The following is a 278,407-nucleotide window of genomic DNA, read 5'->3' as shown; positions in this document are numbered from 1 at the left end:
CCTAGTATATGTAGATCATCTGGGTTGGGTTGGGTTGGGTTGGGTCCATTAAGGGTTGATGCCAGTGCAGTGGAACAGTGTTAACTAAGAGACCATCGTTGTAATTCCATAGGTAGCTAGTAGGTGTACCTTACCCCATAAGCATGGAGAACATTTGGTGATTGGTGAATGAGAAGTGACTCCTCCACTGAAAGAGACTGGAGTAGCCAGTGTGTGGGTGTCCTTTTCATTAGAAAAAATAATAATAATTGGAGAAGTTTCTATCTAAAATCCATCCATGTAAATTTGTAGTGAAAAAAGGATGGAATGGAGAGAGCGGGGACGAATGATGAATCGCAACCAGAAACACAGGGCTCCCATTATATGGTGGAACTTGAATCTACCGATCGAGACTGTGTCGTTGAGATGAGTGCCCTTGCGTCTATTTTAATGGACTTAATGGCTATTTATATTTGTGTTTAATTCGGCAGCAAGGTTAAGGTTGTATTTGTCATTCCTTATTTTAAGCACTTATCTTTTTTTTTTTTTTTGTTAAAAAGAGATAAATCCTTAATAAGAGTTTGGATATGTTCAATTACAGGATTCACAGTATGTATTAATTACACATCGATCAGGAATATCTCCTACACCTGTATATTAATTTTATCGGAAGTATTTTTAATATGTGATGGAATGTAGCTGTGAGATCGGTGGGAGGAGCATATCCCAATTTAGCTAATAAGTGCTCATGCCATCCATAAGTGAGTTGACTGTCTACATGAAATGAGTGAATCTAGGTAAGATATGGATACACCTGGTATTGGTGTGTAATTGTGTATTGATATGGTCAATGTGCTATTTTTTTTTCGCTTTATAAGTATTTTAGAGTGTCTCAGTCATCATTTAAAATTTTAAATATTTATAGAAATCTTTATATTAATATATCTAAGAGTATCAAGGTACATGAAGGATATGCCTATTAACTAGTGTATTGATTGTCTACTCAAACTCCAAGCTGGAAGTAATTTCATTAAGAGGGAAGCCGCCTGGTCACAGGATTAGGAGAGTTGGTAGACTCCAATTAATTAATGATTTTATCAAGTGAAGTCTTATGACTTAAGGGGTGTATTTTATAAACATGATTTATTTATTGTTTTTTGTTGTGATTTTTTAAAAGTTAGACCAACAATTTATTTTAAAAAAAAAACATTACTTTTTTTTAATCAAAAACACATAAAACATGTCCTTTGGTTGTTTAGTAATTTTCTTTAGGCTCAGTTTGGAAAGAGTATAAATATAAATATGTAAAATGTAAAACCTTATATTTTATATTATTTTTTCATGTATTTATATGTACATATTTGTATTTATACTCTTTTCAAATTGAGCCTTATTTTCTAAAATTGAAACTTTAAATGCTTTAAAAGCATCCTTAGCCATAATGTTCAATAGACACTCTAATCGAATCAGTATTAGTTCAATTCTCTTATATTTTTTATTCTATGGGGCTAGACAACTCCTTTGAAGGTGGCTTCCACCAGAGACCTTATCAAGTCAGTCAGTTGGACTTTTGAGCCATTTGTATGAACTTTTTAAAGCAATGCTGAACAAAGGATCTCTAAGACCTTCTAATGGTAGACCACATCAGTATTCTCGAAATGAAAACACCTTCAAAACAAAATTTGATAATTAATAAGCAGTAGTCAATTGTAGGGTCATTGAATGGAACAAGGAAACAACACAACAAATAGATCGGCAAAAATAGATACCCTAGTTCTGGCTATATGGATACAGAGAAACAACATAGTCTTTTTTTTTTTTGTTTTTTGGTATTTGGTGCTATATACCATTAATAACTTCCTCCTGACTCATTTTTCTCCAAAATATTGGTTGCGGGATTTGATTTTGCACCAATATTGGAATAAACCAGCTAACACTATTAATAATTTTTTTTTTTTTTTTGTATTAGGTGCTATGCACCATTAATGACTTCCCCCTGATTCATTTTTCCTCAAAGTATTGGTTGCAGGATTAGATTCCATGTCAATACTGGAACAAACCAGCTAATACACCAATGAACCAGCCCTTAGTTCTTTTAACATACAAAGCCAACTACCCAAACCTAATAAAATCAATAGATACAGTTTAAGTGATGGGATTTCCTCCAAGCTAAAACTATATACACATTCTGAAAGTTTGAGAATCCAATTGCATATTGAAAATTTTTTCCTTAAATTTAACATATATGTATAGGTGATATTTTTAATGTACAATTGAGTATTATATCATATAGGATTTTTGCTTGTGGGAGATCCGGGCTTACGACTTAATAGATGGTAAAAGCGTATGACAACACTATAGGACTAATGGAGGAACAAAAAAGGAATTGGACACCACCAAAAGAAGCACAAATAAAGATAAATTTCGACATTCATTAGGGAAGTATGTCATTCGGCAATAGGCATAGTAGCAATTAACAGATTCAACTAATCACATAGTGGAGACAACTTCAAGAGCCCTACGAATCACAAGTCACAACAATTGATATGGCAAAGGAAACAACATCAAGAGAAAGCACTACTCAAAAGCAAAAAGAGCGATTAGTCAAAATTGGCTAGGAGATTTCAAGCGAGTGATCAATTTATTATAAGGACATATAAGGATTAATTCTATGGAAAATAAGAAGCCCGATTCTAGACACGTGGAAAATGGGAAGAAATAATGGTGATTGATGAACAATTTAAACATTTACATGGAATGAAACCAAACAGCAGACAAAATGTTGCTACACATAGAGCGTGCAATTAGATGGTGGCATGTTGAAAGAAGAACACCCTTTAGGCTCGGTTTGGAAAGAGCACAAATACAAATATGTAGAGTGCAAAATCTTATATTTTATATTATTTTCTATATATTTTTTCTAAATTGAGCCTTGAAAGGAGTATAAATGCAAATATATAGAGTGCAAAACCTTGTATTTTGCGTTATTATTTATGTATTTGTACTATTTCTAAAGTTTCAGTTATGAAAGAATATAAATACAAATATGTACAGTACAAAACCTTGCGTTATACATTTTTGTATTTACACCCTTTCCAAACTGAGACTTGGGCTGCATTTGGTTGCAGTGCAATTATACTTGCACGAGGATAAATGCATGGGAGTGCAAATGCAAAAAATGCAAATTCTGGTTTAACTTTGTTTTGGGTTTTACTTAATTCTATTCATGTCTTTATTTACTCCATTTGTATTGCAATCAAACAAAATAAGCTAAAATTTGAAATAAGAATAGGTCAGAATTACACTCAAATCATTTGCACTGTTATAATTTTGCATCAGTACAAATTTGTTTGCATTGCAACCAAACATAGCCTTAGGCTTAGTTTGGAAGGAGTACAAATACAAATATATACAAAATACAAGGTTTTGCACTCTACATATATGTATTTGTAATCCTTCCAAACTAAGTCTTAAGGACTGTTGAGGATAAATTATTCCAAACAAAAAAAAATAGATTTTTTCTTTTTGTAGAAATATTTTTTGTTTATTTTGAAAACAGATTTTTTTCCAATTAAACTGAAAATATTTTCACTTTATTTCAAAAAAATACATGTTTAAGAACATGAGTTTTCTAAAAGCATTCATTCATGTAGAGGACAGCCCCCCCCCCCAAATCTGATGTAAATTGAGGGGGTATTAGTCATGTGAATGGTTTTGTTTTATAAAACAAAAATAACTGTCATGTTAGCAAAAGTAATACATTTCTGCTTATGTGGCAAATGTTTTTTTTTTGTTTTAGAAAACAAAACCATTCACATGACAAACACCCCCTTAGTGGATTTACTTTGTTTAAACCTCATAGATACAAATAGCCTGAGGCTACTACAATGACAATGACAATGAAGCCAGAGTGATCCACAGGTTAAAGTTAAAAGAAAGGAACCACCATGTTAGTAGTCAATCTTAGCATTGAGTGTGTAGCCCAGTTAGTCCACTTTATAGGCATTAAGCTCTATAACACAGTCTGACCTACAACTCTATATCCGAGTGAGTGAGGTTGTAATTCTGGTCCAAGCCAGCCAAAGAAAAAAGATTAAAAGAGAAAGAAAGAAAACTTAGATTCCAAAATACATATAAGAATTAATTAACAATTTAGCTCTTTTGTTCTTGATTTCATTATTCTTTTTCTCCATTAAACAGAATATTATCTCATCTCATGGTTCTAAATTTTAATATTAGATACGGACAAGTAAGAAAGAGTGAGCACGTGAGGTTGAGGATGGGCTTTCAGCAGACTTAAAGCCAGTACTAAAGAGAGAGGGCAAAAAGCTCTATATAAAGTGAAGTCCGATCAGGACAACCATGTCCGAAAACAAGTAGAGTACTGATCGAGGTCCACCATCCATCCACAGGCTCATTGTGAGCTTGTTGGACATGACCAGATTTGATCCAGAGCCACTGAAGGAAGGGAGTGGTCCTGAGGAGGAGCTGGGCCCCGAGTCCCGACTCTCTTTACGTTCACTAACCAACGACAAATTCCATTATGGATTCACCCAGTCTTGTTTTTGTACTTTTGTGGTTAGATAATATGCCACCTTCATTTTGCCTGTAGGGCAAAAGGTTATATATTCATTGTTTACTTGTAGCATTGCTACAGCCTACAGTACATATGGAAATTCCTAATTCTACCCTTCAAAATCTAGTAATTGGACTATCAACTAGATAACTACCTCAACTAGTAAAAGTAATTTAGATAGAAAAAAAGGGTAAAATATAAAAACCTCCTCTATAGTTTCATTTTAACAAATACCTACCTTTTTTATAAATTATTTTACATACAAAATTATTGAAATAATCCCATTTTAATTCAACAAAATCCTCCTTTAAAGATTATCTCAGTAATTTTACATACAAAATTACTGAAATATGTATTTTTGTTGAGTTAAAATGGGATTATTTCAATAATATTGTATGAAAAATAATTAATAAAAGATTAGAATGGATATTTGAAAAATACGAGTGCATCAATCTAACGTTTTCCATCTAGGATGGTGGCGGAAGGGAGGCTTTTGTCAAGTTTCTGAAAAGTTCAGGGGACGTATTTGTTAAAATAAAACTATAAGGGAGGTTTTTATGATTATCAGAAACTTAAGGAGAGGTTTTTATATTTTACCCCAAAAAAAAGAAGATTAGGTTTTTCATTTGTAATTTTGTATAGAACTGTAAATAAAATAAAAGGCCATTACCCAATGTCAGTCCTAGGAGTGCAACTCAGGTTAGCCCGAATTACCATTTTACACTGCTTCAGGTTTGGGCCTTCAGGTTGGACCCATTTAAGTTTTGACAAAAGGCTAAGCCCAAACCCACCCAAATCCAACCCCAGTGGACCCCAATTATATAGGGTTTTGGCATGGATAGATTGGATATGGTCTTTAACTTTTGACATTTTTTCACATAAAGTGGTTGCTCTCAAACTCAAACCTGAGTTCTCGCCCTTGTCAGTCCGAGAATTTAATATTATACCAAATAATGGCCCCTATTATATAATTTGTAAGTATATATTATTATCTTATTTTGATTTTGTTATGTTATATATCAAACTATTAATAATTATTTTTGAATATTAATTTCTTATTTTCATTCATGTGCCATACTTTCTCCTAGTTTTAATATTTTCTGTTCATCATTTTTCTTTGTTCCCACGTTCACGAGGATGCACATGTATGATGCGTGTCTCCATCTAATGATAAGAAAGAAAAATGAAGTTTAAACATTTATTCTTCCATATATCTGATTTGATCTTCTTTTAATCTTGTTACGCTCTGCTCCTTGACTGTTCAATATTAGTACTTTTTTTCAAAGCAATAAGAAATTGTTATCTTTTTTAAGCACTTGATTCTTCATAAAATCTTTTCCTTTTGTTGACTCTAATCATGAAAGCATTCCATTAATCTATACATGAGGATCATTCTTCTTTATATATATATATATATTCTTAATTAGAAACTTATTCAACTTGAATCAGTGAAATCATACACCAAAAAAAAAGCTTTCTTATAGACAAGAGGGAGATCACAAAATTGTTTCCAGGTTAGATGCCTTTTCTTTTCCTTACTTTTGGTGGGAAACATCAGTCGAAAATCGAAACTTATTCCAATTCTCAATGTATTATTTGTTCAGAAAACCACACGTCCAACTTAGATTAAAAATTTATTCTGCTCAATCCAGTCAGAAGCCTCTTTGCCATACAATTAATTTAAACAGGTGGTCGGGTAGGGTATCAAGACTCGAGCCAACAACAAAACTGATCAGACCCATCAGAAAAAAAAGAGAAGTTGGCCAGTGTTTGGTTGCAATGTCAATTTATTTGTCATGGTGGTGCAAATGATTTCGGTGTAAATTATGATTTATTTTTATTTCAAATTTTATATTATTGTGTTTGATAGATTAAAAATTTATTCTGCTCAATCCAGTCAGAAACCTCTTTGCCATCCATCATCCAACCATGCACACAATTAATTTAAACAGGTGGTCGGGTAGGGTATCAAGACTCGAGCCAACAACAAAACTGATCAGACCCATCAGAAGAAAAAAAAGAGAGGTTGGCCAGTGTTTGGTTGCAATGTTAATTTATTTGTCATGGTGGTGCAAATGATTTCTGTGTAAATTATGATTTATTTTTATTTCAAATTTTATACTATTTGTTTGGTTGCAATATAAATGATGTAAAATAATATCTAAACCAAAATAAAGTAAAACCCAAAATAAAATTAAACCAGAATTTGCATTATTTTCATTTGCAATGCAAACAAAATTGCACTTCAACCAAGGTTCAAAGTATCAATACAGTTCAATATGCTGGGTGTATCGGCTTGTATCAGTGCTTTTTTTTTGTATTTTTTTATTTTTTTAATCTGATTCAGAAGGGTCAGTTTAAGGCCCAACTACTTTCTGAATCATGGTCTAACCCGAAACACTCCCTATAAGACATATGAGGATCACCATGGTATGATAAGTATCATCAACTGATGCATAATGATATTTTGAACCTTTGAAACTAAAGTGTCATTTTCTTGTGGGCTGAGAATTGATCAATTGCAATGCATGGTGCTTTTGAAAAATAATCTAGCATTATAAGTGCCAATCCCAATAGAAAAATAAAATGGATTAATCTTTAATCAGCCACCACTAGCCCAATTGACCCATCAACTTTTTTGGCCATGATTTTTCTTTTTGGGTCATGGACTCATGGGCGCGCATTAAGAGCTGTGGATACAGTTGACGTATGTGGTTTTAAAATGGAGTTATTAGGCTTAAGTTTTGAACACCAAACCAAATGTGATTCTTTGCTTAATGGTGTCTATCACTCTCTTTCATCTCTTTATTTGATGGTTGTTTATTTATCTCCTTGCTTTTCCCATTTTTATTTTCCGCTTTCTCTTTGTGGGTTTTGCTCTTTTGCTTTCTATTGGGATACAAAACAAGAGAAGAGTCTCTGGACCAAACTAAATATTATTTTTTTTTAGCCAAAGCATCGTCTCGTTGCTTGGGCTGTTTTTCCTTGTTCCAGGGTTAATGGCCTAATTTGCTTTTCTCTTTCGGCATTAAAGGAGAGTGTAATAGCTAGTACGTGTTATGTAATGGAGGACGTCTGCAATGTGATTTCTTTCTTTTGTTTATTTTGAATTGATTGAAGCACATTCAATTCTACAGTTTCTCAATCACTTTGTGTGTCTGTGTTTTTTTTCCTCTCCACTTTCCTTGACAATTTTGTTGCCTTCTTCGCTTTTCAATCTCTAATCTTTTGATCTTTTCCCTCCCTGATTGATTGAATATTTGCTTTGATAATCATGCTGCCTTTCACATTTTCTATTCATTGGTTGTATCTGTAACGAGAGGCATCTTTTGGCGTTCTGGACGTAAGCAAAAAACCTGAAACTGTCAAAACATTACTTCTTTGTTGGCCATTTCTCCGCCTAAGTTACTATTTGAGTAGAGATGAGGCCTTTTGCAGACAGAGTTCACAAACTCACAATATGTGAAAGATGCTTAATCTGTACTTTTTTCCATCCATAAGCTTCCATAATCACTTGGTTCAACAATGCCCAGACAAACATACTACTAGCAAACACATATTCCCTTCATGAATGACCCAAAGCACTATGGCCCATTTGATTAGTTGAGTTACTATGTATAAAGCATAAAAGAAGTGATAGATACCATTAAGCAAAGCCAAAATTTGGGCTTCCCAGAGTCTCTTTAGGCCCATTTTGGGCTTCCCAGAATTTTCGCCAAACATTGTTTATATGCTGTTCGGGTGGAGCCTACCCAACAAAGCCAAAAGCTGTCACGGGAAAGCCCTCCTCAAGGGTCCCCTACATGACAGCTGCCAACTCATTTGAAAGTGATACCCTCCGGCCTAATTCCTATCGAGCCTGCTATGAGGCTATGAGGTGAGCCACTGATCAGCCTGTCTCATGAACCGGTCTTGTCAGTCTGTCCCATCCCACCCCATTACAGTTGGCTCTAGGGTTACAAATGGATCGGATGAAATCAGATATAGTCACAATCCGATTTTGATTTGCTTCAATTCCAATTTGAATCCATCAGATATTTAGCTGATTCGAATCACATTTGAATTATAATTTTACAATATTAAATAGTATAATAAATTAGACAAAAATAAATTAATAAGATGATCTAAAAGCGAGTTTAATATTATATTTCATGAACAAAATGAATTAATTACTTGTATAAAACTTGAACCTATGACGAAAAAAAAAAGAAAAAAAAAAACTTGAAGCTATGACAATTTAGTGAAAATGCAGCATTGAAACTAATTTAATCATAAATGTAATATAATTTTTAAGTATATATGGACGTGTATATTTAAATCAAATCGAATTGGATTATATCAGATTAAATAGGGATAGATCCATATTTGATTCAATCATGAATCAAATTCAAATCACCCTTAATAGGATTGAATTTGAATTAAAATTCAAACAATTGAATACCATTTGCAATCCTAATTGGCTTCTTGCCCAGGAGAAAAAAAAACGAAGAAGATTAACAAATTGTGATGGGAATGATTATATAATGTTAATATTGGAATGGATGGCACAAGGAGGCAGAAGGGACAAATAATCTTTCCCATGATGTACACCCATCAACTGGAATGTTTTAGTGATTAGTATGGTAATTAAAACTTTGGCTTAAACAAACCAACAAACACATGAAAGGTACATGACTCGTTCATGAAACTTTCATTCATGGCAGCCATGAATACAGACTTAGCCAATGAAAATCATTGAATTGATATTTCAATGCAAGCCTCGCCAAAATTGAAACTGTTATGCTTTTGAAAATTTTGTCAAGGGATGGCAATGGGCGAAGTTCTTTGTCTTGTGATCATTTAAGCTGTAATCAATTCCCAAATATGACCCAACTACTGGAATCCTATCTTACCGAATTTATATGGGATTCATGTAGCCACCCCATGATGATGATGATGTCAATAAATTGGATTAAGTGAAAAAAATATCATATTGGGCCAACCCTAATTGGGTATTTGTCAGGTTAACCCATGACAAACCCAATCATTAGTATTATGGCATTGAGATACTTGTACATATGGCCTTGATTGAGCATGAGTGTACTGCTTGTGGGGCGGTTGGTTGGGTTCAGAATCACATCTATATCTATACTACCTATAAAAGAGTGAATGTCCTTTTTTTCTAGAATTTTTATTGGACATTTTTTATCCCTTATCTAAGCAGTATACAATGGTCATAAAAGAGGGTATATATATCTTTTACTCTCACTTCAAAAATTATCCACTTATAACATTTAAGAAACTATCCACTCATAACTGTCCAAAAACTACACATAAATTGTAAATAGTTAATTGTCTTGGAGATACTGTCACGTGTTACTAGTTATATTTAAAAGGAACTATCCCCATAACACTGTTGATGGTGCGCAATCCGGCCGGTCCTAACTGTCAACGACCTTGCCTCTAACTGGAGCAACAGGGGGGCCTGAAACGGAGAAGAAAGTGGGGAATCTCCGGGGGGAACCTGGTGAGATTGCTCCGAAGCTCAAGTTAGTATTCTCTCAAAGGCAAGATAAAACCAGATGGCACGAAGTTCACATACCATGTTCTTAGGGGGTAGGGAGCCTTTTATAACCACCTCGCGCACTCACTCCTAAGCTTCTGTCAGGTCGGGTATGATTATCTCTGCGCTCTTGCCAGTTCGGGTGTCATCACCTCTGCTGGGACAACCACCACTGCTCTCTTTGCCGGAGCCGTCTCTGCAACTGGAGATGGTGGTGGCAAGTGGCGGTGGCAGGTGACCGTTGAAGTGCGGCTGTCAAGCGTCAGATCCCAAGTCAGTCAGGTGTGCCGCACTTGGATACGGACCTCCTCGGTGTCAGGCCTGGTAAGGTTTTTCAGTTCAGCGTCTTGGAGGTGAAGTGCTGGAGTGGTGAGCGAGGTGAAGTCTTGAGTTTGGATAGAGGAGTGTCTCGAACTGCCATGGGACAGGCCAATTCAGGTTGTTGCCCTTTGTGTTTGTAAGGCTCGGGGCCTAAGGCAGAGTTCGGGCTCCTTGCGGGGACTTCGAACTCCTTGAAAGGAGTTCGGGCTCCTAGTAGGGAGTTCGGACCGCTGGTTCTTCCTTTCGGAGCTCGCGCCTTGGGCGCGCTGTTGTACCGAGCTGTTGCCTTTGCCACGTGTTGAGTGATTACGAGGTCGGGCCAAATCTTCCTTCATCAATTGCCCCCCACTCCTCGCGCTAAGGGGCTTGCCCTAGCGCGGGGAGTTCGCGAGGTGGCGGGTGGATTTGTCCCATACTTCGAACAGGTTTTGACTGATAACGCGAAGTGTGCGCTCGTCAGGATTTTTCCAGGTTTCTCGAGCGCCAAAGAGACGGGAAACGCGCCAATTTGTCTATGAATGCTGACACGCGTGACGACGCGCGTTTATTTCAAAATTCAAAACTCAAAAAGCGCGTTGTTGGAAGACGTGACAGCGGGCGTCTTTTCAAATTTGAAAAAATGCGCCGCTGTCACCTTTAAGGCGAGGAGACGTGCGCTGGCGCTTTCAGTTTCAGAAAGACGTGTGGCCAATCACGTCTCGGTCTCAGGAGACGTGCGGCCAGTCACGTCTCGTTCTCTGGAGACGTGCGGTCAGCGCGACTGCGGGCCGTCGGATTGTCTTTTGATCTGAGCAGTTGATTCTCGGTTACTGTGGGTATAAATAGTGGGGGACCCCAGTCGCTGTCACTATCCTGCGTTTTGCTTCTTGAGCTTGCGCCTCAGTTTCAGTTCGCGTCCCAGCCTCTAGCTCGCGCTCACGTTCCCGTAGTTCGTTTGCTTGTTTTTAGGTGAGTACTTTCCTATAATCCTTATTCTCCTTCCAATGTCTAGCTCGGATAGCTCAGACAATTCTTCAAGGGAGTCAGATGCAAGTTCTACGAACCGAGTTGCATCCCTCGACAATCCTAGTGAACCTGAGGTAGAACTCGAGGAAGAATTCAAACCCGTAGGCCGAGTCGCCTCGGGTATTTGGCATCCTCCTCTCGTCGATGTCGGACATTGGACAAGTTTGGGCGTTCGACCATGACACTTGAGGGGCTTCATTCCCTTATCACACAATTCAACTTGCCTAGGGAGTACACCTACTTCATACCTTCGGGCAGTTTCCCTTGGGAACACGGTCCTGATGAGATCGTGATATTCCGGGAGCAACTCACTGTTGGGTTACGCCTTCCTTTCCACCCCCCATTGTCGAGGTAATGAACCACTTTGGTGTTACAGTCGGCCAGCTTCACCCGAACTCTATTCGTAACTTGGTGGGGACAATCTCCCTATTTTGCGAACAGGTATTGCCTTTAGACTTGGAGATCTTCTCCTCCATTTTAATGCTTAAGAAGCAAGCGGGTCCCCTTCCCGGGCGTAGGCGGGCGTATTACTTGTCTCCTCGCCCGGGTTTTAAGCTTCTACACGAACTTCCCAACAAGGTCCCGGCGTGGAAACGAGACTACTTCGGGGTGCGAAGTGAATTGGGGTGGCCGTTCCAAACCGGGTGAGGGATAGCTGCCCCTGACGCCGGTGTTACGCTTGATAAGGAAACGGCAAAGGGCCTCTGGCAATGGGCACGGCTTGGGCTAAAATGCCATCATTATCTGACGGAGGCCAAGCTCATTGCAGCCGGTCTGAGTTCAGGTAGGTTCCTTACTCAGAGGTTTTTTGTTATGCTCCGTTCTTTCGTTTTTTCTAATGTCGAGCTCTTTTCGCATGTGATGGACTCAGAAAGGACTCGTGGTGGGCACCTGTTTCACAGCATGAAGAGGAGGAAGTGAGTCACCAAACGAATTCGTGTTGAGCTGCCCCGAGATGCGGAGCCCGAGGTACCAGACTACCCGTCAGAGGATCCGCCCAGGGAGCCCGAGATGGCTCCTCCAATGCAAGAAGCGGCAAGGACCCCTTATGCCGAGGCTACTTACACGGGGGCTCCCGCTTACTCTGGGTCTGCTTATACGCGAGATGGGCCTTCAGGCTCGGGAGCCCAAGGGGAATTCAGGAGCGTGTTATCGCCGAAACACGCTCTTCAGAAGAGTAGGGAGGCCATTTACCCCGAGGAGGTCGTGGCATGGACCGATCTTCCTTTGAACCAGGTGGCTTGTCGTGTTGCCACTCATGCCATGGTGGTAAGTCAGATTTCTTGTCGGGCTCTTTGCTTTTATCCCTATTGCTGTCGTTCTTTTGATCACTTGTTCTTTCCTTTTGGAAGGTGAATTCTTCTATCCATGCCTTGGCGGCCCAGGTGGAAAGGAGCTCGACGCAGGCGTGAGCTGCCGAGGAGACTTTCCGCGCTGCCGAAGCGACTTCCCGAGCTACTTAGGCGGCTGCTTGTGCTGCACAAACCAAGTAGGCGAGGTCTCAGAGAGATGCCGAGGCCATGGGAGTCATAGTGAAGAACATGGCGGATCTGAGGCTGGATTTGTAGCATCAGGTCGAATACCTTCAGGAGGATATTAGGGAGAGGACGCAGATCTTTTCTCAAGGCATTGAAGATGCCAAGAAGAAGGTCGTCGATGACTACATCGCCTCGCCGCGCTATGATGACCTGATGGTGGACTCGTATAGAAGGGGTTTTAAACTAAGCCGGTGGATGATCCGAAATACGTACCCTGAGCTCGATATTAGTGCCATATCCACTTCGCGCATTACTCAGGAGATGGCCAACACCGCTGATGGGTGAGCCGGATTCCAAGGGCGAGGCAGGACCTTCGGGTATCGTTGAAGTGCCTTCTGATGGTGAAGAAGTAGCTCCGGGCCTGTAAAATTTATTTATTATATATATATATATATATATATATATATATATATATATATATATATATTGAGATGTACAGAGTATTTCGCAATGGAATGATTTTCTTTTGATCAAGTGTTGGTCTTTCTTTCCTCCGAACTGGCCGTATTGCCGAACTGACCATATGCCGATGCCCCTATTAGTTCGTTTGTTGGTACTTTGCCTGAGCTTTTAGTTTGCATCTTTTGCCTTTGCTTACCCATGTCGAGGTCCCTGTTAGTTTGGCATCCTAACCCTTTGGCTCTGGTAGTGACTTATTCCACTTCGCTTGGTGATCTATAGGTAGTACCGTCTCAAGTTAACGACGTTCCAAGCTCAGGGCACTTGTTTGCCCTCTAAAGTTTCGAGCTCGTATGCCCCCCTGAGCGCTCTCTTAACTCGGTAGGGCCCTTCCCAATTCGGTCCAAGTTTGCCCACGCCGGGCTCGGGTGCCATGATCTTACGGAGAACCAGGTCACCGACGCAGAAGTTCCACTTTTTTACTCTGGCGTTGTAGTACCGAGCTACCTTTTGCTGGTAAGCTGCGGTCCGGATGTATGCAAGGTCTCTTACCTCGTTCAGTAGGTCGAGGTTGGTACGCAACTAATCTTCGTTTGTTTGATCGTTGTATGATTCTAGTCGTAATGTAGGTATTTCGATCTCCGTCGGGATTACCGCTTCAGTGCCGTAGGTGAGGTTAAAGGGGGTTTCTCCTGTGGCGGTTTTTTTCGTGGTTCGGTGAGCCCATAGAACACTTGGTATCTCGTCCGCCCACAACCCCTTAGCTCGATCTACTCGTTCTTTCAGTCCGCGGAGGATACCTCTGTTCATTACTTCTGTCTGACCGTTTGCCTGCGGGTGTGCGACCGATGTGAAGTTCTGCCGAATTCCCATATCTTGGCACCATTCCTGAAACTTGATATCCTCGAACTGCTTGCCATTGTCGTAGATTAGTACCCGAGGTAACCCGAAGCGACATACTATGTTCTTCCAAAAGAAGTTCTGTACGTTTCGGGCTATAACTGTTGCCAGCGGTTCAGCTTCAATCCACTTTGTGAAATAATCTACCGCCACCACTATGAATTTCCTCCCACCAGTTGCTGGTGGGAATGGCCCCAGGAGGTCGATGCCCCATTGCGCAAAGGGCCATGGACTGGTGAGGTACTTGAGGTCGAAGGCAAGCTGATGGTGGATATTGGCATGCTTTTGACACTTGTCGCATTTTCTGACGAGCTCGACGGCCTCTGCCTTCATCGTTGGCCAGTAGTATCCTTGTCGAAGTGCCTTTTGGGCGAGGGCTCTGCCCCCCAGGTGTCTGCCGCACAGACCCTCATGAGTGTCGCGGAGTACGAGCTCAACTTCGGCAGGTCGCAAGCAACGCTGGTAGGGGAGCGTGTAGGACCGTCGGTACAGCCGTTCGTCTATTATGACATATTTGGTTGCCTGGCGCTGCACCCTCCTGGCTGCATTGCGGTCCGCAGGGAGGGTTCCATCTAGCAAGAAGCTCGCGAGTGGGTCGATCTAGCTCGGCTCTGCTTCAAGGACGGGAGCGACCTCCTCGGCCCCACTGAGAATGCTAGGCCGAGGTAAGTCCTCTATGTACACGGTTCTCATGGTGTTGTGACTCGTGCTGGCTAACCGGGACAGGGCGTCGGCCTCAGTGTTCTCTGACCTCGGGATTTGCCTGATGAAGTGTGACAAGAAGTTGAGCAGGGCCTCCTTTACTTTTGCCAAGTATGCGATCATAGTGAGCTCGCGTGCTTCGTATTTGCCCGTAACCTGGTTGACCACGAGCTGGGAATCGCTACAAATAACTATGTGCTTTGCTTTTACCTTTTGCGCTAGGTTCAACCCGGCTATCAATGCCTCGTACTCCGCCTCGTTGTTGGATGCCGCGAACTCAAAGCATAGTGCGTATTCCAATTTCGTGCCACCCGGGCCGCGCAGCACTATTCCAGCCCCGCTGCCCTGCTGGTTCAAGGAGCCATCTACGTGAAGGATCCAGGTTTCCTCATCAAAGTTCGCATCTGGTCTAATCAGGAGAGATGCCACACTGGCTGCTACTTCACGGGGTTCAGACTCTATTGGCTTGGGAGCTTCGGTCTCACCCGAACTGGGGATCTCGGGCTTAACCGGCACAGGGACCTCGAGGCTGAACATGCATTCGGCGATAAAATCCGCTAAGGCTTGGGCCTTAATAGCAGTTCGCGGCTTATACTGAAGGTCATACTCGCTGAGCTCAATGGCCCACTTCGTCAGCCGACCGGAAACCTCGGGCTTAAGTAAGACTTGCCTTAGATGTTTATCAGTCAAGACGATGACAGTGTGGGCCTGGAAATATGGGCGGAGTTTCCGAGCTGCAATTACCAGTGTGTATGCTAGCTTTTCTATCTGCGGGTATCTCGTCTCTGCTCCCTGCAGAATTTTACTAACATAATAGGCGGGCCGCTGGACCCGATCTACTTCTTTTATTAGTACCAAACTGACCACCTCGTCGCTTTCCGAGAGGTATAGTTCTAAGACCTCGTTCTCCACGGGTCTGGCTAAGATTAGCACACTAGCGAGGTAGCTTTTTAGCTCGTCGAACGAGAGCTGGCAGTCTCGGGTCCATTCGAACCCTTTGCCTTTGATTGCCTTAAAGAAAGGCAGACAGCGGTCTACCAATTTGGACATGAAGCGGCTTAGAGCGGCTATGCGGCCGTTTAGCCTCTGAACCTCTTTTACTTTTCGGGGTGGTCTCATATCTAGGATGGCCTTTATCTTGTCTAGGTTGGCCTCAATGCCGCTCCAGTTGACAATGTACCCTAGGAACTTACCCGAGGTGACACCGAAGACACATTTGTTTGGGTTCAGTTTTATGCTAAATTGACGTAGAATTTGGAAGACAGAATCTAAGTCTTGTATTAATTCCTGTGAAAACTGCGTCTTGACGACCATGTCGTTTACATAACATTCTACTTTCGTGCCAATTAAGGGTCGAAACAGCTTATTCATAAGTCTTTGGAAGGTCGCCCCAGCATTCTTTAGTCCGAAGGGCATGACCTTGTAGCAATACAGGCCGAACTCGGTAATGGAGCTGGTTTTTTCCTCATCGGACTGGTCCATCCTGATTTGGTTGTAACCTGAGTAGGCATCCAAGAAGCTTAGCAGCTCATGTCTCGAGGTCGCGTCCACTAGGTGGTCAATTATGGGGAGGGGGAAGCAGTCTTTTGGGCAAGCTCGGTTCAGGTCGGTGTAGTCGACGCACATGCGCCACTTGCCGTTTGCCTTTTTCACCAGCACTGGGTTGGCTACCCAGCTCGAGTAATGAACTTCCCTTATGAAGTTCGCTGCGAGGAGCTTTTCGACCTCTTCGTCGACTGCCCTCCAGCGCTCTGGGGCTAAGTTGCGTTTCTTCTGTCTAATGGATCTGACTACATGGTCAGTATTGAGTTTGTGAGTTATAAGGTTGGGGTCAATACTAGGCATATCGGCTGTGTACCATGCAAAAATATCTAAATTTTGAAGTAAGAAACTCACCAGTTCGGTTCGTAGAGGCTCCTTGACGGAAGCACCGATCTGTAGCGTTCGAGCTAGGTCCGTAGCCGAAGTCGGGATTGCGACTGTTTCCCCCGTGGGCGAAGCTCGTTCCTCGCCCTGCTTCGTAGGCCGCTCCAGCTCGAGGTCGTCAGCCGCCTTGGTTTTTCCCTTTAGGGCGGCAACATAACACTTGCGGGACTCAAGCTGGTCGCCCCGCGCTACCCCCACACCGAAGTCTGTAGGGAACTTCATTGCCAAATAGTAGGTGGAGACCACTGCCCGTAGGACATGCGTAATTGGCCGCCCTATTATGGCATTGTATGGGGAGGGGGTCGCGACCGCCAAGAAATCGTGGTTGAGTCTCACCGCACAAGGCCATGTGCCGACTTCCCAAGCGGTCTGACTTCCTCTCTGCTGAAGCCCACTAGAGGAGTGTTCGCGGGCTTCAACTCGCTTCTCTGCAACTGAAGCTGGTCAAATGCTGACTTGAAGAGGATGTCCGCCGAGCTACCTGAATTCACAAGTACGTGCCTGACTTCGAAGTCGTTGATCCTTAGTTTTATGACAAGCGCATCATCGTGAGTGTAGTGGACACCTCGCGCATCGTCTTCCATGAAGAAGATTGGTTCTTCCGTCTTCGGCCTCTTTGGAGGGTTCTGTTCTTCTCGGGCTGCTTCGCGAGCTGACGTCCGGGCCGCCGCCGAAGTACAACCTGCTACCACCGAACCTCCCACTATTACGTGGATGGTTCCTCGAACTGGCCTCTCTTCCGGAGGCTGTCTTTGTGATGGTTCGACTGGCCTGCTGCTGGATTCTGGAGCATCCTTATTGTGCTCTCCTTGCCGGTCTTATTATTATTATTATTATTATTATTATTATTATTATTATTATTATTATTATTATTATTATTATTATTATTATTATTATTATTATTATTATTATTATTATTATTATTATTATTATTATGCTGTACAAAATTTCACAAGTACCCGCGACGGATGAGTCCCTCTATCTTGTCCCGGAGATTATTACATTGTTCGGTACTATGACCGTGATCTCTATGGAAAGTACAATACAAATTTTTATTTCTCTCGTTTGGGTTCCCCTTTAGGCGAGGTGGCCATTTTACGTATGGGGTGTCTTTGATCGTCATCAAGATCTCAGTCCGCCTTGTGTTTAAGGGTGTGTAGTTCGTCCGAACTGCTAAGGGAGCTCGGGACGGTTGGCTTGGCTTCGCCTCCCGGGCCGGGTTTTTTCTGTCACCTGGGTTGGAGGGCTCGCCTTCTCTTTTCCTTTTCTCGACCCCGCCTTCGGTCCTTTGGTTGATCTCTTCCTCTGTTTTCATGAACTTGTCCGCGAGCTTGAGGAATTCGGCCACGGTCGCGGGCTGGCTGACTACCATGTGCCATTTGAACTCCTTGTGTTACTCCTCTCTTGGCCACCGCAAGCTGTACCGCGGGGTCCAGTTGCGGTATCTGCAAACACACGTCATTGAACCACTTGATGTAGCCCCGGATGAACTCTCCTTCCCTCTGAACCACTTCGAAGATGCTTTCCTCGGTTCTGGGGCACCGCTTGCTGGTAATGAAGTGTGCGGTGAAGACCTGCACGAACTGGGTCCAGCTTCTTATTGACCCGGGGGCTAGGTTCCTGTACCAGGTGCGGGCCACCCCCCTGAAAGTGGTGGTGAAGGCCACGCACATGCACGACTCACTGGCCCTTGCCAAGTGCATTTGGGATTGGAAGGCATCGACGTGGTCGCTGGGTCGAAGGACCCATCATACTTGTCTAAAGGGGGGAGTTTGAAGTCTCTGGGCATGGGGACTGCAAGGAGTTTTGATGAGAGGGGGGAAGGAACTGAGAGAATAGGGGCAGCTTTTACCTCGTTCGAGCTTGTCTCTTCTTTACCTCTGAGCTCGGGCAGGACACGGGTGGCAGTTCGGCGACTTCGCCGGCGCCTTCGTTGTTGAGTGGGCCTGGTACTGGCGCTGCTGGCCTCTGTGTTGCCGAGCTCGATGGGCCTGGAATGTTGGTAGTCTGCTGCTAGGGCACTGAATCGGTTCTCTGTGAGCGGGAACTCAGGCTTGGAGCGCCGAGGTGCTGACTTTGCGGGCGAGGTTTCCGACCCGCCTGTGAGTTGCGAGGCGGGGGTGATTTTTCTTTCCCTTCGGCCCGGGGATGAGGCCTGGCTGTTAGGGTGGTTCTGAAGTTGGGAGGCTTCTCCTCAGTGAGGGCGTCCACCCTGAGGGGAAGCCTTAACCGGCTTCGGTGCAGGGTGCCGAGGTGGAAGCAGTGATTGGTTCAGGGGCAGTTGGGGGAACTGCTACCGATAGTGATGTTGAGAGAGGTGGAGCAGTACTTGGTGCTGCTGGAATTGTTGCGTTTGGGCTTGCATTGCCCGCATGCATTGCATCAGGTCGTCAAACTGGTTCTGGCTGGTCACCAGGGGGACAGCAGTTGGTTCAGTCAAGGTTGTTTCGATAGGGAGTGGAAAGGGGACATTCATGGCGGGAAGGTTTACGTGCGCCACTATTCGCGGCGCGTTCAGGCTGGGGGTCCCATCCACCGAAAGGGGGATGGTGAACTGTCCGATGCACACTACGGGGACTTGAAGTTGTTCCCCGGCGGTGTTCATCTCCGTGCCACGTCCGGCGTTGCTGGAAGAAGCCATGAGTGTTGGGGTTTTCTGGAAAAAGGTGGTTATGAGAGTTTTAGAGGGAGGATTCTAGAAGCTTTCCCACAGACGACGCCAATTGATGGTGCGCAATCCGGCCGGTCCTAGCTGTCAACGACCTTGCCTCTGACTGGAGCAACAAGGGGGCCTGAAACGGAGAAGAAAGTGGGGAATCTCCAGGGGGAACATGGTGAGATTTCTCCGAAGCTCAAGTTAGTATTCTCTCAAAGGCAAGATAAAACCAGATGGCGCAAAGTTCACATACCTTGTTCTTGGGGGGTAGGGAGCCTTTTATAACCACCTCACACACTCACTCCTAAGCTTCTGTCAGGTCGGGTATGATTATCTCTGCGCTCCTGCCAGTTCGGGTGTCATCACCTCTGCTGGGACAACCGCCACTACTCTCTTTGTCGGAGCCATCTCTGCAACTGGAGATGGCGGTGGCAAGTGGCGGTGGCAGGTGGTCGTTGAAGTGCGGCTGTCAAGTGTCAGATCCCAAGTCAGTCAGGTGCGCCGCCCTTGGATACGGACCTCCTCAGTGGCAGGCCTTGTAAGGTTTATTCAGTTCAGCATCCTGGAGGCGAAGTGCTGGAGTGGTGAGCGATGTGAAGTCTTGAGTTCGGATAGAGGAGTGTCCCGAACTGACATGGGGCAGGCCAGTTCGAGTTGTTGCCCTTTGTGTTTGTAAGGCTCGGGGCCTAAGGGAGAGTTCGGGCTCCTTGCGAGGACTTCGAACTCCTTGAAGGGAGTTCGGGCTCTTAGTAGGGAGTTCGGACCGCTGGTTCTTCTTTTCGGAGCTCGCGCCTTGGGCGCGCTGTTGTACCGAGCTGTTGCCTTTGCCACGTGTTGAGTGGTTATGAGGTCGGGCCAAATCTTCCTTCATCAACTGTATTGGTGAGAGTCTTGTGCAATGGACTGCCCTTTTGAATCTGATTTGGTTAGGGAAGCCTATGCCAAACCTAATTGGTTGAAATTCCTAACTTTTTCAAAAGGGTTCTTTTTTTAAACTGCACATTTATAAGTAACTCTTTAGGTTGTGTTTGCATAAATTTCAGGATTTGTGCTTTCAAGGCCCAAAAGCACAAGAAAAAAAAACAATTTGGGGGCATAAAAGTGTTTTGCCTTAGAATATGTTTTTAAAAACAACTCTTACCAAACTCTCAAACCACTTTTTGGTTCATGTCGGTGTAGTACCATCCAAAGCTCAAAAGCTAAAACTTATCCAAACAGAGCCTAGTTAGAAATAAAAATAGCTTTTTTGTTTTCCACATGACAAAATGCCAAAAGAGAATACATCTCATGTTGATAAACTGAATCAAATATGGCCTAATTGGTAGTGATCCTGGTTGGCATAGTGATAAGGCTATAGAGAAGTTAAACCAGAGAGACTAATCAGATTAGAATGTTTCATATGGCCGACAATACAAACCATAAGTATGCTGTATTTTCACCAATCTACAATGGTGGCTTCTCTTTTCTTTCCTAACATGTTTACGTATTAATCATTGCCTCGGATCTCCTCCAAGTAAAAACTCTACACACACTCTAATAGCACGGGCACCCAGTTGCATGAATTTAACAATATAAGGGATATTCCCAAGTTGTGGTTGAATGCAGTGTGAGCAGAGTTTTTGTTTGCAGGGATCCAGATTTCATTGCTTCCTTGAAACTGACATGTGGTGAAAGGCCCTTTTAAGAGAAGTTCAGATCTGATCCCAACAGCTATTGCAGCTGTACATTAAGAGCATCCATCTCCCTTGTCCTTCATGGTGATATGCTCCCAATGTACAGCTGCAATGGCTGTTGGGACTAGGTGCAGCCCTAAATGATCAGTTAAGGCTGCTGCCTACTCTCTCCCCTGTCCAATATATGGAATCTACCCAATGTCCACTGTACCAACCTTGGCTTGGAGGCATAGTGAGGTGAAGCTTAGCGTCTTCTTGCTTTCTGAGTCGGGCCTTACATGGACAGCTTATAAGTTGAGACCCTGAATCTGTTGTTTGCCACGTTGTGTGCAAAATGCTACATAACTAATCACAAGTAAACATGTTATTATTCCATATAATTTACTAAGAGTTTACCCTTGTACAACATGGTGAGCAGCAGATCCTGAGTGATAAGCTAAGCCCAGATTACAGTGAATCAGTTATTTGAAGGGAGACCCAAGCAATTGAACCAGCTTTAGCTGAATGTTCAGCATCCTCTCATTCATTGCCCATTTGTGCCCGTTAGCCCAATCACAGCAGCTATAATCATGGTTTTTAAAATCAGGCCAGACCAGACAGTTTGACTAGAAAAACCGGGAACCAATCAGGTGACCGGTTTTGATTTCCCCAAAACCGTTGATTTTGGTCAGCAAACTGCTGACCCGGGTGGTTAATCGTTCAAATGTTTTGACCATTTGTTTTTTTTTTTTGTCAGAATGGACTGACCATTCAGTAAAATAGTCAGACCATTCGACCTGGTAACCAGACCCCTGACCGGTTTGGTCTCTGTGTCGTTTTTAAAACCCATGGATATAATTGTAACTGCTACAGACCAATTTCATGCTTGATTTGGACTTGGGCTTTTCTATGTCAGATTGAATGAAATTGCCATTTGTTTAACAAGATGTCGCACCACACCTTATACAAAGGGCCCGTCTAGGAGGGCTTCAAGTTAGATTAAACTACTTTCACTAAGAGGTTGTTTGGAACCGTGGGTGTTTATTAAATAAACATTGCCATATAGGCGTCATTTTAGCATTTTCCCCAATATGTGAATCCATACACATAGGGACATGCAAAAGTAGGCTTCGGTTTATGTGCATACTTATCATTGGGGGAAACTTCATTTTAGTGCTTCCCCCAACGGATAGGAGTTTATTCACTATTTTGCTGATGTAGTGCCTAATGGTGCCTAAGTGCCAATAAACAGGTTTATTATTACTTTTCTCGATTTTTCAAACAAATTAAATACAAAATTTTTAATAAATAAATGTCCATGGTTCCAAACACATACTAAGGCATTATTTGGTATATGAGGCATTGCATGCCCACTTCAAATCCACGTAAGCACCACATAAGATAGTCTACTTCAACGGTCATAAAACTTATTTGGTTAGACTGTTTTTAGTGATAAACAAGCAAAATCGAAATGCCTAGGAATCCGCATAACTCACAACCGTTAGCAACACCAAAAAGGTGCTTTAAAGAAGAGTGTAGCGTTTCTCGCAATGATTATGTGACATGGCAGCAATATTATCTATGTGACCATTTTAACCTAGATGAAAACATTGCATGCTATCCTATATGGCAGCAACATTGCCAAACCATTTTGTGGCCGTTTCTAGTGAAGTGTTGCATTGTTGTTTATAGTATAAAACACCTCACTGAAAGCAGCCACTGTATCAAATACCTATTAAATCGATTTCTTGGCTGAATGAAAACATGTTTCGACTTTCTTTTCTTTCATTTTCTTTTTTTCAATTTCACCAAATGTAACATCAAAATTTTTCATATGAAACTCACCTTGCAAAGCCAAAACCGCTGTATATGAAATTCCTCCCATAAAAGGCAAGTAACTTGTCATAATTGCATCTCATGCAATCAGGCTTGTCGATGTATCAAGAATTAGTTATATGTACCATCTGATGGCTACATTTTATTTAGAAGAGCAGATGGTTGAACAATAATTAACCAGAAACCGGGCAAATTCCCCACCAACTTTCAATTCTCAAGGTCACAGATTTAAACCAGCTTAGACTGTTTCGGGCTCCAGGCTCCGTCTGGTATAGGAGTTATTATTTAGGTATTCCAATTCTAATTATTTGGTTAGATAGAATCAGAATTCTATTCTCATTTCTGTTGGAATGGTATTCTTATATTTAAGTGAATGGTCATTTCCTGTTTCTCTTTTGGGAATTGATGGAGGGTGATTTGGCCCGACCTCGTAGTACGGGTACACGTATGCGTGACCTTGCTCAAGCAGTGACTTAGCGCGACAGCACAGCAGGCGCAGCCGCAGCTCGGAGAGAAGGTCCCACCGAGTTCAGCTCGGCAACTCGGCGGAATAGACTACTCGCCGGGAGCCGCCCGACCTGCACCACCATTCCGGGGGCTAAGGCACCCCGAGCTACCTCCGAGCTTGGGGCCCCCTGACCTTTCCTAATACCCGAGCTCCTCCCAGTGGATCTCGGGCCACCCCCAGACAGGAACACACCGATCCGCCTATAGGCATCCCGAGGTGAAGACACCTCGGGCCAGACAGCTCGGCTTAGATTGCCCCAGGCAGCTCGCCGCTTACGAGATAGCCCGGCACAGGGTATCTCGCAGAAGGGTAGTTCGGAATATCGTAGGAAGACCTGCCCGACCATCGTACCTGACAAATCTGAAGGCAGCAGCCATATCCCTCGTCAGATAGCATCGTGCTTGCCATCTTCAGAAGGTGCTTTACGCCTGACAGACACGTACCCTGCAACGACGGCTGCGGCAAGCTGACAGTGGCGGTTATACTTGCCCTGTCAGATACTAGTGGGCCGAATGTAACGAATTTTTGCTAAAAGGAGTTTAATATCAAGGAGGACAAATATGACTATGATCTTCTTCTACACTCGCGCTATCTGCACTCTTAGCCTTCGTCTTCTCCTTGCTTCTCCTACAGAGTACTAACTTAAGCATCGGAGTGTTCCCGCCGGGTAAACCCCCCGGGGATTCTTCTTCTTCTCCACCTCAGGTATCTTCTAGGAGCCACGTGAGTGCTAGTTAGGAGTGACCGGATCGCGCTACATCATTTGGTGCTGTCTATGGGAAACGCTTCGAAAAGCCTTTCTCTAAACTTTCACATCTCTTTACTCTTCAAAAACTCAACACTCATGGCTTCCTCAAGCAACATTGGACGAAACATGGAGATGGATAACTCCAGGGAACAGCCCCAGCTTCCTACTATCTGCATCGGACAGTTCACCGTCTCCTTCTCAGCAGATGGGATCCCCAGTTTGAACGTGCCTCTTACAGGGGCACCCGTCGTTGCTCCACTCCCTACCACAGTCGGAGCAACCTTCACTGAACCCTCGGTTGTGCCCCTGGCGGCCAACCCGAACCAACTGGAATACTTGATGCAGGGCATGCGGGCCATGCAGGCTCAAATGCAGCAATTCCAACAGTTTCAGCTCTATCAGCAACATATGCTACACCAGGTCTCCCAGTACCAGTATCAGCAACAATTTTCCCAGCTGCCTCAACCTCAGCTTCAGCAATCGTAGCTCCCTCCTCGGCACCCAACCTCGCAGCGAGCTAGGTCTCGCCATCAGGAGGAGCGCCTTTCTCGCCAAGGAGAGGCCCCCCAGAACCCTCCAAGGAGCCAGGCCTCCTCTTGCGGCAGACAAGAAAGACTGGCCACTCCGGCCTCGCCATGGGCAGTCAGGTCGGAAGGACCTAAGCTCGCCAAGTCCACGTCGCCTCAGCCCTCCAAGCCCGATACTCCGTTCTTAGAGAACCGGTTCGAGATTCTGGCCACAGGCTCTAAGTAGGATCCTTCTGTCCGCAGTCATCACCAGCGGCCCGAGCTACTTCCTGTGCACACCATCCCGGACAGCATAGAGGTGAGCAGTACAAATGCCGAGCCCGCCAAGAAGCAGAGACGCCGCCGCCGAGCTCACCAGTCTGCCACCCACAACCTGTCCGAGCTCGGTGGCAAAGAAGAAGTAAGCTCGTGCGAAGTCAAAGCTCCCATCCTTTCAGTTAAATCCCCCTATCTCTCGAACTCCTAGCAGTCCCAATGCCTAAAGACTTCAAACTCCCCCCTCTTGACAAGTACGACGGGTCATTCGACCCAAATGATCACGTAGATGCCTTACAATCGCAGATGCATCTGGCAAGAGCCATCGAGTCGTGCATGTGTGTGGCCTTCTTCACCACTTTTAGAGGAGCAGCCCATACATGGTATCAGAACCTGACACCTGGATCGATAAGAAGATGGGCGCAGTTCGCGCAAGCCTTCACGTCCCACTTCGTCACCAGCAAGCAGTGTTCGTGATCTGAAGAAAGTCTCCTCAGCATAGTGCAGAGAGAGGGAGAGTCCATCCAAAGTTATATCAAGCGATTCAACGATGTGTGCATGCAGATATCGCGCCTGGACCCGGCCGTGCGCCTCGCAGTGGCCAAGAAAGGCGTGACGCATAAAGAGTTCAAGTGGCACATGGTCGTCAACCAACCGGCGATCATAACTGAATTTCTTAAGCTCGCGGACAGGTTTATAGCTACGGAGGAAGAGATCAACCAAAAGGGCGAGGGTGCACCCGAGAAGAAGAAAAGGGAAGGAGAGCCTCCCAGCCAAGGGGACAGCCGAAAGAAAAAAGATGCAGCTCGGGGAGCAAAGCCGGGTCAGTCGTTTTGAGCTCCAGTAGCGGACCGAACTGACTACACCCCACTAAACGTGAAGCGGACCGAAATCCTGATGGCGATTAAGGATGCCCCGTATGTGAAGTGGGCACCCCGCTTGAGGGGGAATTCCAACGAAAAAAATAAGAATTTGTACTGCAGTTTTCACAGAGATCATGACCATAGCACCAAAAATTGTAAAAACCTCTGCGACAAGATTGAGGAGCTCATCCGTCGCGGATATTTAAGGAACTTTGTACAAAATAATAATAGTAATAATAAAGCAGGTCAGCAAGGGGAGCACAGTAAGGATGCTCCCAAGTCCAGCAGCAGGCCAACCGAACAGCCACAGAGGCAGCCACCGGAAGAGAGGCCAGTTCGGGGGACCATCCATATGATAGTGGAAGGTTCGATCGTCGCGGGTTGTACTTCAGCAGCAGCTCGGACGTCAGTTCGTGAGGCGCTCGGGAAGAGCAGAATCCTCCAAAGCGGTCGAGGACAGAATAGCCAATTTTCTTCACAGAAGATGATGTGCGAGGGGTCCACTACCCCTACGATGACGCACTCGTAATAAAGCTGAGAATCAACGATTTCGAGGTCAAGCGCGTACTCGTTGACTCGGGCAACTCGGACGACATCCTCTTCAAAGTTGCGCTCGACCAACTTCAGTTGCAGAGAAGCGACCTGAAGCCTGCGGACACTCCTTTGGTGGGCTTCAACGGAGAAGAAGTTCGGCCCCTTGGGAAAATAACAGTACCTATGGAAGTCGACACATGGCCTTGCGTAGTTAGATTCAAACGTGACTTCCTGGTGGTCACGACCCCCTCCCCATACAATGTCATAATAGGCCGACCGATCACCAATGTCCTACGGGCGGTGGTTTCCACCTACCATTTGGCTATGAAGTTCCCAACAGACTTCGGTGTGGGGGTAGCGCGGGGCGACCAGCTCGAATCCCGTAAGTGCTCTGTCGCCGCCCTGAAGGGAAAGACCAAGGTGGCCGACGACCGCGAACTGGAGCGGCCTATGGAGCAAGGCGAAGGATGAACCGCGCCCACAGAAGAAACAATCGCAGTCCCGACCTCAGCAGCCGACCCAGCTCGGACGCTTCAGATCGGTGCTTCCGTCCAGGAACCTCTACGGTCCGAACTGGTAAGCTTCTTACTTCAAAATTTAGATATTTTTGCATGGTCCGCGGCAGAGATGCCCGGTATAGACCCCGACCTTATAACTCACAAGCTGAATATTGATCCTGTAGTTAGGCCCGTTAGACAGAAGAGACGCAACCTAGCCCCTTAGTGGTGGAAAGCAGTCAACAAGGAGGTCGAGAAGCTCCTCGCAACTGACTTCATAAGAGAAGTCCACTACCCTAGCTGGGTAGCCAACCCCGTCCTGGAAAAGAAGGCCAACAGCAAGTGGCGCATGTGGTCGACTACACTGACCTAAACCGGGCTTGCCCAAAAGACTACTTCCCGCTCCCCATAATTGATCGCTTGGTGGACACAACCTCAGGGAACGAGTTGCTAAGTTTCTTGGACGCCTATTCGGGCTATAACCAAATCAAGATAGACCCGGCGGACGAAGAAAAGACTGCCTTCATCATGGAGTTCGGTCTATATTATTACAAGGTTATGCCCTTCGGGTTAAAAAACGCAGGGGCAACCTTTCAAAGACTTGTAAATAAGTTGTTTGCACCACTAATTGGTAGAAAGGTAGAATGTTATGTAGACGACATGGTCGTCAAAACTCAATTTTCACATGAATTAATACAAGACTTGCATTCTGTCTTTGAAATTTTGTGTAAGTTTAATATGAGACTGAACCCAAACAAGTGTGTATTCGGTGTGACTTTGGGCAAGTTCCTAGGGTACATCGTTAACCAGCGCGGCATTGAGGCCAACTCGGACAAAATAAAGGCCATCTTAGATATGAGACCACCCCAAAAGTTGAAGGAGGTTTCAAAGGTTGAATGACCGCATAGCCGCCCTGAGCCGCTTCTTGTCCAAATCGGCGGACCGCTGTCTTCCGTTCTTTAAGGCAATCATGAGCAAAGGGTTCAAATGGACCCAAGACTGCCAGCTCACGTTTGACGAGCTCAAGAAATACCTCGCTAGTGTGCCGATCTTAACCCGGCCTGAGGAGGGCGATGTTCTAGAACTGTACCTCTCGGCAAGCGACGAAGTGGTCAGTTTGGTACTAATAAAGGAAGTAGACCGGGTTCAACGACCCATCTATTGTATTAGTAAAGTATTGCAGGGAGTAGAAACGAGATACCCAAAGATAGAAAAGCTAGCATACGCATTGGTAATTGCAGCTCGGAAGCTCCGCTCGTACTTTCAGGCTCACACTGTTATCGTTCTCACCGACAAGCCTCTGAGGCAAGTCTTACTTAAGCCCAAGGTCTCTGGTCGGTTAACGAAGTGTGCCGTTGAGCTCAGTGAGTATGACCTCCAGTACAAGCCGTGAACTGCCATTAAGGCCCAAGCCTTAATAGATTTCATAGTCGAGTGCACATTCAGCTTTGAAGTCCCCAGGCCGGTTGAGCACGAGGCTCCCACCTCGGGTGAGCCCGAAGCTCCCAGGCCGGTCAAGTTTGAGTCCCGTGAGGTAGCAGCCAGTGTGGCATCTCTCCTAGTTCGACCAAGCGCGAACTGGGATGAGGAGCCCTAGATCCTTCACGTAGATGGCTCCTCGAACCAATAGGGCAGCGGGGCCAGAATAGTTTTGCACGGCCCAAAAGCACGAAACTAGAGTACGAGCTACGCTTCGAGTTTGCAGCATCTAACAATGAAGCGAAGTGCAAGGCGTTGATAGCTGGACTAGCTCTAGCCAGAGAAGTAAAAGCAAAGCACATCGTTATCTACAGCGACTCCCAGCTCGTGGTCAACCAGGTCACCGGCGAGTACGAAGCTCGCGAGCCAACCATGATCGCCTACTTAGCCAAAGTCAGAGAGGCACTGCTCAATTTCCAGTCACACTTTATCAGGCAAATCCCAAGGTCGGAGAACGCTGAGGTCGATGCCCTATCCAGATTAGCTAGCACCAGCGACATCACCATGAGAATCGTGTACATAAAGGACTTGCCTCGGCCTAGCATTCTCGGGGGGGCAGAGGAGGTCGCTCCCGTCGTTCAAGCAGATCCGAGCTGGATTGACCCGCTCACGAGCTTCTTGCTACACGGGACCCTCCCTACAAATCACAATGCTGCCAGAAGGGTGCAGCGCCAGGCAACCAAATACATCATGATAGACAAACGGCTATACCGGATATCTTACACGCTCCCCTACCTGCGTTGTTTGCGACTTACTGAAGCCGAGCTCGTACTCCGCGACACTCATGAGGGATTGTGTGACAGACACTTGGGGGGCAGGGCCCTTGCCCATAAGGCACTTTGACAGGGGTATTATTGGCCAACAATGAAAGCAGACGCCATCGAGCTTGTTAGGAAATGTGACAAATGCCAGAGACATGCCAATATTCACCACCAACCCGCTGCCAACCTCAAGTATCTCACCAGCCCGTGGCCCTTTGCACAATGGGGCATCGATCTACTCGGGCCATTCCCGCCAGCAACGGGTGGGAGAAAGTTCTAAGTAGTAGTAGTGGACTATTTCACCAAGTGGGTAGAAGTTGAACCCCTTGTAACGATCACAACCCGGAACGTCCAAAACTTCTTTTAGAAGAACATTGTGTGCCGCTTCGGGTTACATCGGGTATTGATTTCTGACAACGGCATGCAGTTCGAGGAAATAAAATTCCAAGACTGGTACCAAGACATGGGAATTCGACAGAATTTTACTTCAGTCGCACACCCTCAAGCAAACGGTCAGGCAGAAGTCACGAACAGAGCCATCCTCCGCGGACTGAAGGCACGGCTGGACCGAGCTAAAGGGTTGTGGGCAGATGAGCTACCCAGCGTTCTATGGGCCTACCGGACCACGGAGAAGACCGCCATAGGAGAAACACCCTTCAACCTCACCTACGGCACCGAAGCAGTGATTCCCACAGAGATCGAAGTACCTACGCTGTGACTAGAAGCATACAATGATTAGACAAACGAAGATGAGCTACGTACCAACCTCGATCTACTCAACGAGGTAAGGGACTTCGCGTACATCAGGACCGCAGCCTACCAGCAGAGAGTAGCTTGGTACTATAACGCCAGGGTCAAGAAGCGGAACTTCCGCGTTGGCGACCTGGTTCTTCGTAAGGTTATGGTACTTGAGCCCAGCGCTGGCAAGCTTGGGTCTAACTAGGAAGGACCTTACCAAGTGAAACGAATACTCGGGGAAGGGACGTACGAGCTCGAGACCCTCGAAGGGAAACAAGTACCTCGGGCATGGAATATTGTCAACTTAAGACAATACTATCTGTAACAACTGAGTAGGCCACGAGCCACTCCCAGAGCCTAAGGGCCAAAATGTCGAGCTAACATGATCTTGGCACAACAGAACCCAGTCGCCTCTATGTCATGGGCAGACTCCGAGAGTGGGCCACAAGCCACTCCTCCAGTCTAAGGGCTAAAACGTCGAGCTAATGAAAAGACCTTGGTAGCATATAAGACCTAGTTGCCTCATCGGCATAGGCTAAGTGCTTGCAATGCCTAAGGCACAGGCATTTCGACCGGAAACCCTGTGACGGATAGCCCACCCTAGCATGCAACAAGTTAAACCCGTAAGTGACAACCGGCGCCAGCTTGACCCGGGTGCAAACAGGTTGGGCATGTACCCTACTATGCCACTCACCTCGGTGTACACAAGGCTACCTCTACTAACAGTTCGGGATCACGATAGTTGAGGAACCCACACTTCTGGTAATTAGCCTAGTAGCCTAACAGTTCAGAGTAAGACAACCACTTCAGCAAGTAAAAGAAAATTGCACAAGTGTTTGGCAAAGCAAATTTTTTACTATGAAGATTTCAATACAAAGCTTATGTTACAAGAGAAAGAGAAAGAGAAGACTAAGCCTATAAATACAAGGACCGAGCTATTTCGGAGGCTCGTCGTCTTTGCCAGGGACTCCCTCGGGGGCAGTAACGGGACCAGCAACCTCTGCTTCATTATCGACGCCTTCATCTTCAGAGTCCGGATCACCTGTCGACTGACGCACTACGTCATCAGTGATCCGGGCTGGTATCCAGATCGGGGTAGAGGTGCCTGATCAGCCACCGACTGAGCTTCAAGCCCTTGCGGTAAGCCTCAGTCACCACATCGTCGAACTTCGACGACTGGACATAATCAATGACGGCCTGCACTTTGGTCTCCTCGAGAGCGTCCTCAAAAATTACCGTCTTCTCCTTGATGTCAGCTCGGAGGTACTCAACCTCTTGCTCTAACTTTCCTTTGGCCTTTTTAAGGCCCTGCAGCTCAAGCTTCAGAGCGTCCCAGTCTGCCCTAAGTTTATCCCAATCCGCCCTGAGGCTGTCTCGGTCTGCCTTGAGACTGTCTATCTCCAGCCTCAGTGCTTCCTGACCGACCTTGAAACCGTTCACTTCGGCCCTCAGTCTATCCTTGTCTCGGGCCAACCCGTTCTTCTCCGTCAACAGCACCTCAATAAAGCTCTTCTGAGCTGAGGCATCATTTTGAAGGCGGTGGATCTGACCCCGACCTGCCCTCAGTTCAGTATGGGCTTCACAGGATGACGTCTCAGCTTCCAGAGCTCGTCTCAGGTGCCGGTCGGACTGGAAGGTCAAGGCAGACACGACAAAGTTCAGCTACAAGAAGGCAAGACCAGTCAATAAAAAAGAAAAGAAAAAAAAAAAGAAGAAAGGAGAAGGGGAGAATCTTTCGCAGGGAACTCACCACCATGGTATGAGAAGCAGCCCGGGCACCGAGCTGACCAGGACTGAGATTAGCCCATTCTGCGACCTCCTCCGGGTACGCGGCCTCCTTGCTCTTCTGGAGACTACACCGGGGGTTCAGAATGCCTTCACCCCCTGGCTCTCCGAGCTAGACGCCGTCATCTCCGCTGCATGGGCGGACTCCTTGGAAGCTTCGGCAGTAGCATCAGCAGGACAGGCCCTAGCAATTGTCTCCGCAGGGCGTACCCCAGAGGTAGCTCCCATATCACCCCCGACGATGGTCTCGGTAGGCTCCGTCGTGGGCTTTGTCACCACCTCGGGGCCCTGAGGCACCATGTCTTCCTCCAAGTTGATGACGGGGTGACGACGAGGGAGCTCGGGCTCTAGAGCCGGGGTTTGTAAAGGTTGAGCCTCGGCGAAGGCCTGTGGAGATTCAACGCGAGCCTTCTTGGCCACGCGCTTCTTCCTCTTCATTTGACAGAAGAGTCTTTGACCATCAATCTTCTCTGCCTCCATGGGACTTGTAGTGAAGCTCGGCGTTAGTAACCCCGAAGTAAATACATGAACAAAAAAGCCGAAGTGAAGAAAAACCTACCCGGGCTCAAGCCGGCCTGGATGAGCTTCTCCTCGGATGTGAAGTCTTTGTAATTCAACCTCAGCTGAGCCAACGACTGGAGTGCCTTCTTGGTCTTCCCGTCTAGGATGACACCGGGGTCTTGAACGGCCACCCTCCAGTCAGTAGGGAAGGGCCACCCCGTGATGCTCCGAACTACGAAGTAGTCTTGCTTCCAGGTCGAGACTTCGGGAGCTTGTGCATAAGTTTGAAACCTGAGCGGGGAGACAGGTAATAAGACCGTCTGTGCCCGGGGAGAGTGCCCGAAGCACTCTTCTTTATGGCCAAGATTGTACCCAACTACATTCCGTATGGAGTTTGGGTGAAGTTGGTCCAAAGTGATGTTAAAGTGCACCAGCACCTCAACAATCAGGGGGTGTAGAGGAAATTGGAGTCCGGCTATCAATTGCTCCCTGAAGACCACGATCTTGTCAGGACCGTGCTCCCATGGGAAGTTGCTGGTAGGAAGGTTGTATGAATATTGCCCAGGGAGGTTGAACCTTTGTATGAGGTTCTTGAGCCTCTCTGGGGTCATGATGGAAGGGCCGAACTGATATGGCACCCGACCTCGGTGGGAGGTGGATGCCAGATGACCCGAAGCCACACGCACATCGGACGGCTAGGCGGCAGAGGAGCCACCCTGAGCCGAGGTACCCACCTTGGGCTCGTCGATGAGACTTTCTACATGTATGGTAGATGACATTATGAGACAGAAGGGAAAGAATGCTCGGAAAAAAAAGAGGAGCTCGGGGACTCACCACTGGAAACGCAAACTGACTAGAGGAACGAACCAAGCTAGAAGACCCGAGCCAGGAACCTCAGGCGCGAGCTCAACTTTGACGCTGGAGACTTTGTGGCGAAGAAATGGCCAAGGGTCCCCCACTATTTATAGCCGCTGTGCCCGAGCATCAACGGTCGCGATCAAGACGATCTAACGACTCTCAAAAAAATCGGCTACGGGTTCCTCGAGGCGAAATCAGTTTAGTGCATTTTTTCGCGTTCGCGAAGTCCAAACCGCGTGACGTTCCTGCGTAAGCTGAACGCGACCCGAGTTCCTTTTAACCGAGCTGGGAACTAGACGGTCCAGCTGGACGGAACGCGTGACGAAGCGGCATAAGTGCCGAAGCCAAATCCACCCGGCGTGACAAGAACTCCCTGCACTGGGTCAACACCGCCAGCATAGGGAGTGGGGGACAATTGATGGAGGGTGATTTGGCCCGACCTCATAGCACGGGTACACGTGTGCGTGACCTTGCTCAAGCAGTGACTTAGCGCGACAGCACAGCAGGCGCAGCCGCAGCTCGGAGGGAAGGTCCCACCGAGTTCAGCTCGACAACTCGGCGAAATAGACTACTCGCCGGGAGCCGCCTGGCCTGCACCACCATTTCGGGGGCTAAGGCACCCCGAGCTACCTCCGAGCTCGGGGCCCTCTGACCTTTCCTAATACCCGAGCTCCTCCCAATGGATCTCGGGCCACCCCCAGACAGGAACACACCGATCCGCCTATAGGCATCCCGAGGTGAAGACACCTCTGGCCAAACAACTCGGCTTAGCTTGCCCCAGGCAGTTCGCCGCTTACGAGATAGCCCGGCACAAGGTATCTCGCGGAAGGGTAGTTTGGAATATCGTAGGAAGACCTCCTGCCCAACCACTGTACCCGACAAATTTGGAGGCAGCAGCCATATCCCTCGTCAGACAGCGTCGTGCCTGCCATCTTCAGAAGGTGCTTTACGCTTGACAGACACATACCCTGCAACGATGGCCCCGCGCGTGCCACCTCAGTCCTGCTAGTAACGGTTGCGCAGGCTGACAGTGGCGGTTATACCTGCCCTGTCAAAGACCAGTGGGCCAAATGTAACGGATTTCTGCTACAAGGAGTTTAATATCAAGGAGGACAGGTATGATTATGATCTTCTTCTACACTCGCGCTATCTACGCTCTTAGCCTTCGTCTTCTCCTTGCTTCTCCTACAGAGTACTAACTTAAGCATCGGAGTGTTCCCGCCGGATAAACCCCCTGGGGATTCTTCTTCTTCTCCACCTCAGGTATCTTCCAGGAGCCACGTGAATGCCAGTTAGGAGTGACCGGATCGCGCTACATCAGGAATGAATTCATTCCTGCTAATTTCAATTCTCATTCTCATTTCTATCTGAATCAAACAAACTATAAGAATAGACCATTTTAATTCCAATTTTAAAGGTTTTTAAATCTAATTCTAACTGAAAACCAAACGAACCCTTAATGTAAAATATATTGGCCATTTGATTATTTTAACAACTAAATGACACCTTTTAAGCTATTATCAAAAGACTCCTAGAATCTCATACTTGCAAGTGTCAGATCTAATTTACCCTCTCAAAATCACAAACAACTGAGACTCAGTTTGAAAAGAGTACAAATGCAAAAAATACATATAAAATATAAGGTTTTGCACTCTATATATTTGCATTTATACTCTTTTCAAATTCAGCCTTAGGCTCAATTTAAAATAAATATAAATGTAAATATATACAATACAAATACATATAAAATAATACAAAATATAAGATTTTACACTCTACATATTTATATTTATACTCCTCCCAAAATCGTTGTGACTTTTAAAATTGAAAACTAGGAAGGGCTCTGACATTTAATGGACGTTGGTTCAGTCTTCGAGTATTTGCTCTATTGTGAGCTGTGGTTCAAGGGGGCGGAACACGATGCACCCAATTGAATCACGTAAAACAAAGAATTAAACGCGGACAAGATTCAAAGTGGTTTCGGCAATGTCTGACTGCCCACATATTAATATCTCAACTTGATTTCTTAGCTTGATCTCCTGCTAATAGTATGCTTTCAATTACATGTTGAAAAAAACCGATTGGCTCGGTTTGACCTACAAATAAACTCATGTACCCATTCAAATTTCAAACTATTTTCTTTTTAAAGGGGTTTAAACTTTAATGGCAAATAGGTTTAAGGTTATAATCCCAACCATAGGTTTTATCACCATCTTATTTCGAGGTAGAACCATAGAGCAATGTTGCACTGGTGGTGCATGAAACATTCTATTGGGCCAGTATTAAGCACAGGTCTAGAAATTGGAGTTGGGTGTTTTTGCCACGAAGAAATCACTTTTCATAGCAAAGATGAATGAAATTGAGTGCCCATTTAGAAGGGCTTTTAGCTTTTTGATCTAATTTCAGCTTCATCTATTGGAAAAGCAACCTGCTTAATGATTATTTTTTAAGGTTCAGTTTGGAAAGAATATGTATGGTATAAAATATAAGGTTTTACATTTTATATATTTGTATTTATACTCTTTTTAAATTGAGTCTAAGGCCATGTTTGATTGCAATACAAATAAATTTGCATTCTAACCTATTTTTGTCTCAAATTTTAACTTATTGATTTTAATACAAATACAGTAAATTAAAACATAAAAAAATAAAGTAAAATCCAAAATATAATTAAACAAGAATTTGCATTTCTATATATTTGTACGAATGCAAATAAAATTACATTGCAACCAAATGCAGCATAAGGCTCAAATCGAAAAGAATGCAAATTACAAATATGTATAGAACAATCTTAAATCTTGTATTTCTAAACCTTGTATTTGCACCTTATATATTTGTATTTATATTCTTTCAAAAATGAGCCTACGGCTATATTTGATTAAAAGGAACATACAAGTTTTGTGCTTGTTTTCCTTCCTTTCCTTTCCCTACGAAACCAAACACAGCCTAAAAGATAATTTAATATGCCCGCCAAGGCGCCAGCACGCCCAAAAAAATGATGGAAACCGAGCAAAGGACCCACCATCGTCACTTCTTCGTCAGAATTTGGACGCCCTCTCCTGCAAATGGCGGGCTAAATAAACTCTGAAACATTTCAAAATAAAACAACCGCACGCTACCTTTCTCTTGAGGGCAAATGGAGAGAAGAGTTGAGGATTCGATACTGAGGAAAATGGAGGAAGTACGATTAGTCTGCGACTGGGAGATTTCTATTCAGCAGAAGAGAATGGACTCCGCCATGATTTCTTTTCGAAATACTTCGCAGTCGATCAAGCTCAGGGCAAAAGAAACAGCCGAAAATCAAGGTAAGATTGTTCTAGGGATTTCAGTTCCGTGATAGGTTTCTCTTTTAGACGCCGAATGTCGGAATTGGGTTTTTTGAGTTGCAATTTTGATCACGTTTAGTAATTGCAGGGTATCCTGAAGGTCCGAGGGTTTATTTCGCGATCCCGTTATTACTAGAATTATCTTTTGTTTCATTCGAATGAACTTTCTTTTATCTTAGGGTTTAAATTAGATTACGTTGATCCGTGATAATTCTCGTGAAGTTCAGGTACATTTAACTGATGAAATTACCACCACTAAACTACTTACAAACTCGAATAACATTTGAAAGGGGAAAAAAAAAGTCGCCTTGCTTTTATGAGAGCGAAAATTCATTGCAAGTGTTTACTTTAAGGTTGCAGTCTAGTTTTCCCTACCAGGGGTTCCTATTGTTGCATACTAGGAATTTCGGTGGTTTGCATTCTTTAGCATTTTAGGGGAAAACAATTCTGTAAGTGTTCTTTTTCTTGGAAGTTCTGTAGTAATTGCTTAAATCTACTTGGTAAATGAAATGGAGATTTTATACCGTCAAGTACCGGTGTGCATTTCGTTTATCAAGTATAGTAATTATGCTTGTTTATCTATCATTTTTTTGCAGTAAAACTTGGCAAGCTTAAAACTGAGCTGAGAGAACTGGAGGATGATTTGGTTAAAGCTCTGGCAGGTATGTCTGACAGCTGGTAGTTTGCTGTTACCAGAACTTTTTTATTGTACATAGAGCCCATCCATGAAAGCTTTACGAGCAAGGGAAGGTAGGTAGGCCCGGCCCCAGTGACACCTCTCTGGGAAAACTACGTGAATTAGTTTGGACTAGCGCATTCCTGTCAATACAATCTTTAGCTCCACTCTTCCTTCTTTATCCTCCTTACATAAGCATATTGTTTTACCTGCCTCACTGGAGGTGTTCTTACAACACTTAGGGTCATGAGTTATCACTGAAACATCATTGTAGATAATTTAATTGAATTAATAGAATCATTCTGTTTTATCTATTGCTGGGGTATGGCACATTAATGAGGTGACAAATTAAAATTTCTTTTATCTGTAGTCCTTTCTTTTCTATGTGTATATGTTTTGTATGAATTACCAGCAAATTAATTAGCATATCGGTTACTTATGTTGAAGATTATGTAAGCCATTTCATGTATTGGAGTCCTTAAAGAAGCAACAGTCAAATGCATTCTTTTTTTGGTTGGTACCAAGAATTAAGTTTACTAATCAGAAACAAGAAATACAACTCCACTCTCCAGCAGACTTTAGAGAGATAGAGGCATTAAGTATAGAACATCCATTGGCTGTCATTACCGGTACATGAATTGAAAAACTGGAGCTGCTAGAGACTTATCCCTGTGAATGGCATTCCCCATTCTAAGGCTTTTTTGTTCACATCTATTCTTGCTAAATTGTTAACCAAACTGTTTGCTGACCTTAAGATCCTCCTGAATAGGAAGTTCAGGGTGGATACTAAAGCTCTAACTTCCCTAATCATAAATATTAGCAACCTAGGCCTATCTACCCTTGAAGGAAACCGACCAACTTCCATATGACAGTCTCCTTGTACAAATATCTGTTCCATCTAGCATTGACAGTTAATTTCAACACTTGAAAAAGTGCAACAAGCTCAGCTTGTAAACAATTTCCCGATGATTTAAAAGGCACGCCTATGCACCTCGCACCCCAGGCGCAAACTGGCCCTTGCACTTTTAAAACACTGCAATTTCCACTTTCCAATGGCCCTGAGCTCATTTGAAATTTCCCTCCATGGTCTCTAACCCTGCTTTCTTCCTAGATTATCCTGGATTGCCAAGAGAATTACAATAAAATTTCAGTTTTATTTCTCCTCTTTCAGGCATGTCCAAGGATTTAGGTGCTGCCTATCTTTGATTAGAGTGGCTTGCCAATTGTCATCATAGATCATTCCTGGAAGATTGAACCAACTGTGATCCCTTTGCATTCTTCCATAGTTGCTACACAATGGATCACTTGCAATATGTATAGGTCAACAATAATATTTGCTTCTTGTTCTCAAATATCCTGGAATTATGATCAGACCAAACACCCCAAAGAACCACTGCTGGTTGCTTGCTGCTCTAGTGCAATGCCAAAGACGCTCCCTGCTTGTGGTGTTAATAGGAGTGCACTAAGTAGAAAACAGTCCAACAATATCTGAGGGAGAAGGTCAAGTAGTCCAAAAAAAAAAGTGGTTCCATACCTTTGTAGTGAAGGAGCAGACAAATGCACTTTAATAATGCAGTTCAGAATATTGCATATGTTAAGTATTGGTTAAGGATGTTGTGGCTTGTTATTTGTCTTGCTTCTTTGGAAGTGGCTATTTTTCTGCCCTTCTTTTTTTACTCTAAAAGTTTAGTATTGCCTGGTTGAGTCCATAATCTGTTTATTTATTTAATTTATAAAACTATGATAACTTATCCTTTGTAAAATTCTGCCAATATATTTCCTTGTTTGGCATTTATTGTTTTGAACATCAAGACTTTCCATGTAAACCTTTATTTTTTTTTCTGCTTTCAGAGTAAATATAATAGTTTTAGTGATATATATGGTGCTACAAGTGATCTTTTAAGTGGAAATGTTTTCTTCACTAACAGATTGTTTCTTATCCATTGCATTTATAGTGAAAACCCGTAAGGAGGCCAAGCGTATGGCCATACTTGATTCCATTTCTGCTACAAAAGCTAGACTAGAAGAGCTTAGAAAGACAGTGCATAATCAGAAGGCCAGGAAGGATGAATATGCATCAATAATTTCTCAACAATCGGTTGGTAGGCTCTCATTTTTCCCACCCTTTTTAAATGCTAGCTGGCCTTTTGCTTTGATCAATACTAAAATTTTGCATGCTCATTCCAGTGTTGTTGCAAGCTCTTATCTGAGGTTATCCATTTGAAAGAGTTACTTTTTTTCTAATTAGCATCATCTTATTCTCCTTTCTTCAAAATGAAAATCAAATCCCGAACTATTGGCCATTAGCCTTATAGTAAACACCTCAAGATTACTTTGATGTAGAAGGAATGAAACATAAACCTATATGCACATCTATCAGTAACGAGCTTATATTTTGCTTTCTTTTCCACTAGAACTTTGAAGACTTGCCTGCTTAGACCTTAAGTGATTTTAAAGGAAAATCAGATCCTGTATTATTGTCCATTAGCATTATTATAAGTAACTCATCATTAGCCTTGATGTACAACACATGTTGATATTGACTATCTTATGACACTCCTATGAGTAGTTGATATTTCTCTTGTGCAACATTGATACATGGCAATTGTTTCTTTGGAGAATCCTTCTATTAGAGTATTCGAGTTAATCTCTGAAGGGTAAGGATTTCTTATGAAGTAAATGATAAATCTTACTCTAAGAATTTTACCATGTGAAGTTTCTTGAATATTCCAAATATCTGTATTTTACCATATGAAGTTTCATATGAGTATTTTGTACAATCGTTTGTCTTTTTTATTAGTTACCATGCCTTTTACTGAATACAAATATCTGTATTTTGTACAATGTGCAAGTCCAAGAAAATATGTCATAGTGTAAGGGTAATTTATTCATTGTGCTGTTTGGCCCTTACACCATTTTCCATCTTGAATCCATACTCTGGTTTGTTTCCCCCCTTCTTTTCCCCCCTTATTTAATGGGTAATGAATTTCATTGTTGAGAATCTCCACTGCTCATATGAAATATATTTTTGTCTTTGTACCTTAGTTCTCAAATCCATTTTCTTTCTTTCTCTTATTATTTTCTTTTGTCTTTTTTTTTTAATTCATATTTGAAAACTTTAGCAACACTCAAAGAAAAGGATGACCAGGAGACCAAAAACAGAGGAGACATAGAAGAAGCCATTTCATGGTACAATAGGGTCCTTGGCTTCCGGATTGAAGGAGGACGTGGTAACTTCACATATCACAGCTATCTTCCTTTTGATACAACTCAATTTGTATGTTCATTTTGTAAACAAGTACATTGCTTTGCTTGTTTAGGAGTAAAATTTATATTCAGTAAGATTAACTTGAATGATCCAACCGAAGAGTATTCTTTCACCATTCGGCATGCAGATGATACTTACACTTGTAAGTAATAAATGCTATTATATCTATGATTATGAGCAATATGTAAAATTACTGTTTACCTGACCCATCTATAGTTGAACAGATAAATTGACATGTGCCTAACATTCTAGTTAATTTTCCTGATAATCCTTAGTGCTAGATTGTGATCCTTATTTGGATGGTACGAAGGAATTGATCCAAGAATTGAACCAAACAAATGGTTTGCTCAAGTTTGTGAGGATCATGAGAGAGAAGTTTCAAGCAGCAGCAGTACAAGGTACTATTCTTTGCCTCTTGTCCCTTGTTGCTTCCATCCTTTCTGCCTATGGCCCATTTTGTAGTTGTGTCCTGACCCTCACCCATGTGGTGTCTGCTCTTAGAATCTCCTCATAAATGTGAAGTGCATCTATTATGTTAAAATTGATGCAACCTTTTGGGTCATGTTTATTGATACCATTGCTGATATTAGTTGAATGAGTTAATGAGAAGTCTACTGTGCTATCCTATTTCATATTTAATTGATGTGTATATTCCTGTTATTTTCTAAAATATGCTCTTCATTTCATTTGTGATTCACCAGGAGTGTTGCCTCTGTCCACTTCTGTCCATCCAGAGTCATCCACAATCTCTGTATCTGCTCCAGCTTTGTCAATCTCATCTGACAGTAAAAGTGACTCCCTTGGAAATGCTTCACAAAGTGAGCTGAAAGTCTTACATGGAGAGTCCAACAGACCTTCCAAAAAAATTAACCACAGGCGAGTTGACAAATCAACAATTCTTTCTCCTGCATCTGCATCATCTCTCCGTCGATCCCCTCGTTTTAAGGTAACCTATCAAGACATAGTTGGCAACTATTTTACTTTTCCCCTCTAGTGTCAAAAATCTAACCAGAAAAACTAAGCCAATATAAGTGGATGGACAAAAGTTCTGGTTAGAAATTGGAGGTCCAATGCCTCAAACTCATACAACACCTCTGCTTTGATTCTTCAAAGTTATCTTTGTGTGAGTTTTCAACTTAGTATAGAATATGGGTTATGCAAGAACTTTGGTAGGATACAAAAAGGTTAAGAGATCATGAAGGTCCTCAACAAAAAGAACTTGATGACTGTTATGTTGATGGTGGACCGAGGCTTCAAGAATGCTATGCATAGGTGTTTATCTTGTATGTACCTATCGTTGTACCTACCAGATATACTCCGAGACCCCCCCTCCCCACCTCAAAGTAGAGAGAGAGAGAGAAATAATGCCGAAAGATTGATTCCTTTATTTCCCCTGTGTCTGACTATTTATACTGTTTTACAGAGCTCCTCCTTTCTTGCATTCTTTAATTCCTTTCTATTAAAACCGCTGCAAGTGGACAGTTAGTTAGCTGAGCTGTTGTGCTGATGTGGCCTCCTCTTGTAAAGCTGACTAACTGTCTTCTGTTGTTCTGTTTCAGCGGTCTTAACAATTCTATTCAATATTTTCTTTGATCTGTTAAATGACCACTTCCTGACATTGTAATATCTCTTTTGCTAGAGGCTACAAATTCTCTTTTTTCCCTTTTTGAGGCTATATTATAATTGCTAAAGAATTTATTCATTTTAATGTAAGAGAACAAAGGATATATATATATATATATTGTTAGTGCTTTAAGACAACTCTTTTATATGGCAGGTCAAGAAATGAGTAATGGAGTAGGGTCCATCTTTTTACCGGAAATTAGACTTTGCTCCTGAGATCAGTCATGTGCCCCACGCTCTAATTTGCTTGTCTAGCTGAAACTCCTGACTGATGATAGCATGGCTCTCGAATTGGAAGCACAAGACCCTATTTATTATTTTTAGCGATATATGCTGAAGTTAAGAGTGGAAGGAACTTCTGTGATCTGACTGGAAGAGCTAGAACCAGAGATTGCTACCCATTTAACATTAGGACTTAACCATGTCGGTAAGGCTATCTGACCTTGCTGTGTACTTTCGTATATCAGGGTGTCCATGTATGAAATGTAAGGATACTAGTTTCAATACCATAATTTAATGAATACCACCGTTTGCCTTGGTTTGAAGTTAGCTCCAGATTTCGTTTTTTACTTGAATAGTTGAAGTTGCACATGCTACATCAACTGTCAGTGGATTTAGGTACTATGGAGAACATGGACACATTGAAGAGGAGGGACATCTCAGAGAGAAAAGTGTAACATTAATTATCCAACCTATTACTAACAAAAATAAAAAGGAAAAGATTCAATTCATCAACACTTTCCCTTCTGCTGCTTAGAGAATGTCATCATCTTTGATCCTCTAGATGAATGTGAGTATCGGTTGATTACATAATGAGAGGGCAGCTTATGGTGGCTAGTTTTTATCCCATAATACATGTAACCTTTGTTTCTTGAATCTCTGGCTTTGGTGGAACTAAACTTTGATGGTAGTTCCCTATGGAACCCAGGTCAGTAGGGTGTTGGACAGGTGTTTAGAGATCATAATGGTAATATTTGATTAGCTTACTATGGTCCAGAAAGGGTTGGCTGCTGAGATGTCTCTTAGATACTTGAGAGTTAAAAGGAGTTAAAAGAAACTCAAAAACTCATCATCCAATCTGAACTGCTCATTCAGATGGATCCCCAAGACTGCTCATAGTTAAGCTGATAGCTTAAATACAATGAAGGCCAATAAGTCTGAATGTCTGATTTAGATTGGGGTTTACCAGGGCCAGGTGCCTTGGGATGTTATCTTTCTGCCCGTTGCTCCCAGGGCTGTTGGGAGATGGGATGCCTTTACAATCCGTTAATTCTTTTATTGATCAAAAAAGTTATGAAAGTTATCTTCATTTACCTGAATTTGGAAACCATTCAGTTTTGACCACCAAATTGCTTTGATTTACCATGATTTGCATTGTAAACTATAGCTGTTGAATAGTGTATCTTGCCCTTGTACAACTTGCTACATATCTTCCTGCACAATGGTGAGTATTGCCTTGGGTCTTCTTGCAGGTTTCCATAATACTTGTGAGTTGTGTCAAAACTTACTATTTATTGATGTTATTTTTATTACTCGTTCACTTTTACATTATTGTGTTGGCCGATACCTAGTCTGATGTCAATGATACAGTTCTTATATTGCTTAAGCCAATATACATGTCCGACTACATGAATATGCATTATGCAAATACGTTACAGCTGTGAATTGTGTTTGAAGAGAGCCATCTTAGATTGTCAATTGGCATAATATGCTGTGGATAAATTCATGGGTTTGCTCCCAAAGTCTTTTTGCTTCAGACTCATCATTTGCAAGACTTGAACAGTGACTCTCATTACAGTCAATAAAATATTTCCCATTCACCCCATTTATTTGTCGGCTCAGAGCAACATAGCACGTTGTTGATGCGCCCTGTATAGAAATTAAAGGAGAAAAAAAATTGAAATTAGTTTAGAACATGGATCTTTGAAGGAGAATAGGCAATTTTATGCAAATTACATGGCCTGGAACAAACCTGAGATGTTGTCTTTAGCAACTTTGATGCAAGAAAGAAGATTAAATCTGTGAAAGAAAATGTTGAGAAATTCAGATATTTGGTTGCTTAATTGTATCTCTGGTTTAAGTAGAAAACTAGAGGAGAATCTGTAAACACTAATGTCTAATCATATAACAGAATAGTACACCCCCCCTCCCTGTGCTTTAAATTATTGAAGAAATCAACTTCTTGTTGAGGGTGGTATTAATTCTATCTTTATGTAATTTCTATGATGGGGTAGCAACAGTCGATTGATGCAATTGATTCAGATGCTAAAATATGGTCACTTTTCAATGGTCTCACCAATTGAAGTGAATAAATTAGTTCAATTTTCCTTTCCTTTATTTATGCCTTTTTGTGGGTTTTCTTGATTTAATGCATGGTCTCTAAATTTAAACCCCCACAACTTAGATGGTGCTTTTCAAATCAATGGTGCCAGTTCAGGCCATGTAGGCGTTAAACAGAAACCGAATTTATTGTTTGGTTGAGCCATTTAGCAGATAAATGTTGTTCTCGAGTTACGTGAGAACTGTTTATCAAAAAACACCAAAAATGATGTTTTTTTAACGATGCTTGGCGCATGTGGTGCCTTATGGCGCTGATACCAAATATCCCCTTAGTTATGAGCTTTAGCCCCAAACTATACTTCCCTTTTGTCAAACGACTCATACCTGTGATAAAGCCCTTATGATCGCTCATAATCCCAGTCTTCACTATTCCCGGGTGGACTGCGTTAATAGTTACTCTCGAATTCCTTGCCTGTAAAAGAGAGGAGAGGCATTTGATTTCTGTGTCATCAAAACACGGAAAGAATAACGAGGGCTATATGTATAGTTTACCTTGAGCTTGTTAGCAATTTCCTTTGCATGCAATATATTAGCCAATTTTGATTGAGCGTATGCCCGGGTTCCATTGAAACTGCATGAACATACAAGCACCAGGTTTGAGCAATACCAAATGATCATGGCAACTACTAGGTCGTTGGCTATAGGCCTTGTTTTGAGTTGCTAGCAAGTTTGGCAGCCCCTTCTTCGACAGGCCGTCTCCTCGTGACATAAATCCATACACTAGCACTGTTGTTGCATGGAGTTCGTATGTACTAACGTATCATCTACGGAGTGCCTTGCTAAATTCCTAGGCTGTCAAATGTAGACAGCCAAAATTTTCCACCTTGGGGTGTAGTCCTGCAGTAACGGAGAAACTGCCTTGGATCTTATACTTTATGTTGTAAATTGGTGTTTGGATCTCCTACCCACTTAATACATCTGCACATCAAGAACATTTCCTGTCTTTATATGTTACCATTCATGGAGATGTTCTCCATGTACAGCTGTAATGTCCTATGTGTGTGGATAGGGTTTTTGTGGGTAGGAGTTTTCGATTGTGTAAATTGCACCTTGATGAGGGGAAATTTGGTCTTCTGAATAATATCATGACACATGGCATCTAAGAAGACACTTTGGTGCTGAGTAAGTGAATCACCTCGGCAAGTCAGCTTGTAGCACCTCGCATAGATTGACCTAGAATACCTCGGATTGGTCTAGTTAATAGGGCTTTGAACTCAGGGCGACCTCTCAAACTTTACATATTTGTATTTATATTTTTTTCCAATTTGGGAACAGTGAAAACACAAATATGTACACTACAAATACAATATTCTTCCCAAACTGAGCCTTGTTTCTTCAGTTGTAACCTAAAAGAGTGTGTGTGCAACTTGAAATGACGTAGACCTTTTGCTCCTTTTCTCGCTACCATACCATGAAAACTATGGTCTGATTATCCAAAGGAATTCGTGATAGAGTAACTAGTTGGATCACTAATCAGTTGTGGCTTAGTTGACAACTTCTTTGGCTGCTTGTAATGGAGACTTGGGACACGATATATTGGCTGTAAATATGGTGGGGGGAATGAAATGACCCTTCACTTTTTCTAACTTTTAGGCCCCGTTTGCTTTTTGGTAAGTTACTTATTCGCGTAAATGCAATTACTTGGATAAGTTTTTTCTAAGAAACATTTACCCAGGCAAGTGCATTTATCCATGTTCTTTTATTTCCTAAATAAATAAGGCAATGACCATTTTAGTCATAGTAATCCATTATTAAAAGGGACATTTTTTGTCTCATTCAAGTGTTGACAACTTCCCCCCTATGTGAGAAAGTTATTTACCCACTTAGGAGATGGGCATCACTTTCCTGGGTAAGTGATACTCATGAAAGTAAATTTTCTCTGGTTCCCACATAAAACTGAAAAAAGAACATGGAATTCTTGGCCAATGGAAACAAAAATCCTATTGACCAACTTTCCCCCCCTCTCAAAATCCAAAAAAAGAACGCTCCCTTATTTGTTTCTTTGGTTTTTTGGAAGGAAAGATTAAAATAAGAAAATTACTTATTGGGATTCAGCATATCATTGAAGCAGAATTCATCTCGCCTCACCCAGCTGTGAATTACGGAAGAAACGTTGATTATTCTTCCTTCAATGTCTGTCTGAGTCGCTGTTTCTTCCATTTTGTCTAATAGCATTTCAATCAATAAAAAATGACCTGCCAAAGTATGATAAAATAATATATTCAATAAAGGCTAAAACGAAAAAGTAAAAGAAGAATACACCAAACGTTAGCAATGGAACTGGTCGGGAGTGGGTGTTGTCTGGACCGATTTATTATGTAAACATCCATGGCCTAGATTCTGACTTAGCCCACAACATGGCCCGGAAGTATTAATTTGGACTATGGCCTATGCCCAAATATTGGGACGGGTCCATATCTTTTGCCACAAGCACTTAAGCCCATCTTGAGTTAAAGGTTGTGGGATTCAGGGTTATCGTGGACTTTACTGCCTGGAGTTCTAACTTCGTATCTTACGCCTAGGGCTAGGGGTCCATTGGGGTAACTAAAACATGGCCTAATTTCATGGATGGACCATCTCGTGGCACATCTTCAGTCACCGCTAAGACAAATAGGTCCTGTCCAATGTCTTAGCAGGACCTTGGCTCTAAACGGTAAAGATATCTAAGCTCTTCTTCTTCTTCTTTTAACATTAATCTTTTCCCTCTCAACTTGTTCTAGTTCCAAGAGAGAAGGGATAGGAAAGTAAGGGGCTTACCCAAGTAATTTGTGGCAAAAGTCATCTCGATTTTGTCTTCAGAGAATTCCAAATTTTTTGAGTATTTCCCTGCATTGTTTCTGCGAAGCAATTTTAATCGAATAACTTCAGTATCAACTGGAAATACTAATAAGTGTGGTGTCACTGGTGTGAGTGTGACCACAAAAAAAGAAAAAATGCTAATAAATTAATGTGAAACAAAACTCTATTTCCCTCCACAATTCAATTCAGTTGGAGTCCTTTAGAGATGAGAATGGTTGGAAGAAGGATATTTATGACTCACATGAGGATATTAAGTGGTAATCCTAGAGAAAGGAACTGAGAGCAGAATCTCTTGATTGAAGCAAATGAGCTAAGATTAATCTCTAACAACACAATTTCAGCTCGGGGGCTCTCCTTTTGGATCCTCTCCTTCACTTCACCCCCTTTCTTTAGGTCCCTTGCTGCAATTACAACCCTTATCCCTCTCTTTGCTAATACTCTTGCCGTTTCAGCTCCAATACCAGATGTTGCCCCTTTTACCACAAAGCACAAAGCAGAATTAGTACGATGTTCATCAAGAAAGTTCATAACAATTGCAAATTGAACAGCACATTGACACCCTGTCAGGTTAGGGTATTCTTGTAATTTGCTTTGACTTCTAACACCATAGCCTCAAGGTCTAATGATTTATTGTCATGTTTACTTTGATTTTTTTTTTCACCCTTGAAGGAAGTGCCACATCAGAACGTATAAATGAATAAGTGGCTTTTAAGTTTTCAAAATGTGTTATTAGAAATGCAGCTTCATCGGGTCGGGTCGGGTCGGGTGGGAATATTGGGGGCCCGAATAGGATCGAGGCAAACCTGTACGCTGTACCTAAGCCAACTCGTTGGCATCCGTAGAATTAACCCATCCTTTAGGTTTGAAATTTTGAACCAAGCAGAAGAAACCATGATAGCAATGTTATTAACTTACATTCAAAATTCTGGAAGAAAAACTAAATATCAACTGATCAACTCCAAAATTCTTCTGTACTAAGAAAAGAAAAAAAGAAAGAAAAATCAGCTCAGAACTAACTGAACTGATGCAATCCGCATCCAAGCACATATCAAGCATATTTAAAAACAAACAAGAACAATATTGAAAAAAATTACTGTTGAAATTCCTCTAAATGAATCCTCTGTACTAACCAGTGATTATTGCTGTAAGCTGAGAAGGAACTAAGCAAGAACAATCTTCAGTAACTTGTTCAGCAGTTGAATTCGATCCAAAACCACTTGGACCTGCGACACCTGCTAAATACCTTAATATTTCCTTCATGGAAGTCATAATGCAAGACAAACTCTGAGGCCAAGTAGCACAAGATACCAGCTAGGTGGATTATAACACCATATATACCATCTTCTCCATGTTATTTTCACTTATTTGTTGTTGCGAAATTTTCGCTTTTGTTTTACTTTTTTTTTTTTCATTCGGATTTTGATTTGTGGGGGACAACCGGGCAACAGCAAGTTGACTTTGGCTGCTTTTGTGAAAGAGGAAACGGTCCCATTCACGGTCGATATTAGAGCCACGTCATGGAAAAGTATAATAAGGAGGCGTGGCCTTCGATGAAACCTCACGATCAACGCTAGTGATCCTGTTTATGCCTCTCTCTACACACACTAAGTGCACATTACCCGTTGATTCATATATGCTATTGTCATTGTCTCATTGAGGTAGATATGATCATGAGCTAATTAGACATTCAACAAGTATGGTGGGTTGATGGGTTGTAATCATGGTTGATGATGGGTTGTATCCATGAAGGCTCATTCATCAATCAAGCCATTCGCATGAATCAGATTATTCTGTGTCTCATTCATGAACATGCCATAACCAGAGGAAGTCAAATGGGTTGTGGTTGGTAGTTTGGATTCGCATTGCTTCTTCGTTGGAAATTATTAAATTTTAATTAATTATTCATTAAAATTTAGATTGTTTGGTTGCAGTTTGTTTGACCAACTGAACCGACGTAATGGGATTAAGGAATCGGCCAATCCGAAATTGACTGACTACTATTAATGAAAGCCAATCAACTCAATTCATATTTGTTTAGTTGATTGATTCAAAAGACAATTAAAAACTAATTTGTTAAACTAGAAAACATATGGTTTGATTGGATAAAAAAATTAAAACAATATATCTAATTAATAATTATAATAGTATTATTTAAAATATTTTTTTTATTTTTAAATTTAATTATATATAATATCAAATTAAGTTGAATCTGATCGATTTATACACAGCCAAATTGAAACTGACCCGATCTCTTAATTAGGTTAGTATAATGAATAAACCAACCAACTTGAGTCAAATTAAATTAGATGGGTCGGTTTATAGTGATATTTTATTCTTATTTTTGTATTATTACGCATCTAATAATTATCTCATTAATGCTTGGACAACGATTGTTACCTGACTTTTATCGTTCTTTTTTATTATTATTTAATTAAAAATTTTAAAATAACCTCATGATCCTATGATCTCATGAAAACTGAAATCATCAACCGGAGGTGGAACCTTAGGTCATAGAGGAAACAAGCATGCCAATACAAAGGAGGGGATTACGTGGTTACAACTTGCATTTCATTTTCATATGCTATAAGATTATTCTTTTTAACATATTTATGCATGCTTGACAGTAACGATTCTCTAAATTTGTATTTTCCTTTTTCTTCTTCTTTTGGCGCCTGATTTAATTTAACCGTACCATCTCCTTTTGAGTCTTTGACGAATTGGTCAATGAATCATTGACTCAAGTGGTCAAACCATTGATCCATTCAATAGTTTTTGACCATTTTTTAAATTTTACTTATTTTTTATTTTTTTAATTTATTTTGTCATAACGGACCATCCATTCAGACCGGATGGTTAAACCACCAACCTGGAAACCAGTGGTCAGAACGGTTTCAATTCCAGTTCCGAGTCGTTTTTTAAAACATTGGTTGGAGGACGATTGACCATAATCCAACATTTGGTGAGTACTGGAATTATTCACTGAGCCACGTGGATGAGTGGTGGGTCCAGTTGTTCAAAAGAAGACCCCACAATTATATTTATACTACTTATAAAAGAGCCCGTTCTTTCTGGAATTTTCATAGGATGTTTTATATCCCCCTTGTCTAAATATACAATGGGCATAAAGAGGGCATATATGTCATTTACTATCATTTTAGAAACTGCCCACTCATAGCTATCCAAAAACTATCCACTTAAAATTGTTCAAAAAGTGTTCATAAGTTATAAATAGATTTATCTTAGAGATACTGTCACATGAAAATACATATACATATTTACTAGTTTGATGAAATGTATTGGTCCCAAATCCTTTTGATTCAGACCAGCAATGTGAGGATCGTCTGACCTCTATTGGCCTAATGATATCAAAGCCTATCGGCTTTGTGTGGACGTCTGAACTTAGAAAGAAGCGATGTCGGAGATGGTCCCAACTCCGAATTCTGTTTTTAATACACACAAGGAGCCAATAACATAGATCATTCACCAACTTGCTATGAGCCATGGTATCTTAAAGGGGGTGTTCTTTTAGTGGATTTTGAGAGGGGGAAGTTGGTCAATGGGATTTTGATTCCCATTAACCAAAAACCCTATGTTCTTTTTTTTCAAATTTATGTGGGGGGTCTAGGGAAAGTTTATTTTCTTGTGTATCACTTACCCCCCATCTCCTAGGTGGGTAAATAACTTCCCCATTTGGGGGAAAATTGCCAACACTTGAATGGGGGAAGTTGGTCATTGCTTTATTTACATGAGAAATAAAAGAACATGGATAAATGCACTTATTACCCGGGTAAGTGCATTTACTCAGACAAATAACTTACTGAAAAGCAAATGGGGCCAAAAAGAAAAATGGTTTATATTAAGGAAGAAAATAACAAGTTAATTACTAATCGTTAGTTGCCAATTGCCGTTTTAGTTGTTAAGCAAACTGATTTTATATTCAGATGCCATTTATTTATTTATTTTTGGAAGGATTATACAACAAGCACAGGAGTAGCCCTCCCCAAACCCATTAAGGGTTGTAATTCGAACCATGGGTAATCGCAGGGGTTGACATGCTTTTCACTAGAGGATTTGGGTAACATTGACTGTTACATATATAACCCCAACACAAGTGAAAGCCTTATTGCCTTATTGCCTTATTTAACCCTAAGCCTCAGCTATATATATATGTGTATAAATATATATTTTATCAATAAATAATATAATATATAATTATGTTTTAGATATGTTATATGTATTTTTTATATTTAATTTATGTTTTTAATTTTTAATTTATAAAAATATTAAAATTATAATTTAAGGACAAATTTTTTCGCAAAAATAGTGGGGCAAGGTGCCTATGGCTCCTTGGAACACATAGATCTTGAAAATTTACCCAAAATCAAAAAACAAAAAAAAATCATCCCAATTGGACATCAACAAAAAGATTATGGCCTCCAAAAGTTTGCATGCATTGAGAGTGCAACCTACAACCCAGTGGGCGGGTTGGACGGTTCTTGACCAAGTCAACGGTTAGTTTTTTATTGTCTGATAGGTTTTGACTGAACCAGACACGAAACCTTGGTTGGGTGACAAGTCAAACAGTTCAACTAGTTGGATCAATGACAGGTTGAAAGCACAATCTCCCAAACAATAATAAATACAAGGGAAATGTTCCCAATGCATGACTGGATCTACTCCTCACACAGGGCGCCTCACATGCACATCTTACCATGCATTGGGAACATCTCTTGTACTTATAAGTTATTATTCACGGGAAATGTTCCCAATGCACGGTGGATGTGCCTATGAGGTGCCCATGTGTGAGGAGCAGATCCTGTTCCAATTAGGATATGCTGTGAGGTCGGTGTGAGGAGTGCCCTATGAGGAGCAAATCTAGGCTCGCTAAGGTTGCTCATGGTTTGGTTAACCGAACTGGTGAAATCGGTAACCGAAACCGAACTGGAGCCGATTGGTTAACCGATTCAATTAGCCATTGGTTCAGTTTGTCAGTTTTTCAATTTTTTATATTTATAATATATATTATAAAAAACATATAAATATATAATAAGAATATAAATATATATAATACTATATTTTAAATAATAAATAATAAATTATATATTATAAATATATATGTTTATATATAATGCATATTTATTAATTTATAATATATAGAAAATACAAAAAATATATATATATATATATAATATATATAAAAATATATGTATACTGATCAGTTCGGTTAACCACCTGTTTTTTATATTGTTTAACCGAAATCAAACTGCTACCTTCGATTCTTTAAAAATACCAAATCGACCAATTCAATTAACCAGATTTTTTGTTTGGTTTTGATCGACTTTTTTTGCTTGGTTCCGTTTTTCAGTTTTTGTTGCTCACAAATATCACCCTGTACTTAATCCGCCCCCCGAAACTTTCCTTTCTAACAAAGACCTACCGTGAACTTTTATTTTATATTGTTTGTTATATTTTATCAGCTTTTTACAAAATGGGTAAGATAAGAATCTTTGTTGTAAATGAAGGAAAGTTTGGGGGGGTAAGTGTTAGTGTGTTACTACTACCTCATTTACCCGATAAAAAGGAAAGATCAATTCTTCAGCAATTTTCCTTCTGAATGAATGCGAGAATGCTGATCATTCTTAATCGTCTAGATGAATGTGAGTACTGGTTTAATTATTCCATCATGAGAGGGCAGATTAAGGAGGTTAGTTTTTCTCCTCTTGAATAGCGCTATCTCTGGCTTTTATTAAACTAAATTTTGAGGTAGTTCCCTATGGAACCCAGGCCAGTAGGTTGTAGTGCAGGTGTATAGAGATATAATGGTAAGATTTGATGAATTACTCTGATGCAGCAGGGCCTGCAGGGGTTGGCAACTTAGTAAGAGCTAAAGTTGTATTTGATTGCAGTGCAATTTTCTTTTCTACTAGTACAAATGTATGGGAGTGTAAATGAAAAAACAATGCAAATTTTGATTTAATTTAATTTTGTTTTGGATTTTATTTTATTCTGTTTTAGGTCTTATTTTACTTCATTTGTACGGCAATCAAACAAAGTAAGGTAAATTTTAAAAAGAAAAAGAAATTAAAATTTACACCCATTGCATCAGTGCAAATAAATTTGCATTGCAACCAAACACAACCAAAATTCAGAAATTTTACAAGGGTTGAAAGTTGAAATTGTAAGATAATAAAAACCTATTAGAGGACCTCATCTAACAGCTTAAGCTTTTAAGTTGAATGGTTTATTGAAATGGCAATGGTATCAGAGCCTATTGGCCAAGTGGTTGAATTTTTATCCTTATCGCACTCATTATAATTAATTAAATTTCAGCACAAGGTATGGGTGGGCCTTTGTTTGTCCACACTTTCATGTGAGAGACATGTTAGAGAATAAAAACCTATTCAATGATCACACCTAAGAGCTTAAGCTTTAAGGTTGAACAGTGCATTGAAAGCAAGGATTCAAATATTGATACGATATGTCCGATATGAGATGTATCATATTGGTATCGGCCAAAGAGGATACGGGATGCACAACGACTAAACTCATATCCCTTGAATCACATGAATCAGAGCAATACGCATTCGTATTGGCCTATATCGTGTTGTATCAGCCGATACACACTGGGCAATATTGATTAATGTGTTTCTCGCGTATTTATTTGTAAAAAATGTGACTGAAATTATTCAAACGCAAATCATCAAACATTAAAGCCTTAACCACGCCATTGATCCACTAGGCCACCTTTCACCTTATAAAAATAAATGAAATAAAATAACATTTTCTCATGCTAGTGTCCACATGTAATACGGACAAATAACATACATTTGTGTTTAACAATTCCAGCGAAATAGAAAAATAATATTCAAAACTAATATTTAATAAACTAATAGAATAAATAATTTCTTAAATCCACATTTATATCAAAAAATTGTTTAATCTCAAGAAATTTATATGAATAAAGATATTAATAATAGAATAATTATTTTAGTACTTAATATTTATAAATTTGAACAAGATATGTATCTTAATTTTTTAATTATTAATTAATATTTTAATTTGAACTAAATAAAAGTATATATATTATTTATAAAAGTAAAAATATTATTTACAAAAACCTTGAGAATATAATATAAATTGAATTTGTCAAATCCATTAATCTACATTTATATCAAAAAATGGTTTTTTTATCTCAAAATTTATGGAAATAAAAATATTAATAATGAAATAATTATTTTAGTAGTTAAAAATTATGAATTTTCATATGATGTGTATCTTAGAAAATTTAATATATTTGATATATTTTAGGTTAATATTATATATTTTTATAAATTCTTAATTGAAATTTTAATTACATTTTATAATAGCGTGTTTATTGTTTACAAAAATAAAAATATTGTTAACTAAGCATTTGAGAATTAATTTTTAGTTGACTTTCAGTTAATATTAAAAATTAAAAATAGTAAAATAGAAAATAAATCGATATAATAATTCAAATATAATAGTTGCATATGTTTAGTGCCTTGAAATTCAATAGAAAATAACATAAAAATAGCTTTATGCATGTATTAATTTGTAAAAAATATATATATAATATGTTCCAAGATTCTTGATTGATACATTATCAATAAAATTTTATGATTTCTATACATCCCGCTATAAAATAATTGATATAATAATTCACATATAATAGTTGTATATGTTTTGTGCCTGGAAATTTAATAGAAAATAACATAATAATAGCTTTGTGCATGTATTAATTTGTAAAAATTATATATAATATGCTCCAAGATTCTTGATTGATACATTATCAATAAGAACTTATGATTTCTATGCATCCTAATGTATTAGTTGTAGTATATTTCTTCACATATGCCTTTAGAATATACATTTTCTATGTATGTATACATTAATTATATTATGGCTATTTTGATCTTAAAAATAATGTTATTAATATATTTATGGAATTTATATGCATTTTTTGGGTATTCATATTTTTCATCCATATCCATGTGTTTTCAAAGTGTATTTGTATCTGAGTGATCCGATATAATACCTGATACTGATACTTTAGTCCTTGGTTAAAAGAAACTAGCTTAAGGATAGGGGCGGAAAACCCCCCACCGCACCTCCACTTTGAAAATTGCCATAGTACCCAATTAAACCTCACCTATATTCTGGTCCCCCTATCCATGTTTACCAACTTTTGGCCCCCCATCCATATTTACTAGTTTTTGGTCCCCGTGAAGAGAAAATCCAAGCTCCACCCCTGCCTACGGAAGATGATGGGGAGGGATTGTGGTTGAAAGTGACTATAAAGTAGTTTAAGTTGGCCACAATCATACTTCTGGTGTCTCTTGTATACCTCTTAAGAGCCAAAAAATAAAAAGAATAAAAAAATAAAAAACTCAAAACTCAGCATCCAATCTGAACTGATCATTCAGACAGATCCCCAGGACTGCCCACAGATAAGCAGAGAATTTAACCAGAATGGGGGCCGGTAAGTCTGATTTAGGTTGGGGTTTGCGAGGGCCAGATGCCAATATTTAACACTTGATTCATGGTCTTTCTGAGTAGGTAAATCAGCCTTGGGCCGTTTGTTATCTTTCCGCCCATTGCTCCCAGAGCTGTTGGGAGATGATATGCTCTTACAATTCTTTATTACTCGATAAAATATTCTCTGTTATTGATAAAAAAACTTATGAAGGTTATCTTCATTTACCAGGTTTTGAAAAACATTCAGTTATGACCACAAAATTGCTTTGATTTACTGTATCACTGACATTGTAGATTAGCTGTTGAATGGTGAGTAAGCCTTCTTGGAGGTTTCCATTATACTTGTGCCAAAATTTAGTATTTGTTGATGTTATTTATTTATTTTTTTTCTGTTTCTTTCACTTTTGCATTATTGTGTTGGCTGATACCTAGTTTGATGCCAATGATACAGTTCTGGTATTGATTAAGCTGATATACATGTCTGTATGTACATTACAACTATGAACTTTGTTTGAAGAGTGCCACCTTAGATTGTGGATTGGCATAATATTCTGTGGATAAATGCATGGGTTTGCTTCCAAAGTCTTCTTGCTTCAGACTGATCATTTGCTAGACTTGAACAGTAACTCTCATTGCAATCTGTGAAATACTTCCCATTCACCCCATTTATTTGTTGGCTCAGAGCAACATAGCATGTTGTTGATGCACCCTGGGTAAAAATTAAAGGAGAAAGAAAAGGGAAAAAATTGAAGTTCTTTAGAACATGGATTTTGGAGGAGAAAAGGCAATTCGATGCAAATTACATGGCTGGGAACAAACCTGAGATGTTGTCTTTAGCAACTTTGATGCAAGAAAGAAGATTGAATCTGTGAAAGAAAATGTGCAAACCTTTAAACCTTCATGTTTAAGCAGATACCAAAACAGTACAACTATGCTTTAAATTCTTGAATAAATCAACTTCATGTTGATGGTTTTTTGGTTCTATCTTTGTATGCTTCCTGCTATGAGGTAGGAATGGTGTCACCAATTGAAGTAAATAAATTAGTTTATTGAGTTTTCTTTGTTAAAGAATAAAAATCTATTTTAGGGGCCTCACCTAACAGTTATGCTTTTAGGTTAAACAGTTACTTGCATGAGATGCATGGTATCAAAACTTGTTTGATCAAGTGGTCTAGTGTTTGATCCTTATTTCCTCTATTACAATTAATTAATTTCAGCACAAGGTATGGGTGAACCTGTTCTTGTCTACACTTGGCTTTTGTGTGAGAGGATATGTTAGAGAGTAAAAACTTATTCAGAGATCTCACTAGCTAACATCTTAATTCCAGACAATTAAGTTATGAGCTTGGGCCCGAAAGTAGTAGCAGTTGGGATCGGAAATTTAAATCCTTACTTTCAAGACTAAAAAACAATTGAGCGTCATTTCCCTTTTTGTCATACCTGTGATGAAGCCCTTATGATCCCTGATAATCCCAGTCTTGACTATTCCGGGGTGGACTGCGTTAATAGTTACTCTCGCATTCTTTGCCTGTAAAAGAAAGGAAACACTTTTTCTTTTGACTCCTGTGTCACCAAAACGGTGGCAAGAAGAACGAATAAAAAATATGTAAGAGAGCTTACGTTGAGCTTCTTGGCCATTTCCTTTGCATGCAATATGTTAGCCAATTTTGATTGAGCGTATGCCCGCGTTCCATTGTAACTGCATAAAGCCATAAACATACAAGTGTAAACATTTTCGGACTTTGGCGCCCCACAATACCTCCCACCCGTGTATTGGGAACATCTATGTTTCTAATGCACATTGAGATGATGATGTGAATGTGGGGCGCTAATATGATCTTCATCTAATGCACATTAATGTAGGATCAAGGGGATTATATTAAGAAAAAAATGTAGGCCTAGGTAGGAGTGGTCATGAGCCAAGTTCTTTACAAGCTATTTGAAATTGACTCATAAAAAGCTCAGCTTGTTTCGGTTTTAATTGAGTTTCGAACCAAGTTTAAACCCAATTTATAGGATCGATTGATAAATGAGCTGAACTCGAACCTAATAGAATTCTGCCGGTGAGTCTCACTGAAGCGAATTACTTTTTGAAAAGAAAGATGGAAAGATAAGAAAATTACTTTTTGGGATTAAGCATATCACTGAAGCGAAATTCATCTCGCCTCACCCAACTGTGAATTACGGAAGAAACGTTGATTATTCTTCCTTCAGTGCCTGTCTGGGCTGCTGTTTCTACCAATTTCTCTAATAGCATTTCAGTCAATAAATAATGTCCTGCCAAATATAGTGAAACAATATAGTCAATAAAGGCTAAAGCAAAAGTAAAAGAAGAAAGATAGAACGTTCTTTAGTCTTTTATACAGAAGAGAAGAAATGAAACTCTTTTCGAAGAGGGGTACTAAGTACTAACTATTAACTAATGCGAGTGTAGTGTTTCTCAAGCCTGCAATTTTTGTCAACCACGCTCATCTACAGAGTACACACCCAACGTTAGCTATGGTCTATGAACCAGGCTTGTAGCGGGTGTTGGCTGGACCGATTTATTATGATCTACGGCCCAGATTTTCACTGAGCCCACACCATGGTCCGAAGTCCGAACTCCCAAGTGTTCATACAATCATACCTAAAGCTGGTGTAAAGGGAGTATGGGACCAGCCATTATTTTTTGCCACAAGTACTTAAGTCCATCTTGAGGTAAAAGGTTGTGGGGTTCAGGGTTGATGGTTGATCTCACCTTGCTCTATCTTGACTTTTACTGCCTGGAGTTTTCTAACTTCAAATCTTACCTGGAGCCCCCAGGCTGGGGGTCCATTGGCTTAACGAAAGCATGGCCTATTTTCTGGATGGGCCATCCCGTGGCACATCTTCAGAATGCTTTTTGGACTTGACACGTTACCATAGTTGTAGGGTAAAAGACTAATTGCACTTAATATTCCTTTGACCACAAGGACAAACAGGCCCAAAAACGTTTCAAACAGCCTAGGCTGTTGGGCCCCCAACAGAAAAGGTATCTACCACATCTTCATCTCCAGTCACCACTAAGACAAATAGGTCTTATCCCATGTCTTGGCATGACCTTGGCCCTAAAGAGAAAAGATATCCAAGCTATTTTTCTTCTTTTTCTTTTTCTTTTTCTTTTTCTTTTTCCTTTCCAAGTTGTTCTAGTTCTAAGAGAGAAGGGATAGGAAAGTAAGGGGCTTACCCAAGTAATTTGTAGCAAAAGTCATCTCGATTTTGTCTTCAGAGAATTCCAAATTTTTTGAGTATTTCCCTGCATTGTTTCTGCGAAGCAATTTTAGTCGAATAACTTCAGTATCAACTGGAAATACTAATAAGTGTGGTGTCACTGGTGTGAGTGTGACCACAAAAAAAGAAAAAATGCTAATAAATTAATGTGAAACAAAACTCTATTTCCCTCCACAATTCAATTCAGTTGGAGTCTTTTAGAGATGAGAATGGTTGGAAGAAGGATATGTATGACTCACATGAGGATATTAAGTGGTAATCCTAGAGAAAGGAACTGAGAGCAGAATCTCTTGATTGAAGCAAATGAGCTAAGATTAATCTCTAACAACACAATTTCAGCTCGGGGGCTCTCCTTTTGGATCCTCTCCTTCACTTCACCCCCTTTCTTTAGGTCCCTTGCTGCAATTACAACCCTTATCCCTCTCTTTGCTAATACTCTTGCCGTTTCAGCTCCAATACCAGATGTTGCCCCTTTTACCACAAAGCACAAAGCAGAATTAGAGGATTAATTTCACCAAGATCATCAATAAAGCTCTTAGCCTCTTACAATTGCAATTGAAAATTCAGAAATCACTGATAATTGCCTTTCTTTTTTTTTAAGTTCTGTTTCTATGTTTATGGAGCAACCGCAGAATCAATTCAGAAAAATAACCAGTCATCAACTTGTTAGTGAATCATGGTCTTATCAAAACAGAAAATATATTAAGAAAACAAAATCTCAACTAATTACAGAGCATCCAGGAAAAAAATCAAGTGGGTCGTCCACCCACCCAATTCTATCAAAACAAAAGTACATGAGGTTAAGAAATACTCAATCTATCTCTTATTTTATTTGTTTTTTTTCCAGAAAAATAAAGCATGAAAATTTCTTGAGATATCCACGAGGTTGTTGTCAGGCATAAGCCAAATGGGTTGTTGAAAGAAGAAGAAAGAACGAAAGCATGACTATTATTGTACAGAAAAATTCTGAAGAAGTAACCCAAGAAAAGACAAGAATGTTTTATTAAAAATTAAAAAAGAAAGGAACTTTAGCTTAAACAAATATTATAGACCCATGGAAGAATAAATTAGTGGAACAAAGTCTACAAAATCTCAAATATAAATTACATGATTAGTTTATAAGTGTAGAGGACAGTAGTTATCTGGGTTGGACGAATTGGAGGAAACTATTCAAAAAGCTGAAGCATGTCTCGCAACAACTGTGGGAATGTACCTTTAACAAGAAGAAGTATATTCACCCCTTTATTTATATATATTTCTTACAAATGCATATCTTTTCCCGAAAACCGTGCAATACATTAAATGGGTTCAATCCATACATCAGATTTGAAACCAATCCAAGAAGAAGAAGGAGAAGGAGAAGGAGAAGAAGAAGAAGAAGAAGATATCTGCCTTAATTCTTTGAAGAAAAGCAAGATAGAACTGTCAACTTATACTCGAAATTCTGGAAGAAAAACTGAATACAAGCTCCACAATTCTGTGCTTGAAACCAAACCAGATAAGAAAAGAAAAGAAAATCAGCTCAGAGCTAACTGAACTAGTACAATCTGCATGGGATGGAAGCACATATCAAGTATATTTAAAAGCAAAGAAGAAGAATAATATTGAAACAATTACTGTGAAATTTCATTGCTTTAGCTCTTCAAAAAGAGTCCTCTGTACTAACCAGTGATTATTGCTGTAAGCTGAGAAGGAACTAAGGAAGAACAATCTTCTGTAACTTTCTCAGCAGTTGAGTTCGATCCAAAACCACTTGGACCTGCGACACCTGCTAAATACCTCAGTGTTTCCTTCATGGAGTGCAGCAACTTCTGAGCGTCACAAAGCAAGAGAAACTCTGAGACGAAGTAGCACAAGGCTCTTGCTCAGTGAATTATAGCACCATCTGTATATATATAGGAACCCACTCACTCAGTAATCAACTTATCTTTACCATGTCTAATCTAAATTTTCTTATTTGTTGTTGTCAAAATTTTCGCTTTCAATTTGTTTACCTTTTTATCGTCTGGATTTCGATTCGCCGTTGGTGCTGAGCTCCTTTTATAAAAAAGAGGAAATGCTTTGTTTATTCATGGTCGATCTTAAAGCCACGTCATTGAAAAGACAAAATTTTTCAAAATAAGGACGCGTGGCCTTGCCATCCACCGTTAATAGTGTTGATTAAAAGGAGCAGAAAGTCTCTTCTTCGCTGCCTTGCTGGCACTGGCAGTGCCACAAATTCTTTTACCTGTAGCCTTTTAAATGATGAGAGAAATGAAAATCTCACATTTTAAGATTCAAGAGGGGAGGATCAACACTAGTGATCCAGTGTATGTTGCTACACACACACGATGCACCACCTACCCATTGATCTATATGCTATTGCCACTGACGTACGTAGATGATCAGGAGCTAATCAAACATTGCACAACTCAGAGCATATTGATCAAGTTCTGCCATGTAAATCATGGTTGATGATGGGATGGACTATATATGCGCTGCAGTGATTGAGTTTGCAGTATGTGGGGCCATGGATTGGCGCATCATGCTATCATTTATGATGTTATAGTGCATTTCTTCCACCATCAACTCAAATGCATTGCTCAAATGGAGCTTTTTATCAAATTAAACCCCATTAATCAAAGTGTTGTTCAACTACATCTGGAACTGAATCCGTCCATCAATCAAACGATTCTCGCATGAATCAGAATCAAATCATTCTCTCTCATTGTGAGAAAAATGTGATACTCCCAAGATTGCTTTTAGGGATAATAAGGTGTTTGGATAAGTTTCAGGGTTAGGGTTTCTGTTTTGTAAAGCCTAAAAGCATAAAGGCTTTTTTTTAGTTCAACCATAAAGCCTGGAGTTTAGGCTTTTGTGAGTTAAGACTTTTAAGTGTTTTTCATTTCATGCTATAATGTTTTTAAAAAGGATTATTACCAAATTTTTCAAAACATTTTTCTAACTCAACTTTGTTTTTGACAGACTGAAGCTCCAAACCGAGTTTAAAATCATGAAGAAAATGGAAATGGTAATTTAATAGAACGAGTTGGTTTCAATGTGATTTTTGGCTCAAAAATACATAGTAAAGTAATTAAGGCTGCACTTGGTAAACATCCATACAGATTCATGTATTAACCAAAGCTAAAACCATCAATAATTGATTGCATCAGTGGACACTTTACAGTTTACACTTTTAATTAAATGACTCTATTATACACTTTGTAATCTATCTTATCTTCTTCCTCCTAGCCCTAGCCTTAAATCCAACTAGGGTTGGAAGAATGCACCAATTTAAATTTATCATAAGACAAAGTCTCAACAAAATCTTTTTTTTTTTTTTTGGTTTAATATCTACCATCGCAAAGAGAGAGAGAGATTTATGTATTGATTTCAAATTCAAACAACAACAACAACAAAGTCTCAACAAAATCTTTTTTTTCTTTTTTTGGTTTAATATCTACCATCCCAGAGAGAGAGAGATTTATGTATTGATTTCAAATTCAAACAACAACTAGAATTTCTTGAAAACACACATCAATAACATCTTCCCATGAATATAAAATATAAATATGGAAGATATTACCGATTTTACGTTTTTTATGCTTTCAAGTAATCTGGGGTGGAACAACTAGGGTTAGTAACTTGAATTCATCCTCAGCAGAGTAAAAGATTAAAAAGAAGAAGAAAAAAAAAAGTTTATTTTGAAATGTCAGATTTAATTTGGTGCTCCAGATTAATAGGCTTTACACACATGGTCATCATTTAGACTGACCCTTGTTCATCAAATTGTTTCATGAACAGGATTAGGACTGCTAGGATCCCTCACACGTGCACATCATTCAGCTTGATTGATACCCGAATCGAGAAATTCAAATGGTGAGGAGAAATATGAGTTAAAAATTTGTGAAAATAATGCTTTAACTCTCAGTGGCCGGATTGGTGTGGTGTGAACGTGGCTCTAGTGTTTTCTTTGTTTGTGAGTGACTTTCTAATGGGGTTGGAGAATGATGGCTCATGTTGGCTCATGTTGGATATTTGACGGGCTAAAGAGGACATTGAAGTTGACTTTTCAACCATTGGGGTCTGAAAGTGGGCCCTCTGGTCTCCTCCTTCCCACACAACACTTATAATCCTGCCAAACTGTTAAGAAGCAATTTTCTATTCTTTTTCACATGTTATCTTGATTTACTGCCATTCGTGCATGCCCACAAACACAAAGGATAAAAGAAAAAAAAAAAAAAAAAAAAAAGAGAAAGATAGATTAGATGGGAAAGCCTTTCTGTGCTATCAGTGCATGTTGGAACTCAATTACTCAAAGCCAAATTGCCATGATTCCACCAAAACAACAAGGAAGTAGAACAAAACAACAATAGAACTGTAAATGTGATATTATATATCTCCATTGATCTAATACCAGACATTGTTTGCTTGGATTCAGAGCAAATTGAATCACATTCACACTCAATATTATGGTTCTTGGGATTTTTTTTTCTATTTTCCTTCTGATCATGAAAATTTAGGTTAGGGTTTATCTAGAGAGTTTGTCTGCCATGAAAAGGGCAATTCCAGGGGATCGATGTCTACTCGTGCATTCATCAAAAAAAGTAGGGGTGATCATGGGTCGGGCAAGTTGGGATTTGTGCATTATATTTAAAATATAATATATGTTACAATTTGTACAAATATAAAATATTTTATATAATATATTATGTATTGTTTTATAATTTTTATATAAAAATATATCCTAAAATAAAAGATAAAATACACATATGTATATATGTATTATGTTCATACTTCATATATAGCATGCCTGATGTTTTTTTCGCTTCTTGAAGCTATACAACATGGGGTAGCCCCTCCCCCTCAACCCTGGTGCAGGTGGGATTCAATCCAATGTCTTTACTAGAACCAACTGGAGCGTAGAGGCCTTACTAATCAACCAATTGGCACCTTGCTATGGCAAGTGCATCAATTCATGATCAGCATTCATCCCCATGTACAGTGGGACTAGAAAATTCTGACTTGGACTGATCAATCATTCTCCCTAAAATATTTATATTTCATAGATAAAAAATAAATATTTTTATTTAATTGTTAAAATTAGCAATAATTGCTCGTAATTTGTCTACATAGAAAAGTTAAATTGTCAATTCATGGAATCATGGATTGGAATGTTTAACTTCATTCTTTGTTAGAAGTTGTATTTATTAATGCCACCTAACTATTTTGTCCTGCATGCCTTTTACCTTTTCTTTGCATAAGCAACAAAATTCTCAATATAAAAAAAAAAAAATTGTGCATTACCAAATAATAATGGTATTACAAATTTACAAATTTGATCGACAATTTGCAGTTCTAGTCTTGAGTTTGGTTAGAAAATCTTAAATTAATAAATGCATTCTATACGTGAAAGCTCAGACATATTTTTTTTTCTAAAACTAAAAAATACCATGTATTTCTAAAGTCCCAAAAATAAGTGAAATATGTGAAAATGTTAACAAAAGAAAAATAATTTAAATTTTAAAATACGGGGCCAAATCATTTTCTATTTTTTTTATAAGGTGAAAGCACATTTAACTCTCCAAGCTGCTTACCAAGTGAAATCCAAGCTTAGTAGTTGTAAAAGCACATTTACAAAATAAACTATTAATATTGGATTTTTTTTTTTGGTAAGCAGCTTGGAGAGTTAAATATTTTACAAATAATTCAATGAAGAGAGACTTTTCACTTTATAAATAGTTTTTTTTTTCAGAATGGAGGTATCACAAAATATTAGGCAAAATTCGATAAATAGTTATTTAATTCCATCAAAGTGAGTTTGTCTTACGCTATTGGTTTCAAGCCTATATAAAGGAGGAGGGTTGCATAAAGTTGGCAGTTAGCACTAAAACTTCTGCCAAATTCACGCATGAATATGGGAGTTCACATCTCCGCCCCACAGCACATCCCTGCCGTGTATTGAAAACATCTCCCGATAATACGGAAATGTGATCTCTGAATATGGATCCTAAAATGCAATTTCTTTATGTGTTTCTTCTTCAATCCAATCATTTCTTCCTTTAAAATTTATTTTTCTTCCCCTTTTAACAATGGTTCTACTTTTCCAAAATCACCCCCAACAACTCCACCAATTTGAGAGGCCAATAATTTAAAAAAAAAAAAGAAGAAGAAGAGGTTGCCTAACCAAGTGTCTCCATTAATTTGCCAAGAAACAATAAAGGAAAAAAAGTAAACAATAATCTATAATAGTCTAAACATAATCCTGATAACCCTAGGGCCCAAGTGCTACAAACATGTCTCCCTCTATCTCTAAAATTTCTACCTGAATTGATGTACTGAATAAAATAAAGAAAAAGTTACCCACCAAACATAATATTCTCTCGATACATTGTGCCAATCTACTTGTAACTGTCCATAAAAAGAAAGTTAGAGGGAAAACTGAAGATAGATGAAACTTTCTTTGTTGGGAAAATTTTGGCCGTCAAAATTTAACAGCCTGTGCTGCTAACAGGGCTTTCATTGCATGACACAATACACATAAATTAAAAAAAAGAAAAATCACTGTCCATGTTTGACAGCCTGGGCTGTTAGCTGTCAACAGGGTTCTCTATGTATAAGTATAACACATTAATTCACCCAACAATGCACAATGCATGCATCCAGCATATATACTGTTACAAGGAGGAGTCTATATGAACTAGCATTCTCATATGGGGAGAGTCGGCCCTAATGACAGCCCAGGCCGTTGAATGTGGACAGCGAAAGTTTTTTTTTTTAATTGTATATTAAAAACAAATCGCTATTTGATTTTGAATGTAAGATACCATACGATGGCATAGTTTCTCCCTGCATTGGCCCCATATGAATATAGTAAGATAAATGGGAAAAGGTTGTTTGTCTTCATCACTACGAAACAAATCTAAGAAAAAGAGTTTGGTCTCAAAACAAAAGTGGATCAAATCCGAAGAAAAAGAATGCCCACAGCCCACTATATATTTCGGTTGTGGGATTCCAATGTAGTTTAGGGTTCTGAAGACAAAAACATACTTCCTCCTTGCCGGCAAGAGCTTTTTGAAACTTAGAATAAGGAGCTCTTATCTTATCAACGTTTGGATGGTGGAAAGGCGACAGGGAATGTAGTGGGGCAAAAAAGCTGCACCCAAATGCATCGGTGCAATACTTTACCAACATGAGTGGCTGAAACATCATGTAAAAGTGGAATGAGAGATGAGAAGTAGATGTCATGGCCAAAGCTAAACCATTAAACTTTGATTCAAGTTTGCAATGATGAATGATGTAGACTTGTATGAAGCTTTGTTCTCGGCACCGGCCTAAGTTAGTATCTCACCTGTTTATAATTGTTGTTTGTTTTGCACTGCACTTGATTGAACTGATCAAATCAGAAACAGTTTTGAATTGGGCTCTAAAAAAAGGGGCTTCCCAATATCATCTGATGCTTCTCGTTCAGCTTCCGGCCTTGATGGCCATATCCGGACTGAACCCTTTTTTCTGCTTTGGTCCATAAACCAGTGAAGTAGAGTGGTTGGTTATTCAGACACCACCGACCACGAAGTGAATGAATAATTTGTCCTTTCGAAGGAGGAGACTCTGTTTCAATCCGGTTGCAACTTATCAGTGATACATTTTCAGTGGAGAAAGGGCTTTCGGAGGTCTTGTCTGGTCTATTGTGGAGGAGTGGGGAAAATCTTTGCTTAAAGTGTTCACATCCGGTTCAAGTGAGTTTCCTACAAGTGACTGATGCTGTCTCTTGTCAGACATGTCTCTGCGATTTACAGCTGGAGACTAGCAGGTGGGTACGAACATTTCAACTCCTCAAGGCTTTGATTGGCTGTCTAGAAAAAGGTGGCCTTACCCAAAGTGAGATGTTATCATCAAATCTGAAATTATTTTTTTCTCTACATTTGATTGAATGGTTTTCAGACTCTCGCTGTAAATTTACTCTCCAATGTGTAGCTTTCATTACTGTCTAAAATCCCCAAAATATGTCATAAAATCTGAAATTATTTTTCTCAACATTTCAATGCTTTTTTTATTATTTTTACTCCCCAATGTGTAGCTTTCAATCTTGTCTAAAATCCCCAAAATGTGTCATAAAATCTGAAATTATTTTCTCAACATTTCAATTCTTTTTTAATTTTTACTCCCCGAAATGTAGCTTTCAATCCTGTCTAAAATCCCCAAAATGTATCATAAAATCTGAAATTATTTTTCTCAACATTTGAATGCTTTTTACTCCCCAAAATGTAGCTTTCAATCTTGTCTAATACCAACTTTGGTCATATGATGTTTCCTTTTATGTTTACTTTTTTCTATTTTTTATGGCCATGAGATTGACATAAAAAACTGAGTGAATGAATGAATGATGGCTCAGCCCAAATCCAAAGACCCAGACTGGGTTTGGGCCTCCTGGACCTTACGTGATGAAGTTGACCTGCGTAGGCTTTGGCACCATGAAGTTGGGCTTGGCATAAACCCAGCCGTTTGCTTTCTTTCTCCCTGGACCCTGGGTGTTACAGTGCTCTCCCTAGTGCATATTTCTCCTTTGGGTTTGTAAAGAAAATAAATCATCCAAGAGAGAAGGATCGCCACTGATCCAACCAACAGCTAGTGTTCCCAAACCTTCAACTACAAGGCTGCAACAGATGAAAATAGGTATGATTAAAATATTTTTACCATCTGCTGTGCATACCATATAGCTAGAAGAGAGATCACTTGTCATGTATGCCAGGTTGGATGTTCATATTTTCTAAGATTAAATTTTAAACATTAGGGAGAAAAGTAGGAGTCTCCAAAAGAGTGTTTTCAGAATTAGAGCAGACCGGATGGTTAAACCGAGACGGGTGATTCAGAATTCGACGATGGTTTTGATAGGGATTGATATGCATATATCAACGGCATTCTTCTAATGCTGATGGCTTTCAAATTGATGGGCGTTCTAATGTTTATACTCTCTAGTCAAGGGAGAGATCCAGCCAACAAACTATGCATCATAACACTATCAAATATCAAACTTGTGAATGCAAATTGCAATGAAGTACATAGAATATGGAACAGATGTCATGTTTCTTCTCCCCTAAATTCTCTAGCTTTGTAATCTCTTCCAAACGGTAGTTATTCAATATTTGTATTTTTGCTTCATTGTTTTCTTTCTGTGCGTTTATTTTTTTTATTCCATTTTCTTATATATAGATGGAAATTGTATCCACAGATAATGTTCCTTTCATACCATATACACTATTTATCTTGATAAATATGACAAGATAGGGCATGGAACAGTCTAATCAATTCAAAGTTCGGGGGATCAAATCAATTTTACTTAACACCATAACAATTTTCAATCTCTCTCTCTCTCTCTGAGGTGGAGACAGAGCAGGATCCACATAATGCCAATTTTCGATATAGTAAGGGTGGAAGGTTTCTCCATCCCCAACCCCAATTTTGAAATTAATCCTATTTCCGTTCTTGATCCCTATTAAAATAAAATTTGTCCTTCATCCCCAATTCCCAGTGGAGATGGGTTTTTCCTGAGGATCCTAATCCCTGAATTTTTTTTAGATAACAATATTTTTTAAAAAATAAATTTATTTAAAATAAATAAAAAATTTAAATTATAAATAATATTTTAAAAATATATATACATACATATATATATATATAATATCAGAATCGGGATAAGACAAGACCTCAATCCCCATCCCGACCCAACAATGGAGAAGTCGGATCCCCGTCCGAGATAAGAAAAATTTTGATCCCTAGAAACAAATCCAGCAATACACTTGGATGGGCAAAGCAGTGTATTGGATGGGATTCGTGTTGTCGCTCTCATGGACTCAACTCAAGTGTGAACCTTGTTCATTTCCTGGAATGGAAGTAGTTGTTCTACTTCTACTTGCATAATAGGGGATTAATCTGTCCGAGTCCGGTTTTATTAGTAAAATCGTTCCATGATAAGCCCTTGAGACAAGGGGTGTCGGTGGGTCGGGTTAAGTACTTAAGTAGCAATAAATCTACCTTGTCAGCTTTATAATGTTCAGGTTTCAGTAATTCAGTTGAGAATAGCAGCAGTATTCATTGCCTCATTGGACGATGTGGATCATGTTCAATAATCCCATCTCAACCATGAAGACTGTGTTGAGCCAAGTAGGCACCATCAATGGACCGAGTTTTGGTCCAATCCAATATAAATCCATCATTTTCATTCCGAATTTGATCCAACCTGACTCTGATAGAAAAATGGTCCAATCCTAATCATTTAAAAAAAATGGTTTGGTTTGGAATGGATCTAATCCAAACTTATTAAAATAACTTGTATGAATGGTGTAAGTACGGTCTTATGATGATTGAATCCCATCTCGTTTGAAATGGTTTTCACACAGCAGTTTCCCGCAATTCAAGATGGGCCCATATAGAAAACACAGAAGCTATGCTTGGTAAAAATCCAAAACATAGACATGCACATTTTAAACACTACTTTTATGATTGTTGAGTAAAGCTACTCCAAGTAACTTATCCGAAACAAGCAAGTTCGACCATCGCTGTTTCTCTGTATTAGTTCAATCAGAACCTAGAAACCCTCCTAAATGGGCTCTAAACCTTTGGGTTGGACCACGGCTGACAACTTAGTAGGGACTGAATCTCACAATCTAGGAACCTTAGTCTTGGAGCTGGGCCTAGTGGATTAAGCCCGGCCAATCCACTTTATCATGTGAAAAGTATGTGTACACTTTCTAATATATATATATATATATATATATTATGTTTTCAAATATATATTAGGAAGTGTTTCTTAATATATATTAGGAAGTGTATACATGCTTTCCAAATGTTTATAAAAACTTATTATTTGTCACATTTTTTTTTGTTTAATATGATGAATCTACGATATTAGAGATATACCAAAATGTTTTTTCTATATTTTATTTGTGTTTTTATGCATTTTATTATGACATCAAGGATTAACATATGACACAAAAATGTTGAATTGTTAACTCACCACCAAAAAAACAACTTCATGTTTGGGTTGGTTTTAAATTTTACATTTTATTTTCAACATTAATAAAACAACTGTTACTTATCATTCTTGTTTTTCTTTAATATGATTAATATAAAACTGGATGAAGTGCATAAGTGTTTGTCTTTTTTACAATATTTTTTATTTTATTACATAGTTTTTTGTGCTTTTTATCCTTTTTCTTCATTTTTCTTGTTTAATCAATATATCAAGGGTTGATGCATTTAACTAGAATGGTTGAATTATCAACCCAATACCACATAATTTTTTTTATTTCTAGGTTGGTTTAAAATTTAGGTTGCGTTTGTTTGCACTGTAAAATGTCACCACCGGTTTGGTTTTGTCGGCATTTGGAGTGAGGTTTGGTTTACATCATAAATCGATGTAAAATGTCACTTATAGCTTTGTAATAAATGAAGTTTTTCAATGCTCACTTTTTTCAAACGATTCGAATCGATGAGATTTACACTCCAAGTAAACACAGCTTATATACTTCATTCTAACATCAATAAGAGTAATTATTTATCACACTTATTTTTCTTTAGCATGATGAATGGCATCTCCCATCTTTTGGTATATACAAATAATGCAACTTAGTAGAGCTAGCAAACACTGATCGAGTATCCTTCTGGTTCGAGCAGTTGCATAGAAGACATCTGCGACGTCTAATAGATTCTTTTGTATCTATGAAGTTTATACATATTTCGAGGCAGCTCAACCAAACAGTTCATCTTTTTGCTTACTTAGCCTATAAAGGCCAGTTTACTTTGCACTTTAACTCCAAACATTCTCAGCATGTAACCTTTAAGGCTTAATATATTTTGCGTCTCTTTTGACAAAAAATAAACACCGAGATGGAACAATAGTTTCATTTTTTTATGAATTAAAAAAAAAAAGCATATGTATTTTATATCATTAAAAGTATTGGATATAGATCTAGTTGATGGAATTTACTGGTAAAAAGGAATATGTTAAAAAAATCCAAGATTAAGTCTAACAGATAAAATGCAAAAAACAAGATTATCCCTAACTATTCATTCAATTTTCAAAATATGTCATTTTCTTTCCTTTTTTCCTTCTCTCTCATCTCTTTCTCACAATTTTGATTATGAACCTCGTCTTGGAGACTCTAGTTCTCATCTCTACAATTGATGGAATCATGCAAACCCAATTTGTCAAATATGTGTGCAAGCTTTGAACACATCGTGTCTAAGATTCTTGTCCCTGGAATCATCCCTAAATGTTCAAAATGTTGGGCCACACCTAAACTCGCCATTGTGGGAGTTTCCAAAACAATGCTTGCTTTATGAGTTCACATATCCGCCCCACAACGCCTCACAGCACATCTTTGTCGTGTATTGGGAGCATCTCCCGGTGATAGTACCATTCTCGATGATGAGATGTTCCCAATACAAGGCAGGGATGTGTTGTGGGGCATTGTGGGGTGGCTCATTGTGATCTCTTGCTTTATATGTGATTTTCGTCATTCGAGTCTTATTCTGATTCCAATAAGCAAAAGGAAACAAAAAGAAGCAATAAGAAATAATGAAAAAATGGTTACAACTTATAACTAACCATTAAATGGGTGATGGATCCCATCATCGAAACATGAGGAAAAACTTGCTTGCCAACTGTAACTCAATGTGTTAACGGAATGATAGTCAAGTTTGTATAGTTTAGTATAGATTACTAGCAGGCCCCATGTAATGCACGAGATGGGGCGCTCCTCCTTGTCCCTTATCCCTTACCCCCATAGTCAAGACACTCCACCCCATCCTTACCATGTTCCCCAGTAGTGGGGCGGATTCGAGGTGAGGCACCCATTCCCTGTCGAGGATGGGGAATCTCAAATTTTCCCCACCCCGAGGCAACCATCTAAAAATAATCTAATTTGTGGATATTTTACAAATAGGATTATGGGAATTTAGAGGTATTTTAGGAATTGGATTATGAAAATTTGGGGGTATTTTATAAATGGAATTGTGAGATCCTAGGATTATAAGAATATGGGGAAAACTTAGAGATATTTTAAAAATCAATATTAAATCTACTGATATTTCACTAATTTGCCATTGGGTTTAGGGAATTATATGCAAACTTCATCCCTGATTTGGAGCAAAAATATTTTCCCCATCCCCACCCTATATCTTCCCCATCCCTATTTAAAATTCAAGAAAACTTGCCCGTTAAGGGTAGGGCAGGGTAGGGCCTTAGTTTTATAGGGAAAATTTCCATCCTTACGATTCTAATATTTTTTTATAACTAATTAACTATAGTAAATTAACTAACAATAAATTACAATATTTTATGATAATTTCCAAAAATTATTGTTGATTAGCAAAAATGTATAATAAATTAGTTATTTATAATAACAATAAATTAATGTGAATTAATGTAAGTTATTTTCTATTCAAGCCTAAATTATTTACTATTAATCAATGTGATGTAATTATAGTAAATTAATGAAATTATGGCAAATTACATTAATTTTAATTAAAAGTAAATCATTTGTTGTTAATTAATGTAAAACCAAGTATGGTTGAAGTCAACCAGGTGGTATAAATTGGTGTGGAAAGATTTAATAATTTTCCTAAATTATTTCATAATTATTTATTAAAATAATAATAATGGGTTGTTATTTAAATAAATATGAAACAATTTCTGATAGATTAATTTCCTAATTTAATTTTCCTAAAATTTTTAATAATTATATAGTTGAATAATAATAATGGACTATTATTTAAATAGTTATGAAGAATTTATTTCATATATTAATTTTCTAATTTTTTAATTATTATTTATTTAAAAAATTATGGATTATTAATTCAACAATATCCCTAAATTATTTGATAATTGTTAATTATAAGTGTTGATTTTATAGAAATTAGTAAATTACCCAATTAGTAATATCTTTTTATGAATAAATAATGATTGTAAAAAATTAATGAAAACTCATGAGTCGACCAATTCCTTTACCCTGCTTCTTCCCCTTTTCTTTCTTTCACTATTCCCACCTAGCAGAAAAACAGATGCGTGCTAGATCGAGTGGCGTCGTTGCTTTCTTTGGTTGCTTGGCCGGGAAAGAACCAACGCTTAGTAAGTGGCGGTGGCGCTCCATTCGTTAGGTTGGAGCTCCGCTCTTCCCCTCGCTAGCCCTTCGTGCATGAGCAAAGCCGCCCTCTTCGAGGCCGCCTGGAAAAAAGAAGATTAGCGCGCTACAACTAGCAACCAGCTGAAAAACGTGAGTGCACTAGTGCGATACGGCTTTTCAGCTGCATCTTGCTGCCAACGCTAACAGCATGATTCAAAACTACAGCGCAACAAGCAGCGGATTGAGCGCTAATGCACAGCCAACGCAACGACAGCGCGCTAGTGCGTGCATCCGTTTTGAATCTTGCTGCTAGCCGCGCTAGCAAATATTTATTTAACAAGATCTGATTACGAGTTATTAAATGGTAATAAGATGAATAAAAATTCGCAATTTTAGGGATTGTCCCTAAAGGCCCAAACGAATTCCTAATTGAAATTAGGGGATCTCTTTTAATTGATTCTTTTGTCACATTGTGATATTTCAAACCGTTGAATGGACCTATACCTATTTGAGAACAATTGGATGATGACAAAATTATCAAATATTGGCATTCCTTATTTCTATGTCCCGTAATAAAACCAGTTGTTGTTGATACCTCCTTCTCGGTTCCTTCTTCCATAACCCGAGCTCGGAGAAGGAAGAGATAAGAGGGCCTTATGGAGAATGTGGTCAGAAATCCATAATAGAGTCCAACCACAACGATCGAATTGATTACCTTCATGCATAAGGAGAATAAATTACCTAGTAGAAAAGATTTCAAAATCATCACAAACCTCCCTTTTTTCTTTTTCTATTGCAATTTCTCGATTATTATATGATGATTTCTTAACTTTCTATATATCTTTCCGGCTAAGGAATGGGAAATCTTTCTCCTGTTACAGGAATCAAATGTTTCATTTCATCCAGGGAGTCGATAAGCTAATTCCTATGGATGTCAATTTGTCGGGTTGCCCGCCTAATTTGGAGGCAGTTATAGATGCTATAACAAAACTTATAATAAAAATTATAGTAAATCGATAGTTAAGAACAAAAGTTTTAAATTTTTGTTATAATTATTATATTATAATATAGTATAATCCCCTTTTGTTTAACTTATACAAATAAAACACTATTAAATTTAGTAACATTGTACAAGGAAAAATGGAGGTAGATTTGACTCCAATTCCGCAGGCGAACATGCAATGTTCCTCTGCCAATTTTGTCAAGGAACCTCCTGTATTATAATATTTATATTAAGCGGATTGTATAAGTTAAAGATAAAAGTACATCGAACCCATATGAAGTCTTACCATGAGCAGATTGTATCCATTGTGCAAATATGGGCTCGATCAAGAAATGGGGAATCTCTAATTTCCGGAGTTTTGGCCCCAAGTAGGGAAGGACCTGAGAAACTTTCTAGTTATGAATCGGGTATAGAACCAATGGGCGATGCTTGGTTACAATTCCGAATCCATTATTATATGTTTGCTCTAGTTTTTGTTATTTTTTATGTTGAAACGATTTTTCTTTATCCATGGGCGTAATCGCAACGACCCAATTGCAAGAGCAGCGCTCTACCAACTGAGCTATACCCCCCCGAACCAAGTGGAGCATGCGCGAAGGAGTCAGATGCTTCTTCTATTCTTTTCTCTGGCGTAGCTGGGCCATCCTGGACTTGAAGCAGAGACCTCGCCCGTGAAAAAGAATTACGATATTAGTGAATTGTAAAAAAAAAAGGAAAGAGATCTAAAAGATCTTTTTCCTAAGATTTCTGTTTGGCCCATTTATGTCATACCTCCTCCAATGAATATTCTAGTTCTATTTGTTCAGTTAATTACAAAATTACGATTCATAAATTGAATAAGAATTCTTATGTTTTTTGTTTCCAACGTACGTTTAAACAAAAAAAATATGTTCTATAGAACGATTCTCATTTCGTTTGATTTCATTCAATTTAATGATTGATTCAAATTCTAATGAATTGCATTGCATGCAATTCGATAAATCAATTTCTGATATTGATATGTAATGATTCGGAAAATTACAATGGTTAATGTAAATTACGCTAAACATTACAAATTTGAGCATTTATTAATTAACCAATTTTTAGTTTTCACTAATGGTTGGTCAGTTTCGACTGACCAACTCCCTAACCCGACCAAATCAGTTTGGCTAGCCAAACAATCTCCAACTGAAATGAATTGCCTAGTGAACGCTTCTAATTTCAATTAAATTAATAGTTTAATCTCTAACAAATAACAATAGTTTAATTTCTAACAATTATTGAAAATTTATAGCAAAAATACACAATTGCTGAAAATATATTTATAACAAAAATACAATAAATAACTAATAAAAAGCTTTAATACCTCTAAGCTAATTAATCTACTCCCATTATTTTAATAATATTTATTTTTTCATTTATTTATCTTTTATATTCTTAATATAGATTTAGTTATGTTAAATATTTCGTTATTTAAATATATTTAAATAATATGTAAAATATTTAAAATTTTTCATTATGGGAATTTCATTACATAATGTTATTATGCAATATTAAATATTTTTTATATAATTATTTAGCTATTTTTAATGTTTTGTTATTTAAGATATTTAGTTATTGAAATATTTAAATAATATTCTATTTTTTATGTTAAATTTTATTTTTATTATTTGAATAACATTTAAATTGAATAATTCATAAGGTTATAATTTATATTGTTACTACATAATTTCATGATGAATTTTGTAAAAATATAATAATATTAATATTATTAAATCTATTATAATTTATTTTTGTGTTTTGAATACAAATTTAAGGTTAGTATTTAATTTCATTATAATATTTAAATAATTATAAAATTTTTTAATTGAAACTTTAGTTTGATATATGTAGATAAAAAAGTGGGGGAGAGGATAAATAGGAATTAGGGATAGTTTATGAGAGATTCTCTCTACTAAATTAGAGATAACTTAATAGATAAATATGAGTTAGAGATAATTTAGGAGATAAATAAGAATTGGAGACAATTTAGGAGAAAGTGATACCACTTGGCTAAACATTAGAAAAGCAAATCCCTCTTTCTTCATGGTTGTTATAAATAGTTAAGCCTATGTTATTTTCTTATTGGTTTAATATATATACTTCTCCAATTGCTACATGTGTTTTTATTTTTAAACAAAGGAACTACTGCGTGCTATAGAAGATTAAGATCACGTCAATGCCCCACAAGTGCCCTATATGCACATTTCAATGTGCATTGGGAGCACCTCCCATGCTTGTTATTGGAATATGTTCCCAATACATGGTTGAGATGTGCTACAGGGCACTTTCTATGAGGTGCCAATGTGTGAACTCGTGAAGACTTGACATTTTTATCAATTTAATCGGCAATCGTCAAACTCAGAGACGATTCTTGGTTCTCCCTTCATTACTCAAGCAGTGTAAAAGAGGGGTTTAGGTACTGAGATGTGTGTGTGTGTGTGTGTGTGTGAAAGAGAGAGAGAGAGAGAGAGAACCAAGCGTTGTTGTCTATGCTGGCAACAGAGCAAATCCATCCTCCCCCTCAATGTTTATATATAGATACTAAGTAGAGGTAAGGTAAAAAAATATATAATAAAGTAGGTCCTTGGCCTCCCCCCCCCGAAACATGAACGAAAAATGTTAAATGATCATTCTTTAATCCTCCTACAACTCCCAAAATTAAAAACTTCGTTTAGTTTTCTTTAAAAAAAAATCCATGATAGACCCAAACCTTCCCACCCCATTTCCCTACACAACCTAACTCTTCTATTCCCACCTCATTTTCTTGTTTTACTCCCCCCCCCCAAGAGAAAATTCTCGGCTCCGCCATTGATTATGTCAATTATTAAGAAAACATGTTACCCTTAACTTAATTACTCAAGGAATTTCACAACAAGATTATGTAAATCACATTACCCTTAGCATATGTTTGGTTTTGTGTGTGTTTTGTGATAGGCGTTTTGATAAACTCCACAATGTCATCGCCAAATCAGCATTTTTTTCTCATCATGTTCATCCATATGCATAGGTTGGTTTTCATTTATGTGCGCACCAATCGTTGGGGGAAACTTCGTTTTAATGCTTCCCCCAACAGTTGGGCATTTTATTCACTGTTCCGCTGATGTGGTGTCTAGTTGTCAATAAACGGTTTATTAAGTACTTTTCTCAATTTTGAAGACAAATCAAGTACAAACATTTATTTAATAAACGGAAGCAAACACATATTTAATCAAAGCTATAATTTTTTCTTGAAGGGGGCCAAAACTAATAAAACATGGGTAAGGAATCAAAATATAAGACTTAAATGAGTATTGTGGGGATTTTCAAGGCATTGGGGGGCAATGGCCTCCCTCTACCGCCCCCTTGGCTCCGTCCTTGAGTTCAATTTTGTGAGTTTAGGTAGGAATTTGGTCTTTCGAGCTCTTTACAAGGCGATGTAAATCTCTTGAAAGCACAAAATGGCAGTTTAAGGAAGAATAGTGATTGGAGTGTGTATCTCCTTGAATAAAACAATGAGGAATTTGGATTACAGATGATGGAAAACGAAACATACTTGAGAAGAAACTTGAGAGGCTTGAGATTAGAGGTCGGGATCACATTTGACATTTATTGCGACCACCGATTCAAGACAAGCCAAGACTTTAACAATATTTTTTTGAACGCGCCAGTGCTTTAATCTGATACCGGCTTGACATGATGTTTTGTTTTTTCCAATGAACACTGGCGTGTTTAAAAATCATTGGGGGGGGGGGGGCTCGGGTTTACCCTGTGATGAGGTTGCATGAAATGTGTTTTCTTAGGGTCCGTTTGATTACTAGGAAAATTGGGCTAAGAAATGATGGGATGAGAAGAGGAAAATTTATTTTCTCAGTTAGTTATAATGCGTTTATTTGCTAATAATTTTTTTGTGAGAAAATCCACTTTCCAGTGCTTGTTTTGCAATAAAAGTTGTATGAGAAAAATCATGTTCAACTATAAATATGCATGTAATTTACTTATATGATGACATGGCATTAATATAAACAACTTGCACCCCCCAAATGTATGACACGTGCGATTAAACTTGCCACATGGCATTGTAGTGTTATTAAACCTGCTCATTCAAAAGTTTTACTAAGAGCAAGAAATGCTTCATTATTTGGACTCATCATAGAACTTGTTCATAGGTCTACTCGTCCACAAAAAAAACCTGTGCATGCATTCATAAAAGAAACCACTAGGAACTAAAATTACTCCATTATTTGGACTTGTTGGTACATCAAAGAAGTTGCATTTAATAACTTGTCTCATCCAAAAAGTCATACATACATCAATAAATCATCGAGTACCTATCCTCCAAGCTCAACAATGCATTCAATATGTTGTTGAAATGATGGCTCACAATCTCACCACCAGACCGACTGAAATGAAAGTCCATTGTTCTATTCCTAACATTGTGTGATAGTATGTGTAGGAAGTGTGCAACTTGTTCTTTTACTGTGCACCTTATTGTATCATGTAGTTTTCCTATCTTACGAATAATCTTGCATATCGTTGCAAATGCTACTTTCCCCATTCTCAATTGGATATAACAATCTATTTCTTTTTGTCCATATAGTCTATCTGATAAATCTCTCCATTCTAAATCCTAATTCATCAATGGTTCTCTATCAATGTAATCCACATATTATTGCAACATTGAAAATGTGATTGCAGTTGTAGCAAATTTTGCTCCATCTATTTATGGAAAATAAATAAATAAATAAATTGGGGAATTCATTGCAGAATGCCTATATATTTTGCATGTTGAAAAAATAGTCAAAGAAAACAAAACAAAAAAAAAGAGCAACCATGAATAAGTGTAAGTGTATTATTCTCTTAATTTTTTATTTCAACTTTCTTTAGTATCAAATTTGGAATAAATGTAGATTTACAAATCTTAAATTTGGGTTATACAACAAGAACTCAAAAATCCTTGAAACACATAGTTTTCATATACTAGCTAATATAGAGAGTTTCATTAAGAATGCTGAGAAGTTTCATTGGTTTCTAGCCACAATTTAGGACTATTTGATCAATCCAAAGAATACTACTTTATCAGAACTCAACGGGGAGCAATTTTGTTTGTGCCATCGATTTAGAGGAATTCTTGAGAATTTAGACAAAACATCAAGAGATTTATTGACTTTTCTATGGTAAGATTATCTTGGTTTTATTACATATGAATTTTGATTTCAGGTTGCAAGTATATATTTATCTCATATAGATTTGTACAAGTGTTTAGAAGAAACTCAACTACAAATTGTTTGGAATGTCATTTGCTGTCTAATACATGTAAGGCGCTGCATGGGTAGCCTCCAGCTAAGAAAATAAGCTCACAAATCACATCTCATGAAATGTCAATAAAAATAGATGTCATATTGATGGCTGATGCATGCTTGGACTGGTTTAATGAGAACTCAAACTTCTAACTTTTTCCAAGGTAAGGTGTCTATACCCCATCCACCACCAAGTTTTTTTTTTTTTTTAACTTTTAATTAAATGGTGATTTCCACTACTTAACTCAATTGGATTTGATCATTTATTGTAATAGATATATGTGGTGTACAAATATAGCAAGGACTTAGACATTGTGAAGGCTATACCTCTGTGTTTAAAACAATAACATTTTAAATATTCGGTTTTGTTTCCCTTGAGATAGGCACCAAAATAGTTCTATATTGTTACCATCCAGAAAGATCACTATGATTAAAAATACCAAGCTTCACTTTGAACAAAAGTGTGTGATTTTTTTTTGTTTTAATTTAATTCATAATAATATCACCTAAACAATACCAATGAATCCCATCCTGCCTCCACTTAATGTAATACCAATGAAGGTCACAGTTTGGTGATCGGCAATCTAATCTCATATACTTGCTATGAGGAGATGATTGAATCGGGATTTTGACTGGAGATGACCGGAGATGACCAGGAACAGTTTTACTTGGAAAAGCTTCCACTCGAGAGTGAGTGAGAGCCATTCTTAGAACTACCAGAGGCCATTTTCTTAGAGATCAAGAGGAGTATGAGTATAGGTGGTTAACGGTAAGTGATACAGTGAAGGGGAGTCTTTCATAGAGAAAGTAAAAGCTCAGGTTGCTTGTCATCTGCTGTCTTATACATACCACATTTGTTTGGAATCAGAATAACCCCATGGTTAAGATGCAACCCATGAACATTTTATTCAAGACAAAACAAATGCAGCCCATGTTATCAAAACATTCAAATGAATTTATGAATTTTGTTTTCGAAAATAAAATGAAAAAGAGAAAAACTTCAATCATCAAAGTTTTCTTACTTCACACAAAAATAGCGTCATCCAGAGCCAGAGCAAAAGTGGAAGCTTCTTCACCTAGGAGGAAAAGTGGCTCTGTTTGTATCCTAAACTGGGTGAGAGGGAGAAACTCTGTTTGTATCAAGGCTGAAACTAAAAAACAAAAAAGTAAATCAGTGAAACCAATTTCATTCTCCAGCACTTCACTTCTTAGAAAAATGAGAGAGAAAAAGAGTGAGTAATGAAAGAAAGAAAACCTATTGGATTCGAAGTTTCAAACATCACACTCTCGGTGATCTACACAAATGTGGTTAAAATGTCAGATCTGGACATGGATGCATGCTCGTGGAGAGTGGGGTTTCATTTCGGCAAAACCTTTGCTGGAGACAATGAAGAAAATGGTTGAGCTTCCAACCACTAAGGGGAAAAACATGGGGTTGGGGAAGAAGGAATCATTGACTGAAAAAACAACAAAAAATGGTAGAACATGATCACTAGAGAGAGAAGAGAGATATTCATGGATCTTGTGTTACCTTTCAGAGAGATGGTCGGAGAAGTTGCCAGAGATACGACCGTTGGATTGCTACTTTGAAGAGAGAGGAGACTATCGATTTCTTGCTCTGACAAAGGCCAACAAATTTTCTTAGCTTGTTCTTTTCCCATCGGGGTCGCACTGCTTTGGTGCGATCCTGCTCACTTCATCTTGGGATCTCGCATACCTCTCGTTTTTCATCCCAAAACACTGTATACGAACAAACAAACATGGGAAAGGGAGAATCATTTAGGAATATTTCATTTTCTCATCCATTTTTCAACAAATAAACAGACCTTAGATACCTCTTGAGAGATGAGCATAAGTGAATGTCTGGCGTTTTAAACATTAAAGGGCAAATTTGGTATTGTTTAAACCTTTGAAATGGGTTGTTAATTATTCTAAACGATTCAAAGCCAATTTTTTAAAAGACGACCCAGACCGGATCTGCTTTGATCACTAGTTTTCATGTCAACGGTTTGGCCATTCATTTAAAATGGATGACCTGTTGCAATTTAAAAACATAAAAACAATAATTAAAATAATAAGTGAACAGAAACCATTGTCCAAGTTGAATAGGAAAATGGTTCAATCATTGGGTTAGTGGATCACTAAAGAAGTCAACAGTTTTTGGCATGGTTTTCGAACCGCCACTGACCTGGATGACTGAACTATTCAACCTGGGAACTGTCAAAGTAATCGGTTTCGTTTTACCCCAAATCTGGTTCCTAGTAAAAAATGTTGAATCGGTCAATAACTCATTGACTCAAATGGTTAAACCATCGACCTACCAATACATTCAACGGTTTTGGCCATTTTTCATTTTTAAAACATTTGTTGACAGATTGGGCCATCCATTTAAACCAGATGGTCAAACTATCAACCCAAAAACAAATGGTTAGAACGATTCCATTTCTGGGTCGTTTTTTAAAACCATTATTTTTAGTATAGAAATGATTTAAGGATTAAACGGAACCGATTGCCTAAATGGTTTTTTGACCGAACAGGTCCGACCGTCCGGATCAACGACGATTAGATAACCATGGTGAAAGCACATCAAGATTCAAGAATATGAATATCCATCACACGACAGTCTCGTGACGGTCAAGAACGTGTTGCTGGCATCTGCTTTGGCAATTCCAATTTCGCGTTTCATGCGGCACGTGTACCGGGTATGCCCTAAAATCATCACTGCTCACTGGCATCGCCGTCAGTAGGGGTTGTAGTCCTAACGCCCAACGGGCGTCCGGTCCGTCTGCTTTGTTTTTCTGGGTTCTCAACTTCTCACAATGGAACCAGGAATAAAATTGTAAACCAGTTTGGCGCTTTTTCTCCCAAGTTATAACATCACGTGTTTCTCCGTCCCCGCCTATCTCTCTGTATTTGTTGGAAACTGCATTGCAAATCCAAGCAAGCGGGGACTAGGGTTTTTTTTTTCGCCGGTGTCATGGCTTCTCATTCCCATATCGACGACGTAAGAACTTCAGTTCCATTTCTCCATCTCTACTCTTTCCGTCAATATATATGTTAATCGACTTAGGGTTTTATTTTTTTTATGATTATTCGTTTAACTTATTGACCTGAAATCCAGGAGGATGATTTCGGTGGTGACTATCCTGGAGCTCACAGCACCAGACGTTCAAGTTTGTTCTTCTCATTTTTTTGTTGGGTTTGGATGTTTCATATGATCTGGATATGAAATCTTTATTGTTTTCACTTCACGCTACATTCGTGGAATTTAGGTAACAAAAGAAGTTTTGGAGATCTCGACGATGACGATGACGACTTTTTCGGCTCTAAGAAGGTACTGCTAGGTTGTTTAGAAGTTGCAATTTTTTGCCTTCTTGTTAGTTTCATTTAATTTTGACATGTCAATGCGCCTCAAATTGCAATTACTTGGTGGTTTTTGTGATGCTTTGGGTTGCAGTTTCCTTTCTAATTAATTATACGGTATTGGAATGCCAATGTCGTAATATATATATAGGCTTTACTTAAAGGGGCGTGTTTTAAAGATCTTCCTGAAAGGGAAGCACTTGGCGGCACGAGATCGGTACTGCAGAACTTATGGCTGCAGTGCTTTCTAGTTAATGGTAAAAGCCAGTGGAGTTTGGTCTGGTGGGAGAAGTGGCTGGTCGTTAGTAAGAGCATTCCTTCCAACTAAGGGTTTGCTTTGCATTCTTTTCTGGTGCCCAAAGCAGAGAGGTCTAGTCTGCAATTTCAGTTCATACTTACCAAAAGAAAGTTAAAAAGGAAGGAATTCTTTACAGTCCGAGTTGGGTGAAATCCGGCTGTTTAGAGTTTACTTCCAACTAAAGTTACCGAGTGGTCACTGACATGTATTTAACTGTTGTTGCCGTTTTATAGTGTATTGTGCAGCCTCGAACTTGTCCCTAACAGGGCTACAATGGGCAATGCAATCCTTGCAAGAAAGAATGATATAACATTTTTAGAACAGGACATTTGGCATAGGTTCTAATAAATTGTAAAAATTGTCTAAGAGCTAACCTCTGTCATCCTTGGAAAAATTTCTGTAGTGTTTTCCATTATTTTTCTCCCATTCATCTGATTTGCTATGCTAATATGTTGCTAGAAAGGGGAATTTTTATGTCCTGTAATCACAGATGCCAGCATTTGGGGGATGAGGTGAGATAGGAGCAAAAACTAATTTTTGGAGAAGTGAGCTTCATTTTAGTCAAGCTCATGATAGATCCCATCTGTTGATGTTTTTGTTGATTAAAACATTTTGAACCATGAGGGTAACATATGATGTTGAAAGCGACAACTGGATCAGAAAATTCAGAACAACCATCCTTTGAGAATCCTGAACTCAATGATGATCGGGGAAATGGGGTTGAGGCATTGCTGGAGCAAGAAGAGGATGAAATTATCACCCTTCTAGTTGAAGTTCCTTTGGATGAATCTATAATAAGAAGGTGGATATAAAATTGGTGGTTGAAAGAGAGGTTCAACTTCACAAGGAATTGGGATTTGGGGCTATTCTTTTTAGGTGGTGCAGAGGTTAGCATTAAATCAATGGTGTTGATGTAAATATTACTTTCCAAGGATTGCTGAAGAGATACAGTTTCTGTTCCTTAGACTTGATGGTGATTTACTACCATTCCTGCAAATTTGAATTTTGAACTCATGGAACTCATCAAATTATGGAGGTGTCAAGGTCTTAATGTTCTCTGGATAATTGCTTGGATGACTAGCAATTTTCTTTTTGCCTTGTATAATGGCTAGGTATCTCACTCTCTCAATAGATATAATTAATAGGTGCTCTGAAAAGATAAGCATCCTATGTCTGTTTGGGTGGAACAGTCTGATTGTCTGGGATGGGGCTGGATTATTCAGTAACTTACCATATTATTGTCAGGGCATTTTTTGATGCTTCACATTCCTTATGGACATCAGGATATGCTCAATTGAAAATTTTATTTTCTTTCAAAACATCATTGTTTTGAAGGTCTAGAGAGTACTAGCACTGACCACATGCCTGGTTGCTGAAGGATTGGAAATCAATTGGATTTGTAGTTGATGACCTTGGTTACCTCGAGATAAAGTCAAATTTAAAGAATATTACAATATCGTGACCAGATCTTAGTTTTCTCCTGTCAAGGTTATAAATCCCATTCCCAAGCAGAGCTTTCTAGTTTCTAGCATTGGTCAAAAGGATGCTATATCTTTAATGAGGTATCTGACATCAAATGTTGGTGAAGCTTTAAATTTCAACTATGACTCTTTATTATGTTTAAAATAAGCACACAAAGTATTAGGTAGTAGCTTTGGATCAGTTTTTGTTTTTTAGTTTAGAGTTGCTGTGTTTTGTATGGTGAGGTGCCATCTTGTCACCTCTTGGATTGTATTTCTTTATTTCAATTAATGAAATTTCACTTTACTCTTCAAAAAAAAAGTAGTAGCTTTGGCGTGTGACATTTAAGAACTGCCTTTGATGTTAGGTGATCTTATTTTACTATTCAGTGGGAGCAACCCATAAACAATCTTGTAAAGGCCTAATGTGGACTTTTGGAACCATCTATAGTGGCAATTGGCACCTTTAGACAAAGAGTTTGGGTGATCTTTTTGATCAATAAAGAGTTCCAAAGATTCTTCATACATGGCAGAGAAAAAGTGCTACTTAGCTTCCAAATAACACATGCTGACATGCATAGAACATAATAATAAACGAAAAGAATAGAGAACTTGGAAGAAAAGAATAAGCTCTTAGAACTAATACTCAATTTCTTATGCAAATACCAACCTCTAGTATGTTCCCTTAGAGGTGACCGACAAACATCTTATTTATAGACCAAGTAATAAACTACTAAATTTCAAGAGGACTCCTATGGAGACTGAATGCTCATATTCCAATTCCTATTTGTTTTTTGCACAGGCATTGAATTAAATAGTTTCTCTGGAAGAGTGAAATACAAACACCTTCATGATAACGTCATCTTATGGCCACTAAGATTGATTGATCACCTGCTTAATTATAACAATTTGAGCATATACTCTGGCTAGAGTTTTTAAATACTGACTGTAGTTTATTTTACTAGATTTGCCCCCCTTCATGGTGTAAGTATATAGTGGTCGCTCAGACCGCCAGAGTACCGAGGATACCGAATTAATACCACACTAACACTTGTGATGAGTTCATATCTCATCAGACGTCTGCGATAAGTTTATAACTCATCGCATGACAGCGACAAACTCGTACTCAAAATGGGTTGCGATGAACTTTAGACACACACAAATTTGTGATGAACCTTAGACACACACAGATTTGCGATGAGTTTTAGACACGCGCAGAGTTGCGATGAGTTCAAAGCCATTGTAGAACCGTGACGAACATATAATCACTGTAGATCGGGAGTAAATATTAGTTACACGAATTACGCGTGTGACAGGACGTCCCATGGGCCTAGTAAAGGCGTGCCTACTAAATGATGATCTTACTCGTGCCATGTCGATTAAATGGGTCACAAAAGGAAATAACACACACGGATTATGAGAATCCTCGGACGAAAGGAAAGTTCATCCTAGAGATATCTTGTAACTTGTAAGACACGTGGTGAAACCCTGGCGTTGTTCCCTACAACTGACAGCGAATCCAATATTTCCATTCCTAGTGGGAATCAAATGCTTTTGGCTCCTTTTCAGGACCTCAGGATCTCTCCCTATAAATAGGAGTCCATCTCGTAATGAAATATCATCTTATCATTCACATTTGCCTTGGCCTCTAGCCTACCTCTTGCATCCGGTCTTCCTTTGTCTTTCAAGGAGACCCCTGTATGTAGCCTCACCATAGTGCTCACACATGGTCCTCAAAGCATCTAGGAATTTCTGGGCAACAATGGGGTGCCTACTGCCTAGTCACTTGTTTTTTTTGATAGGAAACGGTAACTTTCATTAGATAAAACCACCTTCCAAAGTAAAAGGTGACCCCTGAATAACAAAAATCTTACAACATTGCACAAAACAAAAACTCCCGATTCACCCCCTGTTTTGCTAGGTAGTCAGCTAAAGCATTTTCTGACCTCCTAGACCAATACACTTTTGCATGATCCCTTGTGAAGCTCAATAATTCCCTTACCTGTTGTCTAAGGGACCATGTTCCCAAACTGTTTGATTGCAGCCATCCTACTACTAATTTTGAATCCCCCTCCACTTCCAACCGTTGGAAACCCAATTGCTTGGCCCATCTGAGCCCCTAAAGGAGTGCCAAAACTTCAGCTCTAAGCGAGTCCCCCACACCTATTGGGCCAGAATACAGAGCTAGGATTTTTCCTTCCGCATCTCTAAACACACCCCCTATTCTAGAAGGTTCAGGGTTCCCAATAGAGCTGCCATCAAAGTTCAGTTTGACATGACACTGCAAAGGAGGGGACCAAACTTCTTGTATGGTAGGTGATGAAGTAGAAGATCTTGCTAAAATATTCCAGCCTCTAATCAAATCATCTGTAGAGACATCCTTGAACAATTCAAGAGTTTTCAGCCAATGTACTGCCTTGATGGTGATCCCTTCAATAACTTCAGGAGTTGATTTTTCTTTCCCTTGGAAAATCCTATTGTTTCTCTCTTCCCCTACTGCCTAGTCACTTAGGCAATTGGAATTTCATAAAATAAAAGCTAATTTTTGATATATACTTTTTTATTTCTATTCTCTTTTTTTTCTCTTCTCTAAGCCCTTGGATCTTCTAAATTTCAATAGTAAAACTTTAAAGCAAAGTATAAATGTGTATATATATATATTTATATTTGAATGTTTTATAATAAGGCACTTGCTTTGTCTTTTTGTCACTTAGGTGAGCACCTTATCACCTAGGTGGGTGCCTAGTTGCCTAGATGGGTGCCTTGTTGCTATAAGTCAAAGCATTCAGGCGAGGCACCCAGGCAAGGGTGCCTAGTGGTCCTCTTGTTCATTTATAGATAATAGATCACATTGTATATCACTACGAGGAAAATGAGTCTCTTTTGCCATTGTTTTTTCTGATATATTTGTCAAGGTTGGTTTTTTCCTTTTGGGTGATCAAGGGGATCTATATTGGTCAAGGTTCATATAGATAATGGTATGGCAGAAGTTCTCTGTTTGTTGCCAACCCGACACAACCCTCGTTTGTTGGGGCTTGGGACCGATAGTGTAAGACCAGCTCAGCATTAGTGGAGTTAATATTTGGTCAAGATTGTTTGCAGTAAATGAATTCCATGGCTGTTATTAGTTGTATCTAGGTTCTTTTGTTGTTTAGGCATCTTTAGTCTCTGCAATGATAGTTTCTATTAGGTTGTGCCTTATGGAAAGGAATCTGGCAAGCAAAACAGGATTTCTTGAATGGTATTAAATATGAAATTGGTGAAGGAACTGGGGTCAGATTTTGGCTGGACCCTTTGTGTGGGAAAGATGCTTTACAGGAGCTCTACCTTTCTCTGTTTGAAATAGCTCAAAATAGGAGGCAATGGTGGCTGATATTCTGACTCATCATTGGTGATAATGGAGTATGGACTGTGGAATCCTCTAATCAGGGGAGATCTAAATGATTGGACTTGGTGAGGACAATTTTCCTTGGGCTAGGATCTACAGGGGGGCTCCCACCAAGGTTGTCTTTTTTTGTTTTGTACTGCCATTCTTAACAAGTGTATGATGGCTGATAATTTGCTGAAGAGGGGCTGTTATTGTAGATAATACTAATTGTACTTTTTCTGATGAGGGGATGGAAAAAGTACATGGCTTTAGTATTGGACATGTTTGGAGTTCAGTGGTGTTTCCTTGGAACTATGGAGGATGCAGTAATAAGTTGGCATCTTACTAGCTAAGTAATAAAGGAAAAGTGGTGTGGGGAATCATGCCTTTACCTCTGGTTTGTACTGTATGGAGGGAAAGAAATGGTATAATCTTCGAAGGAGAAGAAAAGAGGGAAGAAGACATCTTAAAAGTTCACATAAAAAAAAAGACATCTTAAAAGTTCTTTGGTGCAGCATATACTACTGGGTGGCAGTTCACAGACTTCTCAGGAACAAACCATGTAATTCTTTTTTTAATACCCTTTTTTGTAATTAAAGTAGTATTTTTGAAATGCAGGTTCTGGGATGCACAATTTCTGGCTGTGTTGGTTGTAGTGGATGTGTATGTTTTGTTATTTCAATACAATACTTCACAGTTTTTCTCAAAAAAAGTTTCTATTAGGTTGCCTAAACAAATCTTCAATGAGTCTTTTCATGCTATATCTAAAAGACTTGCCCAAACTTTTTTTTTCTTCTTTTAGGTTTCAGTTGATATGAAAATTTGTTCTGTTTTGTTTCTATCATTATTTGCTTTAGTTGTTTATTAGACCTATCTACTAGATATTCTTATATCCATGGAAATCCTTCTTGTATTTTCCTAAGAATGTGTATTCAATTTTTCTGAAATGAGAGAACTCTGAGTATCAGAATATGCTTCATGATATGATTGCATGGAATTTTTCCTTGCAAACTTAGGAAAAACATTTTTTTTTTAATGAAGGGAAACTCAAAAATAGAGGAAACTGCACCTGGTGTTGCCACAGGAATGATTTTGTCTCTTCGAGAAAGGTAATAGTTATATTTATTTATTTTATTTTATTTTTAAACTGCTTGGTAGCTTCTAGGCTATTAATTTCATTTTTTCTATCTGAATTCTATATGCTTATTGGTGTTTTTTTCTCATGCAGTCTTCAGAATTGTAAGGATACCCTTGCAACCTGCCAGGTATGTATAGTATATTAATATTTCAAATAAATATTATCTCTTTCTTGCTTTATTGCATTTGAGTTTTGGGTAAATCGTTGTAATCTGTCATGTTTTCCCATTTCACTAGGTAGATAGGTGATTTCTAGTTTTGGAAAAAATTGAGAAAAGGTTAGCGGCTTGGAAAAGAAACTATATCTCTATAGGGGGTAGAGTGACTTTATCTAGAGCAACCCTAGCGAACCTACCAGTCTACTTGTCCATTTTTAGGATACCTGATAGGGAGGCTAAGAAGCTGGAGAGGTTAATGAGAAATTTTATTTGGGAGCCAAGGGAGGAAAAGAAAGATCATTTAATTAATTGGAGAATAGTTTGTAGGAGCAAAGAGGAAGGTGGACTGGGGTTAGGTAGGTTAACTCTGAAGAATAAAGCCCTATTAGGAAAATGGTTGTGGAGGTGGCCTAGAGAAAGGGAGAGGTTGTGGCATGAAGTGATAGCTAGTATACATGGAAGACTAGGAAACGGATGGGATGCGGGTGTATCAAGACAAGCAACGTTGGCATCTCCTTGGAAAGCAATCTAAAGTATCCTCCCTCAATTTCTCAACTTTGTTAGGTATGATGTCAATTCTGGTAACCTTGTTTTATTTTGGGAAGATACTTGGGTGGGGACTGCTGCTCTAAAGGACCAATTCCCGTCTCTTTATTCTATTTCCCTTTACAAGGAAAAAGTTCTCTCTCATTTTCTTCCATCTCCTATTTCACCTTCATCCTTAACTTGGGATTTTGGCTTTCGGAGAGGTTTGAGGGATTATGAACTTAACAGTGTCTTAGATCTGTTGTCTCTTCTTGGTAGTGTCTTTTTGGACCCTCTTAGTTTGGATGTGAGATTATGGTCTCCTAATCCAAAAGGGTACTTCTCTTGCGCTTCTTTTTTTAAGTCCCTTTCCTCTTCCCCGAGTCGGTGGGATTTTTTGACCAAGGAGATTTGGTTTAGACCTATTCCACCAAAAATTGTTTTTTTTTTTTTTTTTGCTGGGAGGTGCTTTATAGAAAGATTAATACCTTGGACTGCTTGCAAAAGAAAAGGCCTTTCATGTGTTTATCTCCTAACTGGTGTGTACTTTGCAGGGCTAATGGGGAGGATTGCACCCATCTATTTGTATCTTGTTCCTTTTCTAGAGCCATTTGGAGTTGGATTTTTTCTTTGTTTGGGTGCATGTGGAATTTGTCCACAGATTTAAGTCAGCTATTCAATCCTTCTTTTTTTGTGTGGCCTACAAAAAAAGGAAAATGATGTGGAGATGTATTAGAGCAGCCGCATTGTTGACAATTTGGGAAGAAAGGAATGCAAGAGTATTCAAGGAAAAGGAAAGAAACATTCAGGCTGTTGAGGATTGATCTTAATTAGGGCCTTTCATTGGCTGAGAACTATGGACCTCTTTCATACTTTTTCCTTTGAAGATATTTGGAGAAATTGGTTAGTGGTGGTTAGCAGCCATACAAGGAAGGACAGGGTTTCTGCAGTGTGGACCCCTCCGCCTGAAGGATGGGTAAAGCTGAATTTTGATGACAGCAGCAGCCAAGGAAACCCAGGCTCATCAGGAATAGGAGGGGTGCTAAGAGATACGGAGAGCAATATATTAGCCTTGTTTTCAGGTCCTGTGGGATTAGGAGACTCTAATAGAGCTGAGATTTTGGTGGCGGTACAAGGTATTCAGATTGCAGAACAATTAGGAGTTCAGCATTTGGTAGTTGAAGGAGACTCTCAAATTGTTGTGGGATGGTTGACAGTTACCTTTTGTTGGGAGGGAAGATCAGCAAACACCTTAGCGGATGGATTAGCTAAGCAGGGTGCTACTAGGGAACATTTATTTTGGGCTGCTTTGTAATTGTATTTATGACTTGTTCTGTTTTTTATTTGATGTAATACTGCCCTGAAGAGGTAACAGCTCGTGCCTCTTTTGAGTTCCTTGTACTTTTCTGAATTAATAAATTATATTATTTCATCAAAAAAAAAATTCTTTGATCAATGTAGAACTTGTAATGCAACTCCATAGGAACCCCTATCTGATGAAATATGCAGCATCTGTCTTGATTAAATTCAATAAAAGTAATATGTTATTTATTTTTTTCTTAGAGATGCATGCTCACTCTTATGTTCAGGAAGAAACATCATGCCAAAAATAGAAATCTGGTTCTGTTTGGTTGTGTGCTTCTCAATTACCTTTTTGGTGAAGTTCTCATTGTACATGGGCTGATATATTTGGTTTTCTTTTTGCAAAACAATACTTCACCTTCTTCAAAAAAAAGCTTGCTCATCAGGTTGGAATGTGTTGATTGTGGAAGGGGACTGCCAAGGGGTCATTGGTTGGATGGACACAAGAAATTGTATGTTCTGGCCCCTTATTAACTACATTGAGGCGAGGGTGTTGTCTTCCATGATGAACAACATGCTCAGGTAAACATGTGGGTTAGTAAAGAGCCCAGCTGACACGTTATCAAGGGATCAGATAGGAAGTCAGATCTGTTTATTGGGGCACAAGGCCTGGGGGCAACACTTTAAGAATTCTATTGTAATAATTTTTGTGTGAGGAGTCAGCTTGCTTCTGTTGTATTATATCAATAAAGTTCTTGGATTGTGCAAATTGTTAAAAAGATGTAATTTGGTTCATGTAGTCAAGGGTGAGCTTGGATTAGCTGAACTCCACATGCTGTTTTGCAAGCTGTGGGGATAATCAAGTGAGTCCATGCTAGTTTTACATGAGAAGAGCGATTTTCATGTGCAAATCCTTCTTCAAAAAGGTGGTTGTTCCACAGTTCCTTGGTGCAGTACTGTAATTTCCAGGAGTACATTGTGTGAAGGGAGAAATTGTGTGGACTGAGGAAAAGAAATAAACCTGTTGTGGTGTTGGACTGTATTGCCCTTCTTTTCGTGGTGGTTTGCTTGTTTAGGTGTGACCTGAAGTATCATGAATATCGAAGACTCTGCCACATGGCCCACATCTGGTGATTTCTCAATGCAGAATGGGATGAGTGGGGGTATAGATTTATCCTTCCCTATGGTTGTTATACCACTGGATGGAACTGGAATGGTTGAAGGGGATCGGATTTTACATTACTGCAAGAGAAAAGATGGGGTATATAAATGGGAAAATTAAATTACCTAATTCCAGGAGTGCAGAACATGACAGATGGAACTAAGAAAACAACATGGTAATGTCACGACTTTTAGTGTCTATGCAACTTCAAGTGAGAAGGAATTTTATGTGGGCTGAAACAGCTTATGATATCTGGGAACAAGCAAAATCAACTTATTCTGAACTACGTCACTGTGTAGAGATTTATTAGTTACAGGCAACATCATCCACTTGTATACAGGGGGAGAGAAGTTTATCCGTGTACTACTCTGACCTCACTTCCGTCTGGAAGGAGTTGGACCATTATCAGAGTGTGAATTGGAAGTGCGATGAAAATGCAAAACCTTACAAGTGTCTTGTTTCACAGTAGCTGAGTTTTTGCCTTTCTCCTAAGCTTGAATCTTGTGTATGAATCCATTGAGGTGCAGATACTAGGAAGCAAGGATCTCCCATATTGCTAAGAGGTATATGCCCTAGTACAGTCAACGAAAAGTAGAAGAAATTTGATGAATAGTTCTAGGGGAGATTTGATTGATTTGACAACAAAAGGGAATGTTGTTACAAGTGGGAGAAATTCCCTTAAGAAGGGGGACTTCCAAAAAGGGGTGGATGACAAGGACAAACTATGGTGTAACCATTGCCAGAGGTCTTGGCACGCTTGTGGTACTTGTTAGGATCTTCATGGGAAGCCGAAGTGGGTTCATTAGTTGAGTATGAAACAATGTTCAAATTAGAATAAGAAACCGTGACATCAAGGTTTAAGGAAGTTCAATGTAGCAAACATGACCTCTCAGGAGACTTAGCCCTCCACTACTACCGTGACTCAGACGCACCCCTCTAGTTTTGATCCTAGGGAGGATATCATTAATTCCTTCCGTGACCATTTGGGCACCCCTCTAGTTTTGATCCTAGGGAGGATATCATTAATTCCTTCCGTGACCATTTGGAGCTGTATGGTAAGGCAATTCCCCAAATGGAAGTTACCCCTCCTCCCTCAACTTCATTTGCATCTACATTAAGTAACTTTGCCACAACTTTCCATGTATCTTCTCATTTCCCTGACTCTCCTTGGATAATTGATTTCGGAGCGTCAAACCATATGACTGGTAAGTCAAATTATTTTCAATCCTATAAACTTCTCTCTAGGAGGGATAAGGTGAGACTAGTTGATGGCTCATTTTCCACCATTGCTGGTCAAGGAATCGTTTCCCTTCCCTTTAGGCTCACCCTTTCTAATGTTTTGCATGTTCCAAAATTACCTATCAATTTGTTGTTTGTTGGTAGTATCACCAACTCATTAAATTGTTCAAATAACATTTTTCCCTTCTTTTTGTGTAATTTTGGATTTGGCCTTGGGAATATGGTTGGTAGAGGAAGTATGGTGGATGGGATTTACATACTGGAGAATAAGGCTGGTTTTGCGGTCACAAAGTCCAAGAGTCAATCTAGTAGAGTCAGGCCTATTTATGGCACAATCGTCTTGGTCATTTATCTTTTGAGTCATTAAAAAATTTGTTCTCGGAGTTGTTTAAGTTAGTATTAGTGTCAGAGTTTATATGTCAAACTTGTCAATTGAGTAAACATTGAGCTCATTTTTCTTCAAGAAATAATAAGTCTGAATTTCGTTTCCATATTTCTCATTTTGATGTTTGGGGCCATGTTATTTTACCTTACAAGTATTTTATTACACTTATTGATGATTACTGTAGATACAAATGGGTGTATCCCATGCGAATTAGAGATGAAGTGCCAAAAATTATAAAATATTTCCAGCAGATGATCTTCACGTAATTTTAAATTGAAATTCAAATCTTCTAATTCGATAATGCCAAAGAATATTTTCATAATAACCTCATGGAGTTTTTTGCTTCATGTGAATCACTACACTGTAGTTCATGTTCCCGAACACCCCAACAAAATGGTGTTGCTGAAACAGTGATTTAATTGGCGCACCTAGTCGCACAGGTGAGGTGCATTTTAGGGTAGGCGTCTCATCCAGGTCCCAGGCGCAACACTTTCAAAAGGTGCATGCCTGGTGCACCTAGGCGTGCACCTGATGCACTTCTTGCGCCTTAGCCCAGGCGTGCACCTTTTGAAAATTTTACGCTTTTTTTGCTTTTCTGAACCTAGTGGTTGGGTCGGGGGCGCCCCGACCATGCCCCGTAGTTGCTAATGTTGTTCATTCATTCTTCTTAATAAAATATCTTCTTAAAAGGCAATTAAAATTATAAGATCATTATTTTTGTGTGAGAACTAAGAATTTAAGACCCTAACATGGACTTGTTTGTACAAAGGCGGCCCATAGAATCAAGAATGTAATATGTTTTACATCAAATTAACTACTGAAGTAATGCAATTGGGGAAAAAAGAGAGATTGTGGGTTTTACATGCCTAAAAATGTTTTATATGTTTGATTTTATTTTTAAATTTTCATTTGAATACGCTTTACATGTTATGTTTATGTATTTTAATTTTAGATAATAGGTTTTTTAAAAGATTTATTTTGAAATTTAAGTTTTTTATCAACATTTATCAACATCTATTTTAATATTTGTTTTTTTTTTTATTTTTTTGTATTTTTTGAATTTTTTGACATTTTTTTTATTTTTAGCATTTTTTTTTTGTATTTTTGCGCCTTGCCCCTTGCACTTTTAAAAATCACCATTTTCTTGAAGTGGCTCGGGGATTATTGATTCATATGAATGTCCCAAAACGTTTCTGGCTTGAGATTGTCTTATGTGCTATATATCTCATCAACTGCATGCCATCTCTATGGTTAGAGTGCAAGACCCCACATCAGCTCATGTTCCCCAAGGCTCTGTTATTTCCTATTCCTATATGCGTGTTTGGTTGCCGCTGTTTTGTTCAAAACCTGTCTCCAACTTGTGGTAAATTGGATCCTCGTGCTATTCCTTGTATTTTCTTGGGGTACCCCATGTCTCAAAAGGGGTATTGGTGTCTTGATCCCGTCTCTAAGAAATACTATGTTTCTATGGAAGTATCTTTCTTTGAAGGTGAGCCTTTCGTTCTTGTTTCTCCTCAAGGGGAGTGTAGAAATGAGGAGAAACAGGTTCAGTTCCCTCCTCTTCCCTTCCGTGTTTTCTTTTGTCGCCACAAAGGCCAATGCCATCGGTCGTATCTGAAAGCTGTACCACCAATGCCATCGGATTCCTTGGGGGTGGATCCTACCCAACCAGGTTCCCTTGTTCCCATTGATGTAATGAGGAGAAACAGGTTTAGCTCCCCCCGCCACTTTCTTCTCTCTTCAACCTTCTATTTTCTTGTTAATACTTTACAAGGATGGCAGTGTTTTGGGGGGAGACGGGGGAGAGAGGGAGGTTTCAAATGGCACAAGCCTTGGTAGGTTAGTGCTGTTGCAACATAAGATTTCTGGAAGAAAAACACTTTTGAAAAGAGTTGATGTCCAAAAGAAATAGCTCCTCTGTCCATCAAATTGTAGGGGAGTGACTTGGAAAGTTCACCTCACTACATTAGCAAACAAAAAGAGTTCATAGCTCAGCTGGATGCATCTACCTTAGCACACGTTACTGTGTCTATGTTGAGGTATTGCTGTTGTCGGGCGTGGGCAGTGGCCGGAACTGCAACGGCAGCACAACGATGTGGAACTCTGGTAGGTGGTGGGCACTGTTGTGTGACTGGAGTGGAAGCAAGAGGAGAGGGAGAGAGGGTGAAGAGGAAGAGATAGGATTAGAAGTAGAGCAAATAAATAAAAAATTATAAAAAAGTAAATAAAAATTAATTTCTGTCTCCCATCAATCTCGGTTAAGAAAGGACCAGCACTGTCGCTTGCTATGTTGCACATGGGAAGTGTACTTATCATGTAAAGCTGATGTGGAGGGCCGTAATTGCTGACACAGCCCCCACTACAGCCTTCTCCATTCAGCTAATCTGGACGTGTCAAGAACATAGCGAAAACCTTGGTGGAATCAATAAAAGGAGCAATTTCTATGATATCGGAAAGGCATGATACCTGGCTAACTTTATCCATTCAGGAATCCACATAAATTTTGAATGAATACTACTTGATTGATTAAGTTTTTTTTTTTTTTTGTTACAATTGGTTATCATTTTTTAGGCATCATAACTTGTTGATATCATAGTTTTACAAGACAACTTTTTGTGGAAATCATTCATTAGTCTAAATCCAGAAATTATCATGCTATTTTCTTGATCAATAACAACGAAGTTTTATTGATAAGATAATAGATAAGTCAAATGGATGATCAACACCAACAGTCTTGGTATGGATGGGGAGCAGGGTTGCAAAATCTGAAATAAGACCAAAAAGGCACAAACCTGCTACCTTCTAACCACTGAATGGATGATGAAGCCACTGAACTCATATAATGTCAACATATTGGCTTGGGGAATAATTGATAAAAAAAAAATATTGACTTGGGGAATAGGAGTCAGGTTTGTTAGCATCTAAAAAATGGGTTTCTTTGAGCTAGTTATTTTTTCATCAGTAATACATCTTGTGCCAAGCTAGTTACCAGTTATTTGTAGGTTCAAACAACTATTAAATAATGGATATGGCACTTGATAGAGAGGAATTTTGAAACTTGATTATGTAGTCAACCCTATTTAGTTAGGATAAAGCTTTTTGCACTTGTTCTGGTAGATAGTGGAGTCACAAGTGGTGTTACGGCTTGAGTTATTTACTGCTTCATGCAGGTGTGCAGTGTGCTTAGGGGGTTCCAAGGGTAAGTTGGAACTACAAAGCACACCCATGTTCCTTTTTCCTTTTTTCTTTCTTTCTTTCTTTTATTTGGTGGTGGCTGTCTGGTAAGGGTCATTTCTTTGTAAAATGGTAAAATCTTGGATTGACAAGCATACAATGTGGGTTTGAAACTGGAGCGGCCACTTGGTGCAAAAATTGCTAAAGGTTAGGCTTGTATCCTTTCTATCCCTCTCAATACCCTGGATGGTGAGGGCTCTCATTGGGTAACAGCTGGTAGATGTCTTTTGGTTGTGTTGATAGCTTAATGGTTATTATTGGTGCCTTTGGAATTGGAGTTTGACTAGGTTTTCTTGTGTACCTGAGGAGATTTGTTCTGTTTTGAGAGCTAGGTGGTTTGTGGTTGTTCTCTTATTTTTTAATATCCTTGCTCCTGTGTTTAAATACTGCTTGTATAGTTCTATATATAGTAAATTTTAGTTACCATAAACAAAATGTGTTGTATAATTTACTCAATGGGAAAATATGATTGTGTAGCTGACTCATATAGTTGGAATAAGACTTTGTTGAGTTGAGTAGAGTTTACTCAATATCATCTATGAGATCATCTCCCTCGCCTCTATCTTTATTGTTGTTGTTGTTGTTGTTGCTGTTGTTGCAGAATTTTTGCTAGAAATGAAAATTTACACAACTAACAAGTAGATTTTATTCGTAATCTTGAGTCATGGCAGTTACCGAAACATCCTTTCAATAATATTCTTTGGAGGTTGTTATTTTTGTCTCTGTATTCATGCAATCTGGATCATACATGCTGATTTTATACATTGAAGATGGCTTTTTCATCATTATCTTATACTAAGAATGGAAAGTCAACTTTGGTCGATAATGTGGCACTTTTTTCCAGACTGAGCTTGAAGCAGCAAAATCAGAGATTCAGAAATGGCATTCTGCGTTTCAGAATGAACCTGCTATACCTATAGGCACATCTCCAGGTTAGCACTTCATATCTTCATGTGATTTAAGTAGTATATTTAATTTTTTTCCCCATATTTTGGCTTGCATTTATTTTTATTGAAACTGAGTAGTTGAAACACCTATATGATGCATATTAATGTTATTTAGTAGTTACTACTTATCAATAGAAACAAAAAATTCTAGTTGCATTTGTTTGACTCTTTCTATCATTGCAGAACCTGGGTTAGTGGTTAGTTATCTTCAAACCTTGAAATCCTCAGAGGAATCACTGAAAGAACAGGTGGGTAAAGTTTTGCTTTCTGAACTTCGTAAGTAGGGATCGTAGCCTAAGCCTTACTTGATTTCTGATGTTGTTTATTTCTAATCAGCTTGAGAAGGCAAAGAAAAAAGAAGCTGCCTTTGTTGTAACTTTTGCAAAACGTGAGCAGGAGATAGCAGAACTGAAGGTAATATGGCTGTCCACCATCACACTTGCCATCTGTACATATTTGTAAGATAGGATGTAAAATATATTATTTCAGCATTCCATCTGCTTTAGAGAATCATTTGGAAGAGAAACATATATAACAACTTAATTTCTTTATAGAGACATGATGATTGGTTCCATATCCTATGTATATTATTGCTCATCGGTTTCTCAATCATATGTACACAGAAACCATCATCCTCTGAAAAGATTGGAATTTTCTCCAGCTTTTGATAAGTGCACCAAGTTTGCATCCAGAATGATAGCTGTTAGCACAAATATGCTGGAATAAAAATTACTCATGTGTTTGGCAGTGGGTTCTGTACTTTGTAGAGAATCTCTGATTTGATCATATGCTGAAATTCACTTATTAATTTCCAGTCTGCAGTTCGCGATTTGAAGGCACAATTGAAACCACCATCAATGCAGGTATTGTTACTTAAGTTTCTTTCTTTCTTTGTTTTTATCTCTGGGAAGGAAGGGGGTATAGCTGTATAGGTATCTACTTGTGGCTATTATTTTGATTCTAGTTCTAGCTGTTCACTAATGCCAAACTAAATGCTATATTGTTTCTGCTTGTCTTTGTGATGAAAGATGCTGGTCTTTTTTGTATTTTTTTTGAACAACAATAGGAAATAGTAATTGTACCCTGCTCCATCTTTGGGTGGCAAGTCCTCCAAGTTGTTAGCCAATTTAGGTGCACACATGATTGAATAATAAAAACATTGGGTTTTGTTGATTACTGGAGTGGTGCTAAGACCTCTAAACTGGTTGGGCTTTTGACTGCTGTTTCTCTTATATCTAAGAATTTGGCATGGCACAAGAACTACATTGTATGTTATGTTTTGTCCACAAAAAAGTGGTCGTATATGATCTGATGGACTTAGCTAATCCCGGCAATTACCAAACTACTACCTAGTGTGTTGATACCAACTTATTGGATAAAGTTCTTATGGTAATACTGGCACATTGCGTGTGGCAATGAAAACTATTTCATTTTCTAGGATGCCATTGTGGTGACATTTTGCTTATTCTTTTAGACTAATAGCTTGGTGTTCACATTAACAGGCTGTAGGATGTTAACCACTTCCAGGACCAATTAAGTGTTTGAATGCAAGCCATACCAAATAAGGTTTTTCAAATTAAATCTATATGCTCTTAAGGCAGTTTTGGCACAGTGTTTCCGTTTTGATCCATGTCTTACCACTAAATTTCTCTAAAGGCCTAGGCTGGCCTAAACTAAAGCACTGCAGGTTATATTTGGATAGAACTGGAAGTGGATGAAACAAGACTTGTACACATAAAAAAGAGGTGAATTGGTCATAATGTTGTTGTTAATAACTTTAAAACCATCTGTCCGTCAAGTTTTTGGGTTTTCCTTTTGTTTTTTTTTTGTTTTTTATCAATAACAGTGAATTGTATTAATAAGATGGAAAAGCTGAATTACAAGGAAGGAGCTAAAAAATCTTAACTCCCAAATACCCTATGAACTCAAATTCATGAAGCAATTACAAAACAGCCCAAAACATTGAGTTTCTGTTCACCCCTTGCCTAGCTAGACCATCTGCCAGTGCATTAGCCCTTCTCACTATCCATGTACAACGGATTTCAATATCCTTGGTGAGCCACTTGAATTTCCTCTTTTCATTGCTGTATTTCCAGAGTGTAGAACTGTCCTCTTTTAGCCAATTTACTACAATTTCAGAATCACCTTCTATGATCAATTTTTTAAAGTTCATTTCCTTGGCCCTTTGAATCCCTTCAAGAGCTCCTAGGATCTCAGCCCTCAAGGAATCTCCCACCCCAATTGGACCAGAGTACATAGCTAACAGGTTCCCATTTTCATCCCTTATTACTCCCCCAACTCCAGAGGGCCCTCGATTACCCATGCTGCTGCCATCAAAATTCAGTTTGGTAAGCCCTTGAGGTGGAGGTGTCCAACAGGAATTTAAGGTCTTCTTGATTGAGCCCAACTCCGCAATCTCCTTCCACTTTCTGGCCATCTCATCAACTGAGAACACTGCAAACAACTCCAAGGTTTTTAACCAGTGAATCACCCTAATGTGAATAGTTTCCAGGATTACTTCCAAGCTTCTCTCCTTATTAGAAAATACCCTTAAATTTCTCTCCTCCCAAATAGTCCAACACACTGCAGCCCTACCACATCTCCACATGATCTTGGCCCTTTTGGTTGACCAGTTAGGCATGGAAGTAAACAAGCTTTGCACATCCGAAGGGGGAGTCCACTTGCAACCAAACAGAGAAGTAAACCATTCCCAAATGACTTTAACAAACTGGCATGAAATTAATAAGTGATATCCGGACTCACCATCAAATTTACAAAGAACACACCAGTGAGGAGACAAGCATCTATTGGGTCTTTTTAATCCCCTATATTAACTCTTTCCAGAAAGGCTTCCTATTAGAAGCACCCAACCTTTAGAGGAATAGGTCAACACCACACTTCTTTAACAGAAAAAGACAGTCCAACAGGAGAAGGGGATAAAAGGGCCTTGAAGAAAGAGGCACAGGAATAGGAACTTGAGGGAGTGAGTGTCCATATTCTACTATTTGACTTCAATGGCTCAATGAAGACCCCTTCAAGAATGGATAATAAGGTTGAAATGCAGGCTAATTCTGTGTCCCTGACATCTCTTCTCAAGTTCAAATTCCAACCGAACCCAGAAGGTGAATTAGAAGGAACAAGAAAAGAGGAAATTGGCTCATTTTTAAGGGTAAAGATGGCAAAGAGGCTTGGAAATTGATCTTTCAAAGAGGAGTTCCCAACCCACACATGTTCCAGAATTTAATGAGGTTACCTGAGTGTAAGTCATACCTGACCCATGGATAGAACAAGGGCAAGATGGCTTGAATAGCTTTCCAAGGAGAAGCTCTTGTAGTCCTTGCTAAGATCCCAGAGTCCCATCTATTGCCTGCCAGCCCATGTATACTTCCTACTATCTTAACCCACAGTCTTTCTTTCTCCAATGAGAATCTCCACAGCCATTTCCCCAACAGTGCTAAGTTCCTAACCCTTATATTCCCAATTCCAAAATCTTCATCCTTCTTACATCCACATACCACATCCCATCTGACCCTATGGTCCTTCTTCTCCGCTCCCGGCTCCCAAAGAAAGTCTTTCATTAGTTTCTCCAGCCTACTAGCCACCTTAGCCGGAATCTTAAAAACTGATAGGAAATAGACAGGAAGGTTGGCACGAGTAGACCTTATCAAAGTGATCCTCCCATCGAGAGGTAAATAATTCTTCTTCCAGTTGGCAAGTCTTTTTTCAAACCTCTCCACAACAGGGGCCCAAAGTTCACCTTTCTGAGGATTATCTCCCAATTGTAAACCAAAGGTAGTTTAAGGGCCAATTGGAAACTACACACCCCAGAATGTATGCACATTCACAAACCTCCCCTTCGCCCATATTGACTCCAATTATACAACTCTTCTCAAAATTTACTCTTAAGGTTTGACATTTGCTCAAAGAGTTGTATAGTGAGCTTTAGGTTTCCAATTCTATCGATGTCCCCTCCTTCACAAAACAGAATTGTGTCATCTACAAATTGAAGGTGTATAAGTGGTATATTGTCTCTTCCAACTCTCCATTCTCTTATTAGCTCCATAGAGTCTGCTTTGGAGATCAATCTCCCCAACACTTCTGCAACCAATGTAAACAAAAAAGGGGAGTGAGGGTCCCCTTGCCTAATCCCTCTCGAAGCTGGGAAATAGTCCACCACTGTCCCATTTACCAAAATAGAGTAATGACAATCCCTAATGCAACCCATCACCCATTTTCACCGAGTTTCTCCAAACCCAAAGTTCAGCATCACCTCTAAAAGGAAAGACCAATCAACCATGTCAAAAGCCTTTTCGAAGTCTAATTTGCCGACCACCCCACTTCTCCCGGATCTCTTGAAATCCTCTAGGCTCTCATTTGCTACAAGAATCTGGTCTGTTATCTGCCTTCGCTTGACAAAGGCTCCTTGGTTATTTGCTATAACTGCTGGGAGCACCTTCCTAGTTCTAAAGGACAACACCTTGGTGATGATCTTATAGAGGCTATTGACTAGACTGATCGACCTGTAGTCTTTTGAATGATTTGCATCACTTTTCTTGGGAATCAGAGCAATGAAGGTAGAGTTTAGCCCAGGGTTGATTACTCCTCTGGTTTGATTACTCCTCTAGGCTCTCCTTTGGGTTTTCCTTTTATTGCTAGGTGCTTAGCTACTTCAATATGGGACCCGTCATGAAGAAATTGGAGAAAAGGCTTCAGCTTGGAAAGCCAAAAATTTATCCAAGGAAGGTAGGGTGACATTTGATCGAGAGAGCTTTGGCCAGTCGGTCTGCCTATTACGATATTACTTTACTTTATTCTCCATTCCCTTGAAGGTTTGCCAAGAGAATTGAGAAGACCCAAACCGAATTCTTGTGGTAGCATTGGTTTGAGAAGAGTAAAGTTCATGAGGTGAACTGGGACCAAGTGTGTACTCCATTAGAAGATGGTGTGCCGGGTATAAAGAAATTAAGAAAATAAATCTGTTCAATGCAGCTCTGCTTGGCAAATGGATGTGGAGATTTGACAGGGATAAAGAAGCCTGGTGGAGGAGGCTGATTGCTTCCAAAAATGGCCAGGGTAGAAAGAAAATAAAGTAGTTCAATGTAGCCCTGCTTGGAAAATGGATGTGGAGATTTGGAAGGGATAAAGCCTGGTAGAGGAAACTGATTGCTTCAAAAAAATGGGGTGACTAGTTGTGATTGGGACATCTCGTGACCCTTACCTCATATGGCAACTCAGTCTGGAAGGGAATTAAAAGAATTTACAACCGACTTCTGAAGGCATTACTTACAAAGTGGATAATGGAAAATGATTCTTATGAGGTTTCAGGGGTGAGGTAGTGTGGTCATCCAACTGTCGAAGAAGTCTTCAAGATGAGGAACTTGACAGTTTGTTAAATTTGCTTTAAATCCTGCTATAACTAGGTGATAAGGGTGGGGCCGGTGGGCCAAGAAGGCATTTGTCTTCCACTTGGATTTCAGACACTAAGGCTCATACAAAAGTAAATTTCCTACTTTGGGTGGCTTCGTTGTGGAGATGCCTAACCAGAGTTAACCTTGCAAGATGGGGGATGATAATAGAGGATCAATCTTGCATCACGTGCAAGCAGGACCTGGAGAGTACAGATCATTTGTTCGTCCCTTACAGGTTGGTTAGGAGCTTATGGACCCATTTTTTAAGGCTGAAAGCTTAGCTTGGGTGGCTCTGAAATCTCCAAAAGTGTTTCTGCTGGCCTGACCAGTCCAGGGACTGGGAAAAAAGGGGTAAAGTGTTGTGGGGGCTGGTTTTGGCTGCATTGGTTTGGTCATTGTGGACCGAAAGAAATAGGGAAATATTTGAAACAGTTGTAGTGCTGAGGATGAGCTTCTCAGCTGCAGTTTGGGAAATCCAGGGCCTTCTGGCATTGGGGGAGTTCTAAGGAATAAACAAGGAAATATAATAGCCATGTTTTCAGGTCCAATTGGAGTGGGAGACTCCCTTAGGGCTGAGGTAATGTCAACTATGGAAGGGGTAAAAAGAGCTAGAGACCAGAATATCAATTAGCTGGTCATAAAAGGAGATTTTGAGATGGTAGTGGGCTGGTTAAAGGAAGACAAGATTGGGCTCTGGAACTACAGCAATGAGAAGAGAAAGTTTAAGTGGTTGACAAAGGACATTGATATAAATTGTATTTGGGTAAAGAAGTGCCAATTCCCTCGCTAAAATATTTTGTCTCCCCTCCTTTGTATTTTATCCTCTTATATTAATGAAATGCTTCCTGTTATTGATAAAAAAAATACTGCCCCAAAATTCATGCAAATAAGTCTTTTGTGTCCTTAGGCCTAGTACATTCCATTGCCTTTTCATAGGATCTATTAGGGCCATTACTCAATGATGGTGCCTTTCTAACCAGGTCTTGGCCTGGATTGGTTATGGCCAAACCTTCAGAATTTTATTGAATGAAGTGATTGCTCATATTAGAACTCGTGTTGTTACACCTGTCAGCCTGAGATTTTTCCATTACACCAAGCCATAGCCCCACTTACCTAAAATATGCCATATGCCCCATCCAAGCTAATTCATTTGCTAAGGAGTTGGAAGATCTTCTAACCCGTTTTCCTAATTGCATGTCAGCACCATCATGGGGCTTTCCACCTCCAACTTAATGATATATTAGAGAGTAACCTTCAATCCTTGGAGAACAGAAAGAAGCTCATCTGTGACTGCATTCCTATCACTTACAGGCCCAGTATATTCTAGTGCAATTTTTTCATTATAATATCTAACCACAAGTCTTTCATGACTTCCTGGAGTTACCTACAACAACCATGTGTGTTAAGGCCTTGTTTGGTTGTACTTTTGAAAGTACTTTTCATACTTTCAAAAGTTGAAAGTATGAAAAGTACCGAAACATGTTTGTTTGGGGTGTTTTTTACTTCTAAAAAACATGAAGTAAAAGTACAAAAAACATGAAGAGCACGAAGCCAACTTTTGAAACTTCGTGCTTTTTGGCCCTTTGACATGTTTTATACTTTTTAAAACGTGTGCATCAACCACATGTGTGATACTTATACATCCCACCACATGGTAGCATATATGAATGCCACGTGAAAGTATAAACACATTAATGTATTTAGTGACATGTGGCATGCAATATCGTTGATTTAATTTCAAATACCGTGTGACATTCATCTATGCTACGATGTGGCATCCACATGTCATTGATCCAACATTCAAATGCCACGTGGCATCCATATATGTTGCCACATGGCACATGTGGATGCCAGATGTCATTTGAACATAATTTGTGACAATTATGTGCCACATGGCATTCATCTATGTTATCACATGGCATGTAATATTATCGACTTTTAAATGACACGTGGCATCCATATATTATTTTTTTTATGAATATAATTTATTAATTCAGAAAAGGCAGTACAAGGAACTCAAAAGAGGCACGAGCTGTTACCTCTTCAGGGCAGTCATACATCAAATAAAAAATAGAATTAGTCATAGAAACAATTACAAAGCCGCCCAAAATAAATGTTCCCTAGTAGCCCCCTGCTTAGCATCCATATATTATTGTCTTACATTTAAATGCCACATGGCATCCATATATTTTTGACTTACATTCAAACACCATTTGGAATCATATATGGATGCCATGTGGCATGCATACATATAAAACATTTTGTTGTATTCAAACGTCGTCATTTACTTTTACTTTGAAAAACATGTTTTTGAAAAATTTCCAACCAAACGGTTTGTGAAGTAAAAGTACGAAATCAAAAGTTAACCATGTACTGAGAGATGATGCTGAAACGAAGAAGCTGCTGAGATGAATGTTTGGAAGAGGGAGGTGGAACTGAGTAGTTGAGAAGAGAGAGCTCGAGTGGGAGAAATCTGAGAGAGAGCTCGAGTGAGAGAAGAAAATTAGAGGGGGAGAGAGAGCTTTGAGAGAGAAAGAGAGTTGAGAGTTTCGAGGGAGAAAGGGGTCGGACATCGACAGAAAATTTAGAGAGAAAGAGGGAGAGCTCTGAAAGATGGGGTCCGTGACAGAGAGAAAAGTCAAAGAAGCTGGGAAAGGGGGTTTGTTTACTCTCGCCGTTCTCTTCTAAAAAATTGAAGGCTGTCGAATGGGAGGTCGAGAGAGAAAGCTCTAAGAATTGAAAGTCGTTAAGTTGCCGGAGACGCTATCCTGCCTATCGTGGTTGCCCATTGCATCATCAATTTCTTAGGTCATCGTTAGTACTTATTCAGTGACCGTCCAAGCCAGTCAAAGTTCCCAAATCAGCAAGCGTCAATTGTTTCTAGCCACGAGAGAAGTTTGGATGCATTCACACCAGTGCTGTCTCTGTTGCTATCCTCCCCCAAGTTGATGAGATGTGGATACTCAAACAAAATGGAGTTCAAAGGACAAGAAGGGTTCTCACCTGCCGGTAAGTGGAGGAAGCTCTGAGAATAGAAAATAAAGAAATGCTGCTCGAGGAGATATTCTACCAAAAGGACTTTACGATCAAGATTAGAGAAGGAAAGAGAGGAACGATTTTGTTGGTGGGAGATGCTGTTCCTTGGTTTCTAGGTTTTTTAGATGGAGCTGCCCAAGTGAACTGGAGTGAAGTGTGGAAAGGTACGCTAAGGCAGGTCAGGAGAGAATACGTAGCTGAGAGAAGAAAGAACAACAAAGGATGGTTTGTTACTCTGGAAGAAAAGTTCGACAAAAGGAAAAGGCAAACAATAATTATCCCTGAAGGTGCTCGGCAGCAGGGATGGTTAGCGGTGGCTAATGCTATACACAGGAGATTAGTCAGCAAGGAATCAGAGACCGTGAAGGTACAGGCAGAGAAAGTAGTTGGTGGACAGAGTAAGAAAGAAGAGATGACAGAAAGAAGAAAGAGACTAGAGAGGTTGGGCTTAGAAGACATAGTGGAAAACCAAGGGAAGCCAATAATGGCGTTTACAATACCAGAACCAAAAATCGCTTTGGCCGGGGAGAAGGGAGCTTGGGAGAAGAAACTCATTTTATCTGCGAGGAAGGAGGTAAAGGACTGGAAGGGGCTGTTAGAGGAGGTGTCGTTGAAGCTTGGGTTAAACCAGACGGTCAATCTTATTCCATTCAACGATAGAAACGCAGTCCTTGATGTGGGGGAGATGTCGATAGACTTCACCATGCTGGATACGAGTGAAGGACCTGTTAGAATTGAAAATTGGTGCCCCCTTTCGAATGAGGTTGCTGCTGTAGAAGGCAGTTTCAAGCTGAAGCTGCTAGGGCTACCTTTTCATCTCTGGCAAAAATTCACCCTAGAGAGATTGGTGCGAGCGATGGGTGGTGTTCTCCTGTGGTACAAGACTACAGATTTGAGAGCAGTTCTTTTTGAGTGTTGCTGGAATGAAGCCTGAGGGTACTACAATTATGCACAGAAGGATACTGGTATAAAGTCCGGGTGAGTTCGGAAGTTGAAATGTTGCAATGGATGGGGAGGTCGAAGCTTGAAGGAGATGATGATGTGGCAAGATGGATTACAGTTGGTAGGACTGAGAAAAGGAAGTTTGGACACATGGCAACTGCTGGAGTGAAGCTTTCATCAAATGTGGAAGCTGAAAAGTCGAATGCCGAAAGTAAAGAGGCATTTTTGGAAAAGCTTTCAAATTTTTTTGAAAACAAAAACAACTTTACAGGTGGTTTGTCCTATGCGGAGTTAGTCAAAGGAGTAACCCGGTCAGACCAAGGGGTGGTTCGAGTCAGGTTCAAGTTCGAGTTTCTCACTACATATTCTGACCCGACTGGCTCAGTTTCGGGTCGGTTTGTTCATAATGAGATAAGTGCCCACAACACTTCTTCGGATTCATGTGACCACTTAAGTGGTCACGTGAGTCGTTTTTATAAGCAGCCGTTGATAGACAATTCCAAGTGTCTATCTTCTTCCTCACGAGATTCGACTGTTGGGGATCGAAAATCTCTTTAAACCAGCCAAAGTTCATCGAAGAAGACTCTGAGCTGGTTTCCGGTGACAAAACATAGAGAAGACGACTGGGATGGGACAGAGGGAGATAAGCCAAATCCAAGATATTCCAGGGGGTGTAGGGAAGAAGGTGAAGATGAGGACGACGGTTGGGTCAGTTGTGGTAGCTCAGAGGAGATGTTAGACTCAGACGATGAAGCGGAATTTCAGTGTGACGAACGTCAAGGAGAGTTGGAAGACACCTTAAACACTGATATACTATACTCAAAGCTTGCAGCAGAGGATCCCTTACTGCTTGAAACCTCCACTGGGTGCGAAGAGATGAATGTTGCCGAATGTGCTTTGAAAGACAAGGAGGAAAATCGAATACTAAGGAAGAATCAATCCAGGACAGTAACTTAAGACAAGGGACATGCAAGAGAAATTCGGTTGCTCACCAAAATTCGAGCAGAGATGGCACAGGTGGGGATAAACGACAGAGCCTCGGAAGTACGAACATGGGTGAAGTAGCCTAGGTGGCAATCAGCTAAGCCCTATTCAGAGAGTGGGAGGACTAACCTTGTCGATTGTCTCTTCTCCTATTCCTTCAGACCCAGGTATGGCTTGTGATGTCAGTCTTTTAGATCCAGTCGTGCCCCTATACTGAATACCCAAGGATTAGAGGCTGAAAATGAGGGTGGGGAGTTACAGGAGGGGGGTAAGAAGGTGGTGAGGGTGGGTAAAGTAGATTCAAGTGAATTAGCTAGGGGGGAATCTAAGGAGGGCAGTGGTAAGTTGGAGAAGGAGAAGGAGGGGAACAGGAGGAGTGAGGTAGGGGGGAAGAAAGATAAGGGAGAGGAAGAAGAGGAGTCATTAGCTGAATTTGTAGGAAAGTTAGGTTGCATGGTGAAAGATCTAAATGAGCTTAAAGGGTATTTACAGGCTGAAAAAGATGGCGGGAATAGGAGGAAGAGAATGTTAGGTGAAGCTGAGAAACTGAAGTTGGAAGTGGATGAGGGCAAAGAGGCTAGAGTAAGGAAAGGGAGGGGAGGAAAGGAGGCTATTAGAAGGAAAGGGAGTGGGGGTAAGCAGAGGTGTTGAAGAAATGAAGATTGCAAGCTAGAATGTGAGAGGGTTGGGGGGTGCCAGGAAAAGAGCTTGAATAAAGGAGGTCTTAAAGAAAGAAAACCTAGACAAATTCAGGAATCTAAACTCATGTCATTTGATAAGAGATGGGCTAGGAGCATGTGGAGAGTGAACGAACTAAGCTGGGTTGTGAGCCCTTCTTGGGGCTCATTTGGAGGGTTAATTACTTTGTGGAAGGATGAAGTAGTGGAGGGAGTGGAAGAGTTAATGGGAAGGTTCTCAATTTCTATCAAATTTAAACAGGTGTCAGATGGGTTTGAATGGGTCCTCACCAATGTTTATGGCCCCAATGGTTACAAACAAAGGAAGGAGTTGTGGGAGGAATTGGAAGATATTAGAGGTCTATGGGAGGGCCATGGTGTGTAGGAGGGGATTTCAATGTGACTAGGTTCACTGAAGAAAGTAACAAGGATAAGCAAAGGAGCACTACTAGCATGAGGAAGTTCAAATTAGATAGGTTCTTGTTCACCACAGACTGGGAGGAGCATTGGGGAGATTTGGTCTCAAGGGCCTTACCTAGAGTTACTTCTGATCATTGGCCTATAACGATATGTAAGTCTGATCTTGGTGGCTGAGGGCCTTCTCCCTTCAAGTTTGAAAATATGTGGTTGCTTCACCTGGACTTCAAAGACAGTGAAAATTTGGTGGAATGAAAGTAACCCGGAAGTCATTGGGATGGGATGAAATTCCATTGGAAGCTAAAAGAGATGAAAGTCAAAATTAAGGAATGGAATACTATACATTTTGGGAGGATAGAAGAGAGGAAGCAGCAGTTGATAAGCCAGATAGAAGAGTTAGATGTGAAGGAAGAAAGTGGATGTTTTGGGGATTGAGATAAAGAACTGAGGTGGGAGTTAAGGAAGAGTTTGGAGGACGCAATTTTCAAAGAAGAAGTAAGTTGGAGGTAGTAATCTAGACACAAATGGGTGAAGGAAGGAGATAGGAATACACAATTTTTCCATGCAATAGCCAATGGTAGAAGAAAGAAAAATGCCATATCTAAGTTGGAAGTTGATGGGACAGTCTTAACTCAACAACAAGAGATTGTTGGGGCTTTTGCGGAACACTTTAAATCCATTTTCGGAAAGCCTCTGCAAGAGAGATTAAGGATCGCGAAGGGTTAGATTGGCCTAAGCTCCCTGATGAGTTGAGGTTGTGGCTGGAAAGAGAGTTTGACTTAGAAGAAATCAGGGATGCCATTTTCTCCATGGATAGATCTAAAGCCCCGGGCCCTGATGGTTTCACAATGGCCTTCTATCAAGATTGTTGGGAGATAATGAAGGCTGATATTCAAGCAGTGTTCTCGGAATTCTTTGGAAGAGGTGTGATAAACCCAGGCCTGAATTCTACTTTTATTGCTTTAATTCCGAAGAAGGTTGGGGCTTGTCACCCTAAAGAGTTTAGACCCATCAGTCTGGTTAACAACCTCTACAAGATCATTGCTAAGGTGTTATCTAGAAGAATTAGAGTGGTGCTCCCTTCAATTATCTCCCATAATCAAGGTGCCTTTGTGATGAGTAGGCAAATTGTGGAGCAAATCTTAATTGCAAATGAGAGTGTGGAGGATTATAGAAGTAGAGGGGAGAAAGGGTTGGTGTGTAAGCTGGATTTGGAGAAGGCATATGATCTGGTTGATTGGTCTCTGTTGATGGAAGTTTTTAGAGTCTTTTGGGTTTGGGCAAACGTGGTGCAAGTGGATAAAAGGGTGCATTAGAACTTGCCATTATTCTGTGTTCGTAAACGGCAAAGTGGTGGATCACTTTCCATCTGTCCGGGGTATTAGGCAAGGGGACCCTTTCTCCCCGTTCCTCTTTACCCTAATTGCTGAAGTGTTAAGGGAGGCTTATTGAGAGGGCAGACTCCAGAAATCTGATTAGTGGTTGGAGAGTGGGGAGGGATAGGGTTCCGGTCACTCACCTACAATTTGCAGATGACACAATTCTGTTTTGTGATGGCAAGGATATTAGTGGGTTGAGCAATCTAAAGATGGTGATTAAAGTGTTTGAACTAATGACTAACCTCAAAGTAAAGCTTGATAAGAGTTGTGTGATTGGTATTAATATGAGTGAAGGAGAGGTGGAGGAAAGGGCCCGAGCAATAGGTTGTGAGATAGCTCATTGGCCACTGAAGTATTTAGGGCTTCCTTTAGGGGATAATCCTAGAAAAAAGGAGTTTTTGGAATCCGGTGATTGACAGATTCCCTAAAAGGTTAGCTTCTTGGAAGAAGAATTACTTGTCTTTGGGGGGGTAGGATAACCCTGATTAAATCAACATTGGCAAACCTTCTAGTCTATTACTTGTCGGTGTTCAGAATCTCTGAAGGAGTTTGTAGGGAGTTGGAAAAACTAATGAGGGACTTTTTATGGGAACCCGAGGAGGAGAAAAGGGACCATAGAGTTAGGTGGGAGCTAGTTACAAGAGCTAAAAGCGAAGGGGGACTGGGGCTGGGGAACTTGAAGAAGAAGAATGAAGCTCTGTTAGGGAAATGGTTATGGAGATGGTCCAAAGAAAAGGAGAATCTGTGGGCTAAAATAATCCTAAGTATTCATGGGCAAGAGGCTGGGATCCAGGACTATCATCTAGGGCTTCAAGAGCCTCTCCTTGGAAGTCCATTCATGCCATCCTTCAGTCTTTTCTTCCCTTCATTAGGTATGATCTTGGTTCTGGTTTGTCAGTAAATTTTTGGGAACACACTTGGGTGGGGGATTTTCCTTTGAAAGAGCAGTTTCCCTCTTTGTATGCTCTGTCTAGGTTTAAAAATGAACCAGTAGCAACCTTTGCTACCCTATCTAATTCTTTTTATGGTTGGAACTTGGGTCTTAGAAGGGCTCTCAGAGATTCTGAGTTGGAACCTATTCGAATTTGCTTAAAATCTTGGATGAGTTAGCTCTTGAACCTTCCCGTGTGGACTCTAGGGTTTGGTCTCTTGTCCCTTCGGGTATCTTCTCTTGCTCCTCTTTTTTCAAAGCATTGACACACCTAGTCCGGTACTTGGGTCTTCTTTTCCAGTCTGAGAAGGTTAGGGTAGCCCTATCCCTCCTAGGGTAGGTGCTTTTTGCTGGGAAGCAATCCTAGAAAAGTGTAACACTTGTGACATACTTCAAAAGAAAAGGCCTAATTGGTGTTTATCTCCGCATTGGTGCATCTTATGTAAGAAGAATGGTGAAAGCTGTTATCACTTGCTTGTTTCTTGCCCCCTTTTTTTTAGAGATTTGGTGTTGGTTCTTTTCTTTATTTGGTTGTAGGTGGCCCTCCCCTTCAAGCGTGCAAAGCTTGTTCAGTTCCACTCCAGTGAGGGGTTTAAAGAAGAGAGGTAAAATTTTGTGGAGATGTGCTAGAGCTGCTATTTGTTGGACGGTTTGGGAAGAAAGAAATCAAAGATTATCTCATGACAAAGAAAAAAGCAAGGAAGCCCTCATAGAAATTGTTTATGTTAGGGTGGCACACTGGGTCAAGTCTTTGAAGCTTTTTGAAGCCTATTTAGTAGGAGACATCATTAGAAACTGGGAAGAAGTGGCTTGGTCAGCTCCTATGTCTGGTGCTATTAGACCTGTTTGGACTCCACCAGATTTGAGTTTCATCAAATTGAACTTCGATGGTAGCAGTGAAGGTAATCCAGGCCCTTCTGGCATAGGTGGTATTTTTAGGGATGAAGAGGGTCAAATTATTGCTATGTTCTCAGGATCTATAGGCTGGGGGGATTCTCTGAGAGCGGAAATCCTGGCAGTTCTAGAAGGAGTAAAAAGAGCTAAGCAGTTGAATATTAGTAAGCTGCTGGTGGAAGGAGACTCTCAATTGACTGTTAGTTGGTTGCAGAAGGAAGAGTCTAGCCTGTGGAAGTTCTCAAATGAAAGAAAATCAAGCAGCCAACTCAGAATATGATTGTAAGGGTTCAATGGGCCAAGAGGAGCACTAATTCCATGGCTGACACCTTGGTTAAACAGGGGTGGGAAGATCTAATTTCTTTTGGGCTATATTGTAATAGGTGTCTTCAGTTCTGTAAGTGAGGGTTAAGATGTCTTACCCCCTCCAGTTCTGTAAATGAGGGTTAAGATGTCTTACCCCTCCAATTTGGATAGGACATTGATTGGAGATGACCTTGGGTAATGCTCTAGCAACCAAGTTTTCCAAACTATTCTCCCAGGCAAGGTTAAATAAGAATATTTCCAGCTTCGAACACAAAGGGGTTTCCTGAAGGTTGGACCAACTGTAACTGGCTTGCAGCAGAGGTATTAAATTCAGTTCACATTCTTCAATAAAACCATTAAATTTCCTCATGCTTGTTGAAATTACCTGTTGGGGATTACTGGTTTCATCAGAGAATCTAATGACATTAAAATCCCCACCCAGGCACCACGGACCATCCCATAACCCCTTGATTGCATATAGTTCCTCCCACATCTCATTCCTCTCTCTATAGGAATTAGGGCCATAAACATTGGTTAAGACCCATACACACCCATTCTCTACATTCTTACACTTAATGGAAACTGAGAATCTGCCTATCAATTCTTCCACTACTTCCACCACATCCTCCCTCCATAGTGTTACGATCCCCCCCGAGGCTCCCCAAGAAGGAGACGAGTTCCAACCTAAACCTCTAGATCTCCAAAAACTCCTCACCCATCTCCCATCTAATTCCATCATTTTGGATTCTTGTAACAACACAATATGTCGTTTTTCAACCATATCAAAATAAATCCACCAGAAAAAGGGCACACAACAGCATCTTTTTTTATGGTTTAACACAGTAACATATTCATTTATAAGAAATATCATTCATATATCCTGGTTCCCACGTTCTGTGGATGTGCTGAAATTTAGGCCCTGTTTGGCGGTACTTTGTGCTTTGTACTTTCAATAGCAAAAAAGTACAAAGTACATGGTATACTTTTTTTTTATCAATAACAGTAATTTTATTAAAAAAACAAAACACAGGGGGCTTTCATTCAAGGGTGACAAATAATAGATCAGATCTTAATTGCGAATGAGTGTGGAGGAAATGAAAAGGTCTAGTAAGAGAGGATTCATTTGTAAATTGGATCTTGAAAAGGCCTATGATTTGGTGGACTGGAAGTTTCTATTAGAGGTTATGCAAAACTGTGGGTTTGGGGACATGTGGTGTAATTGGATCTTTGGGTGTATTAGTACTTGTCACTACTCTATTTTGGTAAATGGTATGGTGAGGGACTTTTTTCCAGCTTGTAGGGGTGTCAGGCAAGGGGATCCACTCTCACCCTTCCTTTTTACCTTAGTAGTTGATGTGATTAGTAGGATCATTACTAAGGCTGACAGCGAAGATGCCATTAGGGGTTGGAGAATAGGGAGACACCAAGTCCCCGTCACCCACCTTCAGTTTGCAGATGACCTAATGATCTTTTGTGAAGGAGGTCTTAGCGAAAAGGTAGCAAACCTAAAGGAGTTAATAAAAGGTTTTGAAAGTATCTCTAATTTGAGAATAAATCTGGAAAAGAGCTGCATAGCGGGTATAAATTTGGAGGTAGGGGAGGTCGAGGCTATTGCGGAGTGTCTTGAGTGTTCCACCTCTGCTTGGCCTATGTCATATTTAGGGCTTCCTTTAGGGGCAAATCCTAGGGAGAGTAGATTTTGGACCCCAGTGATAGAAAAGTTTGAGAAGCGATTAGCGTTATGGAAGAGGAATTATATCTCTTTAGGAGGGAGAATTACCCTAATAAGAGCTACCTTGGCTAACTTACCTACCTATTATTTGTCTGTTTTTAGGATACCAGTTAGGGAAGCTAGGAAACTGGAGAAGTTGATGATTGATTTCTTATGGGAGCCAGGACAAGAAAAAAAGGATCACTTGGTTAATTGGGAAATTGTGTGCAGAAGTAAAGAAGAGGGGGGTTTGGGACTTGGGAGGGTAACTAGAAAAAATCAAACTCTGTTAGGGAAATGGTTGTGGCGATGGCCTTTGGAAAGAGAGAGATTGTGGCATGAGGTGGTGGGAAGCATTCATGGGAGGTCAGAGAATGGATGGGATGCTGGTGTATCGAGGCAAGCTAACCTAGCAGCACCTTGGAAGGCTATTCACAAGCTAACCTAGCAGCACCTTGGAAGGCTATTCAAGCTAACCTAGCAGCACCTGGTGTATCCTCTATAGAGCTCACAGTGAGGATTGTTACCATCTATTAATATCTTGTCCCTTTTCTGCAGACCTTTGGGCTTGGCTACTTTCGTTGTGGAGATGTGCTCGTGCTGCCTTGATTTGGACTCTTTGGGAAGAAAGAAATCTTAGAATCTTTCAAGAAAAGGAAAGGAGCAGCCAGGATTTGAAAGACTGTGTGTTAAATAGGGCAATACATTGGTTGAAGACCTTGGAAATCTTTCATCAATTCTCCTTTAATGACCTTTGGAGAAATTGGTCAGCAGTAGCGAGGTGTTCATCTCTAAAGGACAAATCAATTACAAGCTGGTCTCCTCCATCCGAAGGCTCATTAAAGTTGAACTTTGATGGAAGTAGCATGGGTAATCCAGGTTTATCCGGAATGGGGGGTGCTTTGAGAAATGCGAAGGGAGAGATTTTGTTGCTTTACTCAGGTCACTTGGGATTTGGGAACTCCATTAGGGCAGAACTTTTAGTTGTTGTACAAGGGGTGCAATTTGCAAACCAGCTGGGGGTACAACACCTAATAATCGAGGGGGACTCCAAAGTGGTGGTGGGTTGGTTGAAAAATTCTGAAGAGGCTATGTGGCGATATAAGAATGAAATGAAGAAATTTAGTTGGTTGACAAGGAATATGTTGGTCATTGTACAGTGGATGGGGAGATCAGCAAATACTTTGTTAGATATGTTAGCTAAGCAAGGGGTAAATAGGGAAGAATTATTTTGGGTTCAGTTGTGATTCTTGTTTTTCTTTCCTAGTTTACTTGTAAGATTCAAGGAGGGGCTGCAGCTCGCGCCTCTCGCTGGAATGATGTATGAACTCAACTCTAAATTTGCTTCTGAATCAATAAATTTATTATTATTCATAAAAGAAAACTGCATATAATGCTTTATATTATCTATAAAAATGTGATTCTTAATATCTCTGCAACTAGTTTGATGTTTTGGTATGTTTGACTCTGACAGGCAAGGAGGTTATTACTTGATCCAGCAATACATGAGGAGTTTACACGTTTAAAGGTGTATGCCTTATCCTTGCAGCTGTACGTTATGCTTGTGAAAACTAATCTACTTGTTTTGTATTCTCCATTTGACTGTTGGAGGTAGAACACAATGGTTTCTCTTTGACAATGAATAATAAGATAAATTTCATTAACAAGGAAAAATTACAAGTCTATTAAATACTATATGATTAAAGTGTGTCTTTTGGTTGCTTAATCCATCACTTCTCATATGCCTATTCAGGGATCTAAGGACTAAGGATCTGTTTGGTTTCCAGGAATAGGTGCCTTGAATCCCCCCCCCCCCCCCAAGGAATGGGGATCCCCATGCCAGAGTCTGTCAAGAAGTAAAGAACGCATGACAAAAAGCCCCCAAACCCTAATATTAATAAAATAATAAAATATTTATTAAATTAATAATAAGATAATAATAACAATAATAAAAGTGGGAAGAAAAGAACTTCTGAATCTGTGTATGTTTTTTCTGGATCATGTTGATGTAAGTAGTTTGTCTTTGGTTGCTTAATCCAGCATGTTATAGATGCCTGTTGAGGGATCTACGGTGTTGGAACATTGTTATCATCTTTGGTTGTTAATTCATTTTATCCTCTCTTTTCTTGTGTAAGAACCTACACTTGTTTTCTAAGCATTTGTTGTGAGATCTATTTTATTGTATATTGTGTTCTTGTTTTTTGATGTTTCCCCTTTTTTTCTTGGCTGATAAACTTCTTTACATGGGATTTTTTTTCTATTAATCGATATTTTTTAGTAGAAGTTTCCTTGGAGTCGTGGTTGCTAATTGCTTTCAATCTTTGATAATCTATGGATTGATAGTAAATAATTTTATTGAAGCTATGCTATTCTTTGCGAATGGAGCACTATTTACTTGTATTCTTCTCAACAATGTTCTTTTCTTCTTTTTCTATCATAATGCCAGAATTTGGTTGAGGAGAAGGAGAAGAGAGTAAAAGAGTTGGAAGATAATGTTGCAGCTGTCAATTTTACTCCTCAAAGCAAGATGGGGAAAATGCTAATGGCCAAATGTAGGACCCTACAAGAGGAAAATGAAGAGATTGGAACATTGGCTTCAGAAGGAAAGGTATTCAGAGGAAAAACTGCTTCATTTATGAGGTTGCTCTGTTTTACTTGTATTGATCAAATGCATTCATGTTTGTTATGTACTCTATTTTTTATATTATCTGAAAGAAATGATCGAGTGTTCTGTAGCAAAGTTAGAGATCCTGAAGACCTAATACAGCTTGCAGTGAATAGGCTTGCTTCTTGGCTTTCTGTTATACCAGAGTTTAAACACCAGCATGTATTTCAGCTACTTTGCTCTCACTCTATTTGGGATTTGTAAGCTGATTTTCTCCCCGGTGGGGTCCACTGGGAAGCTGTTGTAACACTTTCATCTGTTATTAATAAAATTTTGTACCTTACCTTTCAAAAAAAAAAAAAGCTAGAAAAGCTTGTTCAATTGGGGATATCCAGAGCAGCCAATGCCTGGGTATCTTGCTCTTGAATCTATTTCTGATTGTATACCCTTCTCTTGAATCTATTTCTGATTGTATACCCTGCTCTTGAATCTCTTTCAAGACAGGGACCTTCTCTATCTTTTTATTGCTTTTATAGATAAAATTTCTTTGATCTTTGTTAAAGGGTATTTGTATTTGGCATTTGAAAGTTAATGCAGCTAAGCTTTGAAATGTTCTTGCATCAATTTTACAAGTTTTTTTTTTTTTTTTTCATTTGCTTTTTTTAGATGCCAAATAGTAACACTGTTGAGTTTGCAGATCCATGAATTAGCAATGAAACTTGGTTTACAGAAGTCACAAAATGCAGGGCTCAGAAGTCAATTTGAAGGTCAGAAATATCATCATACTGTTTTTAATTCTTCAATCGGCCTAGTGAATTTTGATTTTATTTGTACTGTTTTTGTTGATGTTTTTATTTTTTGAAACTGAAGGATCAACAAATTTGACTGTAATTAGAATTTCAAATTTTCTCATTTATTTAAGGTTTAATCCTAATTGTTTTGTAATTTTTCTGGTTAGGCATGGGCAATATAACAGTATAAAAATATTCTATGAAACTGTTGGGGTTAATTTTTTATACTTGGCTCTTTTGATGCTTGAGAAGTTGAGTTATTAGGTATTCCTTTTCTTTTTTTTGAGATTTGAGAAGCTGTTTTAATTCTTAGTTTGATTTTTGATTGCATGGATATTCTGGAATATATTTATTTAATGAATAGATTGTTTCATTTAGGTAGAGAAGGTTAATCATTTTTTATTGCATCACTATAATATTTGTGTTTTATCTTTTTAGATGAATGATGCTTATTTCATATGCCTCTGCACATAGAGAAAGTGTATATTAAATTATTCAGAAGATTTATCAGACTTCTGTGTTACTGTGGATTTAGCTTTGCTTTCTTCCGATACATAAGGAATTGAAAACAAAGCTTTTGCTGTAAAAGGGGTAGAAATATTATACTGTTATAAAGTTATATCCCCATTTTTTATGTTGAGACAAAGACCGTAACGAAAAAAGTCCTATTCTCGGCAACCCTCTGTGCTTATTCTTGTTGTGTTCGTATTTATTTGTTTACAATTTGTCCTGGAGAGAGAGAGAGATACAGGGCTTTGTTTTATAGTTTAAGGTAATGCTTTGTGTTTGTATGCATACAGGTTTATGCAAACACATGGAGGGTTTAACAAATGACATGGAGAAATCGAATGAGATGGTAACTGCTCGTAACCACAGATTTCTACTTTTTATGCTTCAGTTTGAAATGGATGAATGATAAATAATTCCTATTGACCAAAAATCATGTGCTGAAATTTAATATAAAAATCATTATACTGTAAAGTGATGTTATATAATATATTATATCTTCCATCATCATTTGGTTAACAAGCATGTTGCAGAAGTTGATTATGACCAATTCAGCAGTAGCATTGCCAGTGAGGTTTTCACTCGTTGGCAGGTGCAGTTTTTTCATACGAATATGGATCTTTCTACTGTCCTGATGGCGTTCCATTTTAGTGGACGACACTTTCCCATTAGGTGACGTCCAGAGTCCCTGATTTTCCGTACCCCAAAGTTACCTTTTGGTTGGTTTATTGCAATCAAAATTTCTAACCGGATTCGTATAGGATATTGTCTGATCCGATTCGAATTCGATCCATTTACACCCCTACAATCAAGTGATTTTTGCATAACCAGAGGAGAGGCTCTTTGATTTGGACTCTGGACCTTAGTGATGGCACATGGTGAGCTTAATCAATTATACTGTTGAATGAGAGGAATAAAATCCAAAGCAAGGTTCAAAGTATTGATATGCCACGATATGGCACAAGGGATGTTTTGGTATTGTCTGGTAGCTTTATCAAGCGATTCCTGTAAACACGTTAAATTCTGCCTCTAGCATTGCTGTTGCAAAAAATTTAAAAGCTATTGTATTTCAGGTACTTATCTTACAACGAAGACTAGAAGAGAAGGATTTGGAGATCAACAGGCTGAGGGATGAACTGTACCAGAAGGAACATATGGTAGAGGACAAGGCTGATATGTCAAGTGTTAAGAAAGAAAGTGATGAATTGAGTTCTGGTGAAGCTGCAAGTTGAGATGCTCCAGTCTTTTAAACAAATTTTGTAGAAACTGGTCTGGTTATTTTGTTCCAGCATCTTGTATGTATTTAGGAAATAGTTCAAGTTTTGCTCTTGAAGTTTGAAATTATTCCATATTTCCATTGAACGCTTGGGGAATAAATTAATGAGCTAAGACTTCATCTTTTGTGTAACTATGTAGTTGGTGAAACAGATTGAATCTGTTGCAACTTCTTATTCATGTGAAGGAAACAGGTCAAATGCATTTGCATCCACAATCCATGAGTAGGTTCCTCATGAGCAAAGATCTACCATTGGTAACCACGGCAACGCCATTAATCTGAGGCTCTGAGCTGCATTGGATTGTCACGTATCTTGTGAACTAATAAGCCATTTTGGTTTTCCCGTTGGTGCCACATACAGATTCAATGAGGGCTTGAATGAACTTAATAGGCATGTCTTTCTGAAAACTTCTTTATATGCCAATACTTCCTTCGGCGAAGTATTGAACCTTGGTGTTAGATCTTCAGATGTCAATTAAGATCCCTCTCTAATTGCAGGCATAGGATTGTATGTACAAATACGGTATATGATATCTGCCATTTTGTAATAAATTAGTATGGCTATGTTGCAAATTAGGGCCTTGTTTGGTTCGTCTTTTTGTGGAGGCTGCTGAGTTTTCCTTCTGGTTAGAAAAAGATCTAGTTGTTGAAAGCAGCAGTTTCAAAAAAGACATGGAAAGCCCATTTTAGGCTATTTTCGAGAGGCTCCAAATGGAATTTTTTGCCATTTTTTTTTCAACTGGTCTTTGTACAGAAAGATGTGCCTTAGCCAAATCATCTTGAAACAATAAAAGATCTTAATGCAAGAACTTGCATCGATTTTTGGCTGTCAAGTCTGTCAGAAGATCTTCTAAAAAAGACTTGTCAAAGTGCACTTAAATTTTTACAACAGGCGAGAACTGAAATTCATTTAGAAGTAAGCACGAATGCATGACAACTGTTTATTACACGATTACTGGATGTATGGACCCACTAACGTGTTCACTTCATAGTAGGGGTGTCAATCGACCGGTTTTGAGTTGGAACCAATCTGATCCAAACCTTGTCAAATTGGATTTGGATGACTCATTATAATTATTGGATTGGGCCAATCCAAAATAATTTGGTCCATATTCTTATTCGTTTGAACCAAATCTAAACCAAATTTCCAAAAATCCTATCATAAAGCAAAATCCTTGTCCAATTTGAAACATATCAAAACTGGTCATGAAATCACTTTTACAAAAGCACTTTTATAAAAGTAATTTGCACTTTTAAAAAAATACTTTTACGAAAGTAATTTTACATAAGTACTTTTATAAAAGCAGTTTACATAAACAATTTTATAAAAGCACTTTTATGAAATCACTTTTACAAAAGTATTTTTATAAAAACTTTTACGAAAGTACTTTTATAAAAGCACTTTTACAGAAGTACTTTTATAAAATCAATTTTAAGAAAGCACTTTTATAAAAGCACTTTTACGAAAGCAATTTTATGAAATAATTTTTACGGAAACACTTACAAAAGTATTTTTATAAAAGCACTTTTACAAAAGTACTTTTGTGAAAGCATTTTTGCAAACACTTATGAAAGCATTTTTACGAAAGTATTTTTATAAAGCACTTATATGGAAGTACTTTTACAAAAATATATTTGTAAAAGTACTTTTATGAAAATACTTTTATCAAAGCATTTTTACAGAAGTGTTTTTTGTAATTTTCAGATCTTCTTCATTTTAATATATTTTTTGTAATTTTTTTATATAATTTTTTATATTTCATTCAGTTTGGATTGGATCCAATCCAGTCCATTTACATTTTAATGGATTGGATTGAATTTGGTTTGTATTAGATTTGGACTGAATTAGGTTCAGTCCATTTGTAAGTGGATTCACATTCGACTAATTGACCCCTCTACTTCTTAGCCTGTTCACGTTTTCTTCGTAGCAGATAGGGGGTGGATTTTATTTCCTTTTTATGCCAATCTAGTTATGCTCTCGATTACCAATTGACACCTCTACTTTTTTTTTTTTGTTAAGTTTTTGAGGAAACGCGTAGATTATTGACTTGGGTCATTTCTGATCCAATGAGTAAATCTGCGTTTGGCTCTTTGGAAAATAAAGCCTTTTTCCCTTCTTGTGTAAAGTGATTAGAACAGACATGAGCCACTGACGCGACGCCCGAGTGAATCAAATAATAACACATATCATACCATGGTGGCGTGGTGTTATTGCTGTTGGATAGAGTGTCATGTTCCTATTTGCACTCGACTCGACATTCTTTACTATGACAAACGACGGTGTTTCATTCCACTCTTCAAATTCATCCCAGAACTCACACCGTGTCTCCAACCCCAGTAAACTATTATTAATTAGTCGTTGTAACAATTCTATTAAACTTATCCAGTTTCAATAAAAGTATAAAACAACCACTTCTGTCTCCTATTAAATTGGTAACTATCCGGATGCTCGGTTCCCTCTAACAGACCCATGTCTTATCATCATTTTTATGTTTATGCTATCTGTTTTTTTTTTTTTAAATATCTTCAAATAGGTAAGAAGAAAGAGAACCTGGCGGTACCACATTGCTTGCTGTTGCTGATCTGATCATCATAATTCATACATTCGAGAGAGAGAGAGAGAACCTGCTTGTCGGACTTCTTGGATCAGCATTCTTCAAAGTTCAAATTTTCAAACTTCCAAAGCGCCCATGACGCCTTCTTCCCACATCGTAATACAAGGTAGACGGACGTTCATTGGTACAAGACTGGGAACTGGCCTTTGATGTCCGATTTAATTTTTTTCTTTTTTTATTTGGGATAACTTTTCAAGACCTATGCATCTCAAGGAGCCATAGGTGCCTTTCTCCGCTATTTTCATGAAAAAGAAAATCTCTTTTTTAATCTTAAATCGTAATTTTTAATACTTTTTATAAATAAAAATTTTAAAAATATAAAACAATACATATAACATATCTAAAACATATTGTACATTATTTATACACATACGTATACATACACACACATATTAAATCACTTGTCTTAATTAAATCTGTAATATCTGCCATATCTTGGATTCTCTTGCCTAAGGTTGTTTGGGTTGAATGGAACTAAAGGGCAGCCTAGCGCATAAGGCTTCCACCAATGCGGGATGTAGGGGGATTAGATGTATACAATCTTACCCCTGTACATACAAAGGCATTTTTTTAGGCAAAAGCAGATCAATTCAATTATCTCAAACCAGTAATATCAGAGGATACAAGAGAGGTGGCCACTTCAGGGCAGAGAGACCAATTACGTGGCCGGTTACAAGATAAAGCCCGATTTACATAGCTGATTTTCCACGGTGGATGAACTGTTTCCACCAACAGAATCTGAACTATAGCCAGAGCATCACCTTCAATAATCACATTATGAAGATTTAATTTCATTGCGAATTCCAGTCCATAGAGGAAAACCAAGGCTTCCGCTTCAAGTGATGTGCATGGCTGCAAGGAGATTGCTCTAGAAAACAGGTGAGAGCCATTGTGGTCGTGGTCACAGAGCACAATACCAACCCCCGCAGACTCGGTACTCGTAGTTTCATCAACATTAAATTTTATGCAGTTCTGGGGAGGTTTAATCCATTGTCTTGGGACATTTTCAGACAACTACAGTTCATTCAGTGGGGGAGGTGGACTTCGACTTGTCTGAAGAATGGAATTGGTGTAGGCTTATTGTTCTGATGAGAACCGACTGAGATTGAATGGTTGATGTTCAAACACCTTCTTGTTTCGATGCCACCATATGAACCACAACACTACAACAGCATTCAAAAGGACATGTTGTCCTTGCTGAGTTTGGTCCATTTTCCACCACTCAGCTAACCTTTGCGCTATACTTTTGCTCGAATTACAGTCCATGTGCATAACTAAAGTGAAACCAAACCAGATCGGCGAGACAACAGGACAAGTAATCAGAACATGTTCCAAACTCTCCTCATTGCCGCCACAAAGCGGGCTCTCCATCTCATTTATAACCCGGTGTTTTTAGCTAGGCTGACTTTAGTGGGTAATGAATCATGCAATACTCTCCAGTCTCCAAATGAAAATCTTTGACACGAGGAGGAATAATTTTCTGTTTCCACTACAGCTCTCCGTCAATGACACCCATATTAGATGTTCCTGGGTTTTCAGCTTCCAGTACCTTTAAGCATGAAGAAGTTGTAAACTCTCCATGGGGTGTGACCGTTCTGACTAGGAAATCATGAGTTGCAGTACCTGGATTTGGGAGCCGAATTCCAACTATACGTCCCACAGTATCGTTATCAAAAACAGAGCTTAATTCATCTCTTTTCCATGACATAGAGGGGTGGTGGACAAAATTTGCCACTCGGCCAAGTCCAGGTTGTACTTTCATACTTTTCGGACCCCCAGAAACTGAAGGTATCCAAGGATCACATCACAACCAGCACCTACATCCCATCCATCGCCTATAATCCATCTGCAAGCTTTCAACAGAATTTTCCGGCAATCAAGCATACTAGACCAGATTGGAGAGTTAGCACTCTTCTTGGTAGAGCTCCAAAAGGATCCATGTTATAACTACTTCGCACGGAGGATCTAAGCCCATAAGGAATTTGGGTTTTTGACAAAAGCGCCAGCACAATTTTGATATAAGAGCTTTATTTCTCTGTAACACATCAACCAAGCCTAAGCCTCCCAATTCTTTAGGCTTAAGGATGATATCCCATGATTTGAGATAGTGTCCCTTCCCCCTCTCCTTTTTTCCCCACCAGAAATCTCAGTAAAGGTATTCGGTAATGTAAGATTTTACACTCGCACATGAATCCCAAAATCAACTTCTCACATGTGAGTCTTCTTCCAAATTAGGTATTTTGTATTCCCTCAGACGGAAATCACTATTATATCATCAAGTTTGATGGGTGCTAATTATCATGGGAGATCAACTACTCTTATTAATTATTTAACTACAGGAAAACTAAAAGACGTAGGAATTATTGCATGCATCTATAATACTCATGCCTACACAAACTTTCGGCTTTGATATCATTGCTTTTTTTTTTTTTCTCTGTTTTCTTTTTTTTCAGCTTTGATATATCATTGTTGTGTTTAGATTCCTTCTGCACAAGCCATTAGCTTGTGGACCGTTCCCTAGTATTATCTACTTCTAATGTGGGACTCTACACTCACATGTGTATCCATCATTAAAGGCAACCTGTTTACAAATGGTATGATGCTTGACTATTTTTTTTTTTTTACATTTTTCACTATTATATTGGCTCTTTTGAGGGACACTAATGAATGTGTACATGTAACTTTAGATGATGATATTGATGAAGATGATAGTAATAATATGTTTCCAGATGTTTTGTATAAATTTTTTGTAATTCTTCTATTTTTCTATTTTTTAATTTATACTATTTAATATTAACTACAAGGGTTAATACATTTGACCCAAAATGTTAAAATGTTGATCCACCAATAATTAGAAAAACAATTTGAATTTTTGGATTGGTTTTGGATTTTATATTTCATTTCCATCATCAATAATACTTGTTACACTTATTATTAATTTTTTCAATATGAATAATTTGCTACACTTATTAAAAATAATTCTTAGTTTTTGTAATTTTTATGTTTTTATATTTTTCTTGTTTAATTATAATATCAAGATTTAACACATTTTCTGTAGAAGGTTCAATTGTTGAGCTGACACCAAGTAGAAAAATCATTTCGTTTTTTTATTGAATTTTTATTTTTTATTGTATTTCGATTATCAATAAAACAATTAATGATGAATTGGGGTATAAAATTGTTACAGAAGATAAGGATTAAGATAGGCTCCATTTTTGTTTCAGTCACGAAATGTGGAAGCCAAAGCCTTGTTAAAAGGAAGATAAAGGGGTTTTTAGGTTGAATTTATCTGAAGGCCCTGAATTGATAAAATCTCTGATCTTCTTTCTGATTAAAGAAAAATGGTACCAGTGACTCAGTGAGAGAGACCATGTTGTGACTTGTGAGTCTCATGGTCACATCTGCCGCTCAACAACGTTGGATTATTGTTTCTGTCACTCATCTACCAAATGTCTTGGTTTACCGAGAGGACAGTGCCGGAGGGAGTCTTCTCTCTTTCTGTCTGTCTTTTGAACGTTTAGTCCCTGTCATTTTTATAACATCGGAAATTTAATTTGGAATCAATTAGAAAGCAAAAGAAAGTTTCCGCTTCTGAATGCTGATGATGGTCGGATTGGAACATCTTGCGGGACCCAGAAAAGCACACATTCCATTACCCACGAAAGAATAAAAGTATCTATCAATCGAAATTCAAAAACGAAAGAATTAAAAGAATTTCTCGTTGTCTTCCTAGCTATAAGTCCTAAGGATGGAGACATGGGGTGGTTCGCAATTAATATCCGGTTTTATTTTTGTAAAACCAGGATTAAGTTTAAGTACGGACCACCGCCTACAAAGACTCCACGTCATTCTTCATTCCTGTCTGAGTGTTTTCTTCGATCACTTCGTTCAGTTCACTAATATACTTTTGCCCTTTTTTTCTCAGGGGGGTCGGTCCATCGGAAGCTCAAGCCTGAAACTACTGGAAGTCACAGGCATCAAAGCCAAGCCCGGACCCACGAGAATTCAATATAGAGAGGCATAGATGTTATTGACCCGTTTGCCGAGAAACTTCGGCCGTAGCCCGTAGCTTAGAAATAAACCTTTCCTGCTTTCAAGTTTCAAGGAAGCTGTCCAGGAAGTCAATTTGCAACTGTCCAGTGTAGGATAGGATAGGCAATCCACAAACAAATCTTGTGAAGATTATTACCTTATTGGGTATTTTTCTATTTCCAGTTCCCCCCTTTTTGTTGTCTATTTAAGGCGGTATTCCTGGGCCTTTCCTTGCATGCGTTGATCTTGATCGAACTCGGCTCTCTGTTTTGTGTTTTCTGTCTATATACACCTATTTCATCTCTTCATTCTTTTGTGCGCGTGTTATACTAACTTGGATCTCCCCATCCCATGGCCCCTAGTTTGCTCAAAGGATCCACAGACCTTATTGGGGTCACCGACGATGGCCGGCCATCGTCGGTTACTCTCGATGGTTCGAATTTCACTGCCAACGGGCACCCCATCCTCACCGATGTCCCTTTGGATATTGTAGCCACTCCATCTACAGACAAGGCAACAAACACGGTCGGTTGTTACGTGGGTTTTGATGCCGAAGAATCGAAGAGTAGGCACGTCGTCTCCCTAGGCAAACTCAGAGGTATTAAGTTCATGAGCATCTTTAGATTCAAAGTCTGGTGGACGACGCATTGGGTGGGAGACAAAGGCAGCGACGTCGAACACGAGACCCAGATCATGGTTCTGGACAAGTCGGACTTCGGCCGTCCTTATGTTCTGCTGCTTCCCCTCATTGAGGGGTCATTCCGTGCTTCTCTCCAACCAGGCGTTGACGACAACTTGGACATTTGCGTAGAGAGCGGGTCGACACAAGTGACAAGCTCAAGCTTTAGGAGCTCACTGTACATGCATGTTGGAGATGATCCATATAGTCTTGTTAAAGACGCAATGAAGGTGGTGAGGGTTCATCTAGGAACCTTCAGACTCCTGGACGAGAAGACTCCTCCAGGAATAGTAGACAAGTTTGGTTGGTGCACCTGGGACGCATTTTATCTTAAAGTACACCCTGGCGGAGTGTGGGAGGGGGTGAAGGGTCTGGTGGAGGGCGGTTGCCCGCCGGGGCTGGTGCTCATCGACGACGGATGGCAATCCATTTGCCACGATGATGACCCCATAACCGACCAAGAGGGCATGAACAGAACATCTGCCGGGGAGCAGATGCCCTGTAGACTCATTAAATTCCAAGAAAACTACAAATTCAGGGACTACCAGAGTACCTGCTGCAGGGCAAGCAAGGGCATGGGTGCCTTTATCAGGGACTTGAAGGAGACGTTCAAGAGCATAGAGTACGTATATGTGTGGCACGCATTGTGTGGCTACTGGGGTGGGATTCGACCCCATGTCCCCGGGATGCCTGAATCCAGGGTCATAGCCCCTAAGCTCTCTCCTGGATTGCAGATGACCATGGAAGATCTGGCCGTCGATAAGATTGTCAACAACGGCGTGGGGTTGGTCCCACCTGAGATGGTTCAGCAGATGTACGAGGGGCTTCACTCGCATCTGCAGTCCGTCGGAATTGACGGGGTCAAGGTGGATGTAATTCATGTAAGTTCTCCCTACTCAACTTTTAAAAACTTAAAACACATCCTACGTCTTTACTTTATTCTCATATCTAATTTATCAGTCCTTTGACTCACTTCGTTAAACATGCATGTTCCCTTCCCGATAGAGCAAAAAAGAGTTTCCAAGTGTCACGCATATAACGTCAGTGTTACTATTAGAGATAAGCCTTTTCTCTAGAAAAGTCTGGACCCCTGTCTGGATACAATGTTTTGTTTTTTTGGTAGAAATCTGAAACTAGGAAGTCAATCTTTTAGACGGTGACAATGAAAATCTGTGTCTACTCTAGAAAGAAAAACATGAGTCGGGGCGGTGACGTGTCACTCGCCCATCCCCGATTCGATAAACACCGCATTTTCAAGCGACATATGGAAGAAGGAAGAGTAGCGACGATAACAGAATGCTTTGTTTTGCTTTGCTTTGGTGGATGCAGCTGCTAGAGATGTTGTGCGAGGACTACGGCGGTAGGGTGGAGCTAGCCAAGGCTTACTACAAGGCCATAACGGAGTCGGTGCGGAAACATTTCAGGGGCAATGGTGTCATTGCAAGCATGGAGCACTGCAACGACTTCATGTTCCTCGGAACTGAGGCCATCTCACTTGGCCGCGTCGGTACGTAACATATATATATTTATTATAGATGATAGAACACTCATCAAGATAGGAGAGAGCTGGGATGGCTTTAATTTGAAGCTACAGGGATGAAAAGAGACCATCAGAATGGAATATTTTTGTATGATACGATGGATGATTAATTAAGGCTAAGGCTAGCTTTTTATCTATCTATCTATCTATCAATCCATCAGTAGATGGATTAATAAAAGATGCCAAGCCAACTGGCCCAACACTAATCATCTTGTGTTGCAACTTGCAACAGGGGACGATTTTTGGTGCATTGATCCGTCTGGTGATCCAAATGGTACATTCTGGCTACAAGGGTGCCACATGGTGCACTGCGCGTACAATAGCTTATGGATGGGGAACTTCATACACCCTGATTGGGACATGTTTCAATCCACCCACCCCTGCGCAGAATTCCACGCTGCTTCCAGGGCAATTTCAGGGGGCCCCATTTACGTGAGTGACTCCGTCGGACAGCATGACTTCCGGTTGCTTAAGAGCATAGTGTTGCCCGACGGCTCGATTCTCCGGTGCGATTTCTACGCACTTCCCACTAGGGATTGCCTCTTTCAAGATCCATTGCATGATGGGAAGACAATGCTCAAGATATGGAACCTCAACAAGGTACCGTATTGACTGTCCTTGATTTCTGTACTCCATCCAAAAAACCCCCCACTCATTTCGTAAAGAATTTAAATGGGCTTCTACAGATAGGGCCTAGGGCTGCTTTGTTTCAGGCCCAAGCCAAAAGTCCCCTGGCTGAACTGGGCTGACTATCTAGGCCCATTCACGCTCCAAAGCTGTCTGAGACTGAGACTAATTTCGACTTTGTAACAGTTCACTGGAGTATTGGGAGCATTTAACTGCCAGGGAGGAGGTTGGTGCCGTGGAGCTCGAAGAAACAAGTGTGCCTCCGAGTTTTCGCATTCCGTCGTGTCGGCTACGACGAGCCCGAACGATATTGAATGGCAAAACGGAAAGAATCCGGTTTCCACTGAAGGGGTACAAGTATTTGCTGTTTATATGTTCCGGGCGAAGAAGATGGTGCTCTTGAAGCCGTGGGAACAGATGGACATTTCATTGGAGCCTTTTAATTTCGAGCTACTTACAGTTTCTCCGGTGAAGTTATTATCGAACAAAATCCAATTTGCTCCGATTGGATTAATCAACATGCTTAACACTGGCGGTGCCATTCGATCACTGGAGTTAGACATCAAGACAAACTCGGTTCGAATTGGAGTGAGGGGAACCGGAGAGATGAGGTCGTTTGCATCAGAAAAGCCAAAAGCTTGTCTAATTGATGGTGAAGAGGTGCCGTTTACGTATGAGGAGGAACACATGGTTGTGGTTCAAGTTTCATGGCCTACTTCTTCTGAGTTATCTGTAATTGACTACCAGTTTTAGAATTGGGGGTGGAGATTGATTGGATCCACAAAAATGGATTGATGTTTGATTTTTTTTTTTTTTGATGGAACTAAATATATGTAATGTGAATACTGGTAAAGCGTGCTCTTTTATTTATCATGTGTCTTATCGCTTTGAGCAATAACTTTCTTGGCAACCAATGTAAACAAAGAACCAGTATGAAAAGTGTGGAAACCTTTGTATACAACAGCCATGACGGTTAAATTTAACTGTATCCATAGAAGGTGGGAGGGAATCAGGCCATATAAATCAATCATAGCTCTTAAAAGGATATATTCTCTGCAATTGCGCAATGAGAATCATTTATGAAGTTGGAGGTAGGAATCAGGCCATATGACTGATCTGATAGATCTAGCTCTTCTTTCTCTATAATACAATGAGAATCATGAAGTTGGAGGTGAGAATTGGGTCATATATATGAGTGATAGTTATCATAGATGAGTCATATGAATTATATTGTTACTGGCTATCCATAAAAAATGAATGTACTGGTGTCCTTATTTCTGGTGACTTTATTTTTATTAGTGCGAGGACACGTGCTATTTATTTATGCAAATAAAGGAATAGTTATAAATTAATAATATGTTGTCAAATTTAATTTTTATGACTGCACCAAAATCTACTGCAAGATTTCAAAATGAAAGATTACATCTGAGTGGGAGGTGTCCCAAAGATGATTACAAACAGTCACAAAAAGAAGTCATCAAAACGAAACCTACTCTCTGTTTGGAACATTGTGATCATCTTGCTTGCTTATTAAGTCATGTTATCCATTTTTTCTTGTATGAGAACCTACACTTTTTGTGTTGTATAATATGGTCATTTTTTGTTCCTTGTTTAACTTTTTGATGTTTCCCGATAGGCATGCAAATTAATTCTTTTTTTTTTTAAACTTATAGTGGCATATAGAATCGTTAATAGCAACGTTATATATATATGCCACTAAAGCCTATACCGACATAGTTTTTAGCGGCACATAATGGCATATAAACAGAGTTATAGCGGTGAAAATAAATTCTGCTATAGTTGTGTTTTGTTGTAGTTAATGGAAACTCTTTAAAGCAAGTTTTTAAAACTGACCCGGAGAATGAATCGGTCAGGATCCGGTTTTGGTGTTGAATAGTCCGATCGTTTGAACCAAACAATTAGCCCGTTTTAATAAAAATTAAAAATTTTAAAAATGGTCAAAACGGTTTGAATAATTAACCACCCAGATCAACAGTTTACTGACCAAAATCAATAATTTTTTAGAAAAAAAAAAAACAGTTTTAAAGAAAAACAGAACCGGTCATCCCGGTTTTTCCGGTCCAGCCGATTTTGAAAACCATGCTTTAAATGCATAATCTCTCTCTAGATCTCTCCGTTGCTATTGCAAGGCATTGACTTTCTTTTCCACAGTGAACTGGTTTGATCATGATGATTGTATGGTAGTAATTGATTGGATTCCACAAATGTTTAGAGAAGCAAAAACTTTGATTCAAGCCACAAAAGCTTGTCCAGTTGGATATCCAGAGAAGCTCAGTGCCTGGATATCCTTTGGAGACTAATCTCTGCCGCTACATGTCAAAATGGTAGATATAATTGGACCAGGATGTAGCAATCTACGCATGGAGTACGTGTCCAAAACCCTTGGTTACTGATTCCATATGGTTGGGCTAATAGATGGCTTGATCAATATTCAAAATATTGATATACATTATGTGAAAAAAAAAATGTGATTTTGTGCGACTCAAAGGGGGGTGATACTCATGGTTAGATTTAGTTTCAGGATTTGAATAAGAAATAGCTAATTAAACTATCAATGAGCTCGATACTCAAAAATCGAGTATTGAGCATGCAAGCAGGATTTTCTAGGGAAAAGTACGGAAACATACGATGAAGAATTCTGAATTCCAGCCCCCCCTACAACTAGTTCTCTCCCCCCTATAAACCACATCCTGCCCGTGAATGTGGCATCAATTCATGGTCAGGATGCATTTCCCCTGTACTTTGGGCCTAGTAAATTTTGATTTGGGTTAATTGGTACTTCTCCCGATTTTCTATTCACTTTTCTTATCCACTCTTCATCCATGAATTATAACCACACATCTCTTAGAGAGATATGTGACTGCAATTCACAGCAGATAGAGAATAGATAGGAAAGGTGAGTAGGAAATCTGGGTTCTTGAACTTGTATTATTATCACCACATTTTTTAGGGTAAAAAACTTAAACATGCCATTAGTTTTCATAAATTGATTTAAATATATCTTAAGTTTTTCAAAAATATTTAAATTTACCTTGTAGGCTGATCCTGTCGGACTTAATCCTACCCTTCATCAATGAAACATTATATACAAATTGACTTAAACTTTTTTAAATCCTATTTTGGCCTTCTATAGAGGAAAAGAAGGAAAAGTGAGATGGAAGAAGAAAAGAGAAAACTAAGAGTACTGAAATAAGAGAAGAGGAAAAAAAATGGAGAATTGAATTCCATTTTCCTATTTTACCACATCAGCACATCTTATTATTTGAAGAAGAGAAGATATATATGTTTCAATTCCAAGGAGAAGATGGTTTTGGTCCAAGTGTAAAACAATGGTGTTGGAGAGTTGCACCTATTCGATCACAGTCACCACGTCAGTAAGCAAATGTACAGCTTTGATACAATGAGATACGTTTAGCTCGGAAATAGACGTGAAGGATGTTAATTTGACATTAGAGAGGAGAAAAGAGATAGATAGGTAGAGAGATGCAAAGTCTGAGGAGGCAAAACCCAATGAAAAAAGGAGAGGGGATCTAGAGAAGCTACAAAGGGCCGTGTAGTGAATGGCAAGAGCTATAATTATGAATTCCGCCTAGATAATTAAATTAACTCAGTCTTAGACCCGTTGCCATTAATAAGATTGCCCTGAAAATGTTGGGGGTTGGAGACATATTGTGTTTTGGCATTTTTTATTAGTATGCTAATTATTCCCATAAGTTTTTTAGGGTATATTTTGAAAATTTGAAAGAAAATAAAGAATAAAATGTCACAAGGTATACTTAAATTAAGTCATTTAAAAAAAAAAATTCAGGATATGTACTTTTAAATCGATATATGGAAAAAGAGAGGAATGATTTGGGTCATTTTTTATCCATATGAAGAAGACTGCATTTGACATTTATGGAAAACTATGAAGCCATGTTTGATAAACTCCTGGAAAACCAAAGATATAGTGTCAATTTGAGAGAGCTTTGAGGATGTGGCTTCTAGCATTCCAAGCTGGGCCACACATGAGAATGTTAGAAATTGTTTTTGGTGAAAATCCAAAAAGTGCATCACTGTATTCCAATCACAAGAAAGAATGTTAGAAATTATGTTTGGTGAAAATCCAAAAAACATGTCACTACATTCAGGAAGATAGGTGCTCCACGGCTCTATCATTGAAACTCACCTCTCGCAAACAAACCATACCAAACGGACTCATATGTATAAGTTGAGGAGGTCCTTGTTATGGATCGCATCAAACATGCCTAGCTGGTGTAGAAGTAATATGCTCTATGTATAGGCGTCTCATAAGGCTGCCAACAGGTCGAGTCTAGATTGAGCCCAAATAGAACCACAACTGATCAAATCAGACCTGATATGTCTATAATTTTAGACCGAGAATCAAATCCATCGGTTCTTAGAACAATTGCATCTGACCCAATAAACCTAATCAGTTCGATCTAAATATCCGCTACAACCATCAGGTTCTGCTTCTAGTATAAGGTAAATGAAAAAGACATGAAGTCACGCTCTATTTAAGTACCAAACAAAATGTCACGCTCCATTATAGTTAAATTTATTTGCATCATTATAAATATATGAAAGTGTAAATAAAAAAAAAATGTAAATTCTTATTTAATTTTGTTTTGAATTTTATTTAATTTTTTTATTTTGTAAATAAAAAATGTTAATTTATTTCATCTATACTGTAATCAAACAAAATAAACTAAAAAGTTGAAAAAAAAAGAAATCACAATTTACACTGCCATAATTTTGCAGCAGTATAAATTTATTTGTATTGCAACCAAACACGGCCTTAATTGCTCACATTGACTAATCGACATAAATTCTGTAGAGAAAGAGACTTGACGCGGGGGGGAGAGAGAGAGAGGACCTGGCTGGTAGAGTGGTAGGGTTCACAGGAGTTTCTCGCTAGTCGCTACTCTTGAATAGAAATTTTATCAGCGTTTTACAAAGTTCGAATTTCCAAAGAAGAACCGCCCATGACGCCTGGGGAGTGGGGAGTGGGGATTCAGGAACCGTCCATTGGCGATCTATGTCCAAAAAGACGTGGCAAGAGATCACTGGATGTTTTGCTTGTGAACCAGTTCGGTAGTTGAATGGAAACCGCGCATTCTCGGTTTTCTGACACCGTATCGTTCCGTATAGTACAATCATTCAACGTGGCAGCACTAAAAAGAGCCGCGTGGCGCCTTATCTCCACCGTCGTATAATAAACTAAGATCGACGATAGACGCCACATTTGTGAGTTGTAAATGCTCACAAGTGTTTGGGGCCGGCATGACACCGTCAGTACGTCACATTTTATTTTTATTTCGGATTGTATTGCAGTTTCGGTACAAACTGTAGAAGCTGAAGCATTCCACGGCATCCACCGTCCATTTGAAGACTCCACGTAAAAGGCAATTATTCGTCCCTCTTCGACAATAATTTTAATATCGTCTTCGTTCCATTGACGTTGGGGAAGTAGATTCAGTCACTCTCACTTTGTCGTTTGCCTCTTTTTTTTATTTCCTTTATTTCTCTTTATTCTTCTACTTTTATCGGAGTTATTAGGCCTGCAAATCGATCCGATCGGATCGGTTCGAATCGAATCGAATATGGGTACATCTATGTTTTCAGGACTTGATCAAACGGATATTGATGAAGGGCGATTTGGCACGACCTAACAGGAAGGGGATACGTAGGTGCGATCTAATTAAAGGATGACAACTCAGTCAAGTAAGCCCAGTTCGCAACATTCGTAGTTCGGGTACTCAGCCATCTCGGCTCCAAACCCGCTTCGGTGTAGAGGCACCTCAGGTATCCAGTCCAGTTTGGGACTGAAGAATCGAATTTCCATCTCGGAGCTAATGGGCCGAAGCGTCGTATAACCAACTTCGGAGGCCTTCCCAACAAATCCCGAATCTCTTGGGATCACGATGAGCCAACAAATCCAGAACCTCCTGAGGTCACGATAAGAACTCATCCTGGTTCCGCCTGAATCGGTGTTGGACGATAAGTCTCATCCACGTACCGCCCTCCTCCAAAAGTGGAACCAACCTTATCTCTACAGCCCGGAGAACCCGAAGCTCTTTCGTGAAACACACGGCTACTCCAGTATATAAAGACTCGAAATCTCAAGGCAAAGGTACGTGTCATTACTCTACTCACTAGCACTCAAGCTCTTAACCATTCAGCTCGCATTTGCAGCACAATTACTGACTTAGGCATCGGAGCGACCACGTCGGGTTAGCTACTCCGGGTTCTCTGATTTATCATTTTGCAGATCGATCCAGCTCGACGTCCACCTGGAGTTCGAATCGCCCTCCAACTAGGAGTAGTCAGATCGCGCATCATCAATTGGCACCGTCTGTGGGAACCGATCGAGCTCGCATGATGGGAGCTTCAACCAGTGCGGCACCGGTCCCGATCAGAGCAAAACCGACCTAGGACGAGGAGCCATGGATCCTCCACGTCGATGGCTCGTCCAACCAGCAAGGGAGCGGTGTAGGACTGATACTGTACGGCCCAAGCGGGGTGAAACTGAATATGCTCTCCGATTCGGGTTCGAGGCATCCAACAACGAGGCGAAATACGAAGCGTTGGTTGCCGGGTTACCCTTAGCGAGGGAAATGAAGGCCAAACACCTCATTGTATGTAGTGACTCACAACTGGTGGTTAACCAAGTCACTGGTGAGTACGAAGCCCGCGACCCTACTATGGCAGCTTATTTCGCCAAAGTTAGAGAGATCCTGTATAGCTTCGTCTCCTACTTCATCAGACAGATTCCAAGGTCCGAGAACGCTGAGGTCGACGCCTTATCTCGACTAGGCAGCACGAGCAACAACTCTATGCGAACTGTGTACATTGAAAATCTACCTCGGCCCTGCATTCTCGGGGGGGCAGGAGAGGTCACTCCCGTATCACAAGCGGAACCGACCTGGATTGACCCGCTCGTGAGTTATCTGCTCCACGGGATCCTACCTGCAGAACGTAACGCAGCCTGAAGGGTAGAGAACCAGTCAACTAAGTACGTCCTCATAGATGGACAGTTGTACAAGAGGTCTTTCACACTCCCTTACCTGTGCAGCTTGCAACCTTCAGAAGCTGAGGATGCACTTCGCGACACCTATGAAGGCCTGTGTGATAGACACTTGGGGGGCAGAGGTCTCGCACAGAAAGCATTAAGGCAAGGCTACTACTGGCCCACGATGAAGACAGATGCACTCGAGCTCGTCAAAAAATGTGAAAGGTGCCAGAGGCATACCAACATTCACCATCAACCTGCCACCGATCTGAAATACCTCACTAGCCTGTGGCCCTTTGCGCAGTGGGGAATCGACATCCTTGGTCCTTTTCCCCGAGCAACAGGGCAGAGGAGGTTCTTGGTTGTAGCATTAGTTTACTTCACGAAGTGGGTGGAAGTCGAACCCTTCGTAACGACCACAGCCCGCAACATACAGAACTTCTTCTTGAAAAACATAGTATGTCGCTTCGGACTACCTCGAGTGCTGATATCCGACAATGGGAAATAGTTCAAAGATATTAAGTTCCAAAATTGGTTCTCCGAAATGGGGATCCAACAGAATTTTAGCTCGGTGGCACACCCCCAGGCGAATGGGCAAGCAGAGGTCACTAACAGAGCGATACTTCATGGACTGAAAGCTCGCTTAGCTCGAGCCAAGGGGTTGTGGGTGGACGAACTACCCAACGTCCTTTGGGCCTACCAAACTACCATTAAGACTGTCATAGGTGAAACCCCTTTCAACCTCACGTATGGTGCAGAAGCGGTGATCCTGGCGGAAATCGAGGTACCCACACTACGGTTGGAGGCTTACAATAAGGAGACGAACGATGACGAGCTTTGTACCAACCTAGACCTAATAGAAGAGGTACGAGACCTGGTTTACATTCGAACCGTAGCTTACCAACAAAGAGTAGCTCGGTACTATAACGCCCGGGTCAGTAAAAAAACACTTTCGTGTCGGCGACCTGGTTCTTTGGAAGGTTATGATACTAGAGCCCGGCGTTGGCAAGCTCGGACCGTACCGAGTCAAATGGGTATTCAAAGGAGGTACGAATGAGCTCAAAACCTTAGAAGGGAAGCAGGTACCACAAGCATGGAATATTGATAACCTAAGAAGGTACTACTTGTGAACTTTCAACCCAAAGATGACGGACTAGAGAGAGGACTGCGAGTTACTCCCAGAAGGCTACGAACTACGGTGCCGAGATGACAGAAGACCTCGGCACTAAGACAAGTCCTAATTGCCTCTTTGGCATAGGTAGAGAAGTCTTAGTCGCCTCCTCGGTATAGGTAGAAAAGTCCTACTTGCCTCCTCGGCATAGGCAGACAAGTCCTAGTCGCCTCCTCGACATAGGCATAAGCATAGGCAAACAAGTCCTTGTCGCCTCCTCGGCATAGGCAGACGAGTCTTAGTCGCCTATAAGGAATAGATAGCTTGGGTGTAAACCCTACGGTGTCTAATTTACCTCAGTGTACAGTAATGTAAGGTTAATCCCGCACGAAGCCGAGCTCTTTAGCTCGACACTTAGGGATAACCAACACTTAGACAAATAAGCGACCTAGGCATAGGCAGTTCAGGTATGTACCCTACAGTGTCTAATCGTCCTGGCATACAACAATAATTATATCGTTCTTAATAGTGTCGAGCTCACCAGCTCGACAGCAACCTATACTTAGGAAAAGTTCACTCCTATTTGGTTTAGCTTGCTACCTTGGGAGTAATCTACACTTAGATTTTTTTTTTTTGCGCAGAAAGATTGCCAAAACACTTATATTTCATTAATGTAGAATTCTGAGTACAAAAAAAAAAAACTACTATAACCGAGCTCGAAGGCCCGGGATGTACATTGCATATAAAGAGGTCCAAGAAAAGAGGCAAGGTTATGCGTCCAAACTGCCAGGTAGGTCGGTTTCCATGCGATCCTCCTCTGCGTCCTCTCGGCCTGCCTCTCCTGACGGGCCCGCCTCAAGGACTTCATCATCACTTTCCTCTTCAGAGGAGCTGGGTTCTTCGTTAGCCACTTTCGCCATCTCAGGAGTGACATCCGACATGGAAAAAGCTCCGAGGTCGAGCTCGGGAAACTTCTATCGCATCAGCCACTTGCATAGTTTGAAACCAGACCGATATGAGCTTGATCCATACTCAACCTGGAGGTTGTGAAACTCCGAAGACTCCTTGAAATCTTTGATGGCACGCCTTCTCTCCTCAGCACACGCCTCCTGGATGGCGGTGTCGAAGATCTCGGTGCGCTCTTTGATCATCACATCGAGGTTCTCATTCTTGCGCTCAAGTTTCCCCTTCTCCTCCGAGAGTACCATGCTTAGCTCCTACTGGCTCTTAGCTCCCTTCTTAGCTCGAAGAACCTCACCCTGAGCTAAGTCCAGCTCGCGGTAAAGTTTTCGAGCATTCTCCTTGGCTTCCCAGGCTCGCTTCAGGCGGATCTTGGACTAGTAGACAAGTGAATGAATGGCGGAGTTCACCTGGAGAATAGAAAGCAGATGTAAGTACCATTAACAGATGAATAAGGAAATAAAATAAAAAGGCGAGGTACTCACTACCATACAGTAACTGGCAGCCTTGCCCCTGAGCTGACTTGTGGGCATGTCAGCCCATTCCGCGACTTCAACAGGAAAAACGACGTCTTTACTTTTAAGGAGCCCGAGCTGCGAGGTCATTATGCTCTCCTTGGAGAGCTGAGGCTTGGGCACTTAAGCACTCTCGGGCTTGCGAGGCAGAGCTCTCTCGTCCTGGTTTTCGTCCAGGACCACGATAGGAGGTTGGGGACGGACCTCCTCCTCCGGAAGCTCGACTGAGATCGGCTCCGGCACAGCGACCTCGGGTGGGGCGGGAATTGAAGGGTCGACCCTCCCGGCGAGACTTCTTTGAGGCCTTCCTCTTCTTCCCCCTTTGGAAGCTCCTCAAAAGGTTTTTTGCATCGACGTTCGGCATAGCTTCTGCAAGAGAAAAAGGAAGGGGTAAGTCACGAACTGAAGTAAGTACAAAATGAGAAAGAGTAATCCAAAAGCGGAGCCAACCTTATCTCTATAGCCCAGAGAACCCGGAGCTCTTTCGTGAAGCACACGGCTACTCCAGTATATAAAGACTTGAAATCTCAAGGCAATGGTACGCGTGATTGCTCTACTCACTAGCACTCAAACTCTTAAGCATTCAAGTTGCATTTGCAGTACAATTATTGACTTAGGCATCAGAGCGACCTCACCGGATTAACTACCTCAAGTTCTCTGATATATCTTTTTGCAGATCGATCCAGCTCGACATCCACCTAAAAGTCGAATCGACCTCCAGCTAAGAGTAGTCAAATCGCACATCATCATATACCATTTTCATTTTAGTGATGAAACCATTCAAAAATAGAGGCTCGGGTCGTCCAACTAACAACTGGTCAATTGTTAGTAAAGATTTAAAAGAAAAAAAAAAAGAAGAGGTGGACTTCATTTTGATTTCCTCACGAAGTGTTGAAGCCAAAATGTTAATAGGAGAAACAAATAAGACTATGGAGATTTTGGGTTGGATTTATGTGAAGGTCCAGAAAAATCTTTTTATCATTTGATCAAAGAAAATTGGTAGCAGTGCGAGTGCGACGGTAGACCACGTTGGGTGTTTTGAACGAGCTCACATCTGTGAGGCAATTAATCGTCGGATTATTGTTTGTCATATGTCCAGAGGGGAATCTTCTCTCTTTCTATCTTTTCAAAATTTTAGTGGCTGTCATTTTATACCACTACTTGAAAATTTGAATGAGATGGCAAAAGAAAAATTCCCAAAAATGCACATATTCCATGCCGTTCAAAAAGACGGGGTGAGGGGTCCACAACATTCTGCATTCCTGGCTTCTTGATCGCAAGTTGCCAAGTTCGCCACTCTTTACTCTTTTAGGTGGTGTCCAGTGTAAACTGAAGCCTGAAGGAAGGAAGCTTGAAAAGCACACACATCAAAGCCAAGGCCCCCACTAGAACGAGCTTAGATTCCACTTGTATGGCCGTAGCTTATATAGAAATAAATAGAAGAAGAAAAGTCTTTATTAATTACAACCTTCAACAAAGCCATCCACTCACGAGGACAAATTGAAACCGTGAGGTCTAGGATGGGCAACAGGGCAAACCACAAGGTCCACAACCCAGTCTTTTAAAAATTATTATTGGGGCATTTTCTGATTCCAGATTCCCCCCTTTTTCCTTATTGCCTTCTCTTTATAAAGCGGTGCTCCTGGGCCTTGCATGTGTTCATCGCTCTCGGCTCTCTGTTTTCTGTCTGTCTAGTGTCTAAAAACAACTACTCTTTCTCCTCTTGATTTCTTATATTAATTGTTCCCGTGTCAATACTTGCGAGATCTCCCCATGGCCCCTAGCTTGATCAAAGGATCCACTGACCTTATTGGGTTCGTAGACGACGGCCATCCGTCATCAGTTACCCTTGAAGGGTCGCATTTTACGGCCAACGGACACCCCATCCTCACCGATGTCCCTTCGAATATTATAGCCACTCCATCTACAGACAAGGCAACAAACACGGTCGGTTGTTACGTGGGTTTTGATGCCGAAGAAACGAAGAGTAGGCACGTCGTCTCCCTTGGCAAACTCAGAGGTATTAAGTTCATGAGCATCTTTAGATTCAAAGTCTGGTGGACGACGCATTGGGTGGGAGACAAAGGCAGCGACGTCGAACACGAGACCCAGATCATGGTTCTGGACAAGTCGGACTTCGGCCGTCCTTATGTTCTGCTGCTTCCCCTCATTGAGGGGTCATTCCGTGCTTCTCTCCAACCAGGCGTCGACGACAACTTGGACATTTGCGTAGAGAGCGGGTCGACACAAGTGTCGAGTTCAAGTTTCAGGAGCGCATTGTACATGCATGTCGGAGATGATCCATATAGTCTTGTTAAAGACGCAATAAAGGTGGTGAGGGTTCACCTGGGAACCTTCAGACTCCTGGACGAGAAGACTCCTCCAGGAATAGTAGACAAGTTTGGTTGGTGCACTTGGGACGCATTTTATCTTAATGTACACCCTGATGGAGTGTGGGAGGGGGTGAAGGGTCTGGTGGAGGGCGGTTGCCCGCCGGGGCTGGTACTCATCGACGACGGATGGCAATCCATTTGTCACGATGATGACCCCATAACAGACCAAGAGGGCATGAACAGAACATCTGCAGGGGAGCAGATGCCCTGTAGACTTATTAAATTCCAAGAGAACTACAAATTCAGGGACTACCAGAGTACCAGAGCAAACAAGGGCATGGGTGCCTTTATCAGGGACTTGAAGGAGACGTTCAAGAGCATAGAGTACGTATATGTGTGGCACGCATTGTGTGGCTACTGGGGTGGGATTCGTCCCCATGTCCCAGGGATGCCTGAATCCAGGGTCATAGCCCCTAAGCTCTCTCCCGGGTTGCAGATGACCATGGAAGATCTGGCCGTCGATAAGATTGTCAACAACGGTGTGGGATTGGTCCCACCTGAGATGGTTCAACAGATGTACGAGGGGCTTCACTCACATCTACAGTCCGTCGGAATTGACGGGGTCAAGATGGATGTAATTCATGTAAGTTCTCCTTACTCTTTTAAACTTTTAAAATTAACACATCCTACATCTTTAGTTTATTCTCATTTCTGAGTCTGATCTCATCAAATAAGCCTTTTTCCTGATTTAGCAAAAATAAAATGGGAAGGTGTTAGAAACAGCGAACCTGAGTATCGAGCTTTCTCCAGAAAAGTCTGGACTCTGGAAACTCGTATTTTGTTTTTTGTTTTTTTTTTTCTTTGTAGAAATCTAGAAACTAGTTGGCTTGCATTCTTGTAGGACATGCATTAATTAGGAGTCGTATCTTATTAGACGGTGACGGTGAAAATCTCTAGTTTGGAAAGAAAAACATGAATCGGGGTGGCGACGTGTCACTCGCCTATCCCCGATTCGAACAAAAACTGCATTTTCAAGCGACGGTAACAGAACGCTTTACTTTGTTTGATGCAGCTGCTAGAGATGTTGTGCGAGGACTACGGCGGTAGAGTGGAGCTAGCCAAGGCTTACTACAACGCCATAACGGAGTCGGTGAGGAAACATTTCAAGGGCAACGGTGTTATTGCAAGCATGGAGCACTGCAACGACTTCATGTTCCTCGGAACTGAGGCCATCTCACTTGGCCGCGTCGGTACGTAATCGTAAATCGTAATGTAGCAACCATTACTATTACTAGACTTCTAGTCCCCATCACCACCTACCCGTCCACTCCAATTCATGAATTTCAAGTTTACCAAGTTCTAGAAAGCTTTGGCATCTTTTGCTTGGGTACTGTTTGGCATATTCGAGATTATTCTAGGGGCCCAATAGATGATGTCTTACCAATATCAAGCTACAGGGATGAAAGAAGACCATATGATACGATGGATCAAGGATAAGGCTAAGGCCAGCTTTTGATCTATTTTATGAATCCATCATTCCATGATCTGATTGGATAAAGATTCCAAACCAAGTCAATAATTTGTGCATGGTGTAGGACCCTACGTAGGATGTATACCACTTCGTCTGTAAGCTCTGGCCTAATGCTGCCAAGGGGCGAGTGAGCATATTGGGGACCCCACCATTCACCAATTACCTTGTGTTGGTTTGTTAATTTGCTTTGTACTGGCACTGCAACAGGAGACGATTTTTGGTGCACTGATCCGTCTGGCGATCCAAACGGTACATTCTGGCTGCAAGGGTGTCACATGGTGCACTGCGCGTACAATAGCTTATGGATGGGGAACTTCATACACCCTGATTGGGATATGTTTCAATCCACCCACCCCTGCGCAGAATTCCACGCTGCTTCCAGGGCGATTTCTGGAGGGCCCATTTACGTGAGTGACTCCGTCGGACAGCATAACTTCCGGTTGCTTAAGAGCCTGGTGCTCCCCGACGGGTCGATTCTCCGGTGCGATTTCTACGCACTTCCAACCAGAGATTGTCTCTTTGTAGATCCACTGCATGATGGGAAGACAATGCTCAAGTTATGGAACCTTAACAAGGTATTATTTTGGGCCTAGAACCTGAGCTATTATTTTGGGCCTGTATGGCCCATGCCTAAAGTACTCTAGCTGGATGGGCTGGGCTGCCATCTATAGGCCCATTCGCTCTCAAAGGTGCCCGATAGATAGACTAATTTTTATTTTTGACCTTGCAACAGTTCACTGGAGTATTGGGAGCATTTAACTGCCAGGGAGGAGGTTGGTGCCGTCAAGCTCGGAGAAACAAGTGTGCCTCCGAATTTTCTCATGTCGTGTCGGGTACGATTAACCCGAACGATATTGAATGGACAAACGGAAAGAAGCAAATTTCCATTGAAGGGGTACAGGTGTTTGCTGTTTATATGTTTCAGGAAAAGAAATTGGTGCTCTTGAAGTCGTGGGAGCAGGTGGAGATTTCATTAGAGCCTTTTAATTTCCAGCTTCTCACAGTTTCTCCGGTGAAGTTATTATCCAACCAAATCCAATTTGCTCCTATTGGATTAGTTAACATGCTTAACACTGGTGGTGCCATTCGTTCACTGGACTTCAATAACGAGACAAACTCGGTTCGAATTGGAGTGAGGGGAACCGGAGAGATGAGGTCGTTTACATCAGAAAAACCAAAAGCTTGTCTAATTGATGGTGAAGAGGTACCATTTACATATGAAGAACACATGGTTGTGGTTCAAGTTCCATGGTCTACTTCTTCTGACTTATCTGTAATTGACTATCAGTTTTAGAATCAGGGGGTGGGGATCGGATCCACCAAAATGGATTGGTGTTTGAATTTTATGGAACCAACTATATATGTAATCTTAAATAATCTCTTAACTCTTAGTTATTATATTATGTTGTGCATTGTGCAATAACTTGTATTCATTTTTCACAAAACTACCGACTATGATGCCCGAAAACTTGTAATGAATCAATAAACTAGTATGATCATCATTTTGTTTTCAACTTCAGAGACTCTTTGATCATTATTGAAGATGATGATCGAATATCATTCGAAGTTCATCGTTCACTTTCTTTGAAGGACGGTGAAGCCCTGGTGGATATCGGAGAATATTATTTCAGTCTTAGAGTGTCTTAACTTGGTTAAATTTGCACTAGTATAAATGCATGGGAGTGCAAATGTAAAAAATGCAAATTCTTGTTTAATTTATTTCATTTGTATTGCAATCAAATAAAATAAGATAAAATTTGTAACAAAAATATGTCGGAATTTACACTCAAATCATTTGCGCTGCCATGGTTTTGCATTAGTGCAAATGTATTTGCATTGCAACCAAACAGAACATTAGTGTTTGCTTGTTGCTTAATTCGGTATGTGTATCAAGAAGCAAATCAAGCGGCATATTGGTCAGCTCATAATGCTCTAATTTCACATCAAAACCTAGACAACAAAATTAATGTTCAGAAACAATTAAAGAAAAACCAATGTTTGAAACAAATCCATCAAAGAGAAAAAAAAAAAAAAAAAGAGGTTTCTCAAAAGCAGTAAAAAGAGAGAGGATAAATGATGCCTGTTTATTGACTTCAACATTGATGGCACGCTCGATAATGTTCCAGATTTTGCCACTCTGTCATGATGATAAAACTTGTGATACTGTGAATTGTGCCATTAAATTGTACATCCACGAGGTATATAATTAAGCAGGAAATAGATGTAATGGATAACCAAAATAGAGTTAGAAAAATGCAACATATTTGCCATCCTTTGACAAAGCATCACACAACAATAAATGGGCGATATCCCACCATTTTCCAAATTTAAAGTGACCCATTTAAGCGGAAAAATGAGTTAATTCATGTCAACTTCTTCTGTCAAGAGAAAAGTCACACTTGAGGCTAATGGTAATACTCTTCAGGTAAAATGTCTTTGAGCCAAGACAAAGATGACCTCCATAATCTAGATTCCAAAACCCTCTTTTAATTTTTAGAGATTCTCTTTACCCATGAGGTTTTACAGTCACAAAATTCACTTCTGGGATCTTTTTGCTAAAAATTTATATCATCTAAGATATCACACGCCTCACAATTCCAAAAGAAGCATGCCAAAAAGCTTGGTTGATTGCCTAAAATTCTACAGTTTCTGAGTTGGACTCTCTCTCACCAAAATCAACCTCAAGGCAAAATGCAGAAACTTGTGGGATTGGATTAAAAGTCAATTTAAAGTGGAATCGATGAACATCTGGACATCAACCAAAGACAACCTCATTAAATGGCGGAGATCTGAGGTTGAATTTCTGGTTTCCTCCTCTTTTTGATATTCTCTATTTCTTCTGCATTTATAGGAGAAGTAGGGTCATTACATTATTTTAGTTTATGAGTTGACTTCATTGAAAAGCGTGAACTATCTTTTGTAATCCAAAATTTTTATGTTTTGTTACAATTCTTTTCTAAAGAAACAATCGATTTCGGAATTCAATCAAAAGATTGAACTGGTACTATATTTTATATCTTCTCTTAATCCTGGCGACCACTTTTACGTACTCATATTCACTGTAATCCTTTTGCAAAGAAGCAAATTTTGACTTCTCACTCTATGCAGCCTAATGAAGATGAAGAAAGAAAAAATTTTTAAAGCACGAAAAGTGTATGTTTCTTCCTTAAGCAAATCTTTTGACAGCAAGATGGATTGGATTCATTGCAAATTGGAATGGATACTTGAGCAGACCCTTAAATGATTGAGATTGAAAAGAGGGAAAGTTCATTTTCGTGAGAATGAACAGAAAAGAAGGAAAATATAGTTCGAATTTGGAAGAATGGAAGCTTGAGAACTGAAGATAGATGGTTGCTAGAGATTGAAAGAGAGAAGATAATGGAGAGAAAATTTTCTTTTGAGTAAAACACAATTACAAATGGACGTGGATTTGTGGGTAGAAACGTGTCTAAACCAAAGAGTATCTACTTTTTGAATGCTGCCCCTGTTAGATGCCGCATGGCTTACTACCCACTCTCACATTCTGAGAAACTAACCACTTTAACTCTTTTTGAGGAGTGGATCGACTTCTCTTTGAAAATAGAGGAACTCACTTCTAATATACTATTTATTGAAAATTTAAAAAACCATACACACACACATATATGATTATATAACATACGACACTTGTATAGAGGTAGTTTTGAATTTGCAAGTTAGTGGTCTATCTAAGTGGAAAACTGAATAAACTCCCTCCTAATTTAATTTTTTATGTATAGGTGTCTGAATGGAGGTTCACATGTTTGGCTGGGGGAAGCTTTGGCTTGAATGGAGGTTCCCAGTAGGGGCAATTGTCGACACCAACTTCTACCTATATTCGCCATTGCATGTGGTTTAAATCACGGATACACCCTTGCTAGTACACAAAGGTATATGATACTTTCAACCATGTAGATAGGGGTGTATATGGATTGAATTTGAATCCGATCAGGCAATATCTGAATTTAAATCCGATTAAAAAAATCGATATTCGAATTTGATTCGATATCTGATAGATATTGAAAAATAATATTCAAATTTGAATTCGACTAAATATTCGATTCAATTCGAATTTGATTAATTAATTATTTTAGGCAATTAATAAATATTTTATTTATATAAAGTATATAAATATATAATTTAATTATTATATAAAACATTTAAAAAATTATATAATATATATAAAAATAAAATAAACGACCGAATTCAAATATTTATTGAATTGAATCAGATTATACTCAAATTCAAACCCGATTAACTATTGGACATGAATAGGATATTCAAATTCGACCTATTAAATATTTGAATTATGAAATAGATTCGATTATGTCAATTGGAAATCGAATTTTGGAATAGCGTTGACAACAGTGCAACATGACCATACAGTTAATAACTGCCTTAGCTCATACGGATCGTGGCTCCAGCATTCCTCGGCCTCCCCCAAGCCCAGTATCATGTTATCATCCCATGCAATAGCAATCGCAAGGGCATTTAGATGTACTGTTAGGTGGGTCCTTCCGTGCCTTATCTTATACCACGTGTGTTGAACGAAAGCACATAAGCCAAGATGAAGAAACGTGGTTGATGATAAGAAATCAATCAAAATGCTAACGACATCGTGGCGGGCCTATTCCCACTCTGTAAGCGGCAGTGCGGGACTCTCTGGAGTCTGGAGTGATTTTGCAGTTACCTCTCTAGTCTCTACCTAAGGAACCTTGGTCGAGATCAGATTGGCGCCCCATTTAGGTCAACACACAAACGCCCCACACCACCTATCGCCCGTTTATTGGGAACATCTTCCCATGATAATTACGGGAGTCGGGAGATGTTCCCAATGCACGCATGTTCATGTTGGGGGGGTTGTGGGGCGCCAATCCGGTCTCGCCTGGGTCCCATTTCGTCATTTTATTTCTTTTATCTATCTGTTGCCAATTACAGAGCCAAAAAAGGAACAGAAATAAGAAAAGACTAGTAGTACTCTAGTAGATTTCTCTCCGTTTCATTTTCTTCGTCGGTCAATCGAAAGATCTTGGAACTTCTGCAATATCTCCGAAGCTGCAAAAGGTTTATTGGATCTACAGGTGGTGTTTCAGAAATCGAAGCTCCATGAATTCGTCTCAGTTCATGGATAAGCAGGTCATGGGTCTTTCGGGATCCCAAAACAACGATTTTTTTGACCTTCTCAATCCTCATGAAGAACAAGGCGGTGGCGCGAAGAAAGAAGAAATCTTGCCCAGCTATGATTTTCAGCCCATTCGACCCACTGGACTTCCTCAATCGCCAAATCACGAAGGGAGCAATGTCGGGGGAACTAGGGTTTGGAATTCGGCGGATTCGAAGGCTACCGCATCTTCTCAAATTAGAGTAGGTTTTCTATTTCTCAGTTTTAGTTATTTCGTGAAATATTTAATTTGTTAGGGCTCGTGGCCTTTTTATCTCTTTAAATTTTTAAGTTTATGGTTTAGGGTAAATTGACAACACTTTGTCGTTAATTTGTTCCGGTAATGTCTTAGAAGTAACTTGCCAGGGAGTTGTTGCATTAAGAGGCTGCTGCATCTTTATGTAATTGTTATAGAATGTATTCCATCAGTAGATCTTAGGAAGTTTCTCTTCATGCTTCTCAAGTGGCTTTGGAGAATCAGACATACAAAAAAAAAAAAAGAAAGAAAATAGCGGCACAAGTAGAGTGGTCAAATTAAATTGCATAAGTTTTCCTCGCAAGCGATGATTGATGCTTACGTCTTCATAAGATGTGATGATATACTGCACCATATATTGGTGCTGGTCTTGTAGTAAGATCCTTGAATAGAAGAATGCTGCTGTATGTAGTATCAAATGGAAATTGGACTTATACCCTGAATATATAATAGGGTCCAAGTAGTGCAACTAAGGGAACTATTCTGTATCTACCTGTGTGAGAATAGGGCATATTTATATGGTTCTTGGTGGTAGGAAATTGCTAATCTGTATTTAGCAGTCTATTGTTCTTATTACCACCCAAGCAAATATCTATTTTCTTCTATATAGAGGATTCCTCTTGTTTGAATTAGATAGTGCATATGGCCTTTAGCAACTCGTAGCATTATTGATACTGACTCTGCGTAACAACACTTTTAGTGAATATTTTTCTATGAGAGGATTTTTTATACATAATTGATTTTCTTTTACATGGATCCAGAATCTGGCTTCTAATATTAATACCCTTGTTGTTTAGGATGGGATGTATTAATTGATTGTGTTATTTGTCACCCGGTAGGTTGTTCAAATTACATTTTTCGTTTAGAGTTGCTAAAAACTAGATTCCAATCTCATGTTTCCTAACAGCTTATGGTTTCATTTGCCTTGTTGAAATATTTTAGGTAGCAATCTAGCTAAAGGATTTTGTATGAAAAATTATTTATTAATAAATCAGAGACAAATATGTAGTGTGCAAGTTCAAATTTCAAGTTCTAACTTTTTTTCTGAATCAGTTCTTGTAACAGTTTAATTGGATAAAATCTTCTCAATAGTATACATGGCCATATGAACTGGATAGTTAGCTTGAGTTCTTTGCAAGCTGTGATATTGGAATGAACCTTAGGTTTGAACTGCAGGAAAAGATGTTTAGGCCTGTAGGCTTCTATATATCAGTTGTTCCATTGAATCCTCTAGTCATAATTTTTGTGCATCTAACTGATCCAAATCTCAACTCCCAACATTTCCTTTTCATTGTTCTTGTAAGCTTGTTGACACCCTTCTCACAATCCCTCTCTTACCTAAAAAAATCATTGATGCCAGTCACCATATGCTTTCAGTTATATCCTGTTTATTGTTTTCTTCTTAGTGCTTTTAGGTATCAGTTTATCTGAATTTGAATTTGAATTCAATTCACTTAAGGGTGACAAGAATTCAATCAATCAATAATTGGTAGTATATAATATATTATTTATTAATATATTAATATTTATAATATATAATATATTATTTATTATTCAAAATATAATATTATATTATATATATTTCTAGTATTTTATTATATATTTATATATTTTTCTATAATAAATATTGTAAATAATAAAAACCTGAAAAACTGACGAACCGAACCGACGGTTAACTGAACCGGCCAACCAGTTAACTGATCGACTTTGTTTCGGTTTCGGTTACCGGTTTTCCAAAAACTAGTAACCCCGGTTTGGTTTCAAAGAATAGCCCATGGTTCGGTTAATTGGATCGAACCATGAGCACCCCTAATAATTGGATCGGATATGGATCCACCCCTAACCAAGTCAATTCAATTTGAATGTATATGCTTATATATACTTTAAATTTATATTCTATCTATAAGTAAAGTTGGTTTGAATGTTGTGTTTTTACTAGAGTCATTGGTTTAAGCTTCATAAATTTTATTTTCAATATATTTTGTTTATAGTATACAAAATCAAAGTCTTTTTTTTGTTCATTTTATTAATAGTATATAAATTTTTATCGTTTTCAGTTTAATTTATTAATGCTATACAATATCCTATTGCAATCCAAATTCAACCTGAATCTTATTTAAATCTGACGGATAAGATTCAATTCCGATCCAAATATAACTGAATCAAATTTGCATCCACCTCATTTCTGATTGAATCCAATCTGTTTGCAGCCCTATGTCTCTCTTGACCTTTGTTCTTTTTTTTTTTTGATCAATAACACTTTCATTAATTCATCAGTAGAAAATTTACAAGTGGAAGACAAACACACTTATCTTCCAAGAGTCACAAAGAACTTCAAGAAATGAAAAAAGAAAAAACAAAGATACAAATACTGGTTTTCATTAATAACCTTTTACATACCATTCCTCCATGCGAAGAATTTCAGTTCTTCTTCCAAATTTCATTTATTTCTTGAATCCAGATATTCATCAAAATTGTGGTTTTCTTTAATTTTAAATTCCACCAATTCATTCTAGTGCATCTATTAACTCCACTTCTCTTTAACATCTTGATGCGAACACTAATGACTGTAAATTCTATACTGTATGGTCAGATGTTTGTGTCTGCTTATGCATATTTGTCCTGAGGAAAAAGAGGTCTATTTAGCTCTGATTTCTTTTCTTTTTTCTTTTTTTTTTGACAAGTAAACTAGTTCTGATTTCATTGACAAGTCATCTTCATAATCACTAAGCCTTGTTCAAACTATATGGGGCTGGCTATATATAAACCCTATTTTGTCATCCCATTCTGTACAGTATTATATCCATTGTTAAATTATGAATGCTTAAATAATTTCTTATTACTTCCACCCAAGTCCTTTTTGGCCTGCCTCTGGCTCTTCTAGCCCCTTCAACCTGTAACAGATCACTTATTTCATTGACAATTATAGGTGCAAAAAGTTCTTTTTAGTCTTTTTCAAATGCACTCTTTTCTCTAAGATCTTAAGTCCTCAATTATGTTCTTTTATGGTAATCTGGTTCCCCTCTTATAAACTTTTCCTTTATTTGTGATTCTTGAATTAATTCATTCATTGCTCCCTAGTTGCTTTTATGACTCACAAGTCAACTCCACTCCTTGCCCTTGTTGAACTGAATTAAAACTCAAGTTTGGTTAGCTATTATCTCTCCTGCATGTTGGCAGTAACGTGTGTGGCCAAGTTTTGGTAGGTGTTCTAGCCTGAACTGGAAATATTGGATCAAAATTCATGAAAAGGTATGCCATGGGCATATTCCTGTGTAGCACTAAAACCTATTTGGAGATTTCAAAAGGAACCTCAAGGATTCTCAATCCATTCTGACTCAATTCAGCATTTCAGCCTTAATATCCCAACTATTTGGAATCTACTAATCTATCAAATTGTAAGCCCTTAGATCATGTCTTACTGCTTCAACAGCATTTTCTTTGGATTCTCCTTGTTCTGTTAGAGTCTTCTACTTGCACAGTTGCACCAACTCACTCTTTCTCGCTGGTGTCATCTTGTCACTAATTGGAGCCAGTCTTAAGTCCTCTCTGGTGTGTTAACTTCTTATTCCGTCTTTTGTAGTTTTTCTACCTACCCATATCAACATCATCATCTTAGCTATACTCATTTTTTAAACATGTTTCTTGATTGTTCAAAACACTGTTTCATTATAGCAATGTGGTCTATTTCTTTTTAGTCTCATTAATGCATTCCAGCAGACAATATGCTGGATACATTTCTCCTCTTCAACCCCACCCTGGTCCTCTTTAGTTTCACCATTGGGTTTTGAAAGTGTACCAAATAGAGTTTTGAATAAGATCTGAATGAAGTAGCTCATGAAGAAGAGGAACAAGTGTCTGATTCTGCATTAAAGACTGAGGACATTATAAGAAAATGGAAGGAAGTGGCTGCGTCTGCTCCAGGCAGGTCAAGAATAAAGTGGAGTGGCAACCACCACAATTTCCATTTGTCAAGCTAGACTTTGATTGGTGCAGCTTAGGCAATCCAGGTGTATCCGGGATAGGAGTGGTAAGAAATCATTTGGGTGATCTTTTTATCATGTTCTCTGGAGCAATAGGTATTGGGGATTCAACTAGGGTAGAATTGAAAACTCTGTTAGCAGGTTTGAAAGAGGCAAAAGAATTGGGACTTAACAAGCTATTTGCATTACGAGACTCCAAGGTTATAACAGGTTGGTTAGGAAGTAACGAGGGGCCATGGAAGCAGACATGAAATCAGAGAAGCAAAATAGATGTTAAAGGAATTGGGAACTGTCATTCAATGAACTCCAAGGTCTTTTAATAGTCTTGTAGATGGGATGACAAAACAAGGGGTAACAAGGAATTCATTGTATTGGGGAATAGTACAGCAAGGGGGAAATTGTATTTGATACTGATTGTTACAAGGATGGTTAGCTGAGGCTGACAATCCTTTCACTCTTATGTACTCTAAGCTTTACTGATTAATAAAATTTTCATTGTTACTGATTAAAAAAAAAAGGAAGAGGAACAAGGATTTTCAAATTGACAGAAAAGGGGGAAGAAGAAATTCATTTCTAGAATTTAGAGAATAAATGAGTTGAAAATTGAACTTTTAAATAGAAATTTGGCATGAAAGTAATAGCTAAAAAATGAAAATTCAGAATCTTGGATTCATAGGAAGATAAAGAGAACTGGAATGCCAGGAGGCTATTAATAGAGTGGATTACTGCTAGGGTGGACCACTGGGTTAAAACATTGGAATCTCTACACCTTTCTCAGCAGATGATGTCATTAGGAAGTGGAGGGAAGTGGCAAGCACATCATCCAAAAAGAATTTAGTCTATAAAGGTGGAGGCTGCCAAACAGAGGGTTCTTAAGGCTTAGATTTAATGGGAGTAGTAGGGGTTGAAAAACTGAATATTGAAGGGGATTCCAAATGTTGCTACAGTGGCTGAAAAAGGAGGCTGCCTTTTGGTGCTATGGTGGCGAGGGTTCTTTGGACTTCCAAGTCAATAGCTTGGCCAATGCTCTAGCAAAACAAGGGGCTGAGAGGGAACAAATGTTTTGGGCATAATTGTAAGAATTAAAAGGAAACCAAAAGGGTTGAAATACAGAATCCTTATCTCCAAATAGTGTATTTGTACATATTGGATTTGTCCTAATGTTTATAAAATTTTACTGCTATTGATAAAAATGGGAGAGAGAGAACTAGAATGCAAGTAATGAAGGACAAAGAGAACCAAAGCAAAATAACGGGATGGATACATAAGGATTCACCCTCAAACTAAACTTTGATGGGTCAAGTGAGGAGGAGGTCCATGAAGTAGTTTTCTCAATTGATAAATCTAAAGGTCCAGGACTCGACGGTTTCTCGATGGCTTTCTATCAAGACTACTGGGAAATCATAAAAGTTGACTTGATGGATGTTTTTGCTGAATTCTTTCATAAAGGGGAAATTTCACCAAGAGCAAATGCTACTTTCCTAGCCCTAGTACCTAAGAGGAAAGAAGCCAAGACTCCAAAGGACTACAAACCTATAAGCCTTGTGGGTAGCCTCTATAAAATCATTGCTAAAGTCTTCGTTGGGAGATTTAAGATTGTGTTTGCCTTTGGTAATCTCCCAAAATCAAGGAGCATTTGTGGAAGAGAGACAAATAATTGACCAAATTCTGGTGGTAAATGAGTGTATGGTTGAAAGGAAAAAGCAGGGAGGGGAAGGATTGATTTGTGAGCTGGATTTGGAGAAAGCCTATGATATGGTGGGTTAGACTTTTCTCTTGGGATTGATGGAAAAAATGGCTTGGGAGAAAGATGGAGAAAATGGATCAAAGGCTGTATTAGTTCGAAACATTTCTCTATACTAATCAATGGAGTGACTAAGGGTTTCTTCCTGGCTAAAAGAGGTCTAAGGCAGGGGGACCCTTTGTCCCACCCCTCCTTTGTGTTCACCCTTATTGTTGAGGTACTGACTCACTTATAATTTGTAGGTGACATAATCATCTTTTGCAAGAATTGTACAAATCTCAATTTAAGGAACTTGAAGAAAGCCTTAGTTGATCGCTTCCAAAGGATACCAAATTTAAAAGTCAACTAGGGAAAGACTTGTGTGGAAGTGGTTAACTTGAAAGAGAAGATATTCTTTGGATGGCTGAAATTTTAGGTTGTGAGTTGAAAAACTGGCCCCTAAAGCATCTTGGTTTGCCTTTGGGAGGAAACCCAGGAGCAGATATCTTCTCATCTTTGTGAGGAAGAATCACTTTGATCAAATCCACCTTAGCCAATTTGCCCACTTACTACCTGTCCACCTTTAGGATCTTGACAGAAATAGCCAAACAGCTAGAAAAATTGATGACAGACTTCTTGTGGGAGAGAGGAGATAAAAAGAAAGACCATTTGATAAAATAGGGCTAAGTGTGTAAATCTAAGGAGCAAGGAGTATTAGGTATTGGAAATTTGATCGAGAAAAATACAGCTCTTCTAGGAAAATGGCTTTGGACATTCCCCTTAGAAGGAGATAGATTGTGGTACAAGGTTATTAAAAACATTAATGGTGTAGCGGACAATGGCGAGGATGCAAAACTAGCGTCTCATACTACTTCAAACTTCCCTTGGAAAGAAAACTTTGAGGTATTGCCTACCTTTCTAAACTACATTCGTTTTGATGTGGGTTGTGGGATTATTCTAGGAAGACCTCTGCCTTGGGGACCTACCATTAAGTTGCAATTCCCAGCACTCTACTTTGTTATCAAACCATAAGGCTGAACCTATTTTAAGTTTTGGCTTTCCCTCAGAACATGTGTTAAACTGGGACTTTGATTTCCGCCGGGGGGGGGTAAAGGTTACAGCTCAAAGAAACTTGTAATATTGCTCAAATAACAAATAGAAACTAACCCTATTTTACCCCGTCTCAAATGGCATGTGATTGAAAATAGATTCTCATGTTGCTGATCCAAAAAAAAAAAGATTCTCATGTTTCTTATATTTGATCCTATGAAGAATGTATGAAAGTGGTTATACTTTGGACAATGTGGGAAAAAGGAGTTTGGGATGTCATTGTTTCTAGCTTTTCTCTTTTTTAACTGAAAACAATGATGACAGCTCAGCCAATGAATGAGGGGGAACCTATTGAATCTGAAAGTCTTAAAAAATGGCACCAGACCTGGCAGGTAAAGGGGCAGAGTGTTGCATGGTAAATAAATTTTGGTTTGGGTTGAGATCTGATTGACAGGTCTCCAAATCCAATATTTGATGTTTTGTGCCCCATATTAATTAGTTTTTGATTGAAGTTGCTAACCTGATGCAATCCTCCACCTCCATCTTAGCTTGGGAAGCGGGGATTGAAAATCCTGTGCAAAGCTCAAAACTGGTGGACTTAATTTCTAAAGCAATTTGGTAAAGATTAAAGAGAAATTATCAGCAGTTGGGACCATTTGAACGAAGTTAAGGACTAAGAAGGGAAAAGGCAAGGAAAATAGAGCTAAGCAAATATATGTGAATAGTACAAATTCAAGAGAACATAACCTTTGGCAATCTATGCCTTCCTCTTCCGGTCTTCCCTTGGTTTCTGTTTTGTTTTATGTAATTAGAATATAGAGATTAAAATTTTATACCTTGAGACCATATAAAAAAAGAATTAAATGAAAAAGATCTTCTGTAAGATTCCTTAGATCCTTGATGTTGTGTTATTATGTGGTACTACAATTTACTGATTGTTATCTATCAGACTACTATTTGTTGGAAGTACAAAGATAGTTTAATTGTTGTGTATCTTTTTTATGCATGACTATTCTTGCTGTTTGGTTTCCAATGATCCATACAGAACTATGGTTCTTTAGACTCCATGAAAATCTCTCCCGAGGAAGACAGGAAGGCCTATGATGCAGCAACAGTCTCTGAGATTGATCGAACAGTGAAAAAGTATGCAGATAATCTGCTACATGCATTGGAAGGTGTGAGTGCACGTCTAACGCAGCTGGAGAGCAGAACCCGCCACCTTGAAAGTTCAGTGGATGATTTGAAATTATCTGTTGGAAATAATCATGGTAGCACTGATGGAAAACTGAGGCAGCTGGAGAATAGTCTGAGAGAGGTTTGCTTCCTTCCTGTGATGCTTTTATTTTAAGCCTGACACAATTTTTGTTTCATTCTCAAATTGTTTTTCTTCTATATTTGGCCTTTATGCCAACCAATATGTTATACATATTTGAAGTTGTGGACAATATATGTCAACTACTTATGTTGAGTTGAACTTTATTTAATGAAATAATGAAAGAAGAATTTTGAATGGTAAAGATACCAGAAAGTTGAGTATCGGTGAGAGTGTTTTTTGTATTGTCCATTTGTGATTCCCTTCTATCTTTCACTACATACCGTTGGATGGTGCTCTATCGCATCCTTATGTAATATGACTTATATGGGACTTACCACATTCCATCCGTTCCATATAGAACTTTATCAGTACAAGTTAGAGATTACTCAGATTCACTTAGCATGTGAACACAGACTAGCCCGTTTGGCTCTTTATCTCTTCTTTGAAACATGGTTCCAAGGTTTCCAAGTAAAATATTGAATGATATTTTCTTTTGATTGATAAAATATTGAATGCTATTGGTGTAAACATATTATTCAAAAAAAAGTGTATTACTTGATATGGTGGCTAATGGATAGCCTTGGAGTTATATTACTTGGAAATGGAAAATTTTTTCCCTGCAAAGAAGAGTTCAACAACTAATGAAAACTCCTCTAAAAGAATTAGCAGGCAACTATAGATTCAACTGAGAAAATAGCATATGGGGTTCATGGGCTTCTCCCTTCAGTCATACAATAAACTCATTGGACAAATTGATCTGGAACCAAGTGAAAATGAATTTCACAGCCATGCCCAAGAGAAAGTGGATTCTAATGGTGCTGCTTGGACCCATGGCCTTATTTGTATTTTCATAGGCCTGTAGCCAAATTCTTTATTTGTGCTTCAGTTGATTGTCACCAATTCCTTATCTATATATTCTTTTGATGGGGGTGATGGGTGATAAGAAAAAGAAAAATATTTTGTTGAATTTTACTCATTATGTATATGCTTTTTTTATCCTGTTTCCTTGATCATTCTGTAATATGCAATTACTGTCTATCAACATTTTGCTTGTAGGTGCAAACTGGTGTACAGGTTTTGAGAGAGAAGCAAGAAATAGTTGAGACCCAGCTGCAGTTTGCAAAGTTTCAGGTGTCAAAAGGAGATCAGCAATCTGAAGGCCAAAATAATGCTTCACAGCAAGATTCTATGCCGCAAACAGCATCTACTACTCAGCAATCTTACCAACCACTTACCCCACCTGCCGTTCTTCCTCAACCACCTGCACCACTTCCTTCTCTCCCCCCTCCAAATGCTCCTCCACCCCCACTGCAACAGAACCCTCCGGTTCAGCTTCCTGGTCAGTTACCGCAAAACCAAATCCCTTCTGTCCCACAGAGAGAGCCCTACTTTCCATCTCCTGGTCAGACACCAGAGGCCACACACCAGCAATACCAACTGCCTCCACCTCAGCAGCTACAGCCACCACCTGGTCCACCTCCTGCACCACATCAGCATTATCAACCAACCCCCCAGCTTCCACAATACTCTCAGCCACCCCAGCATCCACAACAACACCCACCTGTTGGCCCTGTTAATCCATCTCCTCCACAACTCCAACCACCTATGGGACAACATCCTGAAGAACCCCCTTACTTGCCATCTCAGACTTACCCTCCTGGCATCCGCCAACCCCCCTCAGTGAGTCAGCCACCATCTAGTGGAGTTCCTCCCTCCCAACAGTTCTATGGTCCACCCGCCCATTTATATGAGCCCCCATCAAGCCGACCTACTTCAGGGTTTTCTCCTGCATATGGTCCACCTTCTGGTCCTACTTATAGCGACTCCTATCCATACAGTGGATCACCTTCTCACTACAGCAGTTCAATACTGAAATCATCTCAACCTCCTCCTCCTCCTTCAGCTCCAAGTGGTGGAAGCAGTTATCCGCGTCTCCCAACTGCTCAGATATTACCACATGCGCTGCCAACGGCCACTAGCATTGGCAGTGGATCAAGTTCTGGTGGGACTGGAAACAGGGTTCCGATTGATGATGTGGTTGACAAGGTGGCAACAATGGGATTTTCAAGAGACCAAGTGAGGGCAACAGTGAGGAAACTCACAGAGAATGGGCAGTCGGTGGACCTGAATGTAGTGCTGGATAAGCTAATGAATGATGAAGTCCAGCCCCAAAAAGGTTGGTTCGGCCGGTGACATGATGTGTGATAGCATCCAACTTGATTTGTTTTGTATAAAGTGATGAACTGTTTCATAGACCGTCTTTTCAATGTTGGGTTCTTCTTTGGGTCTGAGTTGGTTGTCATTTCATTTCGTGTTTATGTTGGTTTATTATTCTAAAATAATTTCCGCAACAGTCGATGATCTAAGATTTAATTTTGTACTTGTCTATGCAACATTGTTTTGTAAAGGCTTTGCTTGTTAGCACTGCAAATTCATTTGCAGTAATACAAATGCAAGGGAGTGCAAATTCTGGTTAAACTTGCTTCATGTTTTATTTTACTGCATTTACACTGGAAACACTCAAAATAAAGTAAATCCTTAAAGAAAGATAAATCAGAATTTGCACCCACATTCTTACCAAAAAAAATTATATAAAAAAGTTGCACTCATATACTTTTGCACCAGCACAGATGAAAGTGCATTATATACAAGGTCGGTGTGGCATGGCATGTGGCATTTTAAAGTTCGAAGATCAAAGTGGCATTAGTCCTAAAGTACAGGATATTAATATGGAAGTTTTTTTAAAAGTTTCTTATTCTTGTAATAAATTTACCTCCCCTCTCTTGTAATTAAAGTTTCTTTTTCTTAATAAATTCTGCTGTTACTAATCAAAAAATAAAATAAAATCCTCATTTAATTTTTCACTTTGGGCCCCATGTATGTGGGGCAATATCATTGGTTCCACAACCTGGTGAACAACTATCGCATTTAGGCATTCAGCTACTCTTTTTTTTCCTACTTTTATTTTCTCTACAAAGTGGAGATAATATTTTCTCTCTAATTTAAACAAAACATATTAATATTAAAATTCCTACTTTTATTTTCTCTACAAAGTGGAGATAATATTTTCTCTCTAATTTAAACAAAATATATTAATATTAAAATTCGAAATGTTGTGTGGTGTAGGATTATGGATTTGAATGAGGGATTATGTATTTAAGTATGTTGTGTTCAAGGTTTAAAATATTGATACGCCCGATATGTCGGTAGGGGCGTATTGTGTGAATCGATACTGTTTTTTTTTCTTTTTTTTTCTAAAACTGGTTCAGGGGGCCGGTTTAGGGCTCCTCCACCCTGTGAACCGGTCAGACCCCCAATACACCCACTATAGGGGCGTATCGGAGGGGTCTCGGAACGATATGTATCGGCTAATATGGGCCAATATGTGTTGATATTTTGAACTTTGGTTGTGTTGTTTGAGCTAATTGTGGATTGTATTCTATTTGCATTGAGATTGTATTTAACAAATTGTACATTGTGTTTAAAGTTGGATTATGCATTAGTACTGATTATGTGATATTATTTAGCTTGTTTATGGTTTATGTTTTATTATTATTATTATTTTTTTTTGAGATTGAATGATTATTTATTTGAAATGTGGAACATTTATGATAGATTGTTAACCAAAGCCAAAACTTTGAGACTTGAGAGTGAAAAAAAATTAAAAAAAAAGTACATTATTATCTTTTTATAAACAATAGATTTTATGTGTGTACCTTGGAACCGCCAAGGCTGAAATCTATCTTTGACAGGAATAGATTATGGTTCCAAAAACCTAGAATCAACCCTACAAGATAGTTTCCAAGTTTTATTTTGGAATTGAACCAAGCTGACCATGTTCAACCCTAAAAATCTAATATCAGTATTTGAAAAACCACTCTACTTCTTAAACATCTTACGGCTGTAAAACAGTATCCAATTGTCTGAACTCAAATTTGGATTTGACCCGGGTGATCTGAATTCAGTCCATTAATAATTGGATCAAATATGGATTCACTCTTACACCATGCGTACACATGTGTGTATTTTAAATTTATACCCCATTAAATCCTTCCTCCTCTCATCTTAAATCTTTCTACTCTCAAATAAAATAAGGGTATAATTGGATGGGCTGGTAGATTTAAGGAACAGACTAACCCTATCCTTGGACACAACATGGGTCAGTCATATGTCGAAGTCAAAGTCCACTTTTGCCATTAAAGTCTTGAACCCCACCATAGCTAAACCCAACACAACTTAAAATGGCTTAGTGGGTTTGGTAAGTTGGTCAATTTGAAATCATTCCTCACCTGACCCATTATATATGCATGTATTATATATATTAATATACATATATATGTGCATTATTTTATGTTAAATACAATATAATGTATATTATATGTATTATAATATTTTATATTATAATATAAAATATTATACTTTAATAGGATATATTTAAAGTTATAAAGATATCAATATCCATGAATCTAGTAACAAGTCATCTTTACCAGAGTTCTAAAGATCCATTTAATAATTAGATGAGTTGACTAAATTTAATGACTGAATTAACAAAACATTCTTACTTTAATAGTTATATAATTCCCGTTTCCAATCTAAGAGCTGAAACTTCAAGCTGAAATTATGCTGTTTTATGAGCCATTCGAATTGACTGAGCTGAATGTGTACTGGTTTGTAATAGTTATCTTCACTATGTAATTCAGATATTTGCTTGAGCTTTACATCCAAACTACCATGTAAATTTTATTTTCTTCTTTCCATTTTGTTCAACTCTCTCCACTTATACATGTCCATAACCTATAGAGAGCTTTTTTTTTAAGATAAGTGACATCATAACTTTTTGGGAAAAAAAAGAATCTAATAAGGTGATGCTGCAAATCTTAAATGGAAGCTTTTCCTAAAACATATGTATAACCACTCTTAGAAAAAGTGAGAATAAACCCCATTCTCAGAGAAAAAGATGGTAATTTATTACTGACTGTGACTAACTATAAAGATAGTACCCATTTCATAAAATGTAGGACCCACATTAATATTTATAATTTAATTTCTTAATTCATTATAAATATTTTCAATGGTGTGAATTCAATTCTTTTAAATAAAACGGGTTTGTCAATTACAGTCATAATTTAATTTTTAAATTAAATTTAAAAAATAAATAATGAATCTCATACAAAAGAATATATAGGTGTAATTGCTCTGTACTTAGTACGGGACCATTTTCTAATATAATAAAATGATTAGGGATAAAATAGTCATTACATGCAGGGTTGCAACAAGTTGGATTGTCCAATTTGAAGAATTTCAACTACATCAGTCCAGGGTTAGGGTTCGGGCATAAGGGAAATTTAACAAATTCTTAACCCAACCCAAATTACACCCTTAGTCACCACAATATGATGTTCATCAATTAAATGGTTTGATAGTATTGTCATACTTAAATTGCTTATTAATGAAAATTTAATTTAGTTGATTCAACCATTATCAGACGATTCTTTCGAACTCCTCTTAGGATGCTTTGTTATTAGACTCGTGGATATTTTGTCGAATACAAGGTGCAAGATTGCACCCTTTTATTCTATATAGGGTTCCAATAGTGGTTTTAGTAATATGATATAGAATTATAAATTTGCCATTCTTTTTAGTTTTATGCATCTATTGAAGAAGTAATTTATTATAAGTTGAAAGGAATTAGAAACTTATAGCTAAGGATAGATAAAAATGATATAAATGAAATAATAATAAATAATTTAAGTGTTTATAATTTAACAATAAATATGAAACTGAATTAAATAAAAGGAAAACTGCAGATTAATACCCTATATTTCGGCTTCCGAACTTCAAAACGTGCTAATCTAGCATCTGAACTTTTAAAACGTTCCAATTTAATATCTACCGTCAGTTATATATATCACACAATGATAAGTGCAATTTAAAACTTTTGAAAATATCAAAATTACTCTTCCAAATAAGACAAAGTTCATCATTTTCTTCCTCCGGAATCAAGGTTGAATCAAATCAATGATGAACAACCCCAAACCCACCACCAATCCAAATCGATGATCAACAAGGCAACCAATTTAGAGCGGATGGTACTGTTGGACTTAATAAGGGTAATCATCTTTCTGAAACAGAGCACAAAAATGATTTTTGTTTTTTTTCATTCCTCTTTCCTCCCAAGCAAAGTTGTCGTGCTCCGAGAACATGTATGTCTAGTTGCCTACCTCTTGAGTTTCTGTGTTTCAAAAAATTCTATCTTTTCCTTTTGGGTGATTGCAGGTTGCTCTCAATCTTTTTTGGTTTTGGTAATCGGCAAGAAACTATGTCTTTTTTTTTTTGGTTGAAAAAGAATTTCTTTACAAACAGGTGAAAAGAAATAAACACCAACCCAAATACATATAATTATCCATTGTCCCTGTAAGGAGCAAGTAAAAGCTAATCAGGAGATCAACCGAGAAGTGAAAACAAAACTAGACCCCTCGCTTTGAGTTGCACGATGGCCTTCAAGGGTCAACAATTGAACGCTACATGAAGTTTTTTTTTTTCGGTTCCTTTCGTTTTTTGTCGTTTCACATCCAATTGACTTCTAAGAGATTTCAGCATTTGGATCATTGATAAAGAATATTAGATGACACCTAAAGGGTAATTTTGAATTAAATTGGAATAATCTAAAAGTTTAGGTATTGGATTAGCACATTTTGAAGTTCAAAAAACTAAAGTGAGACTAGACCCAAAGTAAAAGATACTAATCTACAAATTTCCCTTAAATAATGGTGAAACAAGTATCATGTAACTAATTCTATATATGAAATGGGAAAGGTTATGATAAATGGTGATAAATATATTGCCTTCTATACGTTTCTTCCAATGAAAAGTTCTAATCCAACAGTTATAGTTAGGGGTGCAAATGGATTGGATCATGATCCGATCCAAATCCAATTATTTTTCGAATGGGAGTGGATTCGTACCACCCACTTATCCTATCCAATCTGACCTATATATTATTGTTTTTTTTTGTAGTATATATGTTTTATATTGTATTTTATTGAATTTTTTTATAAAAAATACATGTATTTATTAATATATATGATTAAAACTACTGAAAAATACTTTCGTGTTTCTTTATATAAACTATTACCATCTTTTTTTCTTTTTAATACCTTATTAAAGTTTTTAGAAATAAAATCAGTTTGGCTCAGATTCGGATATTCAATATACTAATGGATACGAATCTAGGAATGGCAATAGGGCGGGTTCAGGGCAGGGATTACATTCCCCATCCTCATCCCTAGTCCTCGTTAGGGAAAGAAATGCTCCTCCATCCCCGACCCTGCTAGGGATGAGTTCCTCATCGGAGACCCAAATCCTCGATTGTTTGAGAGAGAAACTTCAAACTTGTGACTTCTGAGTTGCAAAGTTTCAAATATGTAACATCTCACATCTGTTTGAGATTTCAAAAATCAAATATTGGACTTGTGAGTGCCTAGTTGATATATATATATATAGAGAGAGAGAGAGTACGTATACTAGTTACTGAAGACAATAGACGAATAATGGAAGAAAAAGGGTAGGGTTTTGAGTTTCAGGTGTCGCCCTTGCAAGTTCTTTTCTCTGTTATTTTTTCTTTGTCTGTTGAGTTTAGTTTAGGTAGTAGAAGAGAGTTAAGAGACTCTTGAGAGAGTCAATAGTTTAAAGTTTTTGTCTTTTACTCTTTTTGAGTTCTTGTTATTTGTGTAATTATAATATAATCATGTTATAATATAAATAGTATATATATAATTAATCGGGGCAAGGGCAGGGCAAGGATTGCATTCCCCATCCCCGTCATCGAACTTAATCGGGAATTCAGTTTTAGCCCCATCCCCGACCCCACCAAAGCACTCCCTATACTTGACTCCAAGGGGTTAGGGAGCTTGGGTACCTGTGGAGGGAAAAATTATCTCTATTTGAATCAGATCTCAAATTTATATGATTAGATTAGATTCAGATATACCCCAATTCAAAAACAATCCGATCCGATGCATTTGCATCCCTGACTTATAGCATCATTAATTGAATGTATTATGTGTAATTGAGTGTGGCACGTGCGAAAGAGGGAGAGGGAGAGGTAAATAGAAATTGATGAGAAAGGTAAATATGAAAATTTTAAAATTTCCGCAGGATGGTCTGGACGTGAAGCCAAGGCCTTGTACGGGCATCATTCATATAGTAAAGATAAGGACAGATATCCTCAATATAACCATTTGCATTTCAGTCCTTTCCTCTAACCTCTACATAGTTTTTTTTTCCTATTAAATTTCGTCCAATTGATTTTTAGTTCTATTTTATTTTATTTTTATTATTTCTTTCTCTAATCTATGCCCGGTTCCTCCTTGGTTCGGCTGGGACGGAAAAATTAAGAAATAAAAAACTAATTGCTTCTCTCGGCCTCAGCGGCTTACCGGAGAGAAGAATTAAGTCGAAGAAAACCCTACCAGGTTCGACAATAGAAGTCCTCGCCTCGACAATACTTGGGGTGGTTGTCCCATGGTTTATAGTTACGTTGTTATCTTGTAGTTCCTCGACTCCATTAATGGCGTTTTAGGGCTTGGTCTTCCTCGCGTTTGGACACAGATGATGAAGAGGAATGATTAGAGATATGAAATTTGAGGACTCCTCTTTAACTGGATATCTCGTGAAGAACCTTGAATCACTGTAAGTAATATTCCTTTCTCCAGTATTAGTAATGTTTCTGCGTTCCATAATCGTTGATCCTTTTTCTTTATTTTCTTCTCTTCGCGCGTCCTTAATGTTTTATAGCTTTTTTTTTTTTTTGTATTTCCGCTTTTGCTCAGTATATTCGATGTATAAGACATTGCGTAATGAAAAGCCCTTGCTCTAGAAGCTGAAATTCTTAGTGTACGAATAAGAAATTGGTTAATAGATTTCGAGCCATTTGTTTGATGAGCGGGTGTAATTCATTCTTCCCAGAAATTGCATAAGGTATATTTCTATTCATTCCTTCGCTGTTACACACCATGTCTTTTTTACTGAACTAAATTTTTGCTCTCCGTGCTGGTATTCAACTGAAAGTAGGTCGTAAACAGTTCAATGATGTTCATTTGGTTTGTGTTGGATGTTAATATGAACAAGAACACTGGGAACTTGATAATTGGGTATTGAACTCATTTCCATAACCTACGCTGAGATCCAGAGCCAGACATGGTAAGGTATAACAGAAGAAAATTAAAAATTCCATTACTCAATTTTTTTTAATCATCAATGAGAATTTTATTTGAGAATGAAACAAAGGGTAAAAGACAAAGAAGGAAGGAGAAAAGAAACACAAATCAATAAAAGTTTTAATCCATGAAATAATACGCTTATGCCACTGATTTTTTTTTTTCTATCCATAAAAAAGAAAAACACTAATTTTTGCTAGTGTCCACCAAAACTTATTATTCTGCCTTTGGTAGGAAAGGTTGATGACCAGTCATTATATCGAGTCCTAGATATCATTGATAATTTGGTAGGACCAAACTTTTTTCTTGCATTTCCATCTTATCACATTTATTCAGGTTTGTCAGGAGCTAGTTATTATATTTGATAGAATACTCATAAAAGACCAAATTATCAGAAGAGAATCACATGAGAAATATTAAGCCTTGGAGGTGCAACATTATCTTTTAGGCTTTTTTGATTCAAAATCCCTAACCAAGCCTTTCCTCATAATCTCTAAGAAGCCACCAACCTTTGATGACATGGTCCTCCAAAGGTTAAACTGATGTGATTCCCAAAGCCCCCATGTATACTGTGTGGTACAGTGGTAGCAATTGAGTCACATTGTTTTAGCATGCCTTTAGAGCATTTTAGATGACCAAAGAATTTCTCTAAACTGTCACTTGGAGGAAGACTTTCTTTTGAATCTCCTGCTTCTCTTTTCTTCCCAAAATTATTCCTATCATGGATATGACATTTCTGAAGTGGGTACTCTGATCTCAACTCTACAATGTCACTTTGGTGGACCTAATGATGATTAAAAAATGTTTTTGGGGAAATGGGAGCCTAGAAATTCTTGTATGGTAAAGAAGAAAGATGGGGAAAGGGGAAGCCGAGGGCATAATAAAGAAAGGAACACTATCCTTGCGATTCAAGTCACATTACTTGGAAATCAACAAAATTTTGGGAAATTTGGACATCTTTATATTTGGAAAGTCATTGGCATCTAGAATGGACCCTTTGTTCTACTGGATTACTGGATTAATGATGCAGTGCAAAGGAGGGTGGTCCATCTAGAATGCACCAGTACGATATGTATTGGTTTTCAGGGTCACCAAAATGCTAAATAGTGGGAACACCAGCTTGTTAATAGGTTTAATGTTGGTGCTTATCGTAATCTACCTATTTGTGAACTTATCAAACTGAAAAAGTAAAAAAAAAGATTATTAGACTTGAAAATTGTTATACTGTAAAGAACTAAGGATGTCTCAGGTGGGACCTGCCAAAATCAGCATAAGGCAATTACCCAATGTTGGTCCTAGCCATGCTCTCAGACTCGAACCAATGTTTTTTTTTTGATGAATTCAGACTCACGCCAATGTTCTCACTCGTCAGCATGAGATTTTGCCATTACACCAAGCAAGCAATGGTCCATTGCCTAAGTTGGCATATACAGTTTAAATGTAATTTACACCAGATTCAACTTCTTATGTTCTTCATAGGCCTGAATAACCTTAATTTTAGATTTTCTCTTCTTTTGTCCTGGATGCTGATGCTCTGCAATCTACTCAGTATTGAGGGTTAGGTTTAGTGGTCCTACACTCACTATGGAACCATGCATTACACAGGTTTTTTTTTTTTTTGATGAATGATTAAGCAATTTTATTAATGAGATAAAAAAGGAAGTACAAACAGCCTTTGAGGAAGCACGAGATGCTACCTCCCCAAAGTAATGAGTACAGACCCAAGCACTATAAGATGACAAATTAGCCCAATACAAAGATGCCCAAGAAATCCCTTGCTTAGCCAAAGAGTCTGACAAAGCATTGGCTGATCTGCTGACCCATTTTTTTTGATGAATAATAATAAGTTTATTGATTCAGAAGCAACTTTAGAGTGAGTTCATACATCATCCCAACGAGAGGCACAAGCTGCAGCCCCTCCTTGAATCTTACAAGTAAACTAGGAAAGAAAAACAAGAATCACAACTGAGCCCAAAGTAATTCTTCCCTATTTATCCCTTGCTTAGCTAACACATCTGACAAAGTATTTGCTGATCTCCCCACCCACTGTACAGTGACCAACATATTCCTTGTCAACCAACTAAATTTCTTCATTTCATTCTTGTATCGCCACATAGCCTCTTCAGAATTTTTCAACCAACCCACCGCCACTTTGGAATCCCCCTCGATTATTAGGTGTTGTACCCCCAGCTGGTTTGCAAATTGCACCCCTTGTACAGCAGCTAAAAGTTCTGTCCTGATGGAGTTCCCAATTCCCAAGGGACCTGATGTGCTGACCCATTGGAAATTGACTATCATGCTTCTTGTGATCCATTTTACTTTCCTCAGAAGATCTCTGTAGCCCCAAGTGACAGTGTCCGAATTCTGCAGCCAGCTAACTATTACCTTGGAATATCCTTTAATTACCAGATTTTCCACTCCAAGTTGGCTTGTTTTCTGTAAACCTTGTACAGCTGCTGGTAATTCAGCTTTTGTTGAGTCACCCGCTCCTACTGGGCCTGAGAACAAGGATACAATGTTGCTGTTATTATCCCTCAAAATTCCACCAATTCCTGAAGGCCCTGGGTTACCTTGACTGCTGCCATCAAAATTCAGTTTAATTACCCCTTTTGGAGGAGGAGTCCACCTTGCTTGTGATATGGATTTCTTTGAAGCTTATTGAAGCCACCGCTAACCAGCTCCTCCGAATATCATTATTGGATAAGTCCACAAACAGTTCTGAAGTTTTCAGCCAATGGATGGTTCTTGTAAGTATGCAATCCTTAACTTCCTTGGGACTCATTTCTTTTTCTTGGAAAATCCATGTTTCATTCCTCCCAAATGGTCCATACAGTGGCTGCTCTAATGCATTTCCACATAAGCTTCCCTCTCCTTGTTCGCCAACCAAGCAATGATGGATCAAAGAGCAAATTTACATTAGAAGTCAGAATCCACTTACAACCAAATAAAGACCACACATCTGCAGCAAAGGAACAAGATATTAGCATGTGGTAATAGTCCTCATTCTGTACTTTACACATTGTGCACCAGTTTGGGTTCAAGCATAACAAAGGTCCCTTCTTCTGTGGATTATCCACAGTATTGATCTTATCATGATATACTTCCCAGAAAAAAATAGATATTCTGGGGGGAATGGGCCTAGACCATAAATCCTTCACTGGGAAAGTCCAAGGAGAAGGAGAAGAACAAAGGAACTTGAAGAAGGAAGCACAAGTAAAGGAGCCACTCGGTACCAAAGTCCATACCCTACAGCTCTGTCAAGCAAGCACATTCCTCATCCCCCAGACCTCTACGGAACCCAAAATCCCAATTTGGAGACAGCGAGGTTATTGGGACAGAAAGAAACCTAGCAACAGGCTCTCTCTTATATAAGGAAATAGAGTAAATGGAGGGATAAGGATCTTTTAGGGGTTGATTGCCCACCCAGACATCTTCCCAAAAAAGCACAATAGTACCTGAGCAAACACCATACCTTACTGATCTGAGGAATTTAGGAAGAACCCTGGAAATTGCCTTCCAAGGTGTAGTGAGTCGAGCTTGTCGAGACATTCCAGCATCCCAACCATTCAGAATAGCCATGAATACTCTCCACCACCTCGTGCCACAATCTCTCTCTTTCCAAAGGCCACCCCCACAACCATTTACATTAAAGAGCTTCATTCTTTTTAACCAAGTTCCCTAACCCTAAGCCCCCTTATTCCTATCTATGACCCACCACCTCCCATTTAACCAAATGATCATTTTTTTCTCTTCCCCTGGCTCCCATAGGAAGTCCCTCATCGGTTTTTCTAATCTCTTGGCTACCTTAGAAGGTAACCTAAAGACAAAAAGGAAATAGGTAGGGAGGTTTGCTAGAGTGGCCTTGATTAGAGTAACTCTTCCCAAGTGAAATATAGTTTCTCCTCCAGGCCATCATATTTTTCGAGTGCTCATGAAAATTTTAAATGTTGCATCAACAAACAATTTAGTCCTCTTCTGCACCTATCACAATCTATTGTCTAAGGATAAAGATGCATGGACATATGTAAGGATTTAAACCATGAAATAAGATTAAAAATGTAGATGACAGTTATACCATGTAGGGATTTAGGACCTGGAAGGATTCTTTATCACTTATGGGTGCCTTTTACGAATAGCGCCTTTGGCATGTAACCTTGTCTGTATTCAGTTTCTAAGTTTTGTAAATGCTTGTAAGACGTTGCTAGCCAGGTTGAACAGTTTTTTTTTTCAGGTGGATTCTTAGGTCTGCCAATATCTGGCTGATTCTTTAGCTAGAGTTATGATGCCAAACATCATCATCATAGGCTAGCAGTAGCTACCTAATCCTTACCTCTCTTTCTCTTTGTTACATGGATATCTATACATTTCATTGTATTGGTATCTACAATTCATGTATAGTGTTTTAGTATATAAAAAATAGGACTAGACATATTCTCATTAATGTGAAAGTATGAACATGTTTGAAAAGGGCTTCAAGCCTATCCTTTAGTTTCTGGAGGGAAAAACATTTTGTAATCTCCCTGCTTAAAAGTGTAAGTGGTTTATAGAAAAATCTATAAAAACGTGATTTACACAGAAAACTGGTTTTTAAGTTATAGAGCCATATTGGATGGAGAAAAAAATCATTTAAAGTTCTACCAATTCAAGTGGAAACCCTGTTTAGTCTTGGACAAAGATCCCTAAAGATGCCAGCACCACTCTAATGTTCTCAACCAAATTCTTGAGCCATCTCAAATCTTAAGTCCTTTCAGAGATTAGTGCCCACTTGGGAGGGATTTCACGCTAGGGCTGTCAAAAGACATACAAGACTCATATACAATTAAGTTAGAGGTACATCAGTCTCTGGCTTTAGTGGCCCCCCCCCCCCCACACACACACACCAAGAATGTTTCCTGTTTACTCTCTCTCTGAAAACCTGCTCGCCCTGTCTACTCCATCTCTTGCAAGGGCATCGGCTAAAGTATTATCTGATTGAAGTATATCCACGTGAATGAGTGGTTCAGATTGGATGTCAGAAACATAGTTTCCCTGATTATTTTGTTGGAGTACTGAATGTTACTTTTGCATACCTTTGTGCATTATTATACATCCTCTTAGATTCAAGGTATGGTCCCAGAACCATACCAATCTTTTGTTTGAAAATGATAATTTTTTTGGGTACTACCCAATGCAAAAGAGGCTGGTTTATTCATGGTTCATTTTTTGAACCATGATATCTGAGTATTGGTTGTATGATTCGTTTGTACATGTACTTTCACTATCAACTTTTGAGTTTTGATCATATGGTCATCACCAAATAGAGACATTATGACTGTAGCAATATTGGTTTGTCAGACACACCATATAGCTGTCATGTCATGCTTACATCAGCAAACCCTGTTTCCTGGTTGATAAACTATAAAAAAGTTGTGTTAAAAAGGCCATTTTGCTGGTTCTGAAACCATGGGTTGCTGGTTCCAGTACCAGCAATAGCATACAAATTGCATACAGAATGCTAGTTCTGTTTATGAATCAAATGCAACAGGAACACAACCATGAACTGAACACCTTTTAAAATAGAGAGCTTAACCTTTTTTTGTTGACTTTTCGAACTTTTTTCTTTCCATTTAAATCCTGACCTTTGTTTTATTTCCCTTTCTGTCCCCCTCTACTAGCCCTGTGACTCAGGGCTAGTATAAAAAATAAAGCAGAAAGTTCTGGTTATTCTTATTCTATGCTGTCTTGTGGACCTTCTTTCTTTTTCTTTTAACTAATGCAAGGACGATTAAGGGGCTGTTCGATAACAGCTGAAATAGCTGAACTGAAAAGTTAATTGCTTTGTATTTTAGTGAATAAGTTTGTAAGGAGGTTCCGAGGTTGTGGGCTCCTTAATTGCTGAAGCTAAAGTTGGGTAGATTATTATGCCCTTGATATTTTATCATTTAATTATTTTATCCACTAAAAGACAAAGCAATAAGTTGTTCAATTTAGAAGCTATCAGTGTCCATATCTGGGTGCCGCCATTGATTCTTCATTGTTCTTTCACATATATTTTAGTAACTTTGGGATGCTCACATCTCTCCAGGAATTGATTTGCTGTAACCTCTATTTCCATAGAAGGATGAACTACATTAAGTGGTGATTGGGTTGTGGTCTTCTTTATGGTTTCTTTTTTGAGGTTTGATGTTTTTGTTTTGATAGAAGAAGCCAGCTTCTTTCTGTAGTGGGATGTTCCACAGTCTGGGAGCTGGTGTATGTTTGTATACTTTGTTGTGTCTTTTGCTTGGTTGCAAAGCTCAGATATCTCGTGCATTGCCATCATTTTTCTTTAATATATATTTATTTTTATTTATTATTATTTCTTTGAAAAGGTAAAGTATTGTGCTGTTCAAAGGCCTTTTTACAAGAGGCTGTACAGATGGGAATATACAACATCTAAGAGTATGCACTGTGTATCATCAGTCCTTGGCTGTTTACGAAAAGATTCTCAAAATAAAAAAAAAACATGGCTTATTGTTTGAGATTTTGGGTTGCTGTAAGGGTTTCATTCCCAAATGAAATTATAGAGTGGTTTCTGATTGAAGTTGTTCCATTTTCAGGACAGAAGCTGACCCCTTGATTCTTGCAAAATATGTGGAAGCATTGTTAAAGAAGGACAAACCAGTTAAAGAACTGCAGAAGCTCTGTGCTGAGAATCTGGTCGAATTTCTTGGTCAGGGTATGTTCTGCACAGTGACTATATGTGTCTATTTCCTGTTTTCATGGCTGAAAAGTCATTACTTTTCAAATTATATTTTTATATTCATTTTCTTTTTTTGTCTTTGGAAGATTTCCCTTCTGATCAATTGTCTTATAGAGTCAATCAATCTGATCCAAAAAGTGATTTGTACACTGGAGTTATTTCTTTTTGTAACCAGCACTCTAGAAATTTTAACAATGCATGAATATAAACATATTGAACTCTCTCAATGCCAAAATAAGGACACTAAATGCATCATCCATCAGCACAAATGCAAGGGAAATGTCTTCCAAAACTTTCAAAAATTCTGCTTTTTCTCCTTTCCAAACCAACAGCTTTTGTGGCCTTCACTGTTATTTTAAAATAAGTAGGACTAAAAGTCTAAAACGGAATATATGATTTCTAAATTTAACTATAGTAGGAATGCAAATCAGGGTACACTTTGGAGACCAAGAGAGGTAACTCAATGTGACCTTTTTCCGGTACCTTGGTTTGATAGTTCATAACAAGTGAGATGTTGAGGAGGATGCCATCATAGAATTAGAGCAAGATGGGTAAAATGGAAGGGCATCTGGAGTTTCATGTGATAGGTGGATAGCTGAATACCACTTCAGTTTTAAAGGAAAATTCTATAAAATATTTGTAAGGCCAGCTATGCTCAGTGATTTAAAAGGCGTGCCGCGCATTTCAGGGTATGCGCCTCGCCTAGGTCCTAGGCGCAGCCCTTTCAAAAGGGGTGTGGCACAACGTGGACTTGTTTGGGCTTGCCTCGAGGGGCGTGGCACAAAGCCGGCTCGTAGAATCAGGAATATAATATGTTTTACATTACATTAGCTATGCGAAGTACTGCAATTGAGTGAGAAAAGAAATTAGAGGTTTTACATGCTTGAAAATGTTTTGTATGTTTGATTTTATTTTTAAATTCTCATTTGAATATGCTTTACATCTTATGTTTATGTATTTTAATTTTAGATAATAGGTTTTTTAAAACATTATTTTAAAATTTTAGTTTATATTTTTTATTAATATTATGTTTAATATTTTTTTATTCTTTTTTGAATTTTCTGACATTTTTCTTTATTTTTTAGCTTTTTTTTTTATTTTTGCGCCTTGCGCTTTTAAAACACTGGCTATGCTGTATGGAGCAGAGTGTTAGGCTGTCAAGAAACAACTTCTCTAAAAATTGAATGTGGCAGAAAGAGATGGATGAGTGGAAAAACTAGAAAGGATAGGATTAGAAATGATGTCATTCAAAGGAACCTAGGAGTAGCTCCAATAGGTGATAAATGACCATCAACAACACTCGTAAGAAGTGACTTGTTGCAAGTTGAAGGGGCTAGAAGGGCTAGGGTAGACCAAAAAGGACATGAGTAGTAGTAGCAAATGATTTAAGTGCCAATAATTTAAAAAGATATGGCATTAAACAGTACAGAAAGGCGGAACAGGGTTCATATAGCTGACCCCATATAGTTGGGATAAGGCTTGGATGATGATGATGACTGTTATTTAGGTTTTCTTGAGTTATGCTATTTGATTTGATGAGGAGGATACTGTCTGATTTTGTCATCTAAGTTTCTTGCTTTTCTAATAGAAAACCGTTTTAACATTTCCTGGCCCAATGGCAGGTTTTATTTCTTATGTACTTATAATTGCTTGCTTTTGACTACAGTGTTTTAATATTTTTTTTTCTTTTTTCTTGGGGTGCATATTTAAAACGTGATACACATGCAATTTGTTACCAAGACCTTATTAAAAACGAGAAAGTAGGAGCCTGTGGAAGGTAAGGCCATGTTTGGTTCGCTGCTCTAGGCCTCAATTTTTTTAAATTCTTGCCATGGGCCTGATTCTTTTCAGAATGAATAATCAACCCATAGCATAAAAGTTGAGGTAGCCTGCAACATGAAAAATAATCATGCCCCATCTTGCTCATTTTCATTCTATAAAGAAATTGTATTCCAATGGTCATAAACTGCCGGCCTAGGTCTACAAAACCACCACCATAAATGTCTATTGGCAGATTGCCATGGAAACTTGTGCCAGTGGGCATTGACTGCCAGCCATCCACCGGTAAACATCTACACCGATGATTTTGGAGACCTAAGCCAGCGGTTTATGACTGCGAACACATTTTTTTTTAAGAATGAAAGTGAGCAACATAAGGCACTTGCCAGTTTGAAAATAATTCATTTTTAGGAAAAAAAGTGTTTGATTCATAGCAATATTTTCTCATTCTACCAATTCTTATCCATTTTATAATTCATCTTGGGTAAGAATGAGAGTTGAACCAAACATGGCGTAATTTACTGATAGCAATAATACACTCTTCCTTCATTTTCAATGAAAATTACTATTTCCCAAAAAAAAAACTCCAAAACTAAACTTGTTTTGACAACACTTATGAGATGCCTAATATGGCATTGGCAAGGGATTTTTCTTGTGAGTTGGGGAAGGAAGCCTAATCTACGATGACCTTCTTATTGACAAATAGAGTCTAGATGTGTGATAAGAAGCCTAACCTTGCTCCTTTTGCTTTTATATGTTTGTGTTTCTCTCACCTCTTTGTTGTTTTCATTTATTTGAGCTCTTTCCTATTTTTGTAGGCACAGAGTCTTTCATCACGAAGTTGTTCCAGGCTTTAGAAGATGGTTCAATTGTGGTGTCTGGTGAGAATTCAGATGCCATCAAGCAGGTTGAACCACCGAATTCGTTCATATCAGAGGATCCAATAGAACGCAAAATTTCCTCTCCAAATACTGAGGGACTTTCTCCTTCTTCTTGTCATGCCAGTGATACTGAAGAGAAAGAATTCAGTGATGATGACGATGATGATCGCAATCATAAGCATCGCAGGCGGGAAACTAGATCTCAGTCTTTTGACAAATATGGACAAGAGCAACTTTTAAGTAGGCCAAACAGAAAGCGTAACAAACCTTTTGAAAATGGGCAGCTGTTCCTGGAAGGTGATCCTCAGTCAAGTGAAGTCCGAAAACAGTATAACCCTACTCCTCCAGAAAGAGACTTCTCTGCAAAATTTGAGAAAAGACGTCCTAGTGTAGCAGCATTGTCTCGTCCTCCTTTGGATTTAGGTCAGAGGACCAAAGTGAACCCGCCATTGCGTGGTGACCCTGGTACTCGTTTTGATTTATCATCTGTAGGTCGGCTTCCCATAGGTAGAGGAAGAGGAAGGAGTTCTGGCCCCTGGAATCAACATGATTCAAGATTCAGCTCTGTGGACACACTTGATTTTGCATCACAAATGGCTCCTCAGGGACCTACTCCTGGTCTATTTCCTGGACGGGGGTTGCCAAATGCTGCTAACACACAGAATGCATCTTGGGGTGCATTTGGGTTAATTCCAGGGATGTCTAATGGTGCTCTAGATACACTCCATCCACTTGGTTTGCAAGGAACACTTAGATCACCATCCTTGAATATTGGCATGCCTCGCCAACGATGTAGGGACTTTGAGGAGCGAGGATTTTGTCTAAGGGGGGATATGTGTCCAATGGAGCATGGTGTAAATCGAATTGTTGTTGAAGATGTTCAGGTATAATTTCATTTTCAGTTGTTTTCTGTGATTTCTTGAGCTTCCTTTTTAATATTAATTGTGTTTTTACTGCTTCTTCCGTCCTTTCTCACCCCAAATATTCTAGGTAGAGAGGTGCTGTCTTTAATTTTACTAGTGGGATGTACATTTAAATGTTTACCTATAAAAGGAAGGGGGAGGGGGGATTAGATGCTACCAGTTCTTAACATGAGGAAGAGGAGTCCCTGTTTTATAGTTGCTACGTACCATTTTCTAAATCTGGTTTAGGTTCTATTTTTTCCTAATTGAGGTAATTATTCTTGTCTGATCAGATTAATTATCAAATGCTAATCTTGAAAATCGCTTTAGTAAGGTCTATTGCATTGTTGCCCATCACCATCCTAGACTGCTTTGAACATAGCGCAGAGTAACAGCAATGGCTTTTTTTTTCTTATGCTTTTTTACTGTGTTGAATGCACCGTACTGGTAGCAGGTTTAACAATTTATTATTATTATCATATAACTGGATCATGATGTCTTGTGCCTTTTAGTTGTCACCTGAAATGTTTTTCCAATCACATATAAACCTAACCTGTATGTCATTGGAACTGGCTTTTAGATGCCTTTGATGCATGATTTGACAATTACATACTTTTCAATATTAATTCTATAGATCTAGCTTGAATGGGAGCTAAATGGCTCTTTCAATGTGTCACAAGTTCATCCATTTTCCAATGATTACCCATCTGCTGGGCAGCCTGGACTGTTTTACAAAAAATCTTAGCTTATGTATGATCCTGCCTTTTTGTTTATATATAATAATCTTTAATGCAATGGGTGGTAAAAATTCCATACTTGGTTGACTAAGATTCAACTGTCTAATGCCATTTGGGCCTAGAGCCTAGTTGCAGGTCATTGATAAAGAGGTAGTTGATGATGCAAATCTCTCTTGTTGCACATAAGACCTTGATGGAATGTCTTTATAGCTATTTTTCCTATATTAATTAAAATCTGGGATTCATAAGAAGAATAAGCTTTATTTGGGATAGAAGTTTGTTCTTGTCTGTAACTAATTGTTAATTTTGCAAATTACAGAGCCTCTCACAGTTCAATTTACCTGTTTCTCTTCCAAGTGCATGCCTACTGGGAATGCCAGCTGGAACAGGACCTTTACCTTCTGTTAGTGCTCCAAACCTGTTTATAAACAGCAAAAATTCACATGGTAAAAGTGGCAAGTCTGGTGCAGCTGATGATGGATTAAACTTGAATGGTGTGTTACCTGTGTCTGCTGGTTCTGGCGAAGCTGACCTTTATGATCCTGATCAACCTTTATGGAATACTGACCGTCCTGAGACATCAAGTGCACTTCTAAAGCTTCCTTCGACCAAGATTCATGAAGCTGAAACCTTATGGGACAATGATGCTTCTGATTGCCACAATTTAAGGTTAGCTGATGGTATTGATAGTGGTAGAAGCATCACGACCAATATTGGGTCACAGAGTGCAACTTCTTCTGTTTGGGGACGGATTCGGAATTCTGGAAATAAATTAGAAATGTCTGGAAAAAATGACAGTACAATAACTTCTACAAGTTATTTTGGGAATGAGGTGAAAGACCTAGAGGAGGGGTTACCTGCTGTTCCAATTAATGAGCATCAAGAGAAGCAGATAGTCACTGATGATATTGTACCAAAAGCTATGAACTCCTCTGCTGCAGCAAAACGAAGTGATCCTGCACGTAATGCTGGGCGAACATCTCAGAAAGCTTCCCGTACTCTTTTTGTCAACTGTATTCCCCTAAAAAATAACAAGCGGGAGGCTCTTCTTTCGCATTTTCAAAAATTTGGAGAGGTTATTGATATTTATATTCCAGTGAATAGTGAAAAGGCTTTTGTCCAGTTCTCTAAAAGAGAAGAGGCTGAGGCTGCTGTAAAGGCACCTGATGCTGTGATGGGTAACCGCTTTATAAAGTTATGGTGGGCTAATCGGGACAACATTCCTGATGATGGTATAAGCAGTGGCAACACTGTATCTGCTGCTCCCCGTGGCATGACAGCTGCTTCTACTCCACTTTTGTCATCTATTGCTGAAATAGGAAAGGAAAATCTCCTATCTGCAGCTTCTAAGGTTAGTGCTTCAGTGGCTCCTGATGTTCCTGCAGGGGCCTCTGTTAACCCTAAACCTGTTGTGACAAATGGCGCCAAATCTACTGCTCATCTGCAAAAGAAACTGGAGAGTTTAGAGCTTCTGAAAGAGGAACTCCGCATAAAGCAGGAAATGCTCGACCAAAAGCGGAATGACTTCCGGCGCCAGTTAGATAAACTTGAGAAACAGGTAACATACACGTCAGAATTTTATCTTTATTTGTTTGAACCTTAATGTTTCACATGACTGGAAGCCTATAATTAAGATCTGGTCGTTTCTTTGAAAACATGTATTTTATCTGCTATTTTAACTGGATATGGATATTGTACCAGCTCTACAGGTTGTCATTAGGTGTATTATACATGCCCTGTATCAATACATTGTGGGATTGCCAATATAGATGTATTAATTCATATAGCTAAATTTAGATAAAGCTGTTGTTTCAACTTCTGTCTGGGTTGGTTATGCCAATTCTTGCAAGTTACAAAACATTAGCTCCTGAACCATGGTTTTAAATTTTGGTAATATTTGGGGAAATGATGGATTCTTTGAAGGGAAGGGTAAGAATAAAAATAAATAATTCTTTCTTGATTTATGAGTGGAATTATGTCTATTCATGTAAAACTTTTATGATTTTGTCTTAATATTCCCCTAAAATTAATCAATTGATCTACTTATAATATTTTTTTATTTTTGAATTAAATGAATTATAATAATAAAAAACTGTATGGAAGGGTTCAACTAATTTGCTTGTTTTCTGGTGTTTAGATATTTTTACAGAGCTTTTAATTAATGTATTTGGCATTGTCTTTCATAATCTCTAAGATCTTTTATCTGGGTTGATAATTTATTATAAGGAGCACAATTAATAAACTATTTATTTAACACCATGCCATGTATAAGATGAGAGAAGAAAGGAAAAAAGAATGGGTAATTTGATCTAACAGTACCACACACTTATCTTTAATTAGAGAGACTCTTTATATTAATAGAATTATCCCAATTTACAAAAAGCACCCAATGGGGCTGGTATTACATTAAAGTCCCTAAATATAAATTTTCTTCCTAAAGTACTTCCATTCCATTGTTCATAAAATTTGAATATATTCCAAAACTCCTCTCAAGCTAGCACCAACTAATAATGTAACCTTTGTAGCAAACCAACCAATTGATTTTCTAGTGCCTTTTCCAAATATGGCAACTAAAAGATTTCCACATTGCAGCAGCTAACTCTTACATCACACCCACAGGGATCCAATCAGCTTGATTGTAGTCACGATAGCACTTTTAGTTCTTACCCATGTTGAGACATATCTACAATTGCATATGTGATAATCATGGTGGTTCACAGCTCTTAAAGACATGGCCGTGATGGCATTTAGGGCTGTACACAGGTCGGTTTGGTTCAATTTCACTTACTTTTTTCAACCGAACCGACACTTTCGGGTTGATTATTTAGTCAACCGAAATCAACCCATAAAAATGTAAAATCGTTAAACCAATTTTGAATTTTTTTGGTCGGTTTAATCGGTTAATCGAAGGAAAGTGTATTATGTATTTTACTGTCAAATGTCAAGTCTTCAATTTATTATTTCTCTGTTTTTAGGATTCCGGTTAGGGAAGCCAAGAAACTAGAGAAATTAATGAGAAAGTTTCTTTGGGAGCCAGGGGAGGAAAAAAAGGATCACTTAATAAATTGGGGATTAGTGTGTAGGAGGAAAGAGGAAGGTGGATTGGGACTGGGGAATTTAGTTTTGAAGAATAAAGCACTCCTAAGAAAATGGTTGTGGAGATGGCCCCTAGAACAGGAGAGACTTTGGCATGAGGTGATAGCTAGCATACATGGCAGTTTGGGCAATGGATGGGATGCTGGTGTATCGCGTCGAGCCACTTTGGCAACTCCTTGGAAAGCAATTCAGAATATTCTTCCTCTTTTCCTCAACTGTATCAGGTATGATGTCAATTCTGGTACTTCTGTTTTGTTTTGGGAAGATATCTGGGTGAGCAATTCTGCCCTTAAGGACAGTTTCCCTTCTCTCTATTCCATTTCTTGCTACAAGGGTAAAACAATTTCTCATTTTCTTCCAACATCTATTTCTCCATCTTCCATGAGTTGACACTTTCAATTTCGTAGGGGTTTGAGGGATCATGAACTCTCTCATGTTTCAAACCTGTTGTCACTGCTTGAAAGTGTTTTTCTGGACCTTTCCAGTTCTGATGTGAGACTTTGGTCTCCAAACCCAAAAGGTTACTTCACATGTGCTTCCTTTTTCAAGTACCTTTGCTCTCCCTCGGGACAAGTGGGCTTCCCATCTAAGGAGATTTGGTCAAACCTGTACCTCCTAAAATTATTATGTTATGCTGGGAGGTTTTCTTTAGGAAAATCAACTCGAGTAAAGCTTCATTAGTCATATTCGCAAGGTACCCTCTACAAGATGAGCTCTTCGTGGCTTCCGCGGGAGTTGGCGGCCAACGGACTGCACGAACGCCCCTGCCGGTCGAGCCTTCCAAGGCTCTCGTGCGAGCTAGTGACCTAAAGTTAGTAGTGCTGCCCCCATAGGTCGAGCTCCTAGTAGCTTCTTGTAGGAGTGAGTGATCGGCGTCACTAACGAGGCTGATGCAGCGCAATCGTAGCTCTATAGTGCCGAACTGATAAAAGACCTCGGCACCACTTGGCATGGGCAAAATCAAGGAGAGTGGACTATGAGTCGCTCCTAGAGCCTAAGGGCTAAAGTGCCAAACTGATAAAAGACCTCGGCACCGCTTAAGACCCAATCGCCTCTTCGGCATGGGCAAAATCAAGGAGAGTGGACTACGAGTCTCTCCTAGAGCCTAAGGGCTAAAGTGTCGAACTGATAAAAGACCTCGACACCGCTTAAGACCCAATTGCCTCTTCGGCATGGGCAAAATCAAGGACAGTGGACTACGAGTCGCTCCTAGACCCTAAGGGCTAAGGTGCCGGGCTGATAAAAGACCTCGGCACCACGTGGGACCCAGTCACCTATTCGGCATGGGCAAAATCAAGGAGAGTGGACTACAAGTCGCTCCTAGAGCCTAAGGGCTAAAGTGCCGAACTGATAAAAGACCTCAGCACCGCTTAAGACCCAATCGCCTCTTCGGCATGGGCAAAATCAAGGAGAGTGGACTACGAGTCGCTCCTAGAGCCTAAGGACTAAAGTGCCGAACTGATAAAAGACCTCAACACCGCTTAAGACCCAATCGCCTCTTCGGCATGGGCAAAATCAAGGAGAGTGGACTACAAGTCGCTCCTAGAGCCTAAGGGCTAAAGTGCCGAACTAATAAAAGACCTCGACACCGCTTAAGACCCAATCGCCTCTTCGGCATGGGCAAAATCAAGGGTAAGGAGAGTGGACTGCGAGTCACTCCCAGAGCCTAAGGAATTGAATCGACGCTTACGAGTTCATCGAATTAGTCATTTCAGGCCAGAAGAAGCAATCTACTCCCTTTGCCGAGTTACTTTCGGCTCGGGAATGGGGGGCAATTGATGAGGACGGATTTGGCCCTCCAATGACATCGTAACACGTGGCATCTCGGAACAACTGGGTGACATCCGAGACCACTTAGGCAACAACTTAGCCAAGATGATGGTGTCCCAACCTGGCGACCTGGCACTGACGCCGACCTGGCGACTAATTTTTATGCCGAACTAGCGACCTAACTAGTAGGACAATAGCTCAGCCTGACACGCCAAGTCCGCAACGGATCGAGCTCGGATAACAAGGCCACCTCGGGACAAGTCTACCTTGGGGTGAGTATACATTGGCGCAAGGTCACATCATGACCACCTCGGTCCCAAGGCACTTCGACATTCATATCAGGTCGGATCTAAAGAGAACGAGCTCAGGCAATGTTGACCGATCACCGCATGGCAACTCCGGAGATCTCGTCACCGTACTCCACGTCTTACGGGATTGTACCTTGTAACGACCAAATATCATCTCCCCACTCCCCCGATTCAGGCGGAAATGGTCAGCCTTACCGGTTGGTAGCGTTATCGCCAACTAACACGGAAATGGATCCTATCACAGCGAGAATTCCGGAACTACTCCACCAAACTTGCAAGGACTCCAGTACATAAAGGCTTCACCCCCCGGGGGTGAGGGGAGGCGTAATCTCTGCTCTCTAGATCTCTCACAATCTAATATCATTTTCAGCTCGCAAACCAAGTGCTAACTTAAGCATCGGAGCGACCCCGCCGGGTAAACAACCCCGGGTTCTCTGATTCATCTCTTGCAGGTTCATCGAGCCCGTCGTTGCCGGTAGCCAGATCATCTCCTGCAGGGAGCAGCCGGACTGCGCTACATCAGCGAGGATTGCTCTCACTTACTTTTAACCTGTCCTTTTTCTGCTGCTATTTGGGGTTGGATCTTTGCTTTGTTCGGTTGCAGATGGAATATACCCACAGCCATAGATCATATCTTTGATTCTACCTTCTTTGTGTGGCCCACAAAAACTGGTAAAACAATGCGGAGGAGCATTAGAGCTGCTGCTCTGTGGACAATTTGGGAAGAAAGAAATGCGAGGATATTCCAAGAAAAGGAGAGAAATGTGCAGAATGTGAAGGATTGTATTTTGACCAGGGCAATCCACTGGCTGAGGTCATCAGATTCCTTCAAATTTTATTCTTTTGATGACATGTGGAGGAACTGGAGGGCTGTGGCTAGTAGCAGTAACAGAAAGATCTGGGTACCAGATGTATGGGTACCCCCTTAAGAAGACTGGACAAAGCTGAATTTTGATTGTAGCAGTCAAGGAAATCCGGGGCCTTCAGGGATTGGTGGGGTGCTGAGAGATAAAGATTGTAGCATATTAGCTTTGTTCTCAGGCTCTGTGGGTATAGGAGACTCTATCAGAGCTGAGCTCCTAGCGGCAGTACAAGGCATTCAGGTTGCGGATCAGTTAGGAGTTCAAAATTTGATTATTGAAGGAGACTCCAAAGTTGTTGTGGGTTGGCTAAAAAATCCAGATTCAGTGATCTGTGCTACAGGGGTATTATGAGGAAAGCTAAATGGTTCTCAAGGAACATGAATGTTATTTTTCAGTGGGTGGGTAGAACAGCTAACACCATAGGGGATGGGTTAGCTAAACAAGGGGTATCAAGGGAACAGTTTTTCTGGGCAGCTTTGTAAACTTTTTGTTACTAGTCTGAGGTAGTACATTGTTGCTATTGTGGAGAGGTACCAGCTCGTGCCCCTCCTTTGGGAAGGCTGTATTGTAATATCTTTTTGATTTTATTGAATAAAATTCAATCATTTATCAAAAAATATTATTATTGCATGGGTCCCACTAGAGGTAAAACCTTTTACTTTATTACAAAAACTGTCTTGTTAGAACTTTATTTGATAAAACTGACAACTATAAGCTTAAGATGTCAGACCCTAGGTAGGACTTATAGTTTTGAGTTTTGTCTTTTTCATTTTTTTTGAAATCAGAAATTGAGAAATTGAAAGTGAGAGAAAAGAATGAAGAGAGAGAATGTTAGGCTGCTGACAATTTTTAAATATAAAATAAGTCAAATCATAAAAAGGGTCTAAATTAAAAAGTAATAACAAGGCTATATTTTCCTCTGTCCCACTAATACAACAGATAGATGTAAAAAGTAGTCAGTTGGATTGGTTTTTGTTCGGTTTATGACACAATAACCCATAACCGAACCGACGTGTCAGATTCTACTATTTTTCAAACTGAAAATGACTGAATTATTTTGAGAACTGACCAAATCAGGTCGAGTCGGGCCGGTTTGGTTGGTTTGATCGGTTTTTACTATTTTGTGAACAGCCCTAATGGCATTCATGGAATTCTTGCACAAAACATGACTAGTCATCAAAAAATAAAATAAAATAAAAAGAAAATCAACTTAATAGAGATTGAACCTCAATATGATAATATGAGGAAGCCTCTACTAGAGACTAACATATCAGACACACCACTTGCACCCAAGAACATGTAGGGCCTATCAGTGGGCTTTGTTTTTTTTTTTTTTTTTTGCTGACAAGGCCTTGTACATCCCTCCCATAGTTTTCAAGGCACCAAGGCGAGGCCTAGGCGATGAATTTTTTTTTTAAGTAAAACCATATATCCTAGGGTAGTTCCCTAGGTTCCATAACCATCTTTCCTTAATAATTATTCATAATTTTCATAAGAAAAGTATAAATTTCATGTTTAAGTCTAGAAAATCAAGATTTTATGAGAAAAAAAAGAACAAAGTAAAGGAAATTCAAAAAATATAGGGGCTGAACCCCTACTTTTGTTATAGGAAAGAAGAAAAGAAAAGGTGAAAGAAGAAGAAGAAGAAAATGTGTTGATTAGACAAAATTTTAAGTTCTTCCTTTGCTTATAGGTTCAGGTTTTGAAAATTTTGAGGGTTCAATCAAGGATCAAAATTTCGATAAGATACGCATACGCCCCATATTGGGTGTATTGTATTGTCTCTTTGGGGTCCCGATACCTGTTTACATGTGTCTTTGGGGACCCATTTTTTTAAATAATATATTTATATATAATGAAATTGAAAACCAAGGAAATAAAAAAAGGGGGAGTATTGTTATAAGTACCGATACACCTCTGCCAATACACAGAGGTGTATCGATCGATACTGTGAACCATGGGTTAAATACAGCAGTTAGCAATGTTGCATTGGTTAAACCTAACAAAATAAGAAAATCATAAAAAGAAATTAGTATATAAACACATAAAATGAATATTCTAGTTTAATAATGTCTTCTTTTATAATTATAATGTCAAAAAATTAAAAATATAAAAGTATTTTATAATCCAGTGCACAAAACTGCTAGGCGACTGGGCGAGGCGAGCCTCCAAGGGCGCCTTGTTGCCTAGGCGTCGCCTTGACAACTATGATCCCTCCATTGATTAATGATATCAGTTATCTTTTCTCAAAAGAAAAAAAATAAACAAAAACAGCTTTAGAAAGATGCAGGCTACCCTTTAAATAACATTTAGTCTTTTAATGTATGGGACGCGTTGGAAATGAGCACGGATCTGCCGCACACAAAACGCTGTGTGCATGCTATGCACAGGATACTATAGCTGTTCGTTAGGAACATCTCCCCATGAATGACAACATACAAGTATGGGAGATGTTTCCCTATGTGCGGCTGTAGCTGTGCATAGTGTGCACACAGGTTTGCAAGCAGCAGATCTTGTCTAGTTGGAAACACTTGGACAGTTCAATGAACGCCTGCAACACAGCATGCATTTCAAATGATCCTCAACGAAAGATGTGTGCTCATGGTGGAAAGGCGTTAAAAAACCACTCCCTTTATGTTTTCAAGTTTGGATATAAAGTTGCACTAGCCTATAACTAGACATTCAAAACTCTTCCAAAAATCTTGATTGTGCATTATATTGCCTTTTTCTTTTGGAAAGTTTTACATCATATAGAATTGCCAAATTAATTCACTCTCAGAGTGATCTGTTGCACTGCTTTTGGGTATTTTTATCTTTTAATGGGGCCCATTAAGCATTGGGTTTTCACCTATGTATGTATGATCACATCCCTCATTTTTTATGAGTAGTGTGATCTGTACACATCCCATTTTGATAAATTGGTCAAAAGGTTCTTGGGTGGTGTGCCTGATTTTTCAGAATTTGGATGTACCTTGAATCCACACTCCTTTCAAGCTGAATAGCAAGGTTGTATGTTTTGGCATTCAGTTTTTCATAGCCAGTATTTTTAACCTTTTCATGCGAAAGAAAATTTATGATGAAGCATATGATGTATCCCATTAACCCATTTCTTACTTTTCCGTTACCCTAACTTGATAAAGCTGATCATAACTGTGATGTAAATATATCTTTGCGTTGTTTTTTATTTGTTCCTATCAATATTACATTGATATGATTTGACTGGTATCTTGGCTAAACAGGGGTCTACAGGGATCAACTGTTTTGGGCAGATCTGTGATAGGGATATCTAGCTTGTAAAGGGTTCGATTATTTTTTTTTACAGAAACTCACTGTTATGTTTTCTTCTTAAATTAATGAATTGAACCGATTACTTACTCAAAAAAAAAAATTACATTGATATGGGTATGAGCGTGTAAATACTATATGGTTATGAGGTGTCCTTAACTGAATGGACCTGAGAAAATAGGATTGAGGGATTTAATGGATGTGGTTTAATTTTATATTATTTGTTATTTTTCATATACAACACACCAATTTATGGAAAAGAGAGCAAAATAAATATGGAAACATAAGTATACAACTCAACGTATACAACCGTAAATAATAAAAATCACAATTTATCAAGATTTTACAAGAATACGAGATTTTATATCACATTTTATGGATTTGACCAAGAGAAAGAGTCTCCTTAAGTGTTTTGTCTCAGTGTTGTGGTTGTTGCTACTCAGGTTAGTACATGATTTATTGAGGATCTTAAGTATATGTAATATGAAGATGCTGACTATAAATTAAATTAGATGGATATAAACTATAAAATGCTTCCAGAACTTTCTATTAAAAAAAACTAAACTATCTTGCATTGGTGCAGGCTACAACAGTCAAGCCTGATGCAGTTGCTGAGCAAGCTATCAAGAGACACAAAGTGGGGCCTGTAACTCCTGCCAAAATTGCAACTCCAAGGTCCTCAAATCCTTCTACTACTGGGACACAACCAACAGATGAGAAAACCATAGATAGTAACAATTCTGGGGATATTATTGCATCTCCCAATTCGAAAACAGGCTCATCTGTGGTGCTGCAGTCACCTAGGAGTTTGAAGCAGCCAAGTCGTTCGTTAGCACCAGTAGGACCTCCTTTTTTTGTGAATAGGTTCAAATTGGATAACCGCCCTACAACATTTCGAATTCTTCCGCCTTTACCAGCTGATTTTGCAAATGTGAGTCTGTGTGTGTGTGTGTGTGTTTGGACTATGGGATTCTAATCATGTTAGTTCTGGAAAGTTTGGGCTTGTTAGTAGTTGGTATACTTATATTTTTCAATTCAAAGGCTGGTTTATTTTGATGCATGGTCTGGGTGATGAAAAGAGGGGGGATTGCCCCTAGAAACAATATCAGGTGGCCAGACATAGTATTACAATGGATACGAATTGTGATTATCCAAGATACTGATTTCCAATTGGTCACTTATCATGTGGCAAACCATGGGAGATACAAACAATTCCGGTGCTTATTGACAGCCATCAGCGTTATAACTTGAAAATAAATTTGAACCTCTATCAGGTGTTGTGAATTTGTATCCATTTATACCAATAAAAAAATGTTTCCGTTTATAGTTTTTTTTTTATTATAAATGATAGGTGCAATAGATAGGAGTTTTGTAATTGTCAGGTAAATTGTTGATGCAATAGATGGGAATTTTGTCATTGTCAACAAATCGATACATGTCCAAAATGTCTCCTAGGGTGGGGCCCAGCATATGAAATCATGAGCAGTACTTCCTGTGCATTGTGTCCTGGTTCTGCTTCTTGACAACCATTATTATGCATAACTTTACAGTAAACTTGGTTCCTTTTAATGGATGCTGAAGATCTAGTTTCCCATTTGTATGGTCACTAGAAAGAAAGTTAAAATTTTCATCTCTACATATTGATTATGTAACAGGGTAAAATCTGGTAGGATCAGTATGACTGGAACTGATGCAATGATATCTGTATGTCCTAGGTTGCTGTTTTGAAGGAACACTTTTCAATATATGGTGATCTGTCTGCAGTTGAGCTGGAAGGTTCAACAGATACACATACTGGTACTGATGGGTCAGGGCCATCAAAAAATTGTTCTGCTCGCGTAACTTTTACAACACGTCGTTCAGCTGAGAGAGCATTTGGAAATGGTAAATGTTGGCAAGGTCACAATTTACAGTTTGTGTGGGTGACACTCTCCAGTAATACCAATAGTGACCATGGCAGACGAGAAAATTCTCCAGCACCTACCCCCAGGGGAATTGCAGATGCTGAAATACCAACAAAGAATGTCTCGTCTGCGTGTTCTTTATCAAGTACAGGAAAACCAACAAACACTGTTTCTAAGGAAGCACCTGCTGTTGAAAACGAGGAATCTAAGGATTTGGATGGAATTAGTGGTAGTGTTGATTGTATGGAACTGGTAGAAGCTTGTCAATCAAGTTCTGCTGCCATGGCATCATGTGAAGAAAGGTCACCTAAAGAAGATATTTTGATTGTTGAGGATGACCAAACTGTTAGATCAGAAGATATTGGTAAGCTTCATGGTGTTTAGATTCTAATTTCATTATCCTGCTTTGCATTTGTATAAACCAGTTTTCAAGGTTTTCTTCTTTAATTCATGGTGCAAATGAGCATTTTGATGCTAATGGGAGGTTCGATTTTTAAATGCACTGGTTGATAATAATTAGTTAATTAATTGTCTAAATGCTGTATTTCTGTGAGCTGGGGATTCAAGCCAAAGAATATCTGAGTTATATTTCATTTATGAGGGTGTCTGGCTCCATTTATGTTTATTGAGTAAACGTTTTGTACTTGTGTGGCTGCAAAACCGAGCAAAGCAATTAATGAGGACATTTATGACACATAGGCACCATTAGGCACCACATCAGCGAAGTGCCAATAAACGCCTACCTGTTTCCGGAAGCTCCAAAATGAAGTTTCCTGAAACGGGAGAGGCGCACAGAAATCGATGTTTGCAAATACGTACGGATGCAGTTAATGAGGCCTTTGCTGACGGGGTGCCTATGTGGCAGCGTTTACTCAGCAAATGTAAACGGAACCAAACACATACTATGCCCCTAATTTCAGGTTCCTAGTGTTTTTTTTCTCACTTGTTAACTCTTAGATGCAGTTTCATGAACACTGGAACTATTTGATAAATCCTGGATCTTTATTGAGCAAAATATATAAAATGAGAAAGTAGAGAAAGACTGAATCTTTATTTGAGAAATCCCATTAACACTATTTCTTGCATTTACAGGGAATTTTAACACTCAACTCTCACATTCCATGGCTGAGGGTGTCTGAATATGTGAATTCCTACAGTTGCTTCTTAAGAGGTTTAGTATTTCACTCCCACAATTTCTTTGAACTGAAACAGAAATTCTTACTGTAATATCTGCAGGTATTCATGAAATTGTTTGCCTGCAGGTTTTGTATCTAGTTTTCTTTCCTTTCCTTTTCTGTTCTTTTCTTTTTTCCTTAATGGCTTTTAGTCAGTATGTGGGAAAAAAGAGAACATTTCTCGAGAAAAATATGGTATATAAAAGAAACTTTCTTTCCATTTTCTGTACTAGGACTATTTTTTTAATATCATCTTCTTTGTATGGAGTGATGGCAAATTGGCAAAACTTCTTGGTGTTTTCATTGTGATTTTGTTTCATAAATGAAGTGTCCTTAGTATTTTAATGGGCTCAAGTTGAGTTTTTATCCTTTCTGTCCGTTTGGATTTTTTTATTTTGATTTTTCATGGCCAATGCCAGAAACTTGAAAGCAGCATTTTTGAACTATTATTTATGAAATTTGATGAGTTGATATACTCAAGTCTTCCATGTCTTTTCAGTTAGATGGAGTATCTGTTTCTGTTGGCCTGGTGTGGACTTTTTGGGTGGTTAATGAAGTTCCTACTCTTCAATGAGGTTCATCTAGTACAATGTTTAGAAATGTGGAGGTGCGAAGGTGCCAGCCCTTCAGCCGTGCTTAATCCTTGTGGTGGTTTTTTTTTTCAAACAATAAAACCAAAATGAGGGAAAACATATAAATATGCACAAGAATGATTAGGTCAGAAAGAAATGAAACAGCTGTAACACCAGCTATGTTGTGGAGTAGAATGCCTGGCAGTAATGAAATAATGTGTCCAAAAATGTGGCAGAAATGCATATGCTAAGATGGATGAGTGGAAAAACTAGAAAGGGTAGGGTCAGAAATGAAGCCATTCAAAAGAACCTTTGAGTAGCTCCAATAGGTGATAAAATGAGAGAAAATAGACTAAGATGTTTTGGTTATGAGCATAGAAGACCACCAACAGCACTTGTAAGAAGTGATATGTTGCAAGTTGAAGGGGCTAGAAGGGCTTGGGGTAGACCAAAAAGGACATGGGTGGAAGTAATTAGAAACGATTTTAAGTTCATGATTGATATGACTCTAAACGGCATGGAATGGCGAAATAGGATTCATGTTGCCGACCTCATATAGTTGGGAATTGGGAGAAGGCTTGGATGATGATGTTGAGGAGGAGGTTACATTTATGAGTAAGTGATCACGGAAACAAGGTCTATAATAATAATTGGAGTTTAAAGAAACTCGTTGCTTTGTTACAGTCCTTTGATAACTATTAAAAGGCCTTGAATCTAATATAGTACTTTCAGAACAGTTTCGAATATGTTATGCTAAAGATACACAAAATACATACACGCCAATAAGTTTCTCTTGTAATGGGAATCCTACTTTGGATGATGTCTGAAATACATATTCTTGACATAAGGCAATCACAAGGAGCCAAGAATGTTGTTCTTTCAGGTCTGAGCCTCAAGGTTGAGCTTCAAGCCATTTTCCTTGAGCCTCTTACCTTGAGGCCAGCCTCATGGAATAAGCCTTCTAAAAAGCTGATAAATATGTTCATTCACAGAGACATGCTATTGTATACTATGATACCCAGAAATGGATGTGGACATGGACATGGATACAGGAAACAGGGATACAACTCTCCATTTCCTAAAATCCTAGGCATAGATATGGATGGAGTATGGGTATCCGATGTAATATGATGATAACATGCATTTATGTCTAGCTTTAGCTTAATATCATTTCTCAAAACTTATTTCTTGCCAAATTCTAAAAGTGTTAATGCTATAGTTTGTTAAAACACAACTCTTTACACATTCTAGAAGTTTCGATGCTATACTAGAGTGCATCCAGAAGTATCCATGCCATCGTATCATATCCAATAGATACTGGTAAACTAGACATGTACAGGTATCCAGGTATCATAGAAGTTATTTCATAATCATCAAAAACTCCCTCGTGCTTGAACCAGAAATGATGGCAGGCTAGCAATCTGATTGAACCAGATGTTCAAATTGGTTGATCCGGTGAGACCAAAGGGTTTAATTATTAGAATACATGAAAATAATATGGTGTATATATCTTCTAGACTTTTTAGTTCTTATTCCTAGTTTCTTTTCGATTGTGCAAATCAAAAAGAGATTGTGGCTTTGGTTCCACACCATCGCATCCTTAGCAATGGTAATGCTGACTGTGCAATGTGCATCCACTGCATGAGATCATGATAATGATGTAACACATGAATGTACAAGAGATTTTGACTTTGGTCCCACACCATCTCAACTTTTCCAATGTTAATGCTGATTGTGCAATATGCATCCACTGCATGATATCATGATGATGATGGTGTTACATCCCTTCTCTCTATTACACATAACACATGAATGTACAAGACTGTAAAATCCAATTCTTATCACACTTTCTCTTTTTCCACCTTACAAGTAATAGCTTTCTCTGATTCTTCCTCTGTAGTCACTTTAGTGATTGTACTTTGGATTTCTATTGAATTATTGTAACTCCATTACACATAATGCATGAATGTAAACCCTCTTCTAATCAGATTGCCTTTTTTTTTTTAATTTCCTTTTTTGGTGTTACAAATAACAACTTTATCAGACAATCTTTCCTATGTGCTCTGTAGTCATTTCAACGGATGCAATTCAGAATTTCAGATCAGAACTTCTATTGGATTATTCTGACTCGCCAAATTTTCATATATAGCCTTTTTCAATTCCAAAGAAATATGGATCTGTACATGATTGAGAGCTGAAGTGAAGTGAATTAAGAAAAGGGAGAGATCAAAGTGGGATTGGCAGAAAAAAAAAGGAAAAAAGAAACTGTTGGATAAGAAACAAAAGAGGAGGGGGGGGGCATTGAAAAGTAACTGAAGAGAAGGGAAAAAATAGAAAGCAGAAATATGACAAAGCAAGAGGGACCTCCAAAACGCCCAACTATATGGGGTCGGCAACATGCTTCTAGGTGAAGCACCCCCAAAACGCCTTGAGGCGTATGCCAGAGGCGTTGATGCCCCTGAGGTGTACAGTGTACACCTATGCCTTTTACACGGGGCGTACTCATGCATGCTTCATAGAAAAAGATAAGAAAGAAAAAAAAGAAAGGAAACGAAAGGGAAGGGAAAGAATAAAAAAAAGAAAGAAGAAAGACCCCTTCCAGCTAGTGTTGTGCATCGTCGTTCTTCTTACGTTCATATTAAAAAAAAGGAAATAAAGATGAGATCCTCCTTCCTTTCAAGGTCTGTTCAGGAGGCTTATGCCTCTTAGGTTCTGAACCTCACCCCTCGTAGTGGAATGCCTCCATATTTTAAAATATTGGTTGCTAATTGATCCCGTTAGTGTGATCTTCTGGTTATTGCTTCCATCTTGTGTTTGTTCCCAATGGGGTGTTTGCAAAGATGTTGATTCTTAGATGCTTGAGCTACTATATCAGTACATTTCATAATAATTTAATCGTTTCTCTAAAATTATCCTCATTACCTTTTTAGAGGTGACAAGGGTATCCTTGTTCTCTCTCTCTCTCTTTGATCAATCTGCTTTTAATTTTTAGATCGTAACTTCGCAAAAAAACCTCCTTTGGCCAGCTGAGCAACTTTTTTTGGTGGGTGTTTGGGGGGTTGATGTTGTTACTGTTGCTGCTGCAGCCTCGTAATCTTAGTTATGCTTTTAAGTTTTATGGAAGCTCTGTGGCTGTTGTCATACTTTACTATTTCAGATGGGAAAGAAAAAGAAGCTATACTGTTGACTGTTGAGTACATACACTGATACACTAAACCCAATTACCCTAGGATGGCAGGCATTGTTGCTGGACTTAATGACTAAGAAAAAAGTGGCACTTGATTTAATGGAGATCCAGGAAGTTCCAACCCGCCAAAATTGATATTCTTGCTCAGTTTGAAAGAAGTACAAATATAAATATGTACGGTGCAAATACACATATATATATATATATATATATATATACAAAAGTTTTTTAAAACATTATGTTTTAAACCTGATTTGCTAACACCCCCAGTCGGACCTCGGGGTGGGGATTTCATTCCCATCCTCAACCAAACTGCTATCCCTAAACCTGATTTGTTCAGTGACTCATTTTTCGCCGTTTTTCTTTAATCCATTGAGGCATTACGTGATGAGCGTCGACTGGGGGTGTTAGCAAATAGTTTTGTGTGGTGGATCTTAATGTATACCACCTCTACACTCTGACAATATGGCATTATGGCCTAAATTCTGAAACGCATCGAAAGGTCGGCTGATACATATCAATAAGGTTTTTAAAGCTGGACAGGACAGGGAACCGTTCTGGGTCCGGTTCCTGGGTCGAAAAACCGGATCGAAAGGTCCGATTGTCCAGTCTGAAGGGACAGTTCTGACAAAAATTAAAAAAATATTAAAAAAGCAAAAAAGGCTAAAAACCTTGTCTGGATGGATGGTTTTGGCTGCCTAGGTCAACGATTTACTGATTAAATCAACCGTTTTTTTTTTCTTCAAAAGGCAGTTTTGGGGTGAATTCTTAATTTTTCCAGTTTGACCGTTCAGTCTGGTCCTGTTTTAAAAACACTGATATCAATCGCCTAAACCATCTCGTACACTTTCTTACAAGTGCTGACCTGCTGTCTGGTGTGTGGTACAGACATTAAAATATATGTACGTTTAAGTCTGATATAGGCGCTGATGAAAGTATCAAGGAATCAAGCAGAGAACTTAATGGATCTCAGAGAGTAATGGTGAGAACCGAACTTTTCTTATTTAACTATGAAAAGCAGCCAGTTCAAGAGTCGAATAAAACAACTTATAACAATTGGAAATATTCAGAAAAAACTCCCACACTCCCAATGATGTTTCTCGTTGAATCAACGAGGAAATTGTTCTAGCCTTCTAGGTGTTTATCAACTTATTACCAAAATCTTACTACGTTGAACCAGTCCAGATCTTGTTTTTGGCCTTCGAAAACAATCGAACAGATTTTTGAGTCTTTTTTGCAGCATCTAAATATTCCCTACACTAAGGACAAGCTTGAAGGTAATGCCATATGGATGCCAAGCAATCGGTTTTTATCTTAATGGCTTTATCTGGAAACCTAAAATTATGAAATGTCAATGTGTAGTGATACTCAACCCTTCTCTACCTTTATCACCTTCAGAGTCAAACAATTGGGACATTGTACGTGGTTGTATCATCAACTGTGATAAAATGGAGCTACATGCTTCCAAGATGGAGCAAAAATTTTCTCTCTGCCTTTTTATTTTGACGCCTTTCCAATAAGGAAATCAATACCAACCACAATGACATTTACTTTTAGAAAGAAACGGGAAGAAAGTTGAATCATAATACAAGTTTAACCATGTCTTACTTATTAGGAGAACCAAAAGGCAGCTAAGTAGTAAATCTAGTAACCAACGCGAATCTAATTGTTGGGTTTGTGGAAAGTTGGTGGGTCGTGGGAAAACTGGGAATGAATGGTTATTTAAATCTTTTCTTGGTGCGCTTGATTAGTGGGCCTACTTTTATTGAAAGATATCCGATATCGATTCCGGTTTTGAAACTTGCTTACTGAGTTACTGGTCTATTATTTCAATCTGGAAAATAACCATTCATATTCTCTGGCCCATCCCGTTAACTCTGTAATTTCACAATCAGAAGAAGTATCCATCTGTCAAAGGAGGGTTTGGAAACCACATTAAATGACTTTGTTCATCATCATTTGTAATATGTTCATGATGCGCATCGCAATAAATATAATCATAATCAGAAACAAATGATTTTCTATTCAGAGCCTGCCACGTCCCTAAATGATTAGTATCATCGCATCAAGCTCAACTATTTGGCTAGCTTTTATCTATACTGACTTGAATGATTAATAGATTTCGTATTAACAGGCTTCCATGTGCGCCGCATCGATGCTTCCAATCTAATTATTTCATCAAAATAAACTAATTGCATTTGGCCATCTTTGAATTTCCTAGATGTGAATACAATATATGCTTTTATGCTTTCGGCGATAATTTGATCAAAAGTCATTGCCCACCAACTGTTTGAAGTCCAGCCCGAAAGAGAAAAATCAATAGATATTGCGCACTAACTATTTGTTCCAACTTTCAAATACACGTTAGGTTAAGAGCAGATGCTATTAAAACAAGCTGCCAACCCAAGAACAAGACCGTAAAGCACAGAAGGAGAAGACAGTATCTTCGTACAATCGTACTAATTACATAGGAGGTGGGTTTGCTTAGAGTATATGTATGGTTCGGTCCTCTAGTTCTGTTTCCACTTTCCATTGCCGACTTCTATATACTTCACGCCCCGTTCTCCCGTCCCTTGGATGACATATTGGATAATCTCTGTAAGAGAAGGTCGAAAGTCTCTTCTCGATCCAGCATGCTAATCCTGAGATATGTTGTATCCACTCCAAAGTGCTTCCCGCTTCTAGTCAGGATCTTGTGTGCCCTTAGAAAGCTCTCAGTGTCCTTAGACTCCTCCTCTTCAGACTTCAACCAAGCAAAAGCTGTAAAGCATAATTCAACATACATACATCATTAGCTAAATTTTTCCTTTTGGGTATATATTCTGGCAGACTGAGAAGCATAAAACGATTACATAGATCATCTCATTACCAGGATGTGCTTCAGTCAACTCTCCAAAGAAGTTGCAGAACTCCATTGGGTATTCCGGCAGACTGAAAAGGCCATTACGTCCAATAACACTTCTCAAACGCTCCCATCTCTTGGCCATGAGGCCTCTTCCATAGTCAAAGAAGTTGTCGTAGTCTTGTCTGCAACTATCAGACACGGCCTTGAGAATCTTTGCCGCCCGCAACTGCGAGTCCTTCGACACACCTATTGTGTTGAGTTCGATGAACTTGGTCATCTTCTTAGCAACCTCTTTGTCCTTGACAAGTGCCCATCTGCAATATTTTTAAAAAGATTGAAGATAAACTCAGTATGAGTTGGCCATATATATATAATTCATCTAACGAAAACCCATGAGTAACTATATGAGTTTCCTCTCTACAAGTACCAAAGACAAAAGCAGTAAGTGCTCACCCAATGCGTGACCCAGCATGGCCAGTGCATTTCGAGACGGTGAATAGCATGAGATCATGATCTGCCGGAGTTGTAATCGGTGTATAATGAGGCCAATAGTAAGCCAGGTCATGAATGAGCTTCCCTCCACTCCCGTTAATCACTGCTTCCCGAATAAACCCATCTGGATTATTTGGGGAGGTTACGAGCTCTATGTAAGGTTGATCGCCTTTGTACTTGTATGCATCGCCGGCCCATCTGTAGAGCCCGGACCTTAAGAAATCGGTGACCGCCTGATAAGACTGCAAAGAAGAAGCAATTCAACGCAAATTAATTAGCAACTTGATTAATCAATGAGCATAAGTACCGTAAACTAAGGCCACAACTTTTTTCCTTTTTTATTTAATTTCTTTGGCCATAGAAACTTTATAAGCACTTGATAACATGATGGTCTGCAGGTGTAACCACTAATTATAAATTTGATACCACTAATTTTATTCCCTTAAGGTACTCATCCACCATTAATTAACCTGAACGAGAGAGAGAGAGAGAGAGATTCTGTATGGAAACAGAGAGGGAGCATGAGACATGGTCATTAACGTCTAATGAGGTCCCAAGATAAACAATGCTGAAGAAGAAGAATTGTAAGTAAGTATTGAACAATTCTGATTGTGAGAAAATTCACCGAATAGTATGGAACGGCTGAAACGACGTTGATCGGCTCTGCTGAATCGGGAGATGATAAAGCATAGAGCGCTGCCTGAAAGAGTTGTGTTGAACCGGTACCAACCACGATGTAATGACCTTCTATTTCAGCATTGGCCACCAAATGATGCAAGCGTCTGATCTCTTCCACTAATTCTGGCTCCAGAAACCAGCACAAGTTTGTAATGTCGGAGAAGTAGCTTAGCGATTGCCAGCCGGAGATCACCACTGTGCACTTGTCCCCCATCTTCTGCCAATATGGCTCGAACATTTTTGGATCACCACTGTTAACGAAAGTCAAATGAAAAATACTGTCAGGCGTCAGTCTGAGAATATGAAATAACCGTAGCCTGAGACAATCTGTATATCAAAAGCTCAACTTCAACTGTAATCGAAAATGATGGTGAAGCAAATAAGACACAGGCTTGGAATTGGAAACTTACTGGTCAAGGTTAATAACAGAGTCGGAGGGGAGCTTTTTGGTCATGCTGTTTTGTTTTTCTTGCAAAGCAACAGAAAAAAGGGAAGAGTGTCCATTAATATGCACCACCTGCTCGCTATCAGGCATCTTTTTCCCCTATTCTCTGTTTAGTTACCGTTAGACTCGAAAACAAAATACTCCTGAAAACTCCAACCTTCCTCTCCTCTCAAAACCACAATTGTGTCTCTCTGCTCCGCTGTCCATTATGTATACATGCAGCATATGTGAGCCATTTAAAGGGTCAGTTTAAATCTCTTAGTTTTGCTTTTTAATACTTAAAAAATAACCGCAAGACTATATTCCACCGCAAATCAAGTTGAGTAGTGGTTTGCCATCAAAGGATTAAAACCGACCGCGGGAAACGGCTGCACGAGCTAAATGGTGAACTATCCTATTTGTCTTACCACCATAGTGGATAGTGGAGGACTTTAAATTGGGTAAAACACCTTGAGAGGCTATAAATATTTGACCATACATTTTTTAGGGGGTTAAAGTCAGATAGTTTATTGGAGTTCACAGCTAAAATAGCTTCCAGATAATCAAATTTCACCAGAATTCTATTTAGCCCCAGCAGTCCTACCAAATGGTTCTTCTTTTAGCATCAACAATTGATTGGCAACGAACTCAATCTCCTCGAGCACCAACGACTTTCCCTTCTTGATTTCTTATGACATAGGCGATTCCCGCCCACCTAGAAGATGCGTCAAAGCTAGCATCGCAATTCACCTTCACCCATTGGTTTGGAGGAGGGTGCCATCTATTGTTTGCTCTGTTCAAAACCGACCCGGAAGGAACCGCTGTGGCTATCGATTCCTGGGTCAGTGATTCGACTGTTTAGGTCAAACAGTTCAGGTGGTTTCATTGGATTAGGGCAAACATTTATGTGATTGTCTTTTAGTCTTTTATGTGAAAAGAGAGACTTATGTGTGGTTCTTAGCTGAGAAAGAAAAGAATGAAAGAAATAAATAAAAAAGGAGAAGAAGGAAAAAAAGAAAAAGAAAGAGAGAAAGGAAAGAAAAGAAAAGGAGGAAAAGAGGGAAGAATCAAAGGAGGAGGAGAAAGACTCAGCATTTACCGGTGATGACGATGGCAGCAGCAACAAAAATGTAGCGGCAAGTCGGCAGCCATTTCGCATCTAAGATCATTCTTGTCTTAGTCCTTCCCCATCTTTGCTTCCTTGTTAAACAGTTTACTGCTATCCGGGTCGAATGGGTCAACGATTCAACTGTTTGGATCAGAGATTTTCTGACCAAATCAACGATTTTTTGCCCATGAATAGGTTAAGGGAAAAACCACAGTTTTCAAAACCAGACCGGACTGGAAAAACCGGGAACCAGTTCTATTTTTCCCCAAAAACCGTTGATTTTGGTCAGCGAACCGCTGAACTAGGCGGTTAACTATTGAACTGTTTGCACAGTTTTGATAATTTTTTATTTTTCTGTTAGAACGGGTTGAGCGTTCAGTTCGAATGGTCGGACCGTTCGACCTGGTAATCGGACCCCTGACCACTTCGATTTTAAAAACCATGAATAAAACGGAACCAATTGCCTAAATGGTTCCTGAGTTGAATGGTCTGACCATCCAGGTCAATGACAGTTCGAAAACACTGGTTGTAATAACCCACATCTTAAAACCAAACACGGATACTTGGTAGAAGTGGAACTAGTATCACTAGCTGGTTAAATTTTGGTTAGATACTGAGACTAACGATATTGAGCAAATTGGTGGATTCAACCGTCCCGTTCAACTCCTTTGAACCACACAACCAATTAATGTCCAAACCAATTTAACTTTAATTAAATAGTTTTGGCTCGAGCTTTAATTTCAGGGTAAATTTGATTGATTATTTAAATTTGAGTGCTACCAATGAAAAGCTTGACTCGAAAGTTCACGAATTTGACTTGATTTATGTATAAAATGTAAAAGAATATATTAGTTTTCAAGCTTTTGAGCCAAGTTCAATCATTGAATATTTAGACTAAGTTTGAGAGTGCTTATTCTATAAGCATCCATGAGCGTTTGGTGAAAAATTATTTATTTCAAATAGGATGGTATAAATATTTTCAAAAATGGTGTAATGGGCAAAATAAGTCAGAAAGAAAATAAGCACTTGCTTAGATTTATTTCTCAAACGCAAACAAATACTTATTAGTATGGTCCCAATACAAAATAAATATTTATTTGATAATCACTTGTTTTTAAGTGCTCCCAAACTTCACCTTAATCGAATTAAGCTCAAATGAAAATAATCAAATCAAATCGACAAGCCAAAATTTGACCCGACTCGATTTAATCATACCTCTACCACCAGTTTCCTTGACTCCATGGGATGGGATGGGGTAATGATGTGGTGAAGTCATGGCAGTATGACATGTGTCATGCATAAATGATCATCAGAGATCATATAATAACTGGGACAAAACCTGCAGCTACAGACAATTTAATTACATGTTGGGATCGACCCACACCAAACTAATAATGCATTTAATGTGTGTCCAAAAAGGTTATAATCTTAAACCAAAGGAATTCCTTGATTGAATTTGGTTGTTCCCTCCCAAGCAATCTCTATTCTTCCGACCCATGTTGGATGTTGCCAAACACATGTATGTATGGGGCGATGCACATGCTTGGAATGATTGCACATGCAACGCGATACATGCACATGCACATACTATCAGACTTGGTGGGATTTTAATATTGTGTTTGTTAGCCGGGAATCAGACATGTTTATTATCTTGAGGAGTTTTGTGTGTTGATTGAAGGTTTGGGGAATTGGGAATTGGGAATTGGGGAGGGAGCAAATGCAAAAACCAATTAACCCGCATACCAAGCATGTGGATGTGGTCAGTGGTTGAGATAATAACTCAGCGCCTGGTCCCGACCTTAGCCATCCAACCCTGTCCTGATTCAGCGATTTCTTCTGAGTTTAGTTCAGTTCCCCCGTCATGAACACAGTCTGCATCCCTCACGACTCCATCCATATGAAAAACTACTTAATTAGAGTACTGTTTGATAAACAAACGGAAACAGGGAAATTGGAAACAACCCCCCATTTGAAAACATTAAATAATAAATTAATCTACAAGCTAAGATACAATGAACCTCGTCATCCTCATCCATGAATCAAATTTTCTGTCGAAATCTGGGATCTGGATTAATCCATGGTGGTTGGAGCAAATGTATAGAAAGAAACCATTTCATAGTTTGTGCATGACTCTACCTATGGTGCAAATTTTAAGTGTTTGATGGCCAGGCTCCGGCTTCAAGAAGAAGAATAGTGAAGCCCAGTCAAACAGGATAAAGAGGCATAAACCATAGCCCATAGGGTGATGAAGATTGATGATCAGTAGTTTATCTAATCTAATCATAGATAAAAAACCATTTTAATTTTTATCAGTGGAAGGATTTAAATGGATATATGGACGGATTCAATATTATTCTCAAGTCTCAACTCACATTAATTTTATGATGCATTTCTTAAACGTTGCCATGCGCAAGTAAATTTCAAAATTACTATTTTAATCATTAATAAAATGAAATTTATATTTTTTCTAAGGTATATCGATCGAATATGAGATTTTTTACTTTTTTGGGGGGGGTAAATTCATGCGTATTTTAATCACTACCGTGTTCAAAACATATGGTATCTTAAAATTGCCCTCCAAATCATAGGCGGATCGGCATAAGATGGTAATTGCAATAATTCAGTAAAACATGGGTAAATAGGGATGACAATTTTTCTCATTCGCGACGAGGATCTGACTTTCCCGACTTTATTGGGTCGGGGATGGAGATTATTTTGGTGAGGCGGGGACGGAGATGGGAATTGAGGTCCTCGCCCCCCGATCCTAATTTTATATATATTATTATATTATTTCTATATTTAAAACATTATTTATAATTTAAGTTTTTTTATTTATTTTTAAAAAACTACTGTTATCTAAAAATATTTCGGAGATTTGGGTCCCTACAGAGAACCCATCCTGTTGGGGACGGAAGATTCATAGATAGAGGTTAATTTCAGAATCGGGATCAATAATAAAGAATATAATCCCCACCCCGAACCTACCCCATTGCCATTCCTATGGATAAATTTCTCGTGCAAATTTTACGAATGACCGTCATCAGTGAACAAGATGGGTGGTCGTTTAGCATCTACTCCCTCTTCCATGCAATGCAGGTCATTAATGAATTCCCCCAAATATTTGAACCAAGATATGGTGTCTCCCCAGGTCTCAAGTATCCATAAATATTTGAACCATTACCATAGGATATGTATCAATTTTCAGGATCACTAAAATGAGAATTATTAACATATAACCATGTTTAAACAATAGTTATACAGTCTTTGTTAAGCAAAATTGAAGTGAAAGAAACTCATAAAATTAAAATAGAAGTACAGATGAACGTGAATCAAGTTGATCCCAATCCACCTAACTAATGGGTGGTTCAATTGGTACACTAGTCCAAAAAGTATGCAAACCATGAAAACGGTATCAGGTATCATTTTTTCCTATGAAAAAAGATTGATGCTGCCCAGGATCGAACTGGGGACCTTTAGTGTGTAAGACTAACGTGATAACCACTACACCACAGCATCAGACGCAAATAACGCTTGGAGTTTAGTTTCTTGTAATGTTAGTTCCCAATTAATTTTACTTCAAATCATCAAAACGCTACATAAAATTAACATATATTCATCTACCACGTGTGCATTAAGGGTTGTATGATGGGCTTTGATTGAAACCAGAAAACATAATCAGTGCACTCAATACTAGACTTTGCAATATCAAGCGTACGTATCAATAGTTTGAACCTGGGTCCCAACTCCCAACCTGATCTCAACATAGGGTCCCAATAACACACGGTTCCAAACAGCTATTTCAGCCGTTCATCAGGAACATTTCCCCTACTTTTTATGGTGAGATGTTTCCGATGTGCAGCTGCAATGGCTATTGGGACCGAATGTTGGGACTGATCTAGACTCAGTTTCAGCACTTCAAGCAAACCTGTTTCAATGGGAATGATTAGAGTAATGTTTGGTACTGTTTACGTTTATTGATGGTGCCACATAGGCGTCATCTCAGCATTTTCTCTCTCTTGTTCTTCTGCATACATCGAAAATGTAAAAAGTGAACTTTGGTTTATGTACATGCCAGCCATTTGTAGAATTTATTTTTTGAACCTTCCACAAGCGGCCAAGCATTTATTCACTATTATGCTGAAGTGGCATCTAATGGTGCCTAGTGGCACCCAATTGTCATAAACGGTTGTAATTATTGCATTTCTCAGTTTTACTAGCAAATAAAGTACAAACAGTTATTCAATAAACATAAATGGAACCAAACACATACTAGGTTTGATTTGTATCATAACCTTCATAAGCGTTTCTTTTCACAAGTGAGTCCTCATTCACGAGCACTTCGTTTTGCATGTTCTTTTAAGTAATTTGACTTATATTATAATATATTTATAATGATAACTGTGTGACATCTCAGAAAAATAGTAGTTCTTTCAAATTTTAATGTAGCATGTCACCAAGGCAATTCAAGAAACCATTCTTTCCCGAATCTCAAAGCTAATCATTACAAAAAACGCTTTTTGTGAAAAACAAGATTGTCATGCATTTTTTTTGTAGATTCCATTTAATTGCTGATGGTACATGCATGATACACCAATAGAAATGGAACACTTATGAAATGCTTCGGTGCCAAACACCAACCCAGGTGTCCGCTTGTGTTAAAAATAGAATTGGGATCTACTCCTCATAGAGTGTGCCTCACACCAACCTCACAACCACATCCCACCCTGTACTAAGAACATCTCCCCATAAATATAAATAATAAATACAAATGCGGGAGATGTTCCCAATGTATGGCCAATAAATCTTGTTAGATTGGTGTGAGGCGTGCTCTGTGAGGTGCAGATCCAAAATTTTAAAAGTAAAGCAAAGAAAATCTTAATCTACAAAACTACAACTTACAAGCCAACAACACAGGATGCCCTCTTGGACGGGAATTGTGTTCCCAAGTCCTAATCACAATGGTCCCAATATCCATGCACCCAAAGGAGGAAAATCAATATGCCCCTTTTCTTTTTTTTTTCTTTTTTTGGAAATTAAAGTAGGACCTTTTTCCCTGTTTTAGCTGAACTGTAAACCAGGAGAATAGAATTTAGACCTGATAATAAAATTGAAATTCTGAAGAACAAGGTAAGAAAACAAAGGAAAGATCTCTAGCCGAGACCATAAAAGATAAAACACACCAATGAATTGGCTTTCCTTCTACCTGAACATAGACATAATGCCTTGCACAAAGGAAAGTTCTCTAGCCGAGACCATAAAAGATAAAACACACCAATGAATTGACTTTCCTTTTACCTGAACATAGACATAATGCCTTACATAAGTGTTTGGCATAGGTGCTGGGAACATCACATTGTTTTTTCATAAAAACGGTGCTAGACATGTGTAATTATAAGATTTTGTTTGGAAGGAGTGCTGCCATATAGGCGTTTTCTGAGAAAACAACACTTGTTTTGTTTGGTACTAGTGCTGATAGTAATGTTTTCAACATTGATCTACATTATTCAATGTCCAAGATGATGTCACATACTCACATTGATGCCACATCATTGCACCATTGGAAGCAATGCACCATTTTCTCAGAAAACATTGAATTTGGCGTTGCTCTATACCACACTTTCCTGATTTCCAAGGCATGGTCTGAAAAAACGGTACCAAACAAGAGGGTGTTGTTTAAAGCACCGCTTTCTCCGATGTGGCACCTACGTGACATCATTTTCTCAGATAACGACATTGATGCCAAACACACACACTGTGAGCAAGAGCTGTTATAGTCAGATATTTGATAGCCTCTCTATAAAGATGTTAAATGTCTCCTCTTGATCCAACATGCTAACTCTAACATAAAAGAATACATAAAATTTTGGTATCTATATATTGAGTTATTATAGCATATATCTATATAAAATTTGTTATCTAAATATTATATATAATATTTACCATATATGTATATAACTTCAAAGTCAAACTTAAGGTTTCTTATCAGCCCACATTATGTGTGTGGGATTGGCGCGAATCTGAATTGGGCCTAATCTAGAAGAAAATGGTTGATTGATCTAAGGAGAAGGAGCCTTATAACATTTCCAATTGAACTATTATGATTTTTATTATTTTATATGGAATGTTAATGATTTTTATTACTTTTAATAATTTTTTACTTTTTATTATCAATTTTAAATTTTCTATTAATACTAGCTATTTCTAAATATAATTTAAATTAAAGGCAAAAAATGCTATATAATAGGAATTAACGAATATCTCATTATTAAATAATAATACATGTGCAAATATTTACGTTATGACAATTAACCAATTAAGTGCATATTGTCATAATGGGAAGGGAGGAGCAGGGGGCACCGGCCTTAATCCAAAATAAAAAAATATAAAATAAAAGGAGCCGATTGATACTGCCCAGGATTGAACTGGGGACCTTTAGTGTGTAAGACTAACGTGATAACCACTACACCACAGTATCAGACAATATCACCCTTTGGAGTGTAATACCTTGTGACGTTAGTTTTATGACGATCACCTAATTAATTTTAGTTCAAGATCATAAGGAGAATTAACAGATATCTCATGTTTGAATAATCTACCAAATGTGCATTAAGGGTTGTATGATGTGCTTTAGTTGAAACTAAAAACATTAGAGTATCAGTGCACTCAATACTAAACTTGGCAGTATCAGTGAGACGATCCCAATGTGCAGCTGAAATGGCTATTGGGACCGTATGTTGGACCAGATCTGGACTCAGTCTCAGCACCTCAAGCAGAACGATTAGGTTCGCTTTCTACATCATAACCTTGGCTCATCCGGCTGACTCAGGTGTCCGCCTGTCTTAAAAACTTAAAAGTAAAGCAAAGAAAATCTTAATCTACAAGGCTACAAACGTAGGGGTGTCAATGGACTAGTTTTGGGTTGGACTTCATCCAAATCAAAATCTATTTGGATGGATTGGACAGACCAATAAGACATTGAATTTGGATGGATTGAACGGACCAATATGACATATTGGATTGGACCTGGTCCGTCCATAATGAATTTATATTGGGTTGAACCAATATCTGGTCCATTGATAGAAAATAAAAACATAGGTATCAATGGACCAGGTTTGAATTGAAACCAGTCTAAATTAACAGGAATTTGAACAGATTGGACAGTCTCTGGACAAGTCCAAAATATTCATTGGACTGGATTGGACTAGGTCCATTTGTAATGGACTCACATTGGACTGGACTGGACTGGATTGAACCAAATCCAGTCCAATTGACACCCCTATTGGACGGGAGCTCTGTGCCTAAGTCCTAATAACAATTGTCCAAATATCCACATGCACCACCCAAAGAAGGAAAATTAACCAGGAGGATAGAATTTAGACCTGATAATAAAATTGAAATGCTGAAGAACAAAGTAACTAAGAAAAACAAAGGAAGTTCTCTAGCCGAGACCACAAAACAAACCACCATCACACAGACACATGTATGAATTGATTTTCCTTCTCCATGAACATAGATAGAACGCCTCACCATTTGAACAAGGGCTGCTGTTATAACCGGATATTTGATAGCCTCTCTATAAACATGTCAAACGTCTCCTCTCGATCCAACATGCTAACTCTAACATAATTTCCTTGAGCACCAAAATGCTTCCCAGTTCTTGTTAAGATATTATAGCCCCTTAGAAAGTTCTCACAATCTTCTATGCCCCCCTCGCATTTCAGCCAAGCAAAAGCTGCATTGAAATAGTAAATGCCATTATTAACATATATTGATCTTTAATTAAATTTATTGATAATCCAATCCTGTCAGTAGTTTTAAGTGTTGCTACCACTTACCAGGATGCGGTGTAGTCATCTCGCCAGCGTAATTGCAAGACTCTGGCATGAACTCAGGCAGACTGAAGAGCCCACTTTGGCTGACTGCATCTCTCAACCGGTCCCATCTATCAGCCATGAGACGGCTAGCATACTTGAAAAAGCTCTCTGAGTCTTCAGGGTAGCCCAACTGCTCACAACTATGCGATACCACTTGCAGGATTTTTGCTGCTCGGAGCTGCGAATCCTTTGATACACCTATGGTATTCAGCTCTATGAATTTAGTCATCTTTCTTGCCACCTCCTTATCCTTAACAAGAGCCCATCTGCAACATTAATATGTGATCAGTCTTTCCCTTGAACAAAGTTGGGATCATAATGGCAACTTCCAATTTCTAGTTATAGTCCAAGTGTTTCAATGACTAAGAACAAGAAGAGAATCAATGCTGAAGCCAAGTAAAATATCGAGACATGTAGGGATATAATTTTGAGAGGCTCAGAGGACAATGATATGAGTAGCTTACCCAATTCGTATCCCTGCATGGCCGGTGCATTTGGAGATGGTGAAAAGCATGAGATCATGATCTGCAAGACATGTAATTGGAGTATATTGTGGCCAATAGTAAGCAAGGTCATGAATCACTGTCCCTCCATCGCGATTAACCACAGCTTGCCTGATAGAACCATCAGGATTGTTTGGGGAAGTAACAAGCTCTATGTAAGGCTCATCTCCTTTCAAAGTATAAGCATCACCAGCCCATTTATAAAGCCCTGATTTCAAGTAGTCTGTAATTGAAGGGTACGACTGTAGGCATGACAAGTTGATGTAAATGATTTCTTATCAGTACTGAAGGAAAAAGGAATTTGTGGAGAAAGAGTAAAACCTCATTTCAAGCCTGTAACAAACACCGGTGAGCCTATAAACCAGGAAATAATGATATGTGTACTATCACATTCCAAGCAAGAATTTCAAGAGACTTGGTGCTTTGGAGATAAAATAGACCCAGTCTTGACCGTTTAACTAATTCTTACAAACCACCACCATTTTGCTTTCCATTCTATTGTATATATAAGACTTTCTGCTTAAAGGCAAACCACATCAGGTAAAACATGAAGGACGGGAGTTTGGATATCACAAACCTGTTGAGAAGTATCAAAAGAATGCATGCATAGACATCTGTGCACTGCCAAAGACTAGGGCATCCCCTGCCCTCAAGTCAAAGAAGGTCATTCTCAAGACGGATCCAATCCCAGGATGGACTGGGCTGGACAGATGGGTAAAGAAATATGTCATGATGGAAAATTTTTTGTGAGATATATATCTCTGTATAAACGTGAATTCTCTGTATAAGAATAATATGAAATATGGCACACAACACTCTGTAAATGAACATGCAAGTCCTCAATAGATTTTACAGAGTTGTTTTGCCTTGCACTTCTAAAACTTAAGTTAAAACGCAAGCTTCATTTCAGCAATCATCATGAAGAACAAATATTTTGATAAGATCTGTGATCAAACCCAGCCACCGCAGTGGCCTAGCCAGGAATTTTTTCTAGTGGGTCATACAATAACTTAGAAAATGACACTACTTGAAGAGGGTAAACACAATTTGAGGTTTTTTTCTTTTTCTTTGCCTTCTTTTATTTTCAACATGATGACCAAAATACCCTTTGCCCCTTTCATTTCTTTGGCATTTCAAAAGGTTGAAAAGATTTATTTATTTATTTTATATATATATTTTTTACATTTTCAACTGCCCAAATCATAACTCAATTAGCCTAAAAAGTCCAAATTGACTCCACTCTCTTGTATTTTCTTTTAACCTTAACAGGATGAGTATGGAAAATTGGCTGAAATAATACATATAGTTAAATGTAGCTCCACGTGCCCATGCATGCAACTAACAGTGTTATTTAAACAAGTTCTAACCATACTCCAAGGAGAGAAAAGAGGGGGGATCAGAAGCCATTTTTCTTTACCTGTGATAAGCAAATGAGTAGCACGTAAGAGGTTGCAAAAGCCCAAAGATGATTGGGCAAAATGTAATTACACACTATAGAGTTTTTTGATAACGCATAATTAAACGTCTGGATAAATGGTCGTGCTTTTTTTTTTTGTGGTAATAGATTGAGATCAATCAACAACTTAACAACATGGCTGAACATTTTTATGCCTTAAGAGGTATAGTAGAGTAGTTCACAAAAATTGAACTCACCGAGTAGTAAGGAATAGCGGACACAACGCTGATGGGTTCAAATGCATCTGGTGGAGAAAGAGCATAAAGTGCCGCCTGAAAGAGCTGTGTGGAACCTGTCCCCACCACAATATGACGATCTTCTGTTACAGCATTTCCCACTGACTGGTGTAATCGTCTAACCTGTTTGGTAAACTCAGGCTCTAGGAACCAACAAATATTTCCAACATCGGAAAGATAGCTCATTGATTGCCACCCAGAAATAACAATTGTACTTCTATCTCCCATCTTTTGCCAAAATTGTTCATAAACAGTTGGGTCGCCACTGTGTATAAAACTGTTTGTTAGAACAACGCTATTTATAGTATTAATTCGATTGGAATTAGCCCAATATTACAAAAATTTTGAACCATAATATAGATTTTTAAAAATCAAGTTAAACATTTTATCAATAATGCATAACAGTCAAACACTGATGTATCCAGTGGTCAAGGATATAGGTCTCCGGAACTGAGGTGGATCATCTAATCCATGCACTTTTGGCATAGGGGGAATGGCCCCATCTAAGGCGATGGACATGGCCCACTTATATATATATATATTAATTCCAGATTCCTGATTCAGACATCAGAAAGCCTATAAAACAAGATTCCAGATTTTCTGTCAACAATGCCGCATCACCAATTAGTGCATGACAATTGCCAAAACTAAAATATTTGTCACTAACCTCACAAGTGATATGAATCTGGAGAGCTGACACTTCTGATTGGAAACAAAAGCAACATTAGGAGGGAGTTGGTACAAATTTTGTAACCAAATGAAAATTTTTATCTGGTTCAGAGTTACACAGCAAACGAACACAATGTAAGTAAAATTTGATGGAAAAAATGTAAGGCCGTAAAGTGGGTTCCGCTCCTGACATGGCCCACATATATGTTTAATAATATTTATATATACATATACAATAATATATTAATATATGTGTATATAAATTTTATTTTTCAATTATATAATACTATTTTATTCTAATTTTATTATATATTTTTTTCAATTCCGTTTTATTATTTCATATATAAACAATTGTATACATCAAACTTCATATAGAATAAAATTTTAAGATTTTTTCAATTTTTTGTCTATCTTGTTAATTTATCTTAACCTTATTATTATTTTTTAATTATTCTAAAAAAAGGTACCCCCACGGCCTAAACAAATACCATTCATCGCATATGTATTAATCCATGCAACAAACACCTTAGGCGATTATACCAATTTGGGGCAGGGCACCCCCTCCCGGTCCCTGCCCCCCCTAGTCAAGATGTTCAGCCCCGTCTCCGGTGGTGGGGCATCCACTCCCCGTCAAGGATGGGGATCCCCAAATTTTCCCCATTTCAAGACAATCACCTAAATATTATCTATTTTGTGGATAATTTATAAATAGGATTATAGAAATTTGGTAGTATTTTAGGAATTGTATAATGATACTTTGAATTATGGGATTGTAGGATTTTAAGAATTTAGAAAAAATTTAGAGATATTTTAAAAATCAATGTTAAACCTAAGGATATTTTACTAATTTACCTTGGGGTTCGGGGAATTATATATAAAACCCGTCCCCGTCCCATCCCTAATTCAGAGAAAAAAAAAATATTTTCCCCGTCACCATTTACAGTCGGGGAAAACCCATCCCGTTAGGGGCAGAGCAATTTTATGGGGGAAATTACCATCCCTAAGCCTAAATAACATTTGTTGGGAAAAATGGCATTCATCGTATACGTACTAATTCATGCAACAAACACAGCCTATGTGCCTTCAAGAATCTGTAGTGTCGGACCATGCATGTCCATGTACAAATCCATGCAACATTGCAAATAAGATCCCTTGCTCTATGTTTTTCTTAGTTCTTTTCCCTCTTATCATTAAGTAGAAGAGAGCTTAAATCTTTTATCAGTAAAATCATAGTATTTTTTACTTGCTAATAGTTTTTCAACATGAAATTGCTGTATGTTACTTTTTATAATGTAATAGTGTCTAAAATATTGATAAAAATTGATATATTTAAAATATTATTAGCGAGTAACTCTGCTATTTGTCAATTTGTATATATATGCTAGCTAGTTGATATATGAATGAAACTAGAAAGTTCGCCTAAATTTAGTTTTCTTTATCAAAGACTATCATCAAGGCAGAGAATTTAGAAAAATAATTACATCTACCTGTGAACTGATCATAGCACTTGCAAGTAGAAAAATCCAATTGAGATGAGAGTATTGTACAGTAACTCGCCCCTAGGGCGGTGTCGTGCATGGGATAAGAAGGGAATAGGGCTAAGCTTTAAGCTGTATGGAAATTAAATCAAATAATGTGAACTTGATTCCTGACTCCCTACAAACACTGAAACAAGCATTAAAGACATACACCTTTGATGTAAGGGTGTTAATGGACTGATTTTGGATTGGACCCCATCCAATCCAAAATCAATTTGGACAGATTGAATGGACTAACAAGATATATTGGATTGGACCAATACAATCCAAAATATTTATTAGATTGGACAGACAAGAATATCAGGTTTGAGTTAAAACTAATCTAAATCAAAATAAATTTGAACAGATTGGACTGTCCATACATTGAATTGGACCGTTCCAAATTGGTCTAAAAACATTCATTCGATTGGATTGGACCTTATCAATTTAAAATGGACTAAATTGGACTGAATCGGATTGGACCAAATCCAGTCCAATTGACACCCCTACTACTTTTGATGTACAAAGGGAAAACGATTTTGATCATGATATTTATTGTCCATCGTTTCTAGCACCGGCCGGGAAAAAATGCAATCCCCCGTTTCAACTTTCAAGTACGAATCTATTGGTAGCTTGCAATAGAACCATATATAGAATCATCTGATCATCTCTAAGCCAAACTATCACCAACCATCATCCCTCATCTCTGCATTAATTCTATCTATTTTGGTTTTGAATCATCTCTGAGACCCGTTCTACTAAGGGGATGGGGGGATGGATGTCTTGAAGTGGATTCTAAAAGCTTGACTGATGCTTTTGCTTTTAGCTGCAGATTCTCAAAGAGTTAGCTTAGAGACATGCATAGTCTTCCAGACCAAATTAAACCCTTCACCACATGGATGATGGATCCAACTTCGTACAACATGATTTCGGAGCTTTAATCATGATTCCGTGCTGCACCCAGAGCAAAGATTCACATCTCTCTGTGTTCTATTATTGCTAAACCTAATTTGTTTCTGTTTTTTACCTTCTTTTCCTGGGGCTACGAGCCTACGAGACTCTTGCGATTATGTGGTTAAGGACCTTAAGGTAAGTCCATAACAGTCCACGAGACCACGACGATGGAACGATCAAACTATACGTACCCGCCAATTACCAATCTCCGGATCCCAAAATACCGGCACACGTTCGTTGGGCACAACAAAGCAGAAAGTAAAGAAAAAAAAAGGAAGAAAAAGACTTCACTTACTGATCGAGATCTACAACCTGCTCCTTGCCCTTTCCCTCTTCTATTTCTTCCTCCTGATCTGAAGCAGCAACAGACATCGTCCTCGTTCTTCTTCTGTTCGTCTTTTCTCCGAAACGGAACTCTTGAATTTGCTGTTTCTCTTCCATAGCAGCATGAAGTCTATTCTGTCTCATTGTCATACAGTAACCTAGTTAATAACCAGACCGACATTCAATGAAATCGCGCGATATATAAAAGAACAACAAGCGTGCAGAAGATCTGATTTTACACTGACCTCACCTAACACCTTAAAAAGCTGCTGGAATCACCTAGCCTGCTAGAATTGCAATCAGTTGTTGTTTTCTTCTTTTTCTTTGATCTTTATTGAACGTTTAGGATTTTTAGGCAAACACAGTTGTTGAGATTTTCTCGGACTTCCGAGTAGATTTTCAAGAGAAAAGACAAGTGAAGTGGATCAGGCTTCATAAATGGAGACACGAAACAAAAGAGAGATCAAAGTTGACGCAAACTCTAAATTGAAGTGTTATCGTATTATTTATCTGTTTTTTAATATGGAAAGGGAAATTATTTGTGATGTTATCTACTTGTCCGTCAAGTTTGAAGATAAGAATATTTGGAAATTTTTAATCGTTTACAACTGATCAACTGAACGAAATGGAACTAGTAATTCAACGATTTCTTCGTCCAAAGAATTCAGCTAAAGAAAGAAACAGAATTTGATGAAGAGATTCAAATAAGTTCTGCGACAGTGGAGTCAAGACTTACAAGCTCTCTCGAACCTAAGCTAGCTAATGTTTAGAAAAAAAATAAAAATAATAAGAAGCCAACCAAAAAAAAAATTTCAGTTCGAGGTTAGTTTAACAAAACGAAAACGATTAAACGAAGCGACACTGAATTCGATCTCTGCAGCAAAACTTCAGTTCGAAGCAGAAAATATGTTGGAAGCTTTCGCCTTTTCATGCAGAATTGCAGGTTTCCAATAATGAAAGACCTTAAAACGAGAACGCATCAAAGACAAAAAAAAAAAAAATGGAGAAAACGGAGACTTTAGCTTGACAGAACGATGAATGACTTTTGAGGACGAATAAAGTTGCTGCTGCAACAGTGATTTCTCGCACCGAAAGTACAAAAGCACCCCCCATTGTTTCATCTGTTTACCCCAAATGAAAAAGGAATAAATGGAAAACAAAAGGTCTAATGCGTATTTTCCGAAGGTCACGAGGGAGCACCGAGCACTACTAGGGATTTGGTAAGCCGTAAGCCTAGTAGGTTTGTCTCGTCGACTCTAGGGAGTTATTCGCGGGAAATAAAAGACGTGAAAATTGCATTAATTTTAGGGAAAATTTCCTGTAATTTGGGTCTATTGCCACTTTCGTCTCCCAACTTTAAAATGCAAAACATGTCCTATCCTGGTGACCTCAAAGAGGCAGGATTTAAAACTATTAATTTTTTATCAACATTTTGGATATATGATTGATAAAAAAAATTAGACGATACTTGAAGGATATTTTTGTCTTTTTCAAATGCCATTTAATAGCTAATTAACAATAGATAATTAATTGTCATATTTTAAAAGTTTGGGTACTGAAAAAGTATATGATACTAATCAGAAATTTTCCTTTACTTTTATTAATTTTTATTTTAATGCCATTTTCTTAGACAAACCTGTAATTTTTATACTTACTAATTAAAACGTACTCTCCGGTTAGTGTGTTACTAAAACACTCCTACAATTTGCGGCCACTTTAACTAATTGGCCTTCCGTAACAACGTTTGTATTGTATTTTCATCTATGATATTTTTGAAAATAAGAAAACCCTACATCTATGCCTGTTCACACATTTTCTCACCTGTTTGAAGAAATCATTTGACCATTCTCAAAAGGATATACAAATACCAATGTTGGTGGCTCAGTTGGTAGAGATGTAGGATCAAATCAATCTCGCTACCACTAGAGTTAAGGAGGGCGGATGGACTACCCTCCAATGGTTTCATATATATATATATACACGATCCTAATGAAATGTCTATTAAGTAAAGCTGTTATTAATTATATATCATTTAATGTGCAAATTGAAGTGGCCTTTTCGTTCTGCGGTCTGAACCGTATAATGAAGATACTTAATTCTTAACATGTGATTTTAGTATCTTGTAAGTAGGGTGTTGGAAGAAGATTTTAGGGTCCATTTGGCTTGCAGTTGGAATTGAAATGTTCTATTCCAACAGTCTGTTTGATTCAGATAAGAATGAGAACGGGAATTAAGAATAGGATTTCATTTTCAATAAAAAGACAGGAAACAACCATTTTTTAAATAGAGGAATGCCATTTCAATAGGAATAAGAATGAGATTCTGATTCCGTTCAATCAAACAATTGGAATCAGAATAACTCATTATGATTCTGATTCCATACACCTATTCTTACAAACCAAACGGGGCCTTAACTCCATTTGGGTTATGTTGGGTTTTGGCCTTTTGGGTGACAATTTTTTTACCTGTTTTGTTAAAACATTATTTAGTTCTCAAACTTAAAGAGTAGTAAATTAAGATTAAATAACTTTAATATTTTTCATTTTTGTTTGTAATACATATTGAATATACCGGGAAATAAAGAGGTTATGATACAATAGGTGCACATAATGTCAATTTATCTTACCATTGGGTTTGATTCAGCACCTCCATACTTGAGAGGACAATATGATGAACATCTTATCTGGTGCCCGTTGCATTATCACCAATATTATCATATATCACAAGGATGAAGTAATAGTTCTTTTAGCAATATCATACTAGTCTTACATTTGAAAATGTTCACTATGCTAATATATACAATTCATATAATATTTTATACACAAATAGGCAAAAAAAATGTCCTATTCAACGGCGTGGATCACAAAATCAAGTACAAACTCAGAGTTGAGCCAAAGCCATGAGTTCTCGAGTTGAGACTTGAATGAACAGTGGCCAAATAATCGACACAAAAGCACACTTCCTTTTCTGCCTAAAATGGACCCACCACTTGGGAAAAACGGGTTCACTTATCACTTAATTTGAACCCATTTCATGTGTTGTCCGATGTGGTGTTTATAATTTTATATACGACTGTCTCGAAATAATAATAATAATAATAATAATAATAATAATAATAATAATAATAATGAAAAATTAGTATCTTGTATTTTGACTTGAGTGATAATTTGGTTTCCAAATTTTAAAATGTGATAATCCAGTATGAATCACTCATTAAGTGACATTTGAAAAGTCAAAATGTCTTAAGAATGTCATCTAATTCTTTATCAACCATCTAAACATTTACAATAAAATGAATAGTCTCAAATTCTAGATTCTCCTAAACAGTCATCAACTTTTTTGAATAGAAGAAGTTAGAATTTGGAACTGTTTAGTTTTTTGTCAACGTTTAGATGGTTGATAAAGAGAATTAGATGGCATTTGAAGGGCATGTTTGACTTTTCAAATGTCACTTAACGGCTGATTAATGGACTGGTTAACAATAAGTAATGGATTGTCACATTTTGAAAGTTTGGATACTTGATTGTCACATTTTAAAAATTTGGGTATTGGATTGTTGCATTTTAAAATTCGGGGACCAAATTGTCACTCGAGCCAAAATACAGGATACCGATCGAGAATTTTTCCTAATAATAATAATAATTGGGGTGAGTTTTGACATCTGGACCACTTGGGATTTGACTGTCTTTTCTCTATCATCTTCGAATTGGGGCGGGTTTGGTATATGGACCATTTTGGAAAATCTGGATCACTTTGAATTATACTTGTTCATGGGTTGGGTCGGGCTTTACTCTGTATTAACAGATTTTTCTAAGGCCCGAGCCTAAGCCCAGCCTGACCATCGGGCCTACAACTTGGGCCCAAGCCCGACCCTCATAAAAAGCTCAAAACCCGGGCCTGGGCCCGAGCCCAAGCCCGAAGTCTAGCTCATGCCGCTGCTATTGCTGAAGCGGCTGAATAGAGAGAGAAAGAGATTATAAAGAAAAAATAAAAAATGTATATATATTAAATTATTAATACATATATATTCTAATAAATATTATATATTTATATTATATAAAATACATATTATATATTTTATAAAATATATAATGCTTAATCGGGCCAGACTTTTTTGACAAATCCCGAACCCGGCCCGAAACACAAACGAGCTTGCTATTTTGGGCCCGAGGTCAGGCCCGTGGGCTTAATTACATGTCCAAACCCGACTAGAGTGCAGGCCGGGCCGGGCCGGGCCAGACCGTTAGGCTACCCGGCCCATGAACAGGTCTACTACTTTGAACCCATTTATATGACGAGCCACGAATCTGCGTTCACTAGTGTGAGAATAAAGGCGGGATTGGAATCATGGATTGAATTTGGATCTAGGTCTAGCCAATTTGTTTTTGATCACTGGTATTAGGTTTCCCTTTCCCTTCCTTCTTCTTCAAACAAAACATAGCTTAATTGAGCAATGTGAATCAATTAATAGCCATGATTATGTTTGGATAAACTTCTGCTTTTGAACTTTGAATGTGATAAATAAAATTGTGAGAGGATGTGCAGTAAGTGTTTTGTTTTCTAGAACATAATTTGAAGTCAAATTACTTTGATTTGAAGTCTCAAAACACGAAGCTTAAAATTGGAGGTTTGTGCTTCCGGACTTTAAAAACACAATTTTTATCCAAAATGTAGCATACATTTGTTAAACAATAGCAAGCTTCTCCCAGTCTTCCCTGCCATGTACATGAAGTTATGAACCCTTAAACACCGCAATTGGGGAACAACATAAATTAGTGGACTGGCAAGTCAGGAGTAGGGGTGAGGTAGTATCTCTAAGACAAAACTATTTATAATTCATGAGTAGTTTCTAAAGTGAGAGTAAGGGACATATATGTTTTCTTTATGTCCGTTGTATGCTTGGACAAGAGGGATAAAAAACATCCAATGAAAATTTCAGAAAAAAATGGGCATTTGCTCTTTTATAGATAGTATAGATAACATATTACATATAGCATGTATTATAGGTTGCATATTGTAATATATAATATAAAATGTAACTTAAAATAATGTATAAATTATGATCATTTACTAAAACACTCCTTATAATCTGCAATCAATTTACTTAATCGATCTTCCATTAGATGACAATGGAAAATGAGAGTTTTAACCTTAACCCACATGAATAGATTTAATCAAAAGAAAAATAAAATAAAAATACAATTTTTTGCCCTTATTAAGACACTAGCAACCACTCTATTTGGTCAATTTTATACAAAGAAGTGTTAATTGGTAATTTTGGAATAAACATTCATAGGCACATGCCCTTGAACATCTCTCATTCAGTTTAAGTGATCATGTTATTATTTTCAGATGGAAAAACAAATACTTCTTAATGAAAGGTTAATTAAGTAAATAGATCGCAAACTATAAGGGCGTTCTAGCAAATGACCTTATAAATTGTGTATAGATAACATATATATAAATATGTGTGTTATATGCCAGGTCTGAAGTATTTGGCCCAGGTCCAGCCCTGAAATTTGTGGGCCTGACTTAGGCTTGAAAACAAAACTGAAATTTTGAGTCTGTGCTGAAAATGACCACCCCTAGTTGGGAGAACAACATTTGAAGCTCAGTTTATGAAAATAAAAAAGAATTAAATAGAAATAAATTTTTAAAATAAACCAATGCTAACTACAACTATACTCTAATATTGCTTCTACTTTTTCCCAATCCAAGGTCCAAATAAGTGGATTTAGCAACAATGGTCGCCTGCGTCAAGTCTATGCTAGATTACATACAATAGAAATAAAGATTCTTAAATGAATTTTTTTTTTGTTTTTTTGGTATTCGGTGCCTTTGACCCCTTTTTCCCCCAAGAACTGGTTGCGGGTTTTGATTTTGCATCAACGCTGCAACAAACCAACTAACACACTAACGAACCAATTCTCCATGAGTGATTTTTAAATGAATTGATTGCGATTATTTCTTCTGATGACCTATATTCTTATCTATGCAGTTGTAAAGGACCACGGGGTGTTCTTTACTGGTATTGGATAAGTGTGATATATTGTGGACCACCAGACATGATCATGGTCATAGCGCGTTTGAACGTTGAAATTGGGAGTTTTAAAACTCACCCTACCTATGGTGTGGTATTCTGTTATGCGGTATGGTGTGTTTTTTTTGGATTTTGAGAGGGGAGAGTCCAATCCAGGTGCAGGTGGAATTCAATCCCAGTAAAGACCATGGGGTGTTCTTTACTGGTATTAAATAAGTGTGATATATTTTGGACCACTAGACATGATCATGGTCATAGCGTGTTCGAATATTGAAATTGGGAGTTTTAAAATTCACCCTACTTATGGTGTGGTATTCTGTTATGTGGTATGGTGTATGTTTTTTGATTTTGAGAGGGGGGAGTCTAACCCAGGTGTAGGTGGAATTCAATCCTAAGTCTTTGTTAGACCAATAACAGGTCTTACCAATCAGCTGCTGATTGACATATTTGACTAAAATGGTCATTAACTTATTTACCTGAGAATATGGGTAAATATATTTACCCGAATAACTTCTTCAAAGTGGTTTTTCTGAACCACTTTGAAGAAGCTTATATTGGAATCTTCTATACAATGTTTCTAAACTTTGTATCTGTGCTGTACATGAATATCACAGTTACAAACAAATAGATGCAAAACTGAACCAAGTGAAAAGTGTGTACTTGATTCAAATTTGCACGGAAACCAAGTATAACCTAATTCTTATACTTGAGATTAATGGATTAGGTAGACTTAGCATTATTATATGTAAAGAGAGTCAAGGACAAAATAACATGGTTTAGGTTGTTCAAATGTTTGACTTGGTTGACTTTAGCATTATTTATTTATATTAGGTTGCACCCAAAGTTAGGTTACACCCAAGGCCTCAATCCTAACCCAGCCCAAAATTAAGTGGATTCATATTTTTCAACCCTAATTAATCATAAACAGACCCGACCCAAACCTACTTTTTTTGGGTTGAATTAGATTAACCAGGTCCAAGGTGCACAATTGCAAAAGACGGAACTCGGAAGGGAAAGAGCGGCATTTCCATTTTAGTTGCTAATGATATTTACGTGGAGATTACAGAAATCCGAATGGTTTTAGAGAGGCCCATGGGTATGTTTCGTGATTTCCATCCAAGTTAGAGACACCTTTTCTGAAGTTGATATAATATTGACATATGGCAACATATGTCAAGCAAAGAACGACAAATAGTCAGTCAAATACCAGTATTTGACAATAGCCCACCAAAGAAGATCCATGACAAGGCTTCTAAATTCTGATCTACTCCCTGCTCCTGGCCCCTATATAAGTTTTATTAACGAAGTAGAAACCACAACCAGCAGTAGCAGCCAGGAACCTATCACGATGATGAGCAGTTTTCCGGCAAAATTTTCAACCGCCTCATTGCTGGCAGTTTTCATTCTTCTAATAAGCGTTTGTTTAGGGAGCTCGGCTTCCTCATCTTCGCCTGGTAGTCCTCTTTTAGCAAAATTAATTTCCTCGGTTGATTGAATTACATCTACCCATGAATGCCTATATTAGTCATTATATTTATAGATATTAGATTTTAAGTTTTATATAGTCGATGTTTTCGTTTTATCGCCTGAGACTGAGAAACATATATTAATATGTGTTAGCTTTCTTATTTCTCCCCCTCCTCCTCCAAAGGTGGCGATAATGGATTGCAGCAGTGGTTGTCCGGCTGTCAAGGTGACCCAAGAAAGTTGGTTCCGGGAAACATATACGGAGTGGGATGTGAAAGAAATGAGGATATTTTGGGGAAGAATGAAGGCAGCTGGCATCGGAGCTTAAGAGGAACCTTGGTCCGGCCCCCAACGCCCATAAAGAACCCGAGTAGATCTCAATTTTATTATTCCCCTCCGCCTCTCTTCTGAGCTCTGATTCCCCTTGCACCTGGCCGGGGTTGCTGCCTTGCCTGCCTCCGCCTGCCTTGAAAATTGAGATGTCTTCATATTTCTTTTGAAGCTAAATATAATAAAATAATTCAGCACTCCATTGTGAATCATACGACTCATCAGAATATGAATATGAAATTAGGTGAACCAATACATGGGATTGGGACCCTTCTAATGGTGAATCAATGTATGAATATGAGATTAGGTATATAACTATATACTATCCTTGTGAGGGAGTACATGAATGTGAATCATACGACCACTCACCAAATGGTTGAAATTGTGTTACATTCAACTGTGGTCCTTTCTTTTCTCATACTTTGAAACAAAGTCCAAGTCATACAATCAAACATATTTCAAATGGGTAAATTTCTTAAACTATTCTTAAGTATCTTTAAGTTTCCTCTCACATGCCACACCACATGACTTAATTTTAAGAAAATATCCTTGTCTTCTAAACCTCTCATTCTTCTTCTATCTCTCATGTCTCTCCTTTCCATCTATTCATTTCCGATTCTAAGCCACTCTTCTCATGTCCCACCAACATCAACAAACAGAACATTTTCCGGTGGTTTCATTGCTGGGCATCTGATGCGCGGCTCTCAGAAATAGAAACAGCTACAAAGAAAGAAGAAAAGTGAGCAAGGTGCTCAAGAGAGAAGTGACTGATCGATTTTCAGAAGGAGAAAAGAAAACAAAGCCAGAAGCATCATGTCTCCTTCGTTATCCATGTATACAACTTCCCATTTATTCCGTGGATGGAGCTCTCAATCTCTAACTTCTTCTCCAATTCATTTATAAGTTGATCATACTCTTCCAACACAGACAAGTCTACAGCCCGACCAACTGCATATCCTCGCACATTAATCTTTATGCAATTTCTGGCAGAAGTACCTCAAATCTGCTTGCTCTGAATCGCCTTCAAATAGAAAGAAAGAACATCATATCAAATGCTCATGTGGGTTTTCCTTCGAACCAAAATTGTTAGTAGGTGAATCAGAATGTGAGCTTTTCGATGATGTGTCGGCACTCGATCGACAATCTACACGTTCACAGTAGTTAAGAAAATCCATTTTAAGTTTGCTTGTGAATTTTAATGGCACCGTATCTGATACGTGTTCTCCAATCTGGCGGATTAAAATATCTCGCCTTGGAGTTGAGCGCTAAAGTGATGGACTGGAGTCCATTTTAATTTTGATTGTGATTTTTAATAGCACCGCATCTGATAATATGCGTTCTCCAACGACTGTTAGTTGTTTCCGACGGATGGCAACGAAGAACATCATGGAGCGATGGATGAGAATCCAAGGGATGTTCAAGATTAAAGGAAAGCTCTGTCCATGGAATAAATGGGAAGTTGTATGCACTGATAACAAAAGGAGACATGATGCTTGTGGGTGACGATCCATGGCTGGAGTTCATTAACATCGTGGCATAGTATAGAAACGAAACATGTTGAGAAAAGCTTAAAAAAAATAGCAAAAATTGAATTATCCTGGAAGAAGAATTCTTCATGAGAAAATTCAATATAAAAAATTGTTTTAACATTTTCCTCCCTACTTTTTATATAGACATACATCTTTTATGGCTCTTACAAAAAAATTCTTATTCTATAAAAACACTTCATAATACAATCATATTAAAACTCTTAAAAAATAAAGTCTTAATTGAACAATCCCAATTTAATAACATACTCTTTAATAGAATCCTATTAAAACTCTTCAAAAATAAAGTCCTAATTGAATATAAATTCAAAATCTTGCTATAACGCTAACTTGGTAATTACGAAATAAGATAGAAACTCTACGATGGAACCAACTTGGTAAAAACGAATTAAGAAAGAAATTCTATTATGATGCTATATCGATGAATATTTTACTAAGTTAAGTCGGTGGTGTCATCTCTGCTTCTTATATGCCTTTGAATAATTCCAATTTGCATTGAATTTATTAGTTTCGTTTTCTGCTGCATCATCCTCTCCCTATATGTACTAAGATGGACTTTCGAAAATCAACTTTGTAAATGTTTACTCAATTGGTCTAAATCACGTACTACATCACACGTTAAGAAATATTTTTATCCACTAAGGAGAATAAGTGAAGAAGATGAGTCCAAATCATCTCTTAAGCCACATTGGGATCCAAATCTGCAAGCAGTGATTTTTCTGCGAGAAGGACACAGATAGATGTGGAGGCAAAGAAGAGATCGAAAATGAAGATAGAAGCGGAAGCGGAAGCAAAGGTGGAGGTGAAGACGGAGACCAAAAATAAAGACGGAAAAAAAGCATCAATCTGCTTCCTATCTTTTTGAAAGTTTTCATCAATTGGGTTTTATTTTGAAAATTTAAAGAATAGTGGAGCGTAAATTCAATATTTTGTTTTTTTTCCTACCAACACTTAATGATCATGTTATTTGTCAAAAACAGTAAGAGTACTTTAAGACAATATGTAAACAATAAGTATAGAGTTAGTCAATTAGTTAAACCATAAGTATAATTAAAAAAAATGCCCAATTTGAAATTATGTGCTTTAGAGTCCAAGTCAGAGAAAAATAATTACTATAACTAATCCCAATTGAATCTCGAGATTAGTCATTCGCCTCCCATATGATTAGAATAATATGAGACATTAAGGTTGCAAAGAGTATTCGATCATCCAATTTTGAATTCGACTTTGATCCTATTGAGTCTGATCCAAAATTGATCTGTTTATAATTTGGTCAAATATGAATCTACCCCTATCAAATTTGATTCGATTTAAATATATATGTTCATATATACTTAAAAAGGTATTATATCTATCATCGAAGTTGGTCTTAATGTTATATTTTCACTAAATTGTCATATGTTCAACTTTTATACAAGTAATTTTTAATTCATTTTGTTCATAAAATATATTATTAATGCCATTTTTAGCTCATCTTATTAATAATGCATACTATTTTAGTTATTTTTAGTCTAATTTATTTATACTGTTTAATATCCAATTATAATCCGAATTTAATTCGAATCCGCTAGATAGATATGATCCATTTTTGGATTCGAATGTTAACAAATCAAATTCAGATCTCGGATCTGATCCGTTTGCAGCCCTATGAGACATGGTGTCAGTTATCCTACAACAAACAATATTTCCGATTAAGTCATAGTTTTTTTTTTTTTTACTTAAAAAGCCATTATCTGCTATGATAGACCTGCCTATTATATATTATTACCTCTAATTTGGGTTTTGAGAGGTAACATTTGCAACATGCACAGAATTTTTGCTTTGAAGAGATCCAAATTTGTCTTTCTACAAAATCACTATTTATTAATACAATGTTGTTAATTATAAAAATAAAAAAAGAATGAATTCCAAATCCAACAATCAAGCATATATAACATTAGATATAATAAGACAGCCAAATGCATACACCAAAATTTGTGGTTGAGACCCCTATGTTTTTACACAAACTCCATTCTAAATATGTACAAATCACAAAAAAAAAAAAAAAAAATTAAAAAGAGATACAGGGGTTGGGATACCTGTAACAAGTTTAATCCGACCGGTAATGCAACTGGAGTGGGAGTGGGATGAGAGGAACAAATGACAACCAATATGTCCAATAGTGATTTGCAAAGGCAAAAAAATGAAAATGCCCATATCAAAATTGAGAAAACACCATTGCAATTGCAGCATTATATATTTCCAAATTGAAAAAAGGTAAAATGCACAGAAGATTGATCTGAGACCGGTGGCCATCCCTTGATCAGATCTGGTGCTACAGCTTGTGTAGAACAAGGTGTTTAATTTAGAGGGATAATAGTCAGTGTACTTGGGTAAAACGGGAAGAAGATCAATGATTGTATAGATCGGGTGCCAAAGCTTATGACCATTGCAGTGGGATATCTTATTCATAACAAATAGCTAATCGGATTCGAATCTAGATATGACTTTATTCGATTCGATAAATATCTAAATTTGATCGATTATTTAATTTTTATATATAATATATAAAAGATTTAAATGTTTAATATAATTTATATATATAATAATTAAATTATATGGATAATTTATATATTTATGTATTTTATATAAATAAAATATTTATTTTATATATTTATTAATTATGTAAAATAATTAAATCAAATATTTAAATATTTAATCGAATTCGAAATTAGATATCAAATTTTCTAATCATATTCGAATTTGGATATTGCTTGATCCGATTTGAATTCAATCTGTTTACACCCCTATTTAGACAGTTGCAATGGCAAAAGAGGTGTGAGAACATGTTTTTGTCTCTACGATGATTTTTTACCTCGATAGAAAGGAGAGGGTGAATTTACATCGATTTTATCGTCGAATCTCAATGTAAACTTCCCGGTGAATGTAATTACTCACTTATATGGTGTGCAAAAACACCACAAACAAACACATGGGCAAAACCGGACCGAAGTGCAAATTTACACCGGTCTAGTGTTTAGTGTTTACACGGTTACACCGCAAAGAAAAGCAGCCTTATGGATGATTAGGGCACATTCCAGTTTTCTGAAGGGCGTATTTCTTTCTCTCCATTTCAAAGCTTCAAAATTAAAAAATGGGATGCGGCGGCGTCCTCTACAAGTTAACGCTGTTAGATGCAGTGATGCATTATATGGATCGAGAGGGAATATTCTAAATGGACACATCTGATTTATTTTGATGAGGTCACGGGCCAAATTACACTTGAACCGGGCGGTTGAACGTTGATCCATGAGTCGCACTCGCAGTATCTAATCATCGTATCGTATCGTTAAAGAATCGACGGTCACAAATGGGGTAGCAAAATCATATAAGCAGTGACAAACACCCAAAATTTCCTTATTACTTTCATCATCGTTGAGCCCTTCTCCCTCCAGCGACGCATCCACTTAAAAAATTTCCCGCCAGCTCAAACAGGTCATTTTGGCGCCAGGAGAGTCAGACAAAACTTATTCATGAAATAAACTGACCATCTCTCTCTCTCTCTCTCTCTCTCTCTCTCTCAATCGGTAGAACTGCAAATGGCGAGCTCCAACTCTCCATCTTTCTTTCAAGATCTCAAAATGAGAGAGCTCAATGGATTCAGAGGTGTTTCACCATATCCATTTCTTTCCTTTTCTTTCCATTATATTTTATCAAGCTTTCTCATATATAATTACTAATTCCCATTTGTCCCCAATTTATGCAGTTCGGAAACGCCCACACCTCGGCGATCTGGCGTCAGATCCCGGAAGCTTTGGATCCGGGGTTTTGTCCATCGAGCACAATGGCGTAGTGAATCCTCCAATGGCTGCTTCGTTCTGTAAAGTGGGTAAATCGAGCTCGTTCTCAACAAGTTCTGCTTAAAGAAGTAAAGGCTTATTTGAAGTGTTATTTTGTTGGTTTTGCAGTCGAGTAAGAATTATCATCTTCTCGCCGTTTCCGATGAGGATGGGTATGTTAGCATTTATGACACTCACCGAAAACTTCCATCTTTAACCTCCTGTAGAGAAAATGCAGGTACATTGCTCTCTTTATTTCCCAGCCTCATCTCTCTCTCATTATTCGCTCTTTTCAACACTCGGAGTATAAAACTACTGTTAATTTGGGTTCAGATGAAGCTAGGGTTTGCGATTGGGTGGCACATTCTAATGCCATTTTTGATGTACGCTGGGTCAAGGTACTTCAAAACCTCTATATCCTTTGTTACAAATTTTGATTCATTGTTAGTTTACACTATTTAGTTGTTATTTCTCGGTGGATTAATTACAAAGTGGAAAGCATGGCGTTTCTTGCTATTACATTCATTGTTGAAAACTCGAAATGTACAGGCAACAAATAGTGATTTTTTTTAATAATTGGTACTCTCTTTGATATGATATAACAAATAATAAAATTTGCATGGGGTATCGAGTTTCTTGTTTGCTTCTTTGGAATTAATCTTCTCCGAGGATACCGTCTTATTACTTGAGACGAGCCCATGGGTCTATTGGTTAACACATATTGGCCAAAAAGTTCCATCCAACGAAGACTAACTTTTCTATTCCAGAAAATTTGTGTCGTTTAAATGTCCAAAAAGTTTCTATCACCGTATATCTTCTTATCCTCGTCTTTTTGAATTTAAGAAAACAAAAAGAATGAACTTATTTGCAGGGTCTGGTAAAGTCTACCTGTGGATTTCCTCTTCTGTGGTTATTTTAATGGCAAATTTTGGTGTCCTGTTACTAATCGGTTGTGTTTTATGTTTTGGCAGGATGATAGCCTCATTATGACAGCTTCAGGGGATCAATCGGTAAGCTACTCTAACTTCTTTAGAAAAATTGTTAATCTAACATATTTCAACCCTCCCATCTGATGTAGTCTGGTTGAAGCTCATTTGAGTGAAGTTTATTTGGTTTTAGTTCCTAGACTAGGACAGTTCCCCAAAAAGGAAAATGAAAGATCTAGTTCAAGATTAAATGTGTGTTTTAAACAAGGTTAGAAAACTTGGTTTGTCCATTTGAACTGTGAGAGGTATAGCATCCAGCATTTCAACTGTGTGAAATGTGATTCACACAATCTCTCTGCATCTGTTTTGTAATATGTAGAGCAATCTTTTCTCCAAGTTGCATCAACATAATATCTCATTCTTCACAAGTACCAAGTCGCGTACATGAATGTTTCAACTTTCAACGGTGCATCAAATGTTCCTGTTGGAATGATAATCTAGATATTAGAATAAATGGTATCAAACTAATGCAAAAATATGATGTTTATGGTGTATCCACAAAGGACACTGTTTTAATGAACTTTGTGCTTCTGACAGATAAAGATATGGGACGTGGAGAAGAGAAGTTGTGTCAATGTCCTAACTGGGCATACAGGAAGTGTGAAATCGCTGTGTTCTCACCCCTCCAATCTTGGTAGGCTAATGTTTCTGTTCTGCATGGTTCTTATTTGACCACAGTAATTCCTGTCTTCAGTAAAGAATTTTGATGTAGACTACTGTAATGGCATTGATTTTTTCTTCTGGAACAGATCTTCTTGTTTCTGGCTCAAGAGACGGATGTTTTGCTCTTTGGGACCTTAGATGCAAGCCCAATTCAAAATGTAGACGTCTAGAGCCCTCCCTAAGGTAGTTTGTTACAACCTGTTCTTTGAAATTTGTCTTTATCTACTTTGCTAAATGGTTGAAAAATTAATATGTGCATCAAATTCTAATCCATCTGTCACCATTCAGTCCAATTCATATGGTGAAAGGGGCTCATGTTTCAGCTCAAGGAAAACGGGTCAGGCGTGGCAAGGCATGTCAGTTGCTGCATCTTCTTTTGGTGAAAGATTAGCTCCTCTTAATGCTAATGCTTATTGAGTTTCAATTTTTTTTCAGGCAGCTTCTATGAGCATTACGTCAGTTCTTTATCTCAAAGATGAGATTTCTATAGCTAGTGCTGGAGCAGTTGACAGGTGCACATGAAATTTTATGGCATTTTCTCATGAAGCGATATGTTTCATTAGTAGATTATGTGGGTTACAAATAATGACACTTATAATTGGCTGTTTTCCCACTTACACCTATCTTTTATTTTGGTTTATTTTAGCGTGCTGAAGTTCTGGGATACTCGCAACTTTAAAGCCCCAATTACTCAGGCACAACCTCATCCTGAACCATCAACTGAAAAGGTTGGTTTAACTCTTGCCAACAATGGCTATTTATAAAATAATAAACATTTTTTGAGTTTTTGATTTAATATCTTTGCCCTAGGATAAATATATTTTAGTGAAATGCTTCTATCTTGATGGTTTTTGGCCATCTGTTTCTCACCTTCCAGGAAAGAAGGTTACATGGCATATCTAGCCTGACCCAGGATTCAAATGGATTATTTCTCTCAGCTTCCTGCATGGACAACAGGTATTTTGATTCATCTGATTTGTCCTTTTCCTTACAAGGTCATTAGCTTTCACACTAAGGAACACTTGTATTCTCAAACATTTCATGACATTAATGCCCAGAAGTAAAGACAGTCATGTTACTGAATGAAAGAATTTCTCAAGATTTTTTTAATCTGTCAGAATCTACTTGTACAATGTGCTTCAGCTTGATAAAGGTCCAGTGCAAACTTTCTTTGGTAGCAGAATCGAGTCATTTTATGTCAAGGTAAGATTTGTATTATATGAAACACTATTAATATGCCTTGTAGAGGTATTAGTGTTTCTTACTTTAGCTGATTTATGCATTGGCAGGCAGCAATCAGCCCAGATGCAACTCACATACTCAGTGGCTCTAGTGATGGAAATGCTTACATTTGGCAGGTTTTAATTTTATTTATTTACCAAGGATGTGTCTTCTGCTTTGTCCTGTTCTGTATTTAATTTGACAAATTGTGTTTGATCAGGTGAAGAATCCTCAAGCAAGACCCATCATATTGAATGGCCATGAAGGAGAAATTACAGCTGTGGATTGGTATGCACTTGAACGATAATGCACTGAGATTCTCAAGTACTCCTTTCTGAAGTGTTATTTATGGACAGCACTTCATTTGATTGCAGGAGTCCAGATGTTGGGAAGATAGTTACTTCGTCTGATGATTTTACAGTAAGCATGCACCACACTTTACAAATATGTTAGGCATGATTTAGATATATAGTAGCATCTGTTGGTATCTTCCAAAAAAATGATGTTTGCTAGATAAAATTCTCTTGATTGATAGGTTCTCCAATTATGTCTAATATCCTTGTTATGATGTATTCTTTAGGTTCGTGTCTGGAATATCCAGCAGGCTTATTACTCATCTACAAGATCCCCAACATCTATTCGAAGGAGAGTGACTGCAATCCCAAGCATGGAGTGCCGAAATCTGTTCAAGGAAGAAAGTCCAATGTGTTCCACGAAGACTGTCAGAGGTCCTTCAGAAGAAGCCTTAATCGGGAACACTTCACATGATCAAATCAGTATGCCTGAAATCAGTACACCTGAATCCCTGAAGAAAAAATTTTCATCGAGTTCATTTTCGAATGAAGAACCAGAGATGGAAAAGACTCCGGAAGCTGCACTGAAGAGCCCATCTTCTGTCCTGAACCCACCTTCATCCTTGAAAAGAAGAACAATCAGAGATTACTTTGTAGCAGCTTCATGAATCTTAGAAAAGGGGGTACTACAGTTGGGTTCCCTGATACAATGTAAAGAAGATAAGAATTAATATGGATCGCTTCGTATTGAAATGGGCAAGTCCTTTGCAGATAATTTAGAGTGAGTTCTTTATTTAATCTGTAATTACTTGACAATTGTTTTTTTTTTTTTGAAGTTTGCTAACATACAAAATGGTAAAGCTTATAGGTCTTTGATTTTGCAGGTTGTATTTGATATGTACAGGCGGATTATTTGGCTATTAATTGATGGGCTTAAAGGGTGTCGTCAACTTAGATGAAGGGTCGTCCTATCCAAGTTTATTTTTTGTACACTTATCTGCTATCTGGTCTTTATTTAATCCTCAATCACCTTTTCTACATACTTGAAAGGTGATTTGGGTTTGATACTTGTGATTCCCTAGCATTCTGGCAATGGGTGACTAGTCCTTTTGTAGCTAAACAAAATGTTAAATCTCATCCGTGTTCAACTGGTCCTCGGGCCATGAGTGCATAAAGCATTCTTTGATTTCTTTTAGCTTCCATTGCTTGGGCCTATCAGCAGGAACTGAAAAAACCATGGTCAATAAAACATTTAAGTGGAAGAAAATTGCAGAAAGTGCATTTGTGACTATGTACTCGAGGTGTGGTTGTTTGAGTTCTGCTTATAGAGCTTTTAATAGTCAAAGCCTGATTTCTTTTAATAGTCAAAGCCTGATTTGGTTCAATGGTCTGCTCTGATAACTGGACTCATTCAATCTGGAGCTTGTGAAGAAGCCCTGTTATTGTTCAGGGAAATGAATCTAAGAGGGTCAAAGAGTAGATGCTATTTCAATTGCCAGCGCACTAGCAGTTTGTGCTTGGTTGGCAATGGTGGGACCTGGCAGGGAGATCCATGGTTATGTACGGCATGGATTCGAGTTAGAAGTCATGGTTTCCTCTGCTCTGGTAGACATTATGCAAAGTCTGGTTTTGCTGGGTGTGAATTTCGGGTTTTCAAAGCTATGTCTAAAAGAAACACCATTGCCTATAATTCTGTAATTTCCGGTCTCGGTTCAAATGGACTTGCCATATGTTTAACGAGATGCTGGAAGAAGGATTTCAACCTGACTAATCCACTTTTTACATGCTGCCATGCTGGGCTTTCTTTATAATGGCTGGGATCTCAGAAGAATGGAAAACGAATTTTACATTGAACCTAGTATAGAGCATTATGTATACATGGTGAAGCTTCTTGGGATTGCTGGAGAGTTTGAAAAAGCTTATTCAGTTAATCCAGTCTTTTCCGGGATTAGCAGATTTTATGCGTTTGGGGTGCACTGTTGTCTTGCTCTGAGGTTCATGGGAATTATGAATTAGAAGTTGTAGCCCATCTGCTTTTTGATATTGCACCAGACAAGTACTTATAGAGTCGTGCTTTCTAACATATATGCCAGTAATGGGAGGTGGAATGATGCGAAGAACTTGAGAGATGATATGATGGAAGGAGGGCTTCGAAAAATGCCTGGTTTAAGTTGGACATGATTTACATGCAATTCCTGCCTTCTGACAAGACAAACATGATCATGATTTCATATCAATTCCAAAATGAAAATTGAAAAATATAGCAGACTGAGGAGCTTGTACAAAGTAATTTAACTCGTATTATTTGTCACCAATAGTTTGGATTAGATTCTTGTTCTTTTTCTGTTGTTTTTTCTAGTCTATTTTTGTTTTCTGAGGTAGGGAATGAAGGGTGGTAGATAGGTGTAAAATGCTAATTAGTTAATTAGATAGGATCACTAAATCTTTGTTAATCCGATACATGCAGCCAATCCAGCTCAGAGCCTCAGAGTAGGAGAGAAAATGGGTGGTCGGGAGACCCAGCACTGAGTTAGGATCGGGCTGGGCCTAGATTTCTATAGAGGGCTTAGCCGACCCTAGCTATAGGACCATCATATATACTGAGCTATAGATCAGGGCCAGGAAAATAGCTACCCATACGGCCAACCATTGTTAAGTTACAATTGTTCAACCATATGGGTGATTATCTCTTTGTTCTTGAACAAGTGAAGGCTGTCTTGGTCATTGCTTGCTTACACATGGACGTCTAAAACCATCACAAATCATGATACAGATATATCCCTTTGCATGGACGCTCATTCTTTTCTCCCATCGCATTACATCATAAATATATTCTCATTGATCTGCTGTTAGCATAAAACAGAAAAGAAAAGAAAATGAATTAAAGGGAATGCCCTTTCAATAAGATGACGGACATTTACACCTGAGAATAGTAGATGGAGATTTTGATGACTAAGTGACCAGATCATAGAACCAGGGGTTCTCTTAAAACGCATTAGATTTCTCCCTAATTCAACATGTTGAGTCAATGGTCACAACCTCTCATTTCAGGGAATTCTTTTAAATCGAAAAGTTAATACACGTGAGGGAGTTTCAATCCAACAAGATAAATGTCATTAAGTTACATAATGTAGAAATGCGTCCTGGGAGGGAAAAAACAAAAGAAAAAAAAATGGAGAATTTGCAAATATCTAACTAGTTCACAAGTTTTATTTCCGTTTCTCTTTGTTCCTGTTTTCCTCCCTTTTTTTTTGAGTTAGTAATCATCTCATGAATACAACCCTATGTCATAAACAAAGAAGGAAGAGCAGCGCTAGGATCTTGTTTACTTCACTTTATGAGAGATCTTTATATAGTTCAAGAGCCTATTTAGGGCCTTGCCGCTGTCTATGGCCTCTCTAGCTCTGTCCAACGCTGAGTTTATGTCATCCGCACCATCACATCCCAACAAGTGGTCCACCATTCCAGCATTCAAGACAATCCGGTCATAAGCTGGACCTTTTTTGCCACGAAGTGCAGCTAAACCCAACTCAATATTCCTCATAATCTAAATTCAAAAAGGAGCAAAACACACTCCACTGTTAATAAACCTCATGGAACTAAAGGTAAAAGGGAAAGATGTCAAAAGGGTTATATTAAAATAAAAAGAAAAGAATGATGGCATTAACAGGAACATGGAATTGTTACTGAATGGGCAAAGAAACTGTAAACCCTTCCAAATTTCTCACCGGACTAAGCACTTGAGAAACATGCCCAAGCAAGTCAAAATGATCAAAGTTCAGGGTGTTACTTGGTTTAAAGAAACAGAAACTTGTATACTGTATCTTTTTTTTTTTTTTTTGAGAAAACTTCCATCTTGCATCTCATAAATAAAGATATCATTTTGCAATAATTAGATGAATTAACATAGAAAAATGTTCACAACTCATGAGTTCAATTAGAAGCAAGTTTGAATATTTTGTTCCAAGAACGAGGAGGATCATCAAAGGAATGTCAATGAAACTTACTGATCTGTCAGTTCTTGGAGTATCTGTGGGTTCAAAACCATAGTCCTTAGCATTAACCTCAATTTTGAAAGTCTCACGTGAAATGCCTGCAACATATAAAAAATGACTCTTAACGTTTCTCTTAAACCAATAACTCAACATTTCTCTCTCTAACAGGAAGAGAGAGAAAAAATAAAAGAGAAAAAAAGGAGAGAGAAAATGAATGGAAAACAACTCAGATATATTACCATCAACATCAGATATAGATTCCTTGCTAAGTGAACGGAACCCGGAGCAGTAGTTTACAGGAAGACCTTTTGACAAATGTACTGATCGTAGTCTTGTTGTCATTGATAATGCACCTTCCTCACCCTACACCAGTGACACATTAGAAGAAAACACGAATAGTGGGAATCCTACAGGTACTAAGGAGTAAAATTCAACTGCAGGCGTACAACCATCTAAAATTGAAAATGCACATAACTTTATCCTTACACCTAAGTAATTTTCTAAAAGCAAGGACAATCAAAACAAGGAACCAGTAGAGTTTTGTAACTAAAAATTAGTATAGTGCAAAGTGTGGAGTGTGGACCTTCACCACCAAACCAGAATGAACACCTCTTCTTCTCATAAGCATTAAAAGAAAATCCTCATAACCTTCATGATAAAATCCAGTAACAATAGCTTCTTTCCCACGGGCCTGTTAATAAATCAACACATTTTCAGCATTTCTTTTAGGAAGCATTCTGAATGAAGTTTTGTCCTACAAGTTATTTCTAATAGTAATAGAAGGGTATGACAATGATAACTGGTTCCAAAATAGGACCACAATGTCTTCTTCTGAAAATGGCTCATACAGTCATACTGTTTATATTGTGTAGGAGTAATAAGGACATAAGCAGAGGCCAGTAAAATAAAATTTTAATTTAAATAACTCACCCTAACAAATTGCTGAACCTTTTCAGTTGTTGCTAATGGTGGGCGTTTTTTTATGTGCTCCCTCAAGCCTATTAATGAATATCTGCAAAACAGCAAAAGTAACATCAGGGTTGTTAAAGGCGTGTATGCTGATCTTGTTTTCATAAAATATTTTTCCATCGTAAGTTGCTTCTTTCTGTATTTTTATTTAGAATATGGTAGGTTGTGCCCCAAGTTGATAATCTTAAAAATACATTGGGCAGTGATAGTTGCTATGCCCCATCAGAAGTAGTTATAACTTGTTTCCCATGTAAAATCAAAACATCTTGTAAGAGAACTATATATATTAACAAATAGTCCTAGAAGATTGTCTGGTAAGTGATCATATTTAAATCCATCAGCTACCATATATCTTATTCAACAAAAGGAAGGAGGTCCAAAACTTCAGAATACATAATGTCTGAGCAAGAAGAGCCAACGTGAATGAGGATTAGTACCACAATTTTACTCTCATTCAACAGAAGAAAGACAAATGGAATCAGGAATGACAAAGGAAGACACTAGAAGAGGCAAATGCCCCTATAAAGAAAAGAAGACACCATCATCATTATTATTATTAAAATATTATTTTTTGACTGGTATTGCATACCATATTCAATTATAATAAAGATAATGGAGAAAATTATACAAGGTGTGAACTATATTAAAAAAGGATGTGGAAAAGAAAAAATAAAGAACCTCCTGAACCCATATTTTGGGACCCTAGGGTAGTTCCCTAGGTTCCATAATCACATTTCCTTAATAATTATCCATAATTTTCATAAGAAAAGTATGAACTTAATATAAAAGTATAGAAAATCAACATATTCATGAGAAGAAAAAGAAGAAAGAAAAGAAATTTCAAAAAATATAGGGGCTGAACCCCTATTTTTGTTATAGTTCAAGACAACATTTTAGTTTAGGTGTGTTGATTAGACAAAATTTTAAGTTCTTACTTATTGGTTCAGGTTTTGAAGTCTTTGAGGGTTCAATATGGCATTTAGCAATGTATATAAACACACAATGAATTTTTAGTTTAATAATGTCCATTTTACAATTATAATATAAAAAAATTAAGAATATAAATGTATTTTATAACACAATATACAAAACTGCTTGGCGATTAGGCGAGGTGAGCCTCCAAGGGCGCCTAGTTGCCTAGGTATTGCCTTGACAACTATGTTGTACATAGAGTGAGGCCAACTCAGCTAATTTGCTCCAGTTTAAATGACTTCTTCTTAGTCCTCAAAATTGCAAATTCTGCTATACATTGGTAAAGCTCTTAAGATTTGAGGGAGATGATGTTCTGGCTTATTCAGGGCCCTGAAGGCCTACAAGAGAGGTTGACACATTGAGGGCTACTATCCTTAAAAATATGAGCTACAACGATGAATGACCATTGGACATGGAGTGTGATTCCCAAGTGGTTACTGATATTATTTATTTGTACACCATTTTTTTTATTATCAATAAGGTTTCTAGTTGTGTTACCTATCAAAACATTAAAAAAAAAGAATGAAGCCTTTTATATAAAATTTTCAATATCCTCCTCACAAAACCCAAATTAATTTGACACAACAGTTTGGTGTGAATTACATGGACCATTAGGTTAAGATCTTCAAAGTGATAATGAACAGAAGAAGACATGTTTGGGTCTACAGTTTTCTTCAGAACATAAACACAACAAGAGGGGTTATGTCCAGAAGGATCAAGAATATAATTTAGGCAAAACCATTTATTTGAGCTTTTTTCTGTTCCTTTCTGATCATGGGTTCATCTCAATGTGGAAGTCATATGAAGGAGATTGTTGATGTTGAAAAATCATTTCTGAAAACCTGCTAGTTAAATCCTGAAATTGGGCTATTGAGCTTAAATATTTTATAGAGCAATGAAATTGCATGCTTTGCCCTTAAAATACATTTACAATAGATTGGGGTTTGGAATGATATAAATCTTCTGAACCCTAAGAATAGTTATCTAAAGATCATCTTGTCATACAAGTTTGTGAGAAACTTATGACAATATTAGTTGTTTGATCAGGAATACATTACAACATTATCTTTCTTTTCTTTTAATTAAAAAATTATCCTTAAAAATCTTATCTTTGTGCATTCAGGAACACTTATGCTGTTAATTTGATATCAGAAAATTTATCAATAAGAAATCATAGGAGATAAAAAGTTGATAAATGCTATGTGTTCAGAAAAGAATTAAGGTTGAAGATGGAAAGATGTCCATACAAGGATGGGTGAGCTTCACGTAGACTTATGTATGCAAAACCAAGATCTTTATCCTGAAGTAAAATTTAAGAAATCTGGTCAAGGACAACACAAGGAGGTGAAGAATAAGCATGATGATATTGATTACAAAAAGAATAAGAATGATGATGAAGATGGTTGAAATGCATGTGAAAAGAGTAGATGCACCTCAAGAAGTTCTTTTGCCTGCATTGGAGATAAGTGGGTATTTGCTCCCATGAACTTAAGCATTTGTTCTTCAGTTATGCCCCCCTGAAAACCTTAATGGCACAAAATTTCAGAGATTCCAGAAATGAAGATAGAAAGATTGTTACTGATAACAACGAGGATAATGAAGTGTCAATACCATTCAATACTTGAAGAGTAAGAAAATATTCAACTGATTGCAGAACTTAAATTAATCAATGGCTGACCTTTGGTGGCATCCAGTCAACACCATGGAGCAGAGAAGATTCTGCATAACAGGCTCTCACTGCAGCAACAAACAATGTGCTCCTGAAGTATCGAGTGTTTCCATCGTAAGTCTCACCATAGTGAGTTAAAGATCTAACATCAGCCACTGGAGGAGAACCTGATACATTGCATAAGAATACATTGTTGGTTATCACTGAAAGTTTTTTTTTTTTTTTTTTTGACATTTGTGATAATGAAGTTTACAATTTGTTGGTATTTAGATCAACATTTAATTATTAGTTACTCAACTATCTAGTGTTACAAACAGGATTGTGATGGCAAAAATAATGAATGCGAACTTGAGATCAACTGTCTCTTTCTGGTTTCAGTGCTCTACAATAAAAAAATATTTTAAATTAATGCACATACAACATTGTGATACATGAAACCATAAGCATGCTTTGACAAGAAATCCTAAGACAATTTGCACAAATAATTAGAGGTTAATAGCTTCTTCTTTCAATACATAAACAGAATTTGATAATCTTTACTCAAAAGAACTATTATAAAAACGAAAGGTAAATCAAAGAAGTCTCAAAACTATACATACTCTTGCAGATTCAAAGCAATGAAAGCCACTTTTAAGTTAGTTACCACGAGACATGCCCTAAAAATTAGAAGAGTACAAAAGCATAGTTGTCAAAATCTTACAATTTATGACACAATTCACAATTTGAATCATGAAACCAAAGGGTTGCAATTTAAATTTTTTGTCTGAATCCTTTTTCTGCAAAATATTATGATTATCGTTGGAATGAATCTTATGACTCAATTCATAAATCTTATGATCTACACAATCCATGCAATTCAAATCAATTCAATTGAGACTTACTTCTCTACTTTGTCATTTTTTGTTTCTTTTTATCTTTTCCAAGGAAACCTGTTTTAAAGACCTTACTAGAAAATGATTTGTTTATGTTATTTATGACCTTTTAGAAACCATATTGAGTTTATTTTCCATCATATGTAGGTTAAAGAGCTATTGCATGTGGATTAGCTGACTTTCAAGTTGAACTTGTTTATATCATCTTAAGCTTCTAGTGTTCAAGTGGTAAAATATATTGTTTTAGGTACATAAGTAATCTTAAATTTTAAAATACAATTCATGATTCAACATTCAAGTGTCTCTACACTACACAAATATGAATTTCAGAACACAACAAAAACAATTAGACATATACCAACTAAAGGTTGTGACTTGTGAGTCATTACCAAGCTCATCATCAAAGGCAAGGCAGTATGCTTTAAGCTCACGATCTGTTTCTATGTTCATGCGTTGACCTATCAGAAATGCTGAAAGCAATGCATCATTCACTCTTCCCGATTCCTGTTTATCCAAGCCCAATGGGATAACATCTCTAAGAACACCTTGGACCTCCTCATATCCAAGATGACCTCCTGCCAAAACCTCCCTCAGTGCACCAACCATTCTCATTTCAGTAGTTCCACTACCAATATATTGGGGTCCAATTGAACTACCCATTATTGATCCTTCAGGATCTGCTAGGAAAATTATATCCGATGGAAGGGCCCGAACTAAAAGTGGCCAAAATTTGTCCATTGCACGTCTTTCCCCTTCACTCCATTGGGTAGCCTCAGGAAAGGCATTTGCTCGGATTGTCATAGCAGCAAAAAAGGCCCCCAGCTGTGCTTTAGAAACTTCCTCTTCATCTTTGAGTTCTCCCCTTGCTAAGAAGCCATAAACTAAAAATGTTAAAAAATCAACCAACATTGATCTTGAATATAAAATAGCACAATGTTTTCAAAATTCAAACATAAGTGTTAAATTCTTAACATCATAAAGTAACTCAATAACAAGCATATGAAATTCTAGTTTCCTTTCTCATATTGCTAGATGTTATATCGGACCTCTCTAAACCCATCCTAAGTTTAAACACCTACTTAATGGCAAAAATGACAAGCAATATCCAAAAAAATCAATAAAATAATAGGTACAAGACATACATAATCCTATGATTCCCATCAAAGCTTTGTATGAATAAACTCCAGTAGGATACATCTTCCAAATTCTCCTTGGAGCTAATTAGTAGTACACAGCAACAGCTGTCAAGATCTTATGATTTATGATAGGATTAAAGGTTCAAATAATTAATCCCAGAGGTCGCAATTTGAATCTTACAATTGAATCATTCTATGAGAAAATTTTACAATTAGTGTTCAAATATTATGATTTGAAATTGTTAAACTTCGTCATTTATTTATTTTTTTTAATTTTTTCAGGAGATTTTATTTATATTTTTGAAAGGTAAAGGTAAATAGATGTATTAATAATAGGAGAGAACTCTGGAAAATATTTACAAAGCAGGTCCCTTTGAGATGGAAGGGGACCTCGCCACAAAAGAAAACAACTTAGAGAAGTTACAATTCAGAATTAGGTTCATCCGGCTCAAAAACAATATTGAGCCATTGATCCCTGAAGCTGTTAAAAGAGTCCAGCAAAATCTTGCTTGATAAAGGCCCAGCGAACCATGAGGAATTCTGCCTCACCAATCACTGCCTCCAAAGGAGCTAAAAATATGGCTGTTTGGCTCATGCCAAAGAGCCAGGCAGATTGCTAAAGAGGCTAACCGTCATAGATGAGCTACCCTTTTAGGTCAGGAAGCAAAGAGCTAAGGGATATTTCTAGGAACTTAGGAAGCAACCATGGACTCTAAAACAGCCTAATGAAATGCACCCAGATAGCATAAGAGAAATGGAAAAAAATCAACAGATGATTGGCTGATTCCCATTTAAAACCCTTACTACAATAATACTTATTTTTTGGTAGAAACTATAATAATACTTATTTGCGTTACATAAAATCTATTTAAAAATCTTTTGATTTTACTTCCCATCATATATATGTAGGTGAAAGAGCCACTTTATAAATAATTGATTTTAAAGTGGAACTTGACAATATAATCTTACACTTTACGAGTGGTAAACTTCGTTGTGTTAGTTACCTTGGTGGATGTGGATTGAAAATGGCCTACAGTGATGTTTCCATATAGTTAAATTTTTAGTTTGTATTTTCTTCTTTTGACAATTTACAAAAATGAAATAACTTTATGATTTATGATACGCTTCATGATTTGACTGGATTCAATTCAACCTCTTCTACTATTTTAAGAACAATAACATAGTCACCTTGGAAAAGCTTAAACAGAAATAACAACAATAACAATAATAAACAGAAAAACATCAAGTCATCAACCAGGCGTATGAGTACGTGTACCTCTATTGAATCGCGTTCTTCATGTATTGTTCACGGTAAATAATAGAATTGAGAGCAGATATCCCGAAACAAGACTATATAACAATGACGACATATCGTCCTGAGGGTGAGGGGAGAGGACAGGGAAAAGAGGAAGGAGAAACAGACCTGATCTGAGGATTGTCTCCAAGACCTTGTTCGCCTGTTCTTCTCCAAGAGGCCTTGTCTGTGTCGGACCCGTACATATCCTAGATTGAGCTTCCAATAGAGTCTGATTCGGCTTCGGGATCTTGGAACTGCGATACGAAGTAGATATGGCAGGATTTCGAAGATCGGATTCTGGAAGTCCCAACTGATCGATGATTGCAGAATCCAATGCGGCTTTTACAATCAATTTCTTCTTGTGTTGAATCAAACAGTTGCGGTCGTTTACAAGAGATGGAAAAGAGATTTGGTTTGGTAAATTCGTTACATGTCGGGGTCCATAGGTGTGAATTGTAGGAATGAAGGAGACATTAGGGTTTGGATTCGACAGAGTTCTCATGGCGTTTTTTTTGTGTTGATTTCCTCGGTTGCGACGAAGACGAATTGAGCGAATTCAACCACTCTAGTCGCTAGTAGGTACTAATAAATTCGAATCACAGTCCTTGGTCAACCGTTAACAGTTGGATTGCGGTGTAGACTGTAGAGCAGTAGAGGTTTGACAACCGTTAACAGGGGGAGATGTTACAAATTCACGGGGGTAGTGTAGGGTTCTCGTGGGCATGAGATCTCTGGACTCGGTCTTTTCTTTCAGGTTTCCAGTACTTCAAAACAATTCTTGGTTAGTTAGGTCGAACCGTGTTAGCACGTAGGTGCCGGTTCAGTAGCCATTTACTTTAAAAAAAACATCTCATTTGATCAGGTTGAAAATAATGTTACATATCACCAATTCATAGAATTGGCTATAATTTAGATATGCAGTCAAGAGAGATGACACTTGACAAAATGTAATGGCAAAGCAAGATTCATATATGCGATTCTATATAGTTGGGACAAGGCTTTTAGACAGTGGGCATGATTTGGTGGGGTTGGGGGATGTTTTAGTTGAAGAATATTTGCGAGATAGTTATCTTTGTCCTTTTAATAAAAAAATTAAATTATGTATAAGCAATGAGAGGAGATAGATCCTAAAGCACTGTGTTCGGATCTCCTACCCATACCTTCCCACACATCCATATTTGCATGTTACCATTCATGGGGAGACGATTCCAATGTGCATCTCTAACATCCTATGGGTTGGTATGGGCGGGAAGGATTTTTGTGAGTAAGAGATCTCGATATCACAAAGGCTCAATTTGGAAGGAGTACAAATATAAATACGTAGAGTACAAACCCTTGTATTTTGTATTGTACAAATTTGTATTTGTACTCTTTCTAAGATGAGCCTTAAGGTGAAAAAACCTTACCTCCACCCTTCATTATTTCTAGGATAAGTTATTTAAAGAATCTCTGAGATTTCTGATTAGTACTCAGGGCTCATTAGTTTTTTGGATTTTGAGAATGGGGAAAGTTAATACCTATGTTTTTTTAGATTTATGTGAGTCCATAGAAAATTTATTTTTCTTGAGTATCACTGGGATAAGTCGTACCCATCTCCTAGGTTGATAAATAACTTTTCCACATAAAGAAAAGTTGTCAGCACTTAGATGGGACAAAATTACCCCTTTTAATAATGATTTTTTATAGTTAAAACAATCATTGTCTTATTTATTTGAGAAATAAAAGAACATGGGTAAATACACTTACCCGGGTAAGTGCATTTAACTGGATAAGTAACTTCCCAAGAAAGCAAATAGGCCTTAAAGTATCCCTAAATTTTTTGAAATATAATGAATGATGACTTCTTAGTTGCCCATCGTCTTCATTTGCATATGACATCACCTGACTCTTGATTTTTCAAAAATCCAATAAAAACAAGTAGAAGCTCCAAGACATCAATCAGCAAGGAAAATAAATTTTAGGGAAAATTCCTGATTAGTACCCTGAACTTTGGGCCTAATGTCACTTTGGTCCCCAAACTTTAAAACATGACAATTCAGCACCCGAACTTTCAAAACGTTCCAATTTAGTACCTACCATTAACCAACTGTTAAGAGGTATTTGAAAAGACACAAATGCCCTTCGAGTGCCATCTGATTTTCTTTATTCACTATCCAAACATTGACAAAAAATAAACAATCCCAAATCCTTGTCTCTTTTATTCAAAAAAGTTGGGGTCACCAGAATGCCCACTAAGATGTGACCCCAATTTTCTTGAATAGAAAAGAAAATGATTTGGGATTGTTCATTTTTGTCAACATTTGGAAAGTTGATAAAGAAAATTAGATAGCACTCAAAGGGCATTTCTGTCTTTTCAAATACAACTTAACGGCTGATTAATGATAGGTACTAAATTGAAACTTTTTGAAAGTTTGAGTACTGAATTATCACATTTTAAAGTTTGGGGACCAAAGTGACATTAGGCCCAAAGTACAGAGTATCAATCGGAAAAATTCCCTAGATTTTATCCCAGAAAGAGGCGAACTAAAACTTGGAATCTCTACGAGTTCTCCACATCAAATTGGCCACGGAATCAGCTCCTCTATTAGCCTCTGTAAAAACGCTGTAGCAGGATAACCCAGTCTATTAATGATAACACGAACTTCATCCAGCTACCATCGTTTCCATTTTTCATCATTTTAAATTGATGAGGACGACTCTGACTCCACCATCTTGCGGTATCTGCGGTTCCAAGCAATGGTGAAGCTTGTTTTAATGGCCCAAAGTTTCGCCAGATAGTTTGAGGCATGATCAATAAACAGGGTAAAACTACCCATTCATTCAGTCATTTGGAACAGACCACCAGCTGCTCTGTTCCATATCAGTTTGTATGGCTAGCCAAAAATCCTACTTGCCCATTTTTTTTTTTCTCTAAGCACGTAGTCTCTGAACAGCGGGATCCCAGTCCCGCCACTCACTTAACGCCTTTTGCTATTTATCCGTCACCTCAGGCTGCAACCAATAGAAATGGAGCCTAAGGTGTCTAAATCCTGTATCGACTTGGAGTTGGAGATGTCAAATGAGATTATTCTGAATATTTTTGCGTTGAGTTCAGTCCCATTGTCTGAGCAGTGTAGTAAACAGTGCCCGGGGCTGTGTAATTAGGAAGTGTAGATCGCTAGCTGATATCAATGATCATATTAGAGAGCTTCACCTTTTCTCAACGCTGCCAAGTATGTAGTTTGTGTTGATCTGTAGGAATTAGCACGCGCACAGGAACAATTTGCAAAAGATATTCGTGATTTGCTGGAATTAGTCCTAAAATATTTCAGCACATCAGTACAATTCTATGGCTATGCAAATTCAGAAACTTGAGTTTTCAATTCAGCTTGGAACTTGAATGGATACTTGATCGAGTAATAATCGAACTGACAAAGGAGAGATATGAAGCTGGATACCATTTGCAAGCACATCTGACCTGTACTTCAAATTCAATACTGTTTGATTCATAATCAGTTAGTTTGGCATTCATGACACTTCACATGGCACCTTTTCTCTAATCCAATCCATAACCTTGATCTTTCTTGTGAATCGTGTATCTACTTCTCACAAACGGAGAGCTTTATAAGTGATAAATACTGGCAACAGATATTTGTGAAGAGCACCCTGAAGTCAAATAGTTCAGGAGCAAATTTTCCTTGGTGCAGGAAGGCCTTCACGAAAAATATATGCCACATCAACAAAACTAATAATTTAAGAAATGATTTGAGCGCCAATAATTTAACAATGGATATTGCATTAAAAAGAAGGAAGGATAAAACCGGATTTATGTAGCCGACCCCATATAGTTGGGATAAGGGCCACAAGGCTTGGTTGATGAATAATGATGATGATGATCAACAAAACTAATACATGACTTCATTCATTGTAAAGAGTACCAATTTCAGTATTAAACAAGAAAGTTGTAAATGCAAATAAAGAATAGATGCACTGACCTTGGAGGAAAAGAGATGGCCACTGATAGTTTTCTATTGAATTATATACAGTTCTTGCTTGGCAATAAAGTAGCGTCCAATAACACTGCTTGGCTCCATGATAAACTGCTCCTGAAACGTTCCCATTCGTTTGCTTGCTAAATCAGGAGGGATATCTTGAAAATTGGGCATACCATCTAACTGCATCCCATGCCCACAAATAAGGAACTGATTACCAATAATTAAAGACCCTGATACACGAATTGCAATGTCATATTGGCCATGTGCACGGCATTGAAGTTTTTCCACAACATGTACAAGTCTTTCAGGGGGCCAGTCACCAGTTAATGTCCTCCGTAGATTTGACAATGCTGCAAAGATATTATTTGGGCCTATGTGTACCTTCTCTGAGAAGCTAACAAAAAGAAAGTGTTTATTAGTAATTGAAGAAAGCTTCATGATCATCTGGATCTCTAGATACACCATCTTGACATTTTCTAGCCTAATATTTCCAGAGTAAAAAAACCAACCCTTAATTCTTTGACAAATGCTAGTATAGAAATGTGTACAGATAATCATTCATTACCTAAAAGTTGAAGACTCGTTATACAAGCCTTTCATATGATTCCAGAGCTCGTCAGGTCCATCAAAAAGTAAATAGTAGTGGATGGTAAGCATCTGGTCAGTCGGTGAAAGAATAGATTCATAAAGTCAATATCAATCTTCAGCTTTAGGTGATATCAAGTTAACACGCATGGAGATAATATATATTTACTGGAAACTTTAATAGACATAATAGCAAATTGGTAATGTTGGGCCCTCATATCTGACATCTATGTCTACATTAAGGTGACAATATATGTGCCTATATCCAACTTACATAGACGGGCAACATTTTCATGGACAATGGACAATAGAAAAGTATTAGACTCACATCAGCTAAATCCTTCATCCTTTGTGTTGGATCAAAGACACTTTTGACAAATGCTGCTAGGTCTACTCTTGCATTTTCATACTTTGTAATAAAAGGGTGAGAGAGGAGCTGCAAATCATTCAATAGCAAAAGATGGTTAATACCAAAATCCAAAAGTGTAACTGAACAAGAATTACACAAGCACAAATAGACTTGTCATGAAACACTTTAAGATTCACACATATGGACAAATAAAAACAGAAATTTCCTATAGTGCTACAAAGAATGTTGTATGCTTTCCAGTTAGAGGAGCATATGTTCTACTTTTCTAAGAAATATTGATATTTGCATAAATAACATAATGAGCAAGATGGGACAAAGAGGGCATTGTCTCTTAAGATGCCAACTTGCTTGGTAGAGTGCACAAGTATTGAACCCATAGACCTGCGTTTGGAACTATCTCTACCCAATAACCTACCAATCACTATCCAAAAAAGGGGAAAAAGATGAAGAAAAAAGAAAGAATAGAGGATATTAATAGCCTGATGACGAAGGAGTAATTTCTATATAGGAATGTCTGAAATATATTATTGAGCACATAAATGGAAATAAGACAATAGATGTCAAGTGTGAATCATTTTATAAATCAGATAATTGAAGATGGTCTTAAATATACTGTGTAATAAACAAATCACTGGAATAAAATACAAAAATTGAAAGGGTTGGAACTTCTAGAATGTCAGAACTATAATCCTTCAAAAATAACAAAACAACAACACAACAAGAGTTAGCAGGATATTTCCTAACATTAATTGGTCATGGCTGTACAAGACAAACCCTTGCCAGGAAATTCTTATCCAACTAAATTACTTTTAACCAATTCAAACATCCTAAGGACCAATCGTGCTCAACATGAGTCCGGATCTCCTGCCCACATTTATTGCAGCCACACATGGAGAACATCTCATCCTCTGCATAGTATTATGCAGGGGGAGATGTTCCCAATTCACGGGGGGTGGTGTATTGTGGGTAGGCGTGGGCAGGGTTCTCGTGGGTAGGAGATCCGGAGTCACTCAACATTGCCATGTTTAACCCATACTGTAGTTACATGATATGTTTAGGATTAGGAAATATAATACAACTATCAACCAAATCAATAGCACATGCAGTGATATCTATTATTTTGCTTATGCAGTGATATCTATTATTTTGCTTTACCTGCTCTGCTGTTGGTCTTGCATCTGGATCCTTCTGCAAGCAAGCGTCAATAAACGAGCAGAATTCTGGAGAAAGTGAGTATTTTGCTGGTGAAGGAGATGGATCATCCAAGATCTAGCATAAAGTACATAAGATTGTAAACAATATAACAACTATATGGAAGTAGATGGAATAAATGTCAGAATGCAGAGAGAAGCATGGTAGCACAGACACAAAATGGCAATAGCCGTGTTGAAGGCCCTCCCTAAACTCAATAGCTGACCATGGTCTTGCATGCAGTAATTTCCTAAGTTAATCTGCTAGCCATTCTGGCAACAGACATTGACAAAGCCATACAACTGTCCGATGCAATACTTAGTTATAATGACACAATGACATCATAAGGCTTCAAAAATAATAAAATCCCATAACCATATAGATGTATTATGGTTTTAATAGTAAATTCTTCAATTTGAAAGAGGTTGCATTATAAAATCCATGCCAACACATACATATACTATGATGCTTCAAAATGTTATAGTTGGATCTGGATAAGGTCTCAGAAGTTACAGTACATGTTGGGCTTGCTTGGGTATGAAGTTTGTACCAGATTCTTACAGGATCAGTACCAGGCCAGCCTTTGTATGATCTAAAATTGGCCCACTGCCAACCAGATAGTACTTCATAATATATTAACATGACATCCTATATATCTAGTTTCAAGAAAACTTTGTATGACCAGTAACATAATAGCATATATTAACATGATAGCAAATTGGCATTATGTTATGTCATGTTGGTTATGGTGTTACTGAAAACTTTAATAGACATAATAGCAAATTGGTAAAGCCTGAAAATTGGAAGTTTTGTTGCATCACCTGTAACATAAGACTAACTGGTCCTTCATTGGATGTATAGGGGAACTCTCCTGTACCACACTCAAATAGAGCTAGTCCAAGGCTCCAAATGTCAGCTGGATAAGAGTAGCTCTCATTTCGAATTCTCTCTGGTGACATGTATGTTACAGTGCCAACAAAAGTAGCACACTGGTAAACCATGTTGACACATCAGTTAATCAAATATTTTGTATTTACTTTTCATATCAAGTTGAAGCAATAAAAATGAAAGAAAACATCTCAAAACAACAAATCCATAACCCATGATACGAAGTAATAGAGTTGCAAGAAGTATAACCATAACTAACCATTGCCATTGAATTCTCTAAACCAGCACTAATGCCAAAATCAGTGATCTTGGGCTCCCCCTTGAGGTTTATGAGCAAATTTGCAGGCTTTATGTCTCTGTGAACTAAATGTCGTACTCCATGCAAGTAGCTTAATCCCTTGACAAATGACACACAAGCTGTAAAATGCTATGGCATGCTGTGAATCAAGCGAAGCAGTGCATGAAATAAAAAAAATAAAATAAAGAAAACAGCAAAGGAAGGCACTTACATGCAACAGTTTCTGAATCATAGATGAAAGAACTGGTTCTGGTATACATTTTTGCACTCTTAAGACATCTGCAAGGGACCCTCCATCCATGTACTCTAAAGCGATACTTATCTGCCCTGAGTCAGGAGTATAAAATGCCCCATGGAATTCCACCAAACCTTGATAACAAGGTGCTTCACATAATGTCCGTATCTCATTAAGAAGTTGTTGCCTCTTTTCCTTTTTATACATTACAAAATCATATGCATAAGAAAAATAAAACATCATGGTATCTGAAGAAGAAAAGAAACTCCTCTTAGTCTCTTATATTTCCATAACATCAACCTCTATTTTCTTGATTATGGATTATGTATATCCGGGCATGGTCCAGGTTTTGGATTTGATAGATCCAATCTGATGGTACATCAAAAGGAACACATACAATTATAAATAAGGCATGCATACAGTCATTACACTAAATAATTTTTGATTTCTTCAAAGAAGTTTACTTACGTAACATTGCAGATGAAAAATACCGATTTAAGACCCAAGGAAAATCAAACAGACAAGAATAAAAACAGTTCAAGCAAGAAGAACCAAACCTTCTCAAAGATATTGATCTTCTTTAGTGCTAAAATTCTATGAGAGGGTATATGGATGGCTCTCTGAACAACACTGCTTGCACCACTACCTATGGCACCAAATACACGCATTTCATGAGAAGCACATCGGTATGTCTTCTCACTATTATCTGTTTCATCTATAAGCACAGATGTGCGCTTTTGCAATCCAAGCTCATTGATGTTGTAAATGCCACAAGATCTGCTTAATAAGTTAACAGTCCCACCATCTGACAACTTTGGAAAAGCAAGAGGTGTATTAGGAATTTAGAATGAAATTTATCCCTGTATGTCAGCATAATAAAGCATACTTACCATATATGACTCACAAAGATCCAAGGTTGTTCCACCTGGGAAGCCTTTTTCAGCATCAAACAAAGGAGTAAGCTTCTTTTTCAGCTCTTCCAGCCCAGCCATGATGATATACTAATATTTTTTACCATAATAACAATGTAGAATCATTAAGATCTTCGAAACAGCACTGTCTAAGTAGAATAATCAACTCCCTGCAAACAAAACCAGCTTCAGACAGCTTTATTTACATGCTATGTTATTACTAGGTAGACCTACTTGATTTTAGAGTTGGAAGCTCCAGTGAGAAAATGGAGATAGAGAAGAAGCATTTTGAAATCAAGGTAACTGGATTGACTTGCTGTACTTCCACTAGAAAGAGGTCTACACAGCTAAAACCATATCGAAATGAATCCATGGTCACCCAGGAAACAGTGCAGGTGTGCAAGAAACAAATAAAACTCAAAGACTAACTAGTTGGCGTGTTTCCTGTACAATGAACTTGAAAAACACCACCAAATGTATTCTCCTTCTATGCTTTATCTTTATGCAGAGCTTGATCGGAAACTCAGTTCTTGCTTCTAGTATTATTTTAGAACGAGTGAGAGGAGGGATCAACATGCATGCTTTATACATAACATAATCCATCAATAAAAAGTGCTCTCTTTATGCAATTTATTTTCAAACCATTTCAATTTAATTGTAAAAAAACTGATTATGGTCTTAGAAAAAAAAGGTTCGATCTTTAAGACAACATAAGAAAAACGTGAAACCCAACAAGCGGGGCTCCTAGAGATAATGCAAACATTCTAAAGTTACATTGTGGAAATTGTGAGTTTTTCAGCATTTCTTAGTCATCCCTTGAAGTAAAAACAACGTATTTTATCTGACTTATCAATGACCCGGCAAACTATAACTCAGCATCCGAATAATACAAAAGTCATAGTATTTACACCAATTCCTTGAAACGGAGGCAAAGTGAGAAAGGAAAAGAAAACTGAGGTGGATCGAAGTTAGGAAATATGGACATTTCTACATTTTCTTTAAGACCAATTACAGAAGCAATTTGTACAATAATTCAAGAAACGGAGCACAATCTGGTGAATTATGAAGAATCCCTAGACGCATCTAAAGAAATCGGGTCCAATTGCCACCTTAGTAAAACAAGTTCAAATTCACTGACTCAACTGGTAATCTTTCAAGACAAAACGGATAACGAACCTCCTGTTGGGGAATAATTAACAGAAAGAGGATTGTAATCCAGAAAATAGGGAAGAAACAAAATGGAGAAAAAAAGGGGCTAACTCAAAGTAACCTTTTCTCTAGCGAACAAGGACCAGAGTTTCTGAATGGGAAATCTTCGTTTCGAGTTTCACCAAGCTACCAAAATTCCAATTTGGATTTAAAAGCGAGATCCAGACTACCCAGTAGAAAACAATTCATTAAAAAATGTAAAACTAAACAATTCCCAGAAATAACAAAAAAATTCAACACGAAAAGGAAAAAAAATACAGAATTCAAAAGGGAATCTTTTAACAAAATACAGAAACAGAAAAGTTGAAGAAGAGGAAATTGTAGAGGTGAAGGGAGCATCACATACCGGTGAAATGGGAAGACTAGACGCGAATGGAAATCCGTTTAGTTGGAATTCCGGTTTCTTCAGTTTCAGCGATCGAATTTCTGCTTCTCGTAATTCCGCATCGAATGAACAAGCCACGTAGTTCCCCAAAGCGATGACACGTGCCCCGTTAGCAAATTCACTTCACGATTCAATCTCCTGCTCACATGATCCCTACTCAATCCTTCCAACGCGTCACTACAGCTGCACATTGTCCGTGGGCGTTTATTGATAAAACGCCACAACATTAGCACTACATAAGCGTTGGCGTTTGCATATGAAGCAAAATAAAATAACTGTTTGGTTTTATCATTTATCAAATAAATGGTAGAAAACTGAAATGTTTTAATTTTTGTGTATGAAGCATTTGTAAAAATTCATATTCTTGTTTTTCCCAATATCTCAATGTTTCTTAAAACCAAATGCTGATGTGGCGCACTTGAATAGGTATTAATTTGAGGTAGAGAGTAAAAAACATTTAAAGTGAAGCGCAATCAAACAACAAAAACAATAAATGTTTAAAGTAAAAAACGTTTAAAGTGAAAAAGTATAAATAAACGTTTAAAGTGAAAAAATATAAATAAACGACATATCCGTAAATGCCCACAAAACCAAACACATATACCTCCCGTATTGCATTACCATTCATGATGGGGAGATGCTCCTGATGTAAATGTGACGTGGGTAGGTGTAGGTAAGACTTGTGGGTAGCAGATCTGAATCAGAGCTACGCTTCATTTCATCAACAATCTTCAACATTCTCAAATCTCAACCATCTTGATCTTGATGGAATTGGGATCTTCTGCTAACAAAACATGTTCCATCGTATATGAGATGTGTGGTGTGAGATAATGTTTGTAAAGGGAGTGGTCTATTGCAGTCCTTGCCACACCATTTTCTTATGGAGTCTGTTTGGATATGCTCCTCGCACCAATTTCAATGCGTCTCAGACATAAGGAGCATCTTTCATATTTTGTATTATTATCTAGGGTAAATCTCTTAAACTACCCCTACTATTCACGAAATTGAAAAACTGTACCTTTATTGTTTACATATTATCTTAAGTTATCCTTAAGTTTTCTGACAATTGACATGCCCGTAAACTCTAACGGAAAAAAATGAAATATTGAATTTGCCCTTCACTATTCATCAAATTTTTAAAATAAAACCCAACTGATGAAAAACCCCTGATTTGCAATTTTTCCACATGCAAAAATGGAAAAATGGTGATTGGGATTTTAGCATTTAGCGGTGTTGGATGCAGCTACTATTTAAAGCCCCGGATGCAGCTATGGTCGAGCATTTTATTGCAATCAACGGGGATCAAAGACCGTAAAGCTTCCCCAAAGCACTAGTGGAGGATGGCTAACGATCTTGTAATCAAGTTTTTATGAATCCTAAGAGATTTAATGAGTTTCTTTATAAGTTTGATTTTTTTTTTCTACTTGGCAATTCCTCTATTGCTATAACCAAAGCAACTAAAATGAAACGAAAGCCAATAGTATCTCGAAAGAAAGAGAAATCGAAGGAATCTAGGGTTCTTGATTTACCTTCCAGGAGTTGGGAATTGCGGAAATAATAGAATGAAGAGAAGCAATGGAAGATTTGTAATGAAGATGAGCCTCTTCAAGAGCATCACCACCCATTTCTGAGTGATGAGACGAATCAGAAGCATCACCACTGGAAGAATGAGCTACCGGCCACAAGTTGGGTTACAGAGTTTGTCATTCATGGATGAAAGGTTCTGAAAGGCTGCTTTGATTGTGTTCTCTAAGTGCTTCAGCCCCTCCACCACCAAATCCTACGTGCTTTTTGTGTTTGATATCATGCCTTTCTCTTCCATGAGCTTGGTAAGTTACCAGTCCTAACGTACCTAGATCTATCTAGAAACCTACTTTCCGAGGCAATCCTGGCGGAGCTAACCAAGCTGAACCTTGCAGATAGCTTGGCCGGGAACCCTAATCTCTGTAGTGTGGAATTAGTAAAACCATTCCCTCGATGCTTGAAAGTAAAATCCACCACTGCCTGGTTTTAGTCGCAGTTTTTGACTATTCCGATTCCTCTATTCCGCGGTAGGTTCGACTAGAAAGGGATGTCGAGCTGATCACAATGGAAGGTGGGATGAGAACAGAACTAGTGGAGGATGGGATCATAAAGCTTCCCCAAAGCACTGACATCGACAGTGCAATTTGCCGTCCGTAAGTTGTAGTGACGACCACAATACCAAAATCACTGCCACCATTGCAACTTCCACAAGGGTGGTGAACAATAAGGGTATTTTAGGAATTTAAAATAATTATCCCTCATGTCACATGTGAATGAAGTGTAACAGAAGATTAACAGCAAGGGAGGTTTTGGACAATTGATAGAAAACTTAAGGGTAATTTAAGAGAATATGTAAATAGTAAAGGTACAATTTGTCAATTTTGTGAACAGTAGGGATAATTTAAGAGATTTACCCTATTATCTATGGGAAGATATTAGTAATACACAATAGGATGGGACTGTGGGAAAAGTGTGAGGTGCACTTTGTGAGGAGTAAATTCCGATTCTTCCCTCTCGTCATCCTATGTAATAGGGAGAAATGCCATAGCCAAGGCTGGAAAACTATTGGATGAGGAATTTAGATATACTCCCAACAAACTCTCCAAACATTGTCACAACATGCCACTACACCTGTATATTGAGAACATTTCTCCCTTATGACAGTATTGGGAGCATTTTATTGGTAAGAGATCTCTACCATAGAATCTGGATATGCTCCTCACATCGATTTCACAGTATGTATCAGTTGTACATCAGAAACATCTCCATTCTTGTATGTTATTATTCATGAGAGATGTCCCCAATGTACAATCGGATGTAGTTGTGAGATCCATGTACCGTGAGAAGCATATCCCAATACCCTATCATGGGCAACAGGGCAAGATGTTTCCGGTGTACAGCTGTAAGGCTGTTGGGAGTTGGGACCCTGGGTTTAGGACCAGATCCAAATCCAGTGGATGTGCGGTGCATGCCATGGTGATTTTGAGGGCATGCTTTTTTTTTTTATTTATTTTTTTGTCATATGAAGTGTCAGTATTTAAGGGAAATATAACCGAACCGGTTATATTTTAAAACATGCAATAAGACAAATTTGAATATTTACTATTATCATACATTCGATGGGTTTGGTTTACTTGATATAACCGAACCGGTTGAACCAATTATAATGGTTTTAATTTTGAGTTTTGTGCCTCGATTATAATTGGGTCAAGACTGATTTTTTCTGTTTCACATACCGGTTAAGACCCTTATGAATAATGTTATTAATAATTAATAATTGGGTCAAGACTGATTTCTGGTTATTTATAATTTTTGTTATATTTTATGTTAAAAGAGTAAATTTTATAGAAGGTATATAAGATAATCTTGATTAAAATGCTTGTTTTATCAAATATATTATCTCAATTAATAATTGGCTCAATTCTAGGTTTATTTTATATATAGAACCGGCTAATAATTAGTTTGGAACTAATCCACCCTGAACCTTTATTCTTGAACCAGACTCAATCCATTGACAATTCTATTTAATGAATGCTATATTAAATTATGATTAAGCAAAATGTTTGGATATGGTCACTGATCAGAACAAAATGCCAAAAAAAGATTCATATAGCATAACCGTATAGTTTGGATAAGACTTGAACGATGATGATGATCAGACAACTATTCGCTTTATTGGTAAGAATTTAAGACTTCAGGGACACGTTTAGCTAGGGACAATCTAATGCTTAAAGTATCTATTAACACCAAAAATAATACCCATAATAACAATAGTTCATTTTAAGGTAGAATTACTAGGACTGATTACACTTTGAAATTATACGCAACAATAAATGATGTTGCATAGGAATTGGGAAGGACTTTACTACTTATAGATTAATTCTCTTTTTAAGGAGATCTTATTTATTAAATAGTCCACTAAACCTTAATAATTATATATCCACGAGCTCAGATCTGCTAACCACAATACGCTGGCACATGTCAGCCACAAGATGAATATATAGGAATATGTTTTTTGCTCACACCAGATCTTGTTTCCCAGAAGATATATACTACAGCTGCAGATCGGTAACAACTTCCTTGCATGATAATATACAATTATGAAAGATATTTTTAATGTGGGGTTATTGGATTTTGTGTAGGGACGGCAATGGTCCGGGTTTGGAGAGTATTTTGTAAATTTTAAAGTTTAGACTATTTGCCTCTAAAAACCTCTCAAATCTCAATTCATATCTTCCACAAAACCCATAGTGGATTGGATTTTGAGAATCCAAACCTTTTCCACATATGAAAGTGCAAAAACCCTATCTAACCCTACCCTATCCACATTCAAGGGTAGGGGCGGGTTGGGTAAAAATCCGCATCTAATTTTCTATTATTTCTTGTTATATAAGCAATAAATAAGTAAAATAACACAAATAAACATCAAGATTTCTAATTATTTGATTAAGAGATGTAAAAAATACATAAACTATCAATTATCCTTCACATAAAATTCAAAATATTATTAAATCCAACACCTAGTACATAAAGTTTATATGCTTTCCAACAATATGTGGGTCGGAGAGGGTCGAGTTTAGCCTAATACCAGACCCTACTCGTATCCGTATGGGTTGTAGAATCCCCAAACCCGTACCTGCCCCAAAACCCGCCATTTGAGCAAAAAAACCTGCCCCATCAAGGAGGGTAGGGGCGGGTACCCACTAGGTAGGGTAGAAATTGCCATCCCTAATTTTGTGATCAGCCTATTGTGGTCAACATATTTAGACTCGTTAGGATAAGTTTGGATCTACTTGGTCATAGGTGATTCTACTTTTTCACAATAGATGACGAGGCCGTGCTTGCTTGCTTTTTTTTTTTTTAATTTTTGAATGTTGGATCTTGGGTTTGGAGACAAAGGCAACCTACCACAAGTGAACGCATCAATGTTTTGGACATATGAGGCTCACCTAGGACCACACTTTATGCGTATGGAACAATGGTGTATTCACTCCTAAGGCTACATTTGTTTGGGGTGTAAATTCATTTTTACACCGATGAAAATGGTGGTGCCGGTTCAGTGGTCGATGGAAAATGAAACTGGATGGATTTGAATTTTTACATTGATGGAGTTTGGTTGTCACAGAGTAAAAGTGAAGCTTTCCATTTTGTTTTCGCTCAGAAACTCTTCCTTTCGTTGGACCTAGTTATTTATCTGTAAAAGACTGGATCTCTCCTTAGAATTCTCCTAGCTTCTATTTCTGCATGCTTTGAAACGTTGGAAACTTTCACTCGCAATGGAGGCAGCCACAGCTGAAGGGGCCGACTGGACTAGTGTTTTTCTTCCTTCTGGGTCCTCTCCGGCTCTCCCTTCGGATGTGGGTTCAGATCCACTGCTGCAACTTGCAGCAGCAGTGACGGAAAGAGAAAAAAAGGGGGGAAGAAGAAGAAGAAGAGAGAGAGAGATCACTCACAACGGATCCAATCGCAGCCGGAGAGGTCGACTGGACTAGCATTTTTCTTCCTTATGGGTCCTCTCTGGCTCTCCCTTTGGAGGTGGGTTCAGATTTGCTGCTGCAGCAGCGGTGAGGGAAAGAGAGAAAGGGGGGGGGGGGGAGGAGAAGAAAAAGAGAGAAGGAGAAGAGCTAGCCGCAGCCGGAGGGGCCGATTGGACTAGCGTTTTTCTTCCTTCTAGGTCCTCTCTGGCTTTCCCTTTGGAGGTGGGTTCAGATCTGCCGTTGCAACTGATTGCAATGGTGGTGACAAAAACAGAAAAAGGGGGGGGGGGAGGGAGAAGAAGAAAAAGAAGAAGAGAGAGAGAGAGATCACTCGCACTGCAGCTGGAGGGGCTGACTGGACTAGCATTTTTCTTTATTCTGGGTCCTCTCTGGCTCTCCCTTCGTAGGTGGGTTCAGATTTGCCGCTGCAACCAATTGCAATGGCGGTGATAGGAAGAGAAAGAAAAAAAAAGGAAGAAGAAGAAGAAGAAGAAGAGAGAAGGAGAAGAGAGAGGAAGAAAAAGACGGTAATTTTACATCAATAATTTCAATGTATATATTATATCAATTATCAATGTAAAGAAAATTCCAAATGAAATTTTACATTGATTTTCAGTATAAAATTACATGTTTACCAAACACATGTACAATCGAATTGGGGTGTAAAGTTTACCCTGGTTCGACTTTCCACCCCAAACAAATGTAGCCTAATAGGTTGCACCACAACGTTGTTTGGTTTTGTCTCCAGCCCATCTAGTTCCAACCTTAACGTCCACTTTGAAAAAGTGAAGTAAGCCTGACTTATTAGCCACTCTTTAAAATATTTAATGGATTTCTTAGAAAAATAAAACAAATACACATAAAATAACAAAGCAATAAATTAATTAGTCAGTTCAGCCACTTCATTCATTATCAAACAACCTCTCAACCTATATCAAAGTAGCATTTGCTGCTTTTCTTTTTCCATATCAACTTTCAGCTTAAAAGCTCTGAATCAAGAATGTTCGGACTTGGTACATATATATATATATATAAAGTGTGCATGTACTTTGTACATGACAATTGTAGATGATAATAATGATAGAAATAGTGTATTCAAAATTTTCTATAAAATTCATGTATTTTTTTTACATTTTTTGTTTTTCACTATTAATCAGATGCAGATTGCAAAATTTGAATCTGATTACCTAAGCAACTCATATTGGGCTACAAAGTTTTGGGTATCATTGGTAGGCCTACCTATTTTACTAGACTTTTATTTTTGTAATGTTTTATCTTCTTAGTGTATACTTTTTTGTTTATTTATAAAAAAAAATGTAAGACTTAAAGAGGGAGAATTGAATGAGGTGAAAATTGTAGTTCAAACTACATTTTTAAACCTCACAATTAAATAGGATTAAATTCAAAAAATGGGTAATTTAGTCAAAAGAAAGTTCCTCAATTTTATTCATATTTTTAATAGTTGTGTAAATATGGAGTTATAGATGTGTTCATTTTTTTCTATAATTTTTTTATTTCTGTGTGTAAAAATAATATTGTTATTTACACTTATTTTTTGTTTAATATGTTAAATATATATTATACATGTGCCCATTTTGTTGTAAAATTTATGTATTTTACTTTTTTTATATTTTATTATTTTTAATATTTAATTATGATATTAAAGGTTGACATATTTGATCCAAAAGTTGAACTATTGATCTCCACTAAATAGGAAAATATTTCATTTTTGGTTAGTTTTAAATTATGTATTTCATTTTCATCATCAATAAAAATAATTCTTGTTTATTACACTTGTTTTTTAGTTTGATTAATAAAAAATATCATAAATGTATCTATTTTTTTCTACATTTTTGGTAATTTTCTATATTTATTTCAATTTAAAAATTTTATTATCTAACTATGACTTCATGGGTTGACCAATTTGATTTAGATAATTGAATTACTTAGTCATCACTTGGATAAAGAATGATTTTGTTTTTGAGTAAGTTTTAAAATATATGGGTTTATATTGTTAAAAGTATTGGACATAAATCTAATTAGCAGTATTTATTAGTGAAAAAATTAAATTAAATATGAGATTTAATAAGAGAGAATGGGAGTTAATGAGAGGGGATTAAATGAGGTGAAAAACATTAATTGAATTACATTTTCAATCTTCATAATTAGAGATGGACTAAATAACAAATATGAGTATTTTAATCAAGAAAAGTTACACACCCTCATTCGTACTTTTTATAATAGTACTAGTAAGTATGCAAGTAGAAATTCTAGATGATGATAATGATAGCAATAATGTATCTAAAGTTTCTTTAAAATTTATGTGTTTTTTATTCTTTTACATTTTTTGTTTTTATTATTTAATGGGTTGATCTATTTGGCTTGAATGGTTGAATTGCTTACTTGCCACATGGACAGAAGAAGGTTTTGTTTTGGGCCATTTTTTTAATATGTGTTTTATATTGTTAGAAGTATAGAAATTATTTATGAGAAAAAATAACTTAAATAGAGAGAACAATATTTTTTTTTGATAGAAGAGGGCAAGATTTAATATCTTAAATGGCATTATTTTTAAAAATATTGCAATAAATGCTTCTTAGGTTCTAAGAAAAATTAATGGAATTACGAATATATGAAATTCTAATATTAATGCCAATGGTTACATAGTTGTGTATAACAAGTTAAAACTTAATTCCATAGTGTTTTATATTATATGTAGTGGGGGTGTTATGAATGGCAAGAGGGGAACTTTTTGCTTTTGTGTTTATAATAGATTTTTTAATTTTGTTGTTGCTATAGGTTGTAAAGCGGGTTTGGTTAAAGAGACAATTGAGACAAAGTTAATAACAGTTTTTTAAGCTTTGTCATTTACTTCTCAAAGAGGATGGTGGCAATTAATAATTGTTTTTTATGCAAAAGTGATGAAAGCACTAAATGGCAATAATCCGTTAATATCTTGGTATTTAGGTCATTACATAGATAAAACTAGGAAGTTTGGCAAACATTTTTTTTTCATGTCACTTTTGTTTATAGCTCTCAATCTTTCACTAAACCTGCTCACATTATAGCCCAAAAGGTTAAACTTTTTAATGAATCTTGTATATGAGAGTGCCCCCTACTTGTAGGGCTATAAATGAATCATATTTGAATTGTGTTCATCAAAATCCAAATCCAATCTGATTATTGGAAACTTGCATTCAAATCTAATCCAAAATCCAATTGGTTTTGAAGACATTGAATTAAAATTCTAATCCTAATGGACCTAGATTTGGTTTGAATTTAATCCGACTTTGCTTTAATTTTTAAAATACAGAAAATTAAAAAGTTAATTACTTTTCAAATTTTATATATAATAAATTAGTGTAAATATAAAACATTGAATTTATTATATATAAATTCATATATAATATAATATATATAAAAATATACTTTTATTATTTTAATTATAATTCTATAAAATGTTATATATTAAAATCAATATTATCATAATATAATGAATTAGATAAAATGGAGTCAAATCTGAATATGATCTGAATATCAATTGGATATAAATTGCAAAATATAAATTCAACCCGATTACATAAATACATCATCCAAATCTAGGATAGTTAGATTTGATGTCGGACTGGGACATAGAGTTTTAGGTATCATTAACAGGCCAACCTACTTAGCTATACTCTTATTTTTGTAATGTTTTGTCTTCTTAGTATATCTTTTTCTTTGTTCGTTTGTCAAAAAAAATGTTAGACTTAATGAGAGGTAATTGATTAAGGTGAAAAGTAGTAGTTCAAATAACATTTTTTATCCTCACAATTAAATAGGGATTTAATTCAAAAATGGGTATTTTAGTCAAAAGAAGTTCCACAATCTTATTCATATTTTTAATAGCTGTGTAAATATAGAATTATAAATGTGTTAAATTTTTTTATATATATCTTTTATATTTCCATATGTGTAAAAACAATTCTAATATGATACACTTATTTTTTTTTGTTTAATATGATAAATATATGATATTATACATGTGCCCAAATGTTTTTTTTTTGCAAAATTTATGTATTTTTTAATTTTTTATGTTTTTATCTTTTATTAATTTTTTTATTTAATTATGACATTAAAGGTTGAGACATTTGACCCAAAAGTTGAACTACTGATCTCCACCAAACAAGAAAATAATTTCATTTTTTATCAGTTTTAGATTATGTATTTCATTTTCATCGTCAATAAAAATATTTCTTGTTTACTACACTTAATATTTTTTTAATTTGATTAATGAAAATATCATAAATGTGTCTAATTTTTCTACATTTGTTGTAATTTTTTATATTAATTTTATTTTAAAAAATTTATTATCTAAGTATGACTTCATGGGCTGACCCTTTTGTTTCGGATGGTTTAATTACTTAGTCACCACTTGGATAAAAGAACTATTTTGTTTTTAAGTCAGTTTTAAAATACGTGGGTTTATATTATTAGAAGTATTAGACATAGATCTAATTATTAGCATTTATTAGTGCAAAAATAATTTAAATATAGAATTCAATAAGAGAATGATAGTTAATGCCTTAAATATAAAACTTAATGAGAGGAGATTAAATGAGATGAAAAGTAATAGTTGAAATTACATTTTAAACCCTTACAAGTAGATAGACTAAATTCACAAATATAGGAATTTTAGTCAAAAAAAATTCTACACCCTCATTTATATTTTATATATATATATATATATATTTATATAAAATTATTTCATTAATGACTAAGAAACACAACTTAATACAGCTAATACAAAACAAAACAACTAAACACTTCGAGGCCAAAAAGGGAGCTTCAAGAATCAGTCAATGCAAAACAGTCCTTCCTAAGGATATATCACAGAGCCAAAGATTCATGGATGAAGGGAAAACCATTCCCAGTCCCTATACTTTCATTAAACCCCATTGAAGCTGTTATGGGTTGCTTTATGAGCATGCATGGCCTTGTATGATATATTATTATCATGTATGTGAATGAGAAGCAAAAGATGGGGCATGCATGCATGCATGCATACATGCTGCATATATTATAATGCATGCATGATGGCACCCTCTGAATCCTTATATAATTGTTTGTTGGGTAAGTCCAACTTGATAGGGTTCTTCCTTGGTGAACCAAATATGTGTAGACAATTGAAAGGGGCCATGAACATATACTTGGATTCGAACAAAAACTATTGATTTCTGTGATGTACGCAATTATTCTTTTCTACTGTAAGAGACGATAGCCTTTCGTTGTAGAGTCTTAGAGCTCCCCTACTCCCCCCATCCACACGTTATAATAAGAAAACAAAGGATTCTCTGCGTTTAACATTTTTTTCCCTTTTCAAAGCGACCAAACACAGACGGGGCACTTCTCAAAGTTATTGTTGGATTTGGGTTTCCCTTTTCAGAGTTACTGTGAAACCGACTCTCATTTCACATTGTCTATATTATCACACTCACCCTTTATTTTCTATTTCCTCCTCCGGTGATCCTTTTTAAATTGTTTGTTGAACTTTGAAGGGTTAGGATAGCTCAATCTTGGGTCTGAGACACAGGGTCAGCCCAAAATTTCTGATTCAGGTCAGTCCAAGAATTGCTCGAGCTGAGAGACTAGGTGCCAGGTTAGTAAACCGGGGCCCAACATGGGTCCACACATCTTAGGTGTGAGATATATACATACTGACGAGGGCAGATTTGGCCCTCCAGTGAAATTGCAACACGTGGCACCTCGTGACAACTAGGCAAACACCCAGGCAACAACTTACCAAGTTGGTGTCCCTCCCGGGCACCGGTCTGGCTGGCTGAGCGCGACCTGCACGCGGCCTGGCGTGGCCCGCGCGCGACCTGGCCGGATCAGCCTGCCACAGGCGCCGACCTGTCAACCTGGCCCGGACACAGGCGCCAACCTGGCAACCTGGCCCGGACACCGACCCACCGACGGACACAGGCGCTAACCTGGCAACCTGGCCCGGACACTGACCCGCCGATGGACACAGGCGCAACCTGGCAACCTGGCCCGGACACCGACCCGCCGACTGACACAGGCGCCGACCTGACAACCTGGCCGCCTGACACAAGCGCCAGCCTGACAACCTCGAGGAGTTCATCACCGTACCCCAGTTCTGACGGGATATGACGTCTTACTGTTTGAAGGCTTTTCACCCACCTAACCCGCGAGGGCACCACTATATAAGGACTCCGACCCCCAAAGCCAAAGGGGAGGAAAAAGGATGGTAACCCCCGCTCTCTAGCTCTCTCATTTCTCTCCAAGCCCTCTGTAATCAGAATGCTAACTTAGGCGAGTCCCCGCCGGGAAAATACCCCCGGGTCCTCTGATTCAGTTCTCGCAGGTCCCTCAGCTCCCGCCACCTACAAAGGAGAGAAATCACCCCACGCGGTGGGTAGTCGGGTTGCGCTGCACCAGGGAGCTCCACCATCCTCTGAGTTGCAGGCCGCCTAGGAGCAAGTCAAGTGGCGAGTCCACCAGGCAGTTCGCCACCAGGTAGTTCACCACCAGGCAGTTCGCCACCAGGCAGCTCGCCACCAGGCAGTTCGCCATCAGGCAGTTCGCCACCAGAGAGTTCGCCACCAGGCAGTTCACCACCAGGCAGTTCGCCACCAAGCAGCTCGCCACCAGCCAGCTCGCCATCAGGCAGTTCGCCACCAGGCAGCTCGCCACCAGGGAGTTCGCCACCAGGCAGTTCGCCCCCAGGCAGTTTGTCACCAGGCAGTTCGCCACTAGGCAGTTCGCCACCAGGGAGTTCGCCACCAAGCAGTTCGCCCCCAGGCAGTTCGCCACCAGGGAGTTCACCACCAGGCAGTTCGCCCACAGGCAGTTCGCCACCCGGCAGTTCGTCACAAAGTAGCTCTCCACCAGTGAGCTCGCCACCGGGCAGTTCGCCACCAAGCAGTTCTCCCCCAGGGAGTTCGCCACCAAGTAGCTCATCACCAAGGCACGTCACCACCGGGTCAAACAACGAGGTACTTAGCCAAAAAATTTATACATCACAAAAAATGGTACGTGACCAAAAACGGTTACATCAATTGGCGCCGTCTGTGGGAACACGCTAAGTTCTCATCCTACAAAAGCTAAGTTCTCATCTTACCAAAGCTAAGTCCTCACTTTTTTGAAACTATCACTTTATAGTTTACATTTTTTGTGAACTCAAAAACTATGCAGGGAGCTAATAGACTAAGTAGCTCTACCAACCTTACTTTCAATTCAGATAATGCCTCATTAGTCCTCTCCGCAAGGTCCCCCCTACAAAGATGAGCTCTTCGTGGCTTCCGCGGGAGTTGATGGCCAACAGACTACATAGGCGCCCTTACCAGTCGAGCCTTCCAAGGCTCCCGTGTGAGCTGGCGACCTAAAGTTAGTAGTGCTTCCCCTGAAGGTCGAGCTCCTAATAGCTTCTTGTAGGAGTGGGTGACCGGCATTATGAAGCTGATGCAGCACAATCATAGCTCGACACCTCACAGGCAAAGCCTACGGGCCACATTACTGCTTAAGACCCGGTCGCCTCTCCGGCACGGGCAAAGTCAAAAAAAAGAGAGTAGACTACGAGTCACTCCCAAAGCCTACGGGCCACATTACTGCTTAAGGCCCAGTCGCCTCTTCGGCACGGGCAAAAGTCAAAGAAGAGTAGACTACGAGTCACTCCTAAAGCCTATGGGCCACTATTGCTAAATATCCAGTCGCTTCCACAACAGGAGCAAATCAGCAAAAGTGAACTATAAGTTGCCACAGAGCCTAAGGGCAACACTACTAAACTGGCGGAGACCCCCTTGTCTTACTGGCAGCTCGCTACATACAGGCAGCTCCCAAAGCCTAAGGAATTGGATCAACACTTACTAGCTCGTCGACTTACGGGCCAAAAGAAATCTACTCCCTTCGCTGAGTTACTCTCAGCTCGGGAGTGGGGGGCAATTGATGAGGGCAGATTTGGCCCTCCAGTGAAATTGCGACACGTGGCACCTCGTGACAACTAGGCAAACACCCAGGCAACAACTTACCAAGTTGGTGTCCCCCCTGGGCACCGGTCTGGCTGGCCTGGCGCGACCTGCACGCGGCCTGGCCGGATCAGCCTGCCACAGGCGCCGACCTGGCAACCTGGCCCGGACACAGGCGCCGACCTGGCAACTTGGCCCGGACATAGGCGCCGACCTGGCAACCTGACCCGGACACAGGCGCCGACCTGGCAACCTGGCCCGGACATAGGCGCCGACCTGACAACCTGGCCCGGACAAAGGCGCCGACCTGACAACTTGACCCGGACACAGGCACCGACCTGACAACCTGGCCCGGACACAGGCGCCGACCTGGAAACATGGCCTGGACACCGACCCGCCGACGGACACAGGCGCCGACCTGGCAACCTGGCCCAGACACCGACCCGCCGACTGACACAGGCGCCGACCTGACAACCTGGCCGCCTGACACAAGCGCCAGCCTGACAACCTCGAGGAGTTCATCACCGTACCCCGGTTCTGATGGGATATGACGTCTTACCGTTTGAAGGCTTTTCACCCACCTAACCCGCGAGGGCACCACTATATAAGGACTCCGACCCCCAAAGCCAAAGGGGAGGAAAAAGGATGGTAACCCCCGCTCTCTAGCTCTCTCATTTCTCGCCAAGCCCTTTGTAATCAGAATGCTAACTTAGGCATCGAAGAGTCCCCGCCGGGAAAATACCCCCGGGTCCTCTGATTCAGTTCACGCAGGTCCCTCAGCTCCTGCCGCCTACAAAGGAGAGAAAATCACCCCACGCGGAGGGTAGTCGGGTTGCGCTGCACCAGGGAGCTCCACCATCCTTTGAGTTGTAGGCCGCCTGGGAGCAAGTCAGTGACGAGTCCACCAGGCAGTTCGCCACCAGGGAGTTCACCACCAGGCAGTTCGCCACCAGGTAGCTCGCCACCAGGCAGCTCGCCACCAGACAGTTCACCACCAGGGAGTTCACCACCAGGCAGTTCGCCACCAGGCAGTTCGCCACTAGGCAGCTCACCACCAGGCAGTTCGCCACCAGGCAGCTCGCCACCAGGCAGTTCGCCACCAGGGAGTTCGCCACCAGGCAGTTCACCCCCAGGCAGTTCGCCACCAGGCAGTTCGCCACCAATCAGTTCGCCCCCATGTCACGGGGGTAATCGTTGGGGCCCCGTGCGGCACTCGAAATGGGCGAGTAAGCCTACGAAACAAAGCAAACACACACACAAAGGCAACACGAAGGCACACGAATTAGCAAAAGGCTACTTGTATTGCATTAATCAGTGGTAAGCACAAGCACACAGTACAGTGTCGAGGGGATCTCGTGCTTAACCTTTACACGCTTATGAGCTCACTCGACTACCTACCTCCCCTCAAAGAGTACGTTAAGCTTTTGGGGGAGTGACAATAGGAAACATCAAAATGATGGAAAAGCATATTAAGTAATTACAATAACGCCATTGGCGGTCCCCCTTACAAAATACAAGTAAAGCCCACCCATGACACACATGTTGACACCATGAAGGCACGCGGTTGGCACTCGGATGGCTCACTGTAGGTGCTTGATGGCGCGGCGAATGAGTCACTTGTGACATTCTCCCCCACTCAATTCGATCTACGTCCTCGGAGATCGGCTTCGGCTGGTCCCTTAGAGTCACTGTTGCGGAAGGAGGGTTCTTCTGCTGCTCCCCGAACCGGCTGTCGTCCAAGGCCGAGGTGTATATTTTGGTGGCATGGTTGGGTTGGCTCATTCTGTAAGGGTTTCCTATGGCTAAGTCCTTTCCTGGCAGCCTCAAGGTATGTTAGTGGCTGGTTCTGTTTGGCTAAGGGGTAGGTTTGTGCCAGGTAAGGATCAAAATGGTGTTTTGGATTATTAAGGTGTGGATTCCCATGCATTTTTCCCCAAGGGTATCTCACCAGGCTACTACGGGAACTAGCCTTTGGGATGATGTGAATGTGGTCCCTGAATGGCTTGGGTTGCACTCGCTCTCCCTGGTGGTTGTGGTCGTAGATGAGGGCAAGGTTTGACACGGCCATGGGTCTTCTTCTATTGGGCCCACCAGTTGCGGGCACTTGCGGCTTCTGCTGCGAAGTCGACTTCTGCTGATGTGGTTGGCGCTGAAGTTGATGCTGCTGCTGGTGTTGACTTGGGCGTTGGCATCGGTGTTGGCGCTGAAACTGGAACTGTCTTGGGGGTGACTTCTTCCTGGTGACGACTTCCCAACCCGTTCCAGTGTCGATGAAAGGTACTTGACAGGGGTTCTTCCTTGCTGACGCAGAGCTGTCTTCATGGTTGACAGTTTCTTGGTACAACTGCAAGGCTGAAAGTTGCTTCCCAAGTATCTGCACGGCTGATGAGACAGGAACCATGCAAGGGGAGTGTTCGTCCAGAATAAGCAAACTGTTGATGTGTGGCATAAGTGCTACTTCCGCCTACTTGAGGAACTCCACTCCAAGAACCACCTGAAAATCATCCAAGGGAACCACAGATAGATTGATGGGTCCTTTCCATGGTCCAACTCGGAGTTCTACTCCACGGGCCGTGCCCTCTACTGCCTTGGCCCCGGAGTTGACAGCCTTGACCCACCCAGTTTGTTTGGTGGTGGTCAAGCCGAGTCGCTTTGCCTCCGCAAGCGAAATGAAGTTATGGGTGGCCCCAGTGTCCACCAAGGCTTTGGTCGGCCTCCCGCCGAGGGTGATGTCTACATAACTCAGCCCCTTGTGGGCTTTGGTGGGCCGCTTTGATGTGGCCTCTTTCTTGACCATGGCATTGATGAGTTGGAGGGCGCCTACTCTGGGCGCCGCTGTGGGTTTCTCCTCATCACTCTCTTCACTATCGCTGAGTTTGGCGATGAGGGCAGTTATTTTCTTTCGGGTTGGACAGTCACTCGTCCAATGCTTCCCGTTGCAAAGGTAGCACGGCGCAGGAGGAGGTCTTCTAGTTGATTGGTGGCCCTGATAGCTTGGGCCTCCTTGTGGCTTCTTCCCTTGTTGGTAAGTGTAGGGCTTGTTCACGGGCACTGGCTTCTCCTTTGTAGGGGTTGATTGTGGATCTCCCCCACTCAAACTCATGGTACCTGGGCTGGATGGTCTTTGCACATCTTCTTTAGGTGTTCTCAGATCAACAAGCTGTTCAGCTATGGCCATGGTGGTGGCGAGGTCCTCAACCCCGCGTCGCTGGAGTTCGAGCTCAGCCCATGGCTTGAGACCATCCATAAAATTGAACAGAAGATCCTTGTCGGACATGTCCGTGATCTCCAGCGTCAAGGCCGAAAACTCCTTGACGTAGTCATGTAGTGATTCTTGATGTCTGAGATTCTTCATTCTTCGGCGCGCCAAGTACTCTACGTTTTCTGGGTAGAACTGCCGCTTGATCTCACGCTTGAATCCAACCCACGTGTCGATGGTATGGGTTCCACGTTCAATGTCTTGGCAACACCTACGCCACCATAACATTGCTATGTCAGTCAAATACATAGCAGCTGTACGTACCTGAGTTTGGTTGTCAATGATGCCAGTGGCAGAGAAATATTGCTCCAGTTGCCACAAGAAGTTGTCAAGCTCCCTAGCATCCCGGGCACCCGAGTAAGGCATTGGCTCTCGGATCTTGATGTTCATGGAAGCTAGGGTGGAGGGAGTGCTTGGTGTGTTGGCCACTGCCCTCTTTAGGAGAGTCATCTCATCTCTCATCTCATCCAATTGCGCTTGGAATTTGTCTAGCAAGCCCTGTAGGCTGCTTTGGGAAGGCCCAACTCTCGAATTCTGTATGGTGGTGTGCATGTCTCTGAAGGCGCCATTGAAACGTCCTTCTAGTTCCACCACTGCATTCTCAACCGTCTCTAGGTTGAGGTGGAGTTCATCAACCCGGTCTCGGGTTTCTCCCACTGTCACCTCGCAACGTAGGAGGCGCATGTCCACGGTAGCTAGTTGGTCGACTGATTTTTCGTGCTTGCTAGCTTTGGTTGTACGCCCCTTTGGGGCTTGTGTCTTGGTAGGTTCATCAAGTGGAGCTTCGTCGGTGTCGTGGGCTTGAGTCCGCCCATGTGGTGTGTCATCGGAAACGCCCCGATTGCTCTTCATTGCGTTGATGTAGGGACGAAGACGGTCCAGAGTATTTGTAGGAGCACCTGCTCTGATACCAACTGTCACGGGGGTAATCGTTGGGGCCCCATGCGGCACTCGAAATGGGCGAGTAAGCCTACGAAACAAAGCAAACACACACACAAAGGCAACACGAAGGCACACGAATTAGCAAAAGGCTACTTGTATTGCATTAATCAGTGGTAAGCACAAGCACACAGTACAGTGTCGAGGGGATCTCGTGCTTAACCTTTACACGCTTATGAGCTCACTCGACTACCTACCTCCCCTCAAAGAGTACGTTAAGCTTTTGGGGGAGTGACAATAGGAAACATCAAAATGATGGAAAAGCATACTAAGTAATTACAATAACGCCATTGGCGGTCCCCCTTACAAAATACAAGTAAAGCCCACCCATGACACACATGTTGACACCATGAAGGCACGCGATTGGCACTCGGATGGCTCACTGTAGGTGCTTGATGGCGCGGCGAAGGAGTCACTTGTGACACCCAGGCAGTTCGCCACTAGGGAGTTTGCCACCAGGTAGTTCACCCCCAGGCAGTTCGCCACCAGGGAGTTCGCCACCAGGCAGTTCGCCACCCGACAGTTCGTCACCAAGTAGCTCTCCACCAGGGAGATCACCACCGGGCAATTCGCCACCAAGCAGTTCGTCACCAAGCAGTTCTCCCCCAGGGAGTTCGCCACCAAGTAGCTCATTACCAAGGCACGTCACCACCGGGTCAAACAACGAGGTACTTAGCCAAAAAATTTATACATCACAAAAAATGGTACGTGACCAAAAACGGTTACATCACATACCAAGGCGTAGGTATTATTAGTAGCAAGTTAGTTACAGAACAAATGTCTAGGTTTAATTTCAGTAAATTCCAATCCATGGTCAAACTTATCTGAAGGGCCCAAGGTTCAATCCATCTAGCCTACAAATTCAAACTAATCCACAAGCTATGCCCATCTTGGCCCATGATCCCATCAGACCTACACAACTCTTAGCCATACTACTTTTATTTTTTTGAAGGGGGGAGGGAGATGGAGTGGCTGAGCCTGGTTCCTCTGTCAAGGTTTTGACAAAATTGTGATTCACACCATTGGAAAACTTTTCGCTCCTTGTATCTTTTCGGGTTTGTAACGGTTCCAATTCTTGATATCAAGCACTAGATCAGATAGCACAAGTTATTTGAACGATAAGATTATGTATATGTTTGGTTCTGTTTATGTTTATTGACGGTGTTATATAGGCGCCCCATCAGCAAATGCTTCATTAATTGCATTTATGTGTATCAAAGTTTGTTTTTCTATGTGCCTCTCCTATTTCATGAAGCTTCATTTTGGAGTGTCCCAAACATAGGCATTTATTAGCATTTTGCTGATATGATGCCTAATGATGCCTGTATAATAAATACCCTCATTAATTACTTTTCTCAATTTTACAATCACACAAATACAAAATGTTTACTGAATAACCGTAAACAGAACCAAACACCCTCTGTTTTATTTTAGTCCATTATTTAACTCTGAAATAACAGAATAGAGACACAATGATATATATATAGAGAGACAGAGAATACAATATTTGATTTTTGTACTGCACTTAGAACTCCTATATATCAAAATTATCTTGAATTCTGTGGAGTATATAGAAGGTATCTTTCATATGGAATTCTGAAAAAGCCTACCATCTTGTGACTATAGGGCTGTTGTATTAGGTTTCTGTGAGGTTAAGAATCAGAATCTTGCACATGGGGTGGAGAGAATGATGTTTTGCACCCTGAGGTTTTACTTTAAAGGTCCCACCTCCTTAACTCTGTGGCTTAGAGGTACCTTTCACACGAAAGGGCGGATCCATGGCAAATGAGACATACCCTTAAATCCCATGTCCCCATCATCTATCTTGTGAGAGAAGATATTACTTATTAACTATGACTAATTTTATGGTCTTACCTACTTCATTTTAATTATTCATGCAATTGGAAGCACAAGAAATCTCTTCTTGTTCTGATCCAAAAAATGATCCGGGCACATCACACATCTAGGCAATTTAATTTGACATGGGAAGTGGGAACAACACCATGACTGAATCTAATTTTGATATGGACACACCTCGGCTGATCTAATTTGATAAGGTCACACATTTCTTAAAATATGTTAAAGGCCCATGAGAGGGTTGGGCTGAAGATTCAGCTAATCTGGTTCAGCTTCTTTGAAGCGCTCCGAATGTATATAAGCTAAGAGATTGAAGTGGACAGTTCAAATGTTTGAACGCGCTGTCTAGATTTTTCACCAAACATAGCTTATAGCTTATAGGCTGTTCATCTAGCGCTTGGAAACAAAAAGGCAGAAGAGCCACTACATTTCAAATCATAACAAAGGCACCAAACAATATATAAGCGGAAGGCCAAATTTGTGTACGTACATTAGAATTGAAGTCACAATCGGATTTAACATGTTATCATCGATTGATGCCAACATACCAAATTTCGACCAGTAAACACACATCTACTCATTTGGGTACATAATTTATTTACATTATCTTAATCATCTCTATCATTTATTCTAACTTTGGTTGATGACCCACTGCAGTTTGTCCAAAATGATGCGTAAAGAATTCCGGCAAGCATGCAGGAATAGCAGTCCCCTAATTGAGAGGCTGAGAAAAGAGAGAGAGAGAGATAAAAGTTGTAAATAACAATATCTTGGTAGCCAAAAGCTACTCCTCATATAGAGGCGTGACATAGAGAACCTAAAGCCCCACTATGTCATGCATAAAAATAACATCAAATAGAGGAGGAGGGGGAGAACCTCATGACAATTGGCATTATTATTTAATTTGATCTTTTTATATTATAATTTGTTTGTAATGATATGGGAATTATCCGCATCATAAAGTGGGTTCGTGTAAATCCATATATATATATATATATATATATATATATATAATTCATTAATGATAACAATTATATGTGATACTATATATTAATCCTAACAATAATAAATTAATAATGTTAGTAATACTCTCAGAGAGATTGCCTGAGTTATGGTGTTTGATATGATTTGAAAATTCCAACCCAGTCCATCATTCGAGTGAACCCCACCAAAACCTTGGGCAATTCATGGTTTCCCGGCCCCACAAGGAGGAAACCATTTAATTTAAGCTCATCCCTTTGAATATTTTGTCTCACAACAACTTAAAGTTAGGGTATATTTGGGTGGAATGAAGTATATTGATAAAATAATTAAGAAATGGGTTCTCATTCTGTACTAGAAGTTGGGTATACATCTTAGTTATCTTTTTTTTTTTCCTTTTATTGGGGATTTGGGATATGGTGGGGGTCATGTGTGTGTGCACCAAAATATTCCTGAGAAATTCCTCTAGTTGTTACTTTTTTTTTTTGTTTTAATATTGTATTTATGAGATTTCACGTAGAGAGAGATGATAATTTTCATTGATAAATTACAGAATTATTTTCTCACAAAAATTGGGGTAAAGAGTACAACGGATGATGGACTATATATGAATAGATCTATCCATATGTAGCGTCTACTACTATTGCCCACTACATGTAATTAATCTACGTAAATTTCAATAAACCGTAGGCAGTAAGTGGCAGTGATGTGTGTAGCACAGATAAGTTGATGCATAACAGACCTGATATTGTAGGCTCAAAGAGTATTGATGAAACTACGGCCAGTGTCAGTGTCGGTGTTGGTACGATGTTTATTAAGAACTTGGGGTTGTACACGGGTATATACATATATATATATATAGCTGATGCATGGTTGCAGATACAGTTGGTACGAAGTCTTTCTCCATGACGATGAGCACCATAACTTCTTTTTTACTCTGGGTAAGAACCTAAACGTTATTCTTATTATATCATATTATCATCAACCAACAAATATTATTATTAAGGGTGTTAATGGACCGGTTTCGGGTTGGACCCCATCCAGTCCAAAATTAATTTGAATAGATTGGAAGGACCAATAAGACATATTAGATTGGACCCGATTCATCCATAATAAATTTATATTGGATTAAGTTAAATTAAGCCAATATCTGGTCCATTGAATAAGATAAAAATATGTGTCGATAGACCAAATTTAGGTTAAAACCAATCTAAATCAAAATGAATTTGAACATATTGGATGGTCCAAACATTGAATTGGACCAGTCCAAATTGATCCAAAACATTCATTGGATTGGATTGAACCTGGTCCATTTATAATGGACTCACATTGAACTGGATCAGATTGAACCCAATCCAGTCCAATTGACACCCCTAAATTTATTATCATCACCGTCCATTGGGTACTTCCAATGTTGGGCATGCCCTTGATGAGAAGCTGCTTCTTTTACCCGACCTTACAATGCATCAATGAATTTGGATTTATTAATTGTAGCAATATTTGTTCATCAATCCAATACTTTGGTGAAATTTGGCTTGGCCCATAAGGAATAATGAATGGGGAGCAGCTGCATTTAGCTCACCTTGATCTACTGCATGTAATGTTCCTAGCTGATCCAAAGGAATTATGTTTAGTTGCAGGTTGGAGAGATTTTTAGGGTTTTTCCCCTGCTTGCTTGCTTGTTAGAGATGATCATAGATTGGGTTGCAAAGAGTTTCATAAGCTAAAAGGACACAAAAGGGATGCTTGCTTCACAATCTGTTAATAGGTAATTGGGAATTAATTAAGCTATAAATCTAGGTCGATCAGGAGTACTAATTAAAACCAAAGAGTTGTGTAAGGAAATGGAAATGAGGGGAAATGCAGAAAGACAAGGATTGGATTGTAAGAAACATAGATCATTGTCGGCAGTACAACCTCGTTTGCAGAAAAATAAAGACATAATTCATAAAGATAGTACAGTCAAAATTTTTATATACAAACGCAAAGCCCTCAGAGACAAGAATGCTTCTCCTTCAGACACGCAGTTAGCTTCCTGCATGCTCAGACACGATGCATGGGTGAATAAATTTTAACCCAGATTTCATGCATGTTCACACTAACAAAAAAAATCTCTATAATTTCATGTGATTCATAAATAAAACCTAATTCAATCTCCTAAATCAAGTAGAAATTAAATTTTACCTAAATTTACCAAGTGCAAACAAAATGGTTGTGCCCCGGCCGTACTCAGTATGGAGTGGCCTAGAATGTTTAATGTTTGTATGGAAGAAGTGAGGAGAGAGGTGTGATGTACACACAACTGATCAGAGACGGGACCAACCCTTAGGCTGTATTTGGCTTGGATGAAAATTTAGGGGAAGGAGGGAAAATGTAGGGAAACTTGTACCAGATTTCTGTATACCTTTTCTTTCAAGCCAAACACAACCTTAGTTCTTTGAAAATATTAGCTCTTTTTGGATAGTTTCTTTATCAGATAACTCTCTCTCTCTCTCTCTCTCTCTCTAATTTGTTACTCAAAACTAAGGTTGATCATCTTAATCTATTTCACTAAAATCCAACACTTGTCTTATAAATAAAAGGAAAATTCTCTAAAATTCACGTGAGTTTTCAACATTTCTCTTAAACTCACCACAACTTTTCAAAATGTCTAAAACTCACCATGCCAGTAAGTTTTTATTTTCCAAAACTTACCTTGCACTGTTAATGCTTCTTAACAGAGGTGTCTTTATTATCATAAATTACAGTTTTCATGACCAAATTACCCTTGAATGGTGAGTTAGAGGGAAAATGGTCTTTCTTAGTTTTCACTTTTTTTTTTGTTTTTTTGTTTTTGCATTTTTAATGCTTTGCTATAATTTCCATTTTTTTTATAATTTATGGTTTTTACATTTTTCTATTTTCTACAATCTATAAACTTTTGGTGTTTTTTCTACAATTTTTATTTTCTGATTTTGTTTTACAATTTCTATAGTTTCTATAATTTGAAAATATTTTTTATTTTGTTTGCAATTTCTATAATTTTTTATATTTGTTTTAATATATTAACACCAGTTAATATATTTTTGAAAATATTTTTACATTTTCTGATTTTATTTTTTAAAAATATTTTTTTTGAATTTTTTCTTTTTTTCATGTCTAAATATTAAAATGGTAATAGATTAACACCCGTTAATCTGTTTAACGTCAAATTAGTGACATAGTAAGTTTTAGGCATTTTGAAAAGTTGTGATGAGTTTAAGGAAAATGCTAAAAACTCATGATGAGTTTTAGACAATTTCCCTAAATAAAAAGGACATGCTCAACAGTAGGGAGAAATTCATGCACTGAATCTGGTCAAACATTAAGTCCAACATTTGAACTACATTCCACGAGGATCCAAACTAAACATACCTATTACATATGACAAATGATTTGTTCTAGGCCGTGGATAAAAATTAGGTAAGGGTCCATTGTCCACCATGATGATGTGAGGCAAGCCCCATAACCATATAAATATAGTACTGGTTCTTTGTGGCTACTCACTGTGTTGTATGTAGTCATCAGTTTTGGGCCATCTAATCAACAAACCATGTGATGGAGATTTCATTCGGAAAAAACTATAATCATTTAATTTCTCCCCAATAATGCAATCTTTTTTTTTTTCAGAGTCGGTGCTTTGTTTTGTATTCGATCATTGTCCAAATGAGTGTAACTACTACTAGTCTAGTACTCACATGATTTCATCATCACAATTTTTTGAGATATCATATATATATATATATATATATATATATATATAGACCAACTAAATTAAACAACTACTTTTCTATTTATTAGAGCTGTCAATGGGTTGGGTCTGGTCCGGGACACTATCAGTCCTGAACCGATCATTAATTGATTCTAAAAGATAGACCTAGAACTGACCCAATTATATTTAATTAACATCTACCATTATCTATGATAATAACAACTTAAAACTTTATTTTTGATAATATAACCTTAATAAAAATGATAGTAAATTAACAAATGATTTATAAGTTGATAAAACAAGTGTTTTTAACCAAAATTATCTTATATATATACACTATCTAGCTATGAAATTTTCCCTTAGGGATAAAACAAATATTACAAGAAAACAAGGGACTTTTATATATTATTAACTAAATAATCGATTCCAAATGGCAATAATCAGTCCTGAACGAATTATTAATCAAGACAAAATCATAAAACTAGACCCAACATAATCAGTTTGATTCTATCAAGTAGACCCTATCTATTGACAGTTCTACTTTTATTTTAGAAAATTGAATAACCAATTTCAATAAATATATATATATATATATGTATATAAGGAAATATGCATACATACATACATACATAAATAACCAATTTCAATAAATAATTGTAGAGGAGTGACTTATCTTGATATACCGATACTGCATCCTTAACGTGTGGAGAATAACACTAGATTGTAATCACAAGGCGCATATGAGCCACGTATTTAAGTATGACTGATGTTGCTCATGCAAATGAATTAGATTGTAGTCAATTTTCTTTTTATTTATAAATAAATATTTGCTGATGTGACTTCACTCTCTTATCTTCAAAGTTCAAAGAATCATATATATGACATTGTAGGATATGTATTGGTTTTCAGGGTCATCAATATGGAAAATACATTGAATTTGGGTTTTTTAATAATAATAATAATATGCTTATTTGCAAATTATCAAACTGAAAATGTCCACGTTTTGCTCCGCCACTCTCATCAGTGTTGTTACAGTCAATATATGTTACTAATATGGTAATAGAATTTTGATTTTCACAGGAACCAACTTGAACTTGTGTCCTGTGTAAAAGCAAAAAATGGGTAAAATTATAGTTCAATTACAAATATAGAAATGAGGGATTTTTCCATTCCTTTTGTTTGAATCCTTTCATACAATTTCTTTATGCAGAAAAAAGGACTAAAGAGAACAGGGCTCAAACCTCTAAACCTATAGTCTGTACAAATGTATATCTATAGCAATGTTTTATATTTTTTTTTACAGTAAAATTGTTTTAGATTTGATGTATATATGGCACATCCAATTTTTTGCATTTTCATGTAAGCTTTTGTGTGTCTATATCTATATATATATATATGTATTCATTATACATGTTCTCCTTTGAAATTAGCATTGGATACCAAATGAAGATGGCCTTACCCTTTTCTTTTACTTGGTCATGTTAGATTGTTTTATTTTCTTCTTCTAAAACTTGTAGATAGATGAGATTTTTTTAGCTCTCTCTCTCTCTCTCTTTTCTTGGGGGGTAATACCCTAAAAGATTTTGTTTTCTCAAGATATGAGAAAATAGGGGAGAAGGAAAAATGGGTGACATCCCTTACCCTGATATTATAATAAACGCAGTGTCATGGTCATCCTTTTTAGTGTACCTCCCACTCTCCCATTTATTACCCTTGTCCTTTCTCTTCCATTCATTCTCTCACACTAAATGCTCTTTTCCTTCTTCCCCCATCTTCCCCCACTCTTTTGCTACTGAATTTGCAGGTCTCTCATTCCCAATTAGGGTTTCCCTTTTGAGAACTCACCTCTCCAATAATAAAAGCTCATAAACCTCTTGCTTTCAATAGCTAAAGCTTCTTTGATCTTGGAAGAACCAAGGAATACGTCCTGAACGAGCTTACATAAGGGAAAAGGTACTGCCCTTTTTCCTCTGATCAAGCGTAGATCACAAACAGGTAAACTTACGTAGCTTCTCTTTTCTTCCTTTCTTTCTTTTTCCCGTTTTTTACCACTTTAGTTTCTTTATTTTTGTTTGGTGGGTGTGCCAAGAGATACCCACGCGAGACTTTGCGTCTCAGTCTCTGATCTAGGGTTTGCCAGATGGAATCTTTATAGGTAGAATAAGTTCATATCGTTTTACTACAGTGGTGGAAAAATAATCATGGACGCGATTGCACCAGTCAGATCCCATATGTTCAACTAACCTCACACGGATACAATTTCCATATATAGTAGGAACTGAAACTGAATTCCATAAACCAAGGAGTCTGAAGACGTTGCGTGTGTTTCTGCAGAGAGAGAGAGAGAGAAGTGAAAGAGGGGGAGATGGTTCTGCATCTGGGTGTCAAAGGAGGAAAAATGAAAAGACAAAATCAGTGTCTAAATTCCACAAATAATGCATAAGGTTTTAATGGTTATGCTTGTATTATATATGTAACGAGAAAAATAGTCACGGAACAATGAAATGACAAAATCAGTCTCGACTTCAAGAAATATGGATGTTGCTTTGATAGCTTGAAGGGAAATAGAAGGAAAGGAATGGACAAAATTCGCCTTCAGATTGAAGAAAATAAATTATAGAAATTTTACGAACTGGGTTTTCTTTCCGAAAGTATACCAAAGAGAATCTGGTGGCAGCTCTAAACCCAAATTCCTTGCTAATTGCAATACAGCTAGAAATGAAAAATAGAAAATAACGAAGGAAAGTTTGGTGCAACTGGTTAGGTTTTACATGAAATCTCAACCATTTCAAACAAAATAAAATGGCCTTCATTTTTGTAAAAGCAAGAAAGAAGGAGAAGGAAAAGAAAAAAGAACACTTGGTGAATTTCCTAATAGTGTTTGGTGGATTGTTTTTATTTACTTTTTTTTTTTTCAGCATCGATCGTAGATGGCTTCATCCAGTTCTTCCGGCTCTCCCTGTGCTGCCTGCAAGTTCTTGAGGAGGAAGTGCTTGCCAGGTTGCATATTTGCACCCTATTTTCCACCCGAAGAGCCACAGAAGTTCGCTAATGTTCACAAGATCTTCGGTGCAAGCAACGTCACAAAGCTGCTGAATGAGCTCCTCCCTCATCAGCGAGAAGATGCAGTCAACTCCCTCGCCTACGAAGCCGAGGCACGGATGAAGGATCCCGTGTACGGCTGCGTTGGGGCCATTTCAGTCCTCCAAAGACAGGTTCACCGACTCCAGAAGGAACTAGACGCTGCTAATGCTGATCTGATCCGGTATGCTTGCAGTGAAATGTCCACCGCATTGCCCGCAACGCCGGGGACAGGGGTGGTTCCACCACCGTTGGCACATCGCCCGAGGCCTGCCGAATTTGGTAGAAGGATCGTTGATGGCGGAGCTTCTTTCTATCAGATACCTGGTTTTCCTCTTCCTTACTCTCCTCCATGGCCCGACACCTCTTCAGGAGATATTCATGATAGAGGAGAAGGCACTATCTGATGAATTTCAATGGGCTCCAGAAAGGGAAGACCTATCTAGGGTTTTTCCTCTCTCTCTCTCTCTCTCTCTCTCTCTCAATATACAAGGCCCCATGTGTGGATGACAATCTTCATGGTATGCTCTGCTATAGCTATAGTCTTAGCTTGATTATAGGGTACAATCTTTTTTATTAGCCAAAAACTTTTGGTGAATTTCGTATTTATGGTGTGAGATCCAACTACTTAAATTGATGGACTATCAGTGTTTGAACGTGTTATTGGGTTTTTAGGTGAAGCACTTGAACATGATTGGCCGTGATTGATTGTTTCATCCTTCTGTTCTTTGACTTGTGTGTCCTCAGTGCAATTCTGCAGCATGTGGAGTTCATGTTCTCTCTAGAGTTGTTTTATGCTCCTGATTATTATTATTATATTTTTATTATTGCTTTATGTCAAGAGGATTTCTATAGCTAATTAAGTCGACGATTATTATATTCTCACTTCCATTCTGAAAGATCACAGCCCTCGCTTCTCAACAAGAACAGTATACCTAATGACCTGATCCGTAGCCCACAGTACGAATTGGTTCAAATACCCAAATTCAATGTAAAGACTATGGATTGCACCCGATCGTCTCATCTATGTTCCCAAACAGATTTTCTTAATCGACAAGAATTCTTTTTCTCTTTCGTCAAGATTTAGTGACAACTATAACAGTAATGAAGAGAACCCACGTGTCAATCTGATCGAATGAAAAAAGATTACTTCGAGTTTATTTTTTGAGCTTCCACTAACTTATTTGATGGTTTACATATATATCTATATCTATATATATATATATAATATTTCTGGGTTCCTTCTATTCATTTGTTAATTTCCTCTCACTGACAGACAACTGGTACTGTGAATTTATTGACTTTCTTTCCTTCTTCTTCTTCTTCTCCTTTTCAGCTATATGTAGATCATATCGCTAGTGAATCTCAGCTCCACCTTCATTCCATCTTTTCATTTATCTGGAACAGTATGTCGCAGTTCCTTTACATTTATAGGACAGATAAATGGTTTTGTTCTTCCATGTGAGAATATGTCCACCATATCAGAGCTAGCTATTAATTAATTACATATGGATCGCAATTCATATATAACTGGGTTTTCACCTTCCCCCTTTTCCCCAACTATCGTTGCTGCCATCCACCACTTTTTCTCAGACAAAACAGTAATCTCTCTCTCTCTCTCTCTCTATACATATACATGCATGTTGCATGTAATTACATACAACAAATGTGCATATGTTTGCGCATTAATTATCAGAGGAAAAATATATACCACAATTTATCGGCTCTGTATCGAAAGGGTGCAGAGCTACCTCCATGTTTACCTTGCCGAAGTCTGAATCTATATGTACACGTTCGAGATCGCATACAGACGCACAGAGATATATGCAGGGATTTGACATGTATGAATGAGTTCAAAATTTCCTTATTTTCTTCGATCCATTCTCTTTGCTTCTCTCTCACGGGCAATCATTCGTAGTGTTTCATGGATAATTGAAGATACTCAACTAGTTTCCATTGGAAAAAACGATTGGTTCTTCTTCGCCTTGCCTTTGTCGTATCTCTCTCTCTCTCTCTCTACCCTCCTCTGTAGGTGAGAAAATAAAAATAAAAAAATAAAAGAAGAAGAAGAAGCTCTCTTGCCTCTGCATTCGAGACTTGAG

General features: G+C 38.5%; 13 protein-coding genes, 1 long non-coding RNA gene, 2 other non-coding genes and 1 pseudogene across 30 annotated transcripts; 9 read left to right on the top strand and 8 right to left on the bottom strand.

The window, feature by feature from the left end:
• The first annotated feature begins 36,091 nt into the window (after positions 1-36,091).
• Positions 36,092-42,526, top strand: LOC104591451 (kinetochore protein). Of its 3 annotated transcripts, XM_088902358.1 has the most exons (9): positions 36,092-36,391; positions 37,009-37,074; positions 39,044-39,190; positions 40,211-40,318; positions 40,409-40,498; positions 40,632-40,754; positions 41,058-41,302; positions 41,916-41,976; positions 42,134-42,526. In XM_088902358.1, the coding sequence occupies exons 1-8, from the start codon at positions 36,223-36,225 to the stop codon at positions 41,922-41,924; spliced, it is 957 nt and encodes a 318-aa protein (XP_088758484.1). In that variant the 5' UTR covers positions 36,092-36,222; the 3' UTR covers positions 41,925-41,976; positions 42,134-42,526. The 3 variants fall into 3 exon arrangements, with proteins under 3 accessions (XP_088758484.1, XP_010248589.1, XP_010248588.1); XM_010250287.2 differs by lacking the exon at positions 41,916-41,976 and having other exon boundaries at positions 41,058-41,232; XM_010250286.3 differs by lacking the exon at positions 41,916-41,976 and having other exon boundaries at positions 36,094-36,391.
• Positions 42,527-42,679: 153 nt separating this feature from the next.
• Positions 42,680-48,399, bottom strand: LOC104591450 (short-chain dehydrogenase TIC 32 B, chloroplastic-like). The gene is made up of 8 exons (XM_010250285.3): positions 48,249-48,399; positions 47,360-47,591; positions 47,077-47,156; positions 46,361-46,514; positions 44,812-44,890; positions 44,644-44,731; positions 43,952-43,998; positions 42,680-43,848 (listed from the first exon to the last, which is right to left on the bottom strand). Exons 1-8 carry the CDS (start codon positions 48,385-48,387, stop codon positions 43,666-43,668), a joined length of 1,002 nt encoding a protein of 333 aa, XP_010248587.1. The 5' UTR covers positions 48,388-48,399; the 3' UTR covers positions 42,680-43,665.
• A 7,652-nt stretch (positions 48,400-56,051) lies between these two features.
• LOC104591452 (NAD(P)-binding Rossmann-fold superfamily protein) lies at positions 56,052-60,784 on the bottom strand. Its single transcript, XM_010250289.3, has 8 exons — positions 60,530-60,784; positions 59,103-59,334; positions 58,820-58,899; positions 57,738-57,891; positions 57,235-57,313; positions 57,055-57,142; positions 56,434-56,480; positions 56,052-56,323 (listed from the first exon to the last, which is right to left on the bottom strand). The coding sequence occupies exons 1-8, from the start codon at positions 60,657-60,659 to the stop codon at positions 56,141-56,143; spliced, it is 993 nt and encodes a 330-aa protein (XP_010248591.1). The 5' UTR covers positions 60,660-60,784; the 3' UTR covers positions 56,052-56,140.
• Positions 60,785-82,007: 21,223 nt separating this feature from the next.
• FIP37 (FKBP12 interacting protein 37) lies at positions 82,008-119,925 on the top strand. The gene is made up of 14 exons (XM_010250290.3): positions 82,008-82,272; positions 82,390-82,441; positions 82,541-82,602; positions 88,798-88,865; positions 88,985-89,021; positions 97,743-97,830; positions 98,029-98,093; positions 98,182-98,259; positions 98,661-98,708; positions 116,005-116,058; positions 116,977-117,138; positions 117,833-117,902; positions 118,727-118,782; positions 119,507-119,925. Exons 1-14 carry the CDS (start codon positions 82,246-82,248, stop codon positions 119,663-119,665), a joined length of 1,026 nt encoding a protein of 341 aa, XP_010248592.1. The 5' UTR covers positions 82,008-82,245; the 3' UTR covers positions 119,666-119,925.
• Positions 119,926-126,171: 6,246 nt separating this feature from the next.
• On the top strand, positions 126,172-130,082 carry LOC104591964 (galactinol--sucrose galactosyltransferase-like). Its single transcript, XM_019196807.2, has 4 exons — positions 126,172-127,916; positions 128,365-128,542; positions 128,808-129,175; positions 129,389-130,082. The coding sequence occupies exons 1-4, from the start codon at positions 126,708-126,710 to the stop codon at positions 129,953-129,955; spliced, it is 2,322 nt and encodes a 773-aa protein (XP_019052352.2). The 5' UTR covers positions 126,172-126,707; the 3' UTR covers positions 129,956-130,082.
• Positions 130,083-140,325: 10,243 nt separating this feature from the next.
• Positions 140,326-144,088, top strand: LOC104591965 (galactinol--sucrose galactosyltransferase). The gene is made up of 4 exons (XM_088903201.1): positions 140,326-141,797; positions 142,227-142,404; positions 142,893-143,260; positions 143,419-144,088. Exons 1-4 carry the CDS (start codon positions 140,595-140,597, stop codon positions 143,977-143,979), a joined length of 2,310 nt encoding a protein of 769 aa, XP_088759327.1. The 5' UTR covers positions 140,326-140,594; the 3' UTR covers positions 143,980-144,088.
• Positions 144,089-147,420: 3,332 nt separating this feature from the next.
• Positions 147,421-158,669, top strand: LOC104591454 (basic salivary proline-rich-like protein (DUF1421)). The gene is made up of 3 exons (XM_010250291.3): positions 147,421-148,067; positions 155,922-156,191; positions 157,248-158,669. Exons 1-3 carry the CDS (start codon positions 147,810-147,812, stop codon positions 158,382-158,384), a joined length of 1,665 nt encoding a protein of 554 aa, XP_010248593.1. The 5' UTR covers positions 147,421-147,809; the 3' UTR covers positions 158,385-158,669.
• Positions 158,670-164,556: 5,887 nt separating this feature from the next.
• LOC104591455 (zinc finger (CCCH-type) family protein / RNA recognition motif (RRM)-containing protein) lies at positions 164,557-189,050 on the top strand. Of its 2 annotated transcripts, XM_010250292.3 has the most exons (7): positions 164,557-164,882; positions 171,988-172,106; positions 174,728-175,674; positions 176,749-177,987; positions 186,335-186,682; positions 187,467-188,019; positions 188,748-189,050. In XM_010250292.3, exons 1-7 carry the CDS (start codon positions 164,815-164,817, stop codon positions 188,792-188,794), a joined length of 3,321 nt encoding a protein of 1,106 aa, XP_010248594.1. In that variant the 5' UTR covers positions 164,557-164,814; the 3' UTR covers positions 188,795-189,050. The 2 variants fall into 2 exon arrangements, with proteins under 2 accessions (XP_010248594.1, XP_088742617.1); XM_088886491.1 differs by lacking the exon at positions 186,335-186,682.
• A 5,844-nt stretch (positions 189,051-194,894) lies between these two features.
• LOC104591456 (tryptophan aminotransferase-related protein 2) lies at positions 194,895-197,265 on the bottom strand. Its single transcript, XM_010250293.2, has 5 exons — positions 197,015-197,265; positions 196,552-196,855; positions 195,888-196,168; positions 195,459-195,748; positions 194,895-195,349 (listed from the first exon to the last, which is right to left on the bottom strand). Exons 1-5 carry the CDS (start codon positions 197,137-197,139, stop codon positions 195,141-195,143), a joined length of 1,209 nt encoding a protein of 402 aa, XP_010248595.1. The 5' UTR covers positions 197,140-197,265; the 3' UTR covers positions 194,895-195,140.
• Positions 197,266-201,579: 4,314 nt separating this feature from the next.
• Positions 201,580-201,652, bottom strand: TRNAV-UAC (transfer RNA valine (anticodon UAC)). Its single transcript has one exon. It is a non-coding gene; the product is annotated as a tRNA-Val (tRNA).
• A 1,697-nt stretch (positions 201,653-203,349) lies between these two features.
• LOC104591457 (tryptophan aminotransferase-related protein 2-like) lies at positions 203,350-212,660 on the bottom strand. Of its 7 annotated transcripts, none has more exons than XM_088902756.1 (6): positions 211,641-211,819; positions 208,167-208,470; positions 206,475-206,755; positions 205,972-206,276; positions 205,664-205,868; positions 203,350-203,431 (listed from the first exon to the last, which is right to left on the bottom strand). In XM_088902756.1, exons 1-5 carry the CDS (start codon positions 211,817-211,819, stop codon positions 205,684-205,686), a joined length of 1,254 nt encoding a protein of 417 aa, XP_088758882.1. In that variant the 3' UTR covers positions 203,350-203,431; positions 205,664-205,683. The 7 variants fall into 7 exon arrangements, with proteins under 7 accessions (XP_088758882.1, XP_010248597.1, XP_010248599.1 ...); XM_010250295.2 differs by lacking the exon at positions 203,350-203,431 and adding an exon at positions 211,915-212,660 and having other exon boundaries at positions 205,491-205,868; positions 211,641-211,804; XM_010250297.2 differs by lacking the exon at positions 203,350-203,431 and adding an exon at positions 211,915-212,660 and having other exon boundaries at positions 205,491-205,868; positions 211,641-211,799.
• On the bottom strand, positions 204,539-204,611 carry TRNAV-UAC (transfer RNA valine (anticodon UAC)). The gene has a single exon. It is a non-coding gene; the product is annotated as a tRNA-Val (tRNA).
• A 6,369-nt stretch (positions 212,661-219,029) lies between the features above and the next one.
• On the top strand, positions 219,030-219,715 carry LOC104591458 (uncharacterized). Its single transcript, XR_734257.2, has 2 exons — positions 219,030-219,163; positions 219,361-219,715. It is a non-coding gene; the product is annotated as an uncharacterized LOC104591458 (long non-coding RNA).
• Positions 219,716-224,511: 4,796 nt separating this feature from the next.
• On the top strand, positions 224,512-229,310 carry LOC104591459 (Transducin/WD40 repeat-like superfamily protein). The gene is made up of 17 exons (XM_019196803.2): positions 224,512-224,698; positions 224,799-224,917; positions 225,001-225,109; positions 225,205-225,269; positions 225,843-225,881; positions 226,395-226,491; positions 226,607-226,703; positions 226,809-226,876; positions 226,960-227,032; positions 227,167-227,248; positions 227,398-227,477; positions 227,639-227,723; positions 227,810-227,878; positions 227,962-228,029; positions 228,116-228,161; positions 228,322-228,815; positions 228,919-229,310. The coding sequence occupies exons 1-16, from the start codon at positions 224,632-224,634 to the stop codon at positions 228,700-228,702; spliced, it is 1,545 nt and encodes a 514-aa protein (XP_019052348.1). The 5' UTR covers positions 224,512-224,631; the 3' UTR covers positions 228,703-228,815; positions 228,919-229,310.
• Positions 229,311-231,063: 1,753 nt separating this feature from the next.
• Positions 231,064-239,684, bottom strand: LOC104591460 (anthranilate phosphoribosyltransferase). Its single transcript, XM_010250301.3, has 10 exons — positions 239,071-239,684; positions 236,901-237,377; positions 235,649-235,806; positions 235,404-235,487; positions 235,218-235,270; positions 232,960-233,041; positions 232,613-232,720; positions 232,269-232,392; positions 232,042-232,127; positions 231,064-231,581 (listed from the first exon to the last, which is right to left on the bottom strand). Exons 1-10 carry the CDS (start codon positions 239,444-239,446, stop codon positions 231,360-231,362), a joined length of 1,770 nt encoding a protein of 589 aa, XP_010248603.1. The 5' UTR covers positions 239,447-239,684; the 3' UTR covers positions 231,064-231,359.
• A 2,521-nt stretch (positions 239,685-242,205) lies between these two features.
• On the bottom strand, positions 242,206-249,218 carry MKK3 (mitogen-activated protein kinase kinase 3). 4 transcript variants are annotated; one of them, XM_010250302.3, is made up of 11 exons: positions 248,952-249,218; positions 247,376-247,566; positions 247,043-247,297; positions 246,462-246,680; positions 246,212-246,349; positions 245,886-246,053; positions 245,029-245,142; positions 243,832-243,939; positions 243,484-243,575; positions 242,919-243,312; positions 242,206-242,636 (listed from the first exon to the last, which is right to left on the bottom strand). In XM_010250302.3, the coding sequence occupies exons 2-10, from the start codon at positions 247,475-247,477 to the stop codon at positions 242,952-242,954; spliced, it is 1,557 nt and encodes a 518-aa protein (XP_010248604.1). In that variant the 5' UTR covers positions 247,478-247,566; positions 248,952-249,218; the 3' UTR covers positions 242,206-242,636; positions 242,919-242,951. The 4 variants fall into 4 exon arrangements, with proteins under 4 accessions (XP_010248604.1, XP_088742614.1, XP_088742616.1 ...); XM_088886488.1 differs by having other exon boundaries at positions 243,778-243,939; positions 248,952-249,199; XM_088886490.1 differs by having other exon boundaries at positions 246,462-246,733; positions 248,952-249,012.
• Positions 249,219-274,807: 25,589 nt separating this feature from the next.
• Positions 274,808-277,140, top strand: LOC104591462 (LOB domain-containing protein 25 pseudogene; annotated as a pseudogene). 2 transcript variants are annotated; one of them, XR_016085825.1, is made up of 2 exons: positions 274,808-275,219; positions 276,155-277,140. The product of XR_016085825.1 is annotated as an LOB domain-containing protein 25 pseudogene, transcript variant X2 (transcript). The 2 variants fall into 2 exon arrangements; XR_016085824.1 differs by having other exon boundaries at positions 274,819-275,219; positions 276,143-277,140.
• Positions 277,141-278,407: the final 1,267 nt, after the last annotated feature.

Source organism: Nelumbo nucifera, chromosome 4, assembly GCF_055504915.1.
Source record: "Nelumbo nucifera cultivar China Antique chromosome 4, China Antique-T2T, whole genome shotgun sequence".
Taxonomy (NCBI): Eukaryota; Viridiplantae; Streptophyta; class Magnoliopsida; order Proteales; family Nelumbonaceae; genus Nelumbo; species Nelumbo nucifera.
The sequence above is the reverse complement of the archived record's forward strand: the minus strand, read 5'-3'. Positions and strand labels throughout refer to the sequence as shown.

Excerpts from the sequence above, each read along its gene's own strand:
- LOC104591451 (XM_010250286.3), top strand. The coding sequence starts at position 36,223 with ATGGAGAGAAGAGTTGAGGATTCGATACTGAGGAAAATGGAGGAAGTA. Across the intron at positions 36,392-37,008 it reads AGAAACAGCCGAAAATCAAG|TAAAACTTGGCAAGCTTAAA; the intron begins GTAAGATTGTTC and ends ATTTTTTTGCAG. Across the intron at positions 39,191-40,210 it reads AATTTCTCAACAATCGGTTG|CAACACTCAAAGAAAAGGAT; the intron begins GTAGGCTCTCAT and ends TGAAAACTTTAG.
- LOC104591450 (XM_010250285.3), bottom strand. The coding sequence starts at position 48,387 with ATGACTTCCATGAAGGAAATATTAAGGTATTTAGCAGGTGTCGCAGGT. Across the intron at positions 44,732-44,811 it reads AAATTGCTAACAAGCTCAAG|GCAAGGAATTCGAGAGTAAC; the intron begins GTAAACTATACA and ends TCTCTTTTACAG. Across the intron at positions 43,849-43,951 it reads TGCTAAAGACAACATCTCAG|GGCGCATCAACAACGTGCTA; the intron begins GTTTGTTCCAGG and ends ATTTCTATACAG.
- LOC104591452 (XM_010250289.3), bottom strand. The coding sequence starts at position 60,659 with ATGAAGGAAACACTGAGGTATTTAGCAGGTGTCGCAGGTCCAAGTGGT. Across the intron at positions 57,143-57,234 it reads AAATGGCCAAGAAGCTCAAC|GCAAAGAATGCGAGAGTAAC; the intron begins GTAAGCTCTCTT and ends TTTCTTTTACAG. Across the intron at positions 56,481-57,054 it reads TCATAAGGGCTTCATCACAG|ATTCAATCTTCTTTCTTGCA; the intron begins GTATGACAAAAA and ends TTTCTTTCACAG.
- FIP37 (XM_010250290.3), top strand. The coding sequence starts at position 82,246 with ATGGCTTCTCATTCCCATATCGACGAC. Across the intron at positions 97,831-98,028 it reads ACCTATAGGCACATCTCCAG|AACCTGGGTTAGTGGTTAGT; the intron begins GTTAGCACTTCA and ends CTATCATTGCAG. Across the intron at positions 98,709-116,004 it reads TGAAACCACCATCAATGCAG|GCAAGGAGGTTATTACTTGA; the intron begins GTATTGTTACTT and ends TGACTCTGACAG.
- LOC104591964 (XM_019196807.2), top strand. The coding sequence starts at position 126,708 with ATGGCCCCTAGTTTGCTCAAAGGATCCACAGACCTTATTGGGGTCACC. Across the intron at positions 127,917-128,364 it reads TCAAGGTGGATGTAATTCAT|CTGCTAGAGATGTTGTGCGA; the intron begins GTAAGTTCTCCC and ends TGGTGGATGCAG. Across the intron at positions 129,176-129,388 it reads AGATATGGAACCTCAACAAG|TTCACTGGAGTATTGGGAGC; the intron begins GTACCGTATTGA and ends ACTTTGTAACAG.
- LOC104591965 (XM_088903201.1), top strand. The coding sequence starts at position 140,595 with ATGGCCCCTAGCTTGATCAAAGGATCCACTGACCTTATTGGGTTCGTA. Across the intron at positions 142,405-142,892 it reads CATCTCACTTGGCCGCGTCG|GAGACGATTTTTGGTGCACT; the intron begins GTACGTAATCGT and ends GCACTGCAACAG. Across the intron at positions 143,261-143,418 it reads AGTTATGGAACCTTAACAAG|TTCACTGGAGTATTGGGAGC; the intron begins GTATTATTTTGG and ends ACCTTGCAACAG.
- LOC104591454 (XM_010250291.3), top strand. The coding sequence starts at position 147,810 with ATGAATTCGTCTCAGTTCATGGATAAGCAGGTCATGGGTCTTTCGGGA. Across the intron at positions 148,068-155,921 it reads CCGCATCTTCTCAAATTAGA|AACTATGGTTCTTTAGACTC; the intron begins GTAGGTTTTCTA and ends TGATCCATACAG. Across the intron at positions 156,192-157,247 it reads TGGAGAATAGTCTGAGAGAG|GTGCAAACTGGTGTACAGGT; the intron begins GTTTGCTTCCTT and ends TTTTGCTTGTAG.
- LOC104591455 (XM_010250292.3), top strand. The coding sequence starts at position 164,815 with ATGATTAGAGATATGAAATTTGAGGACTCCTCTTTAACTGGATATCTC. Across the intron at positions 164,883-171,987 it reads GTGAAGAACCTTGAATCACT|GACAGAAGCTGACCCCTTGA; the intron begins GTAAGTAATATT and ends TTCCATTTTCAG. Across the intron at positions 175,675-176,748 it reads TTGTTGTTGAAGATGTTCAG|AGCCTCTCACAGTTCAATTT; the intron begins GTATAATTTCAT and ends TGCAAATTACAG.
- LOC104591456 (XM_010250293.2), bottom strand. The coding sequence starts at position 197,139 with ATGCCTGATAGCGAGCAGGTGGTGCATATTAATGGACACTCTTCCCTT. Across the intron at positions 196,856-197,014 it reads TCTGTTATTAACCTTGACCA|TGGTGATCCAAAAATGTTCG; the intron begins GTAAGTTTCCAA and ends TTTCGTTAACAG. Across the intron at positions 195,350-195,458 it reads GTTGACTGAAGCACATCCTG|CTTTTGCTTGGTTGAAGTCT; the intron begins GTAATGAGATGA and ends TATGCTTTACAG.
- LOC104591457 (XM_088902756.1), bottom strand. The coding sequence starts at position 211,819 with ATGACAATGAGACAGAATAGACTTCATGCTGCTATGGAAGAGAAACAG. Across the intron at positions 206,277-206,474 it reads CATGCAGGGATACGAATTGG|ATGGGCTCTTGTTAAGGATA; the intron begins GTAAGCTACTCA and ends TTAATGTTGCAG. Across the intron at positions 205,869-205,971 it reads GATGACTACACCGCATCCTG|CTTTTGCTTGGCTGAAATGC; the intron begins GTAAGTGGTAGC and ends ATTTCAATGCAG.
- LOC104591459 (XM_019196803.2), top strand. The coding sequence starts at position 224,632 with ATGGCGAGCTCCAACTCTCCATCTTTCTTTCAAGATCTCAAAATGAGA. Across the intron at positions 225,110-225,204 it reads CTCCTGTAGAGAAAATGCAG|ATGAAGCTAGGGTTTGCGAT; the intron begins GTACATTGCTCT and ends ATTTGGGTTCAG. Across the intron at positions 228,030-228,115 it reads GAAATTACAGCTGTGGATTG|GAGTCCAGATGTTGGGAAGA; the intron begins GTATGCACTTGA and ends ATTTGATTGCAG.
- LOC104591460 (XM_010250301.3), bottom strand. The coding sequence starts at position 239,446 with ATGAGAACTCTGTCGAATCCAAACCCTAATGTCTCCTTCATTCCTACA. Across the intron at positions 235,807-236,900 it reads TGCCTTTGATGATGAGCTTG|GTTCTCCTCCAGTGGCTGAT; the intron begins GTAATGACTCAC and ends GCAATGTATCAG. Across the intron at positions 235,271-235,403 it reads AGGCAAAAGAACTTCTTGAG|GATAAAGATCTTGGTTTTGC; the intron begins GTGCATCTACTC and ends ATTTTACTTCAG.
- MKK3 (XM_088886488.1), bottom strand. The coding sequence starts at position 247,477 with ATGGCTGGGCTGGAAGAGCTGAAAAAGAAGCTTACTCCTTTGTTTGAT. Across the intron at positions 247,298-247,375 it reads ATCTTTGTGAGTCATATATG|TTGTCAGATGGTGGGACTGT; the intron begins GTAAGTATGCTT and ends GCTTTTCCAAAG. Across the intron at positions 246,054-246,211 it reads TAGAGAATTCAATGGCAATG|TGTGCTACTTTTGTTGGCAC; the intron begins GTTAGTTATGGT and ends ATGGTTTACCAG.